At 39.1% G+C, this 288,358-nt stretch overlaps 1 protein-coding gene and 1 pseudogene across 1 annotated transcript; both read right to left on the bottom strand.

Moving 5' to 3' along the window:
- Positions 1-14,883: 14,883 nt before the first annotated feature.
- On the bottom strand, positions 14,884-15,335 carry LOC110201600 (small ribosomal subunit protein uS8 pseudogene; annotated as a pseudogene).
- A 65,143-nt stretch (positions 15,336-80,478) lies between these two features.
- Positions 80,479-288,010, bottom strand: SH2D4B (SH2 domain containing 4B). Its single transcript, XM_020977363.2, has 8 exons — positions 287,828-288,010; positions 208,069-208,228; positions 207,265-207,412; positions 192,312-192,459; positions 159,819-160,035; positions 156,340-156,464; positions 87,120-87,340; positions 80,479-80,828 (listed from the first exon to the last, which is right to left on the bottom strand). Exons 2-8 carry the CDS (start codon positions 208,167-208,169, stop codon positions 80,736-80,738), a joined length of 1,053 nt encoding a protein of 350 aa, XP_020833022.1. The 5' UTR covers positions 208,170-208,228; positions 287,828-288,010; the 3' UTR covers positions 80,479-80,735.
- Between the last annotated feature and the right edge of the window lie 348 nt (positions 288,011-288,358).

The raw sequence follows: 288,358 nt of genomic DNA, 5'->3' as shown, positions 1-288,358 counted from the left end.
TAATTTTTCATAACTAGAAAATTATTGCCAGGAAAGGTCCCTGTTCTATCACTAACTAACTGTTTAGCCTTGGACACATTGCTTCATTCTCAAGCCCTAAGTTTCTTCACCTGTAAAATTAGAGTGATGGAAAAGACGACAAAGTCCATTGTATCTCTAAGATTATGAATCTCTCAAAGGTGAATATTTGGGTTATGATCTTCATCCCCAAGGGGTAGATGCCGTATTCTGCTGAGAGGAAAGGAATGGTTTAGTTGAAATTCAAGTTGTTTCTGTCTACAGAAAAATAGGGCCTTTCACTGCTCAGTGCTGCCAAATTCCCAAGGGCAAAACATAGGCCTTTACACATAGAAACACTCTCACCAAAGTGAAAGGGTAGGGGCATAAGTACCCAATATTCATAGTACCAAAAGCAATTCTGTCTTAGAAGACAGACCTTTGGATGATTAAATTAATACCCTTTGCCAGGATGAGTCTTAGCTCTCCAAAACGGCCCGGAGAGTGACTTTGTGCTGTCAAACACTCTATAACTCTTAAATGTTTAACAACTCGAGACCCTGGTTCTGGGTGTTCTATTTCCATTGAATCCCTGGATCCTATTTTCTGCCTTAGAAAATAGCCCCCAAACCAATTTCTTCTCTGAAGAGAAAGACATAAATGCCTTTCCTACACCAGAAGCAAGCACTGGAGTTGGACTTCTGATGAGACCTTTTAAAAGATGGATTATCCCTTTCATCCTGAGAGGGCATTATCAAAGGCCTTGAAAGAGGGATCTTGCTGAAGGTGTCTTGCAATGAAAGAAGGGTCTACACAGGTCAGAGTTGGGGCAATAGTTGCAATTGACTCTATCTTCTCCAGGGGAACAAGGACTGTAGTTTTTCTTAGAAAATAGAGATTTTTTTTTTCATCTGTTTCTTCATGGTCTTGAAACTCCGAAGAAATACCTTATCTCCCAGGCCACAAGTTTGATGAGACTGGAAATAGTATTCAATCAACATTGGATACTAAATGATTGTTGGCATTAAGGTACCTTCTGTAAAAAGGCCCAAGGGACAAAGACAAATTCTGAACAATGACATTAATTCCAGAATTTAGCACAGTGCTTGGCACATAGTAAACGTTTAATAAAAGTTTATTGAATTGAATGGAGTTGAATTAATTCACTTCAGCATACTTTTAGAAATCATCAATTAGGACAAATGAGAGATTTAAGATTTTTTTTATCTTTCCTGAAAACAATATTTTAATAAAAGTCATTAATTGTGATGAGACATGACAAGATTATTAATTGTGCTATAATAACTGACTTCTACCCTAACAACAAGTCAACCTGGAATTGGGGAGGGGAAAGGAAGAGAGAGACATGAAAAATTACATAGAGGAATAAACAGGGAAACGTAACCTTTTGGCTATTCAAATTCCACTGGCTTTTTCTAAGAGATATTTTGATGCACAATCCTAAGGAGTTTGGTCCTGATTTACTATTTCCATAGGACTTGTTGAGAGTCCTACTAGTAAGGGGCAGAATTAAATATTTATTTTGCACCTCTGGTGGTTCAGTGAATAGGGCCTGGGCCTGGAGTCAGGAGAGACCTGAGTTCAAATCCAGCGTCTGATACTTCCTAACTGTGTGACCCTCGGCAAATCACTTAACCTCTGTTTGCCTTAGTGCACTGAAGAAGGAAATGGCAAACCACTCCAGCATCTTTGCCAAGAAAACCCCATATGAGGTCACAAAAGACACAATTAAATGACTGAACAACAACATGTGACAGACATTAGGCTAAGCACTTTCCAGATATTACCTCATTTGAGACTAACAGCAACCCTGTGAGGTAGGTGTTATTATGGTTCCCATTTTGAAGTTGAGGAACCTGAGGCAGGGAGGATAAGTGACTCACCAAGGGTCCTAAAGCTAGTCAGACTCAACTCAGATCTGAACTGACTTCACACATACTGTGGATAGATCCCCTTATTTTTGCAAGTCCAGATGAGAGATGGCTATATAATTATACAGCTTTAGCTTTTTGAGTGTTTGAACAAATGTTCTTAGGGCTCAGAAATACAAGAATAGCAAAGAACAAAGTGTAAGTGTTTAAAACACACACACAAAAAAACGGATAACGAAATTGTGTATATCCACTTGCTATTCTAATATATGCATTTCTTCTTAAAAATCATCTCGGGCATAGGATATGCAAATACTTATGTGCACAGTAACTTTGGGGGTGGGGGAGCTCCTTTAAGTATTTGAGCATTTTCTGATTAACAGGTTCAGCCAAGGAAAGAAGCTGCAGGCTTTGTTCGACATTCCATATGTTGGGGTGTCTTGTGTTTGTGAGATAGAACCAAGAAGCCACGATGGGCATCCTGAAGGCACATTTTACAGAAGCTAAGGTATTAATTTTTCTGTTGTGATCCCATAAGGAGAGGTAGGATGGCATTACTGAAACAGAGATGGGCCTCAAAACCAGGAGGATTTGGGTTCAATTTCTTCTTCTGACACATATTTGATGTGTGACCCCTGTATCAGTCACTTAGCCTCTCAGTAATCGTATACAAGTCTTTTAAGACTATAAGTTTCCAAAGAAGGTGTTGACCTGCATTGGAAAAAGGAGTTTCCTCACCCAATATTTATGAAATTACAGGTCCAGTCCCTATCCCTAATCCTATATTAGCAGAATATTCTTGCCAATCAATCATAATAACAACAAATTCAACAGACATTTATTTATTAAGCAGAAACTATGTACTAGGTACTATGCTAGGCACTGGGGATTTTCAATTCAGTTAAACTATTTGTGCCAGAAATATAACGTGCCTACTTAATAGCAGGCACTATGTTAAGCACTGAGGTGAAACAAAAAGAGTCAAATGATAGCCCCTGCCTTCGAGGAGCTTACAATCATTCCTCTCCAGGCTACGCTTTGGATTTTATCTGTCATTCACCAGAAACTTATTAGATCTAGAAGTTCACTACAGCCCTAGGTGCAAAATGTAGGGACTAGACACAGTTATGCCTCATTCCTTTCTGGGCTGATCTCTGGACTTTCTGTACCTCTGCCATCCCACCCACTCCCCTCTTAGCTTCCTTTTATGTATTGTCTTCTACCATTAGAAAGTAAGCTTCTTGAGGGCATGGAATGTCTGTGTTTCTGCTATTATGTGTTTTTATAGCACTTAGCCCAGTGCCAAAGATTGCTACATAGACCTTGCTCTACTGAGCTTGCCCAGGCAGTGATCTCCACCCTTATTTATATATATTGTTAATATAGTCTGTATTAATATTCTTTATGTTAAATATTGTTATATAATGTTTTACATTACTTACGTACATACACTTTTTTATTATTATTGTTTGGTTTCAGTTGTGCCTGACTTCTCGTGACCCCATTTGGGGTTTTCTTGGCAAAGATACTGGAGTGGTTTGCCATTTCCTTCTCCAACTCATTTCACAGATGAGGAAACTGAGGTAAATAGGGTTAAATGACTTGTCTATGGTCATGCTGCTAGTACACGTCTGAGGCCGAATTTGAATTCAGGTCTTCCCAACTCCAGGCCTGGTACTCTATCTATTGCACCAACTAACTACTCAATATATACATAGTACTACACTAATAATTAAGTACATTATGAAACTTACCCAAAAAAGCAGAAATTTAGAAAAGGATGAGATAAATATGAAATAATATTTGACCTTACAGTCAATAGAAGGCCACTAGAGTTTATTGAATAGGGAAGTGACATGGTCAGACTTACCCTTTAGTAAAATCTCTTGGGCAGCTCTGGGGAGTTTAGGTTGGAGAAAGGAGAAACCAAACTCAGGCAGGTCATTTAGAAAACTTCTATGATATTCTAGGTGAGATGAGATGAAGGCCTGGACAAGGGGTAGTTGAAGTAGGCATAGAGAGAAGGAAAAGAAAAGTGTCTAAAAAATGATTCCAAGGTCTCAAGCCTTGGAGAGTTGTAAGACTGTGGTACCATTAAAAATGAGTGGGGAAGGGTCAGTTTAGAGGAACAGATGATTCGTTCCATCTTAGAGCTATTGAGTTTGAAGTGCTGAATTGCAAACATTCAGATGGAAATACCCAGCAGGTAGGTGGATCTCTGGGTAGAGGTTCAAGTAAAGATAAAGATTTGATAGTCATCTACATAGAGGTGATAATTGATAAGGACATCTGAGAATGTCTTCATCAGCTTGACAGCAGGGAAGCAGATGGAACCAACAGCTGAGTCTAGGAAAGGTGACAATTGCTCATTGACCTCAGAATATATCTGTTATCTCAGCTTTGCCAATGAGTTAGGAGGCAAGGGGTGTCCAAAAAAAATCTTAAGTTTGGAAAAGAAAAGGAAAGGCAGTCTGAGAGGATCCATGCAGGGAGAAGGAGAGATGCTTGAGGGCTTCTGAATCAATAACCCCAGGGTTACTGTAGTAGCTCTTGTAGTCCTAAATTATATAACCAAGAACCCCAGAAAAGAGGTCCCTGATTCAGAGTTGGAAAAGAGTTTAGAGATTACCTAATACAATCTCCCATTTATCAGAGGAGACAAACGAGACCTACAGAGGTTTAAGAAGCATGCCAAGGTCCCACAGGTGAAGTATCAGAACCAGGGTTTGAACTGGTTCCAATAACAGGTAGAGAAGAAAACATTTCAGTATAAAGAGAAGAAATAGCCATTCTATCTGACTAGTGAATTAGTTCCAGGAAAATCAACAAGGACAGAAAAGCTAGATCAGATGTGAAAGAGAAAGTGTTTCCAGGGAGGGCCCAGAGATGCTGAGAGCTTCAGAAGGGCATGGGACATACCTGCCAGAGGCCAGTGCAGAAGGTCAACACCCTGAAACCCTGGAGATGAAATCTTGGTAAGCTAACTTTCTTTGTACAAGGATTCGGGGAGTATCTGTGAGACCGGAGGGGAGGCAAGTGACTAAAGTCTTAAAACCCTAAGGAGAAATTGGTGGGGATTCGAGGAGGGAGGAACTGTGTCACATCCCTCTGTATCCTTCACAATGCTCAACACAGAGCTAGAACCAAGCAATATACCTTTTCAATGAGTGAAACTTTTTAACTAGAACACCTTTATATTTGGGACTGGAACCCAAATGACAGCTAGGCATAGAGTAGGGGGCAGAACCAAATCAAGAATTTGGGGGCAAATGTAGTTGGAAAGAGGAAACTTCAGGGCACAAAGCCCTAGGGTGTAGAGAGAACCTACGATGCTGCTTGGGGGTAGGGCAGTGAGAGTAGGGGAGACAGAGACGCCAGATTTCTTTCTGTGAACAGGAAGATGGCGTGAGTATCTCCTATGAAAGGAATGACATAGGTCCCTAGGTCTGTCATTACATGTAGGGGATAGAAGGACAATTCACTCCAGTTGAGCACACGTTGTGCCTAAATGAGAGAAGAGGGTTCCATCTTCTAGAAAGTTTAGCCCATTTCTTGAAGCACTGCCTATTCCCTGTAACTTCCTAGCCTCTCTATTAGGACATGATAAGGATAGAGAGGGAGATGGGTGTCCCACTGTGGAGTCAATGGGGAATATGTTACCTGGAAAGAGGTGTCACAGGGATAGGACCCTAAGGGGATCATCGTGGAGCTAGGCAAGGCAACCTGGAAACTATGAGGCCTGAAGAAACTGCTTTGGATCGAGGACCATCCTAGGAGATGTTTCCATATCTGGTGCAATGAACTCGTCACAGCTTGAGGGTTTAGAGAAACAATTACATTACTAAAAACATACTCAGAAATGACCCTAGGCACGAACAACACACAAAAAGATAAAAGCAGCCCATAAAAAGTATCTTGGGGGTTTAAAGGTCTAAAACACTCCCTGCTTAAACCTGAGAGTGATCTTTGCTCACAGGACCTAGAAACCATAACGTTTCAGATCAATGCACCAGGGAGCAAACTACACTGTCATAGCCTCCCCGCTCTCAACAATCCTGGTTGGTGAAGTAGCAGTTAACTCAAGCTTCTCCAGTTCTGCTAGCACCCTGAACCACAATAAAGAGCCAAAAGACTGCTGTGTACACCATTCCCCTCACCCCCTCAAATCAGCACCCTGGAGCAAAGCCCCATTTCCCTGCCCTAGATTCAACTTTAGTGAGCACATAAACACATGCTGAGAGAGAAGCATTCCCAGTACTGGGATCATAGAATCATTTATTTGGAGTTAGAAGGAACCTTAGGAAATAATGAGTCCAATCTCCTCATTTTATAAATCAGGAATATGGTTTCAGGGTTCTCTAAATGACTTTCTGAAGGCCCTACCGCTAACCAATCAATGAATCAATAAATATTTCTCAATTACCTACCATGCGACCAGCACGGTGCTAAGCATTGGGAATATAAAGACAAAAATAGATTAGCTCCTATCCTTACAGAGCTTTTATTATGTTGGAGCAGACAATATATACAAGTAAATACAGAATAAATACAAAGTAAATTCAAAAGAGGTTTTGGAAGGAAAGCGTTAGCAGCTGGGAGACCAGAGAAAGAAGCAGTGTGAGGACTCGAACTCACATCTTCTAAGTGTAAATTCAGTGCTTGGAATGGTACAGACATGTATGAGGGCAGGTAGGTCATGACCATGAGAACTACTTAGGGTCCATTTTTCATTGTTTATTCATTTATTCATTCATTCATTGGATAAACACTTATTAAGTATAATTCCATAAAGAATACACCTTATAAGCTTGAGGGAAAGGGATAAAGTTTAGGTAGAATATGGTCTCTGCCTCCATGGTACCTACAGTCTCATAAGAGGACAATATAGAGTCATAGGAGACAACATCTAATATTACATTTTAAGTACTTTAGACAGTATAAGAGATAGCAGGTTGATAGAGCACTGGATCTGGAGTCAGTAAGACCTGAATTCAAATCCAGCCTGACTCTTCCTAGATGTGTGACCCTGAGCAACTCACAACCTCTGATAACTTGACAAAATAGACCTACTGGATCCCCTGGAGAAGGAAATAGCAATATCTTTGCCAAGAAAACTCCAAATGGATTCACAAAGGGTTGGTCACAACTAACTGAACTTTAGACAGTTGTGATATCAACTGTTATGTGGGATCAGAGCGGGAAAGGTCATTCCCAACTTGGGAAATCAGGAAAGTCTTCATAAAGGTCATAGTATTTCAGATGAATTTTAGAGGAGAAGGAGGGATTCAACTAGCAGAGAAAGGGATGGATGAGTTCCAGAAATGAGGAAGAGCCCAAAGAAAAGCATGGAGGTGGGATGAGGGTGTGTTCAGAGGTAGTGACTGGCTAGAGCACAGAGGGCACAGAAGGTGAGCATGAGAAGATGATCAATGACTTCACCAGAGAAAAGAGTCAACCAAGGAAACCAGCTCTCCCAGGGCAGGAGCTCTGAGCCACACTCCAACTTTTTAGTATTCAGGTTCACTCAACTTCTGGCAAAACACTTTGGGGAAAGGAATAAAAGCTTTGAATGGCTTATTCAAAGGCTTCTTGAGCATCAAATGGCTCCTATGAAATAACATTTTGATCAGTGAAGTGCGACTGAATCTGAGGCAGCAGGATGTGTCAGCAATCTGAGCTGGGGATGATTGAGTGGTGAGAAGACGATACCAAGGCAAACAGGCCCATCAGCTCCGTGTGAGATGGTTTTGCAACATAAACAGATCCCGGGGCCAAAGGGTCTCTACTTCCAGAGATTCTGCCAAGATCCTTGTTGAGAAATACAGCTGCTTAGGAAATATAGTCAAAATGGTAGGCCTGAAGGACAATTGGCCCAATGGGAGCTTCTCTGGATTTCCTCATGGCAGGCTTTTGTGTCGTGGCCCACCAACAGTTCAAGTACAGCCTTCCCAGACCAAGGAAACAAAAGGAACTTGGCACAAAGAGCACTGAGCAGAAAGGTTTCTCTTCTTTCTAGGATGATCTAAAAAGGATATAACATTTAAACTTGGCTTGAAGGGCAGGCAAAGATGGAGGAAGAGAGCATTCCAGGAAGAAGGAACTGCAGGAAAAGCTAGAAAGGTAAGCAGATCATGAAAGGTATTGAATGCCAAACTAGAGTGCAGGTTTTATTTGGAAAATAAAGGTTTAGAGAAGTAGCCCAGTCACAGTTATCCCTTAAGAGGATTTTGAATGAAATTGAAGGAGAGAAAGGGGGGGCGGGGCAAGGAGAGGCAAGGAGACCAGTTAAGAGGTTTTAAGAATAAAGCTGGCATGAAAATATTAAGAGTGTAAATTAAGTTAGAGTATTAGGAATAGAAAGGATGGGACAGATAGAAAAGGTTATTATCATTACCATAAAAATAGATCTGACCATGTCACCTATCTCTCTCTTGTTCATTGTATTCCAGTGGGTCCTTCAGGACCCTAGGATTACATATAAACTCCTATTTAGAGCTTTTAAAAGCTCCTTATAACCCACATCCAGCCTAAGTATCCAAGTTTATTGGACATCATTGTCTTTCACACACTCTATTTTCTGGTCAACTCCACCTGGTTACCAATGCCTATACACCATGTCCCATATCCCATTGCAGGCCTAGAATATACTTTCTCCTTATCGAGGCCCTATCAAATATCTAAGTTCAGCTCCAGTGCCACCTCTCCCAAGAAACCCATGCTCATTCTCTCCTTTTCCCAGTTACTGGTGCCCTCTCCCTGTAAATCACCTCATATTTATTTTGTATTTAATTTTCTATGCACATATTTTAACTCCTACCTTCAAAAGCTTATCAGCTCCTTGAGGTCAGGGACTATTTCTTTTATTTTGCTTTTTGTCTTTGTCAAGCACAGTGCCTGGCACATAATGGGTATCTAATAAATGTTTGTTGAATGGTATTGAAGACTTTATTAAATCTTAATGGAACACTGGAAAATATACATTTGTAATTATGATATACATGAGAACCTATGTTCAAATCCCATCTCTGAAACTTGCTATGGGCTTAGTCTCAGGCAAGGTGCTTAATCTCCTTGGGTTTTTAACTGAGTGCTTACCTTCTCATTTTCTTCATCTATAGCATGAAGGGGTTGGACTAAATGCCTTCAAAGGTGCCTTCTAGATCTGCAATGCTATGATTAGTGTACAAGAGGAAATAAAGCATAATGAATTAGGGCACTGGTCCTAAAGTCAAAAAAGAACCAGATTGAAGTCCTGCCTAAGACATATATAATGGTCAAAATAGTTAACTTTCCAGAGTCTTAGACAACTCCATATAGCTGTAAGTTATAGTTTATGTATTCATACAAGGACATGTTCATTACAAGTGTAAATAGAATCACAAATAGATACCCCCTTCCCCTTCAATAAATAAAATAAGAATAAAGGTGCTCACCCATTGTTTTCATTTTTTATAAGCTTCATTTCATCCTATGATGGTCAAGAATCAATCAACATGAATTTGTTGAGTGCTTACCATATGCCAGGCACTGTGCTGCTGCTGTTATTTGTGCTTCCTTCTCTAAGAGGACCTTAGCATCAGAGAAACGATGCCAAGACGTGCAAGTAAATTGGATTTAAGTGAGGGAGGGCTGTGCAAAGTCACCAGCCTCACTTTCACCTCCAGAGCCTTCTGGGGCCCAGTGTCCAGATACAGATCAGGAGGAATGGAGATGGCCCAGGATGCACCGGGAAACCTTGGCCTTTTCAAGCTAAGGTCTTTAACAGGACTCAGTCTGACTGAGGCAAAGTCTTATTGAGTGATTAACGCTTAATAAGAAATGAGGCAAAGAATGGCCTCTTTAAAAAAAATAGATCTGGCAGAGGAAGACTCTTCAGGTTTCTGGTCAAAACAGAAACAAGTGCTATTTGCATTCACTCTGAGCCAATCAGGGCCCAAACAATGACCACATAGGACTTCGCCTGGGACCTATTATTGGCCAATCAAGGACAGCAAGAGTGATTTGGAGAGCCAGAGAGATTTGGGTTAAGGTTGGTCTTTAAGAGAAAAGCGGAAAAAAAGTTTCAGAGATTAAATATTTATATTCGCTTTGAGAAGAGCACTCGTGGATAAGGGTGCTAAGCACAGGAAGGAAGACATCTTTGTTTGAATTAAACAAGCAAAGAATATCTACTTGAATGATCCTGCTTGAATTTGACTCACCTTCCACCCCTTCATAGATTCACAGGTGATTGCAAACACCTGGAGTGTGGACCTGAACTAAATTTAACCATTTGAGAACTCTATCTCCCAGTGAAGATCCAACCAGAATAGAAAAGAGAACCTTTCCTCACTATGCTGTGGTGTCTCTTATCATCTTTGAATCCTAGAAGGAATTTAAATTTCAAATAAAATAAGATATGGTCAAAGGAAAGATCAGTCTATTTGGGAGAGAAGCAGAGAGCAGAAAGAGCAAACAGGGAGCTGGGGCCACAAAGAAATTATGCGTGCTGTCAATGCTGGTGTAGGTTATCCTAGGCATGAAGTTTTAAAAATTGAAACTCAAAGAAAGGGTCATTGGGGAGGCCAGAAAATGCAGGGAAAGGAAGGAAAGAGAGAATATGCTAGAAGCCAAAAATTTAAGGCTCCTATTTTCTTCTTTTTTTTCACTTCTTTGCCCTACTTGACTGAAAAAAAGGGAAGAAAACTAATGAAGATAAAAGTGAATCTTTACTGGCCCCTTTATTAACTCAATTCCTTCAATTAATACAGGCTAACTAGGTACATCATTTTCAAATACAGCTTTGGACAAATCAGTTACTCATTACACAATTGTGTCATCATAAAATCATAATTTATAACTCCATTTTTTGCAAACATGAGAGGCAGCCTGGTGTAGTGGATAGAGAGCTAGCCATGGAGTCAGGAAGACCTCGATTCAAGTCCTGCCTTTAATACCTACTGGTTCTGTGATCTTGGACAAATCGCTTAGCTTCCCAGTGTACCCAAGCAACCCTCAAGGATTCTAAGTTGCAGATAAGTTCTACATTTCTACACTGGGAGATATATACACAGATGAAATCATATGTCCAGACACAAAAGATAAAAAAACATAGCAGCACAGAAATAAGATAACAGTAGAGTAGAAAGACACTGGTCTAGGAGACCTGGGTCATAGCACAAGCTCTAATAACAGAGATGAGAAGGAAGGAAGGAAGGAAGGGAGGGAGGGAAGGGAAGGGTTTTGTCTTCAGTCTCTCTTCCTTGCCCATAATCAATCAGTCAATAAGCATTTATTAAGCACCTACTAAGTCTCAGGTGCTGTGCAAAACTCTGGGGATACAAAGAAAGGTAAAAGACAATCTCTGCTCTCCAGGAGCTCAAAATCTAATGGGGAAGAGAACAGCAAAAACCATGGACACACAACTATAGATGGGATAAATTGTCTACAGCTTCACAGCTGCCAAAATACTCTTCATAATGCACAAATCTAAGCACGGCATTCACCTGCTGCTAGTTGAAATCTTCACTCGAACTTTTGAGTAGGTTTCACTGTCTACCAAATAAGAGGCAAATTTCTTAGCTCGTCGTTCAAGGACCTCCATAAACTGGCTCTAACCTCCTTTTCAGCCTTATTTCACTCTATGTGCTTTATCCCAGTCCAATTAGACTCCTCACTGTCCAATCTCATTCCACAACTTTCAACCTCTGTGCATTGTCAATAATCTATTGACTCTATCCCTAGAATAGAGTTCCCATGTGTTTCTATATGTTGAAATCTATCAAGGCCCAGCAAAAATTCTCTGTGCTTCCAACCAGAAATGATTTCTCCCAACTCAAAGATTTCTTACCTTTCTTATGTACTTAATCATTAGATATCTTGAATTAATATTACTTGTATTATATTACCAGGTTGTAAGTTCTTCAAGGAGATAGGAATTCATTTTTTATTTGGCATGGTAGTGGGGGAAAGGCATAGAGAGGTTGAACTGAAGTACTTTCCATGGCATTGGACCTGTGTGCTTTGGTCCATAGGGAGGGACACATGATCCAGCCCTTTGCTTAAAGAGTATGCATGAACAGAGAACCTTAGTTGGTCCATTGGTCCCTGTATGTGGAGAATGTGCTAAAGAGGATTATAGGTTACAGGGAATATGAGATCCATCAGGTGGCTTTGGTTGTTAATGCCCTTTAGGAAGGGACCAGAGTGCGTGTTTCTTGCCACACTGCCCAGATTGTGGACTTCTAACTCCACTCCCCACCACCACCTTCACCACTACTTCCTAACTTTGCTTTCATAGCAAAATTTAGCATAGTGCCTTGTATATTGCTGTGATCTGGAACTATCAGTTAATTGGTGTTGGTAACTAGGGAGTTCCCTACACCATGAATACAGATCAGCAACTCTATCTCATAGTCTTAAAAGCTCACCTGGGGCACCAGGAAGTTAACTGCCCTCCCTCATTGAAATCCAATTCACTTGTATGTTATGGCATCACCTCCCTGATGTCATGGTCATCTTCGAGAACAAAGGACAAACAACCATGACTGATGGGGTTCGTGATGCATCCCAAGAATGTTGGGGCTCACAGGCAGCCCAAAATATTGTGGTGCTTTAGAATGATGAAGAATAGATGTGTGGGTCCCAGCATCCTGAAAAAATTCACTCGCACAATCTCCAAGTTAAAAAGAAAGCCATTTATTAGGGGTAATACACGCAGTGGGCCTGCTCCCATAGGAGGTAGAGCAATTAGCCAGGTTAGGTGCCTGGTATAAATACAATTTGACAGGATAGGGGGTGAGGGAGCAGGAGAATGGGAGGAAGAGCAAGCAGAGTTCTGGAATGCCTGGAATATCAGGTAGTCTGGAGATGTCTTTGTCATATAGATAAACAAGGAGAAGAGGAAAGGGGAAACAGGGTGCTACTCTGCAGTCACATAATTGGGGGGGTGCTTTGTGAAAGCACATAGAAAAGTTCATGGTGGGGCCATCAATGCATAATACATGGCTGGTCATATATGGCATTTTTACCTCATATCTCACATCCTGCCTGCCCCATCTGCCTCAAACACTCTATCTCCCTCATCAGTGATCACACAGCTAGAATGTATTAGAGGCAAGATTTAAACCCAGTTCTTTTTTTTTTCAGCCAAAAACAAGGTTTATTAAAGGTCAGCCATATTAGCTAGACTCTTAAGATGTCTGAGCATCTGTGAGCTATTGTCTAGATTGTAAAAATCTGAGTAGTGGCTAGATTATAAGAATCTGAGCCTGAACCCAGTTCTTAGTGATTCAAAGAGTGGCCCTCTATTCATCACTCCACATGATCTTTCACCTTGCATATATATTTGATGCCTAATAGAGTTTTGTATTACTTTGTATCTGGTAAAAGATGGAAGGAAAGAAAGAAGGAAATAATGAACAAAGAAACAAGAGAATGAAGAAAAGTCTTGTTAAACATCCACACTATGCTGAGCACTTTACAAATATTAGCCCATTGGATCTTCACAATAATGCTGAGAGGTAGCTGCTGTTTATCAATATTCCTGTTTTACAGTTGAGGACACTGAAGCAAACAGGTCAAATCACTTGGTCACACAGCTAGGGAGTGTCTGAGGTCAAATTTGAATTCAGGTCTTCCTGACTCCAAGCCCAGAACTCTAGCCACTGTGTTGTGCTACCTCTCTCCTGTAGTCTGGTGGCTCTTCTTCCAAGTGAAATCTGAAGATCACATATGTCTAGTCTCTTTCTACTGAGGATCTTTTGTATGGCTGGATGCTGACTTAATGGGCATACCTTAACTTCCCTATTTTTGAGATCTTTCAATTGTCCCTAAGCTTTATGGAATAGTACCCATTTACTTTCCAATTATTACAAATATGCCCAAGACCATGGTCCCTCTGCCAGTCAATTAGCATTTATTAAGAGCTTACTATGATCTAGGCATTGTGCTAAGCACCGGGAAATGAATATGTGCATGTGGGTTTATATTTGGAGGGGGAAAGGCAGACCTATGATTTCATTGGTATAAGAAACTTCTCAAGAGGAAACTCCCTCTTCTAATGTGGATGGGGCACAGGTCCTTCAGTTCACTGACTCCAGTTTCCAGGGTTCCACAGACATAAAGTGCATGGGGCAGGACTTGGGCCCAGGTACTCCTCACTCCCAGGACTGGCATTCTATCTGTTTTGCCAGGCTTTCTGAATTCTGAATGGGTCATAAATAATCACCAGCCTAGGGTTTAGGCACATAGGTTATAGATCATTTGCTCACTTCTGAAATCTCTAAATGTGGAGATTCTCCTCTTGCTGACAGAAAACAAGCGAGCGCCTTAGAGGGAAAGACAGGCTCTGGATGCGAGGACAGTCGACAAACCTCTCGGGGAAGCTGGAGGGGGCAAAATCAGTGGCTCCCTCAATCAGATGCTCCCTTCAAAGTCTTCAAGAGCCAGTTTCTTTGAGAAATTGAATCATTTTTCTCCTGAGCCACTAACCATGAGGAGGAAAACTGTCAGCGCAATTCCCCCAGAGCGAAATTGCTGCGAGATTAGATGTTTAACCCCTAGAATCCTCAACCTGATTCATTAAAGAAAGGTCTGGGCAAAAATAAGCAAGACTGGAAGAAAGGGGCTGGAGAAGAATTTTATTGTGTTTGTCTTTTCTCACCTTAAAAGCTTGAGTGGCCTTCCCAATCAAGAATATCTTACAAAATGTACCTCTAAAGTCACAGAATCACTGAAATGGCCCAGTTAGACAAGCCTCAATCATTCAATCAATCAGTACAACATTTTGAGTATCTGCTATGAGCCAAGCCCTGGGCTGAGCACTGCAGATACAGAGATAAATATAAAGAGATCTCTGCCCTTAACAATCTTACATTCTGGTGCAGAAGACATGTAAATAGAGAAGCATACATAGAATTGATTTAAATTTATTACAAGATAATTTAGGAAGGGAGGGCACTAGGAACAAGAGGGGTCAGGAAAGGCCTCATGCAGGAGATGGTGTTCAACTGGCTTTTTTTTTGTCCATTGGAGCATTTTTATTTGTATGTATGTTTTACACCCTTAGAAAAAGAATTCCAGGATTTTTCCTCCTGTGTGTTTTCGTCTTGCTTCCTCATGGTCCATGATGCCAGCTGAGGTTGTAAGCACAATGAACCCAAACTGATGGGATGGTAGCAGATTATTTTGCCACTTTTCTAGATCTTTCAATTGAACATCAAATCTGGGGCTGATTAAACACTTGTTTAATCTGCCCATGAGGTTCACAACAATTTTTCCTGCTCTGTGATCATCAATGATCTCGAATTCGCCAATGTAACCATGCTTCATCATCACAGTTAAGAACCGGACAATTACTTTAGAGCATGGCCTAATTAGAACCTAGTTTTCTTGCTTTTCTGCATTGTTGATGCTTTTGAGAGCATCTGCCAGAACGTTCATGTGCACCATGGTGGCAATGCTGCAAGATGGCGGAAAGAGTGACTTTTTTTTTTAATGGGATTTTTTTTATTTATTTGGTGAAGCAATTGGGGTTAAGTGACTTGCCCAGGGTCACACAGCTAGCAAGTGTCAAGTGTCTGAGGCCAGATTTGAACTCAGGTCCATCGCACCACCTAGCCACCCCTCAACTGACTCTTAAAGCAAACTAAGGATGTCTTGAGGCAGAGGTAAGAGACTACATTCTATTTTCGAGGCCATGTATTCCAACTGGGATTAATTTATTTCCATTCCTCCACATTCTCTTTATTCTCCCCCTCCTTCCCCTTCTTATCTTCTTTTTCTCCAGGTACCCATAGTTCTCTTACTACCCAATCTTTCCTGTCAAGAAGAGGGAAATATCTGGTAAATCCATCTAGTTTGAACTATTAGGGACTCATATGTCACTCCCCTTAGAAGTATTTTCAAAGAGAACTTTAGGGAGATGCAACTGAAAGAGAAAATGCCCTGATAAGAGCATTTCAGGTAGCCATGGAAAAGAGATTTTTTTTTCTATGTCATTTGGAGGGAAGAGGGAACAAGGGTTTTTAGAGACTTTTAGTACTAGTATTGCTAAATGGGGCCTTAAGAGTCACAGGAACACAGATTTGGATCTGTTAGGACTCTTAAAAGTCATCTGGGCCAAATACCTCAGTATACAGAGGAGGAAACTGAGACCCACACAGTTCAGTGATTTTTCCAAGGTCACCCAAGTAAGTGCCAGAACCAAGATTTGAACTCAGGTCTTCAGAATCCAGATCCAACATTCTGCCCACAGCACAATCTACCTCTTCATTTTACAGGTGGGGAAACTGAGCTCCAGAGAAGTGGAGTGAGTTTTCCAAGTTCAAAAAACAAGTTAATGGCCAGATCAAGAATCAAACCCAAATCTTTTGATCTCCACAAGCATCCTTTCCACTACACTGGGATGCCTCTCAAATCTTACTACCCCGGTGACCAACCTCATGGAAGGCTGCAGAGTTCCTAGCTGAGTTTAAGTGGCCACCAGGCACATAATAGAAATATGTTTTGAGATTGGGGTCAGGGTTATTTCCCCTGACATACAAGGGAGCAACAGCCCAGAGAAGCTAAGTGATTTCCACAGAGGTAGCACCAAGAAGCTCCTCTGCTCAGCCTGGCTGGGTTTATTTCTTTGAAACATTCTTGATCTGTCAGCTTTATTTAATAATGTGGTAAGAGAATGTCAAGACTACAGAACTCCCATTGTTCTCCCTTGCTCTTCAGCCTCTGGGAAAAATATCGAGCTGTTCAGCTTTGCTAGTTTGAGAGACCATCTCTAGAAATAAAGAAGGTAGATGTTGGCTATGGAAATAAAATTCCATCCAGATTCCTGCACTAGATCCAACCTGCGGCCCAGCTAGCCCAGGATTCTTTTGCCAACAGCAGCCTCAGGAGCTAAATGATGAAGGAATGGAGGACAGGGAGGCAAAATAAGGGAGGAAGCCACATGCCTCCCAGGAAGATGCCAATTGGAAACTTGTGTATGTTTCTGAGCTTCTCTTATTAGCCATTGATAAATATATCCAAAACCTTTTTAAATTCATCTCAATTCCCTACAAGCACCACCATGTGAGATGAATTCCAAAGCCCACTGGGGCCATGAATATATTTTTTGTATTTCCCCTAGACTTATCTTGCTCTTTCTAGTATTCCATTGACAAATAAATCTTCTTGTTCACCCAATTCATTTTTTTTTTTAGGCTAGGCAATGGGGTTAAGTGACTGCCCAGGGTCACACAGCTAGTAAGTGTTGTGTGTCTCAGGCCGAATTTGAACTCAGGACCTCCTGAATCCAGGGCTGGTGCGCTATCCACTGTGCCACCTAGCTGCCCCTAATTCATATTTTTATAGATCTCAGACATGTCCCCTCTCAGGTGTCACCTTCTAACCCAGAAGGGGTTAATCCTTTTAGACTGTGCTCCTAAAGAAGCTTCCCCTTTAAAACTCTATATTCTACTCCAACAAAACTGAATGATTTACCATCCTCTGTACATTAGGAATAGCAAAATAGGCTAATAGAAAAAGCACTAGATTTAGGATGAAAAGACCAGAGTTCAAATTCTGTTTCTGCTATTTACTACTTGCATAATCTCAGGCAATTTTCTTTCATTCTCCAAGATTCAGTTTCCTCATCTGTAAAATGAGGATTTTTTTAATTGTATGTGCATAAATTCCTTCTAGCTCAAAATCCTATAAATCTATGCCCATTGCTTTCAATTAATCAACAAGGAATTATTAAGGCTTACCATGTACCAGGCACTATGCCAGGCACTAGGGACATATGTAAAGAACTTTCTTTTAAGGCCCTTACATTCCATAAGTACATATATAAATATATAGAGATTAAACATGTGTTTTCTCACATCCAGGCCTTTGTTTTTGTTCCCACAATCTCTATACCTAGGAAGCCCTTCTTACTCACAATTACTACTACTACTACTACTACTACTACTACTACTACTACTACTGATAATAATAATAATAATAAAAGTTTACCTTGATTTTTGCCATTCTTTAAGACCCAACTCAACTGTCACCTTCTCCAGGAAGCCTCTGCCTGTTCTAAATGATTTTCCCTTCCTCTGATCTCACATTGCGTCCTGTACTTCTCTTATGTTATTGTAGCCTATTCTGCCCTAGAGTTATTACATTTTTCAAATAATATTGACACTTTCATGTTTATATCCCAAATATTAGACTTTAAGTTCTATGAAGGCAGGGACCTTGTCTTAATTACCTTTTTACTCCTCCCAGCCCTTGGTGCTATGCTTTAAATGTGATTAATGGTATAATTAATTGTTATTGAATGAGTGAATAAATAGTTATTTGAGTAGTCAGGATTATTTTTTAAAAATTATTGTTTTTTCAGACTAGATCTTCCCATTTAAACCAAGCTGGATGTGCATGGACCTGTTCTCACTGTTGTTCATCACAGAAGCTTTGACCTGACCTGTACTAGTTTATCTTTCTTTTGGCAGCCTGGCGGCCCCCTGCTGATGCAGAGCTCATGATGTTGGCGCAGGACTCGGTACACACAGCCTGATCAGCTTTTGCTTTACTATAGCCCAGAACTCTGAAAATCAAGTGAACCAGCAGCCTTGGTCTCCCCAGTATCAGAGATTATAGGAGTGCACCATCGTACCAAGTCCAGGATTCTAATAAGATCTTACCAGTTCCTTGAAGGTTATCTAGTCTAGCCTCCCATCCGAGGCAGATTATTGGTAATCTAGCCTCATCTAACACTTCTAGGGACAAGAAGCTCACCAGGATTCATTGTTAGATGGCTCTAATCATTTGGCACTAGCTCTACTCCCTGGAGCAGAATATATCCAGTTTTCTACTTTACAGCCCTTCAAAAAATTGAAGATTTGAATTTCCTCACTATTTCCCTCTCTCTAGACCAAGGGTTCTTTACTTAGGATCCTTGAACATTTAAAAAATACATATTTTGATAACTATTTCAAATTGACTGGTTTCCTTTGTAATCTGGTGTTATATTTTATGGATTTAAAAACATTATTCTGAGAAGGGGGGCATAATACCACACTTCCAAAGGGTCCAGGATACATCAAAGTAGTTAAAAACTCCTTCTCAATGCTAAATATACCCGGTGTCTTCAACTGCTCTTCACATAAAATAGTTTCCCTAGTTTCATTATATTCTAATTTCTAGTTTTCTCTAATTTCATTATATCCTAGAGGTAGCATGGTATAATGCAAAGGTTCTTAAAATGTGGTCCAGGAACCCTGAGACCCTTTCAGGTGGTCTGTGAGGTTAAAACTGTTTTCATAATAATACTAATATGTTTATTTTCTAATAACAGAACATAATAATAGATATGATCCACATAAGCAAAAGCTCTTTGGGGGTAGGGAGGAATCCTCAATAATTTTTGAGATGTAAAAAAGGTGCTGGGATCCAACAGTTTGAGAATCAGTGATGATTGCGTGCTGTCCTCAGAATAAGGAAAATCTGCATTCAAATCCTACCTTTGGCACTTACTATCAGTGTGGATCCAGGCAGATCAGTTGAGCCCTCTAAGCTTCCAGGTACAACAAGAATACCCACATTACTGACCTTATAGGGTTGTTGTGACATTCAAAGGGGATCATCTATGTAATGCACTTTACAAACTTTAAACATTATATAAATGTCAGTTATTATTATAAGCATTATATTATGTTGTATTATGTTATGTTATATTACATTACATTATATTATTTATATCATATTACATTATATTATATTATATTATATTATATATATTCATATTATATTATATTATATTATATTATATTATATTATATTATATTATATTATATTATATTATATTATATTATATATATTATTATATTATATATACTATATTATATTATACTATATTATATATTATACTATATTATATTATATTATATTATATTATATTATATTATATTATATTATATTATATTATATTATATTATATTATATTATATTATATTATATTATTATATTATATTTATATTATATTATATTATATTATATTATATTATATTATATTATATTATGTTAATTATGTTGTATGCAACCATAACCACCCAAAATATTTGAGACACTAATGCACCATAGTTTTATGTAAGGATAAGATATTGTTCTCTTGTTTTCTCTTCAGTAGCCTTGATGATAGTATTATAAATATCAATAGCAGCATTTTCTGCCCTACAAACTGAGAGAAGATTTCATTAGCTTTCCTCTTCGTGTATACTGTTTATAGCTTCTGCTGTGGAGTTGTACCAGTCACCCTCCCACATACCTTTCTCTTGACTCTCACCTACACACCAGGTGAGCCCAATGAAGCCAGGCATTGCTTTTATTACAAACCTTAATTTCAAGGCCTAGTACACATGATGGGGCCCTAGGCAGTAAAGAGTGTTGATACTGGAGTGCAGCTATATTCTCTGACAGCGCAGAGGATGGAGGGGGCTGCTTTAGTCCAGTAACCAACAGCCCCTAGCCAGATGCCATGGCTATCTGTTTACCTGTCTCATTCAGTTCTAAATTATTTGATCAGTTTTGTTTGTATGTTTTTTGTTTGTTTGTTTGTTGGGGGGGTGTATGTTTATTAGGGAAGATTAAAGTCTACAGATAGAAATTGCTCCAGAAGAAAGTAAAGTTCATGAAAGGGAAGCTCTAATCCCTGGGCAAATCAGTTTTGTATTTAGGCAAAATAAGTGTCTGCCTACATGGAAGAATCTGGTTCCCTGCCCCAAAACATGTCTCTGAAACTTACCCTTCCATCATTTTCAGGGATTTTGAAGATTTTTCTAGTTTCATTTTAAGCCCGCTTTTAAAATGGAAATACTGCTATGAGAGAATGACAACTATCTGAAATAACTCTGACTATAAGTCTGCTGGCCTCTTCTTAGCTGTCTAAGTGACACGGGGCTTTGTTATACATAAAGATTTTAGAGCAGAGATTCTTAACCTGGGGCCCATAATTTTTTTAAATATTTCAGTATACCTGGCTTCCTTTGTAATCCCACATATTTAATTTTATGCATTTTAAGGCATTATTCTAAGAAGGAGTATACAGGCTTTCCCAGGCCCCCGAAAGCTACCATGACACAAAAGATGTTAAGAACTTCTGCTTTAGGGAGAATTGATTAACACTAGTTGAGAGCAGCATCGCAGGGACAGCCCAGGAGAGGCATCAGAGACAGGGGCTTGAGGTAGGAAGCTGTAGATTCAAGGTAACTTCAAAGGCCACTAACAGGAAACGTATGAAATTATCTGAAGAACATTTTTCTGGCTTCGCACTGCTTCTGACTGTACGTTTACTCCTACCATTGTTGCAACCTAAAAAAACAAACAAATAAAGGGCTTTTAAGTTTGGATTGACTAAATAAAGATCAATGTCATTTTGATGGTTTAGGGGATAGAGTATATTTCCATTCAATTCAATATATGTGTGTGTGTACGTGTTTGTGTGTGTGTGTGTGTGTGTGTGTGTATGTATGTATGTATTTAAAGAACACTGAAAAGTCAGAAGATTTGAATTCTAGTCCTGGCTTTACCGCTAACTATGACCTTGGAAAACTTACCTTCCATCCCTGAGCCTTGAATTTTCTGTCTATAAAGTGAAGGGGTAGCAATAGATGGTCTCTAAAGTCTCTTTCAGTTGTAACACTGTGATTTTATGAGTCAAAGATAATTTTGTCTTGGTGGTGTTGTTCAGTTTTTTCAGTCCGGTCCAACTCTTGGTGACCCCTTTTGGGGTTTTCCTGGCAAACACATTGGAGTAGTTTACCATTTCCTTCTCTAGCTCGTTTAAGAAGGGAGGAACTGAAGAAAACAGGGTTAAGTGACTTGCCCAAGGTCACACGTCTGGTAAGTGTCTGAGGCCAGATTTGAACTCAAGAAGATGAGTCTTCCTGACTCCAGACCCAGCACTCTATCCACTGTGGTCTTACTAATTCCTGTAATGGCCTTTAGACAGGACTGTTGGAAAGGAAAGCAGACAAGGACAATGTAGAGAATGGAAAAGTCAGTGACAAATAGTGTGCAGTGATATGGGGTCGGGATATAACATTTAAATCCCCTTTTGAATAATAAGGTCACAAATCTTTGTACTTTGTGTAATTTGTGACATAAATTATTTTCATAAGAGAAGAGGAAGAGGTAAGAAAAGGATATTTACTCCCTCCAGATGACAATAGAAGTTTTCATGAACCAAACTGAAACACTGCAGCTTTAAAAGACAGCATGAGTGTGTGAACCTACATAACTGATTGACTTACCCTTCAGAAGGTACTTAATAGCTAGCACTTACCATTAGGCAGTCAGCAGCAGATTATGTAATACATACAGGTGTAAATCCTCTCCCTGTGGGTCAAATTAGGAATTGCAATAGTTCCATCTCTAATGGAAATAGGGAGGCAGCTGTGGTGCAGAGGCCTGAGATGGGAGTCTCACTATCATAGTTAGAGCTGGCCAAAAAAAAGTCCAACTTCCAGATTTACAGATAAGGAAACTGAGGCACAGAAGAGACAAGTCACTTGCCAAGTACCACATAGCTAATATCTGAGGTAAGTTTTAACTCAGGCATTCTTAGGTTTTTTGTTTTGGGGTTTTGTTTTTATTTTTTTTTTTTTACTCCAGGTTTTATCCAAGCTAAAAAGGCCTGGATTTGAATCTTGGATCTACCTTCTATGACCTTAGGCATGTGTGCATGCCCTCAGACAAGGCATTTCCTAAGGGTTAGGGAATGAATGACAGTCAAAGAAATCTCCCCTCACCTCAAGGAGCTTATAGTCTATTGGAGGAATCCAGTGTGTACAATTTGTCTCAAATTTCCCCATTTGTCAAATGCAGAATTGGACTGAACAATTCTAAAATCCATTCCAGCTTCAGTGCTGTAGAACAAAGGACAGTTCAGGGGATATGGCTGCTCTCTCTCTCTGGTCACCCTCATTTGGGGATGTAGATTCTTTGAAGACAAAGAACATTCTTATTTTAGTATAATTCTCAGTACCTAGCATCAACACCTTGCATATGATAGGCCTGCAAAAATGTTTTTTTGGTGAAATAAATGAATGAACCTACAAATCTCTAGCTTCACCTAATCCATAGTTCCACAATCGATTTTCTTCAATAGATCCAAGCTCCTATTAACATGGGTCGTCCTTCCTATGGTGCAGTTTACACCCCAAACACAGCTGCTTATTGGGTCCATTGTTTTGTGGGTCATTATGGCCAGCAATCCATCACTTCTCATCTGGAGGTAATGATCCCAATTCATTACCACCAATCATGATAGGATACTCCTCAGGCAGCAGACCAAGACCATACTAGAAACCTTTCCAGCTTGTACTCTGCTCCAGTTTTGGTCCCCCCCAAAAAAAAACCTTTCACTTACAGTTCTTCCATTAGATTGTAAATTCCTCAAGGGAAGGGATTTTTTTTTTACTTTTCTTTATATCTCTAGAAATTAGTTCAGTTCCTGACACACAAGAATAGGAACTATACCTCTGATTTCATTGGTGTCAGTAACTCTACATGAAGAAACTGCCTTTACCGACAGCCTTGAAGAGCTGCCCAATGTACTGAGTGTAGTTAAGTAACTTATCTAAGGTAAAACAAGTATGTGTCAAAGGTAGAAGATGAACCCAAGCCTGGCTTGATCTGAGGCCAGTTCTGCCCCATACCGTCTGTCTACGTGGCATACAGCAAGTTCTTAATAAATATTGTTGATTCACTGACAAATTTATACCAATTTATATGCATCTTGTCCAGCACCAACCACTGAGATAAATTTCATGTTACATCATTTCATCTCCATGTAATCATTTGTTACATTTCCCAACCTTCAGTACCTAGCCCAGTGTTCCCAACCTTAGAAAGTACTCATATACTTGTTGACTGACAATCTACTGCGTAAAAAGCAGACTACATTTGTTTGGGGGTGCACTCAAACCTTAAGCCCTAGGGGAACCCTGAATTCAAAACTGAATTAAAAAGCAACCGTGATTTTTTTCCCCTTCTGTAGCAAGTACAAGCAACATCTCCCCCACCAGACAAGGGGCCTGCCTGTCATTATAATAGGGAAAGTAGGGACCTGCCAGAAGTAGACAAGGAAGAAAGAGAAGGCTTGTACTGTGCACACAAGATACCCTAGAGATACTCCCTGGCTCCCTGCAGTCCTCGTGCTGGAGCGAGTGGTGGTAGTTGTTTGATCCATCAGTAACACCAGATATTAAAGGAAGTCAGGTAATGGGGATAGTGATGATAACTCACATTTAAAAAGCACTTTAAGATTTACAAAGCATTTTTCTCACAACAACTCTATGAGATACGGAGAATTAGTATGGCAATTTACTATGTGCCCTGTCATACAGGAAATCCTTATGTGTAGGCATTATTTTTTTCACTGTGTTTACATACATAGCACGTGGCGCACAGTAGTTAATTAATATAGTCTTGTATGAGTGAACCCCTTAGTTGCTGGGTTTCTCTCCCTCCTTCCCAATTTCTCAAATCTAGACTTCTCTACTTATATATCTCCCTTAACAGATTGCAAGCTTCTTGAAGGCAGGAACTTATTTTGTTTTGTCTGTATTTCCACAATGGCAAACCCTCCCACACTTGCTGGTTGACTATCTGTTTGAACAGAGTAGGTGCTTAATAAACGATTGTTGGATTGAATTAGACTGGATCCTCATTTTAAAGATTGTTGTTGTCATTCAGTCGTTTTCAGTTATGTCCAACTCTTTGTTTTATCCACTGTATCACACCAGCTATCTTTGGTTAGGTACCATGGGAAGGCTGCTGGTATAGCTCTCAGATCAAACAGGCACATATTGGGTTTTAGAGAAAGAAAGAGTTTTATTTATGAAAGCTACTGATGTACTGGAGAAAGACTGGTTGAAACTGAAAGCCTCAGAGCAACTATAGAATCTGAGGCCTTTGGGCTTAGATCTTCTACCAGCTTTGCTACCTATTTATTATATGATCTTTCATCCTTCAAGTCTCAGCTTCCTTATTTTGAAGACAAGGGGACTGGGCTAGGTCTAGGGTTTGAATCTTTTTGGTGTCCTGGAAACCTCTGTTAGTCTGGCAAAATCTATAGAGCCCTTCTCTTTCTTAAAATAATGTTTTCTTAAAGAATTGAAGAAAATGCTAAATTTCAGTTAGAGGTTAGTGAAAATAAAGATGAATTTTGTTTTTCCCATGTAAGTTCACAGACCCTTTGTAATCTCTCCACAGTCACAGGGAAGAGGCACTTGGGGGCCTCAATTACAAACTTCTGGACTGAGTGGTCTTTTCCATCTGTAAAGCATATTCCTATGTTTTGTGTGTGTGTGTGTGTGTGTGTGTGTGTAGGAGGGCAGTGTTCAGAGTTCTCTATATCTATCCAGAGGCGTGATTCCTCCTATCTGTAAATGATATACAATCTGCACCATAGAGCTTATTAGAGATTTAGAGCTCAGAGAGGCCTTGGAAGCCATTGAATCCAACTCCCACTTTTTAAAGATGAGGAAACAGAAACACGCAGAAGTTAATAATTTGCCTAGGGCTGCAGCTAATAGAGGCCTGAAACAGGATTTGAACAGAAGCCTTTCTGACCTAGGGGTCAGCTAGGTGACACAGTGGATAGAGCACCAGGCCTAGAGTCAGAAGACCTGAGTTCAAATCCGGCCTCAGATACTTACTAGCTGTGTGACCTTAGGAAAGTCAGTTAACCTTGTTTACCTCAGTTTCCTCCTCTGTAAAATGAGCTGAAGAAGGAAATGGCAAAGCACTCCAGAATCTTTGCCAAGAAAACATTAAATGGGGTCACAAAGAATCAGACCTGACTGAAATGACTCAACTTTCTGATTCCAAATCCAGTGGCCTATTCACTATGTAGCACAGAGAAGTAGAATAAGGAAAAGAACCAGAGCTGTAAGTAATGATGACAGCTATGACCAGATTTGACCAGGAATTGCTCACCTAAATTCTACCAGTGGAATGGACTACCAATTTCTTAATCCTAGAGAACAATACCTAATACATAATACGTAACAAACTGCCTCGGGGGAAAAAAAAACTTTCTTCTCCCCACCTCCTACCCCACCCCAGGACTCCCAATCCCAGGACTTGGGAATATTTGTCTTGCTAAAGCAGACTTTGCCCTTACTACCTCTCCACATTTTTTTCCTGCCCAACTCCTAAACCCCATCTCCCTCTCAAGCCATCTTGCTCCTACTGTCTCTTGGTAGTCCTATAATCCAGTCCTGGAAAATGCTTTTGCCTCCCTTTTTCTAAATGCCATTTTGGGAGAGAATGCCCCCCTCTGTATTTCACTCCCCCCAGGGCTTGTGGGGCAAATGTCAGGCTCCCTCACATATTGGAAATCAGAAAGAGATTTTTTTTTTTTGGCCAGGGAAAGGTTACATTTTCAGCAGCATTACCCTCATTCATCTTCTGGCAAGTGCAAAGGGAGGATTATGAGCAGGATTCCATAAAGTCATGCAAAATTAATTAGCTATGATTTCGCTGCTGAGCTGCCAGGTAAATTTCACAGTCTTACCATGCTGCGTTCTGTGCGTAAACATGGCAATAACGTGTTATTTGCACTCTTAATATTCTATCATCCTCTACGGACCAGGAAGTAGAAGAATTAGGAAAAGGCCTAGATGTCAGGGCTTGGTTTGGAATTTGAATGTATTCAGATGTGGTAATTGTATGACAAATGGCTGAAGAAATCCCATCAATTTTCCAGAATTCTGATTATTCCCAGGCTCATTTCCACTGTCCTGCCTTTCCAAAGAAGTGGACCAGCTAGTCACCACTGGGTCTAGGTCACTTTTCAAGGTCAAAACTGTCCTATAGCCTCCATAAGCCATGGATTGAATCAGTTGACATAAGCCTTTCTAAAATAGTGTAACATTTTGAGGTTGAAGAAGGTTAAACACATACACAGACTCCTGCACACACCTGTGCTCAGAGCTGCTGAGTTTCCCTGATAATAAGCTCACCTGATAACATTGTGGATGGACAGCAGTCTCTAGAGCCCCACTCAGAACACAACCTCTTCCAATTAATGACCTGCATTATTCTACAGCAAAAGATTTTGCTGTTGAGCATTTATCAAAATATCAATGCTATGTCATTTATCTCTAATATTCTAAATGGGAGGAAAACCAGCAAATTTTCAGAATTAGCCTACATGATTAATAAGATGCACTATTTCACAACCATTCTAGCACTGTTGTGTCTATAAATTAACTTTGACAGCCTTAGAAAATATCCTTAGCTTGCATTGGAAAAGTTCCCAGTAACCCTGAGGCACCCTTCCAGACACCTAACCACATCCTCTCACCCCCAGAATGGGGATAGTTTTCCTGCTTCACCACACATAGAAGATGGATCACACCTACCCGTTTTGTTCTGCTTGACTATGCATATATATTACAAGGAATTTTTTTTATAAAGGGAGGGGCAAGTAGAAGGGACAAAAAAAGGTTTAATAATTGAAAAAAATACTTACAAATACAAAAAGATTTGTGCTACCCACCAAACCCCTTCAAATACACCTTCAATAAAATCCTCTTAATACACATGACTTATGGAAGGTTTTCCTCCGCTACTAAGCAAGAACACCCCATCCAGACCAGACAACAGGGCCTCGGTTTCCTTACTTCTTATGTGGCAATCTGGTTTTCTTATTATTTCTTGTTCACAACACTCCATGTCACATCTTAATGCTTTTGCACTAACCATCCCCTATGCCTGGAACACATTCTCCTATCACCTCTGCTTCTTGAAATTAGTAATTTCCTTCAAGACTTGAAAGGTACCATCTAGAAGGCAACTTGCATTTACCTTGTATCTGTTTTGTGTTTACCTATGTATGTGCATGTTGTCTCCCTTCCCCCCACCCCCATAGAATATAAGCTCCTTGAGGACAGGAATTGTTTCACTTTTATCTTTGAAGCTACAGCCTTTCAGAGTAGGAGTTCTTGATCTGAGGGCTATGAATTTTTTTCCTTGATAACTGGGTTTAAATATCATTATTTTCCTTTGTAATTTTACATATTTTATGCATTTAAAGATATTATTCTGAGTAGAGGCTTCATTAGACATTGCCAAAGGGATCCAGAACATAGAGAAAGATGAATAAACCCTGTCCTAAAGCAGTGTTTGCACACAGTAGGTTTGGAGCTCCTAGGTGCACAGTGGAGAGAGTGCCAAGCCTGAAGTCAAGAAGACTCATCTTCTTGAGTTCAAATCTGGCCTAAGACACTTACTAGTTGGGTGACTCTGCACAAGTCACATAACTGTTTGTCTCAGTTTCCTCATATATAAAAGGAGCTGGAGAAGGAAATGGCAAACCACTCCATTATCTTTGCCAAGTACATTCTGAATGGTGTCACAAAGGGTAGGGCATGACTAAAACAACTGAACAACAATAACAGATATTCAATAAATATTTGCTCCATTATTTATTGATTGATTGTTAGACCTATCAATAGAGCTATCGATAGGTTGATTGATAGAAGTGAGAGGGAAGGAGAGAGAGAAGAACCAGCATAATCCCATCTGTGTCTACAGCTACTCCAGGTTGTCTATACTGCTGGAGTATCAATGAATTACTCAAATATATGGAGTTTGAATTAAGATGAAAAGAAGGCATAAAGATAAAGTAGGAAAGCATTACAATAATCCAGTTGAGAGGTGATGTCTATGTGGGCAGAAAGAAGAAAGATGTGAGAGATAATATCAGATAGAAATGACAAGATTTGGCAGCTGCTGAGATAGGTGAGGTGAGGAGTTGAGAATAATGGCAATCTAGACCTCTGGAGAACTCCATAGGAATTCACATTATCCAGGCCTCATGGGTAAGGAGGGCTGCCTCTTCTACATGCTTTTCCAGAGACACTATTAATGTCTCCAGGAATAATCCCTCATCATTCTCAGGATCCCTTCCAAAGAAAGAAAGGAGAAAAGCTTTGAGGCAGCTAGGTAGCACAATTTACAGAGTGCTGGACCTTTAGTCAAAGAAACCTGAGTTCAAATCTGACCTCAGGCACTCTATAGCCATGTGATCCTAAGCAAGCCACTTAACCTTTGTCTGCCTCAGTTTCCTCATCTGTAAAATGAGGACAATAATAGTACCTACCTCCCAGGCTTGAGAGAATCAAATGGGATAATACCGATGAAGTGCTTTGCAAACTTTAAAGCACTGTATAATTGCTAGCTATTCTTGTTATCACTATTATTATTATGGAAAGGTCAAGAGCCCAAGTCCTCGGGTTAAGATCCCCTATGTAGGTTGGTACAAATTGTTGCTCCTTGCAATTTTCTGAACTTGATTTCTCCAATCAATCAATAAATCATGAAATATTTATTAAGTACTTACTTAGAAAGCCAAGTACTCTACTAGAGTAGATATAAAGACACAAGTGAAGCAGTCCCTGCCATCAAGGAACTTCCATTCTAAATGGGAGAGATTCCATGAACATATATAGCTTTGTGCAAAATGTGTACAAATCAAATATAAGATCACCTAGAAGAAGAAGGTACTAACAGCTGGGGTACTTAGGAAAGGCCTCATGCAGTTGGTGGAGCTTGAGTTCAGTCTTGAAGGATATCAAGGATTTCAGCAGACAGAGGTCTAGTAGGAGAGCATTCCAGGAAAGGAGAAGAGCCAGCACAAAGCATGGAGATGACAGATGGCTCATCTTTTGTGAGAAATGCAAATAGGCCAGTATGGCTAGATCATAGAAAACTTGGAAGGGAGCAATGGGGAAGTATATTGGAAAGGCAGGAGGGTCCATGTGGTAAAGAACGTTACATGACACACCGAAGCATTTATATTGGATCACAGAGGTAATAAGGAGTGACTAGAAAATACAGAACAAAGGGGTGAACTCATCAGACTTGCATTTTAAGAAAGTCACTTCAGCAGCAACGAGGAAGATGGATCAGAGTGGGGAGAGGCTTGAGACAGGTAAGCCTATGGGAGGCTATTGTAATAGTCCAGGCAGGAGGGGGCAAGGGGCTGAATTACAATGGTGGCTGAGTGAGTGTAGAGAAATGATCATATCTGAAAAATGTCATGGGGTCAGAACCAATGAGATTTGGCGAATGAAAAATAGAAACAATAATATTTGCAATACTTATTCCTTAGGGTTGCTGTGAGGAAAAAACCATGGAAACTGAAAATGCTGCATAAATGTAACTTATTGTTATTATGAATCTTGAATAAGAGACTTTCAAAGATGACACTTTGATATCCAAAGAAGGTGGAAAGCTAGTTAGGCAAGAGACTGGCTATGAAGAGGTGGAGAGGGGGGAAGCGTAATTACTTGCTATGTGGAAACTTTTTTTAAATAGATGATACTCCAAGCAAAATTATGGGTTTTTTTAAGTCATTGAAGTTAGAACTCAAAGAAAATATATTGTCCAGTTCAATCCTTTTATTTTACAGATACCACAGAAGCATATTGTTTCTTTTGGACTATTTTGAGTCTTTCATGTGATTCTTGTGTTGTTTATGGACTCCTGTGAATCCTTTAGCATCCACTTTCATTTTCAGTGGGATGAACTCCCTGTCCTATACACAATAAATGCATTTTTTATCTTAAGTGTTTGTAAATGAGCTGAGAAACTTGTTACCCACATCTATGAAGACCTAAATATTCTGAGATACTCCAGAGGAATCTCTGGATTGGGGCGATATAAAGCCAAAGAAGAGGGATTTCTTAAATACTCTAACCCAAAAATCGAACAGTAAAGTAAAATACTGCCTTTAAAGATTCTCCCCAAATAAGTTACCTCCCGTGGATTTGTTAAGATCATGCAAGTGTTCTTGATATAATCAACCACAAATATAAAAACTTTGTTCAATTAGCTACTGACATCAACATCAATTAATACATCAAATGGGAAAGTATTTATTTGTTCAATGGTAACTACCGCAGAGGCTGGCCTTGAAACAACCAACAGAAGGTGGGTTCCTTCTTGACAAACAGATTCTATAGACACTCCCCTTTTGCCGGTGACATCATACTTCTATCTTTCCTTCATACATACACACACCTAAGTCCAGTAAGACTTGTCATTCTTGCCTCCATCATAAGTTTCTTAGCCATCCCCTTCTCTCCACACACATAACCTCTATGTAATTCAGGTCCTTATCACTTCTCTCCAGAACTATAGCTATAGCCTCTTAATTGATCTTCTGGTGTCCCCTCATCTCCAATCCATCCTTCATACAACTGCTAAGTTGGTATTCCTATAGGATCATATCACTTCCTGCACATGAAGTCACCATGGTTCTCTGTTCTCTAAGAGAAAATACAAAACTCTCCTACCTGGAATTTGAAGCCTTCCACAATCTGGCTCCCACCTGCCATTCCAATCTTTCACAGACTCACCATTCTAGTCAAAGTGGTTTGCTACTTATTCTCCATACACGATATTCCATTTGCCACCTCTGCGCCTTTGCACAGGTGGTCCTTCACTTCTGTAATGTTCTCTCTCCTCATTTCTGCTTCTTAAGATACCAGTAAAGCACAACTCAGATGCTAAATGCTAGATGAGCATGAGGTCTTCCAAGATTTCAACAGTTGTTAGAGTTCTTTTTCCATCTTGGAATAACTTTGTATATTCAGGTTGTCCCTCTCGCCCTCCCTCCCGCCCATTAGAATGTATGCTCTTTGTGGGAAGAAACTATTGTTTCTCACTTTGTATCACGCTGAAGCTGGCAAAATATACTTTGAGGGAATAGGTGGTAATAGAATCTATTACCTGTAGGATGAAATAGGAACTTCTCTGTTTGTCATTTAATACTCCTCACAACTTAGTCTCATCCTTCTTATGTTTGTTTGAGGACCCAGAGTCACTCAGAACAGTGTATCAAATGAGATGAAATGTGCAGCATTGCAGACTTTAAAGTCCCACATAAATGTTAACAATGATGATGATAAGGAGGAAGGCAATGATACCCATTTTATAAATGATGAACCTGAGGCCCAGGATAACTAAGTAATTTGTCCATAATTATACAGCTAATCAAAAGTAAGGATTCAAATCCAGTAATGTACTCAAAATCCATTATTCTTCCCAGATATATCATGCTTGCATCTCCCTTACTTTGCCTGTTCTCTTACATTTTTTTTGGCTAGGCAATGGGGTTAAGTGACTTGCCCAGGGTCACACAGCTAGTAAGTGTCAACTGTCTGAATCTGGATTTGAACTCAGGTCCTCCTGACTCCAAGGCCGGTACTCTATCCACTGCACCACCTAGTTGCCCCTCTATTACATTTTTAAGTACCTTATATACAGTAGGTATTCAATAAATAAATAAGATTTTAGCTGACCAGAGTTTAAATGCACCATTACATCTCAGACTGAAAAACCTTTTAGGGACAAAAAAAAAACCCAAAAACTATTGGTCTCTAATGGTGGCATTTCAGGCTCCGATGACAAGCAGTGGAAAGATATTTTGGGATAGTTACAGGAGCAGGGAGACTGGCCCCACCATGACTCCAGTCATATAATAAAAGAAGCCACATGCAGTATTCTGTTATTTCAAAACCCTGTTACACCTCTGTCCTCTCAAAAAGGTTTTGACTTTTAGAGGTCATGAGTAAGATGGCTCATGCTGTTTCACACACACTGCCCACAGAGTCAGTTGGTAACAAGCTAACTTTGCCTCCAAACATACTTTTTTAGAGAGCTAAACCTAATCTGTGTGTACGTATATGTGTGTAGACTCACGTGCACACACACTTACATACACACACACACACACACACACACACACATACACACACACACGGCCCAGTTCTATACAGTGCCTGTCTCCACTTCCTAGGAAATCCCCTTACATCCTGACTATGAAGCACAACCTTACAAAAAGATCAAATAGAGCCAGCAGAGAAACACTTCCACTAAAAATAAATGAGGAGAGGAGAAAAGAAGAAAGGAGAGGGGAGGGGAGAGAAGAGGGGACGGGGGAAGGGAGGGGAGGGGAGGAGAAAGGAAACCCTGACTTCATTGTGACTTTTTTTCCATTTTCATACAACACTATCCAAAAATCACCTAGCAGCCAGGGGTCAATGGTCTTCTAAGATGTGCTTTCTAGGTCCCAGGTATGGTATGGTAATTACTTTTACAAACTCTTACATTTTGCTTGAATAGCTAAAATTAAAATTACAGCTGCTCTCAGTCCCTGGCCTTTTCAAAATTTGAATCCAGTTTTGTGTTGACTTTTTTTTTCCTTCCACGACTTGGGAATGCTGGCTGTCTTAGATTCCAAGTGGTCTATATTTTCTGGGAAGTAAAAACCAGAAAAGCCTTGGACTTTTTCCCTCAAGATGAAGTATAGCAGTTCAAACATAGTTAATGGTTTGGCACCCTCCTTCATTAATCAATCAATAAGCATTTCTTTAAAAACTACTATGTTCTAGCCACTATGCTAGGCACTAGGAATACAAAAACAAAAATTAAATATATTCAATCAGCTAAAATACTATGCACGTATATAGATATACACCTACATGCAGACATACACACACACACACACACACACACATATCTTTATGGATATATACATGTATATTATATATACATGTATATGTATTGTATATACACACGTATATTATATATACATGTATGTGTATTGTATACACACACACATGACTAATGTAGGCTCAATTCAATCAAATGCCAGTCTCCATTTCCTAGGAAATTCCCTTTGGAAGTATATATGAAACATAGATAGGTAGAGAGATAGATAATTGGTTTCCTTTGTAATCTTATATGCATTAAAAACTATATATATATTGTGTATATATATATATGTGTGTGTATGTGTGTGTATGTGTGTGTGTGCGTGTATTTGTATGCATATACACATTTAAAATATGTATATGTAATATATAACATATGTGTATACCTTAGTTCTTAAACATCAACTATGGATGGAAATGCCTTTTGCTCTGAAGGAGAAATCGAAACAGAGCCTTCCTGGAGCAGAAGGACCAGAGAAAGCTCCTGTCCTTTCTTCCCACTCCCACCATCTTCCATAATTGAGTTGCAAGCGTTTACTGAGAGCCCTATTCTCCAATGGGGTCACGGGGAAAATTCTTTTTCTTACTGTTCTGGTCCTCACCACAGATTTCCCTTCTGAATCGTGGTTCAAGAATTATGTCACTTTGAGGAAGGTTGCAGAGGCCTCCTACAGGGAGCACCCCTACAGGACAGGTGACACCCTTAGTCCTGAGGTAAAGGAAAGAGGCCAGATACGGGTGGATACCTCTTATATTCTTGGCAAACAACATATTTCCCAGACTAGTCTGAAGTCTTTACAGCTTTTTTTCCCCCTTTGGTTAAGAATTTCAAGGCCATCCAGATACTTCTTCTAGTTATTCTTTCTAGAATTTCAGGTAATTTGTTTTGTTTTAAAGCAGACCAAACCCAACTGAAGGAAGAGGTGCTTTTCCTCTACCTCATTCAAGGCAAGGTCAAGAGTTTAAGGCATCACTCACATTCTAGGAGCCACTTTGCTCATTTTTTTTTTATCTCACTTCTTGGAGAATGAATTCGACCCCCATTTCCTCAGGAAACATACACCTCTAAGATCCTTCCCTCTTTTATGGCCTAGGGAGGGCTGACTATATTCTATGGAAATAAAAAATTATAGATTTGTTCCCTCAGTTTGCACACAGTCAACAAGAAACAGCTAAAGGTATAGTAAATGGCTCCATAAAACCATGCTTTGTGGTGGAGAAATCCAAAGAGCCTCTCAGTTTATCTTCTTCCAGGAGTCAAGCTTTGGGATTGATTGTTCAAACAAAGCTTTTCAGAAATGTCAGAAACAATCACTTAGGAAATGGAATGACTCAGAAGATAAGCCATGCTCTATTAGGAAACCTTTCACCCACAGGACAAGTTCAAATCCAGCCAGCGGGTAACCTAGTCATTATCATGAATGAGTTTTTAGAAGAAATTCACTTGACACAATGATTTTCATCCCAATCTTGTTTCCCCTGGGGAAGAAGCAGCCTACACATCAAAAGTGTAGATCTAGTAGAAAATTTACTCTTCAAATAGATTTTTACAGGGACAAAATTTCTTCCTTTGATAGAACTCATCTCCAATAGATTGGTCAATTAATCAGTAAAGAAATATAGAGCACATCCTGTGTGTTCATCCTGGAGTGCTCTCCCTCCTTCCTCTACCTTTTAGAATCTCTATCATACTTCAAATTCACTTCAGGTGCCACATCTTACATGAGGCCTTCCCTATCCCCAACCCTCCCACAGCTGCCAATAGCCCTCACTACCAAATCACTTCCTCTTTATCCTCTGTATATTTTGTATTTACTTATATGTGTTCAATACTTATAAACAGGTATTATTAACCTTTTCTGTGTCAGGGACCACTTTGGGGATCTAATGAAACCTGTAGACCCCTTCTCAGAATAATGTCCTTAAATGCACAAAATCAAATTCATAAGATTACCAAGGAAACTACTTATCTCAATAATAGATAGTACTTATATAATGCTTTAAGGTTTGCGAAGCACTTTGTGAATGCTTTCTCACTTTATCCATCTAAGAACCCAGGGAGGTAGGTGGTGTTAATATCCCCATTTTACAAATGGGGAAACTGAAGCAGACAGAGGTCAAGTGACTTGCCCAAGGTCACACAGCTAGGAAATGTTTGAGGCTGGATTTGAACCCAAGTCTTCCTGACTCCAGGTCTACTGCTCTATCAATCACACCACCTAGTTGCCCATTGAAATGTAAGGGGGTGGGATGTATGGGTGATGTTTTGCTTTCCCATGTAGGTTATGCATGCCCATATGAGTCTATCTAAATGTACTTACAAGTAGACAAGAATCATTATCTCTAAAATCTCCTCCCTGTCCCCCTACTTTTCTCCAGGTAAAAACGTGATTACTGCTGGAAGGCAAAGTAGCAATTTGGTGCCAGTAGCTGGCCATTGCTCTTCACAGAGAGAGGAGGTATTGGGCTAGAGTGATCTCTATCTGCTTCCTTCAAGTTATTGGTCATGGAGAAATGGGTGTTAGGTTCAAGCTAAGCTCCTGATCACTATTCCTTAATAAGGAACAAGCTATATATTCAAGGCTTGACCAAATACCAGTTCCACAATGACCACACATAGCAAATAGCAAATAAATCCATTTATTCAAGTCAAAAACAAAATAGAAATCAAAAAAATAGTGTACATATGAGAATACATACTAAACAACACAGATTGAATTAAATTTCCCATTAGGAGTAAGATTACTTAGATAACAGAAAGTACCTAGTCTTACCTTCTAGTGAAGCAAGCTGGGAATAAAGAAATCAAAGTTCTACATGTCACCTTCTTCCAAGAGTCTTTCTCCCTCTTCAACAACCTGTAGATTGGAATGATGCATCTTTTCTCTTGAAGTCGGAAGCCAGAAGAGCCTGGCTCTCTCTTCTTTCCTGCTCTCACCAACTCCTCCTTCATACAGAGGTAGAGCATTAATCTCCACCAGTGAGAAGAGAGATCCATACAATTGGCTCTTTGAGCTAAGAGTTACAGAAATAAGGGGTGGCCATCTCTAATTATGCTGATCTATATCTTGCCACTGGACCAGTTGGCTGCAGAGGAGAAAGTGAGGCTGGCGACTTTGCATAGCCCTTCCTCATTTAAATCCAATTCACTTGCAAGTCATGGTATCACCTTCCTGATGTCATGGTCCTCTTTGAGAACCAGTGATAAACAATAACAACAGAAATAAAGGCAGATTGTTTCTTCTTTCCAAGCTCACAGACACCCTTCCCTCCAAAAAAAAAAAAAATCCATCAATTATCCCTTGGGGATGTGTAGGTCACATACTAAAAACCTTTGCTTACTACAACATAAGCTCCTTGGGGGCAAGAACTGTTTTGTTCTTGTATTTGTATCTACTATGCCTAACTGTGCTTGGAATATAGCAAATGCTTCCTCTAATGAAAATGATCTTGCATGTACAGTCTTTAAAAAGTCAAACAAATCAAGAAATTGTATAACAGGAAGAGAAAAGGCCTGGTCATATGGCAACAATGATGACAAGTGGACAGCCAGAGTGCTCCTCTGGTACCCTCACAGTGTCAGGTACAAATTAGGACAGCTTCTAAAACATTCCATCAAATGAAGAATAATAGGTAAGCAAAGACAACAGTCACACAAGGTAGGCAGGCATGAATGGATCATGATCTTCATTTTTGGAGGGTACTCTAGAATTAATTAGATCATGGATATTTGAGTATTCAAAATTTGCAATGAAAATAGTTCAACAAATACTTTGTCTGCAATAAACACATAGAAAACATATATTTTTAGTTATCTTATATGTGTAGATGAAGGAGCATGGTGCAATGGAAGGAGAGCTGAATTTGGAGTCAGACGACCTGGCTCTACACCAACTCACTATATGACCTTAGATAAGTCACTTAGCTCTCTAGGTCTCAGTTTCCTCAACTATAAAATTAAGGGGGTTGACTAGTTCGCACTGAAAAATCACCTCCATCTCTAAATTTATGGTCCTAAGATCCTATGATTTACAAAATCAAACTTCATTTAAAAGCATTTCTAAATTCATGGTATATTTTTATGAATGTGCAATTTTCTTATTAATGGATTATAATATGATAGAAAATAGCAAAATTACTATCATAAGGGCAGGACCTGTGATGTTATTTGATGTGAAAAGAGTTCCCCAGGGGCAGCTAGGTGGCACAGTGGATAGAGCACCAGCCCTGAAGTCAGGAGTACCTGAGTTCAAATCCAGCCTCAGACCAAACACTTGATACTTACTAGCTGTGTGACCCTGGGCAAGTCATTTAACCTCAATTGCCTAAAAAACAAAAACAAAAACAAAAGAGTTCCCAATACTTGAGAAGACATCTAAATAATTACACAGGATTTCTGGTAGTAGAACCAAGGGTATTCAGGGGAACCATGACCAGTTTTTAATGTGACTAATAGAATCATACAAAATATTGCCATTGGTTTAGAATAGAGAGTTTCGCAAACTTCATGATGAGACAGTCAAGAAAAGTTATACTGTTTGTTATTGGTGGTGTTGTTTTTGCCTGTTTTTTTTTTTTGAGTGGGGGCACACACTTTGATATTAGGAAGTGAATTTAGCTAAGTCATTTTAATGATGTAAACTATAGCTCTCCATAGTATTTGAAAGAAAAAATAAAGTCTAACCAAACAAATAAATGTATTTAGCTAAAAATCCCTATTATGGGTTACATTTTTCTATCAATATTTCTGGAGTAGTTATTTCCAAATTGAAGCCAATAAGTCTCTCTACTTTTCAGTGGTATTGGATTGTTGCAATGGTCTATGAAGTCATGAGTACAAAACAGCACTAGTCATGTTGTTAAATAAATAATAATAAAACATGCCGTTTATAGATTAATTAAACAATATCTTTCACATGTGGGTAACAAATATTGCTATTTTTCAAATGTGTAGGTGGTCTTCTGATTAATAAAATAAAATTATACTTTGACCATTTATATCCATTATATACTGGGAATCATCACTGTGTCTTTTTAATATCCCCTCATATATTTCAGATATCAATTTTTGTCTATAAGAATTACCATAAATATTTTCTCATCTGTCATTTTATTTTAGTTAATTTCATATAATTAAAATTATACATTATATATATATCATGTAGTTAAACATATACCTTGTCTGTAATAATCCCTTCTATTTCTTTTTCACAATTTAGATAAATATTTTATTCTACTGTCTTCCATATATATGCATATGTGTGTATATTTATATATATATATGATATATGTATATGTATATATATATATAAGAGAGACAGAGAGAGAGAGAAAGAGAAAGAGAAAGAGAGAGAGAGAGAGAGAGAGAGAGAGAGAGAGAGAGAGAGAGAGAGAGAGAGAGAGAGAGAGAGAGAGAGAGAAAGCCTCTCATTCAGCTGCCATTTACCAAACTACAGAACTGATCGGTCTAAATCTTATTCCTTCCAGATCGACAACTTTTTCCCCCCATTACATATGGTAAATATTGTATTTTTTCTCCAACTTTAACTTTCTATACTTTGTCAAACTCTAAGCTGTTGTATATATTTGGTTGGGTATCTGCTATATCTGTTCTAGTCTCTCTTCCTGTATTTTTTTCTTTTAATATCAGCTAGTTTTTACAATATTTGCTTTGTAGTCTGTTTTAAAATGTACAAGACCACCTTCATCAGCTTTTCACTTTTGTGCATCCTTGGATATTTTTATGTACTCTTTTTATCTAAATTACATTATGATTTTGTCTAGTTTTATAAAGAAACCCCTTGGCATTTTGGTTGATATTACCTTAGACATATAAATCAGTTTGTGGAGTGTTGTCATTTTTACTATATTAATCTGGTCCATCCATAAGTATTTATTTAATATCCTTCCTATTATTTAGATCCTCCTTTATTTTGGTCATTATGCTTTTATACTTGTCCTTGTGCAAGTCCTGTGTAATCTTAGGTAGGTTAATTCCCAAATATTTGCTAGTTTTTGTTATTATTGTAGAAGGGATTTATGATCTTTGAATTGAGTTTTCTTGATCTTTATCACTAGTAAATAAGAATACTGATGGTTTTTTCGATTAATCTTACATGTTATGAATTTGCTGAATTCATTTATTGCTTCTTTTTTTATTGAGGCAGTTGGATTTTCTAGATTCATTATCATGTCAGTTGCAAATAACTCCATTTTGATCTTTTTATTTCCCATGTTAATCTTGCAGCAATAGGGTGTAGTGGAAGGAGAGGTTACCTCAGACTGAATCAGAACTGGGTTCATCTTGTTTCTGACACAACCTGGATCTATGATCCTTAACAATTCATTAAACTTTTTGGTGTCCTAGGCAACTCTCTAAGACTACAAGTTTCAATATTAGTGGAGAAACATTTGAAAGAAGGTGGGAGAGTTTCCTCACTGGGATTTCCCTATACCAATGAAATTACAGGTCTGGTTTAAGAAAAAAATCCTTCTAGCATCTTTTTCCTATATTATTTCAAATGTTATAGTAACCCTCCTTCTGGCACCACTCATGGAGGTACAGAGTAAAAGTCCCGAGAGATCTGGGGATCTGTCCTTTTTGCTGGACTAGATTTACTCAGCATTCACCCAAGTTCTAGGCCCCCAAACTAGCCCTGACCTTGATATTTAAGTGGCTGGTGGGAGAAAGGAGAAAAACTCCCGGGAGGTTCATACAAGCTGCTGTAAGGTCCTTTGCATGTGGATCAGGTACAGATTTCTGACTGGGGACAATCTGAATATGAATGATGAATTGCTAATCAAGCAAAAGCCAGAAGAATACATAGGAAAACCTTCTTCCCTTCCCTTTCCCTTTCTTCAATGGGAAGCCACATATCTTCATGACTTATCCACTCAGTTTTATTCTGTGCTTCCATCTATCCCTGCCAGGCTGGTAGACAGGGATAACTATGACTTTAGGACTCTGATCTTATCCTGAACGTTTATTTTCATCTTCAAACCTTTAAACTGTGATCAACACTTCTTGGTCAACAAAATCCCCAGTAGTTTGATATGTTTTGTTTTATTGTGCAGATATATGGCTAAGAGGGGGAAAAAAGGGAATTTCAGGGGGAAAAGTGTGTTTTTGACATTTAGACTGAGCTGGAGGCTTGAGTCGAGAAGTAGGTAGGGTGGAGGGCAGGGTATTAGACTTTCATAAGTGCTGTAAAAGAGCTTCAGGCCAAATATGCTCAGGATACTACTAAATTCCTTCATGTATCTGAGTGTGGAAACAGCATTGGAGAAGGAAATATAGCCTAGCCACTTAGACTGAGAACTCTGACTACAGGCTTCTAAGCAAGTTTGGAAAAGAAGCAAAATAACACTATAATAATCCCTCCAAGGATAGAAGTGGTGAACAAGGATGCTCTAATACATCAAATAAAAGGGGTGACTGAGAATTCTTGTTTTACATTCTACAAATAGATAATTTAAGGACAAACTACATGGTATGGCCTATAAATGCAGTACATCAGAGAAAAGAGATATTAATGTGGGCTGCAACACTCAGGGACAACTGTGGAGAGGAGGTGGGGGAACAGCAGGATAAAGAGGGAGTTTGTGGAGGACAGTGAGACCTGCTGCCTGAAGGAGAGAATGCACGTGGGAGTCCTCCTTTTCTTTCAGCTGTGAATAAATCTGGGACTAGAGTTTTGGTCAGACGCATCCTGGCAGCCATCCCTAAAGCAAATTAAAAGAGCCAAATATATCTCTTTATGCACGAGGTTTAGACATCACCGAGACTCACTCATCCCATTCCATGTATCTGCTCTAGTTAGCTCAGGTGTTTACTGCGCTTCTCAGGAAGAAATATAATTCCTTCCTTGGAAATTATATTGGTAGAGTTTAGCTTCTGTGAATTCACACACAATGACTATGTCTTAAAGTACAGGTATGAGGCAACAATGCACCACGATGATCTGTAGAATTAGCTTCCAACAGCAAAATTAATCCAGGGACATTCAAGCAATAACTCAGTTGCCTTTTAATAGGCTGAGCAATGCAACAGAGCTGTGAACATGAATGGAGCCATCTATTTCAATGGATGCCAAAAGATTTTTTTGATAGTTCTGGGATGCATAAATCTTCCAAATGGAGAAAATTTTCAGAAGGGATTTTTCTAAAGATAATATGAAAGTTCATTTTACCATAGGTTTTATCAATTATAAAAGCCGAAAATATTCATGAAGTCAAAGACCTTAGGGAGAACACAGTGTTGAAGTGTTGAGTGAAAAGGGATGGAAACTCTAAAATGTATGATAATATGGTCATGAAGGTTTCAATAAGTTTTCCCTGTGTGCCTCAGTTTCCTCATCTGTAAAAGGCACTGCAGAAGGCAATGGCAAACCACTCCATTATATTTGCCAAGAAAACCTCAAATGTGTCATGGAGAGTCAAACACAACTGAAAAATCACTGAACAACAACCACAACTATACACACACACATACATATAAACATGTATAGACAAACACGTAGGAGAATGGAAGAGAAGGAACTAGGTATTTATTAAGTGTCTACTAAGTGCTGAACACTGTGCTAAGCATTTTACAAATATTAACTCATTTAATCCTCACAACAACCCTGGGATGTAGGTGTTATTGTTATCCCCATTTTATAGTTGTGAGAACCAAGGCAGATAGTGGTTAAGTGACATCCCTAGGATCACACAGATAGTAAGTATGTAAGGCTGGATTTAAACTCAGGTCTTCCTGATTCTAGTCCTAGGTCTCTGTCCACTGCATATACATACATACATACATACATACATACATACATACATACATACATACATACATAAATGTAAATAGTAACTATTTCTCTTTTGGCCAGCAACCCTGAGGGTCTCCCAGTTTGAGGTTTTTTGTTGGTTTTTTGAGTAAAGAGGCCATCCCTTGACTCACTTCTTGAAGAGTCCTCTTCATTGAATGGGCATTACTTCACTCAAAGTGAGAACCTGAGAAGACCTTAGCTTAAAAGGGCCAGTCATCCTGATGAATATCTGGCCACTGGACCCACATGGCTCTGGAGGAGAAACTGAGGCTGGTGACCTTAAGCATCCCTCCCTCATTCAAAACAAAGTCAATTGCAAGTCATGCCATCATCTCCCTGATGTCATGGTCCTTTTCAAGAATGGAGGACAAATGACAACAACAACACATACATATACACACATGTGCATTTTATATATGTATACATATACATATATAATATAGATAAATATTTAATCCCACATTCAGTACCTCTACCCTAAATCCATTGTTATCTCTCTGTAGATGTGTAGGGAGTTGATTCCTGCCCTTCAACCTTTCCCCATCATCAGCTTGATGAACTTACAGGGTGGGTACCTTTGTTTAGTACTTTATGAGTTTAGTAGGAAGAAAGTTTTTAAGAAAACTATGGGGAAACCAGAATATCTGCCCTCAAGGAGCTTATAGTCTCATGATGGAGACAACATATGAAAAGCAATGTGCAAACAAGATACACACAAGAAAATTTGGAGGTAATCTCAGAAGGAAGATACTTCCACTAAGAGGTCCCAGAAGACTTCTTACAAAGGTGAAAATTTAGCTTGCTTGAAGAAAACATGCATGTATGTATATGAAAGGAACATATTTAGTGGCCTTTCGATATAGAAATCATACATAAGCAAATATTACAAAATCTCCTGGCACTTTACTCAAATGTCATAAAGACAAAAAATTTATTATTTTATAGATAATGTCTTTAAGAATCAATAACATAAAACCACCTGACTTTACACAAGAGACAAATCAGGAGTTGGTGAATTGTCTTACAAAAGGATTCATAGTTTCCTGTAGTAAGACGTCTTGAGACATTTTAAATAATGATATACACACAGCTCTTCAAGGTCGGGGTTTTATTCTCTCTAAGTGTGAGTCATATCACCATCACCATAGTCACATCCCAACAGAAAATCAAAACAGCAGGGCTTAAGGTCAGAGAGACATAAGAGCTAGTTAGAACTATATTTTGATTATAAGACATATACATTGCCATGAGTGTAGGTCTTCTTTCACATTGGAATTGAAAAGTATAGTAAGAAGCCAAGCTCACAGCATTCCAGAGCCAAAGGTGAGCTATGTCACAAAAGCCCTTGTTCAAAAGTATGGTATGTCACAACTGATGTTGAATAGCTTGTAAGAATAGCTAACATTTAAGTAATGCGTAATATCACATATATGTGTATATGTATACACATATGATATATATATATATACATATATACGTAAGTTTGTTTAGATATATTATCCTACTTGATCTTCATAACAACCCTGTGAGACTGGTGCTTTTATTAAACTTATTGTGCAAATAAGGAAACTAGGGCTGGAAGAAGTCCAAAGATTTGATCAGGGTCACACAACTAGCTAATGTCTAAGGGGACTTGAACCCAGATCTTCCTGACTCTAAGTCCAGTGATCTATTGATTACATTGTGCTGCCTTTTAGTATTCAATCTAATTCCTGGAATTTTGTGTTCTTACCTATAGACCTTGTAATTGTGTGGGGGGGAGGGAGGGAGGGAGGGAGGGAGTCCTTGACCTGTAGAAGGGGAAAATTCTGAGCAGTATACCTTTTGAAGAAAAGAGAGAATGGTCCATTTCACCTCCACAGCTGGAGGGATGGTAAAAAAACTAGAGCCACAGTATAGGAGAGCAAAAGGCCTACACTTTGCTCTATGCTATTACCATGAATCTTAGAAGCTAGAGGGCATAATGGATAGAACACTGGGCCTGGAGTCAGGAAGACTCATTTTCCTCTGTTCAAATTTGGCCCCAGACACTTAACTAACTGTATGACCCTGGGCAATTCACTTAACCCTAGTTTTCTCAGTTTCTTCATCTATAAAATAAGCTGGAGAAGGAAATGGAAAACCTCTCCAATATATTTGCCAAGAAAACCCCAAATAAGGTCACAAAGAGTTGAACATGAATGAAAAATGACTGAACAACAATACCATGAATTATTGAGACTGTGTAGATGGATAAGAAGGGAGCTACCTGTTTAAAAGTCACAAAGTGAAATTCCTTTCTAGAAGAAGTGAAAACTAGAGGTGGCACTATGAATCTGGAAAGGACCCTGAGGACATGTGGAATCCACTGGTGAGGAAGGATAATTGTATTGAATGTTTGTAAGCTATTCTGAATCCTTAATGGGTTTTCTACATTTGTTTATGGGCTCCAGTGAGAATTTTACAGCTTGTGCATTTTCTGTGGGGTAAAATAAAGGATGTCCTGTACCAGATAATGGAATTTATTTCCTTGAGTCATTATACAGGATCATGAGAATCTATTACCCATATCTGTAACGATCTAGAAACAAGCTATATTCTTCCATTTCACTAAGTAAATTCCAAGTAAGGGCACTATGAGCCAGAGATACTGAATTTGGGGGATAGCCCCCAAGCTTAAACCCAGTCTATGAGAATCCAGAGTTTGGGGACCTTGAGCTACAGGTTATGCATAGCTGTCTCTAGTTCTGAATAGTCTGATGGATCCATCTGTGATTGCATCAATAAGGTTGTTCCTTCTAATCCTCTGTTTTCCATTATGCCAAATGATAGAGGTTAATTCAAGAAGCATGGAGTATTTAAAGGAAGGCAGGAAAGAATACCGGCTGACTTGGAAGTTAGAAGACATGGGTTTGAGTATTTATTCTGCCACTTAAGCAGCCCTGTAACCCTGGAAAAGTCACTTCCCTCTCTGAGCCTCAGTTTCCTTATCTGTAAAACAAGGGAGTTAGACTAGATGGTCGCTTCTAACTCTAACAGTCTGAGAGTCTCTCGGATTATCCCAGAAATTTCCTCTAATACAGAAAGCCAGTCCCTGGATGTACTGAGAAAACCATCTGAGTTCACTACTTCTTACTATATATTCGGAACCTAAGTCTCAGAATCAAATTAGCCAAGCTATAACAAGGAATTCTTGAAATAGAGGCAAATTCATGAGGTGAGGGGGATTCCAGAAGTAAGGATGAAGGTTAGATGGAAGTAGCAGTGTCAAACTTTAGAGTACAGTTGGGCTGGTAAGTGTTACATGCCCCCAGAGCATTCAATCTCCTGTAGAAGACAGGGTACAAGGTAGGCCCCAGGAAAATGGAGCCATGAGAATGCAATCCTGGGAGGAGCATCTAGGTGGCACAGTGGATAGAGCACTGGCCCTGAAGTCAGGAGGACTTGAGTTCAAATCTGACATCAGACCAAACACTTGACACTAGCTGTGTGACCCTGGGCAAGTCACTTAACCCCAATTGCCTAAAAATATGAATGAATGAATGAATGAATGAATGAATAAATAAATACACACACACACACACACACACACATATATATATATATATATGTATATATGTATGTATGTATGTATGTATGTATGTATGTATGTATAAAAAGTTTTAAAAAAAAAGAATGCAATCCTGGGAGTGATTGTGCCAAAGCTACATAGCATAGTAGAATAACTGAGTTGTATGGCATAGAGACAGTGGTCCCCATAGAAAGGAAGAAACTCCTCTTCCTTGCCTCCCTCCACTTCCCCACTCCTCCACCCCCTGCAATATTCCAAGCACTCTGAAGTAAAGCTCTAATCACCTCAACGTGGTCCTGAAGAGTAGTTATCCCTTTGAGCAGGGTCCTGTTTCCTCTGGGAGCAATCACAATAATGCACAATTATGTAGTGCTATAGGCTTTAAAAGTCCCTTCTTTAACAGTAACCCTGAGGATGATATGGAACTGATATCCCCATTTTTCCAGAAGAGACCAAAAGGTTAAATGACAGGTTCACAGAGCTAAGAAAGCTCTGAGACTGGATTTAAACACAGGTCTCAAGACTCCAAGTTCAGTCTTCTCTCCATTGCCTCTCAAGTAGCCACTTTTAGTGATATAGAATTCAAGATGATCTAGAAAATAATAACAAGTAATAATAATAGCTAACATTTATATAGCACTTTATACAGTTATTCACATGGGTTATCTCATTTGAGCCTCACAACAATCCTGTGAAGTAAACATTTTCATTATTTCTATTTTACAGATGAGGAAACTGAGACTGAGAGAGGTTAAATGACTTGTCCAGGGTCACATAGCTAGTAAGTGTCAGAGGGAGGATTTGAACTCAGTTCTTTCTGGATTTGAAGTCCATAACACTATCTACTAGTGCCCAAAGCACTAAAAATAATAAGAATAAATATAGAAGTAAACCTAGACTTCTTTAACCTTCCTTTAAGCTTCAATTGCCCCTCTCTGGGTCTCCTTAGAGTTACATTGCAGTAAACAAGAGAGGGGAACACAAGAAGTTAGTCAAATAATACTCAAAGAATGTTAATTTGTTCTCTTTCCTCCTTTGATTCCCTTCACAAACCCTGATAAAATTGGCTTTGTCAAAGGGAAGAACTAGAGATGGTTACAAAAGCCTTGGGGACATTCGTCATTGGGAAGTGCCCAGTTTAGTCTGTCTCGTGAATGCTCAATAAATACTTGTAGACAGAAGGATGAGTGATAGTACAAAGCCCCCAAACAGCAGAACTCCTACCTCCTGCTCAGTACTTGTCTGAAAACCAGGAATAAATATCACAGGCTTTGCAGAAGCCTAAATATAATCTAAAACTGAAATACACTATTTGATGTGGAGGAGCTCTCTTCTAATCTCAAACTTGCAAGACAGGAGGAAGTAACCCGTCATGCTTAGAAACCCCTGATGGATGCCCTATTGTTTCCGATCCCTGAGACAGACACATTCATGCCAGTCTCTGAAGGAAAGGCTATTTACAGTCTCCCCAGTGCAAGTTGAGACAGTGAGAATATTGGGAAGATTAGACTAGAAGCCAGGAGATTCAGGTTCTACAGCAAAGTGCCACTAACTAGTATCATCAAGGGCATTTCTCTAAATCCCTCTGGGTCTTATTTCTACAGATATAAAATAGATCCCTGCCTAGCCTACCTCATGGTTGTCCAGAAACAAGCTAGCTTTAAGTATAGAAGAAAAAGGAAGTTTCCTGCCTGGGAGTGATTTCAGGGTGTCCAAAGAAGTCTTCCTAGTCGAGGAAAAATCCTCCCACTTATGCTTAATTCTGAAATTCCTTTAATGAGATAAAGTGTTTCCTTCCACAAGTAAGAGATTGGGCTTAATATGGCAGGTAAGGGGAAATGATGCATTACAGTCATGCTGAAGCAGAAATAATAACGAGCAGATTTTTTTTTTTTATGGAATCAGGCTTTGATAGGAGGGAGGGAAAAAGGATGAGGACTATTTTGGGGATATGGAGAGGGGAGCCCTGATGGGAGAAAAGGGTTCCAAAAGGGAAGGCTGGTGCCTCCTGAAGATGGCTAGGCTTGATTGGAAAGAGCCAATGGGATATGAACATGTAGACAATGAAAACTGGAAAGCACCACCTAGATTGCAGCAGGATTTAAGTTGCTTGCTGAGGAAAGGGGAAAATAGAGGAAACTTCTTTCCTCCTGTCTCAAAAAGAAGGCAAGAGGCAATCAAATCAGGACATTCCAGAACAACTGTCAGTTCTGTTTAACTCAACACGTACTGTTTGGTAAGAGTGTAACATTGGCTGGACTTGGCTTCAGAAGAGGCCTAGGTTCAAATTCAACACTTACTAGCTTTTTATGACTAAGGGCAAATCTATTAACCTATCTAAGCCTCAGTTTCCTAATTAGTATACAAATATATGTATATGTGTATGTATAATGTATGTATATATGTTCTCCCTACAAAAATGTGCCAATGAACATATGCCTTCCAATTTTATTAACAGGAAAGGAGTCCTTGATAGTCTATGTATGAGTAAATGATTCTATTATTAGAGTTGCCATTGAGTCAGCCAGCAATAGCCTTTCTCAGACATAGGGCCATATTTATAGACTATCTTTTTGGGAAGGTACTCTATGTGCTTTAAGCCCCCACACCCATGAAAATTAGGGAACTACTAAAATCAGCTTGGAAACCCAAGATATGCAATAATTACCACACTAACAGAAATCCAGCAAATAGCAGCACTTAAGATTAAAGGACACATAAGACATTTGAAATAATTTCTGCACTTTTTCTCCAAATGACTACAAACTCATTCCCAATTCTGACAAAGTTACTTGCACAAACAGCATTCCACAAATCCAAACTGGATTGTGGTCTTTTCTCCTTAACCTATCTCCTTCTGTCTAACCATAATGAGAATAACTGTGCTGCTCAGTAATGATATCCTTGAGATTGAAGATGATGTAGGCCACATATAAAGCCCTATAGGGAAAGCAGTCCCCAGAAAGACACATGCTCTGTCTGTGATGTGAAAACTTCTGACAAACCTTCTGATACGGCTAGACCAAGATGGGCTAGATTTTCCCACTGAACACCTGTACCTCTAGCCAGAGAATCTCTCTTTTTGCGACTTTCTCCTATTTCCCCTCTTAGTTTCACAGGTCTAAGGACATACTCTAATGGCTGCTAACCATTGAAGACTCACCTTACTGGCTCTCCCTCCTTCTATAGGCCAGAATTCTTCACCAGAATACATACAATCATAGCCACTAAATATCGTGAGAAAAATGGAATCCCAAGAAGTGTCCCCCATTGAACAATAGCACCCTAGATTAAGGCATTACGGGTAAGATAAATATATCTCTGTTACATGCACCACCCACTAATAAGGCCATAGATTTTTTTAAACCAAAATCACTGTTACCAGCAACAGAGTTTAAGGGAAACACTGACATATATAGATTGCTGCCATTTTGAGATAATAAAATAGAATGTAAAAAAAGTTACAATTCATTCCAAATGGTTTATCATCTATAAACAGTAGGGTATATTCCTGACTTCAAGAACAGAACTACAGATGCTCTCATTTAGATAGAGTAGTCAAATTGACTGACATCATAATAGCACTCTCTATTTCCACAAGCCCCTGCATCCCTGGCTCTTCAAGTGCTTTGAAGCACTAATTAATTCTCATCAAGCCCTAGGAGCTCGATAATTTTATCACCAAGGATCCTCAGACTCAGAAAGGTTCAGTGACCTGCCTTGGGCCACACAGCAAGTCATCATCAGAAACTGAATTAGTAACTACAACCCACAGATGTTGCCTTTGGGCTTACCTTCCTTCACTTTGATCTCCAGGACATGAGGAAAGGACCAACTTATTCCAGACCCCACAGACGATGAAAGACATTTTTTGCTCATATGCTAATATCTTACAAACTGAAACTTGTTACTACAGACATTCATACTGGACAAGTGACCAAATATTCAGAAGACATGTATCAGTCAGTCAATTCATTGGCAAGTATCTAGTTAGGATTTTTATATGTTTAGCACAACATGGATTCAGTAAATTCCAAGACCTACTTAGTAAAATCCAAGATCTGGGTTTTTTTTGTTGTTTTTGTTTTTGTTTTTTGGTGGGGTGCGTGGGGAGGCACAGAGGTTTTGAGACCAGATCTCTTTGTCTCTCAGACTGGAATTTCAGCTGCCGTTCATAAACCTATGCTTAATGCTGATTAGTATGGAAGCATTAACCTGCTCCATTTTTCTAGCTAGGCTGATTTACCCCCTTCTTGGGGAGCCTGACAACTCTCTGTTCTCAAAGGCTCATCATATTAGTGCAGACACCTTTAACCCTACTACGACTCAGAATTCCTGAACTCATTTGATCCACCAGCCTCAATCTCCCCCAATAACAGTAATTACAAGCATGTACCACTGACTTCCTTGTGACAGCCTGAGTTGACTTGTTGACTCATCTCTCCCCTTTCCAGTCAAAACTCCAAAAAGCTATCAAAGTGATTTTCCCTCAGTGCAGATCTGACCACCTCAGGAAACTTCAATGACTCCCTAGCACGTCTAGGATCAAATAACAAATGCACTGTTTCATTTGATGCAGTTCCTTGCCTTCAGCTTCTCAAGCAGCAGAACTGCGCCCTTGGTCTTCTTCTACCCCTCGACTTCATCTTCAGCCACTAAGGAAGTTCTGAGATTTCTTCAATTCAATGACCACTTGACATGACTAGATCTGCCATTGCAGAGAAGATGGCAGAATGTTTTTGCATTGTGTTCACCCTGTGATGCTAACAGTGCCAAGTCTTGGTGGGAGCAAACATTCAACCTCCTCTGAACACATTTCCAAAAGCACCCAAGCCATAGCAGCAGATCCCACCACCCCAAACACAAGGAATTCCAGCACTAGCTCTATCAGTTTCCCAAGTTCCAGCACTGATCTGATGATCTGCTAATTCATTGACATCATAAGGTTGCCAGTTTCTCTTTATGGTTGTATGAACAAAATTCATGCTATTTGGATGAATTTGAGTCTTAAATACAGCAGGTAAGGTTTCATTTTAGCCAGATGTTTTCCCTTTTGGGAAAATAAGGGAAAGTATTCAAGTCATGGCAGGCACAGGAGAATATGAGCTATATTCCTCTTCACCCTCTCCCATGGCTCCCACAGGAAAAGGAAGTATTTTTCCCCCAAAGCCACCTGAAGAATAGGTCATTCCACTTTTAATATTTATTCTTTAGAAATTTACATTATTGACATAATGTATTATGGCCCAGTGGATATTATGGCTCTGTTTCTTTTTTTTTTTTTAAAGCTCTTCATAACCTGGCCCCAACCAATTTTTCCAGCTTCATGACACATTCTCCACACTCTCAGATCCAGACACACTGGCCTTCCCTCTGTCCTTACATATTACCTTCCAACTCCCATTTCTGTGCCTTTGTGCTAGCCATTCCCCATGCCTGGAATGCCATTCTTACCGCTTACTTACAGGGTGTTACTTTTACTTCAAGATACAGCTGAAGCCTCATTTTGATGTGAGACCATTCCTGCTCACCCAACTATTAGAGCCCTACCCACCACCAACTGCTTTGTACTTATGTTTATTCTCTTTATATTTTCCTATACATCTATATCCATGGGGGAGGGGGGTATATGAAAACAGAGACAGAGACAGAGACAGAGAGAGATGTGGATGGATATGTAGATTCTCCCAATAGAATACAAGCCCTTCAAGAGTACAGCTGTTGTTTCATTCTTTCTATTCATGTCCACCTTGCCTCACATAGCACATAGTAGGCATTTAATACTTATTGACTGATTAATTAAGTTCTATTTATCCCTAGCGTTTCTCATTGTGACCCACTAGCTTTGGTTGGGAAAGGATTACAAGCACGGATGTTGTCAGAAACTAGCATCAGTCCATAGATTTGGGGGGAGTGGGCTAACAGGAGAAGCCAAGCATCTGAATCAACAACAAAATAAAGCAAAACAGCAGACAAAAAAGCAGTATGTTGAGCATCAGGACGTGGGAGTCAGTGAATCAAGTTCTCTTGCCAAAGGAGGCTATAATTATAGAGAGATGTGTAGTTGGAGAGAATTGTTACAGACAGAAGAGCTAGGATGAGGGTGAAAACATCAAGGGCAGAGTCAGGCAAACCTAGATCAATACTGGAGCAGAGAGTTCACTTAACAAAAGTTGTTCTCCCTTCAGCAGGCTGTTTGGTAGACTTCTGTTTGTGTGTATGCTAACCACACCCCTGAGAGGGAGAAAGGACTTTAGAGGTCATCCAGCTCAGGCCCTTTGCTTTATAAATGAGTGAACTGGACCCCAAAGTGACTTGCTCAAGGTCCCACACATCATCATCATCATCATCCTCATTCTCATCCTTATCATCATCATCATCACAATTATCATACTTAATATTTATATAACATCTACTATGTGTCAAGCAAACATTATGCCATGTTTTACAAATATCTCATTTGATCCTTACAACAACCCTGAGAGTAGGAGCTATTATTATCCTCATTTTACAGATGAGGAAACAAAAGTTGTGACTTGTCTAGCGTCACACAGCTTATGAATGTCTGAGGCTGCAGTCTGGTTCTCTTTCCACTGTACTACCTAACTGCCTAACATAACAAATGGTATACCTGAAATTCAAAGCCAGGTCTTCTCACTCTAAATCTAGTACTCACTCTCATGTATCATGGCTGTTACCTTCCATTTCTCATAAAGACAATGTTCCCTGTACTTATAGAAACAAGACAAACCATCATTCTCTTATACATGTCCTTTACCTTCCATGCCTTGGTTCATGTTCTTTTCATCAAGACTACCCTTTCCTCTTTGCTGCCTGTCAAAATTCTACCCATCCTTCAAAGCCCAATTCAAATGCTACCTTCTCTATGGTATTTTCATATGCTTTGGTCCTCACAAGGTAGAAATGATCTCTTCCTCTTCTAAATTCCCGTTTTGATTTCCCTCTCTCATAGCACTTGCTACATTTGCCTTTATATTACTTATTATAGTTATATATATATATATATATATATATATATATATATATATATATATGTGTGTGTGTGTGTGTGTATGTATACATATATATACATATATGTGTGTGTGTATATATATATATATATGTAGCTATTTGTTTCATTTATCACAGAGGTATTTAGGTGTAACAGTGGATAGAGTTGGCTTGAGGGTCAAGTAGACCCAGAACAAAAAATGCCTCTAAGACACACTGGCTGTGTGACCCTGGGCAACTCTCTTAACCTCTAAGTGTTCAAAAAACCTCCCTAAGACTAAAAGTTACTAAGTATTACCAATCTGTTCTTCGTGGATGGAAGGAGTTTCCTCCCCAAGAATTTACGATTCTTGTTCAAAAAAATCACAGACCTTTTTATCAAATCCATTCTCTCCTTTTTAATAAAAATAGCCATTTTACATAGTACTTTAAGGCCTGTAGTCTTATATAAATATCACATTTTATACTTAACAACTCTATAAGGTAGGTATATTTTATGCCCATTTAATAGAAGGGGAAATTGAAGCAAAGAACAATTAACTGACTTGCTCACAGTGATACAGCTAGTATCTGAGGTTAAATTTGAACTCAGATCTTCCTGATTCTGGGCAGTTAAGTGGTATAGTGGCTGGAGCGCTGTGCCTGTGGTTAGGAAGACTCATCTTCCTGAGTTCAAAACCAGCCTCAAACACTCACTCGCTGTGTGACCCTGGGCAAGTCACTTAACACTGTTTGCCTCAATTCCTCATTTGTAAAATGAGCTGAAGAGGGAAATGGCAAAACACTCCAGTATCTTTGCCAAGAAAATCCCAAATGAGATCATTAAGAGTCAAACACAACTAAAATAACTGAACAACTTCCTGACACTAAGACTAGCACTCTATCCCCTTCCTTACCTAGCTACTTAGCTTCTTTACTATAAACTTATTGAGGACAAGGATTTCCATCTTACTGAACATCATAATCCCCACAGATGTGACCTCGGTTATAGTAATACTTAAAGAGATCTGTCAGCTCATCAATTTTAAAGTTCCTTCCAATAATATATCTGTGCCTGTCCATCTTGTATAACTCTCATCCATGTCCTCCTCTAAATTTGCCATATGGGATTCATCATTCAGTAGAAGCCTTCCTTGATTATCTGTGACATCACAAGGGCACCAGTGGAATTCTCTGGCTGTCTACATATTATCCTTGCCCTTATCACATGATCAGCCCATTTTCTCTTTCTATCATATAATTCCTTAATGACTTTTGCTCTTGTTCCAAATCCCTCATTGAATATATGTTGTAGTATACTCATACCCACCATATATTTTTTCTATTGCCCTTTGTGCAATACTCATTTCTAATTCTTCCAAGCTACTACATTCTGTGTTCCACTGATACACAATACTGGTGGAATACTGGTATGGAAAAGCTGGGGTTCTGCTTCTCTGCGAAGTACCGCCAAGACCTTCAGAGAAGGGAAAAATCTTTGTGGGATGAAACCTAACTTCTTCTCTTTTACTAGTGGGGCATCATATATTAAATTCTTTAAAAGACTTCATTTCACTGAAAATAACTGAACTACCATCATTCTTTCAAGGAGAGGAAAATGTCCACACATTCCAGCTTAGAGACCAGAACAATCTTAACAAATAAAGAAAAAGGTAAAGCCACATTACTACAATCCAAGTTTAAAGCAAGCTATTCTAGCAAATTTTCTTTGATTTAATTTGACACTGACATGAAAGGAAACAGCACACGTGATTTTTTACAGCTTTCTAAATGGTTCTGCAGTGATCAATTACTAGTAAATGACAAAGGCTAACAGAGAGTGAATTGTGGGCATCATTGTAGGGCTTCAGATTATTCACCAACCCAACCTCACCTGGAGACAAGATTATTATTAAGGGTGGTGAACTTTGCATCAATTGTAGAAGCCCAGGTTTGGAAAGTGTTTGGATTTACCTAGAAGATGATTGAGCAGAAACTATTGGCCAGGAGTGAAATAACAGACTAAAGGCAGAGTTAGCCAGTATATATTATGGAATCTCACAGTTGGCACCTCAGAAGCCATGTAGTTTAAGGAGTCTTAACCTGGGGTCCACAGGCCCAACCACTCCCCCTAAGAGATCCATTGATAGATTTGGGGAGGTCTGTGATTTTTTTTAACATCCACATTTTGATATAATTGGTTTCCTTTGAATCTTGTTCACTTTATGCATGTAAAACATTATTCTCAGAATTATTCTATATGTTATATATATATATGTATGTATATATATGTATGTATATATACATTTATATATATGTATGTATATATGTGTATGTATATATACATATGTGTATGTGTATGCATGCATATGTGCACATGGATACATATATATACACTCATATGTGCATACATATATACACATCTGCATATATGTATATGCATACATATGTATATATATACATACATATATTTTTGTGTGTATATATACACACACACACATATACATATATGTGTGTGTGTGTATATATATATGTATATATAAAATTTGAGAATAAGAGTTCTAACAACTTAGGGAATCATGAGAAATTTCTGTTATCTGATGTCACTTGAATTGAGCTTTGGAGAAATCAAAAGATTTAAACAGGTACATGTGACAAAACTATGTATTTCCCTTCATCCCCCTAAGGATGGCCCCAGACCTGCAGTCCTCTCTTAATGACCCTTACTGCAAGACAGATGCTGTCTTGAAGGCTTTTTGTCCCTTGCTGCTATTATTCTAAAATTCCAAATCCCGGCTCTCATTTTAGCAGGCCAAGTCTTTTCAGGTGACAGAACAGCTTTCTATAAAGTAATTATCCCAGCTGGGAGACACACAGATTTTTGCTGGCCATTAGAGTGTCCTTTGACAAATTACAGTGGGAGGGTTCCCTGACATCCAAACACTAGGTGCCTGACCTAAGAGGAAAGCATTTCTAAACCATTCATTTTGAACCACCTTCTGAGAATAGATGAATGGATGATATAGCAAGGTACACACTCCCATAGCTCTAGAGCCTCAAAGACTCTTGAAACAAAGTCATAGGAAGTTGTAGCTGAAAGTTATCTGGACTTCAGTCCTAACTACACTCTAACCCTCTTCACCTTTCCTATAAGAGCCAGGAGGTGCAGAAAAACATACTCTGATTTGCCCTGTTGAACAAAAGGAAAGTCACAAAGAACATTGGAGTTATCTTTCCCTATCTAGAAGTCAGTTGTCCTTTTCATACATGCACTGGCAAAATTATGGAATTTATTCTCCAATCTAGAAAGTTAGTGATAGTGAAAAGGGCACTTCTTTAAAGTACTAACAGAAAAAAAAATCTACAAAAATCCGGGCCCAATGGAGATTCTTTTTCCACAAAGCTCGGTATTCAACTGATTTCTCATTTCTTTGAACTGTGAGGAATAAATCATTCAGCTTCTTTTATTTTTAAAATTCTGGTTTCATTCAGTGACCATTCTTATTTCATAGAGGCAATATGACGTAGTGAAAATGGTAGAGACAGCAGAGACCTGGGTCTGAATCTCACCTCTGACATTCACAATGATGTGTGACTATGGGCAAGTCACTGAGCCTCAGTTTTCTCATCTATAAAGTGGGCATGATAATACCTATAGTACTTCACAGGGATGCCTATGAGGATTAAATGAGATAATGTGTAAAGGACACTGTGGATTTGGGAGCAGCTATAAAAATGCTTACTTATAAGCAACTTGAGGTCAGGGACTATTTCATTTTTATGCTTTTAACCAGCACCTGATATGGTACCTTGGTAAAATTGAGCCAAAGTAAATTTGCAGTATTACTATTCTAAGTAATTCTTGAGTGGATAATGTAAATTATTCATGTGAATGTGGAGGTTGTAGTGAAAATGTATCTACAGCTAACATTTAATACTTTCTTTCCTATGTATGATGATAATTGCCTGAGAGGCCTACATGTCCATCTCCAGGTGGTATAATTGGTTGACTGTGCAGTCAGGCAGGAAAAAAGGAGCAGAAGAAAGTAAGGTATGACTGAGCCCTAAAAGTAGGTTGTTACTAGGCTATCTTAAACATTAATTAATCCACTTTCCAAATAGAATACTTTTTTTCCCACCTGGCATTTAAAGGCCCATCTCTATATATTCAACTCTGATATATAGGGGGAACGGGCCAATGAGCATAATCTTTATGAGCATGTGCACCATGCTTTTCTGATGCAATGTCTCCATGGACTTCTGGGTATGCATAGATATTATTCCTTACTTTTTAATTGGCTACTTTCTTAGAATTCATTAGAATTCAGAACAGAAAACTTCCATGAGGGCAATATAGCCCTTTTCCTTGCCTGGCTAGTTTGAGTGAGGAAGACATACTGTAAACCTCTGGGTTGAGTGAGATCTTAGGCTCTCCCTACCTCATTAACATGGTGCCATGAATATAGACCTCTATTATTTGCCTCTTTGTGTTTGCTCTTTCTTGATCTTAGTTGAATGAATATCAAATTAGGCCACAAACTTATAAGCTTTGAAAGCAATCCATCAGGAAAGCAAGCCATCAAAGGTCTGGGAACCAGATATCCAAATCAAGAAATAGGGTAGAAAAATGGACAAACAAACAAAAAAAAGAATATGACCACAAAAAGTTACTTATAAAACAAACTCAGAAGAAGACAATGAACCTGAAGCAGCTACAAGCAAAGCCTCAAAGGAAAAGAAGTATAGATTGACACAAACCCAATAACAATGCTGGGAAAAACTAGAAAGTTATTTTCAAAATCAAATAAGAGCTATAGAGAAAAAAACTGGCAAAGCACTGAAAGGAAAGGAAGAAAATTATGAAAAGACAATAAACAACTTGGTGAGAGAAACACAAAGAAAATTAAAGAAAATAACAACTTAAAAAGCAGAATTGGCCAAATGGAAAAAGAGGTACCAGAGCTCACCAAAAAAAAAAATAATTCCTTAAAAATTAAAATTTGGAAAGTAGAAGCTAATGGCTCCATGAAACATCTAGAAACAATAAAACAAAGTTAAAAAATGGGAAAATAGAAGGAAATGTGAAATATCTCACTGAAAAAACAACTGACCTGGAAAATAGATTGCAGAGAGATCATTTAAGAATTATTGAAAGCCATGAGCAAATAAAGAGCCTAGACATCATATTTCAAGAAATTATCAAGGAAAACTGCCCTGAGATCCCAGAACCAGAAGGTAGAATTGAAATTGAAACAATCTACTAATCACTGCTTGAAAGAGATCTCAAAATAAAAACTCCCAGGAATATTATACCTAAATTCCAGAGTTCATATGTCGAAGAAATATACTTCAAGTATCCAGAAAGAAACCATTCAAATACCATGGAGTCACAATCAGGATCATAAAAGATTTAGCTGCTACAACATTAAGGGAGTGGAGGCCTTGTGATATAATATTCCAGAAAGCAAAACAGCTGGAATTATACCAAGTATAAGCTACCCAGCAAAGCTGAATATAATCCTTCTAGGGGAAAAAGAATATTTAATGAAACAGAAAACTTTCAAGCATTCTGGATGTGAAGACCAGAGCTGAATAGAAATTTTTACTTTCAAATGTAATACTAAAAAGAAGGATAAAAGGGTAAACATGAAAGAGAAATCATACGGGGTTCAATAAGGGATACATGTAATTTCTAAGACCTTTATCATTATTAGAGTAGTTAGAAGCACTCTACATGGAAAGAAGGTGCAGAAGTGAGTCAATTATGCTGAAATGATGTAAAAAAAAATGGATAGCTGTGGGATCCCAATTAGTAAAAAGCTCTAAAATACAGTAATAAGTGAAAAGACATAAAAACTTAAACTCTGTGAAAGGTGGAAGCCCAAACATGGTGACCTGTTTAAAAATTGTGACTTAGATATTAAATCATACCTTAGACACTGAATCAAAACTTAAGATGCTGTGACCTATGAAAGCCATAAAATATTGTGATTCATATGTGACCAGTACATGATTGGTACACAAACTTATGTTTGGGCATAACTCTGGCTTAGTTCCCAAGCTCTTTATTAAGCAGAAAATCAAAAATATCCACCAATCAGTTGTAATGTACTCTCTAGCTCCTCCTGTCTTTGTTTTCTATAATTACAGTGGAGATCTTGGGATTCTTCAGTGGGAAGCCAAAAAACTATCTGGCTGCTATCCCAGACTGAATATTGCCCCTGTGTGTAAGTATTAATAATGATTGATTAAACTACTACCTATAATCAATATGGAGATACTTGGCCTCTTTCTTTGGTATTAAAAAGAATACCCCATGATTTTGGGGAAATGACAGGGTTCCCCAGCCAGTGAATTCTGGACCTTACAATAGCAAAAAAAGAAACTTACACTAGGAGAAGGGGAGAAGAGAGCAGAGGAAAGGGGAAAGTTATCTCACTTAAAAGAAGCATACAAAAAGAGCTTTTAAAGCGTAGGAGAAATTTTGGGGAACAGGTAACACTTGAACTTCACTCACATCTAAATTGGTTCAGAGAGGAAAATGCACAAACATATGTGCATACATATGTACATACGTGTGTGCGTATGTATGTGTGTGTACAGACATATTCAAATGGTAATAGAAATCTATCTTACCCAAAAGGGAAGTATGAGGGGAAGGAAATAAGAGAAAGAGGAGAGTCATGAAAGGGTTGGCAGATAAAAGAAGGTAATTATCATAAGCAAAACAAACTTTAGAGGAGGAGCAGGCTAAAAAGAGAGAGAGAAGAAGAAACTGAAAAAAATAAGATGTAAGGAAATGGAAATTAGTAATCATAATTTTGAATGTGAATGGGATGAACTCACCTGTAAAATAAAAGCAGACAGCACAATGGATTAGAAACTAGAATCCAACAGTCTGTTGTTTATGAGAAGCACAATTGAAACAGAGAGACACAAAGTTAAAATAGGGGATGGAGCAGAATCTATTATGCTTCAGCTTAAGTAGAGAAAGGTAGGGATAGCAATCATAATCTCAGACAAAACAAAAGCAAAAAGAAATTCAATTAAAAGGGGTAAGAAAGGAAACTACACTTTGATAAAAGGCACTATAGGCAATGAAATAATATCAATACTAAACATATATGCCCCCAAATGGGTTAGCATCCAAATTCTTAAGGGAAAAATTAAATGAATTACAGGAGGAAATAGTAAAACTATTCTAATGGAGAACCTCAAATTCCCCTTCTCAAAGCTAAATAAATCTAACCATAAACCAAATAAAAAAGAAGTCAAGTAGCTGAATAAAATCTTAGAAAAGTTAGATATGATAAACCTCTGGAAAAAACTGAATTGGAATAGAAATTAATATACTTTTTTTCCTCAGCTGTACATGTTACCTTCACAAAAATTGACCATGTATTACAGCATAAAATCCTAATGACCGAATACAGAAAATCAGAAATATTAAATGCACCCTTTAGACTGTAACGTAATAAAAAATTATGTTCAATAAAGAGTCATGGAAGCATAGATTAAAATTAATTGCAAATTAAATAATCTAATCCTAAAAATGAGTGAGTCAAAGAACAAATCATAACAAGAATAAATAATCTCATTAAAGAGAATGAAGAGACGACATTTTAATATTTATGAGATGTAACAAAAGCAGTACTTAAGAGAAATTTTATATCACTAAACATGTTAATCAATAAAAAAGAGAAAGAGCAGAGCAATGAATTTGGCTTGAAAAAAAGCTTAAAAAAGAAAAAAAGATAGATCCCTAATTAAACACCAAAATGGAAATAATGCAAATCAAAGAAGTGATTACTAAAGTTAAAAGTAAATTAAAATTGAACTAATAAATAAAAGTAGCTAGTGTTATGGGAAAAAGAAATTAAAATAGATAAACCATTGGTTAAATTTATTTAAAATAAAGAAAAGAGAAAAGCAAATTACTAGAAATTGAACAAACCATCAATGAACTCCCTAAGAAAAATTTGAAAAAGAATTCCACCAAACATTGAAGGAACAATTAATCCCAATATTATATAAGCTATTTGAAAAAAATAGGTAAAGAAAGAGTCCTCCCAAATTCCTTTTATGACACAAATATGGTCTTAATACCTAAACCATGAAAAGCGAAAACAGAGAAAGGAAACCATAGACCAATTTCCTCAGTGAGAATTGATGCAAAAATTTTCAATAAAATGCTGGCAATGAGATTACAATATATGGTAATATACTGTTGTTTTGTTATCAATATGGTCAATTATGCTGATAGTGTTCCTAATATTGAACCAGTCCCACATTCCTGGTATAAATCCCATCTGGTTATAGTGTATGATTCTGTGATAAATTGCTGTAATCTCCTTGCTAGTATTTTATTTTAAAATTTTGCATGGATATTCATTAAAGAAATCAATCTGTGATATTATTTGGTTTTGCTCTCCCTGATTTAAGTATCAAAACCATATTTGACCATATCAAAAACAAAAATCATATGATCATATCAATAGATGTAGAAAAAGACTTTGACACACTACAACACCCATTACAATTAAAAACACTAGAAAGCATAGGAATAAATGAAGTCTTTCATAAAATGATAGGCAGTTATCTATCTAAAACCAAGTGCAAGCTTTAACTATAATAGAGATAAACTTGAAGCCTTCCCAATGGGGTGAAGCAAGGATGTCCATTGTTACCACTATTATTCAATATTGTACTGAAAATGTAAGCTATAACCAAAAGACAAGAAAAAGAAATGGAAGGGATAGAAGTAGACAATGAGGGAAGAAAACTATCACTCTGTGCAGATATGATAGTATACTTAGAGAACCGTAGAGAATCAACTTAAAAATTAATTGAAACAATTAACTTTAGCAAAATTGCAGCATACAAAATAAACCCACATTAAGTCATCAGCCTTTCTACATACTACCAAACTCAGCAGGAAGAAATAGAAAGAGATATTCCTTTTAAAATAACTTCAAATAGTATAAAATATTTGTGAGTCAGACAAATCAAGGGATTATCTGAACATAATCACAAAATACTTTTCATACAAATAAGGTTAATCCAAGCAATTGGAAAAATATTAATTGCTCATGGATAGGCCAAGGCAATATAATAAAAATGATAATTTTAGTTAATTACTTGTTCAGTGCAATAACAATCAAGCTACCAAAGAATTGTTTTATAGAGATAGAAAAGATAATAACAAAATTCATCTGGAAGGACAAAAGATCAAAAATATCAAGGGAATCAATGTAAACAAAATGTTAAGAATGGTGGCCTTGCAGTACCAGATTTTCAAACTATGTTTGAAATAGTCATGAAAACAATCTGGTACTGGCTAAGAAATAGAGTGGTTGATCAGTGAAATAGATTAGGTATGCAATGCACAGTAATAAAAGACCATGGTAATATATCATTTGCTAAACCCAAAGATCCAAGCTTTGGGGGTAAGAACTCAACATTCGATGAGAATTTCTGGGGAAACTGGAAATTAGTTTGGCAGAAACAAGATATACACCAACATCTCACACTGTTTGCCAAGATAAGGTCAAAATGGGTACATCATTTAGACATAAAGTTAATATCATAAGTAATTTAGGGGAGCATGGGCAAAGGTACTTGTCAGATCTATGGATAAGAGAAGAGTCTATGACCAAATAAGAAATAGAGAGAATCATAGGAAGTAAAATGGATAATTCTGATTACACAAAAATAAGACTTTTGCAGATACATAACTTATACAGCCAAAATTGTAAAGAAAACAGAAAACTTGAGGGGGTGTATTTGCAGCAAGTTTTTCAGATAAAGGCCTCATTTCTCAAAAATAGAGCTAAACTTACAAAAATAAGAGCCATTCCCTTGTTCATAAATAGTCAAAGGACATGAATAGGCAGCTTACAAAAGAAGAAATCAAAGCTAGTAACAGTCATATAAAAATGATCTAAATCACTTCTCATTAAAGAAATGCAAATTAAAACAAACCTGAGGTGTCACCTCACATCTATCAGATTGGCTAACATGACAGAAGGAAAATGACAAATGCTGAAAGGGGATATGGAAAATTCAGGATACTAATGCACTGCTGGTGAAATTGAAAACTAATCCAAACATTCTGGAGGACATTTTGCAACTATGCCCAAAGGGCTATAAAACTGTGCTGATACTTTGACCCAGCAATAACATTATTAGGTCAGTATCACAAAAGGGTCAAAGAACAAAAACTAAAAGGACTTATTTTTACAAAAATATTTATAGCAGATTTTTATGGTGGCAAAGAATTGGAAATTGAAGAGATGCCCATCATTTGAAGAATGGTTGAACAAGTTGCATATATATTTATGATTGTATATGATTGGGATGGAATAATATTGTGGTATAAGAAATGTCAAGCAAGATTGTTTCAGAAAAAAACCTGGGAAAATGTATGCAAGCTCCTACAAAGTGAAGTGAGAAGGACTAAGAGAACACTCTACACAGTAATAACAATATTGTAAGAATGATCAACTATGGAAGACTTAGCTAGTCTGATCAAGACAATGATCCAAGACAATTCCACTCATGATTTTAAAAATTCTGTCCACCTCCAGAGAGAAAACTGATGAACACTGAATGCAAACTTGTACATACTTTTTTTTACATTCTTTATTTTTCTCAAATTATTGGTCTTTTTCGGTCTGTGTTTTCTTTTGCAACATGACTCATATGGAAATTAATTTTGCATGACTTCACATGTATAGGTGATATCAAATTATTTGCCTTCCCAAGGAGGGAGAAGAAGTGGGAGGGAGGGAAAGAATTTCGAACTCAATATTTTTTAAATTTAATGTTAAAATGTTTTTTATGAATAATTGTAAAATATTTCATGGAATAAATAAAAAAAATTATCTTTAAATAGAGTCTAGTGGCTATCCTAGCTGCCTGGGCCTCTTTCCCTTTCAGAGATATCTAGACATAAATGTCTAGAAACTTGAAAATAAAGAATTTTTTTAAGTCCAAAAAATATTCTTCGATCACCCCACCCCATAGTGATCTTTTCATCTACAGAATTACTATAATATTTAGTATTTGTCCACCCACTTGTAACTTATCACATGCTACTTTGTGGTCATCTTGGATTATTATTTTACATGTATGTATGTATACCTTGTTTCTCCAAATATATTTTAAGCTCCTAGTGGGGAGGAACTATGTGTTAAACTTTTCTCTATGTTAAATTCTATGTGTTAAACTATTCTTCTATCACAATACTAAATATGTGTGTGTGTGTATAGTGCATTATATATATATATATATGTATGTATGTATGTATATGCATATATGTATATATATGTATGTATACATAGGTCACTATATATTATTTGTTTATTAATAATATTAACATTTATATAACATGTGCTATGTGCCAGGCACTGTGCTAATGATTTTACAATTATTATCCTATTTTGTTCTCACATCAACCCAAGAAGATAAGTGCTATTATTATCCCCATTTTACAGATGGAGAAAGTGAGGGAGGTAGAGGTTAAGACTTGCCCAGGGTCACATAACTAGGAAATGTCTGGGCTGGGTTTGAACTCAGTAATTCCAGATTTGAAGACCAGGACTCTATCCATTGTGCCAACCTAGCTACTACTAAAAAATAAATGACAGAATTAATTTGGATTATCACACATGTGTCCTTATCACCTCTCCTTAAAGGAAAGGAATATCTTTCTCTCTCTCTCTCTCTCTTTTTTTTTTTTTTTTGGTATTTGTATCCCTAGTGCTTAGCACAGTGCCTGGAACATACTAGGTACTTAACAAATGTTTATTATCTGACTAACCATGATGAAATCATTTAACTTCTTGACACCGTTGGCAACTCACTAAGATTACAAGTTACAAATCAGTTGTCAATACATGGCAGAGGTTGCCATACTGGGAATTCTCTACACCATTGATTCAAACCTACTCCCCCAAGAAAAAACCTTCAAAATGATAACCCATTTGATATAATTAATCCAGTACTCTATTGAGTACTCTGTGGGGTGAAAATGGCGTAGCGGTTACAGTGAGGCGGAGTCTATTTCTAGTAATAAAGCCTGGGAACAACCCCAGAGCTGTGTGTGCAAATATCAAAACTTGCAGCTGTGGCACTGAGGCAAAATAACTGAATTGTTATCCAATCCATTATCCAAACATGTATCCTATGTTTTCATTTAGAATATATGGTCCTCATATGTATAGCCTTACCACCAGTAGGCTGTCCATTCACTGATATAAACTTTGGCTGTGGCAATCCATGAAGTAAAGTGTTGATTATGGGATCAATCACACTGTGAGTGTATTTATATGGTTCATGGAATCAGGGCCTGCTTTACTTGTAGATGGAATAACCAATGTTATCTGTGGCACATATTCAATTACCTCAAAAAACGCAGTTACAAGTAAGTGGTACAAATGTATCTAGGATTGGGTCATGGCACCCTGATTTTCCAATATTATGCTCATTTTTAGGGTCAATTGGAGATGTTTGCATTTTTGTTGGTTAAAGTGCCATATTTCATTGGAAGGAGTCAAGACAAGCAAATCACATTATCTAAAAGAGAGCATGGCCTAAGTGAATGCCACAAGGGCCAGGTAGATTTGAACTGTACAAAGGAGAGGAAAGGAAAAGTCTACAGCATGGATATTGCCTTTCCTCAGTGGGGAATCATAGTAGGAGACCTTATATCTCTAAGCAAGATCATTTGTTCCAATTATGGCTATGGAAGCAGAGATTCCTAAGTAGTGAAGGGCCTTGTTCATGGCTACCCAGCCAGTTTTTAGCAGAGGCAGGACTAGAATCAGGGGCCTTCTGATTGCAATGCTGATAATAATAGAGGCAGTCTGGGTCTTTAGGCTCTCTTTTCTATAATAATGCTCAGACACTGACCACAAAATTTTCCCTGAAGGGGTTGGGGGCAGCCTCAGTATTGAAAAAGACTCAGATGATTGATGTATAGTTAATAATAATAATAGCTAATACTTATATAGAACTTACTGTATGTGAGGCATTGTGCTAAGAACTTTGCAGTTATCTAATTTGATCTTCACAACAACCTTGGGAGGGAGGTGCTATTATTTATTCCTTTTTTTCAGATGAGAAAACTAAGGCAAATGGAATGACTTGAACAGGGTCACATAGCTAATAATTGTCTGAGGCTGGATTTGAACTCAAATTTTCCTAACTTCTGGTCCAGTGCTCTATCCATTGTACCTCCTAGCTGCCTATAATTAACCCCTACCTCTCATGGTGAGTCTGTCTTTATGTTCATAGCCATATTCCTGTGAATTGAAGGCTAACCTCCTGAGGTGTGGGAGCTGATAATGTGAGATACATATAAAGATATATTTCTGTATCTCCACACGGAGATGTTCAAGCCAAACAAAACCCTCCTGACTGGCAGTTTTGTATAGGGCCAACCCTTGCACTTTTCGTACTGTATTGTGTTCTATGGGCAACCAGAAATGATACTGAAGGTTCTCTGCCTACAGGATGATCAATTTTGCTAATCCCTTGCAGCTCCATTCAGCTATACCAAGGAAATAACTTGTTTCTTTTTTTTTTTAATTTGGACAAAAAAAAGAATGCTCATATCCCTTAGCAATACCTTGAAGCATAGTCCTTAATTGAGAATTTTGCTTTATGCACCATAGGGTTGTAAATGTATATTTTACTCTTCAAGCTCTTCTGTAGGGTTTATATACATCTGTATCCCCTAGAATATGGAGATGGACTTTTTAAAAATTAGATAGCATGAATAAAGTAATGATTCCAGTTTTTTTAGAGTTAATCTTATTTTGAAAATATCTTGTATTGTATAAATAATGTGTGCATATGTAAGCACACATACACGTATATATGTGTAGATATACATACACGTACGTGTGTACACATATATATGTATGTGTGTGTATACATACATACATACATACATACATAATCTTTGTATACATTTATTGGCATATATTTTGTATTACCCCAATAGAATGTAAATTTCTTGAGGGCAGGAACTATTTCCTTTTTATCTTTTTAATCACCACTATCTAGCGTAGTATCCAATGTGTTTGTTGAATTTAAATGAACGGAATTATATTAGCTATATCTAACATGGAGAGTCAAAAGTCAGGTGACTTTCACAGAATCATAGAGTTAGGAGGGAAACTAAAAGGTCCTTTGGTCCAATGCATACCTGAGAAGAAATCTCCCTTTACAATTTCTCCCTGACAAGCAGCCATCTAACCTCTGTCTGAAGCCATTTCATGTCTAAATTATCCTCTTATTCAAAGGAGAGATTTTCTGCTCCAAACACAGAATGGGGGTGGGGGTGAAATTGAATAAGGGAAATCACAGAATCACAGAATGTTAGAGCTGAAAGGAATCTTAGAGATCTACTCCAACACTTTTATTTTTATAAGAGTCGTGAATTAATTAATGTAACAGGGTGACTCTCACGTGGTTTATACCCAGGGAAGAAAGATACATCTTCAACCTTTTGTCAACATGCTAACATACATTTGATCTTCCCTTTCCAGAGAGTCAAAAACTTATTTGACCTACTGACCCTTTTTCAAACAAAAATTACTCAGCACTCCCATGGAAATCTAGTTTATTTAACCCTTTAATGATTTTTTTGGAATTTGCACCATTTCAAAATATATGATTTTTAATGATGATTCTTAAATTTAATAATTTGTTATAAATTTGTGGGGTTTTACCTGCATTGAAATTTTGATGATGCAGTATTGCATCATGTAACTATATAGTACCATATTATAAATAAGTCATTACATGCACATATTTCTGCCGATACACACCGGACTTGCATGCTTGCTTGCCAACACTCGCTTGTTAAGACCTGTAAGTGGACTTGACCACTGATTGGTTATAACTTGAATTCTGTGTGTTTATTTCAAAAATAATGGAATCACTATGACTTTAACTCCTCTACACAACCAGTGAAGTATGTAGGAATGGTTTTTCAAAATTTTCTTATCTTCTTTTCTTTCATTATGCTTCTACCACCCCCTTATTTGTATTCAATCCCCCAGTTGCACCTGTGGCTAGTATCAATCCTCCAGATAGTTCCAGCACCCCCAAGGGTATTATTACCCACTTTGGGAACCTATGCAAGTAAACTGATGTAGATGAAGAGAGAGTTGTTGACATTGGGGAAAAGACAACCAAAAACAAGAGATCTATTCTATTCCTCTTATTCTGGCCTTAGGGTGGCATTGGTCCTAAGAAACATTAAGAAATACAATATTCCAGAGAAGGGGATTCTAAAACATAGACAGGCTCTTTTGCCAAACTGATGCACAGTGGGATTGCAGACAAAAAGTGGCACTCCTGTGACTCTGGGCTTGAATCCCACTGCTCTATTCACTTGTGTAGCTGCCATTAGGAGAATTACCAAAATCTCCCATAATATTCAACCAATTTCAGTGTAATCCACTGCTCAAGCATAGACAGAAACAGGACCACTAAACCATATATAAGGATCCCTGGTGGCCATGTATTGGCTTAGAAAGCCACACATTAACGCTATCTATGCTCTATTGTATTTTTATTTATTTTGTTAAACATTTTCCAATTACATTTTAATTTGGTGTTATAGTATGTTTCAGTATGCATCTCTGGTGTAGGCTGTCATTCATGAGTTAATACTCTATCTGACTAGGAAGTCTTTTGCCTTACTGTTTTAATGGAGGTCTGGTACATATGTTGACCTCATCAGATTGCTCAGTTGATTCAACTATTCCATACAGAAGTCACTAGGCAGTGACTTCAAGGACACTCCACGATCACAAATAAGGGAATGCCTTGAAGTAACAATAGACTTCAACTGTATTTTGTAACTGATTAGTTTGGCTAACCACATGACTAAAAGGAACCTTTTTTGATTGGCTAATTAGACAGATCTGCCAGAATATTCCAAAAGGCTCTAGTAAGCTCTTTGCTGTTGTTTAGTACTTTCACTCATGTACAACCCTTTGTGACCCCATCTGGAGTTTTCTTGGCAAAGATACTGAAGTGGTTTACCACTTCCTTCTCCAGCTCATTTTATAGATGAAGAAACTGAGGCAAACAGAGTCAAGTGACTTGCCCAGGATCACACAGCTAGTATGTGTCTGAGGTCGGCTTTGAACTCTGGTCTTCTTGACTCCACCCCTGGCACTCTATCCCCTACACCACTTAGCTGCCCATTAGTTAGTTCTGTTCACCTCTTTTTGTTTTATTCTTATCTAGGGGAGCTCTATACTTCTTTTGCTCATGGTGTTCGGTGAGAGACTCTTCAAAAGGAGGGGCAGTTTAAGACATTCTCTCCCTCTGATGCCACGTGGCCCCTGAGAAATGGACTTTGGTCCTTGGTCTTTCCATTCTTTCCATTCTAGGTGAAAGGAATAGAATTTCTGACACTGGGAAAAATCCAACTAAGCCAAGAGTAAGAATTCAGGTTCAGTGTTGCAACCAGTCCAACATCAATGCCCTAAGGAATCTTCAGGATTGACTTTTTGGACCCATTCCAGCAAAAGATGAAACTAGGTCATTTGACAATGATGCCCACTTTGGACACGGACTTGCTGGGACCAATGTTATGTGGAAAAGTTTTGAGCCTACAACTTAAAAACTCCCATTGTGTAGGATAGAAGTGTCAAACACAGACCTTGGGCCAACACTCCTACATATTGATTACAATGTAAGTACCATAAACAAACAAACAAACAAATAAATAAATAATTGAATAAATAAGTAAATGATAAATAAGTAGATAAATGAAAATACAACAAAACATAGATAACGTTAATATATGGTTTTCTAAGTCAGTATGCACCCCACAGGGATTCTTAAGTATGGTTTAGTGGCCTTTGTTTTCTATTTGCGTCTGACACCATTGGTGTAGGGGTTGCATATCCCTGGACTTATGGGGGATGGGGGGAGAGGTAGAATGTTTTTATGTTTGTTCTTGTTAAATCTGTAAAGTCAGTATTCCTTTGTTAAAGCTACTATATCTTAAGTGGTTAAATGGAACTGGGAATAATGTGTATACATTTGTTCTTGCTATATCTTTAAAATGGTTATTCTTTTATAAAGTTATCCTATGTGAACTGGTTAAATAGAACTGTGGTGCTAGTCACAGGCCCCTAAAATGGGGGAACATAGTTTAGGCTCAAACTGATTAGAATAGAGAAAGAGATACCCCATTTTCTCAGGCTACCCTGGAATCCTGAGGGCTAATGTAACCCACCCTGGCCCTGAGAGAGTAAAGAACATACATACCACATTGGGGAGATCATAGAATAATGAATTCTTGACTGATTGTTCTCCAGTTCCCGCGTTATGGATAAAATGCTGAAAAGGGAAGACTTGAACTCCAACCTCAGATAGTTTGGGGTTTGTTTTGATTTTTAACCTTGAAGAGAAAAATTGGGAGTGAGGGAGACGCTATGATTTGTGATAAAATTGATCATTGGGGCAGCTAGGTGGCATAGTGGATAGAGCACCAGCCTTGGGGCAGGAGAACCTGAGTTCAAATCTGACCTCAGACACTTACTAGCTGTGTGACCCTGGGCAAGTCACTGAACCCCAATTGCCTTTAAAAAAAAAAAAGAAAGAAAGAAATTAAAGGATACTAAGATTTACACAATTTTAGGGGCAGCTAGGTGGTGCAGTAGATAGAACACCAGCCCTGGAGTCAGGAGCACCTAAGTTAAAAGCTGGCCTCAGACACTTAATATACTTACTAGCTGTGTGACCTTGGACAAGTCACTTAACCCCATTGCCTAGCCAAAAAAAAAAAAAAAGATCAAATTGATCATTGTGTCTAAGTTTACTGTATTATTTTCTAAACTAACTAAATAGCTTGCTGAAGTATATATTGTCTTTCCTGAGGTTAAGTGAATATTTAGAAAATACTGATCCTGGAAAGGAATATAGAGGGCCAATATAGGTGGAAGCAGAGTCACAGGACTGACATACCATAACTGATTCATATACCTCTATAACAGCCCCTAGCACAGTAGTGGGAACTGAATCAATAGTCAATGGGCTTCACAGCACAATGTCTTAACTCATGACAAGGTCCAAACTCAAGCCAGTTCCATGTCCAGCTCCATGTGAACAGTGTTTTAGGAAGACAAGAAATGAAAGTTACAGTAATAGTTTCCTCTGGTGGTGGTGATTGGCTTCTCTGAGAATTCTACCCATTCTTATCCTCACTCTTGGCAGCTAGCTTGTACAGTGCATAGAGTACTGGTCCTGGAGTCAGGAAGATTGCTCTGAGTTCAAATCTGACCTCAGGCACTTACAAGCTGTGTGAGCTTAGGCAAGTCTATTAACCCCATGAAGCTCAGTTTCTTCATCTGTAAAATGAACTGGAGAAGGAAATGGCAAACCACTGCAGGATCTCTGACACAACAACCTTAAATGGGGTCATGAAGAATCAAACACAACTGAACACAACCGCAAACATCCTCAATCTAATGTTCATAATTCTATTTCTTTTCTCCCAATCTCAATGGGTTCTTCTTAAGCTCCCTGATAGCTTCCTTTTACTCTTCATTCCTCTCCATATCTTCTATCCCTCCCCAACAAATACATTCATCCCCCTGACCCAACAACACAAATGTAGAGATTCTTAAAGTGATTTAACAATTATATTTTTTCTCAAAAAACTTAACAGAAAATATAAAGGACTTTTTGGTAGGCAGACTGGAATATGTAATGCTAATAATATTTTTAAAGTTTTTTTTTCCATAGTAGGTACCTAATATGATGCTCAGAACTGGGCTCCTCAAGGTTCCATGGGGTGGAATGACTGTCAGGCATGGAATTATCTAATGGAGCTTTGCAATCTGCAGCTCCCTTGAGTACTTCAGGACTTCCTCTTCCCATAAAAAGGATTGGAAGTCCCTCTGGTCACTTAAGTCTGCAGAGAGGATTTGCAACCCGGAAGGAGAACAAAAGGGACTTTAAACTCAGAGTGAGAGAAGGAAAAGATATGAAGAGACAATAGAGATAAACCTGGAGAGCTTTGCCTTTGGCTGGGTGGTAAATCAACAGAGGGCTGGTGAGCATAACAGGGGCCTGGTGAGCAGTGCTGTACGCTTGGCTGATTCATGCCCCATGTGGAAGAGGTTAGGGAGCCTGCTTCCAGAAAACATGATGATGTTTAACAGAAGGGAAGCATTTGCTCCCAGTTTGGAGCATGAGCAGATATTCTGTAATTGGTTCTCTGCTGCTAACCACATGGTGAAGAGAAGACATTTTAATTGGCCATGAAGCAAGCGCTAAGGTACATTCAAAAGATGCTAAGCAGTCGAAGAAAACCTCTACCTCTGGATTTTTCTTGGCTGTCTGTGGTTGAGGGCAGAGGAAGAGAATGATATAAGAGTAGTGAGAGACCTCAGACCTTTGTCCTTTGCTACCCCCAACCCAGGATGGCACCATGTAATCCATGAATGCCTTGCCCTGCAGTTGTTTCTTCTCTGTTGTGTCTATTCCTCCCTGTTTTAGGGGGAGTATCAGAGACACCTACGACCTTATGAACTTCAAAAGGTTAAAATGGTAAGCCACAAAGACCTCTAGGAACTGGAGTCCATACTAACTCTTGTGGCCAGCCAATTCATCCAGTAAGTCAATAAACATTTCATAAGCATTAACTGTGTGCTAGGTACTATGATAAGCACTGGGAATACAAATAACAAGACAATCATTCCTTCCCTCAAGGAGCCTAGATTATAACAAAGTAGCAAGAACCCAAGAAACCACCTTCAGAACCTAACCCAGGAGTACCTGATACAAGGGCTCACGTGGCTTTGCCACATTTGGAAGTGAATTTTGTGGAAAAATTCTGAATAGAAACTGATTTAAGTTTGAACCCACTTTTTCTGCACACTGAGGTATTACAGGGGAAAGTATATCGACAAGTGTTGGGGGAAATGTTTGATAACTTGTATTCCTGTTACAGTTTCTCAGTAAAGATCTTGCTCCAAAATCTAATTTATGTAAATTTATTAAACATAACTGAGGTACTGATAGTCAACAATGAAGCAAATACATCAGAATGAGAGCTAAAAACCTTTATGATTAGAAAGAACCATCTTCAACTCCTCAGGGAAATACCTAGAACTTTGGAGGAAAGGGAGATACAGGTGGCCTCACTCTAAAAAATTGAGTCTAGGTTCTTTCTATGTATGATTTCATGAACTCTTAGAATACCTCTGCCTCCTGCATATACACACACACACACACACACGCATATATACACACATCCCTTACCTGATACAGATGCCTGAAATTTCTTTACAAGGAAACAAAGCTTTGTCTTGTACAATAAGAAATCAAGATTAAAATTTAATATCTCCAAAAGAAAGGGATAGTGATTTAGATGCAGGATAAGTTGCAAATGACTGATCTAAAAGCCTTTCCTGAGAGAAAATAAAGCTAGGAAGGGAAGAAAGTAAGCATGAAAGTTCTGGACACCTTGGTGTCAGCCTCTGCAGAGAAGAAGGAGCACTGAAAGAAAGGCTGTGACCACCAAGGACACCCATCACCTCCTTGAGAATTTCACTCAGGCCAGCCCAAATCTCATTTACCAGTAGTGTTCTCATTTGCTTGAAGTTGCCTGCCCTGCTACCGAACCTCCTGCCTTATTTAATCTAGGCTTGCTGTGCTATGCCTTTGTTTCCTCCGAAATTTATCTTCAGTTAAGCTGTACTATATTTCACAGCTTTCTCTCTGGTTATATATTGTAAAGTTTTCTTTGCTGGGTCTCTGAGCTGCTTGCTTGTTTTTCATTATTTCTGTAGAATGCTGAGAGGAAAAAAAAAAGCAATTCCTTTATTTGAGAATCCTCACATTTATTAGCATAATAAAACTCTCAAGATGAAATTGCAGTTTTCCAGACAGTAATTTCATTTGCAGGACAACTTACTAGAAATTTATTTTAAAACTAGGTAAAACCTAAAATATATGAGACATGCACAGAATACAGACCTGAAATAAAAGAAATGAGAAATGCATTAGGAATGGAAAATGAGGCTGTTGTCTCTCACATATTAATTAGGGACAACAGTGCCAATGACCCACAAATCCCAATCTCAGCTGTCATGGTCTCTAACCAAAACCACTGCGGATTCCTAGGCAACCTTTCCTTCAATATGTTCAAAATTGCCATACCCTTCTTGCTCTTTCAAATGAATACCAGTTGTGAAATAAGGAGAACCAGTTATCGAGAGAATTTGAATGTCAAATTGGTCTTCCTGACCATCTGAAAATTTAAAAATGTAGTACTAAACAGACTAGACAAGCTATTGGATATCTACAAGAATCAATTTGCCCTCACAATCACTAAGGCGGCAGGGTTCCCCATCCCAGCTAGGGGGAATGTGGTTACATGAGTTCAGATGCCCTGCTAGCTGTTCCTGATTTGGCCAAAAGCTAAAGAAATCCATTGTTTTTTGCATGACTGAATGCCTCCAACTTTTTTTTTTAATTTTCAAGAATTTATTTTTCCATTTTCTACCTCCCCTCATTCACTGGGGGAGAAAAAAGAAAAAAAAGTTATTTAAAAAAAAAAACCTTTTATTTTACAAGCACAGTAGAGCAAAACAAATTGCTGCATTGGTCACATCTCAAAATGTTTCTTATTCTGTTGATTAGTCTGTCACCGTTCTGTCATAAGGAATTCATTTGTTTGTTAATCCCATAGGTCAGAATTCCACTAACTTCTCAATTTCAGTGCATTTCCATTTGTACACTCACGTAGAATGTAGTTTCTTTACATTTAGAGCATTTGAAAACCTTTAGCGACCCCAGTCCCGTTGGTATCTGACACTCTTTTCATTGGTGTCACTAAAATTCCAACACTCTTCAAGCTCTAACAAATACAGAATAATACCTTCATTGCCTTATATATCTATCAAAGGCTTTTAATTTTTTTCAAATAATTTTCACATATAGTATATTGTTATCTCATTCCCTTGTTTCCTCCTAAAACTAGGATATTAATAGAATCTAGCCTTTCAGGGAGATTGTATTTGTGAACAAAGAATATTTTGGGTTTGTCAAATACTACAGCATAAGCATTAGGTCCCTCCTCCATCCTAAGGTGAAGAGCCTTGAATATCTAATCTGTCCTGAGGCCTCATAGTATATATCCCTTGCTTTTCTTCTAGCCTTATTGGGAATAGGTGTTTTCTACCTAAAACTTGTAGAAAGTTGGAGAAATTGGCAGAATTAGCCATTGTTCCACACTGAAGCTCTCCACAGGATGGCCACTGCTTTCAGAACAGATCCACAGCAGGCCTTCTATTCTCATTCATTTCTTCAGACCTTGCCTGCCTCCTCTTCCGTACTCTACACTTACTGTTCAGGAAGAACACTTACAGTCTACTCTTTCTATGAAGCATTCTGGTTTAAAAGCAATGTGCCTCAGAACAAGGAATGATGAGATTCACAGGAGGACATCATAATTAAGCTGAAAGGCAACATGTAGCAGTGGACAGATAACCACTGCCTCTGAAGCTGGAGAGTCTGGGATCAGGTCCCAGGATCTGATCATTCTGGACCAAGTCCTTTCACTTTGAGGTATACAGGCAACTTATTCATTTATTCATTCATTCATTCATTCATTCATTCATTCATTCATTCATTTATTTATTTATTTAGTATTTAGTATTTTATTTTTTCCCAGTTACATGTAAAAATAATTTTAACATTAATTTTAAAACTTGGAGTTTCAAATTTTCTCCTTTCCTCCCTTCCCAACCCCTCCCCCCACATTGAGAAGGCAAATAATCTAATACATGTGTAGTCATGCAAAACATATCCATAATAGTCATGTTATGAAAGAAAACCTAGACACCCCCAAAAAAACCTCAAGAAAAATAAAGATAGTTTAAAAAAGTATACTTCCATCTGTATTCAGATATAATCACTTCTTTTTCTGGAGATGGATAGCATTTTAGACCATAAATCCCTCAGAGTTGTCTTGGATCATTGTATTGCTAAAAATGCCTACGTCATTCTCAGCTGATTGTCTTACATTATTGCTGTTGCTTTGTATATAGTACATTTCACTTTGCATCAGCTTGTATAAGTCTTTCCAGGATTTTCTGAGAGTATCCTACTCATCATTTCTTATAGCACAATAGTATTTCATCATAATCACATGACAGAATTGTTCAGCCATTCCTCAACTTATGGGCATCCACTCAATTCCCAATTCTTTGCCACTAGAAAAGAGCTGTTATAAATATTTTTGTACATATAGGTCCTTTCCTTTTCTGTTTTATTTTCTTTTTTGGTATACAGATGTAGCAGTGGTATTGCTAGGTCAGAGTATGAACGGTTTTGTAGCCCTTTGGGCATAGTTTCAAATTGCTCTACAGAATGGTTGAATCAGTTTACAAGACCACAAACAGTGCATTAAGGTCTCATTTTCCTACAATCCCTCCAACATTTCAAATTTTCCTTTTCTGTCCTATTAGCCAATTCAATAGGTATGAGATAGTACCTGAGAAATGTTTTAATTTTCATTTCTCCAATCAATAGTGAGTTAGAGCATTTTTCATATGGCTATAGATAGCTTTGATTACTTCATCTGAAAACTGTCCAAAGCTTTTGATCATTTATGAATTTGGGAATGGCTCTTATTTTTATAATTTTCACTCAGTTTTCTATATGTTTTAGAAATGAGGACTTTATCAGAGAAACTTCTTTCAATTTTTTTTCATACAAATGATTACTAACTGTATTTCCCTCCATCCTAATTCTCCCGTTTATTCTATTCTCTCTCTTTTCTCCCTGTCCTTCCTCAAAAGTGTTTTGCTTCCATCTATACCCTCCCCCAATCTACCCTCCCTTCTCTGAGCAGCCCCTCCTTCTCTTATCCCCTTCCCCTCCTAGTTTCCTGTAGGTTAAGATCAATTTCTATACCTAATTGTGAGTGTATATTATTTCCTCTTTGAGCCAATTCTGCAGAAAGTAAGGTTTGCTCACTCCCCCTTCCCTTCTCTCTTTCCCTCCACTATAAAAGCTTTCTTGCCTCTTTCATGTGAGATAATTTGCCCCATTCTACCACTTTATTTCCCTTTCTCTCAGTGCATTCCTCTTTCTCACCTCTTAATTTTTTTTTAGATATTCCATCATATTCAATTCATGTCTCTGTCTTCTGTCTATACTCCTTCGAACTGTCCTAATAATGAGAAACTTCTTGTGAGTTATAAGTATCATCTTCCCATAAAGAAACGCAAACAGTTTACCTTTATTAAGTCCCTTATGATTTCCCTTTCCTCTTTACCTTTTTATGCTTCTCTTGAGTCTTGTATTTGGAAGTCAAATTTTCTATTCAGCTCTGGTCTTTTCATTAAGAATGCTTGAAAGTCTTTTCATTAAATGTCCATTTTTTTTCCACTGAAGGGTTATACTCACTTTAGCTGGGTAAGTGATTCTTGGTTGTAATCCTAGCTCCTTTGCCCTCTGGAATATCATATTCTAAGCCCTCCAGTCTCTTAATGCAGAAGCTGCTAAATATTGTGTTGTTCTGACTGTGGCTTCACAATACTTAAATTGTTTCTTTCTGACTGCTTGCAATATTCTTTCCTTGACCTGGGAGCTCTGAGGTTTGGCTATAGTATTCCTGGTAGTTTTCATTTTGGGATCTCTTTCAGGAGGTGTTTGGTGGATTCTTTCCATTTCTATTTTACCCTTTGGTTCTATAATATCAAGGCAGTTTTCCTTGAGAATTTCTTGAAAGATGATATCTAGGCTCTTCTTTTTTGCATGGCTTTGAGGTAGTCCAATAATTTTTAAATGATTTCTCCTGGGTCTATTTTCCAGCTCAGTTGTTTTTCCAATGAGATATCACATTGTCTTCTATTTTTTTCCATTCTTTTGGTTTTGTTTCATTGCTTCTTGATTTCTCATAAAGTCATTCACTTCCATGTGCTCAATTCTAATTTTTAATGAATTATTTTCTTCAGCAAGATTTTGTACCTCTTTTTCCATTTGGGCAATTCTACTTTTAAGGCATTCTTTTCCTTATTGGATTTTTACCACTTGGACTATAAGGTGATGTATTCTTTAGTATTTTTTGTGTCTTCTTTACCAAGATGTTTACTCTTTTTCATGATTTTCTTGCGTCACTCTCTCTTACCAATTTTTCCTCAACCTCTCTTACTTGATTTTTAAAATCCTTTTTGAGCTCTTCCATGTTGTGAGACCAATTCATATTTTTTTGTTGGAGGCTTTTGATATAGGAGCTTTGACTTTGCTGTCTTCTGCATGTGTGTTTTGGTCCTTCTTATCACCATAGTAACTTTCCATGGTGGGAATTTTTTTTTCTCTTGTTTGCTTATTTCTCCAGACTATTTCTTTTAACTCTTTGTTAAAGCAGGGCTCTTCTTCCAGGTGGAGGGTATACTGTCCCAAGCTTCAGGGATTTTGTGCAGCTGTTTTCAGAGATACTTCTAAGTAAGTGTAAGTTTTCAGTTCTTCCAAGGTGGTATGATCCAGGGAGAGGTGTGTTTACTGTTCTGCTGGCCTGTGCTCTGGTTGGTCAGTGACCACAAGCACTGTTTTCTTCGTGGAAAGGCGAGGAGGATTCCCTCTTCACTATGGCCACAAGCTCTGGTGTTCTAGTGCTCCTCCTTGCCCTGGGACTGCCACCTAGGACTGGGACCTAGATCCAAGCATGAGCAAAGGAACAAAGTTCTGCCTTAATGCTAGCAAAGAGACCCCTGTAATCTCCTTCTGACCAGTTGTTCAACTCCCTTACCAGAAGCAGCTGCTGCCACTGCTGATTCAGCGGCTCCCAAGGTCTGCTCCTAGTTTGACGGGGCTCGGGCTCTGCTGGCACAGCTTGTGCTGGATTGTGCTCCACTCTCACCCAGTGGTCACAGACCTTTCCTGCTGACCTTCTAAGTTGCCTTCGGCTGGAAAATTATTTCACCCCTTCCTTTTCTGGGTTCTGCTGCCCCAGGAATTGTTTCGTGGAATTATTTAAAGGTTTTCAGAGGGGTTTGAGGGAGAGCTCAGGTGAGTCCCTGTCTTTTCTCCACTATCCTGACTCTGCCCCCTGCCTCCAACTTTTAAATGGAAGTTTATAAACAAGTAGCTCATTCATATATGTCATAATGCCTTCTTGTGCATACATATCAAAATATGGTCATATAATGAGAACGAGAGTCAACAGGTGGGCAGCCCATGTGTTAACAGTGGTACCCTGGGGATATTCAGAGAATCACAATAAAATCTGTAACTTATTGAGTCAGAGATTCTTCAGGGCATTAATATAAACACATGGATAAGAATTACACAGGACAAGAAGGTGTGGAGGGATTTCAGTGTGCATCAGTGGATCCGGTGCAACAGATCCATTCATCAAAGTATGAGAGGAAGGCATGTGATTTTCTCTGCTCTCCCCCGTGCACTAATGATTAATTCCCTTTGGCTATACAAACAATTGGATAGAGACCAGGAAAGTCATGGAAGTATATGTGATGATGTTAATAAAGAAACAAAGACCATGCTCTGGAAAATGGAGAGATTATAGCTCTCTTAACATATTGTGTCCAGTGAACTATCAGAGATCTTCAAGTATACATTTAAGCCCTTGAACAAAAAAAATCTGTATGGAGAGATCCAACTATTGTCTCAATGAGCAAGTATATATGTATATGTGTATATATGTGTGTATATTTGTGTATATATGTGTGCATGTATGTATGTGTACATATGTATGCATATGTGTGTGCATATATACATTATAGATACACATATGTATATATTGTGTATATTATATATATATATAGATATATATCTATATATATCTATATATATATCGATATAGATATATATCGATATATATATATATCTCACAAGCCAGGAACTGTGCCAGCCACTAAGGACAAAAGGACAAAGACAAAAGTGAAATACTCCCTGACATCAAGGAGCTTACATTCAAATAGTTCAATACAGAATCCAAGAATTTGCCCCATTGTATGAGCTCAAATGACATTCATTTGCCTTCATAAAAAGAGATACAAATAAGATAGGACAGATAGTGGCAAATGACTTAGTGAATAGAGTGGATCTAGGATTATGGGGGCATGGATTTAGAGCTGGAAGAAACCTTATGAGTTATGTAGTCCAAGCCCTCACTTTACAGATGAAGAAACCAAGGGTCAGAGAAGTTTGAAAAATTATCCATAGTCACACAATCATTATTAGAGGCAGGATTTGAACCCAGATCTTTCTGAATTCATGCCCAGCACTCCTTCAATACCTACCATTTGGTGATGAAACCACCACCCTCATAAATATACTGTGTGCCTCAGTTTCCTCAACTTTAAAATTGGTATAATAATCACATTTACTTCCCAAGGTTGTTGTAAGGATCAAATGAGATATTTACAAGGTGCTTATTATAGGCTCTAACACATTGTAGGAAATTATGTATGTATGTATATATGTATGTGTATAGATACATATACAACATTCATATACACATAGACATAAATGTATATATCTATATACTTGTGCATATCTCTATATACACATGTATACATGCATATGTATATATATACATATACACATGTGTATATCTATATATATATACATATACACATGTGTATATATGCATATATATGGATATACATGGAGACATATTTTGTATTCAACAAATTCAGTTCAAATTTAAAATAATAATAAAAATCGAGCATCTACTACATGATCCTGATGACTTTCCTTAATGCCAAGTAGGAGGTAAATCATTTGGAGATCTTGCTGGCTCCCATTTGGCTTTGAAAATTTTCAGAACAAGCTTATTAAATTTACCCATTCCTTCAGATGCCCACCCTCCACCATTGTTGGTACAAAGTAGGGGGTGTTGGGAAGGTCTTGGGTACAGGGATTAGAGAAATCTAATGCAGGCCTGTTCCATGGAAGAAAGTCAATCAAATAGCATGTGGTAGTCTGGTGGGTTGTCTCTCTGTCCACAGGGTTTCTGTAGTAACTCTCCACCTGATACTGTGATGATTTCCTCCTGAAAGAAAGGAAAAAGGGATGTTCACACATATAAATAGGAGGGAATGTCTGATTAACCTATGGTGACTGGAATGTACTGTTCTCTGAGAGATGGAGGCCAGGAGTTCATGAATTCAAAGAATCTAAGAATTGGAAAAGACTTCTGAGGAAAACAGGACTAAGTTCCCACCTAGAATAGGAATGACGCCTACAACATAGATTAATGAATGAACAAAAAAATCATTTATTAAGTGCTTACTATGTGTCAGGCATTGGGGTAAGGTCACCATTCAATTTTTTCTTGTATCTATCCAAGGAGACAATTATTTTAATGTCTCTAATTCTATTATGGAGCTCTCAGACCACAGATGGTAAGGGGGTCAAACAACTGCTCAGAAGGAGATTACAGGGGTCTGTTTGCTCAGTTGCTTTGCCCATAGTTGAATCTGGGCCCCAGTCCTACATGTCAGTCCCAGGGCAAGGATGGGCACTGGAACATCAGAGCATGTGACCAAAATAGAATAGGGACTCTCCTCACAGTTCCAGGGAAGAAAAGAGGGCTTGTGATTGCTCACAGACCAGAGAACAGGTTAGAATAATAGTAAACACAACTCTCCCTGGATCATACCACCTTGGAAGAACTGAAAACTTACAAGTGCCTAGAAGTATCTCTGACAACAGCTGCACAAAAACCCCTGAAACTTGGGACAGTGCACCCTCCACCCTGGAAATAGAACCCCACTTTAGCAAAGAGTTAAAAGTAAAGAAATAGGCTGGAAAAATGAGCAAACAATGGAAAAATTCTGACCATAGAAAGTTATTGTTGTGACAAGGAAGACAAAAACACACACTCAGAAGAAGACAGTGAAGTCAAAGCTCCCATATCCAAAGCCTCCAAGAAAAATATAACTGGCGTCACACCGTGGAAGAGCTTAAAAAGGATTTTTAAAATCAAGTAAGAGAGGTAGAGGAAATATTGGTAAGAGAAATTACAGTGATGCAAGAAAATCAGGAAAACAAGTCAGTAGCTTGGTAAAGGAGAAACAAAAAATATTGAAGAAAATAACACCTTAAAAACAGAATAGGCCAAATGACAAAAGAGGTACAAAAATTCAATAAGGAGAAGAATATCTTGAAAAACAGAATTGGCCAAATGAAAAAAGATTTACAAAAATTCATTGAAGAGAAAAACTCCTAAAAAATAGAACTGCCCAAATGGAAAAAGAGGTACAAAATCTTGCTGAAGAAAATAACTCATTAAAAATTAGAATTGAGCACATGGAAGTGAATGACTTTATGAGAAATCAAGAAGCAATGAAACAAAACCAAAAGAATGAAAAAAATAGAAGACAATGTGATATCTCATTGGAAAAACAACTGAGCTGGAAAATAGACCCAGGAGAAATCATTTTAAAAATACTGGACTACCTCAAAGCCATAATAAAAAAAAAAAGAGCCTAGATATCATCTTTCAAGAAATTCTCAAGGAAAACTGCCTTGATATTATAGAACCAGAGGGTAAAATAGAAATTGAAACAATCCACCAAACACCTCCTGAAAGAGATCCCAAAATGAAAACTACCAGGAATACTATAGCCAAACTTCAGAGCTCCCAGGTCAAGGAGAGAATACTGCAAGCAATCAGAAACAGTTCAAGTATTGTGAAGCCACAGTCAGAATAACACAAGATTTAGCAGCTTCAGCATTAAGGGATTGGAGGGCTTAGAACATGATATTCCAGAGGGCAAAGGAGCTAGGATTACAACCAAGGATTACCTACCCAGCAAAACTGAGTATGACCCTTCAGTGGAAAAAATGGACATTCAATGAAAAGACTTTTAAGCATTCTTGATGAAAAGACAGAGCTGAATAGAAAATCTGACTTCCAAATACAAGACTCAAGAGAAGCATAGAAAGGTAAAGAAGAAAGGGAAATCAAAAGAGATTTAATAAAGTTTAACTGTTTACATTTTTAAATGGTAAGATGATACTTATAACTCACAAGATCTTTCTTATTATTAGGACAGTTAGGAGTATATATAGACAGAGAACAGAAGTGTGAGTTGAATATGATGGAATGATATCTTAAAAGATAAAATTAAGAGGTGAGAAAGAGGAATGCACTGGGAGAAAAATATGAACAGTCAGTTTTCACAAAAAGTAATCAAAGCTATCTGTAGTTATATGAAAAAATGCACTAAATCACTATTGATTGGAGAAATGCAAAGGAAAACAACTCTCAGTTACTACTTCATACTCTGTTAGATTGGCCAATAGGACAGGAAAAGAAGGTGACAAATGTTGGCATGGATATGGAGAAAATGAGACATTAACACACATTTGGTGGATTTGTGAACTGATTCAACCATTATGTAGAGTAATTTAGAACTATGCTCAAATAATTATAGTGGCTCTTTTTTGTGGTAGAAAAGAATTGGAAATTGAAGAGATGCACATCACTTGGGGAATGGTTGAACAATTTGTGATGTATGATTGTGATGGAATGCTCTTATGTTATAACAAATGATGAACTAGATGCTCTCAGAAAAATCTGGAAAGATTTACATGAATTGATGCAAAGAGAAACAAGTAGAACCGGGAGAACATTGTACAAAGTAACAATAATATTGTAAGATGATCAACTGCAAATGACTTAGCTATTCTTAGCAACACAATGATCTAAAACAATTCTGAAAGACTTATGATGAAAAATATTATCCAGCCCCAGAGAAAGATATGATGGAGTCTGAACACAGATAGAAATTTTTTTTATGTTCTTTATTTTTCTTGGGTTTTTATTTTGGTCTAAGTTTTTTTCTTACAACATGACTAATATGGAAACATGTTTTACATGACTACATATGTATAACCTATATGGACTTGCATGCCTTCTCAATGGGGGGGGAGAATTTAGAACTTTATTTTAAAAACAAATGTTAAAATAGTTTTTTTTACAAGTAAATAGGGAAAAAACAAATATTAATTTTTTTTAAAAAAGAAATTTACTAGCTGTGTGACCCTGGGTAAGTCATTTAACTTCTGTTTAATTCAGTTGCCTTGATTGTAAAATGGAGATAATAATAGCACTTACCTCACAGGATTGTTGTAAGGATCAAAGCAGATAATATTTTTAAAGTACTTAGCATAGTGCCTGGCACATAATAAGCACTTTATAAATGTTTATTTCCTTCCCTTGAACTCATTACTTGTCCTATTCATTTATTACTTAGTACATTTTGTCTTATGGCATCTTTGTAGTGTTGTTTTTATTTATATTTTATCTGGCATAGGTACAATGTAGGTATAGATCCACATATATATGTGTCTATAATATACATTACATGTATGCCACCTATATAGATTATAGATAGCATATTATATATATATATATACTAAATGAATAGTGAAAGTGTGTTTATATACATATAACACATATGTATATATTACATATAGCATGTGTGTATATATATGTAGTAAGTGTATAGTGAGAGGCAGTGTATATATATACATATATATGTGTGTGTGTGAGTGTGAGTGCATATACAGATACATATATGTATGTGTGTGTATATATATATATGTGTATGTATATGTGTGTGTGTGTGTGTATTCAGTCATTTTTCATTCGTGTGCAACTCTTCATGACCCCATTTTGGGGTTTTCTTGGCAAAGATACTGGCTTGGTTTGACATTGCCTTATCCAGCTCATTTTACTAATGAAGAAACTGAGGCAAAGAAGTTTAAGTGATTTGCGCAGGATCACATAGCTAGTAAATGAGTTCAGATTTGACATCACATTTGAACTCAGGAAAATGAGTTTTCCTGACTCCAGGCCCAGTACTCTGTCCACTGCAACACCTAGTTGCCACTTTAAACAGAATTTAAATGACTTACCCAGGATCACAGTTAGTAAGTGTCTGAAGCTAGATTTGAACTCACAATCCTCCTGACTACAGGCCCATGGTTCTATCTACTATACTACCAGAAGATAAGAAATTTGTTTTTGTTTAGCTGTTTACCATCATCTACAATTCTTCTTGACCTCTTTTGGGGTTTTCTTGGCAAAGATATTAATTTGCCATTTTCTTCTCCAGCTCCAGATGAGGAAACTGAGGTAAACATGGTTAAATGATTTGCCCAAGATCACACAGTTCCTATCCAAGGTTGGATTTGAAGTTAGGTTTTCCTGACTCCAGGACCTGTCACTCTATATACTTATATATTTTATGTATATATTACATGTATTACATGCATATATACATATATACTAGTGTATTAGTAAGAGGTATTGTATTTATGTATATATGCATGATGTATACATATATACATATACAAATATGTACATGTATAATAAATATATAAGAGAGTACATATACACTTCTATATTATATATACTTATACGTACACATATTGCATGTATTCTATAAATACATATGTGCACACATGTACATATATGAACGCACTATATACACATGTATTGCATGTGTGTGTGCATGTGTGTTTATATATATGCATATACACACAAATATATCAGCATGCACTAAATGTATAGTAAGAGATATAATGGATAGAAAGCTGGCTTCAGAGTCAGGTAAGCCTGTGTTTAGATCCTCTGTATGCTGGATCCTGGTTGTATGACTCTGTGCACATCACCTGATCTCTACATGTTCATAGACGACTCTCGGTGATTCCCAGAGAAGTTACTAGTTTGCCTTGATGGAGGGAGTTGCCTTACTTGGATTCCCTATATCCATAAACCCACATAAATCCACAACAACATTAACAACAACAACAAATGTATTTTTATATATTGAATGAGTAAATTAGTCACATGTTCTTTACCACCAAACCCAGAACAACAGAAGTCTACCTGAGCATACTTGGGGAAAGAACAGTCTTAAGCAACCTCTAAGGAGCCTTATTTTTATGTCAGGCTGGTAATTGGAACTGTGGGGGAATTATGGGTTAGGCCACTAGGGCTTGAATCCAGGCCAGAATTCAGGGGCACTTCGTCAAATGCTCCAGCATTAGCTCCACTGTCCTGGCCCCAATCCCATTTAGTTGATTAGGTCCTGTCTCCCTCCGGCTTCCCTGCAGTTTCAGTTCCCTCAGGGAGCTAACCTGAAGGAGTTTCATATGGAAAAAAGTACTGCAATGGGGCAGTAAGAAAATTCTGCTCTTCATTTCCATAGCCTTGGTTTTGCTTAGACAGCTGATTTTTAAAGGCTCCAGGGTTTCTGACAAAGTGCACTTTGGAGCCACACTTGGCATGAAGTCAAGTGTCCAGAGTTGACCTTCTGGGAGACAGGACATCTTTAGAATATTTAAATTGCAATGTGAAGCAATTCAGACAGGTATATGAGCATGTTAAACCCAAGTTCACTAAGCAGATAATAAGCCAGTTAACATAGAAAAGAAAGTTTGTTAAGATTACCACACACTGTTAACTGGGAGTACATGTGGGGGGTGTATGTGTACTTTCACAGGAATATCACTTTAGGTTTGGAACCAGAAAAGCCCTGAAAATGAGAAACTATTTAATTTTAAGAGGCCATTTATATGAAACCTAAGCTGAGCTTCAATTTGATTATGGAAAAAGCCTTTACGATACCTTATTTTGAACCTATATTACACCATAGTAGCTGGGGAAGAAGGTTGGGACAGTGCTAAAAATGTAAGATACTTGGAGGCACAGTCTATGTGCCCTCCCATGTGACAGAAACTTCTTGCACAGTGCTAGGCACATAAGCAAGCCCTGGAAGATGTTTGGAAGATGAGGATAATAATGATTGAGAAATAGAAAGACTCCCACTAGCTCTCCATGTCATCCTTTCATTAAGTGGTGCTCCTGTGGTGAAATAGATATACCTAGATAACCCTCCCACATAAAAGGCATTACGGACAGCTTTCAGGTATTGTGGCTACTATCCTAAGGGTGGGGAATTTTTCCTATAAAGATCAAAACCATAGGCAACCTGTTACATCACTTTTTTCTCTTTGTTTGTGGTTCCTTAAGAGAAAACCAAAGGGAATGTGGATGAATCACAGAGGGATGATCTTTGGAGGAGAAATATTCCCCAAGGGAGGGTAAAAAGGAAAGTTACCAAGAGAAGCGGCAATTAGAACTGGGTTTGGCGTCTTTCTATTTGGGGTTGTCTTGAAGGTCCTTATATCATCACATCTTTCAATCACACTCATTACACAACACCTCTGGCTTGGTCCTAGTCACTGTGATGACACTTCTTAAATGAACAGCTCTGACCTCAACCATCACCCAAGTCTTCATGACGGTGCCTCACAGAATGGATACCTTGTGAAAATCAATAAGGTCTGTGAGAGTCGCATGGCGATTAGGATCCACTCCCAGGAAGCTATAAAAATCCCCTGATGCATCCACAAGAAAGTGCTTGAACCCATGCTGCTGGCGGTAGGAGAGGGTGTAGCCCCAGATTTTTTCACTGACGCGAACGAGAAATGCCCCCTCAGTCATGTTTGACAGAAGGTCTTCTGCATCCTCTCGGCTAACGATTCCTACGAGAAACGACATTGCAGTCAGCAACTACAATCAATAACAAGTAATGAGCCTCTACTGTATACACGGCCCAAGAGAGCTATAATGAGAACCTAAGTTTAACCTTGCTAGCTTGGACAAATAAGGTGGGATAAGTATTGTCTGAATTATAGGATATTTTCTAAAGAGGCAATTTTGTTACTCTTAATTACACACAATAACTTGACGTGGACTAATAAAGTTTTACTTTTCTCTAAAGAGACTTTTAGAGGAATTGTTTTAATGAACACATTTAATGATTTGTAATTATTGGGTACCTGAATATTCTGTTTTCTTGAGTAATGAAATCACCCCCAAGTAATTTTCTTTACCCTGTTAAAATCATAGTTTTGGCACTTCATGGAACTTAAAATGCCAGCTAGCCATTTTACGTATGGGGAAACTGAGGCTTAGAGAGATTAGTTTAAGTGATTTGCCCAAAGTTATCCAGGTAGCAAGTGTCAAAGGTGAAATTTAAACCCATAGTCCTCTAACTATGCAGACAGGGCTTTCCCCACTGTACCCTGTTAATGTGCTTAATAAATATTTTCTTCATAAATAAGTAAAACTGAACTTCAATATTCTCAAAGTACGTATATATACATATATGTATATATATATGTATGCATGTATATAAAGTAGTGCAGTTACTATTTTAAAAAAAAAAGTCTCACTATACCCTAGAAGTCCTGGCTCTGCCCTTTACTTCCTTATGTAAAAGGACCATGTGAAAACTCAGCAAAACCTTTGGGGAGTAACGTCAATGCCTGTGTTTGGGTATTAACTCTCCATGGTTCATTAACCACCTTGGTAACTAAAGTTAAAATGTTTATACATATTTTCTCTGTCACCAACAACATGATGTTAAGGCTGCTATGGAAGGGACTGCACATTAAATGGGAGGGTGCACCAAATGACCTACAATCATAAAATCCCAGATCTGGAAAGGACCTAAGAGGTAATTTAGTTCAAACTCCCCTGAAGTATGACTCCCATCTAAAGTCCCTTCCAGCTCTAAAGTCCTGATTCCAAGATATCTCATATATTCTCCCAGGCATTCCCTTATCCCTAGTGTGTCCTTAAGGTATGCCCCAGGGCAAGTAATGAAATCTGAGTAGCTGGAAAGAAATCCTGTCATTCATTGTTTCCACTGGATATTCTAATGTCATGATGACTGTCCCCCAGACAAGGGTCCTACTAGGGACAAAGGAAGGTTCTTGTTGTTGGAGCAGAATGATTTCTAGGTCAGGGTCACTAAATTGTTATTGATAAGGATATTCCCGGCAGAAAGGTGGAAGAAATTGGAAGTTAAATACATTTTCCTCCATCCCTCTGTAATATTTAGATAGAAATGAAAAGTGTGGGATTTTAATATCAAAGCTTCCTGTAGACAAGATTACAGCGATCTTATTCCTCAGACAGAAAAAAAATTACCAATTATCATATTAGAATTCTCAACTCTCTGATGTAACTATAGTGACAATCTGACAGAAATCCTTCCAAATTTTCACTTGGCTGCTGTAATTCATTTTCAAAAACATCCTCATATATTCCCTTCATTATTTCTCAGCTGCCCTATCTTATTCTTCTCCTTTCCTTCTTCTATTTTTTTTCTCTGCATTAAATGCTTCATCTGTTTCTTCCTATCTCTCCTTTCCTGATTGTTAACTATTCATGTGACATATCAGTGGGGCACGTTCCTGCAAGCTGATTAATAGTAAAGATGGATGTGGCCATTACAGGCATCCTCTCATGGATTGTGGTATAAACAAACACTGAAGGTCTAGTTGAAACTCAACTAATTCTATTACAAATAAAAGGATCTTCTAGTTCTTAAGTGTAGCATCTGCTGCTACTAGCTAGCACTTTAATTTTGGGCAAATCACTATGTCTATGTGCCTTACTTCATCTGTAAATGGAAATAATAATCCCTTGCACTATCTTCCTCATATGGAAGTATAAAATGAAGTAATAGATACGATAGACGGATGATAGATATAGATGGTGATGATGATGATACACGGATGGATAGATAGACAGACAGATAGATAGATAAATAGACAGATAGATAGATGGATAGATAGAAATGGGGATATTTTGACAAATTGAACTGAATTGAATTCAGAGAAGAAAAATTATGTTCTTTTGGAAATCTGGAAAGGCTTCATAGAACAGGAAGTATTTGAACTGGTCTTGATAGTTAGATAAGATTTTGACTGACAGAAATGTTTTCTCCCTCTATCTAAGATCAAAAACAGACAGAGGAAGTATATGCCAAAATGCCCCAAGGAAAGATCAATGAGGCCAAGTCAGCCTGAGAGAAGAGAGGCAGAAAAGGATTCAAATCACATAGTAACAAATAACTGGCAGGGCCCATTGGCTTGAATGAAACCACATAATTAGATTCTCACGCAGTTTAGTAAGTTCCCAAATCAAAACTATTTGTCCTGGCAACCATGCAGCCCCCTAACTAGCCCAGTGGTTGAGTAGAGACATTTGAACATAGCCATAGCCAGATTTCCCAATAAATGCTTATCCATCTCTTCCTGTGACTGCTGCTCACCCTTTCTATTAATAAGATACTAAGTCATGTTTCTTACAAGGCCCCAGAATGGCCAGATCTCACATCTAGGCAATCTCACTCATAGTTATAGAACAGATGAGTAGTAAAAGCAATCAATAAAAGGCCAAAGAGGCCCAGCCTTTAGCATCATGACCAGACCAACTAGCAAGAGTGGGCTTCCACCAGCCTCCAGGACAAGCCAGCTAGTATCCCACTTGCAGACCCACTGGTTAGATAAGAAGGATATATAGCACAATGTGATGGAAAAGAGGATTGAATGGAGAGTTAAGAAGACTGGAACTTTTGTCCCATCTTTTCTAACTATGATAGAAGGTAAGTCATTTTATAGGTCTAGGCCAAGGATTCTTGATGTTTTTATATCATGGAACCCTTTGGAAGTCTGATGAATTCTGTGGACCCCTTCTCTGAACAATTTTTAATACATAAAATAAAATACATGGGATTATAAAGAAAACCAACTTTATTGAAACATATTTATCAAAACAAAAACAAACAAAAAAAAAGGTTACAGACTCCGGGTTAAGAATTTCTGTTCTAGACCTTGGTTTCCTCACCCAGTAAATGAGGGGGAATGTCCTTTTCAACTCTAAAAATTTGTGATTCTATAAAATGATATATAGTCCTTAGAGACAAGCTCTTTTCATTTCATTTCTCTCTACCTAATGATTCCCCCTAATAAATCACCAGCCAGCTAATTTCTTCACCTATGCTAACCCAAAGCAATTAACAACTTCTAAGAAACTCTTTTCTTCCTGTGTTTGTTTGTTTGTTTTATTCTTTCTATGTCTAAATCTTCAGTGGTTGGTAATTAAAGCAATGAAAACTTTTTTTTCCCCACCCTTTCAAAACACTGTGTAATTCTCATGACTGCTAAAAGAAAGAAAGAGAGAGAGAGAGAGAGAGAGAGAGAGAGAGAGAGAGAGAGAGAGAGAGAGAGTGATTGCTCACTCCTGGGACTGCTGAGGAGAAATAAATAACATCTGTGGAAAAACTGCATGAACATTTGAAAATTGTTTGAACTCAAGTCAGGAAACTTTGCTCTCACCTCAAGGCTCTGCTAAGAGGTTTAGAATCCTGGGCCCTTTGATTGCTGGTGGTTCAGGTATTAATTGGAATTACTATCTGCAAACAGAATTTCAAAGCCTGTTCTCTCACCCCCTAGACAATTCCTACTTATCTCTTAAAAGTATTTCCAAGAAGAGCTCATGGAGGAGGAAACTGGGGGTTTCAGGACTATAATCCTTTCAAACAGGCTCAGCTTTGGAAGGCAGTGAGAGCACTTCACAATAACTGCCATATCACCAGGGTGTCAGGGAAACTCTGCATGGACTCATTTCAGTCTCCCCAGACCAAGGCATACTCAAAGTCAGGACTACCAAGATAGTCACTGTATACAAGACTATGCAGGAGACATACCTGTTTGAAAAGGTATCTGTGACCGAGGAGAAAAGAGTCAGAGCCCAGAAAAATAACAGCCAGCATGGGATAATGGAAATAGCACAGTTGTGGGGTTTTTTTTCAGTTAGAAGACCTGTGTTCAAGTCCTGACAGTTACTACCTGAGCTAGTCACTGAATCTCTCTGACTGAGCCTCAGTTTCCTTACTTGTAAAACAGAGGTAACAGGACTTTTTCTATCTCACAGAGTTGTGAGAAAAGAGCTTTGGGGATCCTCAAGTGCTCTATAGTGTGAACTTAGATATCAAACAGGTATCCAATGACAATCAGGCTAATAATACATGGACATTTCTCCCCATATTTTGTCTAGACAATGCTTTTGTGAAGAAGAAAAAAAGAGCAAGTTTTAGTAGCCTGCAAATGCCATATAAGTCACCAATATGGTGCTGAAAACAAACCCAAAAAAAACTAATATAATTTTAGCCTGCATCCTGTAGGATGTTCAAAATGAAGAATGTGATGATTTGGTTTTATTCTGTCCTGATTTGATATTGATTGTACTTGAATTTGGGCATTTCATTTTAAGAAGGCCATTAACAAGCTGGAGAAATTCCAGTGAAGAAATAGTAGGACAGTGAGAAGGCTAGAGAACATGCCCTATAAGAGTTGGGGGAGAAAGGAAGGATATTTAACCAGGAGAAGACTTGGTAGGAGGTGCTAGGGCAGCTCTCTTTAAGCATTTGAAGGGTTGTCTATAATAAGTCATAACATAGACATATAAAGCCTGGCAGGAAATGGTAGAATAAGGAACAGTGGATATAAGGTGCAGAGAAGAAGATTTTGGTTCAATGCATGAAAAAATTCCAAATAAATGTGATTATTCTGACATATAACCTATACCTCAAAGGCCATTCACATGAGACTTCTTATTTGTGAAGACTGATTATTAAATGCTCTGTCTCTTCATGAAGGGTGGAGTTCACTAGAACCTGGGAGAAGAAAAAACCTGATCTTCTGGTTTCCATTTTCAAGAAAGAAAATGCAGTCCTATAAGCTGACATGATTAAAGCAGTTCCTCTACATGTTGGCTTCTTCCTAGAGTCTTTTTATTTTTCCTTCAGGGATCTGAAGAGTCTGTAACTATTTTTTTTTCCTTCTCAAAGATGGAAGTCAAAATACTAGGATCTTTTTTCTCTTAAGCTTTTTTTTTTGCCAACTCCACCCCTTATGTGGGCATACAACATTGAATAATCAGTTTCCACCAAAGAGGAGAGTCCCATGCAAATGGACTTTGAGGTATAGGTTACCAGTGTAATGGTCTACTTCCAGATAGTGACTTCTGCTTCAGTAAGGATCTTCAGGTCGGGACTGAATTAACACTTTTCTGGGATACTACAGAAGAGATTACTATTTAAGTACCAGATTCCTACAGAATTCCATCCAGCTCTGTAATTCTTTGATAGAACAGGCTATTATTAACATGATTGATTTTTCACTGGCTGTCATTTCACTATCATATATATATATATATATATATATATATATATATATATATATGCATATATATATATGCATATATATGTATATACATATATATATGTATATACATATATATATATCTTGAGATTCTTGATCATTTGCTATTATTTTTTCTAGCTCTATTAAACCTTCTTTTGGAAGATTGATTGACACAGCACTAAGTAAATTAAAAACAAATCTAATGTGAAAATTAGAAGAGAAACAGGTAATTGGGAGAAAAAAGTATGTTACTCTGATAAAAGTCGCATTTCTAAGATATGACATGAACTGGTTCAAATTTATAAGACTAAGAACCATTTCCCCAGTTGATAAATGGTCAAAAGATATGAACAGGAAGTTTTTAGAAGAAGAATTCAAACTATTAATAGTGATATGAAAAAAATTCTCCAAATTACCGATAATTAGATAAATTTAAGTTAAAGTAACTTTGAGATTCCACCCACAACCATCAGTTGTTGTTTTTTTTAGTCTTCATTTGAAAAGAAAATTTAATTAAGAAAAAAGTTAAGGGGTGGTGAGAACTGAGTCTTGGGAAGGGGAATATGTTCTGTCACAGTATTGTTTACATTTATTCTCCCTAGGAATGGGAAGGTAGTTCCTGGCTTTTTGGTCTTCAGATCATTGTCTCAGATCAGATTGAGATGAGTAGAGATGATAAAAGAGAAAAATGACAAATGTCAGAGGGGTCATGGAAAAATGGGTACTTTAAGTTCAATAGTATCAAACTGAAATAGATATGCATTCCTAGGGGCTGCATATTGACTTAGCATTGACAAAATGGCATTATCTATGTTATAATGTATTTTTATTTGTTTTGTAAAACATTTCCCAATTACATTTTTATCTAATTCTAGTCACACTCAGGAATTCTGCAGAACACCCAAGCAAGTCTGACAACCTCTGCTCTAGTATACTGTTTGTGGATCTGTCTCAATTATAATTGCCTGATCTGCAATAAAAAACAACAACAACAACAACACTTGGGCAGAGTTCTGAACCAATGTCACTTTATTAAAGAGTCAATGGTCCCTTCTAATGAAGTACCTCAGATCTGCCTCACAATCTAATATGCCACTGGTCCCCAGGACTTTGTTTCATGGTTTGATATCCAAATATGTAAAAGAGGCATGGGTAAAATACAGAATTTAATTGGTTGATAGACCTTGCTCTTCAGGGCCAAAAATGATTTAGCAGTGAGGGCAGAGGGCACAAATTGGTAAATTACAGGGCATCTCCACTGAATTAAGTGGTGATAGGATGGTTACTTGCTCATATTAGACAAGAGAGAGTGGTCTGGGGGTACAAACATAAGTTGGAGAACTTTCTAAAGAATCAAGCCATCTCATTCATTCTTGGTTTGGACAACAAATTTGAGTTAAACAGGATGAAGATATCTTTGTCAGCATTCCTGTGGTTGCACAAGTGTGCTTCATAATTGGTAAACAAGTACTGAACATCACATTATAATGAGGCCCATTATAAAGGCTTATTATAAGGCCCAATCTTATCTAATTATTCTTACATGATATAGGAAAAATATCAAACTGATTAATAATGATTGGAATAGAAAAGTGTCCCAAAGAATCAATTCTCCCAGAGCTGTCCAATTGCTCTAGTTATTCTCAAAAAGTGATTTGGAACAATGCCCAGAAGGTTACCCAAATGTCTATACCTTTTGACTCACCTATACTAACACTAGAACTATACCCCAAAGAAATCAAAGAGGGAAAAGATCTATGTATGCAAAATAGTTATACCAGCTTTTTTCTTAGATAAAAATTAGAAAATAAAGAGGTGCCCATTGGGAAATGAATAAGCAAATTATGGTATATGAATCTAATGGAATAGTATTATGCCATAGCAAATGATGAAATGGACAATTTTCAGTAGCAACTGGAAAGACCTTTATGAATTTTCTGAACTTGGCAGAGCCAAGTGAGGAGAATGAAAAGAATAACTTATACAACAATAATAACATTATAGAGAAAAAACAATTTTGGGGGACTCCACTTCTGGGAGCCAAGATGGCAGAGTAAGAAGTAAATCACTCTCACAGTCCCTTATTAACCTCTGAAAGCCAAGAAAACATCACCCCAGAAAATATCCTGGAACAGCTGAACCAGCAGAATGATGGGATGCAGCAGTCCGGTAGCCCAGGAAGTTTGAGGGATTAACAGGAAAGGCCCCTCTTGTTCTGGAGGAAGAGGAGCAATACAGAATGGGAGGCATCCCAGCAAGCTAGCAGAAAGCCCCACCTCAGCATACCAGGGGGAGATCCTGAACCCCAGGTGGTGGAGCAAGCAAGCACCAACACCAGGACCCCTGAGTGCCTCAGTACAGGGCTGGGGTACCAATGGAAAACAGTTCAGAAAACCACCACATGCCATAGCCTTCTATGGCAGCCAAGTCTCCTGGTGCTTCAGCAAAACTCTGGGAAGCACAGCTCCAAAAGGAAAGCCCCAGGCAGAGAAACATCCCACACCAGTGAAACATCCATCTAAAAGGAGCCAAAGAAAGTGAAAGGAAAGGTCCAGGTGAGCAGGCAACCTCCAGGCGCCAGACTACCCAATCCTACCACTAGAGTTCCAGTGTTACTGATTCCAGCCAAACACCATGGAAGCTGCCAGAACCCTACAGCCTCCAACTGCCAGCACCGGAGGCCCCAGCACACAAAGCCAGTGACCAGGCCCTGGGCTCCCAACACAAGAAGCTTGGGTCAATGCCTCCTGCTCACCAGCAGGAGAGCTCAATCTTTTTAAAGGCTAGGAAATAAGCAAACACCATGAGCAAAAAGAAATGTACTATGGATTCTTACTATGGAAACAGTGAAGATCAAGGCAGAAATTCTAAAGAGGACAGCATTGTAAACAAACCCACGTCTGGAACCTCAAAAGGGAATATGAACTGGTCTGAAGCCCAAAAAGCCTTCTTTGAAGAATTCAAGAAGTATTTTAAAAGTCAAATAAGAGATGTAGAAAAAAAATTGGGAAAAGAATTGAGAGATATGCAAGAGAGAGTCAACAGCTTGGAAAAGGAAAGACAAAAATTAACTAAAGAAAACAACTCCTTAAAAAGCAGAATTGGCCAAACAGAAAAGTAGACACAAAAAATCACTGAGGAGAAGAATTCCTTAAAAAATAATATGGGCCAAATGGGGAAGGAGGTACAAAATCTAATAGAAGAAAAGAATTTGTTAAATATTAGAATTGGGCAAGTGGAAGCTAATGACTCTATGAGAGAGCAAGAATCAGTCAAACAGAAACAAAAGAATGAAAAAATAGCTGAAAATGTAAAATACCTCATTGGTAAAAACAACTGACCTGGAAAATAGATCCAGGAGAGAGAATTTAAAAATTATTGGTCTACCTGAAAATTACAATTAAAAAAAGAGCCTGGACAATATCTTTCAGGAAATCATCAAGGAAAACTGCCCTGGGGTCCTAGAACCAGAGGTTAAAATAGCCATAGAAAGAATCCATTGATCACTTCCTGAAAGAGACCCCAAAATGAAAACACTAAGGAATATAGTAGGCAAATTCCAAAATTACTGGGTCAAAGAGAAAATACTGCAAGCAGCCACAAAGAAAAAAATCTAAATATCATGGAACCACAATCAGGATTACGCAGGACCTTGCAGCTTCTACATTAAAAGAGTGTAGGGCATGGAATATTATATCCCATAAGGCAAAGGAGCTTATATTACAACCAAGGATCAACTACCCAGTGAAAATGGGCATAATCTTTTAGGGGAGGAGATTGACATTCAACGAAATAGGGGACTTTCAAACCTTCCTGATAAAATGACCAGAGCTCAACAAAAAATTTGATCTTCAAATAAAAGACTCAAGAGAGACATAAAAGGGTAAATGGGACAGAAAAAAAATGTTATTAATAAGGGCAAACTGTTTACATCCCTGCAAGGAAAGACTACACTTGTAACTCTTGAAAATGGTATTGCTATTACACCATTTTAAAGGGATATAAATGGAGGGGGCGGGTATAAGTTGACTTTGATGTAATGATTAAAAAAAAAATCTAACCAAGTGGGTTAAATGAATCTAAGTAAGTGGACTAACCTGATCTAATTAAGGAAATTCACTGGGAGAAAAGGAAAGGAGGAGGCAGACAAGGATAAATTATGTTACAGTAGAGGCAAAGAAGGGAGGAAGATGAGCATTGTCTGAACCTTACTCTCATCATATTTGGCTCAAGGAGGGAATAACATAATCAGTTAGGTATAGAAATATAACTTGCCCTATAGCCAGTAGGAGGGGAAAGGGGAAAGAAAAGGGAGGGAAGACAGAGGGGAGGGAAGAAATAGTAAGGGTAAAGGGGAAAAAAAGGGAGGGGGCAAACAGAAGGGAGGTGGGACTGAGAGAGGTGGTGGTGAAAAGCAAAACACTAGCAAGGAGGGAAAGGAAAGGAGAAAGAAAAGTATGAAGAGGAGGGAAATAGGATGGTGAGAAAGACAAAGATAGTAATCAAAACTGTGAATGTGAATGGGATGAACTCTCCCATAAAATGGAAGCTGACAGCAGAATGGATTAAAAACCATAATCTTAAATATTTTGTTTACAGGAGACACATTTGAAACAGAGGGACACACAAAGTGTAATGATAAAAGGCTGGAGTAGAATATATTGTGCTTCAGCTGAGCTGAAATAAAAAAAAGCAGGGGTAGCAATCTTGATCTCAGACAAAGCAAAAACAGATCTTATCAAAAGAGATAAGGAAGGAAACTACATTCTGCTAAAAGGCACCATAGACAATGAAGTAATATCATTAATAAATATGTAATAAGTAATAAACATATATGCAGGGGGGAAGGGGAGAGGTATAGCATCCAAATTCTTAGAGAAGTTCAGGGAGTTACAGGAAGAAATAAACAGCAAAACTATACTAGTAAGGAAACTCCCCTTCCCCCTCTCTGAACTAGATAAATTTAACCACAGAATAAATAAGAAAGAACTTAAGGAGGTGAATGGAATATTAGAAAAGTCAGATATGGTAGACCTCCGGAGAAAACTGAATGGGGATAGAAAGGAATATACATTTTTTCTCAGCAGTACATAGCACATACACAAAAATTGACCATGTACTAGAGCATAAAAACCTCACAATCCAATGCAGAAAGGCAGAAATATCAAATGCATCCTTTTCAGATCATGATGTAATAAAAATTATATGTAAAAAAGGGCCACAGAAAGATAAACTAAAAAAAAATTGGAAACTAAATAATCTAACCCTAAAAATGAATGGGTCAAACAAATCATAGAAACAATCAATAACTTAATTCAAGAGAATGACAATAATAAGACAACATAGCAAAACTTATGGGATGCAGTGAAAGCAGTTCTTAGGGGAAATTTTATATTTCTAAATGCTTTCATGAATAAAATCCAGAAAGAAGAGATCAATGAATTGGGTATGCAACTAAAAAAAACTAGAAAAAGAACAAATTAGAAATCTTCAGTTAAACAGCAAATTAGAAATACTGAAAACCAAAGGAGAGATTAATAAAATTGAAATTAAGAAAATTATTGAACTAATAAACTAAGAGCTGGTTTTATGAAAAAAAAATATAAAATAGATTAACCTTTGGTCAATCTAATTTAAAAAAAAAAAAGAAAGAAGAAAACCAAATTACCAGTATCAAAAATGAAAAGGGTCAATCCACCACCAAGGAAGAGGAAATTAATAAAAAGAATTAGGAACTATTTTCCCATGTCGGGCATGTACTAAGATGTATGTTTCTTCCTACATCTTAAGTTCATCACCTGTCAAGAAGTGAGTGACTTTTTCATTTTCATTTTTTTTGGACTTACTGTCATTTTGTTGTTCAGAGTTCTAAAGTCATTAGTTGACAATCTTAGTAAAATGGATGAATATTTACAAAAATATAAATTGCCCAGATTAACACAAGAGGAAGTAAAATATTTAAATAACCCCATCTCGGAAAAAGAAATTGAACAGGCCATTGATGAACTCTCTAGGAAAAAATCTCCAAGGCCAGATGGATTTACAAGCGACTTCTGTCAAACATTTAAAGAACAATCAATTCCAATGCTATATAGACTATTTGGGAAAATAGGTGAAGAATGAGTCTTACCAAATTCTTTTTATGATATAAATATGGTGCTGATGCCTAAACTGGGAAGAGGCAAAACAGAGAAAGAAAATTATAGACCAATTTCCCTAATGAATATAGATGCAAAAAATGTAAATAAAATATTAGCAAATAGATTACAGCAACCTATCACAAGAATAATAAACTATAACCAGGTAGGATTTATGCCAGGAATGCAGGGCTGGTTCAATATTAGGAAAACTATTAGCATAATTGTTCATATCAACAACAAAACTAACAGAAACCACACAACCATCTCAATAGATGCAGAAAAAGCTTTTGACAGAATACAACACCTATTCCTATTGAAAACACTGGACAGCATAGGCATAAATGGAGTCTTTCTTAAAATAATAAGTAGCATCTACCTACAACCTTCAGCAAGCATCATATGTAATGGGAACAAGCTAGAAGCATTTCCAATAAGATCAGGGGTGAAACAAGGATGTCCATTACCTCTGTTGTTCAATATTGTACTGCAAAAGTTAGCTTTAGCAATAAGAGAAGAAAAAGAAATTGAAAGTATTAGAATAGGCAAAGAAGAAACAAAGCTATCACTCTTTGCAGAACATATGATGATACACTTAGAGAATGAAGTAAAAAACTACTTGAAATAATAAACTACTTCAGCAAAGTTGCAGGCTATGAAATAAACCTACATAAATCATCAGAGATTAGAGCCCAACAGCAAGAGACAGAAAGAGAAATTCCTTTTAAAGTTACTGTAGACATTATTAAATATTTAGGAGCTTGCCTCCTGCAACAAACCCAGGAACTATATGAACACAATTACAAAACACTTTTCACACAAATAAAGTCAGATCTAAATAATTAGAAAAACTTCAGTTGTTCATGTGTAGGCTGAGCTAATATAACAAAAAAAAATTACAAGTCTATCTAAGCTAATTTACTTATTCAGTGCCATACCAATCAAATTATTTTATATAATTTTATATAATAACAAGATTCATTTGGAATAACAAAAGGTCCAGAATATCAAGGGAACTAGTAAAAAGAAATGCAGGGAAAGGCATCCTAGCCACACCAGATCTTCAATTGTATTATAAATCAGCAATCATCAAAACTATTTGGTACAGACTAAGAAACAGAGTGGTAGATCAGTGGAATAGGTTAGGTATGCAAGACACAGTAGTCAATGACTATAGTAATCTCCTATTTGATAAACCCAAAGACCCCAGCTTCTGGGATGAGAACTCATTATTTGACAAAAACTCCTGGGAAAACTAGAAAAAAGAATATGGCAGAAAATAGGCATAGACCAAAATCTCACACCATATGCCAAGATAAAGTCAAAATGGGTTCATGATTTAGATATAAAGGCTGATTACTATAAGCAAACTGGGAGAGCAAGGAGTAGTTTACCTGTAAGATTTATGGAGAACAGAAGAATTCATGATCAAACAGGAGATAGAGAACATTATGAAATGCAAAATGATAATTTTGATTACATTAAAATGAGAAGTTTTTCCACAGACAAAGCCAATGCAACCAAGATTAAGAAGGAAGTAGAAAACTGGGAAAGAATTTTCACAACCAGTGTCTCTGTTGAGGGCCTCATTTCTAAAATAGATAGAGAATTAAGTCAAATTCATAAGAATACAAGTCATTCCCCAATTGATAAATGGTCAAAGGATATACACAGGCAGTTCTCAGATGAAGAAATTAAAGCCATCTGTAGTCATATGAAAAAATGCTCTAAATCACTATTGATTAGAGAAATGCAAATCAAAACTCTGTGGCATCACATCACATCTATCAGACTGATCAACATGACAAAACAGGAAAATGATAAATGTTGTAGATGTGGGCAAATTGGAACACTAATGCATTGTTGGTGGAGTTGTAAAATGATCCAACCATTTTGGAGAGAAATTTGGAACTATGCTCAGAGCGCTATAAAAATGTACATATTCTTTGACTCAGCAATAGCACTTCTAGGGCTGTATCCCAAAGAGATCATAAAATTGAGAAAAGGACCCATGTGTACAAAAATATTTATAGCAGCTCTTTCTGTGGTGGCAAAGAATTGGAAATTGAGGGGATGCCCATCAGTTGGGGAATGGATGAACAAATTGTGGTATATGAATGTAATGGAATACTATTGTACTATAAGAAATGATGAGCAGGTGGACTTCAGAAAAACCTGGAAAGACTTGTATGTACTGATTCTGAGTGAAGTAAGCAGAACTAGGAGAATGTTGTACACAGTAACAGCAACATTGTGTGATGACTAGCTTTGATAAACTTAGCCCTTCTCAGCAATGCAAAGGTATAAGACATCTCCAGAAGTCTCATGATGGAAAATGCTATCTACATCCAAAGAAAGAACTATGGAGTTTGAATGCAGATTGAAGCATACTCTATTTTTTCTTCTGTTTTGTTTTGTTTCCTCTTTCTTGTGGTTCCTTCTATTGGTTCTAATTCTTCCTTACAACATGACTAATGTGAAAATATGTTTAATAGGAATGTATATGTAGAGCCTATATCAGATTTCAGCCATTTGGGGGAAGGAGGGAGGGGGAGAAAAATTTAAAAATCAAAAGCTTATGGAAGTGATTGTTGATAAATCAAAATAAATTAATTTTAAAAAAAAGAAAAAATGCTGAATGACTTTAGAACTCTAAACAACAAAATGACAGTAAGTCCAAAAAAGAGAAAATGAAAAAAGTCACTCACTTCTTGTTAGGTGATGAACTTAAAATATAGGAAGAAACATACATCTTAGTACATGCCCAACATGGGAATCATTTTTTGCAGAACCAAGTAGCTATTTATTGAGGGATTTATTTTTGTGGGTTTGGTATTTATATATTTTTTTGTTTTTCTTAATATAGGTAGGGTATTGGAGGAAAGGATTAACTTTTTTAAAGCCTAGCACTTGAAAAATAAAATAATAAACAAGGAAGAGGAGAAAGAGAAAAGAAAGAAGGATAGAAGGAAGGGAGGAGAAAGAAGAAGAGAGGAAGGAAGAAAAAAAGGAAGGAAGGAAGGAAGGAAGGAAGGAAGGAAGGAAGGAAGGAAGGAAGGAAGGAAGGAAGGAAGGAAGGAAGGAAGGAAGGAAACTACAAAGCACTAGATTAGATGCTTTCTAACATTTGTAGTCAAGTCTTTGGCTGAAGTTTCCAAATCAAAATTTGATCCATTACTTTTCTGTGTGACCCCAGTCCCAAAGTGCATTGGAATTGAATTCTATCCTCATTGGTGTTGATTAACGCCTCTTGCCTGTCTCACCCTTGCCAATTCCTCCCTGCCCCTGAGGCAAGTGAGAAGTATTAATCTCTACCAATGAGGAGAGAGTCTCATACCAATGGGATTCTAGGTGGGAAATCCCATGCTACCGTAGTCCCAGAAGAGAATGGAGTCTTTTGCCCCTAGAATATCCCATTTGGATATAGCATTTGCTCAACTGAGCACTCCAGATCGACATCAACTATAAGCATTTATTAAGCCCCTGCTATGTACCAGGGACTATGCTAAGCACTGTGGATACAAAGATAAGCAAAATAAAACAAAATTCCTGCTCTCAGGGAGCTCACAATCTAATCGGGAAGACAACATGCAAATAACTAAGTATATAAAAGATATAGACCTGATAAATTGGATGTAATCCAGAGAGAAATTACATTAGCATTAAAGGGGATGTGGAAAGGTTCATTGTAGGTGCTGGGACTTCAAGGAAGCCAGGAGATGGTAATAAGGAGGGAGAGCATTCACATATGGGAGATAGACAATGCAAATGCACTGGGAGATGAAGAGACAAGTGTAATCAAACTCTTTGGTACATTTGTATAATCCAAGGCTCACTCTAATCCTGAAGTGCTCTTTTTTTTCTGGTAGGCCTATGGGTATTAGGACCACATTTCACCTGATCACTAACTGTATACACCTAGTCTAAGAGGAAGATAGGCATTTGGTTACCACTTACAAAAATGGCACTATGACACAGTGTTATTCCCATTTTACAAAGGAGGAAACTGAAGCAGACATTTAAGTTATTTGTTCATGGTCACACAGCTAATAAGTATCTGGGACTCGATTTGAACTCAGGTCTTACTGACTCCAGATCCAGCATTCTATCCACTGATATCCTTTGAAGGATAAATAGACAAATAAGTGGCTAATTATTAGGCCAAGAATGGGGAGGAATGGATTGATGAGAGATAACAATTAGGAAGCAAACAGTCAGAGGCAGAAACTCAATTCAATTCAATTTACATTTATTAAGCATCTACTACAATAAGACACTGCAAAAATTAAAAAGAGCCCCTCTCCTCAAGGAAGTTACATTATATTTAATGTGAGGATGAGTAGATATCTGAACAGGAGCAAAAGATTCTTGGAGCAAGGATTTCATGAAAAATAAAAATGGAAAAAACAGGAATTTCCAGATTGTAGAGGGCTTTAATGCTAAGCTAAAGTTAAATTTTATCTTGTATACAATGAAAAACATTACTGAAGATTCTTAAGCTTCTTCCAGTGTTTCCAAAATCATCCTTGCCAAAAGAAAAATGCATCAACTGATATTTAACCCCATGATGATGAGGCTTTTTAGATTTAGTTAGGCTGGTCCTTGGACAAGAAACATACCTGACCTATGATTCTGATTCATGCTCAAAGCCTTCCCATATTGGTAGGACATGCAAAAGACCCTCACTACAAAACTCTTCTGGAGAACAAATTCACTTCCTTGTCACATCATTTGAAGGTCAATTTAAGTGAAGCTTCAACTAGTATAGCAGGCATAAATTAGTCTCACAGACAAAGAATCCTTCTCCTTTGCTCCTCTACCTCTTTCTGTGGATTTGTTAACCTGGGATCCATGACCTTGGTAGACTTTTTTTTAATATTTTGATAATTCATTTCAGCATAAATTGTTTCTTTTGTAATCCTATTATTTTATGTATTTAAAAATATTATCCTGATAAGCAATACATAGGCTTAATCAGACTACTAAAGGGTTCCATAATATAAATATAAGTAATATATAAAAAGGTTAAGAACCCATGCCTTCAGTCCATTTCTACAATTTTTTCCCTGTATCTTTAGAAACACAGACAATACTCCAGTTCCTCATAAGTTCCATAAAATCTAGAGGTTAGTGCCCTAATCAGAGAAAATCCTAGATAAATATTTGCTGATGCCTCAGACCATCTATGTACAGCCTCTCACTGTTAAATTCCTTTAAGATGTATGTATATATGTATGTATATGTATATTTATATGTATGTGTGTGTGTACACACACACACTCACACAGTTTATTGTGGCCTTCTTGGTGGGGGAAAGGGGGAAAAAAAGAACAAAGTAAAAAGTGCAGAACAGAGAACACATGAAAACTCACAAGGAGCAAAGATGGACAGCTCTCAACACAACATGTAGTATTTATCATACAAGCTTTCTTGAAATGAAAATGTATTGCTATATATTTTGAATACTCTCTTATGTTCTGATGTGCACATGACATGATGTGTTCCCTTTTATTACTTTGTATTTGTTTCAGTATTGAAGTAAATGATGCTTCTTTTTCTTTTCTCTATTTTATATTTTAGTTTTAGTGTTTGAGTCTGAAATAATAAATAAATAAATAAATAAATAAATAAATAAATGAATGAATGAATGAATAGGTAGATAGATAGATAGATAGATAAATTAAATCCTTTAAGACCCAGCTCAAGGGCTATCTCTTCCATAAAGTTTTCCCTGATACTAGAACCCCAACTAGCCATTTAATACCTCATACAATTAGCACAAATTTTGTTATTTATGATGTGAAAATAACACAATAAATAATTAAGGAAAATTCATTTGAGCAGGAGACAACCACAGTTACTATGGTGACTTCTAGCTGCTGAAGGAGCTTGTATTATTTTTGCACACTCCAAATTTTGGTACCCTGCAGCAAAGCTTTTCACACACACACCAACATAGTTAAAGGCCCACCTGATCTTTCACACACACACACACACACACACACACACACACACACACACACACACACACACACACACCTCCAAAGCTAGAGGTTGGTGATCATATATTTAGAGCTAGAAGGCATCTTAAATACTATCTAATCTGATTCCCTTTAAGAAGGAAGTAAATTGATGGTTCATCCTCCTGCCCTAATCTCTTCCCTCTCTGACCTCTCTTCCCACCATAATACATTTTAACTCGTAATATTATTATTGTGTCCATGGCTACCATACTATAAGCTTCTTGTGAATGAGGGTTCTGCCACACTTTATTTTTGTAGCAACAATAGTAGAATAAAAAAAAGTAATCATTTCATGAATGTTGATCAAAATACATTTTTTAAATGACCAGGAGAAATCAAGTCAACTCTAGCATTTGTAACCTGGAGAACGTCATGTTTCCTGATGTATGGATGCAGAATTTTTTATTCTACCTGATGCTACTGCTCCTGTGTCTTTTCTTAGCCAAAGATGTGTCACTGGCTAGAAAAAGGAGGTCTCAGATGACTTAATAAGTAGCATTGTAGTATTTGAAGGGTTGTTGTTATTCACTTTGGGGACCTTGACTACATTATTGTTAAATCATTTGTATACAGTTCAGTGAAATAGAGCTGGCATTTAATAATGTGATGCTAGGTCTGTTGGTCTGTTAAATACTGTTAAATCCTGGAATTACATTTCTGTGCTCTATTCTTGACCTGTATTGTTTCTGCTTCTACCCAGAAACAGAGAAATGAACACCATCAGTTAATCACATTATAAACAACCGTTTATTGAGCACCTATCACAGATAAGGCAGGCCATCTTGGCAACCTAGATGTCTAAAAGCAATTATTTCTGCAACATACCCAACAAGAAGCCATCTCGCCATTGCTTGAACATGTCCAAAAGACAGAAAACACAGTATCTCCCCAGTTCAATCATTCCATATTGCATAGCAATATGGGTTTCCTTCTAAGGAAAAATCTCCTTGTTGGGTAATACTGTAGAATGGCAACTTTGTTGAATTAGTAGCCAAGAGACCCAGGTTCTAGTCCCAGCTGCATACTTTGTGTGTAACCTTGAACAAGTTCTTTAACCTGTCTAGATTGATGTCTTTCTTGATAAAATGAGGGGATTAGACTAGATATCCTCTCCTTGGGGTTCTTCAGCTAGTATCCTTGAACTTGTCTGTATATATAGATAAACATACATGTAAATATGCATATGTATTAGTAACTATATTTCACCAGAATTGGTTTCTTTTGTACTCCTTTGTATTTTATTTTATGTATTAAAAACATTGTTCTGAGGAATCCATGGGCAAGGCTAGCCTACCAAAGGAGGCCATACCAAAAAAAAAAAGTTAATATCCTCTACACTAAAATCTTTTCCAACTCTAATTTTTCATGTCTGAGTTCTATTTCACATACTAAACATTTTATCTCAGCCATATCATTGAACTCTCAGAGCTTTAGTTTCCTTATATCTTAAATGGGAATAATGATGCCTACCTCAAAGGAAGCATTGTGAGAATCAAATCAGATTAGATATTGAAAGCACTTTGAAAAATGAAAACTGCTTTCTCAATATAAAAATTATTTTTGCTAGTTTATGTGCAGTTTTGTGCTTGCTGGAGATAGAAGCAAGTGTAAGATATAGTACCTATCCTTTAGGAAATGTTTCTCTAGTTGGGAAGACAAAAAAAAAAAAGATCATTATCTTTCCTTTACACCATCAAGTTAGAAAAGATAATTTGAAAAATAACAGTATTGGAGGGAAATTAAGCAGATAAGCATACTAATACACTATTGGTAGAGCTATGAATTGGTCTAGTGATGGAATAATTTGAATATATGCAAGAAAAGTCACAGAACTTCATAACCTTTGACCCAATTATCTATCTATTGGGCATATGCTCCAATGATGCCAATGAGTTAAACATATACCCCATACATATCAAAATATTAGTGGCATATCTTGTGTAGCAAAAAACTGGAAACAAAATGGGGTCCCAGCCATTCAGGAAGGGTTGAATGAATTGTGATACATTGATATTATGAAATGTTATTTTGCTTTAAAAATAACAATTATGAGGAATTCAGAGCAGTATGGGAAGATTTATATGAACTGAGGCAGGCTAAAGAAAACAGCCAAGACAATGATATACAGAATGATGACAATAATGTAAATGAAGTAACTCTAAAAGAAAGCTAAACTTAGATTAACCGTGAAGACTAAACTTCCCTCTCCACCTCAGAAGAGAAGTGGGGGACTGTGGGATCGTAATGTTTCATATGCTCTTGTTAACACAGGGTGTGTTTATTTGTTTTCCAATAAGTTATAGTACCATAGATCTAGAGCTGCCAAGGATCTCAGAAGTCATTTAGTCCAACTCCTTCATTTTACAAATGAGGAAACTGAGGCATAGAAAATTTAAGTTCCTTGCCCAAGGTCATACAGGTGACAAGTGTCAGAGGTAAGATATGAATCTAGAATATTTAACTCTAAAACCTCTGCTCACTTACTATACTATGCTGCTTTTACTTAATTGTTCTTCTTTGTTATAAGGGAGGAATTAGTAGAGTAAGAAGAGTACGTCAGAATATTCAGGAGCATAAAAATCAAAATATATCAATAAAATACTTTCTCAAACCTACATCCTGAGTTAAATGGAAGGTATAGACTATAGGGACTTGGCCTCCATAGTCTAGATCCCACTGTTTCCAAAATGATTGTATCAGTTCAGAGATCATAGGTAAGGACTCTTTACAAACAATAACTACAGTTTATTCAGAAGCTTATAGAGACCTCCATTTTTTTCCTCCTCTACCCCAATAGGTCTCCTTGTTTCAAAAGGAAATCCATGGAATTCCTGTGCTCTGGGAACTTTATATCTCTAATGAAGTTACAATTTACCTCCCATCAATAGCCTGCGTTTAGGACAAACTAGAGAGTACTTGGCAATGGACATATTCTCCCCATGATGAAGCATAAATTCATCCTGATTTCTCTAAGGAATTTTCAATGGCTTCATATTGTTCAAGGAAACACATCATTAGAACATGAGCTCCTTGAGGGAAGGGACTGTGTTTTTGCCTTTCTTTTAATCTCCAATATGCACCACAGTTCCTGGCACATAGTATAAGTGTCTAATAAATGCTTATTGACTAACTGACAGACATAGCTTGGCACTCAAAACCCTCCAAAATCTGGCTTCAATCTTCCTTTCCTTTTTTTTATTATCCTCTCAAATGGACTATTGACTCCATTCAGAAATCAGGTGGCAAAGTACCATACACATCCATTTGTTTTTCATGTTCAGGACAGCTTTTCTGGTATGGGCAGAGGGATACACAAATAATGTTGGGGGAAAGGAAAGATTCGGAGCCACTAGCATGCAAATAGCTGGGTTTCAGAGCTCATTTTAGTTCTGTTTCTGCTCTCGCATAGGAAAAACCAATTAAGACTCCACAGCAGTAAATCAAAGATGTCTAGAAAGGCAGACCAAACTGCCAAAGTAATTCACCATCTGCTACCATTACAGGCCCAACTCATTCAGTTACCGTCATCCATCCTGCCAGAGCCACTCAGACTGCTAGGGAGCAGAGGGAAAGTATGCCCCTTCTTAATGTTCAGTGCTGTCACAGTGACAAGGGAACCTGGGCTTGCGCATACATCATTTTCTTTATCTGTGAGGTTGGTAAAGAAGAGGGAGGTGGAGAACGGGAGGGTATCATTAAAATCTAAGCTCATTGCCAGTCAGGATTGTTTCATTCTTTCTACTTATGTCCCCAAAGCCTAACGGAGTGCCTGGCACACAGGAGGAGTTTAATAAATGCTTGTATATTGATTGATTGATTCTCTGTTACCAAGCTTTGGTGAATCCAGAGGAGCTAGGATACTTCCTTAGTGTATTATGCCTTAAAGGTATCAGAAGGGGGTTAGGTGGGCCAATTAGGGCCGTCCCTGGTTCATAACTCCAGACAGGTCCCTGAAGGGTAACTGTTAACTATACTTCTGACTTTATCTCCTCTCCCAGTCCATAGGAACATAGATTTAAAACTGAAAGGGGCCTCATCAGTCATCTGCTCAACACCATCATTTTACATATGAAGAAACTGAGGCTCACAGAGGTTAAGTGCCTTGTCTAAGATTATATAGCTAGCAAATGGCAGAAAAAGATTCTCAGGCTCCAAATCTAGCATTGGCAATCAGGCAGGATACAGCAGACAAGGAAGCCTCCACTGCTTTCAAATTGTTCTCAACATCTAAAAATAGTGTTATGTGAGATTGTGTGAAATGTGATCCCACATCTCCGGGATATGCCAATGTGATACAGAGAGACAGCACTTGCAAGAGATAAATACTGAGAGATTTATTACTGGCATTCAGTTACTGGCTGAGCACACTGAAGAATTCTAAAAGCTTCTTTCTGATCAACATGGAATGTCTGTAGGGGGAGGGAGATTATAGGGAAGCACTAAGTTTGAGTAGTGGCCCTCTCCAAACCCTGTAGACTGACCAAAGCTGCTCCGTGCACTTGATTTCCACTTATGAGTGTTTGAAACTGTATTAATCAAGCTCTGAGTAGTACCGTTCTGCCTGACATTCTCCCTTAAAATATTGTATTTGGCCAAGGCCTTTCCCATCTCTATTTCATCTTATCCCTTATTATATGAGTACTGGGGGAGAGAGGAAGGCTGGAGATATATAAATTAATCAATCATTCTGAGTGTATATACCCAGAGAACAGGCCTCCTTGGGCTGTTTCTGTTCCTATGCTATAGTCACCTTAGATTAGGTGGAAGTAATATCACAATATTAATAACCCTTTGGTATTCTGTCTATAAAGGGCAAGTAGGAGTTATTATGATGTGAAGTTCATTGTTTACTCCAGATGGTTATCTTAATGTTGAGATTGGGAACAACTTTAATTTGTAAGGGCCTACTTCTCACCTTTCTAAATTATTTACTGTTCAAAAAGTCTATGAGTCAGTGAACTGAGTCTGCATCTTGATAAAATTATCTCATCATTACATTCAATGATGAGATTATCTATCTCTGCTAAAATTTTACGAAGTTAAAAAAATGGTGATCAAGGGAATCCTTGATTTTCTGGACTGGGGTGCCTTCTATGCAGCTGGACATGGGCCCTCATGTTTTGCTGAGTGATATGCCCTCCATCACAAAGCATACTTTGAATAGCATTTTATCTTTTTCACACACTTGAACACTTGGAGGCTATTGACAAGCCAACCCAATGACAGAGGCACCAACCTAGATTATGCTAAAATTGATAAAGCCAAGTCTCAGAAGAAATTCTGTCCAGAGCTTGTATCCCAGACATGTCAGCAGAGATATTAATACTCCGACAGTAGCAGGAAAAAAAAATATAAAACAAGAAGCAGCCAAAACTATTCTCACATCTTTTTTAAACTTCCTCCTTTTATCTCCTTAACACCTTTAGTAAAAGGTGATTCAATTGATGATTTCTGTCCCTTTTGGAAATAAAAAGAATGGCTGTAGTGTCACATGGCAGCCAAAAAAGCTAAGACAATCTTGAGCCACATAAAGAGAGAAATAGCTTCTAGGAATAAGAATAGGATGAGTCCTCTGGCCTCTGCCCTGGTCAGATCACATCCGCAGGATTCTGTTCCATTCCAGGAGGCACAACACAAGAAGGACGTTGATAAGCTGGAGAATGTCCAGAGGAGGGCAGCCAGCATGGTGAAAAGCCTGGAGTTCACGTCACATGACCATCTTAAAGGAACTGTCAATGGTCATCATAGAAAAGAGAAGGCTCAGAGGAGCCGTGATAGCTGTCTTTAAGCATCTGAATGGCTATCATGGGAAAGAGCTATGAGGCTTGCTTTTGTTGGCCCCAGAGAGAAGAACCAGGAGGAATGGTTGGCAAGCGTAAAGAGTGAACTTTGGGCTAAAGATCAGGAAAAACTTCCTTCTAATTAGAATCAACCAAAAGTGGAATGGACTACCTTGATTAGTGGTAGATTATGTCTCCTTGGAGGTTTTCAAGCACATACTGAATGACTACTTATCAGGCATGCTATAGAAGATATTCCTTTCAAGTGTGGATTGAAATAACGACCACTGAAGTCTTACCCATCTCTAAAATTTTGTGATTCTGCAATCTTATTCAGCTTGGAAAGGTGCCATATGAAATGGTTGTGGAAGCTGGCAGGGGAGAGAGAGCCAAGAGTTCAAGGATTTGTATTCATAAGTGTTCTCCTGTTTATCATCCAGTTTCAGTGACTGTATTCTACTAATAACTAAAATGTACATACTTCTAGCCCTAGAGATCTCCACGTAGGCATGTGCCCCCAAGGGGATGAAAGGCAAAAAGAAAGGTCCCATGTACACCAAAACACGCATAATAGCACTTTTTATAACAGCAAAGAACTAGAAACAAAGTAGAAGCCCACTGATTTGTAAACGACTAAATAAATAGTGGTACATCGATATAAAGGAATATAGACTGAGCTGTAAGAAATGATGAATATGAAGAACTGAGACCATGAGAAGACTTAGATGAATTAACACAAACTAAAGTAAGCAGAACCAAGGAAATAATGTACACAATGACTGCAATATACATGGAAATCTCAAAGATGATAAAAATGAAACTGTGTAAAGGTCAAGTTTGGCACCAGAAAAAAAAAAAGATTAGAAAATGTACCTCCCTCACTTCTCTACAGAGGTGAGGGATTGTGGGTGTGAAACATTACTTATACTTTCGGATTCAAGCTTTTGCTTGAGTCACCTCACGTCTCTGGGTCACAAATTCCTCATCTATAGAAGTAAAAGACTTGCACCAAATAATTTAAGGGTCTCTTCAAGCTCTAAACCCTATATTTCTATGATCTGTTCACGAAGCAATGAGGATCTATTGAAGTTTTCTGAGCAGGAGAGTGATATGGACAAAGCTGTGCATTAGATTAATCTGATGACATGCATATGATGATTTTAAATGGCGCTCAGGAAAAATATTGAATATTTACTATTTAAAAAGCTCAAATGTCCCTTATTTAAATTCTGCTTTATTCCTGGATGACAATAGGACTGTGAAGAAAGGGTGAAAGCAATCTAGCCAGAAAGCACATACAAGATTGCTTTCATTCTAATTTCTGAAAATTAAATATGGTGGCTAAATACATTCACAGTCAAGTGCTCAGAGAATTAGGGGTGTACTACTCATTACTGTTAATGCACCTTAAATATGATTTCTCCATGCATTCTGCTAGAAATCTATCCCTTAATTGTCTCCTTACACTTTATCCCATACTTCTTCTCTCAAATACCATAAACCTTTTTATACTCTCTGTCAAAATATTTACACTGTAGTTACTAACAAGAGGCAATACCTCTAAAAGAAAGATGCTTTCTCTATTTCTTCAAACACAGCACAGGTATAATAGACCTATAAATTTGTTTGTTAATGTCTCCTCGAAGCATAAAATCATTCTTTTTCCCCCTTCATTCAGTTTACCGAGAGCATTAACCCAGAAGTGAAGCCAGTACTTACTCCAGCTCTTTTATTTCCCTATTATTGCTCCTTGCCTGAAAGAGAAATGTGAGCAGCCCAGACAGATCTTTTGGGCTTTTTATGCATCTCAATTTATCCCACGTACATATTTCTTAAAGCTTTCATCACAAATGTGTCTCTCTGCCTGCGATTTCTCCTTTACATCTTGGCAATTTCTCATTAATTTTTGCGCCTTCTTCCTTCTCAAAATGCTTTCTCTACACGATCTTATTAACAGGAGGTGGAATTATTAAGCTCCTCATTTAAAGTGATTTCTTTAAGCCGTCTAAAATGACTGAAATCTACCAGTCCTGGCTCCTTCATTTTTCACTGTCAAAGCTTGAAATTTTACTCCCAACTAACTTGGCTGGAAATACAGGTTTTCACATGGATCAACACTTCTTTGTTTCAGATATGTTCATACAAAGGGTGATGTCAGCATAGGTAAAACAGTCTGTGACCAGAGTGACATGTGATATTTTAATCAATAGTGTATTTTGTCTATGGCATTAAAACAGTACTAATACCTAAAAAAGTCTAAAAATAGCCATACAAGAGTCCACCACAGTGATTCAATAAAATTCTAGTGCTTGAGGATAGATACTTCACTTCATTTTTCTCAACTGTTGTTGAATCTTATATTGAATCAAAGAATGTTAAAGATGGAAAGAACTTTAAAGGTCACACAGTCCAATCCCTTAATTCAATAGAATGGGGAGTTGCAGTCTAGAGACAACAGGAAGGCATTTATCCATTCAAAGTTAAAAAACTGATTAGGGAAAGAACTAGAACTAATAGACTAAAAGCTGCCTGAGGGCAGGATACATGCCATTTCTGTCTTTGTATTCCCAACACCTAGCACTCTGCCTGACATATAATGAGGCATTTTAAAATGCATGCTGATTGACTGATTGAATTCAAAGTCCCAGTCCAGTTCTTTCCCTAACATACAGCAGGTACTTACATACACATACACACACCTCATCGACTACAAGGTCATGTTAGTATAGTGGGGACAAATGCTTACAGACTTGGAGTCAGGAGTAATTTGAGTTGAATTCTACTTCTGACATTTTCCAGTTGTGTAAACATAGGTAATTTAATCAATCAATCAGTTAACACTTATTGTGTCTACTATATGCCAGACACTTTGTTATAAATTGGTGTTTCTAAGAAAAAAATATAGAGTTGTTTGTATTTATATACATGTTGACATGTTTATGTACATACATATATACACGTTTATATACACGTGTGTGAGAGAGAGAGACAACCTGTATTATCAGGGAGCCTTAGTTTCTACACTTGTAAAATGGAGGTAATAATTCCTGTGGTACTTACCTCACTGTATTTCATGAATTAATCCACACTAAACACCTTGTAAAGGTTAAAATGTCATCTCAATATCAGTTATTAAAAGAAAAACAAAAAATAATTTGGCTCTGACTCAGGTAACATCAGAGTCAGAACTGATAAGCATTTATTAAGTGCCTACTATGTACTAAGCACTGTGGATACAAGGAATAAGAGTCCCTGCCTTCAAAGAGCTCGTAATCTAGTTAGGGAAGACAACACATAGAAAGAATCTGAAAAGTAATACACTTTTTTAACCTCTTCCTGTCCATTCATTCATTCACTCATTCACCAAATAGTGATTGAATACCTATTGGAGTACTGGATGCTCTGATATATGTGAGTAGAACTGGAGGATGCAACTGAGAGTTAATTTAATTCAAAGAAGCATGTAAGACAGAGCATTTCAACAGGGATTATAATGTTATCAACATTTAAATGTACATTTATGAGAATTTTCCATTTTTGTAGGGAAACGTCTCTGAGGAATGCTAAGAATATTACAGAAATGAAATTAATCTCAGCAACACCACAGTTGAGTGAATAATTGCTCCATCCATCTATTTATACCTCTCTCTCAGGAATGCAGAACACTAGCTAGACTGAGAGGACTTCTCTTTCTCCTTGTCTCAGGCCATAACATCTTGTTTAGAGACAGTAGAAGGTCAAGTTATTTCCAGACAAAGCCCACAAAAGAAGATTTTTAGTCAAAATCTCTTCGTCTTTCTTTTTTGATGCTTATCTACACATCAGCACTTTAAAAAAAATTATTTTGATCCATTATTAACATTATAATGTTAATCCAAATTAATCCAGCAAGCATTCACTATGCACTGATACAAGGCACTAGGCTATGAAATGGCAACTACACAGAAAAAATAAGCAGAAAAGTCCCAAATAATCACAGATTTAGAGCTTGAAAAAGCCGATGTGGTCATCTGGTCCGCTAAGATGATGTTTCTTCACTTAAGGACTTTACATTCTGTTTTCAGATACCAATGATCCTTATGTACTCTAAAAAGATGGGTCAACCATTCAATCAACAGGGATTATCGAGTGCCTACTTACTATGTGCAAGGCCCTTTCTTCTAGGAACTATAACTGATACATAAGACATTCAATACACAATCCCTGCCCTCAATACACTTCTAATTTAATTGGAAAGAGAACAAATGAATGAAAAAGCATTTACCAAGTGCTTGCTATGTACCAAACACTATGAGAAGACATTTTAAAAAAATCAAACTCAAAGAGTTCACATTCTAAGCGGAAGAGACAATTGCCTAAGGTCAGATGGAAAGATCCAGAAATCCTAAGGGTGTTTCAGCAGGGATCAATTTCAAAGTCCAAGTAAAATAACATAATTGAAACAATTAGAGAACTCCTGAATCCCAGCTATATAACAGGACCGGTACAGATTTAGAAAAAGGAGATCTCACTGTAGCCTGGAGCAGACATAGAGAATTGGTAGGTTTTCAGTGTACAAGAGAGTAAAGTAGGAAACAACAATAAGAAATATGAAAGGTTTGGTAAAGGTAGGAGAGGGAAACTGCAGGAGCAAAGGCAGGACACGTAGTGGAGTCAGAGGATAATGTGGAGATCAGACTGATTGATTGGAGAGTGAATTAGAGGGAATGGGAAAGATAAAGCTGCCTAGATTAGTTCTGTTTTCCTAGGTTGTGAGTAGGTTAGAGGTTAGAGTAGCAACCCAGCAGCTATTTATAGAATTTAGTACAAGTAATATCCAGGATGCCTGGAACATTACCAAGATCCTTTTTCTTATAAGACATGGAACCAAAATTATGATAGCTAGATCAAGGCAGAAGCAGCATCACCCACACAGAATTCCTCCAATTCCAATAATTAGAGGAAGAAGTTCACCTACTTTTCCCATATTTCAATATTGTGATTCTTTTCAAAATTTATGCTTTATATTTTTTCCCTTTATTTCTGTAACTCCACCACATATCCCATAACTCTCTTCCCCACTTTAGGAAACATTTCAAAATGTTGTATTTCTTTGCTGATTATATTGCATATTTCCTTTCTTACTTTGTTATATTTTTATTTTACTACTCCAACTATGATGGCTTCAGAGCCTATTGAGAAAAAACATGCAAAGACTATAAATGAGGTTTAAAGGAAAGAAAGGGAGTAAAAGATGAGCAGGCTAATTCCATATAGATAGACAATATAAGGGGTGCAAAGGAGGGAGGAAATTGCCTCTTTAGAATAGCTATATCTTATAGCACTAGGCACTCATCACAAATATTTAAACCCCTCCTATACAGTTCTAATAGACAGTTTGCACAGCAGATGGTTTGACAATAACATGAGATCCATTAAGCAAACTCATATGCTTCACTGTCTCCACCAATATCATTATATCATAACTATGACGATGATGTTGGTGGAGAAAGCTGATACTTATATGGTGCTTTGAGGCAGGCAAAGTGCTTTATACACATTATTTCCTTTAAGCCAACACAATAATCCTTTGATGTAAATATTGTAGGTATTACTATCCCCATTTGGGGGGGGGGGACTGGATTTTGTTTGGTGAGACAATCAAGGGTAAGTGACTTGCTCAGAGTCACACAGCTAGCAAGTGTTATGTGTCTGAGGCTGGATTTGAACTCAGATCCTCCTGACTCCAAGGCCAGAGCTCTATCCACTGCACTGCCTAGCTGCCCCCACTATCCCCATTTTGCAGATGAAGTCCAATAACTCACCAATAAGCACAAAGCTTCCTAGTGTTAGAGTAGTGTAGTGTAGATTCAAACCCAGAACCTATTTGAGTCCAAGTCAAGCACTCTCTCCACTAGGCCATGCTATCTCTAATGAACATTATGAGCAGTAAAATATCATTCTATTATTAATTCACCATGCAACCACGACAAGTAAGTTTGCCACCCTAGAACTCTGGCTTCTCACTTTAAAATAAGGACATGGAAAAAATTATCCTTACAATCCTTTCTAGTTCTAAAGTTGTATCACTCCAGCATTCTATCTAATACACAATAGAGACATGATACTATATAATATACCATAGAGAGAGTATTACGGCGAGTTTTAGGAAGGACACTGACAAACATTGGACAAGTGTGTCCAAAGCAATGTGGTAAGGATAGTGAGGAGACTAGAAACCATGCCATGCAAGAAGGGCTTGAAGGAACTCAAGTTAAAAAAGACCTGGAAAAGAGAAAGATTTGAGAACGTAATAGCCTTTTTCATGTATTTAAAGAATTATCATAATAAAGAGAAAATAAAATTGTTCTGTTTGGCCCCAAAGGGCAAAATTGAGAATAATAGCTAGAAGTTTCTAAGAATTAACTTTTGTCTTGGTGTACAGGAAACATTCTTAACAATTATAACTCTCCAAGAGTGGGGCAGCTGGGTAGCACAGTGGACAGAGAACCAAGCCCGGAGTAAGGAAGACTCATCTTCCTGAGTTCAAATCTAGCCTCAGACACTTACTAGCTGTGTGACCTTAGGCAAGTGACTTAACCTTGTTTGCCTCAGTTTCCTCATCTGGAAAATAAGCTGGAGAAAGAAATGGCAGACCACTCTAGTATCTTTGCCAAGAAAACCCCAAGTAGGGCCACAGAGTCACACATGACTGAAATGACTGAACAAGAGTGAAATGAGTTATATGGAGAAGGATTGAGTTTTCCATCCCTAGAGGTCTCCAAGCAATGACTGGATGACCATTTGTCAGGTATATTATGGTGAGGACTCCTTTGAAGGTAAAGATTGGACTGCTTGACCACTGAGATCCCTTTCAATTCTGAGATTCTATAATCTATATATAGTTTAATATCTATTTTTCTATGTGTATAACTTCTTTTCTGCATCATTTCATATTTTTGTTAGGGGGAGTTCTCTAGGATCATAGGATGAGAGATTTATAGGTAAAAGGGACCTTAGTGGTCATCTGGTCCAATTTTTTTTATTTTACACATGATGAAATGGAAGCCCATTGATGCTAAGTTGCCGAAAAACACACAGGTAGTACAGAGCCAGGAATCAAATGCAGACCCTCTTACTCCAAGGCCAATATTATTTTCACTCAATGATGTTGTCTCCAAGTCTATATCTCACAGAGGCAATCCAATTACAAATGTGAAATTTAGGAATGTGATGTACTTGTGTCTAAGCATTACGTCTTATCTCTACCTACCCTGTATTATAAGGTTCTAAAGGGCAAGAAATATATTTTATTTTAGCATTGTACCTCACTAAAAGTTGACATAGCGCCATCTGTACACAAATACAGTGAGAGATACCATCGTCTTAGAATGTGACTTTCATCAATGTCATAAGAAGCTATTTGGATAGGTGGGAAGAAATTCACTCCAGCTTTGTGACTGCTCTGCCCCACCCCCAATCTTTCACTCAGCTGGTTCATCTGTGGGGATTAAAATGGTCCAATCTACAATGAAAGAGACTAAGACAGAGCTCCGAACCAGCAGCACTTTATCAGAGGTTCCATGGTCCTCTCTAATGAAGTGGACCTCAGATCTTCCTCATGATCCAAGATGCCCCTGGTCCCCAGGATCTTGTTTTTATAGAGTTTGATGTCCAAATTTGCAAAAGAGGCATGGTAAACTACAGAATCTCATTGGTTGATAGATCTTGTTCTTGAGGGCCAAAAATGACATGTCAGCAGGGGGGTGGGGTCACAGATTGGGTGAAGCATGGAACATCTCCACTGATTAAAAGGTCATAAAATGGTCATCTGCTAATGTTGAACAAGAGAGAATGGTCTGGAGGTACAAAAATAAATTGGGGGACTTTCCAAAGCATCAAGGCATCCCTCCCATGCTGGGTTTGGACACGAAATTTGAGTAAAACATGATGGAGATATCTTTGTCAGCATTCTTGTGGTCACACAAGTGAGCCTCATAACTTGGTAGACAAGTAGTGAACATTACATTAAAGTTTGAGGCCTAACTCATCCAATTACCTAAAATATCAAACTGATTAATACTAATTGGAATAGAATAGGGTTCCAAATGAATTATTTCTCACATACCCATAAAATAGGGGGAAACTTCCTTTCTCCACTGTTTGCAACAGGGATGAAATCAAGACAAAACAGATTTAAAGAAACATAACTAAAAAGCACTTTGAGCAACTTGGATATTTGGTGTTAGAGAGGTGCAGAGCGTAAATACCCAGAGTCCATTTGTGAGGAAAAGTGACATATGAAAGCAGAGACAATAGAAAAATGAAACCATATAGCTCCCTTAAATTTTTGCCATGATTCTTTCCTTTCTGCTCTCTACAAGAATAACTGTTCCCTAAAGAAAAAAACTGCCCACCTCTGTGAAGTTCATGTTGGTTTAAAAAATGACACCAGCTCTAGAGCCCCTGTCAACATCCACATTTATGCAGTAGATGGAGTCCCAGTGTCAGCAGATAGGGCACCTGAAGTGCAGGACAGCTATTATCTCCCACAATCCATCCTACTGAAACTTTAGGACAATGCTTTGAATCAAGATGAGAATTTCAAGTGATCACTCAGGGGGTCTGATGCATGTATGTATCTATGTTGTAAAGTGATCCATCCACATAGGCAGCCAAGTTATTTGTGTACAAGTCTTTCTCTCTCTGAGCTGTATGGAAATCTCTGTGAGAGTGTAAACTATGCATGTTGTGTGTATTTCTTGTTTTCAGTCGGTCAATAAGCATTTACTAAACATTTACTATGTTTCAGGCTTAATTCTAAGGGCCAAAACACTGCCTTCAGTCTCACAAAGCTCAAATTCTAATGGGAGAAACATGTAAACAACCACGTACATACTAGATATATACAGTGTCAATGGAAAATAACCTCAGAAGGATGAGACTGGAAGAAGAGAGTAGGAAAGACCTCAGATGGGGTCTTACACATAATGATTGCTTAAATAAATGCTTGCTGAACTGAATAATCTAATCCAAAGCAATGGTAAGGCACACAGAAGTTAATGGCACAGGTCAGGAAATCTCACTTCCTCCATGAAGCCCTCCTGAACTAGATAGCAACTATTATACACTGGGTATCAACCTGAGATCAACCCCCTCACTAACTCTACTTGGGTTTATGTCCTTTCATATCTGTATGTGATTGTGTGAAGTCATTCATTCAAACACTCATTATGTAACTAATATGAACAAAGCTCTCTTGTTAGATACTGAATGAAACATGGAAGGAAGGAAGGAAGGAAGGAAGGAAGGAAGGAAGGAAGGAAGGAAGGAAGGAAGGAAGGAAGGAAGGAAGGAAGGAAGGAAGGAAGGAAGGAAGGAAGGAAGGAAGGAAGGAAGGAAGGAAGGAAGGAAGGAAGGAATGAAGGAAGGAAGGAAGGAAGGAAGGAAATGAGCATTATTAAGCACCTATTATGTTCTGGGCACTGTGCTAAGAGCTTTATAAATGTTATGGCTTTCGATCCTCACAACAGCCCTGGAAAATAGCACTATCATGATCTCCAATTTATAGTTAAGGAAACTGAGAAAGATAGAGGTTAAGTGACTTGCCCAGGGTCACAAAGCCAAGTGTATTTAAAGCCAAGTTTGAGCTCAGTTCTTTCTGACCCCAGGCCAAGCCCTCTATCCACTTTACCACCTAGCTTCCAGACTAATAGGGAGATATAAGATGTACACATAGAACTATAACATAAACTAACATCTATGTCTGTGAGAGAGGAACAAGGAAAGATTACATAAAGTCTGAGGGAGAGAGGTATTAGTACCTTGGAGAATCAGGGAAAGCCTCATGGAGGAGGAAGCATTTAAGTTTATTTTAAAATACTGTAAAAATATTCCTTACCATTAGTTTAATTAATGAAACAATTATCATTAAAAACAATCATTGAGTTCATTGTGTCCAGACTACTGTGACAAGTGAAGGAGCTACAAAGACTTTATAAGACTCAGTCCCTGCCCTCAAGGAATGTATGATCTAGTAGATGAATAAGAAACACAAAAACAATTTTCTTCTCCAGGAGATACAAAAATAGCAATAATACATGTTACAAGGGAAGTTCTTTTTGGTGGAAAAGAACTGTGATTTCATCTGTGCAAAGAAGTCAGGACAGGGATACTCCCTACACCTTTGATGTCGTCCATCCTTTGTTTTTGAAAGGGACCAATGCCATTTACAAGTGATGTTTTTGACTTGTGTGTGAATTGGATTTAAGCGAGGCAGAGTTGCACGAAGTTATCAGCCTTGCTATCTCTTCCATAGCCATCAAGGTCCAGTGGCAAGACAAAAGTCAGGATGACTAGTGATAGCAAGCATTCAGTGGCTGACCTTGGCATCTTCAATGTCTGACCAACCTCTAAGCACTCCACTGTGTCTGCTTTAGCCAACTTAGTGGCTGTTAGAACAAATTATTCTTGTCCACCCATTCCAATGGGAAAAGACTTCACGTGCTTGGGGGTAGACATCCCTCTACCTCACCGATGGGTTTGAGGCCTCAATCGGTTTAGCCCATCTGCTGAGAGGGTTTTTCCAGGGTGTGGCTGCTGCACATGTTACAGCTTATTGGAACCACAAGTGAGAATTCGGTGGCAGGTGGACACCAAAGGTAGGTGAAGGACTCAGAAAGCCCTCAAGCCAGAGGTGTTAGTCTTCCCTGAATACCCCACATACCTCAGAGAGGTGAGCAAATCCTTTGTAGCTGCCTTGGGATTAGTGAAAGTACTTACAAACTTTTTTGTTTTCAAATGAACAACAATATCAAGGGAAAAATATGAAAATCAACTCTATGACCTCCACAATATATGTATATTTGTTTGAATTTTTCCACATACTGCTATACTAATATATCATATATATTAGAAAAATATATACATAATGGAAAATTTAAAAGAATGAGCTAAACATGATATAAATGGCCATTTAAAATATTTTAAAATTTAGTTTACTTAATAGAACAAAAAACTATTCAGTGTGATTGAACATGCATCATTGTTTTTGAGAATCTTGGTTGAACACTTTGTGGTATGTGGATTTGAAGGTCTCATTCTGAGTTCTGTTTATTTTGTTATTTGTTTTTAATGGCTATTAGGACTGAAAAAGAAAACTCATGTCAATAGGTACATCCAAAGGGAGGAAGTATATCATACTCTGCTCTTACTTAACCATGATCTTCACTTTTCAGTCTACCAATTATGCAGACATTTTTGTTGAAATTTGACTAGTACATTTCCATTTTCCATGATGTCAATTAGTCCTTCTGCACACAAATCAGAAGGTGTTGCATTTTTTACGGTTTAAACACAGAGGCTCATCATCAAAACTATTTGGTACTGGCTAAGAAATAGAGTGGTAGATAGTGGAATAGGTTAAGTATGTAAGACACAATAGTCAATGACTATAGTAATCTACTGTTTGATAAACCCAAAGACCTCAGCTTCTGGGATAAGAACTCACTGTTTGACAAAAACAGCTGCAAAAACTGGCAAAGAGTATGGCAGAAACTAGGCATAGACCAAAATTTTACACCATATACCAAAATGAAGTCAAAATTGGTACATGATTTAGATATAAAAGCTAATACTATAAGCAAACTGGGAGAGCAAAGAATAGTTTACCTGTCAGATTTATGGAGAACAGAAGGATTTATGACCAAACAAGAGAGAGAGAACATTATGAAATGCAAAATAGATAATTTTGATTACATTAAATTGAAAAGTTTCTGCACAAACAAAGCCAATATAACCAAGATTAGGGGAAAACAAGCAGAAAACTGGGAAAGAATTTTTACAACCAGTGTCTCTGATAAAGGCCTCATTTCTAAAATACATAGAGAACTAAGTCAAATTTATAATAATACAGGTCATTTCCCAATTGATAAATGGTCAAAGGATATGAATGGGCAGTTTTCAGATCAAGAAATTAAAGCTATCTATAGTCATATGAAAAAATGCTCTAAACCACTATTGAATAGAGAAATGCAAATCAAAACTCTGAGGTACCACATCACACCTATCAGATTGGCTAACATGTTGAAACATGAAAATGATAAATGTTGGAGAAGATATGGGAAAATTGGAATATTAATGTATTGTTGGTAGAGTTATGAACTGATCCAATCATTGTGGAGAGCAATTTGGAACTATGCCCAAAAGGCTGTAAAAATGTGCATACTCTTTGATCCAGCAATAGCACGTGTAGGGCTATCTCCCAAAGAGAACATAAAAATGGGAAAAGGACCCACACGCACAAAAATATTTATAGCAGCTCTTTCTGTGGTGGCTAAGAATTGGAAATTGAGGGGATGACCATCAATTGGGGAATGGCTGAACAAGCTGTGGTATGTAAATGTAATGGAATACTATTGTGCTATAAGAAATGACGTGCAAGTGGACTTCAGAAAAACCTGTATGTACTGATGCTGAGTGAAGTGAGCAGAACTAGGAGAACATTGTATACAATAACAGCCATGTTGTGTGATGACTGAGTTTTATAGATTAGCTCTTCTCAGCAATGCAAGGATCTAAGACACCTCCAAAAGTCTCTTGATGGAAAAATGCTATCCACATCCAGAGAAAGAACTATGGAGTCAGGATGCAGATCGAAACATAATGTTTGCTCTTTTTTTCTTCTGTTTTGTTTCGTTTCTTCTTTCTTTTGGTTCCTCCTTTTGCTTCTAATTCTTCTTTACAACATGACTAATGGGAAAATATGTTTAATAGGAATGTATATGTAGAGCCTATGTCAGATTTCAGCCATTTTGGGGAGGAAGGTAGGGAGGAATGGGGAGAAAATTTAAAACTCAAAAGCTTATGGAAGTGATTGTTGAAAACTAAAAATAGATTAATAAAAAATAAACACAGAGGTTCAAAACCCATTAAAACTCTTCACTTTCAAGTTGGTTAGACAATTCTATTTCCAAGTTCTTTAAATGCATAGAGATGAGTTTTGTTTTTGTTTTTTGTTTTTATAGATGACATCTTGTTCAGCAACAAAGTCTCATGAAGAAGGAACCATTTCCAAGCATCCATCTTCAAAATGTTCTCTCCAATAAACTGGTTTCTTTCGAAAAGTAGTTATTTCCTCATTCATTGCTGAAATGACACTTTTACCTTGAAGCAATAGATTAAGTGGTTTTTTTTTTAATATCTGCTAGGTAGAACACTCCTGACAGCTACTTTCCATCACACACACACACAGACACACACACACAAAAGGCAAATTTGGAGCACTCTTCTCTTTGTAAAAGAAAAATGTTCAACTTATCTTTAATTTTGACGACTCCTTTCAGCTCTTTGTCATGAGATAACCAGGGAAACTTGATATGCCACAAGAAATCTTCGTGATCGCTTCTCATCTCTTTACAAAACAGGTAGAGATGCTACTATTTAAAGGTCTTATTTTTATAAGATTAGCCAAATCAATAATATCTGGGGGTTTGTTATATACTTCTGGGTCCAACTTCTGTGATGCAATAACCTGTCCATGAGTGATGCTGTGAATCAATTTCACATGTGGGGCTCTCTCTGTGACCCAGTCCAGAGAGCCATTTTTGATTCCAGTCACAATAGTTGCTCCATCAGTGGCCAGACTTACACAATTTTACCATAAAATGGGGTTTTTGTTAAAGTAGCAACTTGCCATTGCTACTTTATATAGCAGAATATATATTTATGGTGAAAATATATATTCCCTGATACACTTGTCTTTTAGTGTCTCACACCAAAAAATTCTTCACATATCTTGTTATTGAAACAGAATCTAGGAAATACCATAAACTGAGAAATGTTATAAAAATGTGTATTTTCATCCAACTTCTCTATCTGTATTTTCAGCAGACCTGTCATACTGCATAATTTGTTGTAATACTTGTCTCTTTAAATCTTGGACAGTGCTTTCTATGTGCCTTCCAAAGATATTTCCTGGAAAAGAAATGCATTTTGCTTTGTTGCCATGTTGTTTTCTGTGCTTCAGGTTTTTTCAAGCACAGCAGGAGGAAGAAGAGTTTCCCAAATGGATTGTAGTTTTGGTCTTTTGCTATTAAGTAAGAAATCTTAAAAAAAGCTTCTATACATTTGTCATCAAATGTAGCGAAACTTTATAAAGTAGCAGATTGAATAGTGTGTAACACTAAACTTTATTTAAAAAATTAAAGAAGTTTATCTTCACATGTTGGATATTTCATTTTTAAATTTCTTGCTAAGCATCATGGTTTCCATAATTAGCTTATGTCTCAGACTCAATATAAACTTAAGACAAGGTTCAGCATTAATGATGCTGGTTGTAAATCCACGTTTCAAATAATCATGAGAGGTTCTCTTTTTTTTTGGGGGGGGGCAACTTCTTACCAGATAAGATTAGATTTGTTTTTGTTTTTGTTTTTACTTCATAATGTGGCCAACAAAGGACTCATCCTACAGGTACTTAAAGTAGGGCAGGTGTCAGCTCTGCTATTTTCTTGTTCACTCATACTCATATTTTAGAAGTATCTTTAGGCCATGATTTCTTTAAAGGAGTCTTTTAGAGGTATTTGTACATTTTGTGAGGATTAGTTTAATTAAAACTAGACAAAATCATTCATAAATCTGTGCAAACGTAAGTTGCAATAGGTTATAATAGACTGAAAGCAAACAAATGAGTGAAGGCATCACTGTCAACTCCTCTGGGCTATAGAACTTTAAAAGATAGATAAGAGGTCAGCAATTGAATATGGGGAGGGAGGACATTCCCAGAATATGGGCCTGTGAAGAAAGAGTCTTGTTAGCAAATGACACTGGCATTTGAATATATATGCATATCTATGTACGTATATGTTTATATGTGTGTGTATGTGTTATGTACATGTTATTGTTGGTGTTGAATTGTTTCAGTCATATACAAATCAAACCCACTTGGGGTTTTCTTGGCAAAGGTACTGGAGTGATTTGCCATTTCTTTCTCCAGCTCAGTTTTCAGATAAGGAAACTGAGCAAACCGTGTTAAGTGAGTTGCCCAGGGTCACATAGTATCTGAGGCTAGATTTGAACTCAAGTCTTCCTGACTCCAGGCCTAGCACTCTACCCACTATGTCACCTACCTGCCCATTATTTGAATATGTGTATATAAATAGACACATATATTTATATCAGCATGCATATCTAAGTATGTATATGTATTATGTACATGCACATATCTATGTATGTGTACTGCATGTATACAGGTGTCTCAAAAGTCTCAGTGTAGCTTTAGTGTTTAATTGCTCAAGCAAGCATTTGTGACATGCTTACTATGTATACTGAAGGTGTTGAGTGTGATTCTAGGGATACAAACATAAAATAAAACCAGCCTCTCCCCTCCAGAAGCTTCATTTTGACTAACACATACATATAGAGGTTTGTATAAAATGAATAAAAAAGAGGCTATACAATAACATTGCAGAGAAAAGCACCAGTAGGTAGACACAAGGAAAATCCTCCTGCAGCAGGTAGCATTTGAACTAAGTCTTAAAGGGAATGCAAGAAATTTCACGGAGTAAAAGTAAGGAGGGAGCACGTTTCAGGAATAGGGAATACCCAATGCCAAGGCACAGAGGTGGGAGAAGACTAGCAAGAAGGTCAGTTTCATCAGATTGTAAAGTGCACAGAGGGAAACGATGTGTCATAAAGGAGAAGAGTAGTATGGGAGTCAGATTGTAAAAAGCTTTAAATCTGAAATAAAGAAATTTATATCTGATCCTAGGCATAATTGAGAATCACTGGAGTTTATCGAGTCCAGGGGTGACATGGTCAGTGGGTCTGGGCTTTAGATTAGAGCAGTGTCATCAAAACCCATGGAGGAGTAAGGATCTAGAAGGATCCAGTGGTCAACCATGTCAACCACAGCAGAGAGGTCAATGATGGCAGCATTTATATCACCTGAAAGTTTGCAAAACACTTTATAAATATTATCTTATCTTATGTGGACTAAAAAAAAGGCCACTGGATTTCACATGACCTTGAAGAGAAAAAATTCAGACCCAGAATACCTTCTATAACATCCCCAACAAATGTCTGTCCAGCCTTTGCTTGCAAACCTGCAATGAAAGGAAACCCACTAACTTCCAAGGAAGTCCATTCCACTTTGGCATACCTCCAACTACTAAGGCATTTTTCCTTACGATAAGCTTTAGCAAGTTTGCCTTTCTGCAAATTCCACCCTAACACGTGATTTCTACCTCTACTCTCTAGGCTAAACAGAACAAGCCAAATCCATCTTCTACAAGACAATCTTCTAAATACTTAAAATCACAGGACTACAGATTTCAACTAGAAGGAACCTCAGAGACCATCTAGTTAAAACCTCCTCATTTTACAGATGAGGAAACTGAAACCCACAGAGATGATGTGCATAAGGTCACAAAAGCCTGAAGGTAACTATTATGTCCCCTCCTCTAAATCTCTTCTCTAAGCCAAACATCTCCAATTCCTTCAATGATTCCTGAAATGGAGTATTTCTCCAATTTTGTTACCATCTTAATTGCTTTCTATCCAGCATGACCTATACTGTGTCTTTTCTAAAACATGGTTCTCAGTACCCAACACAATACTTTACCAGGGCTGAATGTAGAAGAGCAAATTCTTCCTTAACTCTAAATAGTATGTCTCTCAATATAGATTAAGATTACATTAGCATTTGTGAATGATATATCACATTATTTCCTCATAATGAGATTGAAGTCTACTAAAAACCCCAGATCTTTTTCATAGGAACTTTCATCTAGCCACATCAATGCCACTCTCTTTGTGAAACTGAATTTTTGCACCCAAATATAGAATTCAAAGTTCATCCCTATTCAACCTCATCTGATTCAATTAATTGTACCCATTGTTCTAGCATGCTGATACCTTTTGGAATCCATGCCTTATCATCCAACTTAGCTATCCCTTAAAATTTCATATCACTTGCAAATTTGTCAAGCAAGTTATCTATGTCGTGACCCACACTTTAAGAAGTGCTGAAGGGGTCATGAGTGGAAAAAGTTTAAGAAGCCCTGATTCTATGCCTTCATCCAAGCCATGCGCTCGCACATGTGTGTGTGTGTGTGTGTGTGTGTGTAAATTACCTGCACAGGACCAAGAACATATGCCTGGAGCATTCTGTTAGAAACCTTCCTCTAAGTTGACAATACCATTAATAACTATCATTTGAGTACCCCATTCAACTAGTTCAAAACCCCCCAGATACAATAGTATCTCTTCCATGTCTTTCTCTTACCCTCACAAATAACACAAGAAACTTTGTCAAATACTTTGCTGAAATCTAAGCATGCTATTATCTATTATACTCCTATTGCCTACCAAGTTAGTTACCCTGTTTAAAAAAATAAGGAAATTAAATTAGTTTGCCATGAGCTGTTTTTGATGAACCCAGGATGAGTATTAGTGATCACCACATGCCACTCTAAGTAGCTACAAATTATCGCTTTAATATGTTTTAGAATTTAGCCAAGAGTAAAGGCCAAGCTCACTTTTTGTGATCTTTAGTTTACCTCACTCTGTCTTAAAGGTACCTCCTTTCTTTACTTAGCCATATTCTCCTTCCAGTGCCTTTTAAAGAGCTCCTGTTTTAAAAGGGATGGAGCACTTTTCTAGGAGGGGGGTGGAGTCATAGTCATAGGAAGCTCAATGAGGGGGTTCATAACCAAACAGGACCTGAAACAAGAATGTTCCAAGAAGCTGTGTCACAGTAAGAAATACTGTGTAGACATGAAAGATGGACTGGTGGTTTTGAAAATAAGCACAGTGCTAGAAAGAGTGTTGGACTTTGGGTTAGGAAAGACTTAAGTTTGAATTCTGCCTCTGACATTTACAAGCTGCATGGTACAGTAAGTCATTTAGCATGTCCTTTTGTCTTCTGTAAAACAGGGATTATGCCATGTAGCACTACCCTCACAGAGTTGTTCTGAGAGTCAAATAAGTTAATGTCGGTATAAAAGAGTTCTGCAAACCTCAAAAAATGTTCAACGAAAGCCTCAAATGGATCTACGCTCTAATCTACGTGGAGGTTCCCTTCGGTGTTGCAAATAAGATTACATTCAGTCCTGTCCCATCCTTATGGCTATTGTCAATGTCCTCCCATAATTATCCATTCTTTCTTTCTCTTGACATAGCAAAGACACCCTCTGAGCCCTTTGGCCATCCAATGCTTATCCCTGGCCCCTAACACATGACTACCCCATCTTATTCCTCAAGTGTACATTTCTTTAATAACATCCTTTACTCTAGTTCTTCTTTGTACCGATTATAATCCCAGAATTTGAATAGCATCTTAATAAAAGGTACAAGATGGCAGAGATGGCATTGAATGGCTGACTATGCCATAGTACCTGCTTTATTTTATGGCTTTTTCTTTAAGCATGATGACAATACAATGCCTCTCTTACCACTAGCTCAAAAGTACACACGCTACTTGGTTAAACATCCCACGTTGGGAGCATCTCCACAGAAGCCATGATGGAAGCAGTGTTTACATTTGGAGCAAAAGTGGCACAATCAGTCATTCAAGTGTAGCATCTGCCACCACACCAGAGCCCCAGAGATAGAGCTTCCTGGGCAACAATCACATTTCAGATCCAGTTATCAACTTTGGCCAAATGATTATCTCAATGAATATTTTACCCCTACACCTCCAGAATTAAAAAGACCACTGCATGTGATGCCAAGCAACAGGGACGGGCTAGTGACCCTAAAAGAAAAAGAACCAAAACAATTGTTTCTACTGTCAAGTAAATCAGCCATGATCTGCATTGAGATTGTTCTGTGTTCTCATCTTTGGGCAGAATTGAAGTTCAAGGAAAGAAATTGGTTTCTGCTGAGCTAGGTTCAGAAAGAGAAGATTCATAATCATTTCAGATGCATGTCCAAGTTCAAAAAATGGATTTTTCTTTTCTTTATGACAGGAGCACATATATTGGATCTCCTCAGGGGTAAATCTTTTTTTTTTCCTTTTAATAAGAAATCACTCTTACAAACCCCAGCCACAGGTAATGACCGGGGAGCAGACCAGGGAGCAAGATAAATGACTTTATCACAAAGACTTTATCACAAATCTAGACCTCATTAAGAAGTCTAGTGGTCCCCACAGAGAGGCACTGCCCCTGCCCTCCACAAGTCCCATCTCTCCCCATTGTCCCATCCATTTCACCAAGTTCGAATACACAAACAGGGTGAAATATGCTAGTACTTCCTCTTGTGGGGGACTCGGGCATTGTGCAGAGATCCATGTGAAATCAAGTTAGACATAAAAGCCCAAATCAAGATCCTGATAGCAATGATATATGCGAGTAATATAGAACACTGTGCACAGGCCAGTAACATTGGACAGGAGTCTGAACCAAAAAGGAATCAATTCCTTCGTTCAATTAAACATTTATGGAATGCCTCCTATGATTATAGTAAGAGATTGGAGGGAATATAAAAGTGAGGAAGACATGGTCCTTCTCCCCAAGGAGTTCGTGATCTATCTGAGGAAAATAAGACAAATCATAAGCACCAGGTGGTTAGTCGGTATACAAATAATTATAATACTAGTCAGAAGATGAGAACTTTTATAACTAAAGTGCAGAACAAATGGAGGAAACTCTTCTCATTTTGTCTCATGTCCCCAGTGCTTATCACAGTGCTTTATATGTACCAAACACTTAATACATGCTTTTCAGAGTAGATCATATTAGACATAACCAAGATGCTACTACAGTTTAGAGAAAGGAATCATCACATCCAATTGAGAGGAAGAAAGATTTTTTTTTTATGAAGGATGAAGCATGTAAGCTGGGCCCTGAAGGATGGGTAGGATTCCAAAAATCAGAGATAAGGAAGATAATGTTGTAAGCAAAGGGAAAGAGATAGATAGTTTAACAGGACCATAGAAGTAGAAGGAATCAGAAAAGTCATTTAGTGCATACCGTTCGTTCTATTGACAGAGACCAGAAGAAATGAAGTGACTTGTCAAGGTCATAGGGATAATTAATGACAGAGCAAAGATTTGAACTCATGTCTTCTGACTCTAAATCCATCAGTCTCTGTAGTTACTATTGTTGTTGTTCAGCCATTTTTTAGTTGTGTCCAACACTTCCTGATTCCATATGGGGTTTTCTTGGCTGGATACTGCAGTGGTTTGGCATTTGCTTCTCCAGTTCATTTTACAGATGAGGAAACTAAGGCAAACAGGGTTAAGTGACTTGCCTAGAGTCACACACCTAGTAAGCGTCACGTCTTTTTGACGCCAGGCCCAGCACTGTATTCACTGCACCACCCCGCTGCCCCATAGTGGTATCTACCTTATTCATTAATATCAGTAAGTGGTTTGGTTTGGTTTTGTTTTTGTTTTTATCAAGTGATACTTACAAGAGTCATCTCCAAACCCTGAGCTCAGCTCTGTTCTTGCCCTTGGAACAGGTTTGTTCCAAGCACGTTCAGGCTTATATCACAGGCAACCAGTGATGTTAGGTGGCCAGCTGAGTGTCTGGAAACTCTTCAATAATGTCATCGTTCACAAATATGTTAGCTGATCAATCAGCATTTAGTAAGTGTCTCCAATGTGCCAGGCACAGTGCCAGGCAATGAGGGCACAAACACAAAAAATGAAAGAATGCTCTGATCTCAAGATTATATTCTATTATCATTTATCATTCTATTAAACACTTTGTGGTTCAGTTGTTTTTCAGTCATGTGTGACTCTTCATGGCCCCATTTGGGGTTTTCTTGGCAAAGATACTACAGTGGTTTGCCATTTCCTTCTCCAGCTCATTTTACATATGAGAAAACTGAGGCAAACAGGGTTAAGTGACTTGTTTAGGGTCATACAGTTGGTAAGTGTTTGAGGCCCAGATTTGAACTTAGGAAGATCAGTCTTACTGACTAGGTCCGGCAATCTATGTACCATGTCACCAAACCATAAGCAGCAATTTTGGTACCCCAGACAACATGTCCTGGTTTAAGCAGATTGAATCATTCTTTGAAATCAACTTATTAAAACAAATTCAGTTGAGAGGTGGAGAGAGACTCTGTGGTACAAAGAGGATCTCAGTTCAGCCTTGTATGTCTAACTTGGTGTCACATTGAGAGAAAAATCCTGGTATACTGCAAGGTCATTGCTAAGGAGAGGTTGAAACTGGTGAGGAGGACCAGGGTTTGACTCAGCCAATACTGAGTGGACCTGGGTTGTGGTCAACTACAGGAGAAAACATATCATCTGCTTTCTATTTTGAGTAATAGTTGTTGTTAGCTAGTTAGCTAGTCAGATGTTTCTATACTGCTGAAAAAAGAACTGAAGTGTTATTAGCACCTACTAAATTTTAGAGCCTTGAGGTAAAGCTCCAGTTGCCCTGCCCTATTTATATGGCTTACCACCTATTACTTGCACAGGCTAGTACTGAGCCCTTGAGAAAATGCAAAGATAAACCTCGCCCCTGTCCTCATGAAGCAAATAGTTTAGTAGGCACACAATAAGACAGAGAATCATATAAAATGATATAAAATGATTAATGCATAAAAGAAATGGAAATCCCAAGCCTCAAAGATAGTTGCTTTCTTAAGCTTCCCACCCCCACTCAAGTGAACATTTCTACCCAAATGCCAAGCTGAGGTGGGAGGGGGAGAATAAATTGGATTTCTCACCCTGGATAATGGAAAATTAATAAACGTGAATCGTGCATGCGAAATAGCTTTCTTCCATCAGCAAACATAAAGAAAGAATTCCAGTAAGTCCAAAGTGTGCTCTGTGGGGCCACAGCAGCACGCTTGCTGGTTCCTATGTACTCTCTAAACAACATTTGTTCTCTTAAATTAAAATGTGAATTGCCGAAGACAATTACTCTGCGGTAGTTTCTCTCTCTCCTACAGCACTTAGCTAGAATTAAGAGCTCTGTTAATTCCCAAGTTAAACTTTATCTGGTCACTAGAAACATATTTTTAATTTAATGAGGTTCAAAAGCAGTTTAGGTAGGTGTTAGTATTGCTGAAAAAGGACTAGATTCTACACCAGCCTTTAGCAAAAAATGCAAAGTGGGCAGACTTCGTATTCAGTGCCCCTGTCTTTGTTGTCATTGCCCTTCCCTCCTCCAAACCTCAGTTTGCTTGCTGCCTTGGCCTCTCCTATCTGTCTGACCTACCAGTTCACATTAAGGTGCTTGAAAGCTCTCTCCCCTCCTGCATCTAAAATGGGTGAAGTTGGTCTCTGCCCTTTAATCCACGATTTCCAGACCTCTTTAAGGAGGGCTAGGTGGCGTCATAGAGCACAGAGCACGGGACCTGGAGCCAAGAAGACTCAGCTTCACCAGTTCAACTCTGGCCTCAAAACTTAATAGCTGTGTGACCCCCAGCAAGTCGCTTAACCCTGTTTACCTAGGTTTCCTCATGTGTAAAATGAACTGGAAAAGGAAATGGAAAACCACTCCGGTATCTTTGCCAAGAAAACTCCAAATGGGGTCATGAAGAGTCAGACACAACTGAAATAACTGAACAAGAACTCCAGACCTTGGTTACCTCACAGATGCAACCTGGATGGGGATGCTGTTCACTGAAAAAAAAAAAACTCTCAATGGAAGCCCAGAGTACTTTGCTTACATCAAGTGAGACTCATCTGGAGAAGAAAGAAGCCACATGAAAAGGAAAGAGAGGTAGCCCAGGCTTAGAGGGAAGGCATGTGACTCCCAAGGTTCAGGGATTAGATAATGAAAGGAGTGAATGTGTAGGAAATGAATGGCACAGAGAAAACTGGAACTGAGCAGCATGAAAACTAGGGGTGCTAGTGAACAGGAGAAATAAACAGCAAGACCAAGGAGATGGGACAGCAGAAGAGGACATGGCAACACCCGGCTGTGGTGTGAGGATTCCAGAGCTGCAATAAAACATGTGTCAGCTAGTCTCGAGGCATCAGGGATCTAGATACTGGCCCCTTAGCCCTAATTCTAGAGGGAAAAACCTCAAGAAATGGTTTCAAGACTCTGCCTAGCCACTGGGACCATGTGTATGAATTAACTAATCAAAGCAGAGGATTAAAGGAAATTTTATTTTTCTTCCATTGAACGTATGAGAAATAGCATCTATTTCGTGTATGGTTACACAAAATGTTTACTGCTTGATCCAGTACCTTATTACTTACTTTTTAATTCTGTCTTAATTAAATGGTTTTTTGTTTGTTTGGTTTTGGATTCATGTGTCTTTTGCATGATCTAGTATAGAAGTTACATTGGTGTGAACTTCAGCCACAATGTGAATAGCTGAAGATCCAAAATAACACACCAAAATTGGGAAATAGAGAGGAACCCCAGATGTCTAGGGTTACCTGTACAAAAGGACACTGCAGGACAAGAGAATTACTTTAGCACGAATAAAGGACATGTCAGTCAAGTTTCATGTTTCAGTGTGAAAGATGGTTTGGCATACAGTTCTTCCTAAGGCCCCCAATAATACCACGTCAGCAGCTGCCTATTTCTAATATTAACCCTGATTACATGGAAGCGCAAAGTATAAAACGCTGTCACGCTTCAAAATTGTACTTCATCCCCCTCCTGTCCACACACCCACTCCCTTCACTCCAGTAAATCTGGGGCCCCCTTAGAATAGCCATCAACAACCTGGACAAATAATAATGCGACGGTTCCATCGATAAGTGCCCCTCTCCTTTTCCATTCCCCTCTCCCAGTTTCTCTGCCATTCTTTCTTGTTTTCTCTCTTACTCTATTCCCTCCTATTTTCATCAAATCCCATCAGTTTATAAGATACAAATCAAAATCAAGCCTAGTGAGACCATCAGAGTTCTACAGGCCTAAATCCCCTCAGGATGTCAGTATACTCATCTATGCAATGAGGAGATTGGCCTACATGGTTTCTAAGGTCCCTTCCAGCTCTAAATCCTATGATCTTGTAACCCTGAGTGAAATAAGGAAAATTGGGTCAGGGCCTCTGTTTTACTAAACTTACCCTAGGGGGCTTGAAACCTGTCAACTGAGCAGCCCTGGTAATGCAAATGTCTTGTTTCTGAGGGAATCTTTGTTCCTTTGGCTGTTTATTTTCTCCCAAAGGGCTGAGGTCCTGGGATTACATGATGGTCTAGCCCTTCAGGAATGATGAGAGAATGGGCATGTGGGGAATTCTATCGTTCTGAAGCCAAGTGAAGTGACACATTCATATGTCTCCTAGGAACACTACAGGCAATATGTTTTTGGTCTTGTACATTGATTGGCTCAAAGTTTTCTTAATTTTTTTCTTTTTATTGTTATCATCAACAAACACCTCATCACATAAAGAACTCAAAGAATATTGTGTATGAAAATGTAAATTATTGAATATAATTTTTAAGTATACTAGAAGCACATGGTAGTAACAAAATTGTCCCATTTTGTTCAGTGTGTTCTTTTGGACACAGACCATTCCTATCTCATTGCCTTCTCCTAAACAACCAGGTTGGGCAGCAAGGTGGCACAGTGGATAGAGTGACTGTCTGGAGCCTGGAAGACTCAACTTTCTGATTTCAAATCTGTGAAAGCTATGTTGATCTGGAGCAAGGAGACTGCTGCAGGCCTGGGCTGTTGCCCAGTGGGATTTAACCTGAGGGTACTATGGGTTATATGGTATGTCCTAAGTGGTATGAAGTGAGCATATGAGAGAGACCAAGGGAGGCATCTTGCTCCCAAATTCCTTCCTCACTAGCCTGAAATTCTATCATTAGACTTTCCTCTAAATAGGCTTTAATTTGAAGGCAGACAACCTCCTACATTATTATACCATCTTCTCTTCTTCCCTCCTCCCTACCTTGTACAAAAGCCAGAGGTGCCCGGTAGAGTAGTACAGTTCTGGGTATACATTCAAAACAAAAGAATGCTTTTTGAAGGAATGAACAATGTGGAGGCCAATAAATAAACCTTGGAGTATGGTAGAAGTGGTACTGGAATTTGAGTCAGCAGAGTCCTGGGTTCAAATTCTATTTCTGACAGTAGCTATGTGACTTTGGGCAAGTCACTTCATATCTCTGAGTATATTTTCCTTTATCTGTAAAATTGGGAGAATGATTAGTATTTATCTCACAGGATGGTTTTAAGGATCAAATTAGATGTTTGTACTGAAAGTGCTTTGTAAACCTTAAAGTAACATGTAAATGTCAGCTGTTTTTATTTCTAAACATGGACAGAATAGAAATCTCCTTTGGTAGAGTCCTTTAAGAGAAGAGTCATCATCCATCCTATAAGGAAGGGTAGGATTATAGTATTTATAGCTTGAAGAGACCTTAAATATCATATCCAAACTCCTCATTTTATAGATATAAAAATTGACTCAGAAAGGTTAATTAGGAAGTAACATAGCAGGGGCTTTAACCCAGGTCTTCAGAGTCCAAATCCAATTATCTTTTCATGCACTGTCTCAATGTAGGTGCAACCTCATTAAAAACATAAAAATGTACAGGATCACCTATAGACAAACACATGATTTTATTTAAGAAAGAGATACAGCTTCATATGATTTCTTTAAAGCATTGTATAAAGTATCCCAAGGAACAGTACTATGTTCTATTTAAGTTTCATTAGTTCTCTTTACATGCAGGACATAGTCCAAGAACTATAACCCTGTTTCCTCCTCCAACCTACACAACTGCTGATTTCCTTGCTTTTAATTCTCACTTCAGTATCTCCCAAGGATCACATATTTAGTAGGGGAACAAGGACCAGAATTCAGGTATTGTGATTAAAAACTGTTTATGAGCAAGCCTTGAAAGCCTGTAGCCCTTGAGCATATATTGTTTCTTTTGGAGACACTGAGAGGTGGGAGGTGTTGAAAGACCATGAGCCATCCTAAATCTATGAGCCCGTTGTGTGGCATCAGAACAAATTTCCAGCAAATGCTAGCCACCCTGTGTATGTCCAGTGAATCACTCATCAGAACAGGTCAGCAGGGGCCACAATCCCATTAGCCCAAAGCATCCATCACATCCGACTGCTCCATGTGATGGCATGGCCCTTTCTTGACTCTCTGCTTCTTTTTCTAAATGGTCCTGGCATATCTGATGGAAATGGGAAAGGAGAGCCTTGGGAATTGGCTTACCAGGAACTTTTTGGAGTTCAATTTTAAAGCTGCCATTGTTGATGGACTTTTTTTAAACTGAGCTGTAATGAAATGATAACCGCAAAGGGCATCTCTTTCCCTGGAGCACTGGACCTGAAATCAGAAGACCTGGGTTCCAATCCAAGCTTTGTAAACACTTGTGGTTTCCTTAGATGAATCATTTCATCTCTCTATGTCCAAGTTTGCTTTTTCACAAGATGAGGGTACCAGATTAGATGATCTTTGTAAATTATTTCTCATTGTTTTGTAGCAATGAGCTTTTTTTTTAATAGAAATCAGGCAAGAGCTTTGAGAAAGTTTTTTGACCTTTCTTGATAGCCACATGCCTTAGGGAAGGGGCATGGGTTTCTTATTATCCATTCTGTCCTTGGATATGGTGATTCTAAAACTAGTGCTAATTGGTAGACTTAATAGAATATGGAAAGGAATGTTATCCCCTGAAAATTTACCCTATGATTGTTTTGTATAAAGCATAATAATTTATACAGACCCCACCATTTGGGAAATTCATAACCCAAGTGAAGAGTTTCCCACTTTTTTTAGTATGAAGACTACTTTATAACATAAATTTTTTTTCAGACCCCCTCCAACATAATAGTGGTTGCATTATTAGAATCTACTGAGTCACAAAATACATGAGTTTTGCCTGACTATGCATATTTGTTACAAGGATACTTCTTTTCTTTTTCAATGGAGGACAAGGGAGGTAGAAAGGAAGAGGTTTTTGTTAATCATAAAAATTGGTGAAAGAAAAAACATAATGACAAAGAGCCAGTATTAATTATGTAATACTTTTCTATTAGCTTATAATTCCTTAATCTTAGGAGCATCTGAAAAATAATAATAATAATACATCTATGTGCAAGCCACATTATTCCGTCTACAGAGGGTATAACTGTTCATTCGCTATGTCCTCTGTGATGTCATTATCTATTTCCCCTAACTGTTGGTTTCCCCCAATGCTCTGTCTAGGGCCCTCTTCTCTCTCCACATTCTTTCTTGGTGAATTCATTAGCTACCGTTATTTAATCATGCTGATGATTCACAGACCTTTATTTCTAGCCTTACCAGTCTCACCAACAGAAACAACCTAATGGCCATTTTGAATTAGACGTCCCACAGGCATTTTAAACTCAACATGTGCTATTCAGAACTCATTATATCTCCGCCTGCAACTCTCCTCTCTTTATTTCCTCTTCCATTTCTATCGAGGGCACCCCCATACTTCCAGTCTCCCTGATTCACAATGTTGGTGTCACCTTAATGCTTCATGTTCACTCACTTCATGTTTCTAATCAGTTGCCAATTCTTATTGCTTCTATCACACCTCCGGCAGACATCCGCTTCTCTCCACTTCCCATTACCACCCTCTTTAGGTCCTTATTACTTTCTCCTGGATTTCTAATTCCAATTCATCCTTCACAAAGTTGCAACTAATTTTCCTAGAGCCCAAATCTGACCGTTTCACTCTCCTAAATTCTGTTAGCTCTCTGTTACCTCCATAATCAAAATGATATTCCTCTCTTTGTCATTTAAAACCCTGACCGCCTGGTCCTAATCTACCTTTCTACCTTTATTACATATTACTTCTTTCTGCCCACACTGCTATCAAACTATCCTAATCTTGTTCCTCATACATGGCACTATCATCGGTCTCTGGGCCTTTCCAGGATCTCTCTATGCCTGAAATGCTTCTCCTCTCCCTCAAAATCCCTGTCTGGTTTTCTTCAAGGCACAGCTCAAGTGCCATTTTTGACATGAGGCCTTTCCTGATCCCTGAGCTGTCGCTGCCATCCCCAATGATTCCCGAATCACTTATCTATTCACATACTATTTCCACTGGTTAGATTGTAAATTTCTTGAGGGAAGGGACCATTTTTAACTATTGTCTTCATAACCCCAGTGCCTAACAGTCCCTGGAACAAATTATGCGCTTAATTGTTGATTATTTATAGATACCCTTATGGATTCCCAGAACTCTAGCAATAATAACTCTGTGGCCCCCAGCTTAAGAATCATTGGTCTAAGACAAATTACATAGATTTAGATGTATATTAAGGAAATGCAGACAAGACAAGCCTTATTGACTCAAGTAGGAGCTCTGTTGAATATGTATGTGAATTAAAGGAGCAGTTGACTAGTAAAGGGCTGTGCAGATTCTACTCTATCAGGATGAATTGTAAGTGAAATGAATAGTTAATAGTGTCTAGTGAACAGCATTCCCATCCAGGTGCATCTTTGAGGTAGCCAAGGTCTAGATAAAGAACTGGTTTTGCTTTTGGAAGAGATAGGAAGCTTGGGGGTAAAATGACCATCTCTTTTTAGTGTTGGTGATTGCTATGTAGGAGGTCATTGGGTCTACTCCAATATCTCCCTTAGATTTTAGGAAAGCAGATTTAAAATATTCTGAGGGAAAAAAAGATATCCTATGACCAGAATCCAAAAACAAGGTCAAGAATGAAATGGATAGCATCATTACCAAGAATAGAATGGAATGGAAAAGCATTTATTAAGTACTTACTGTGTGCCAAGCACTGTGCTAAGTGGTAAGGATATAAATAGAAAATCAAGATGGTCCTTACTCTCAATGAGGTCACATTCTAATTGGATAAGAAAACAGATATAGTCACCAATATAATATAAAGAAACTAATGTGACTATACAAGGAGGTCTGAAGGGTTCAGATGTCTAAAAGATGGAAAAAAGTGCATATAACAAAGAATGAATTCAAAAGGATGGCACAAATCTGTGAGAACAGTGGTGGCAAGGCAAACCTTGAAGTGCCATATAAATGTTAGTAATTATTATTATGTCACATTAATAGAAGTTTAATACCCAATAGAGCTAGAGGTAGATATTACTTATAATTCTCAGAAAATACAAAAAGGGTATATAGGTTTATAATTATCTATCACCTATTTATATCCCACAGAATGGTATGAAAAATGTTACCAAGATTTTTGCCAATTACTTTGTCCATGTCCTCACTTTAAGAAAGCTATCCATCACTATTTATACTAGACCACTTCCTCTAATAGACTATAACTTTTGTTGTTCTTGTTTGTCCTTCATTCTCAAAGAGAACCATGACATCAGGGAGGTGATGACATTACATACAAGTGACTTGGACTTAAGTGAGGGAGAGCTGTGCAAAGTCGCCAGGCTCACTTTTTCCTCCAGAGCCATCTGGGTCCAGTGGCCAGACACAGATCAGAACAACTAGAGATGGGCCTGGATACAATGGGAGACTTTGCTGTTGTTGTTGTTTTTAAGCTAAGGTATTTAACAGGTCTCAGTTTGACTGAGGCAACACCCATTCAGTGATTAAGACTAGGTAAGAAAAGGAGGCAAAGAATGACCTCTTTTATCTAGTCAAAAAAAAAAGTTTTTCTGGCCAAAACAGAAACAATTGCTATTTACATTCACTCTGAGCCATCAGAACCCAAAAAATGACCAACATAGAGTTAGGTTAGGACCTATTGTTGGCCAAGCAGTAGAAGTCAGAGTGATTTAGGTTTAAGGCATGGTCCTTTAAAAAAGAAATCTAGCCTGTAAGCCCCAAAATGTCTTGTAAGGCCTCAGAAATCAAAATTTATATTCCTTTGGGCAGAGCACCCACAGGTAAGGGTATGATATCCTATGTGGACAGAGGGAGATGGGGGGGGAAGGAAGGAAGGAAGGAAGGAAGGAAGGAAGGAAGGAAGGAAGGAAGGAAGGAAGGAAGGAAGGAAGGAAGGAAGGAAGGAAGGAAGGAAGGAAGGAAGGAAGGAAGGAAGGAAGGAAGGAAGGAAGGAAGGAAGGAAGGAAGGAAGGAAGGAAGGAAGGAAGGAAGGAAGGAAGGAAGGAAGGAACTATGTTGCCCAAATGGAACTTGCCAGTTGGGTCCCCAGTGGGGTAGCTACTACCACTCACAATTTATTGTTTGTCCTTCTTTTGCAAAGAGGACCATTATATTGGGGAGGTGACGTTATGACTTGCAAATGAATTGGATTTAAGTGAGGCAGGGCTATGCAAAGTCATTTGCCTCACTCTCTTCTCCTGAGCTATCTGTGCAGGTGGCTATGTGTGTATTTGTTTAATTTCAGGGAAATGATCTATATTTGGACGAATAGGATGCCTTGAACGATAAATGAAAATACAAGGATCATAGACCTAGCTCTATAAGGACCATGACACTTCCTGAAAAATCACCAGTGCCATAATACATGTCTTCTTTATGGGATGAATAATAACATTTCCTTACACTGAGTGATTTATGCCTGTGGACTTTCCTTATTATTCCTTTACAAATGGAAAAATATTCCTAATAATAGCTAGAATTTACATAATGTTCAGATATTTGCAAAGTGGCTTACGTGTCATTTTATTCGATTCTCACAACAACCTTATGAAAGAGGTGCTATTATTATTCTCATTTTACAGATGAGAAAATTGAGGCTGAGAGATGTTAAGTGACTTGACCAGGGTCACACAGCTTAAGTCCCTGAGGCAAGATTTGAACTTTTCAGTTCACCTTCTGCAGGAACTCTTCCCTTAACCCCTCTTAATTCCTGTGTTTTCCCCCTTTAATTATTTCTTATTTATCCTATATATAACTTGCTTTGTGTATATTTGTTGTATGTTGTCTCCCCCATTCTCTTGTACGATCCTTGAGGGCAGGCAATGTCTTTTCCTCTCTTTTTGTATCCTCAATGCTTAGTATAGTGCATGGAACATGGTAGGTACTTAATAAATGTTTACTGAATGATAGTCTCCCCGATTCCAGGTCTAGAACTCTATAAATAGAAGCGTATACTTGCAAAGGTTCAGATTTTCTTCTTCTTTTTTCCACTGTCGTGTTCTTGTAGTCCCCAAACTTTTTTACACTGATTTTGGTCCCCTGTGGCCTTCTCAGAATCATTTTGTTATTATTGTTATTATTATTTTTTGCTAGGCAAGGGGATTAAGTGACTTGCCCCGGGCCACACAGCTAGTGTCTGAGTCCAGATTTGAACTCGGGTCCTCCTGACTCCAGGGCTGGTGCTCTATCCACCATGCCACCTAGCAGCCCCATCTCAAAATCAGTTTGAGTGTGGGTCCCTTCTTTGATCAGAACACATCATTCCTTTGGTCAAAAGCCTTCAGTGACTTCTTAAAATAAAATGCAATTCTTCATCTAGTAGATTGAGGACCTCTACAATCTGACTCCAACTTAGTGTTCCATCCTTATTTCATGTCATCCCCTTTCACATTCTCTACATTAAAGCCAAACTGTGCATTAGCTTTTCCCTGAACTCTACATTCCATACCCTACCTTCATCCATTTGCATAAATCACCCCCCCCATGACTGGAATGCACTCTCTCTTTATCTCCATTTCTAAAAATCTATCTTCTTTAAAGGCTCAGCTAAGGTGTTACCTTCTCCACGAAGTCTTCCCTGATTTTTACCCCCCTCCCCAAAGTGGTTAATATTCTCTTCCTCCTCAAATTACCTTGCATTTACTTTTCTGCACACATGACATATTCTTCCAATAAAATATAAGATCATGAGTACATGCTATTTCGTACATAAATACATAAATGTTTGTTAACTTGCATTTGTTTTTTTTCTTCCATCCTACGTGGAATCCTTAATCTTCTCTAATAAGGTAGAGAACCTTTCACCTTCTCCTCAGGAAAATTAGCTAGCACATGAAGCACACAGGATTGGTGAGTTTCTCAGAAAAGACACACATAGTACACTCTCTGTAGGTCACTAGAGTCCTTCACTTCCCATATATCTCAGGTCTCAAGTGAAAATATAATCATGTGATCCCTTTGGATCCCTTTGGGACCTCTCCTGAACACTTTCTGTATACCCTGTCTCGTTAAACCTTTGCACCTCCTTGAGAACATCGTTTTTAAGCTAAATTACTTACTCTCTATTAACTTCTCTCAATTGACCCTATTTATAGAAATTATTAATAATTAACTCAGCTAAATGTCAGTCTAGCTTCCTTCATTGTTGTTAAGTCATTTCAGTCATATCTGACTCTTCATGACCCTTTCTGGGATTTTTTTTTGGGGAGAGATACTGGAGTGGCTTGCTATTTCCTTCTCCAGCTCATTTTACAGATAAGGAAACTGAGGCAAACAGGGTTATGTAACTTGCCCAGGGTCACACAGCTACTAAGGGACTGAGACCAGTTTTGAATTAAAGAAGATGTGTCTTCCTGATTCCAGGCCTGGTACTCTATCCACTGCCAATCATCAAACCAGAGATCTTTAAATGACACATTGTAAAATCTCTCACTTATCTCTTTATACCTCCCTTCTGCAGTCAGTTGGCCACTAGGCAGAAATCTATTGATATATTTGAACCATTTATTTGGAACTTTGTATATGTTAGCCTATATTATTAGCTACAGTTTTATTTATATTTGCAGCCTTATCTATAAGCTCCCCCGAGGGCAGGGATCACATATTATAAATCCTTTATTCAACCCAGATGGTGTCCTGAGCATAGAAGCCACTCCATCCATGGTGATGATGATGGGTTCATTGATTTTAAAGGTGAAAAGTTAAAGATCATCTGATCCAGTACCCCCATTTGACAAATGACGGTGATAATGATTATGATGATAAAGAAGAAGATGAAGGTGATATTGATGTGATAAAGCAGAGAGTCCCTAGGAATAGAACCATTAGACTTTAAAAGTCTAAAACATATCACCACCTTTAAAGATCCCTGACAACTCAATAGCTTTTTCCCTGAGGCTAGATCAATACAGCTCAAGTCTGGGTGTCTTACACAGGCAAGAGAGAGATCGGTTTAAAAAAAAAAACCAGTTGAAGTATCTAGGATTAAGAGTCCTGGGTTACAAATAGTGGCAGAGAAGTTAAATAAGACAAGAAAACAAACTATTTAAAGCTCCAAGTTCATCTCACTCCTCTCTTCTTTTTTTTTTTTTAACCTATCCCACATAAAGGGATTCAATCCATTCAGTTTGACCTTAAAATTTTCAGTTATACTGCACACTGCCACCAATATCTCATGAGATCGCAAAGCATTTTTTAGATAAAACAACACTGATTGTTCTGGTATCCCAAGAGTAGCAAGCATATGTGTGTTGGGTGGTTGGAGGAGTAGGGAGGCTGTCTTCTCACTAAGGCTATGCACACAACTGGTTGTAATGTCTGTTGTTTTGTTTTAACTTCCCTGACCAGCTATTAGACTGTTCTATATATGTCCAGTTCCTTGATTGCCAAATAATAATGGCTCATACTTATAGTATAAGACTTCAAAGTTTGCAAAGTGGTTTACATACATTAGCTTATTTGATTCTCGCAACAATCTTGTGAAGTAGGTGCTGTTATCATTCCCATTTTATAGGTGAAGAAATGAAAAGTTTGCCCATGGATTTGAATGCAGAACTTCTTGACTCCATGCCCTCTAGGTCCTGTTTCTGGCCTAGCTTTCATGGCCATCATCTGAGAAGGTGATTCCTGTGGAGAAGGAGCCAATCATCCCCACCAACTGACAATCAACTGCCACTCACAGGGCAGGCAAGCCAGCCTAATTGAAACAGCATGTTCCAGGCACATCCAGGTCAAGCCACCACCACCTTGACCACCATCTCCATTCAGACCCTGAGGAGGACAGGGTCCCCCTTTCATTCTCATTCAGTTCTGTTCTTTCAAGAGAGACAAGAGTGCTAAAACTCTACAAGATTTATAGATAAGTTATGAGCAGATCCAGGTAGGTGGTACAGAGCAGGTAGGATTGGACTTGGGGTCAGGGAGATTTGAATCTGGATTCTTCCTTGGTAGCTATGGGACTCTGGTCAAATCACTAAACCTCTCTCAGATTCAATTTTCTTATCTGTAAGATGGGGAAAATAATAGTACCTACTTCACAGTTGTTGCAAAGATCAAATGAGATAAGGTATATAAAGCTCTCTGCAAATCCAGAAGCACTAGATATAAATGCTAGTTACGATTATTATCATCATTATTATTAAAATCATGAAAGGCTTTTTTTATAGATAAAGAACCACTCAGGGGAGGAACCAGCTTATCACTATGGACACCCTACTTGGAATACTCTTCTTTTCCCTCCATTCCTTCCAGCCAACCCCACCTGGATTAACATTCAATCAAATCCAGTCAGCGTCTATGTACCTGCCTTCAAGGAGCTTGAAATCTATTCAACAGACCCAGGAGCTATGGTTTCCTCAGTGTGAGAAATTCTAGTGCCTGTTGACCACTCAGTAGATAAATCTTAGGGAAATGCTTCAAGCTCAGATAAGAAAATGACTTGTTTTAAGGCGCACAAACAGGAAATGTCAGATAGTGTCAGAGGCAGGACTATGAACAGAGGTGTTTCTGCCTCCAGGCCTAGCTCTCTGTCCATCACCCAGTTGTCTCTAACAATCCAGCATGGGAGATGAAACAAGGGCACTCCTTCCCTGATGATAACTACTACTACTACTACTACTACTACTACTACTACTACTACTACTACTACTACTACTACTACTACTACTACTGCAACTATTCTGATGTCAATGAAGACTACCACAATAACAACAATAATAATGATAACTAACATTTATAGATAGATAGATAGATAGATAGATAGATAGATAGATACACATAGATATATATGTAACATTTATATATTCTATGTTCTAGGCACTGTGCTAAGCATTTTACAATTGTTATCTCATTTGATCCTTATAACAACTTTAGGAGGTAAGTACTCTTATTATCCCCACTTTACGGATAAAAAAAAAACTGAGACAAATAGAGGTTAAGAAGTTATAATGCTCAAGTGCTCCTGTCTCCAGGCCCAATATTCTACTCCAGGCCTAGTACCTCACATCACTCTACTCTCTTCTCTGAACCTTTAAAACACATATCGTCCCTGGTGCCACATATGCTTGCATTGGTCTCCATATGTTTCATTTTCTCAGACAGGCTATAAGCCCCTTGAGGGCAGGGACTATGCCATGTATTTCTTTGTATTCCTGATGGCCTAATGCTTGGTGAAGTTGAATTAAATCAAATGTGCCACAATCTATAAAGGAATTAGGACTGATAGTTAGCTGGGTCCTGGGCAGAGAGGCCTATGTCAGCAGAGGGCAGCAGAGGGCCTCACCCAGTACCCAGTGGTTCTTGGCCTTTCATTGTTTGCCATTAGGGAAATTATCTCTCCCTCGTTCCAATAAACCAATAAGCATGTATTAAGTGCCTATTATGTGTCAGACGCAGTGCTGATCACTGGGTACAAAGACACAAAATTACACAAAGCCTGCTCTCAAGGATTTTACATTCATCTGATCTCAGAGCACTTTGTACTCCTCCCTTGTACTTATAACACTCTCATGTTTGTATTTTCCTGGGCACATGCCTTGTTATTTCCTTCTCTGCCTGCTAACTGCCCACATATATACACACATACATATATACAAGCATACATACACACACACACACTCACTTGGGAGCTTGGGGAGATAATGCATGCAACATCGAGATCTGGAAAACAATGCCAATTCAACAAGGTGAATGAGAACACACAGAGGAGAAAGTATGAGGCCAAAAAAGGAAGTCTGAATGGAAGTAGGAAGGCCTGCCCATAAGTTAATGGGAGAGCTGATCAGAGTAAATTTAGGGTACAAAAGGGGCTCTGCAGGAGTGAGTGATTTGTGATATGCTTGCCTGGGCCTAGTAGCCCTATTCCCTTGATTTCTTAAAAGGGTGCTTCCCTGCTAGTCTCTGGTTACTGGTCAAAACCTAATAGAAGTGAGCTGAGATGAAATAATAGAACTGAACTCATCACTCTGCACAGAGATGCCTTCACCAACAGGGCTAAGGTTCATAGCACCAAATGCAGTCCAGGTTCTCTGCATATCCAAGGGCCTAGCCAAAACAAGCCCCAGTGAGCCTTTGTCTCTCTTGACATTGACTTTAACCACCAACAACCAGTCACTTTCTCTTACTTGTTCTAAGAAATAATCAGTCACAACTTGCACATTTCTACCTTTCTTTGAAAGACTAAACAGCCCCAACTTGCCCTTTGGGGACATTCAAGACAAAGTGAAACTTAAGAAAATCTTCGCTTTGCAGAGAGAGAAATGTCCTTGGTTACCACGTGAAGTTTTCTAAAAGCCTCAGTTGCCAGAATCTTTAACATAATCATTAAGCATCACGCCCTTTTCCTTCCCCCCTTCACACCCACTTTGTTTTACTTTCTCTATGAAGGCCAGAAACTTAGACCAACAGGGAGAACAGACAAAAAGGAATAACTGGGCATTTGGAAGTAGTATATTAAAAGAAAAATTACTTCAGTCCCTGCTCTGATTTTACCTTATTATTATAGTTATTATTGCTTTTGCCAACAACATTGCTATTAACATATTAACACTAACATGTTCTTATTGAACATATTTAGGGCCAGCAAGAACTGGCCATAACATTTGGTGAGGGGGAAGGGGGAATATAGAACCAAAAGAATGAGTAGACACCAGAGGGAAAAGTGATTGAAAATAAATAGATAAAGAATCCTGGTGAAGACTCAGAGGGATAGATAAAGTTATATATGTATGTGTGTGTGTGTGTGTGTGTGTGTGTGTGTGTGTATGCATATATATAATATATATATATATGCATACATATATATATAAAGTACTTTGTAAACTTTAAAGCACTATATCAAGGTAGCTATTATTTTCACGCCTTGAAATTGAGTCATTTAAATATAGTTTAGTTTGCTTATATGCATATTCAAACATGAGTTTCTAGTAACACATTTAATTTTAAAACAATAATAATAACTCACACTTGTGTAGCAACTGTAATGTCTACAAAGAACTTTTCTCACAACAACCTTGAAAGGTAGGTGGCAAATTATCCTCATTTTACAGATGGGGAAACTAAGGTTCAGAGAGGTCAAATGATTCGTTCACATTCCCACAGCTGGTGACTGGCAAAGGCAGGATAACAGGTTCGTCTCCCTTATAACAGTTGCTTTGATGAGTTACGGCTAGGTTTTGATTTTGTTTTGCCCATTTTTTACAAACATTAGGAATGACCAGCAAGGAGAGTTTGGGAGAATCAACAGTAAAACCAATTTACCAACGCACTGCATCTCATTTCAATCAAAGCCACAGGAGATATCCTTTTGTGTTTCTTGGCAAACATTTAACAAAATATGAAAAACCTGTACTGTGATTAGGCCCTGTGCCCAGGGAAAAGAGAGTGTGAAATCTCTTCACCTTCATATAAGATACAGCCATTTCTGCTATCATATTTCCTTCCTTAAATCAATCAGAATTTGGAAACAAATCAGCTCCAAAGAAGGCTCCTGCCTTCATAGCAATGGAAAGGCTTCTGGATTCAAGGCATTTCTCCCCAAATCTTCTGAATTCAAGCCAACGGCTCAGCTTACTTCTTTTCTGTAGTTTTCAGACAGCAGAGACTGAACCTATCTGGGCGACTGATAGATTCATGGAAACAGGTGGGAGTTGAAGGAGGAGAGATAATATCAAATTCGAGGAGATCCACTTGTATAGTGTCCTGTCTTTTGTTGGGACTCCCCAAAGACTGATAGATTTAGTCTGAGAATCCCTGAGTTCAGCATGGGGTAGAGGAAATAGCTCTGTTCATGAAGCATTTTTGCTTTTCTTCATAACCCTGGTGCTTAGCACAGTGTTTTGACTAACAGTAAATGCTTAATTAATGCCTCCCTGATGCCATGGAGATTCAGAGTCTAATCTTAACTCTACTATCGTCTCATTTCCCCCTTTTGCTAGCCTTTTCATATTTTCCCTACAGTTCCTATTGGTGAATCCTTAGAAAACCTATAGAGGAGCTGCATGCTTTTCCTACAGCAACAGGATAACAAAGCAGTGAGAAACCTATGTCCTTTCCTCTGTCCCAGAAGACATGAAGCAAAAGACCCTGGAGTTAGAGAAGGAAAAATGGCCTTTAAAATAAATCTCAGAGAAGTCAGTTCATCAGCCACTAGGACTCAAAGGTGGAAGGCAGTGGGCCACTCAGGAATCCAGCCTAGAATGAAGAGTGAGCCTCAACTCCACCAGATCACAGATCCCATATCAGCATGTGTTCCAGCACAGAACCTGGCCTGTGATTATGAATATTTTCATTGACATAGAACCTTTTGATTTTCAATGCAATACCTTTCACTTTGGGGAAGTGTGAAGAGTAGCCACTTAACAGATAGCTTTCTCAATTTAAATTACATGAATCTAATTAGAATAGATGGTCCTAATTGCCAGGCATAGTACAGATATTAACTCTTTTTTAATAGTATTTTATTTTTTCCAATTATACGTAAAGATAGTTTTCAACACTTACTTCTATAAGATTTTGAGCTTCAAATTTTTTTCTCCCTCCTTCCCTTACTCCCTCCCCAAGATGGCAAGCCATCTGATATAGGCTATACATGTACAATCATATTAAACATATTTGCACATTAGTCATGTTGTGAAAGTAGAATCAGAACAAAAGGTAAAAACCATAAGAAAGAAAAAAGAGAGAGAAAATGTTTCTATCTGCATTCAGATTCCATAGTTCTTTCTCTGGATCTGGACAGCATTTTTCATCATGAGTCCTTCGGAATTGTCTTAGATCACTGTATTACTAAGAAAAGCTAAGTCTATCAAAGTTGGCCATCGCACTGTTGCTATTACTGTGTACGGTGTTCTCCTGGTTCTGCTCACTTCACTCAGCATCAATTCATGTAAGCCTTTCTAGGTTTTTCCGAAATCTACCTGCTCATCATTTCTCATAGCACAATAGTGTTCCATTACGTTCATATACTACAACTTGTTCAGCCAGTACCCAATTGATGGGCATCCTCTCAATTTCCAGTTCTTTGCCACCACAAAGAAGCTGGTATAAATAATTTTGTACATGTGGGTCCTTTTCACTTTTTTATCTCTTTGGGATACAAACCTAACAGTGGTATGACTGGATCAAAGGACATGCACAATTTCACAGCCCTTTGGGCCATTCCAAATTGGTCTCCAAAATGGTTGCCCCAGTTCACAACTCTACCAACAATGCATTAGTGTTCTAATTTTCCCACATTTCCTCCAACATTTACCAGATATTAACTCTTGCCTATTCGCTTGTCATTCACTGTCAGGATAAGACACTCGGGTCCCTAAAAGAATCTAGACTCGCGGTTCCCCTTTTCTGTAATCACTTTGGTTTGTCAATGTCTTTCTTCAAATGTGATGTCCAGAATTGAACTCAATACTTCAGACAGGATTTAAGTAAAATACAGTGACTGTGATTTCTCTTTTATCTGTGCATTTTTTTTCTTAAGGCTATGGACTAGACCTGAAATTCCACTGGTATAGGGAACTCCCAGGTGAGAAAACTGCCAAGCGAAGTCTGCACCTTCTCTGCAATTTATGTACTGTCTTAGAGAGTTACACAAAGTCCTAAAAAGTTAAGTGCCTTGCCTGGGGTAACAAAACCAACACACATGAGAGGGAGACTGAATCCCACGTCTTCCTGATTCAAAGAACAGCTTTCTGACCATTAAATTACATAATTTCTTGATACATTTTTTAATAATCTAATATTGCATTTTTTTTTTGCATCTTCAACACACAATAAGCTCATATTAAACACGTAGTCAACACCAACAGGGTATTTTTTTTTTCGTAAATAAGGTCTTCTCCATCCTGTACTTATGCAAGTGATTTAAAAATAGCAAGATTCCCTTACAAACAATACTAAAATAACATCTCAAATCAATTTCTGGAGTGTCAGATCCAACAAAATGTCTGAATAAGCCATTTTTCCAGCCCAAGATAACACAGAAGGTAAGAAGGAGAGATTTGCAGCATGAGGAATGAGGCTGGCCCAGAGTCCACGTGGATGAAACACCAGTGGAATGAATAGGTAATGGTGACAGAGATAGCAGCAGCTTCAGAATCTCTTAAGCCAGAGACAGTAAGGGGACCTGGTAAATGGTCAGAAAGGGCAACAGGGTATCCCTGTGCTATCACTGGACACAGGAACAGATCATATTTGGTAACTCTTTGCCTACACTCACTTCCGGGTCATAGTTCAAAGGCAGAAAAGAGCACTTTGGTTAAGAGGGGCAGTATTACTTTGGGCCCCAAGGGATCAGGTACCCTGATGAACAGCATCATTTTCTGGTTCCAAGGGAGGAAGGGCCTGGACGAGCAGTATTGATTGTAATTCTAAGGGATTGGGGGCCCTTCCTGAATAAGGAACAGAGTACAGACCATAAGAGCAGTGACCATACCTCTTCTCAGATCACATCACCTATGAAGCACTGAAAACTTCCAAACCCCCAGAACTACCTCTAAAAATAGAAGTGCAAAAAGTCTAAAGCGTGAGACAGATCCCCTCCATCCCTCATGCCAAGAACAGAGCCAAACATTAACTTAAAGTATTAAGTGAAGAAATGAGCAAACAAACAAACAAACAAAAAAGAACCTGCCTATAAAAAGCTACCATGGTAATAAGGAAGAATAAGATATAAACTGAGAAGAAGTTAATGAAGTCAAAATAGCTATAAGCAAAGCTTCAAAGAGAAGATGTGAATTGGACACAAGCCCAACAAGAAGTCCTGGAAGAGCTACAAATGATCTTCAAAATTAAATGAGAGTGGTAAAGAAAAAATTAGGTAAAGAAATTAAAGGAAGATAATTATGAAAAGATATTTAACAGCTTTGTAAAAGAGGCACAAAAAATGCTGAAGAAAATAACACCTTAAAAATGGGATTGGACAAATGGAAAAAGTGGTACAAAAAAATCACTGCTAAAAATAATTCCTTAAAAATTAGAATTGGGCAGGTGAGAGCTAATGATTCCATATAACGAAAGCAGTAGTTAGAGGAAATTTATAAATACCAATATTGAAATCCTGAAAATCAAAGGAGAGATTAATAAAAGTGAAAGTTAAAAAAAAAACACTGAACATTGAACAAACTTTTTTTCATTAAATAAAACTAGGATCTGCTTTTATGAAAAAAATGAAATAGATAAACCACTGGTTAATTTGATTTAAAAAAAAAGAAGAGAAAATCAAATTTCTAATATTAAAAATGAAAAGTATGAATACAGCACCAATGATTATGAATTAAAGCAATTATTAGGAGTTATTTGCCCTATTACATGCCATAAATCTAGCAATTTAAGTGAAATGGATTGATATTTATTAAAAAAAATATAGCTTCCCAGATTAATAGAAAAGCAAATATAATACTCAAATAACCCTATTTTAGAAAAATAAATTGAATATGCCATCCTGGTCCCCAGGACCAGAAGGACTCACAAGTGAATTTTCCCAAACATTTGAGGAACAATTATTCCCAATATTATATAAGCTATTTTAAAAAAAAAATAGATAAGGAGCAGCTAGGTGGCACAGTGGATAGAGCACCAGCCCTGGATTCAGGAGGACCTGAGTTCAAAGCAGGCCTCAGACACGTAACACTTACTAGCTGTGTGACTCTGGGCAAGTCACTTAACCCCACTGCCTAGCCAAAAAAAAAAAAAAAGAAGAAGAAAGGAAAGAAAGAAAGAAAGAAAGAAAGAAAGAAAGAAAGAAAGAAAGAAAGAAAGAAAGAAAGAAAGAAAGAAAGAAAGAAAGAAAGAAAGAAAGAAAGAAAGAAAGAAAGAGAAAAGAAAAAAATAGATAAAAAAGTCCTACCAAATTCCTTTTATGACATAAACATGATTTTGATACCTAAACCAGAGTGAGCAAAAACAGAGAAAGAAAACTATTGACCAATTTTCTTTAATGAATATTGATGCAAAATTTTTAAATAAAATATTAGCAAATAGATTACAGCAATATATCACAAAACCATAAACTGTGACCAGGTGAGATTTATACCATGAATAGAAGGCTGTTTCAGTATCAGGAAAACTATCAGCATGACTGTCCATATTAATAACAGAACCAACAAAGAACAGATAAGCATTTCAATAACTGCAGAAAAGTCTTTAGCAAATGACAGCCCCATTTCTATTCAGAAACACTAGAAAATATAAGGATCAATGGGGCCTTTCTTTAAATGATAAGTAGCATCTATCTAAAACTAAGAGCAAGCGCTATCTGCAACAGGGATAAACTTAAAACCTTCCCACTAAAATCAGGGGTGAAGCACGGTGTCCATTATCACCGCTATTATTCAATTTGTTGTTCAGTTATTTTCAGTCATGTCCAACTTTTTGTGACCCCTTTTGGGTTTTTTTTAGCAAAGATACTGGAGAGGTATGCCACTTCGTTCTCCACTCATTTTATGCTTGAGGAACTAAGGCAAAAAAGTTAAGTGACTTGTCTAGGGTCATACAGCTGGTAAGTGTCTGAGGCTAGACTGGAACTCAGTAAAATGAGTGTTCCTCACTTCAGGCCTGGCACTCTATCCACTGTGCAACCTAGTTGCCCCTATTATTCAATATTGTACTAGAAATGTTAGCTATAGCAACAAGACAAGAAAAACAAGAAATAAAAAGAGTTGATGAGAAAACAAAAATTTCATTCTTTGTAGATATTATAGTATACTTATAGAACTTTAAAGAATCAATTAAAAAACTGGTTGAAACAGTTATCAACCAGGGGCAGCTAGGTGGCGCAGCAGATAGAGCACCGGCCCTGAAGTCAGAAGGACCTGAGTTCAACTCCGGCCTCAGACACATAGCACTTACTAGCTGTGTGACCCTGGGCAAGTCACTTAACCCCATTGCCTAGCTAAAAACAAAAAAGAAAAAAAGAAAGAAACAATTATCAACCACAGCATAGTTGCAGAATACAAAATAAACTCACATAGATCATCGGCATTTCTATAGACTACCAAAAAAAAAAATAAGCAGGAAAAGATAGAAAGAGAAATTCCATTTAAAATAACTGTAGACAATATAAAATACTTGGGAGTCTATCTACCATGACAAACCTAGGGATTACATGAACATAGTTACAAAACACTTTTCACATAAAGAAGATCTAAACAATTGGAGAAATATTAACTGCTCTAGGACAAGCCAATATAATAAAAATGGCATTTCTATCTCAGTTACTTTACTTATTTAATGTCACACCAATCACGTTACCAAAATTATATTATAAAGCTAGGGGGAAAAAATCACAAAATTCATCTGAAACAACAGAAGGTCTAGAATACCAAGGGAATCACTGAAAAATAAATAAGGAAGGCATTTTCGTAGCTCCAGATTTCAAACTATATTACAAAGTGGTGATCATGAAAACAATCTGTTTGTTGTTGTTGTTGTTGTTGCTCATTTCTTTCAGTTGTGTCCTATTCTTCATGACCCCCTTTGGGGTTTTCTTCAAAGATATTGCAGTGATATCTCAAAGACATCAAAAAAAGGGAATAGGACCTATTTGTACAAAAAATATTTACAGCAGCTCTTTTTGTGGTGGCTAAGAATTGGGAATCAAGAGGATGCCCATCAACTGGAGAATGGCTAAACAAGCTGTGGTATAGGATTATAATGGATTATTGTGCTGTAAGAAATGACAGGCAGGGTAATTTCAGAAAAACCTGGAAAGACCTACCTGAACTGATACAAAATGAAATGAGCAGAACCAGAAGAACATCGTACATAGTAACAACAATACTGTATGATGAAGAAATATTACTGACTTAGCTATTCTCATCAATACAGTGATCCAAGATAAACGTAAAGGACTCATGACGAAAAATGCTCCAGAGAAAGAACTTATATTCTCTTAATATAAACTGAAACAAATTTTCTTCCTTTTTTTCAGTTGAGTTTTCTTACATAAAATAACTAACATGGAAATGGTTTACATGATTGCACATGTATAATATATATATATATATATATATATATATATATATATATAAAGATTACTTATCTCAGGAAGAGGGGAGGGATGAGGAGGAACGAAATTTGCAAGTCAACATGTTTAAAAAATTATTATTGTGGGCAAGTTGGTGGCACAGTAGATCGAGCGCTGGCCCTAGAGTCAGGAGGACCTGAGATCAAATCCAGCCTCAGACACATAACACTTACTAGCTGTTTGACTCTGGGCAAGTCACTTAACCTTAATTGCCTCACTCAAAAGAAATAAAATAAAATGATTATTAATTTTTTTACATATTATTGTGAAATATGCAATGAAATAAAAAAAATTTAAATTAAAATAACTTAAATGCATAACTATTTTTTTCACCATGTTGGTTTCAGTCTATCCATTCAAAAACCATCACCCTAGCTTTGCAGACTGCACATGCTGAGTGTGACTGCAACTACCTTACACTTTGCGACACTGCTGTCATCAAATAAAAATTTGAGGCTGGCATTTTCAATACTTAAGGGATTTATTTCTCAAAACTTGCTCCCAAGGCAAAGTATCACCCAGACACCTTAATAAGTTGATCCAAACAACTAGGTTTGTGTTTTATCAGAGCTTTGGATCACAACCATGAATTTGCCTTTTTTAAAAATAACAAAAATTAAATTCTTAATCTAACTAGCTAAATTTGACAATATTATTGAATCTACTCATTTGAAAAAAGACCCTATATTTAAATAGATACATATGGGAGGATAGTAGTCATGGCAATAGAGGAACTAAGAAATCATGGAATTCAAAGCCAATAAGGATTGACATTAAGCAGACTTAGCTCAGTATTGAGCTTATTGGGGAGGAGGAACAGTGACTTAGAAATACATAAATGACAGCAAACAAAGATCAAGAAGAGTTATAGTAAATTTCAAGCAGGAGAAGTAGTCGCTGAGATAATGAGAGAATATGAATATAGCCATGGTGAGTGATGAGTATGGCATCTCTTCCTTTTAGCCTGGTGTGATGGAGAATCTGATGGAAGCTTCCAGGCTTAAAGAGAGTACCCACAGAAAACTAGGCTTCAGTGAGCATCAGAAGTCAAAGGAATAGAGAAAAAGATACTGAGGATGAAAAACAGGTAGCAACAGAGGAAAGTTTCAGAAAGAAGGGAAATGGAGGGCAGAGGATGACAGGATAAAAAGAAGACTAAGGCTGAGCTGGATAGGTAGGGGGGAAGAAAGGGTTCCTTCTTCCCTCCCACTCTTGTCACCTCAAGTACTAGGATTCTTACTCTCTTGCACTTTCCTGGGGCTTTCATCCCTCCAAATACCTATCCAGATGCAGGCCAGGGTATTGCCTACACCATTGGATATGGAGATAACAGAAAATGCTGTCATCTTAGACAAAATCATGACTGTTCCACTTAGTTACACTTCTTTCAGTACAACAGTTGTGACTTCTGAAGCTTTGGCCAACCTTCACATATCGAAAAGAAAGCCAGGCATTTCAGGTACTCTTCTATCCCTTCATTATTTGAGAATTTGCCATCAATCTACTTTTGCTCATATCTAGGAATAGAGAGAAATATATTAAAATGTTCCTTCGAGAAATTAAAAATATTCCTACCATGAAACCAAGGGGCAATGGATTTGGTGTTCCTCTCAAAGCCAGCCTGGCGGGGCAATTGTTCTTCCTTAAACCAGCGAATGATGACATCTCTAGAGACTGGACGAAGGGGCCGTTCCCAGGCCCTGAAAAAAAAAAAGAGAGAGATAGACACCAATATGCAGCATAGGTCATTCACTGAGAATAAACAAACCTCACTGAACTCCAATATGGAGTCATAGAACAAAGTAAAAGCAGACATTTTTCCAAACACCAAAAAAAAATCCCCAAAATACTTTCATTGTGATTGGAATATATTAAGGATTAACATTACAAATGATTCACCTCTCTCCTTGCTATTATTGCTATTTACCCTAATTCTCCAATTTTACACTGACTGCAATGGAGGAAGGCAAGGTAGAATTAAAAACATATTGAGTCAATTAATGTAATGTAATGTAATTAACGTACTGTTAAAAAAAAATTTACATGATGAATGAAGAGAAGCATGAGAAAACATATGTGAACCAATGGAAAGTGAATAAGCAGAACCGGGAAGCCATATAAACAATGATGATAACGATATAGATGAAAAACTACAACAACCAGAGATGAGAAGATGCACCTCTCTGTCTTCACTGGAAAAGTGGGAGACTATGGGAATGGAATAGTGCAAATATTGACATGTTGGGGTTTTTATTCTTTTCTCTTTTATTTTATTTTGTTACAAGGGGTGGTTTTCTAAGTGAGGGAGGGAAGGAGTATATATGGAAATGAAGATGATAGAAAAAACAAAACATACCCAAAAAATTGATAAGTGAATGAGTAAATGAACAAAGAAATAAACAAACATCAAGCTTAATTCTTAGAAGGGCAAATCACAGTAAAGATTCAAGGAATGAATAAGATATTCTTATGAACTATTGCTGAACAAGGTAAACAAAACTTGTAGAATACTGAACATTATGTCATTGAAAATAATGGTAAAAGGTAATTGAACTCAGGTTAGATGCAATGTGGGAGGGATAAGTCTTGGTGTAGAATGAAGCATATGTTGTCATTAGATGTAGTTGCTATGCCAGCTTTACTGAAATAATTTTTTGTTTGTTGCAAGAAAGGATTCTTCAGGCAGCTAGGTGGCGCAGTGTATAGAGCACCAGCTCTGGAGTTAGGAAGACCTGAGTTCAAATCTGGCCTCAGACACTTGACACTAGCCGTGTGATCTTGGGCAAGTCACTTAACCCCATTGTCTACCCAAAAAAAAGAAAAAAAGAGAAAAGAAAGGATTCTCTTGGCGGGCAGGTAAAGTATATTATGAAATAACTATGATGTAAAAAACAAAAGGTATCAATAAAACTTTATTAAAAAAAGAATAAAGGATTGATTTATAAAAAAAAAAAACCTTTATTGCACACCATCCCACCCTGTCTCATCTCCCTGCTTTTCCCTACCAAGAAAAACATAGCCATTACCAATTACGCTTCACATAACAAAATTAGAGTTGGAAATGGGAGGCAGGAAAGGAAATCAAGAGATTCTCCCCCATCCAACAATGGCTGTGGTGTACTTAGGACAGCATATTGCCTTGAGAAAGGATCTCCCAAAGAAAAAAAAAAAAGAGATAAGGAAAACTTAATGTACTTGAGTGAAGACATATTTGAGTAATATTGAAAATGTTGAGGGGGAAGGGCTAAGGACCAACCAGCATCTAGTACCACGTCATAATATCACATTCTTCTCCAAGTCTCTATTCAGCCCCAGGGAGGAGGAGGAAATCACCAGTGCTCTACTAAATATGGCGCTCTGCAGCCAGCGACCCAATTTAGTGAGAGTTGAAACTTTGCTATCCAGCCTTACAGCTACTTGTCTTCAGGATTTACTGCCTTCATTAGTGTTTCTATTCCTCTGTCTCCATGAAGGCCAAATGATTTAAGTATCTCACAAAAATAAAAATAATGAGAAAGACTGCTCTGACAGGTGGCCCGTCAGCAGCCTGGCAAGGTCCAAGAGCCGGCTATCCCTTCAGATGGCTCGCTCTGATTCTTCATCAAGCTAGGAATTTCAGTTCACATTAGCAGTGAGTTTCAGCAGCTCAGTCCAGCCGGTCAAAGAGATTACTCGTCAAAGCCAAATACTTCTGAACAGAGAGAGACACAAGTTCCTCTGAGTTTACTCCCCAGTTACACATCACAGCCACAGTGACTGACACGGGCAAGACGGAGCAACAGGGAATGATAAAGGGACTGTCCAGTCTTCATTGCCAGGACTCTCAATTCTAATTCCATGTAATGGCTGAACTGTCTTGGTCATTGCATTTATATAATTGTCCTAATATCCCAGAGGAGTTTTTGATAACTATACAAAGCTACCCTACAGCTAGGCCTGCATATGTTCTATTAGGACATTTCATGTGTATTTGGAGGACATGTGAAAGATCAGTTTTTATTAAGAACTCAAAAGATACCAGAACCTTTCTGGGAAAAATTCTGACTTGCAACGGATACACGAGAGATTGACACATTTCAAAAAATAGTTTCCACAAGCAATGTGGCACTTATTTCTAGACTATTGGACCATATCTTACATTATTATAAGGCTTACTTTTAACTGTAGCCAGTTTGTCTCTCATATTATTTATTCCCCAGTCCAAAATGTTAATGGAAGGCTGTCTTTGAAAGAGTCTTCAGTTTTTAGCAGACATAGACTGTGAATGGCACATACCAAAACAATACTTTCTTTAAAAGAAGGATACATTTGATCTGTACCTCTGACAAATCTTTTCATCTCCAATATTTCAATTAAAAAGCAAAGATTTTGGAAATCCATAGAAAGTAAAATATGTGAGTGACATTTTAAGAAGTAACAATGAAGGGCAGCTAGGTGGCGCAGTGGATAGAGTACTGGCCCTGGAGTCAAGAGGACCTGAGTTTAAATGCAGCCTCAGATACATAACACTCACTAGCTATGTGACTCTGGGCAAGTCACTTAACCCCAATTGCCTCCCAAAATATATATATACATATACATATTATATATACATATACATATTATATATACATATATATATATATACATATACATATTATATATACATATATATATATATACATATATATATATATACATATACATATTATATATATATGTTTAGGGGCAGCTAGGTGGTGCAGTAGACAGAGGACCGGCTCTGGATTCAGGGGGACCTGAGTTCAAATCCAACCTCAGACACATAACACTTACTAGCTGTGTGACCCTGGGCAAGTCACTTAACCCCATTGACTAATCAAATAAAAAAAAAAGAAGTAACAATGGATTCAATCAGCAACAAATTCACTTCAATTGTCCCTCCATATGGCCATGTTTGCCCCACTAGAATTAAGCACCTTAAGGACAGGAGCTATTTTGTTTTGGCCTTTGTATGCCTGTCACTTAGCACAGTACCTGGCACAAGTAAGGTCTTAAGGAATGCTGGTTTAATTAATTGATCAACTGATACCAACCTAACGGGGACAAGGAGGGACTTTGGCGGAGTGGGGCCAGGATGGTGGTTACTGAGCTTTGCCTCCTGCTCATTGTACAAACCAATTTCTTGGAACATGTTGCTGAGACCAGCAACCATCCCTTTCTGAATTGCTCGGAGTGAGTGTCGACGGTACTCATCCCGAGCTCTCTGAGCTTTCCATCTCCGTTCTTCATCTGCAGCTTTGGAACGGCATACTGAAAAAGAGAAAAGAGGGTAGGGAAAAGAGATGCTCAAAAATTGTGAGTCAATAAACATATATTTATTGAGTGCCTATGCTCAAGAGTTAAGGATGCTGTGGTACTAAAGGGGGATATATATATATAATCATTCCCTTTGCAGAAGATTTCCTTCACAAGCTCATGGTTCTGTAGCATTGTAAAGGAAGTAGATGGTTTCAATTTTTAAGGGATATTTGAGGAAATCTAGAAGTAGCCTCAAAGCTAGTCAATGTTGATTGATTGTTAGGAGAATGGGTTGGGAACTCTGTTTACAATCATGTGAACAGTGAGTCAGTGGCTGTGCTGAAATTGTGTCCTGGGTATACATTCACATGAAATTAGAGAGACTCAGTGTTGTTGAATGTGTGAACAGATCTATGGCATGGAAGATCCAAAACATGGAACATCTATAACACCCATTAAGTCAAGTGCCTCAGATTTGCAAAACAGTCACAGAAAAAAAAAAAGCACACATAAACAGTGAAGCAACCCGGCTGCATGCAGGGAGTCAAGGAGTGGGAAACGTCAACAACCTCTTTCAAAATTCTCCAAACAGACCCTGTGATATGCATAAACCACAGGTGACATCATGGAAATGGAAAGGAGTTATACCAGCAAAAAGGAATTTCCTCCTTTATGTCCAATAAGAATTTAGAATGAATGACCCAAAACACAGACTTAATGCTTAAGAGCTTTTATAGATAGCTGGCTAGGAATATCTGGTCGGGTTCTGCATAACAAAAAGAGCTAAAATAGCCCCTTGGGACTTCAAGCTAAAAACCAAAAGACCTTTACCCTCATGCTAAAGAAGATACAAAATATCCAACCTCTAGTAGGCAGTAATGGGTTATAGCAGTAGCTCTATAGGGATACCCAACATAGTTTGGACAAACCCAGCAGAAAAGCAACAAAAAAACAGTGTGATGAAATCACCATTAGACATCAGAGGTTCTATAGTTTCAGAGGTGTAAATTGCCTTGGCATTGCATGCTCCCTATATATGTATGTGCCCTCTGGGCACATATGTCCCTATATATGTCTCCTCCCCCCACTGGTGATAGGGCAACTTGTTGCAAAGTGTTACCTCATGGATATGTGAAGAATTTTTCTTGTCCCAATTAATGCCTGCTCCAAATACCATGTAATAGGTACTAACCCAATGAAAACAATGTTGAAAATCTATAAAACCAAATTTCACCCAGCACAGTAAGATATATCTTTATGGTGTCAGTAGAGTGAATTTCTGGTTGGCAGAAAACTGGGTTGCTTAGGGCATTGGGTGACATAACAATTATATCAGCCCTAAGACTATATACTAATGTTTTGGTTCTAAATGTTCTCCATTGAATTGAACACATCTGCTTCCCCTACTCCCACCAGAAAGGAAATCTCCTAAGAAGGGGCTTACCTATACCTCCTTCTCCTCCTCCCAACTCTTAAAATATCCCAAGTACATTCTTTACTCTCTCATCCTTTATTCCAGTTTTAACTGAAGAGGAGGCCCTCCTCCTTGTCAAAGCCAAGATCTCTATTTGATTTCTTGACCCCATCCCCTCCCCTCTCTTTCATTAGATTACTCACACAATAGTTCCCCCAAAAATTCTCACTCTACTTCCTATCTGCAGGTACTTTCTTCCTATAAACATGCCAAGGTCTCCTTCAAAAATTTTTTTAAAAAAAACCTTTATCTGACCTTGTTTTATCCCTCAAGCTATTGCCCTATATTTTTTCCTTCCATAGCCAAATTTCTTAAAAATGCTAGTGACATATTTACTTCTGCTTTCTATCCTCTAGTTCATTAGGAAACTTCTTGCCATCTGGTTTCTAACCTCATCATTCAAGGGCTTTAGTCAAAGTGACAAATCATCTCTAATTATCAAATACAATGGCCTTTTCTCAGTACTCATCCTTCTTGACCTCTCTGCAGTATTTTACAGTGCTGACCACCATCACTTGTGGGATATTCTCCACTCTCAGAGTTTTCATGATACTGAATCTCCTGGTTCTCTCTTATTTTCCTGACTATTCTTTGTACTTTCTGGTATTCATCATCCATGCCCTGTCCCTCTAACTGTGGAAATATTCCAAATGTCTGTCCTGAGCCCTCTTTTATGCACACATATTCTTTCTCATTAATCTCATCATCTCCCATAGTTCAATTATCTCTAGGCAGGTGATTCTCAGATATATCTGTTCCTAGCATTTCCTCTAGCTTCACTTGTGCATTATAAATTGTCTATCAGATATTTCTCTGGATGTCCTATAGATTCTTCAAACAAAACAGATTCGAAGAGAACCAATTACCTTTCCCCCAAAACCCACTCTTCTAAACTTCTCAACTGTGTCAAGTGCACAACTGTCCTTGCAACTTCAGTTAATCTCAATTCTCCATCTTCTCTCTCATCTCCATAATAAATGAGCTGTGAAGCTTGGTTGATTCCCCCCTCCACTACATCTTTCCAATCTGTCACCTTCTCTCACCACCACCAACCTTTCCACCATATTGTACAATGGCACTGCATTTGGTCACCCTGCCTCAAGCCTCTACCCTCCCCCGTTCATCTTCTATACCAATGATAAAACAGTTTTCCCAATGCACAGGTCCAACCACATCCCCCACTATACTCAATAAACTCCAATGGCTTCCTATTACCTCTAGCAAAACATACAAACTGTTAGGCATTGAAAGTCCTTCACGATCTGGTCCCGGCTATCCTTGGAAAGTTCATGATATATTACTTCTTCTGTATCACTCAACTTTCTAGCCAACTGGTCTACTTACTGTTCTTCATACCCAAAAACCCATCTCTCATCTCTGTACCTTTACACAGTCTATATACCATTCCTGGAATGAAGTCCTTCCTTAATCTTACTTTGTGTGATTCCCTCCTTCCTTCAGAGCTCATTTAAAATGGTAATTCCCACATAAAGCTTTACTTATCCTTAAACTACTAATGTGTCCCTCAATTTGAAATTGCCTCATAATTACTTTGCACTTAATCTGAATTCACGTAGCTAGATGTTGTTTCCCCCAATAGGGAGTAAACTCCTGGGGGCCGAAACTATTTTTTTTTAAATTTTTGTGTCTTCAGTCCCGAAGAAAGTATTTAGTATTTAGTATGCCTTGTCGATTCAAAGATCAATGTGATAAAGTTCCTGACTCAAATTATGTGAAAGAGTTGCACTAGACAAATCAGTTTGCCCCTTTATGTCATCAACATTTTCTCTTCTTAGAAATATGAAGCAGGGGACTAGAAGGGTCCTCAGAGAACCAGTCCTTTGAAGATGAGAACCCTAATGCCTAAAAGGATTGGTTCAGTGAATCATTCAGGGTCTGGTTGTTATAAAAAGAAGTCAAATAAACTTATCTACCTAGTTTCACTCTGTACAATAAGGGAGAAAACAATACAGTGCAGAAATCTGGGCCGGATTACTACCAGGTTTATTGCTTGCTTTTTTTCTGAATTCTTATGCTTTCCCATCTCAAGTAGCAGAAAGCCCTGCTCTTCAGTCAGCTTCCTAGACATGCCCTCAGTTTAAAATAAAGGACATTTAAAAATCCAGGGATCAGCTGCTAGAGCATTAGCATGGCAAAGATTAAGAGAGGCAATAATCAGAACTAGCTCAGTGTACATAAGGTGCTACGAAGTGACCCTCAGGCACAGACAGTCAGCAAGTATTTATTCAGGACCAGCTGCATAGCTATTGATTAGCAGGGTTAATCATCAGGGCTGACCTGGTTAATTTCACTGAGACAACAATTGTTCATGCCCCACTCTCTGTAGCCCATGGACATTTCTTACGATGAGATTTTTTTTATCACTCCAATGTCAAGTTCAGGCCAGGGCTGAGGAGGGTGCCCTTTATGAATCCAAAGGCAGTGAATCCTTCAGGACAGGGGAAGCCTGTTTTAAAAAAAAAGACTGCATTGTCAGCGGATCACAGAAGGTGGATCTTTATGGAGAGCCTACTTCAGGCATTAGCCCTAGAATTTTTAGGCTCTGGCCTGGACTTGCCCAACAGATGGTAAGCTAGTTGCTGGAAACTGCCCTGAAGCTGTTAAATAGGCTCTACGAATGCCTAGGATGGAAGAAACTCCAGAGATTGCAGGTTGGGCTGAATCATGAGTGCCCCAGAGTCCTCACTGCTCTGGTCATGAAAACACAGCCCTTGGACTAAATCTGGCATACGGCAGACACTCTAGGGAGGTATCATGGTGTAATGGAAAAAGCCTGGTTTTTACATTAGGAGACAAGTTCTAGCCTCCACTCTGCTACTTAATGCGTGACCTTTTAGCAAATTGTTTAATTTCTCTCTGAGCCTCTGTTTTGCAGCTCTAAAATGAGGATGATAATAATACCTGGTTGTCTATTCAGACATTTGTTAAACACCTACTGTGTTCAGATCATGTCAGTGAGAGAGAAAGAATTTACACAAAACACAGTATTTGCTTTCATGAAGCACATACCCTGCTAGGGAGACGTGAAACAAGATCAAATAACGATCATTCACAGTTATACATGATAAATGCATCAGGACAGTGGCCTCTAAAATTGGGGATAGGGGTTGGAGGGACATGGTCTCACCTCAGGGGCCATGGTTGATCCCAAAGGGGGTGTGATCAACCAGGTAGGAAGATAAGGAACATCCCACAAGGGATGTAACAGCTGAGAAATGGCCAATTATTGGGTTTATCTCCAACACAGACCTCTACCTTTATCTACCTTTATCCCTCAACACTCATTCTCTTCTCTCAGCTACGCAAGCTCCCAGGTTAGCCCTGTAAAGTCTGCTGCAGACCCCTTGAAGCAGCTATAACCTAAACTAACCATTACCCAGAGAAGCTGCACAAATGCTATTGGAACCCCATAAATATCATGACATTGGAGGACACTAGGTGGCAGAGTGGACAAAGCACTAGGCCTAGAGTCATGAAGAACTGAGTTCAAATCTGACCTCACACACTTACCATCTGTGCAAGCTTGAGCAAATCACTTATCTTCCACTTTCTCAGCTATAAAATGGGGATAATAACAGCCTCAGTTTTCTCATATGTAAAATGGGAATATTAATAGTACCTACCGCCTAGGGTTCTTGCGAGATCAAATAAGACAACGTTTACAATGCACTTAGCACAGTCCCGGCAAAAAGTAGGTGCTTAATAAATGCTTGTTTCTTTCCTTCCTTATCTTTCTACCCAAACCCACCCATTTTACAAACTTCCCCTTTACTATTAAGAGTACCAACAGCCTTGTATTCACGTTTTTTTTTTTTCAATCTGTATCATCTTCAGCTTCTTCCTTTCTCTCTCTCACCCCATCAACATACGGAATCAGTTGCCACATCTTTTTAATTCTACCTCCACATTTCTTACACCTGCCCCCTTCTCCGTTTTACCCAGCTCAGGCCCTCATCGCCTCTTGCTGGCTATTAGAATAATCTTCTAAGTGGTCTCCCTGCTTCAAGTCTCTTCCCATTCTAATATATACTCTACACAGCTCCCAATGGGATTTTCCAAAAATGCAGATCTGAGCATGTCACTCCTACTCAGTAAACTCCAGTGACTCCATAGTGACTCTAGGATTAAGTCTTATCAGTACTTAGCATGGTGCCTGGCATGGATTATTGTTGTTCAGTCGTTTCAGTCATGTCTGACTCTTCGTCACCCCATTTAGGATTTTCTTGGCAAAGACACTGGAATGGTTTGCCATTTCCTTCTCCAGCTCATTTTACAGTTGAGGAATTGAGGCAAACAGGGTTAAGTGACTTGCCCAGGGTCACACAACTGGTAAAGTCCGATGCTGGATTTGATGAGTCTTCCTGACTCTAGACCTGGCACGCTATCCACTGTACCACTCAGCTGCCTTGGCATATATTAGGTGTGTAACAAATGCTAGTTGACTTTATTTATCTATGATACCGGAAGGTTAAGTGTCTTGCCAGTATTCATCAGAAGCGCAGATATCTGCCCTTTATCCACCATACTACACTGCTTCTCTACTTTGTATGTAGTAGGTACTTAACAAATGTTTGTTGAATTAAATTAGAAAAATACCAACTATTATGCCATGGTAATGCCAGGCCACTTAGAAGTAGAGATGGGAAGGAACCATGGAATGGAATTCTTGTGCCTAAAGACTCTATACTTCATATAATCAATCAACAAATATTTATTAAATACCTAGTGTATGCCAGGCATAGTGCTGGGGATACAAAGACAAAAAAAAAGATAATAATCAATACATAGATAGACAAAGATAAATAAATAATCAAATAAATGAATGGAGGGAGGAAGGGAAAGAGGAAGGAAGGAAGGGAAGAAAGAAAGGAGGGAGGGAATGGCACAGGGAGGGTGAAAGGGCCCCTGCCTTTACAGAACTAATATGCTATTAGAAGAAGTAAGATGTACACATAATTCGTGTATATATACAATAAACATAAGGCTTGGGGGTGGGAGATCATAGAAGCTGAGGAGAACAGGAGAGGCTTCATGTAGAAGGTGTTACCTGAACCAAGCTGGAAAGGAAGTTAGGAATTCTGAGAGGCAAAGGTGAAGAGGGAGTACATTCCAGGCACAGAGGACATCCTGTGTAAATGCATAGGCCTCTGTTGTCTCAGTGTGTGGAGATTGGGGGCCATCAATGTGTTTTCTGAGTCAATTTCTTTTTAAGCTCCTCAAATGTCACAATGATTGTCATTCTTCAGCACTGCCCTCAATGTCAGTGGCATAGTAGGGAAAAAGCTTGAAGTAAAACTAATTTACATTGACATTTACTGGACATTTTCAAGGTAACTTTCAGGCCCACTGAGGCTTTCTTGCATTTGGGGAATGAGGAGAGAGATAAGAGACGAGAGAGGGATGGGAAAAGCTTCAAATCACCAACAGGCTTTGTTGTACTCTCTAGCACAGAGACATCAACAAAGGAATTGCCCATAAAACTTCAAGCCATGTCTTCCTCCTTCCCCTTCATTTTCAATGATAAATTCCTTCCATCTGTTGTCTGTTCCTGCCTTTAAGCCTCCTCTCCAGAGGTAACCAACTATGACAGAGTTAAGACATGTTCTGGATGCCGTCACAAGGAAGACTCGTATCCATGGCAGCTTTCATTTCTGCAGCACATCAGAGAGGCCTTCCAAGCCTTGCTAACTACCTGACAATGGCCACCAAGGCCTATGAGGCTCCGGGGAGCAGAAGCAGTGGATATCTTCTCAAGTAGACACTATCACACACACCACCACCACCCCCAACTCTTTAGGGTGAGGTTCTCTACAAGATCACATGTCAATGTGAAAGAGAAATTAACTTCTTGACCCAATATCACTTTGTAGGAGTACCTAGCCCACACTTGCCTCAGAGCCAGTTCCCCAAGACAGAATTTATCATAGGAACTGGGAAAAATGTGCGGCCACAGTGAGGGTGGATGTGGGAAGAAAGATTGTCCCTGGTCAGCATCATTGTTCCTTTTCACAGACCTAACTAAAAACTTTTGACGTGTGTGTATAACTGGGTCTTCTTGCCAGTTGACCAGAAGTTGGAGCTAGAGTTGTTTAGCCTGGAGAAGAGTAGATTTAGATGGGACACAGTCACTGTCTTCAAGCATTAGGAAGGTTGTTATGAGGGATTAGACTTGTTCTAATCCCCACAGAGGTCAGATCTGGGATCCATGTGTAGGAAGTTGCAAAGAAACAAATTTAGAATTGATGTCACGAAAAAATCTTTTCAATCAGAGCTATTCAAAATGGTATGGGCTACTTCAGGGGGTAGGGTGCAACTATGGCTCTGACTCTGCGTGTCTTTCTACTGTACCACACAGAGTAAGGGTCCAGAGTGTGCCCCCAAAATCGAATCCAAGACTAGGAAGGGTTAGTGCTAATTTTGTTGTTTTTTGTTGCTGAGAAGGTCCATATACCAGCCTGTGTATGGGTTGGGAGTGGGGGACGTCCTTCCTACCCCACCCCAGGGTTAAAGTTATCCTTTAAAAAAGGCCTCAGGATCACCAGACCTGGAGAGTGAAGCAACAAAGCAGAAAAGGGACCAGACAGGTGCCGTGGCTGGGGCTGAGTCAGGAAACTTGTCCCTTGAAGCCAATATATTAACTTCTTATTAGTTCCAGCTCTGCCATGGAGGTATCTCAAATTCCCTAAGCTAGAAGCCATCTCTCAGACAGCATTTTGCCTGGGCTGCTCACTTGAGCTTAGCACTCTCTGTCCACCCTGCTAAAGACCTTAGCTTTAAAAGGCCATCTGGGGCCATCTCCAGTCATCTTGATGTGTATCTGGCCACTGGACCCAGATGGCTCCAGAGGAGAGAGTGAGGCTGGTGACTTTGCACAACCTCCCTCACTTAAATCCAATTCACTTGCAAGTCATGGCATCGCCTCCATGATGTCACAGTCCTCTTTGAGAACGAAGGACAAACAACAACAACAATGTCTATATCCACCTCTTTTGCCTCATTCAATGGTAGTCACCAAGAGCAAGGACCATGTCTTAGATTAGCTTTGCATGCATAGAATACTAACACAGTGCCTTGGCTATAATAGTATTACTTAATAAGTATTCATTAGGATGAATAAAGGCTTATTTTTATCATGTATTCCTATTAATGGCCCATTTTAATGATCACTTCAATTTGTCTGTGGGCTCCTCAAGAATTCAGGACATCTAATATCACCTAGCTATCTTAAGACCTAGGTATGTACCCACCCTTGCAGTAGGTGCTTGGTGAACAGTATTTTGCCAAGACAATAATTAGGCATTGGCCCAGTAATTTGGGTGCTGCCTCCCTTTCTCATTATCATAGACATTGACTAAACTCAATTCAATACACTGCGCAGTGTGATAGAGGTACCAGAGATGTGATATAGTCCTAGTACTCAAACATTCAAAGTCTGGTTTAGGGTACTGAGAGTCTAATTTGGGGAGACAGACCTAACTCATAAAAAAATGGAATCAAACTACAAGGCAGTGCAGGAGGCTATGTGATAAATATGAGGAGCAGGATGGGAGAGCAGAAGGAGCCCTGAATTGGGGGTCAGAGGGGCTGGTTTTCAATCCCACATCTGTTTCTTACAAGCTATGTGACCTTAGGGAAGTCACTTGCCTTGGCCTCATCTGTACAGTGAGGGGAATAAGAATAAATAGCCTCTGAGATCCCTTGTGACTCTAAATGTTATGAAACTTTCTTAGTACTGTAAGAGTTTAGAGGATGGAATAATTGTCAAGGCTACTTAACCTTGTGGAAGAGATATGAATGGCAAGATCTAGAGAACAGAGATTAAGGGGATCCTTTTGCATTTTGTAGCTAGAAAGAAGAATCCTCTACCAATAGCCTGACTTCATGGGAAGTCTGATCTCCTTGGTGAGAGCATCCACCTGTCAGTGTATCCTTGCTGACTGACTCTCCTCCCCTCCCCTGATTTGGCCTCAGAGGCCTTGCAGGTGCCATACTGTCCTTTATTTCTGTCCTACAATCTCCCTGCACCCACCCCTGTCTAAATCTCATCTGCACAATTCGAGGATTGGCCTCAATGAACTCTAATTTCCCTTGCAATTCTAGATGTTATGACACTCTCCATATAAGCTTCTTACACTTCATTCCTCCCCAAACTCTATCCTTGGCCTAGTTGCCCTTCCTCCCACGTGATACTCCCTCTCCCTTTGCACTATAGGCCCCCATGGATGCTCTGTCTCCTCACATCTACCTCTTACCTTTCCTGTCTTTCCTCAAGACAGCTCAAATCCCAACTTTTTCAGGAGCCTTTTTCAGTCCCTTCCCCATCTTTGAGGGCCTTTTCTCTGGGACTACCTTCTATCTACTTTGTGTATATCTTGTATATATGTATAGTTATTTACATGTTGTCTCTCCCATTAGAATGTAAGATCCTTGAGGGCAGGGACTCTGTTTTTTTTTTTTTCACTTTTCTCTGTTCCCCCAGCACTTAAAACAGTGTCTAACACATAATAAGCTTTAACAAAGGGTTCATTTTTTTCCTTAATAGTATTTTTCTCCAATTACATGTAAAGATAGTTTCCAACATTCATTTTGTAAAATTTTGAGCTCCAAATTTTTCTCCCTCCCTCCCCTCTTCCCCCCTCCCCAATACAAAAGCAATGCAATACAGGCTATATATGTACAATCATTTCAGAAAGGTTTATTGACCAACTGACTCACTGACTGGCTGCTGGTTCCGTTTCTGTTCATGAGAAATTAGCCTAGATGTGTCCTTTGAGGCAGAGTATGACCACTAACTGTCTCATCATGAGGATTTTACTCATATTCTTACTAAAAGTATGTTGATAACTCAGGTGTTATTGAATAGAAATGATAAATTTTTAAAATATATATATATATACGCATATATACACATATATATACATATATATATATACATACATATATATATCTTACATTTCTCTTGCAAAGCCATCAAGAAAACCTGCTTTCTCATTTCTATGTGATTTATGTTCAACCCTCTCCAGTTTGTTCCACAATGGACTGGAGTTTGATGATTTGAGGAGTGAATTAATCAGGCATTCTAGGTCAGGCCATTACTTTGGACAAGTCTCTTCCTTTCTCTGGGCCTTGGTTTCCTTGTCCACAATATGAAGATCTAAGGCCCTGGCAAAAGGCATAAGAGTCAGCTGTAGCTGGCAGAAAGCAGAGCTCTACAAATGAGAGATGGTGATGACAAGGAGGTATAGAAAAAAGAGTACTGAGTTTGGTTTAAGTCCCAGCTCTACTTCTTAGATGTATGTCCTTGAGCAAGTCCCTAGTCTGTTTCTCTATCTGTCAAATCAGGATAATAACACGTATGCCACTTCCCTTCCAGCATGTTATAAGGCTCAAATAGACAACATGTGTAAAGGTCTTTGGAAGCCTCAAAGCTCTGTATGACTATAAGCTATTATTAACCTCAAGACACTACATCACTGTTAAGTAGTCAGCAGGTATTGAGTTACTGTAGCTGAGTTGTGACTCCTGTATTTCATTTTTATGAATGCTGAAGGATGTGTGGGGTCTGCAAATGATGCACAACATAAAAGGGTATTCCCTAGAGAGTGTCAGAGTGAAGAAAGAGAGAGTATAGTTCATCCTTTTCTGAATTAAGCTGCCTGTTGGAAAATTCATAAACCATCTATATATGAGAAAACTTTCTTCATGCTCCCTCAGGCCTGTCAATAAATAGCTAGAGTTTTCTTGTCTTGAGCTACATTGGAGATTTTGCATTCTCGACATTTGAATCCATGGTTTTTGAATATTGCCTGCCCAGCCTAGATGGTTGAATTTTCAGTCTTCCATGGGTTACCTGATGTTGAGAAGACAGCGGAAGCTGCAAGTCAGGGAATATCTCAGTGTCTAGAGAATTAAAACTGAAGCTCACCAGAACAATGGAGAAGGGAATGGTTTATGAGAGTCACAGAAACAAATTATCAGTGAAGGATAGTTCAGAACAAAAAGCATAAAGGCCTTCATAATGTAAAACCAGAAGATAAAAAAGTGGGCTAGCCATATAGCTAGAGCAAGGGATGACCAATGGATGGCCCACTTGCTCCACTGGCAGCCACTCAAGGTCAACAGGAGAGAGCTCCTAACACAGTAATCAGACTCTATGGAGAAGATTTACGAAAGGATGTGCACAAGAGTTATACAGGATGGGCAGGCAAAATTGATTGCAATATCCATCACCAGAGAGAATTCTCATATTGAAGAGATCACAGATCTATGGAAGTATCAAATCAGAGTAATAGGAGACTGCAGAGGGCAGGAATATCCATTGGAATGATATAGCCTGCCAGAGGACCGTGTCAAGCCAAGAGCTTTGAAGCATTCTCCTTTTCACTGGACTCAAATGACTTCAATTATCATCTCTACACATGACTCCCAAGTCTATACATCTGATCTCAGTCTTCCTCTTGAACCTTAGTTCCCCATTACCTACCACTTCTTGTATATCTCCATTCAAATGGCCCATAGACATTTCAAACTCAACATGTCCAAAATATAACTCATTATATTATAAAACTCATCCATCCTCCAAACTTCTCCATTTCTGTTTATGGAACCACCATCCTTCCAATTGCCCAGGTTTCACCACTTCAAAATTATCCTTGACTTTCTCCCTCTACCCTTATCAAATTGATTATTGAGTCTAATCAATCCTACCTCCTCCACACTGCTTGCATCCATTCCTTTCTCTCCATTCACACAGACTCTCTCCTCTAATTCAGATATCACCACCTTTCACTGAACTTTTACCATAGCCTCCTGGTCAGTTTCCTGGATCTAGTCATTCCCCCTCTCCAATCTATCCTACATACAGCTGATAAATTGAAATTCCTGAAACTTAGATCTTACCATGTCACCTCCTTCCTCAAAAATCTTCAATGGCTCCCAGTTACTTCTAGGATGAAATTCAAAACCCTGGCATTGAAAACAATTTGGTTCCCACCTATTTTTTTGTCTCATGTCACTCCCCTTTGTATGCTCTGTTCCATTCAAACTGCCCTGCTCGTTACACGGTATATCATCTCCCACCTCCATGACTTCTCACAAGTGTTCTTCTGTGTCTAAATATGCTCTCTCCTCACTTCTGCTATACAGAATCCCTAGTTTCTTGCTATGGCTCAGGTCCAATCACCAGCATGACATCTTTCCTGTTCCCTTGGTTATCAGCTCTCTCTCCCAAATAAAATTATTTTGTCCTTCTTGATATACACCTTCCATTTGCTTACTTATGTACATGCTCTATGCCCTCTCCCTCCCCAGCACAATGGAAGTGTCTTGAAGATCAGAGCTTATTTTTGTGTTTGGATTGCCAGCACTTAGGATGGTGCCTTATTCCTAGCAGTCTATTAATAAATGTTTGTTGTTTTCTCAAATTGACATTAGACACAGGAAGTCAGAGATTCAGCATGGTATAGTGGAAAGGGAGCAGGTAGTTGGTACAGTGAGTGAGGAAAACTCATCTGTGAGTTCAAATCTGGCCTCAGACATTTCCCAGCTATGTCACTTAACACCCTCAGCAAGTCACTTAACACCCTACTTGCCTCAGTTTCTCATCTGTAAAATGAACTGGAAAAGAAAATGGCAAACCACTCCAGTAAATGGCTGAAATGATGGAAAAATTACTGAACTGGACTGAAAAGTGGAACAGACACTGAACTAGGGATTAGGAAACCTGCTTTCTTGGCTAGGCTCTGCCACTAGCTACTTATATGACCTTGGTCAAGTCCCCAGAGTTCTCTGGGCCTGAGTTTCTCATCTTAGAAAATAATTGGGCTAAGGCAAAAGATGAATATTTAAACTCCTTTGTAGTTCAAAAATTCCTACCAGAATGTAAAAAACCCAAGTGCAGCTACACAAAACAAAGCTGAAAGTGATCTTATTTACAAGTAGTAGATGAGATTTACTCTGGTTAGTTAGAATAGTGTGAGGGAATTAATAAAAATGGATGAACTCAAATATCAATGGGACAGAGGTCCAGCACAAAATGTCACACGTTTAAGGGGATTAAAAAAGGCTATAGAAATAGATGACCAGGGTTCTACACATAATAGCTGCTCAGTGGGCATTATTACTGATTTGACTAGCTAAGTTTTCTGAATACATCTTGATCCTTGGAAGTTGTATTTATAATTGAGTGGTTTGTCTTTTCCTTCTCCCACTCATTTTGCAGATGAGGAAACAGAGGCGAAGAAGATTAAGTGATTTGCCTAGGGTCACAAGGCTAGTAAGTGTCTCAGGCCAGATTTGAACTCAGGAAGATGAGTTTTTCTGACTTCAGGGCTGACACTCTATCCACTGTGCCACCTAGCTGCCCTACTAGGTACTGTGCAGATATTTTTTTTAAATGAAAGTAAAAAAAATGATCCCACCTTTCCAAGAACTGACCATCTAGTTGATGAGATTATATGTGTATGAATGTGTGTGTGTGTACACACATTTAAGAAATAGTTAAGTAACAATAGAAGTAGCTGATGATTAAGTCAAAGTGTGAGTGGTAAAGATTAATGTTATATGAATTCAGAGGAAGGAGAAATAACTTCATGCTGTATTAGATGAGGAAAAAGAGATATGAGCTGGGCCTTAAGGGAGGGGTATGATTTGGTTGGGTAGACCAGGCAGGAGAGGCCTTTCAGTATGAACAAAGAAAACTTGTAAGCTTGACATATTCAAATAGCTAGAAGACCTAGCTAGAGCAAAGGGTTTATTCCAGGAAATAATGAGTTATCTCATTAGAAAGGTGGGAGACTTTGGGTAGTTAGCTTCCTCTCTGTAAACCAAAAGCCTTACCCACCTCCATCTTCCTTCAGGGGGAACTAGGATCTTTCGAGCCAACGCCATCAACTTGTGCTGTATTTTCTTCTAATATTTCTAGTACCTTCTTGAGGCACCTTGGTGCTTCAAGACAATATGCATGGTCAGATGCTCATTACTATGGGCCATGAAGGGTGAAGAAATACCAAAAGAAAAGGAACAAAAGTGTTCCTCTCCTCTTAGAGCTTCCTGATCAGCCCTTTTGCTCACCAGGAAGAATTGAGCATGAAAATGAGTAACAGTGAAGCTGACAAAAGGTCAACTGGCCCTGAGGCATGTTGGCTAGGGTGGTCTCACTTTGTAAAATGATGACAATTCCCCTAAGCAGCAGCGGTGGTAGCAAAAGTAGTATGAGAAGCAGATAAGAGCATCAGTGCAGTAGAGAAATAGTAAATAGCAGCTTTGAAGAACAGCATCAGTAGATGACAGTTACAGCAACACATAGTTTCAGGACCACACCAAGGAACAGCAGCAATTCAACAGCAAAGATGAGACAGTCCATTGTTGAAAAAAGCACACAACACTGACATTCCTCCCCTCCTCATAGTGCAATTTTTCCAGGGTTTTATTCTCTTCTCCATTGTCACATGAGTGTGTGCTCATTTGTGCATAGAGGCTGAGGATGATCTTATTATGTGATTTTTGCACGTTTATTTTGCTATCCTCCTTGAATTTAACACATTTTTTTTAAATTTATTCCTGCTCTGTTTATAGGTCAGGCCCTCACTGGGGCTTAAACCATCTTCAACATTGAAACCAAGTGGCCTGTGATGCCAGAGTTGAATGGAATACCCATAAATTATCTTACAAGCCTTTTGACAACCCCTCTGTTATTTGATTAAAGGCACTAGTGAAGGATTGGCAACTCCTGCTTCTTTTCTCCCTGTCCTTCTTTCCTCTTGTCCTCTCAGAGGCCTTTCATGACATCCTGCCAAACATGTTACTGCAAGTTTCCATGGGTCCCTAGGAATTTGATATCATTGAAGTTGAAGTCAAAAGTTCCCTAACTAAATCGACTCAAGTATTTTCAACCCTTTTTTACCCTCATTCAATAAGAACCTGAATCATTGGTACTATAAGGAACAAAACCTGAGATACTACTAAACCTCCTGTGGAATAATCACTAGACATGTAATAAGCAATCAGAGATTAGAGAAAGACACAGAGCACTTATCTGCATGGTTGTCCTAACTCTCAAGCATTTTCTCATGTTCTTGGAAATTGCCTATTAACTGAGCCGAGGGATCCCTAAGGGATACATGGGAGGACTCAACTATGATGTCAAGGAAGAAACTCAAATCAGGTCCTCTCTTTTGAAAAGATTAGAAATTCAGTTTGAGTATGGTCTTTTTGTACTTTTAAAGTGGACAGTATTTTATGGGTAATGATTGCTGAAATGGTTAACTATGTGCTTTTTCATGGTCAAAAAATTATAAGAAAATTTGGTTGAAGGGACAAGTATCTCAAGGCAGTATCTTGGACTGACAGTTTGAAATAAAGTAAAAATTTTTGCCAAGAGGTAATATCTTTAAAATCTTCTGCCTTTTCTCCTTCAACACTAGGTCTTTTACTGGGGCTCTTGTTAAGCTCTTCATGTCTTTACCAACACAACTACATTTACTGTTGAAGTCCAAATAACTTTCCTCTTCCTCAGAACTGCCCATCCAGCTTCAGTGCTGAGCAAAAAGCAGAATTTGAAACAAATACAAGTAGTAAGCTATCATTATATCAATTCCATTCAAGATAATTCAGCCACCTACTACGTATTTGGCATTATGTTAGGTGTGCAGGAGGATACAGGCTAGGTAACAATATCCTTGCCCTAAAAGAAGCTCTTTCTTCTATCATGTGGCTACAAGAATATTTCCTGCATAAGCTATTTTCCCATCTCAGATAAAGAGCAAGTCCCTCACACCGCAAGCTCCTCCTTTATACTATGAGTTCCTTAAGAGCAGAGACTAGGTTTTTTTGCCTTTCTGTATTCCCTCAGCACTTATCATGGTATCTAGTATATAATAGACCCTTTAAAAAAGCTTACCAACTGGTTGACAACTTCTCAAGCAGTAAATATTTAGAGAACTATTGTAGTGTCCAAGGGTCTGTGAGAGAAACTAGACAATAAAAATGGAAATTTCTCTCTATTTGGGTTTCTTGACAATGACATTTTGGAGAGTATTTTTTTTTCATTGAAAACCTATCTGTCATGACGACCACCATTCTCATCATCAGCATCAGCACTGAAATCATCATTCATCATCATAATGATCAAATAGTAGTCAATAATTGCCCCCAATGTGATTGATGTTGTGCTACATACTTGTCAGAAAAATTAAATAGATACAGGCCACACCCTTTTAATAGTTTATGATGCCTAACAGACAATAGAAATATTACACATATCAGCAGACAAATGGCATACGTGGTTTAGAAAAGGGACTGGTCAATAACAGACCGGGAACTAAACAAATCTAGAAAAGGTAAGCATTGGTAGGACCATAGGCTCATAGATTTTGAGTAGGAAGGGGAAGTTGAGGGTATTGAGTCCAATCCCCTCATTTTACAGATAAGGAAACTGAGACTCCAGAGAAGTTAAGTAACATATGCTGAGTCATGCAGCTCAAAAGTGTGAAGATGTCCTGAGAATTCATCTCCAGTTTTCATCTTTAGAATATTACAAACTTAGATCCACTTGAGAAGTTAACATTTACCATTTAATTTCACCTCCCAATAGCGCCATTGGAAGTTATGAGAACAATTTTCCCCAATGTAGGAATTGATATGATTATAATGCTCAGCTTAATTTTTCAGTAATTGTCTCTGGCACCAAGAGAGGAATCCTTAGCTGTTACATGCAAGCATGAAATATTGGAATTTCTACCCCAATAAATCTCCAACTTTTTCCTGGCATCCTAACAGCATCTTCAGAAAAAAATATAGTACTTTTGATCCTCTAAGATATAACTATTTATTAGCTGAATGAAAAAATAATTTCTCGGACAAAAACTTTTGTGAATGGCCATGGAAAGTCATGTGACCCATTGACCCAGCTCTGAAATTGCTGAAAAGTAGGGAAACATCGGTCAGAACACCAGTCCTGGTTCTGCCAGTAACTAGCTCTGTGACCTTATACAAGTCATTCCCCTTCTCTGGGCCTCAGTTTCTCACCTATAAAATGATGGGGTTAGACTATATGACCTCTGGTTTCTTCAGCTCAAAAACTCTAGGATCCTAAAATGCAAGAAGTTTGAATATTCACTTGAGAAGTGAGGAAGGATTTCCTTGACCTAGAGGCATGAAGTAAAGATGATTCCTCTGGACAATATGATAATTATGCCCTTATCCTGATGTATTTTTATTCCTGATAGGGTTGGATCTTTTTCAAGTCAGCCATTCAACTGATCACCTCCACTGTGCCTCTCTTAAAAAATCTTTCCAAATATAACCTTGATGGAAAAATGCTTAACCCAACAAGAATGAATTCTAAAGAAAAAGTAGGATGATGTTGGGCAGCAAGGTGACACAGTGGAAAGAGTACTGGGCCTGGAGTGAGGAAGACTCATCTTCCTGAGTTCAAATATGGCTTCAGACACTTACTAGCTGCATGATCCTTAACTCTGTTTGCCTCAGTTTCCTCATCTGGAAAATGAGCTGGAGAAGGCAGTGGCAAACCACTTCATTTTCTTTGCCAAGAAAACCCTAACATGACCAAAATGATTGAACAATAAGAACAACAAAATGATGTTACTCTGTTTCCTGTAGTGTGAGGATTTTGATTCATGCATAATCCCTCTATGCTGAGACCTTCTCTTGCCAAATAATCCACAAACCTGCTTTGGTTCCAGAATACAATATTCTCTTCCAAAATAAACATCAAAATAAGTCCCCAATTTATATTTAGCCATCCACTGCCTGATTATTTTATTGTTGCTGATCACTTAAGATATTTTACCCAGTGGATTTCCTATAAAAAGCAGCAAAAATAATTTGCCATTGCAGAGACATCCAGCTTCAGTTCTTGGGTCTTTTTATTGGTCATATTTGGCCTGGAAAGTGTAAAAGAACTACAGAAAGCAGACATTAAAAGTAGCAGTAGATTGTCTTCTCTCTAGAGCCACAAACCGATTGGAGACAACATGGTGCTGAGAGATGAATCTTTGTTCTATTCTAAATTTCATCCCTTTGCTTAATTAGCTAATGACATCGATACTGCCACCATGTTCACCTCCTACCACCCTGCTATTCACTGTGAGGCTCATTTTTCACCCTGACCCCTTGTACAGCTTGCCACAGAGTCAGGCTTGGCTTCACGGAAGCAAGACATGATGGAATCTGGCCAGTCTACTCCTGGAAAGATTAATTTCAGCAACAGGAGAGGAAGGACCTAGCTTATCACTATTGCTTCCCTGTTACTTTGCAGAATAAGGTTGGAGTCACTGAAACCCATTTGAAATACCCAGAAAGACAGTTACCACTGTATCCACACTTTAAGCTGTTCTACTGGGAATCTCCAGGAATAGAAAACACAATGGACAAGAATAGACTCTATTTTCAATTTTGCCTTAGATGCCCGGAATATGCTCTCAAGTCTTCTCTGACTTTCTCCATCTGGGGAGAATAATAAATGTTTCACAGAAATATTGTGAGACAAATTAAATAGTATGAAAACAATGAGTCTTTCAGAGGAAAGGTGCTGTTTAAATAGAAAGCATTTTTAGACTAGTATTTCTCTACCTTCACCTACTAATTGACCTAGAATCTGTTAAGAGCCTGCTTATTCAATAATCTGTGGAAAATAATAATTATCAACTGGCATCTCATGAGCTTCTGGCTGCTTGAAATGAAGAGAGTGCTAACTCATCCCCTTGGCAGATAGGTGGTGCAGTAGCTAGGGTAGGGGGCCTGGAATCAGGAAGATCTAAATTTAAAGCTGACTTCACACTTACTACCTGTCTGACTTTGGGCAAGTCATTTAACCTCTCTATCTGCCTCAGTTTCATCAACTGTAAAATCAGGATAATAATATCACCTACCTCCTAGGACTGGTGTGAAGATTGAATGATATTATATTTGTAAAGCACTTAGCACAATTCCTGGCTCATAATAAGCACTTAATAAATGCTTATTCACTCTTTCCCTCCCCTTTCCTCACTTAGATTTAACAAGAGAAATTTGATTAGACCAAGAAGGTGACTTTCTTTTGTTATTAGGGCTGGACTTCCTTGATTCAAAATAGATTTATTTCCTCTCCTCCTTTAAAAGGGAAAGCATCACCAAACTGATTCTCAGAATTGCTATGTAGCTAAGAATGTAGATTTTACTTCTAACCCTCAGGAGGCGGCAGAAGAGCAGGCTAAAGAGATTCTAATAAGAAAAATTATATATGTCTTGATTTGATTAGAAGTAATAGGTAAGATCAAAGGATATACAAGGTCTTCCCCTGAATCCATTTTGGATCACCTCTTTTTTGCCCTTAAATGCTCTCTCATGTTTCCCCTTTGACCCTTCTTTATCAGCCACATCCATAAGGACCTATCATAAGTATCAACTGGCCATCTAATTCCATCCTGTTTCCATAAATGTTTGGGTCTCTGTCTTTAGAGTCACTGTTAAGAATTATATTCTTTATTTATAGAAGTGTTTTTTGTGAATTTGAATGTTTGTAGTAAGCTAGAAATTTCACCCCGAAATCCATATGAATGCAAGTCCTCATAAATATTTCTCTCTTTTTCTAGGGCAAAATCATCACCATTTATTCAGTAGGGTGCAACCAGCTGAGCATTCTCTTGTACTACTTATAGAGCCTGAGAAAAAATGGCTGAGAAGGGAAGGAATCCATCACAGTTCTAAATCCCCTCCTGAAGCAGTATGAGCAACTTCTTCAGACTGGGGCATTCAATCTTGATGACCTTCCTCAGCCCTAAGCTTTCATAGTCAAGTAAAAAAGCCAACATGCTCGTCCAGAAGAGGGTGAAGTGGAAAGCTGGAGAGTAGGAGCCAAGTCATTCTCCTGAGCCAAGCCAAACTAGCAACAGAGTATGGAATTCCAGCTGGTCTGGGTTGATGTCAACACAAGCCTGGGGCTCAAGCATGAGAGGAAAGAGAGTTCAGTTCTCATCTTGGCTTTGCTACTGACTAATTATGTGACCTAGGGCAAGTTTTCTTACCTCTGAGTCTCATTTGTTTCCTTACTAGAAATGGTGGCTGGCACCATCTTTGTATATATTGTATGTATACATATAAATATGGCCATGGTGAGTCTCTCTGCTAGACTGTAATCTCTATGAGATCTGGGACTCATTTGCTTTTTTTTTGCCTTTGTATGCCAGAACAATATCTGGCATATAGTAAACATTCAATAAATGCTGGTTAATTGCTCTTTGGCCCAAGGACTGTTGTATGGAAAATACATGCCAGGTTAAATTACTGTCCCCTTCATATTAAGGCAATATGGTAAAATGGATAGAATGCTAGGCTTAGACCTGAGTTCAAATCTTGCCTCTGACACTTATTAGCCCTTAACCTCTCTCTGTCTCTTATGCCTGAGTTCCCAACTGACACATCCTTTGCAATGCCATGTGCCTCCCTTCATTGGTTTCTCAAGTCTCCTAAACGTAGAAAAAGAAACATAAGTATTTTCCCTCTTTTCCCAATTGCTCTGTTGGAACCTGCCATTCTGAGCAACTAGAGGGTTCAATGGATGGAGCACCTGGCCTAGAGTCAGGAAGACCTGAATTCAAATACAGCTTCAGACATTTACTAGCTTATGACCCTGGGGAAGCCACACAAACCTTGTTTGCCTCAGTTTTCACATCTGTAAAGTGAGCTAGAAAGGGAAATGGCAAACAACTCTAGTATCTTGGCCAAGAAAATCCCAAAATGGGTCCACAAAGAGTTGGACATGACTGATAGAACTGAACAAAACCGTTATTTTGTTCTGCTATCACCTATTCAGTGGTAACTGAACTTATGAAGGAATATCTAACTAGTGGTTAAAGGAGGTAGGATTTTTTTTGGCACTTCAAATAAATAAATCCAAGCAATGTTCATGCATACGTATTATCCAAGTGGCATTGTTGTTATTCCTGCAAATTTGAGTGTGATAAGAGTCAGGTTTCCATCTCATGGAACTTTTGCAAATAATAGCAATGAACTTTAACAAAGATAAAATGGAAGACACTGATATTTAGCCATGCTGATGTGCTGAACATGAAGCTCACTAAAAGTCTATGGTCTTTTTCAGATTACTTGTTTGTAGGATATCACTATGGAGTAGCCAGGTGGCACAGTAGATAGAGTGATAAGCCTGGAGTCAGGAAAACCTGAGTTCAAATCCAGCCTTAGATACTTAACTAGCTGTGTGACCCTAGGCAAGTCACTTTACCCTATTTGCCTCAGCTTCCACCTCTGCAAAATGAACTGGAGAAGGAAATGGCAAACCACTCCAGCATCTTTGCCAAGAAAACCCCAAATGGGGTCATGAAGAGTTGAATGGGCCAAAAAAAAAATATTAACAACAAAAGGATACCACTCTCATTGTATGTATACCCAATTGTTTGGTGGGGTTTTTGTTTGCTTTTTTGTTTTTTCATCCAAGTGTCAGTATTAGCTATATTACATTATTGGCTCCTTAAACAACCCTGTGAGATATATGGAGCATGCATTATTATCCCCATTTTATAGATGAGAAAACTAAGAGCCAGAGAAGTAAAATGATTTGCCCTAGATCACACAGCTTGTAAGTAGCACAGCTGGGATTCAAATCTGGGTCTTCCAACTACAAGTCTAGAGGTTTTTTTCCTACTATTTGGTTAAATTTCTAGGAAGTTAATTAAAGAGCCTAAATACCTCCTCCATAACAGTTTTAGGAGTCTTCATATGACTTTTGAATGGTTGCCAGTTCCCTCTGAAATTCTGATCAGCCAGGGACTGCTTACAGGCTCTAACTGCTGCCACAGAGCAACCACAAATTTACTCATTTACACAGCAAAATTTCTTTGAGAAGCAAAGGAATGAGGGGAGCAAACAGTGTCGCTTTATAAGCATAAAAGGCTACATTTAAAACAATGATGCATCTCATTTGCATAGGCTGATGATCTTTTTTTTCTCCAGAATTTCCCCTTACCTTTGTTCAATGCCCCAACACATTCCGTTACCAAAAAAATTAATTTAATGTAAAATCAAGCATTTGATCTGATTCACTTTTCATGAACCTCTATAGCTCACTTGTTGCAGGTTCTAAGCCAACACTGTTCCTTTCAGAAGCACCTGATGACACATTTGTATTAGCCATCACCTGCCTGGAAGGCTCTTCCTTCTCAATGCTGCCTCTCAAAATCCGAATCTTCCTTTAGGGCCTAGCTTAGGTTCCATCTCATCAGTGGTTTTCCCTGAACTTCCTCCCCCTCCAGGTTGTTAGTGTTCTTTTATTCTTAATTACCTTACACTCATTCATCTATCATAGGGTCATCTCTACTTCTGCAGAATTGGAACTCCCTGAGGGTGAAAATTGTTTCAGTTTTGTCTTTTTTATCTTCAGCATCTAGTCTAATGTCTTACACATGGTATGTACTGAATAAATGTTTGTTGGATGTAAATGGAAAAAAATTAAATCTAAACACTATAATTATAATGAACAACCTTAACCCCAAAGGAGACATATAAGAATGTACCTCCCTCCCTTATTTGGAGACATGTGAGACTATAGCTATAAAATACTGCATATAATGATAAATCTAATGTGTTGGCTATTTTTTCTGAATTACTTTTTCCCCTCCTTTTTTGTTCTTTGATGTGAGATAGCTCTGGGTGGGGAAAGGGAAAGGATGTTTTAGGTAATGAAATCAGTATTAAAGCAAACTATGTTAATAATTTTTAAAGTAAAGGATGAGTTTTGAATGAATGTTAAAAATCCATACTTGGAAACACTCTTCTTTGAGAAAGGAATTGGTAAAACTTCATTAGGAAAAAAAAATTCATCCATCAAATCACAGTAGATCAGATTTTAAATTTATGCAGTCTGAACCTTCTCTGGGTGAATGGATCATGCCTCTAGCTCCAACTACCCCTACCCTGCCAAAGCATTCACAGCTGGTGAACTGGTACATTAAATTCACTCTCAGCAACTCCTGGAGACTTAGGACCAATTCTGCTGTTCAGAATGAATAGTTAACTTCATATTCAAATGATCCCACATGGGATAAATTCCTCTTTGTTTTTTTTTAACTTAGAGAATTTAATTTGGGGTTTTATCAAGAAATTCTGCTACCTAGGCACCATATCGGATTAATGCACCATTGTATCCTTCAAATTAAATTAATTTGGTGCAGAACAGCTCAGTTGAGTGTGAATGGCAGGTTCCAGAGTTTGGCTAATCTGTCTTTAAGAAACCCTAAATGAAAAGAATAAAAACATAAGACTGGAATCATTGCATATTTTCTCTCTTTTAGAGTGGTTTTCCATTTTCTATTATCACAGTACATTAATTAGCAAAACTGTAGCCTATAAGCTGGATAATTTCAGTTCTTTATACCTCCAAATGCACTGACTAGACCATCACATTTCTTATTATTTTTTTCCTTTATTGCACTTCAATATTAAAAAAGAGAAAACAATACTCAAGTAAAATTAAAGAGGTTTGGGGAAAGAAGTTGACCTCTCTGGGTTTTATTTTCCTCATCTGAAGGAAGGAGGGATTGGGTTAGAGGTTACCTAAAGTTCCTTCTAGCTCAAATAGTCTATGAATCTATGAAAACATCCTGAAAGATCCACATGTAGTTACTTTTCAATTCCAATGCAGATCCCTTCATCATTCTAAGGGCTGTGTTATGTATATCCCCTTTTGACTATTTGCCATTTTCCTTTTTATAAAACATGTAAAACATACTGCCTTTGATTTGATCTGATGAGCATTTATTAAGTACTACTGTGTACAAGGCACTGTGGCAGGCATTGGGGAAACAAAAATGAACAAGAGCCCTTGACCTCAAAAAGCTTACCTCCTACTGAGGATTCACAAATGAATACAAGATAATTTGAGGGAGGAAAGAGGAAGAATAATTGGGAGGAAAAGGAAAGACTTCCTGTAGGAGGTGGTAAATAAAATGAGTCTTGAAGATCTAAGGATTCCAAAAGGTGGAGTTAAGAAAGGAAGATCTCTCCTACAAAGGCACAGAGGCAGGAGATACAGTAGAATGCCAAATTCAGGGAACAGAAAGTAAATCAGTTTAGCTAGAATGCTGAATACATGAAAGAAACTCTGGAAAGGTTGGCTTTTAAGTGTCAAACACATGATGGCCTTGGTAGATAGTGGATTGGTAGAGTCCCTGGTCTAACTGGTTATGCTTGAAGAAAATTATTTCACTTACTCAGTAGGGAATACATTGGAGAGAAAGAGATTGGAAACTGGGAAACCAATGAAGAGAGCATTACAACAGTCTAAAGTGATGACAGCCTGAACTAGGGCAATGACCTTGTTAATGGAGAAAAGGAGATGAATTGGATAGATGTGATAGAGGTCCAATTGACAAGACTTGGTAATTGATTAGATGGGAGAGGATTAGGGAGAAGGAATAATTGAAGATGATTCCAAGGTGTGAACCTGTGCAACTAGAAGGATGGTAGTACCTTCTACAAGAACAGGGAAGTTTGGAGGATGAGTGAGATTTAGAACATGTTGAGTTTGAAGTATCTGTGGAACAATCCAGATGCAAATGTCCAATAGGCAGTTAGTGATGAAAAACTGGGAGTCAGGAAGAATATTACGGCTGGATATATCAATTTGGGAGTCATTGGCATAGAGATGACAATGAAATCTCTACAGTTGATGAAATCAGCAATGGTGAGACTGTAAAGAGACAGAAGAGGACCCAGGAGAGAGATTTGAGAAATGTCCATAGCTAGGCTGGGAAAGAAAAGGTATTTTAGATAAGTAGGGAGAAAACCAGGAGAAAGCAGTCATGAAAGCTAAGGGAAGCAAGAGGCTGAAGAGATGGTCGATGGTGTCAAAAGTGGAAGAGAAGTCAAGATGGATAAAGAATGAAAAAAATGCTCCTCGATTTATGAGTCTGGATATGATTGGCAACCTCAGAGACAATGGTTTCTGTAAGAAAGCCAGATTTAAATTAATTTAGAAGGGAGAGAGTGGAAACGGTTAAGTTTAGATGACTTTTTCTGGAGTTAGACAATGAAAAAAAGAGATACAGGATGTTACCTCGAGGGTGATTGAAGCAGACACCTCCTCAACACTCCTTCCATCTTCTTCCTCCCCTTCCCCAAGAAGTACTAGTGGTGATTTTCAATATTCTTTCTTTCCCAATATTCACAGGCACTACTGGAAGAAGGTAATGAGAATTTTATAAAATCTCTGGCAGAAAACATTCTCAGAAAGGTGGTTGTGGCACAAAGTGCACCAATACTTAGATTCTACCACTACACCCATAACTTCTACAGTGCTGAAGTTCATGGAAAAACAAAGCTACCACCAAGTAGTTGTATAGCCCATCAAAAGCAATAACTTATTGAGTAAGATATGTGCTCATTAACCTGAAAACTCAACCAATAATAATATCTCACTTCTATATCATGTCTTAAGGTTTAAAAAGAAGCACCTTCCCTGCACACAACTTTGTGGGAGGAAAAGCAAGTATTATCAATTGGACCAACCCTGTGATTTCATTGATAACAGTCAGTCAATAAATATTTGTCAAGGGCACTTATTATGTGCAAGGCACCGTGCTAAGAACTAGGGATACAGAGGCAGCTAGGTGGCATGTGGATAGAGCACTGGCCCTGGAGGCAAGAGGACCTGAGTTCAAATCCAGCTTCAGATACATAACACTTACTAACTGTGTGACCCACTTAACCCCATTGCCTAGCCAAGAAAGAAAGAAAGAAAGAAAGAAAGAAAGAAAGAACTAGGGATATAAAGAAAAGCAAGCGACCACAGAGCTCCTGGTCTCAAGAATGACATGTAAACAAATGATATACAAAATAAATTGGAGATAATCAACTGAAGGAAGGCATTAGCATCAAGAGGAGTTGGAAAAGACTTCTTATGTAAGATAAAATTTTAGGTGGAACTTGAATGAAGCCAGAAGGCAAAGATGAAAAGGGAAAAAATGCAGGCATGGGTTTGCTTGGTAGGGAAAAGGTCTACTTCTTCATGTGAGATGGGGTAAAGAGAGAAATAATTGCAAAAGACATCTGAGTGACATGAGATAAGGAGGAAGAAAAAGAGGAGGTTCTGTGCATACAGCCATATTTTTTTTCAGTGAAATATGAAGCAAAGTTCTCAGCTGAGAGAGGAAGGGTAAGGAGAGCCATTGAAGGTTTAAGAAGAGATGAAAAGGTTTGGGAAAGTTTATCTTGGTGGGTGGGATAGCAAGTCAATTAGGAAGGTGCAAAAGGATTGCCTTGTTGCAACATCAGCCAGTTAGGATTATTTAACAAAAATTTGTAGAGGATCTAGTAAGATGTTTTGTAATTTTTCTCTTGCTCTATAACTTATCATCTTAGAGAGCTGTCTAGGATAATGAGAGATTAAGTAATTTGCCCTGGATCATACAGCCAATAAGGGTCAGAAGTATGACTTGAACCTAGGTCTTCCTACCTCAAAAGCCATACCTCTAACCACTATGTCATGCTGCCTCTTTACAGCAAGTACTATTCATCTCCATTATATAGATAAGGAAACTGAAGCCCAAAGTGGTTGCTATTTTCTCAGGGTCACACAAACAGTAAGTATGAGAGCCAGAATTCAAATCCAGAGCTCCTAATGTCTAGTCCATTGTTCTTTCCATGCTCTGTGCTCTCTGTTGCCCCTCAGTCACATTGATGGTGTGAGGAATACTTTGTAGTATAGTCTGGACAATGACTGGAAAGGACTGATAATAATTCATACTTTTATTGTCAAAATCATGTCCATAGCCTTTAAGAGACAGAGTGAGATGGACCACATATGTCTAGCTCCTTTACTGCTGCTTCTCCAGTAAAGCCTTCCTTCCCCAAAGGTCCATGATGGATAAAGGCCATCTTTGGGTTCTTAAAGCCCCAGTGGACCATGCACTCTCACATATCCTATCTAACTAGAAAGGTTTCAAGTGTGGGCCACCAATATATTGTGTGGCCATCATCCAATGATTAGCACAGCTAATTCTGATGGAATTTGTTAAATTCCATCAACAAATAGATGGCCACTAACTAAAAACCAAAGATCTCCAACTACAGTAGTTTCTAAAACCATCTACTGATTTGTAGAGGGGTTGCATGTGCAACACTAGAGGGTCTACTCATCCTAATGAAATCATGGCTCTTCAGAACTGAAACAAAATGCTCCTATAAGAAAGTTCCATTTTTCACATTTAATTCACAATCTCATTATGTTTGGGGCATGGGGCTTTCAGCTTAATTGCATATTATTATGAACAGTTTACTATATATACCATGCATGATCATGAATTTTCAAAGAATTAAATTATAGTTAGTCCTACCTTACCAATGGGCTGTGTTCCTAATCTATAAATGGTGTTTGTTTCTAGTTCAGAAAAGTTCATAAAAGCCTACTTAATCCATTATGTCAAGTCAATACATCAATATACATCTATTGTTGTTGTTCAGTCATTTAAGTTATGTCTGACTCTTTGTGGCCCCGTGAGGGGTTTTCTGGCACTAAACTGAAGTAGTTTGCCACCTCCTTCTCCAGATTATTTTTTGGAAGAGGAAACTGAGGTAAACAGGATTAAGTGACTTGCCCAGGATCACACAGCTAATTAACATCTGAAACCAGATTTAAACTCAGGTCTTCCTGATCACAGACCCACCAATCTATCCACCATACCACCTAGCTGCCCCTAATGCATTTATTAGGCACTTAATATGTGCCAGACACCATACTAAGAACTAAAGATATAAAAAAGGGGGAAAGTAGTATCTGGCCTTAAGGAGCTGACAGCCTAATGGGGGAGATAACATGCAAACAACTAAACACAAAGAAGACATATATAGGATAAATTGGAGATAAACTGGGAGGGAAGTCACTAACATTAAGGTTGACTTGGAAAAGGACTCTGACAGAAAATTGAAGCCAGAAGGCAGAGGTGAGGAGGGAGCAAATTTCAGGCACGGGCACAGCCAGTGAAAATATACAGAGTCAGGAGATAGAGTTTCAGGTTCAAGGAAGAGCAAGACTATCAGTGTCATTGGATGGCAGAGTACATGGAAGAGAATAAAGTCTTCCACTAAATAAAATTGGAAAGGTAGGTAGGGACCCAGTTATGAAGGGCTTTGAATACCAAGAAATGATGTATTTCATCCTGGAAGTAATAGGCAACCAGTTTAATGAATAAGAGAGTGAAATGATCAGACCTACACTTTAGGAAGCGCAGATTTGACCGCTTAGTGGAGACAGACTGTCATGACAAGACACATAAGGCAGGAAGACCAACCAGAAGTCTACTGCAATAGTCCAAGAGTAATGAAGGCCTAAGCCAGAGTAATACCAGTGTCAGAGGAGACAAGGAAGGGTAAACAAAAGTTGTTATGAAGGTAGATACTACAAGACTTGGTAATTGAGAGTATTTAATGGCACTAACCCAAGTGTATATTTCACAGGACTAACATGAGTTCTGGGTCCTTTGAACTGACAACCATAGGATCAAAGTTTGAGAATTGTAGGGGACTTTGAGGCCATCTAATTTAACCCTCTAATTTTCAGGACACTGAAGCCCAAAGATGTCAAAAAGATCATCCAAGCAGTAAGTTTCAAAGTCAGGATTTGAACCTAGGTTCCTCTTACTGCAAACTCACCATTCTTTCCGCTGCACCATTCAGACAAGCTTTCCCTGCCCCTCACTATTCTCCACATTCCAATATTAATTACATTCTGGGTCCTTCATTTCCAAGTTCAACCACCCATCCCTTTAGTGTGGTTGATTTTAGCTAGACATTAGGAGAACAACAATCTGATTAGACTAATTTACTCCTCAATTTATTTACCTTTTTAAAAGATGGTGCTGGCAAACTGAAATGAAGCCCAGTCCTCCTTCCACTAGACAGCCAGCCCTGCCTGAGAATCTGTCTCTAGGATCAGACCCCTTAAATATTTCTAATTTTTAGAGTTTCTTCTCTTCCTCCACTTCTGAGTCCACCATTTCTCCGATGGCTCTCATGGCAGCAGGTACTCTAGCAATAAATAGGGGTCAGAGGAGAATAGCCATTTGCAAGTCATAGATTACACTAAATTAGAGCTAGCCCTAAAATGATATTGAGTAGAATTGGATCTTTGCTTGATGATTCAGGACTTTGCATAGCAGGACTTTGTCATGCCTGAGGATCATCAATATGTATGTCAATTACTATTACTTACAACTAGCAAAACAAAAAAATCTGTTTAAGTTTTCAATTGTTTTAGATTCTAGATCAATGGGAGTTAACACTGCTAATTTTATTGGCTGTGTTGCTATGGATATTGTAATAATATTTGATGCTAATTAGTATTTTATATTAATAACAGAATAGGAATATTTAGAAATTCTTAGGACAAGAGAATTATTTTACTATTATTCTGGTTTATTTTTTATTATTTAATTATTATTCTGTTACTACAGAAAGATAGGGAATAACCTCCATCCCTTGGAATGACTTTAGTCCTAAAGAAAAACAAAGAAGTGGACCAAATGACCTTTGGAGACCCTTTCCTACAAAATGATTTCTTGATTTCAAATACTTTTAATAGAGAAATTTTTGCCAATCTTATTCTCAGCAGGTTCCTTAGGGGTACAGATAGAAACAATTTTTGAAAGATAAGGCATTATCTCCCTAATATCTATTACTTCTGTTGCAACCTCTGCCTGCAAGAGCGATCTGAGTGTAGCTCCAGGCTCACTAGGCTTCTATCAGCCTCAATGTCCTCATCTGAAAATGGGCATAATAATAGCACCTATTTGACAGTGCTGTTGTGAAGATCATCTATGTAAAGGGCTTTGTAAACCTTAAGATACTATATAAATGTTAGCTAATAGGTATGTTTTCTTTTTCCCACCAAGTCCTAGAGTCATACTGAGAAATGACATTGCCCTGAAACTTATTATGAAGACCTAGGGAAAAGCTATGCCTTATTTCCCTCATCTTTAAAAAGGCTAACACTTGACCTATTACTTCACAAGGTTCTTGTGAGAAAAGTGCTTTATAAGCATGAAAGCGCTGTAGAAACGTGTGCCCTTCTTAACAATGAGAATGACCAAAACTGTTCTTTCAGAAGCTAACACTAAAGATTTTCCTTAGTGCCCTGTTTTCTCTCCAGTACTAAGAGCCCATTGAGAAGGAGAAAAGAATTGTTGCACTCAGGAGATGAGCAAAAACCATGATATTTCCTTTTTCCCCCAGTCTTTTGACTTTTCAGGAATAATTTGTTCTCCTAAAAGAGAATACAGCCTCTGAATCTGGTATCCAATTCTGATGGAAAAAAAACTGGGGGAAAAAAATCTTTCTTTATATTTGTTCCAGAGAATTCTGGTTGTTTCATGATTGCTGCCTTGCCAACACACTGTCACCATGACATACATAGCAGATATATGTGTGTGTGTGTGTGTATGTGTATGTATGTGTATATATGTATGTGTATATGTATGTGTATACGTATATGTATATGTATATGTATATGTATATGTATATGTATATGTATATGTATATGTATATGTATATGTATATGTATATGTATATGTATATGTATATGTATGTGTATATGTATATGTATGTGTATGTGTATGTGTATGTGTATGTGTATATGATTCAAGATGATTATACCAGGCCATTTTCTCTAGAGAGAAATACTAGAAGAGGAAGAAGAGACATAGAAACAGAAATAGTCAAAATCTTTGCACAAATCTAAAAGTATACATCCTGGCACCAAAGGAATTCTACCAACCCCTATAGTTAATGTTCTCTGACCTACTCATGATCGATCAAGTCAAATCAACAAGCATTTATTAACAACCTACTGCCTGCCAGTCACTGTGCCAAGTGCAAAGAAAGCCAAAAACAATCCTACCTTCGAGGAGTTCAAAGTCTAATGGGGATAGAGAAGAAAGGAAAAGGGAAGAGACAGCACGCAGACAACTATGCATAAGCTTGATATATATACAGGATAAGTTGGACATTATCTCAGAGGGAAAGTACTTTCAGTAAAAAAAAAAATCAGGAAAGATTTCTTGCAGAAAGTAAGATTTTAGCTGAGATTTGAAGGAAACCAGGAAAGTCAGGATGCAGAAACAAAAGCAGAGGGGTAAACTCCAAGCATGGGAGCCCAAGAGTGAATATGCATGGCGTTGGGAAGTGAGGTGTCTTATGTGAAAAACAAAAGGCAGGCCAGAGTCACTGGATCATAGAGCACAGGGATCAAAGTAAGGTGCAAGCTGACTAGAAAGGTAGGAAGAGGTCAGGTTATGAAGGGCTTCAAAAACCAAACAGAGGATTGGTGTATTCAGTGGTTCCTTGGTTGTCTGATTAAGCTAGTCTGGCACCTTTATAAAAGGCTCAAGCTCTGTTGTCTATTTTAGAATAAAACCACACAGCCTCTTGTAGTGTCAGTCTACTCTAAAGTCATTCTGTAGTCTGCATACAGTTGATGCCCTGGGCTATTGTCATATGGGTGCCTCCATTTTCCAGGGCCCAAGAGCACTGCCAAGGTAAAGAAAAGGGCATGCCTCTTTTGCAGAGGTTTCATCAGTAGTTTATATCTTGTTTGCAAACCCTGGAGCCATATTCGATGAGGCATTGACTATGTTTCTGTTCATTGAGATTCAGAATCAGACTAACACAGTAAAGGAATCTTATAAATGGCGACACGGATGAAGTCATTCTTTTGAACTAAGGAGTCATCAGCCCCAAATCCCTTTGCTGCTTTCATAGCCAAACTTCAAACACTAAGTGTACTCACACTGCTCTTCCCATTCACGTTCCTCCTTTTCACTGGCGTGGCTCTGCTGCTGGGCTTGCTTCAAGGTCCAGTATAACTCTTTGGCTCTTCGTTCTTCCTGAAGGCGAATCTGCATTTCTCCCCTTTTCCTCTCCTCTTCTTCTTTTCTCTAAAATGGGACATATTGAGAAGGATGTCAGATACCTTACTAGGGAGCGGAAAAAGGGGGTCTGTGGGAAAGGGAGGAGGGTAAAGCTTCCATAATGTGGGCTTTGAGGGCCAAGGCGTTTTGTCAAAACACCTGCATAACTGTCCAGAAAAACCCACTTCCAGCCATGCCTGTGCTCCCACTGGCCACAAATCAGCAATGTTCACAGAAACAAATTCAGCCTGACGAGCTACTCGGCCAGGAAGCCTTGTGGAAAGAATATGATTTGTATCCATGAACATCTCCCCAGTACTAAGTTGTTCCAGTACAAAATGCTAACAGAAGCAAAACAACAGATTTATTTCCTTTTCAGTGGCCTTAACAAGATTTGATTTAGTTGCTAAATTTTTTTAGAATATAGACTATCTTCCAATTCAAAGATACGTTTTCTAAACAACTGAAAAGGATCCAAGCAATCTAGGCAAGTCAAGCGCTACTCTTTAGAGGTAACACATCCACCATATCCCTTTCAGTGGGTTACGACAATCTAATTTTATACAGTCTTTTCCCCAGGGGTAGCTTCACTGCTTCAGACTGTATCTGGTATTCTTGTCCCCAACAGCCTATGTAAAATTACATTACTTAATAGTAGGCAAAATTATGGGGCTTTTGTTCACTAACTTTCTTTAATCACCCAGAGTAAGACAACATCACAGAAACCAGAAGGCCTGGAGAAAACCTATGGGGGGATGCTCTCATGCTTTGGAAACACCTCCAAACACAAGTCTTTCCAATCCAATAGGAAACACACCAAGGTCTTTGTTGATTGATGGCATATCTATCATGGAAGCAAACTCTTACACAAGCTGAAGGCTGTAGTCTGGATCCCAATGTCTGTTCTTCAGACACATGCAACTTCTGGATAAAGATTAAAAACCCTTCAAGTAGCATTTGAAAATAATGTCTGATCAATAGGAAAGTTACATTAGTATTTCAGTTAAAGCAGTATTGTATCTACATCAATCCCTCATTAGGCTACTCCCAGTAATGTTCTGATAATGAATCCATGATGAGTTATTAGAGGTAGATAAATGGTACAAGTCACTATTGATATAGAGATACTCTCGCTTATTTTTTTTTATATATCTATGTAGTGAAATAAATTTTGCATTTAAGAGAGAAATATGTAGGAAAGAATATACAGTTTCTGAAGCAAGCATAGTTTAGTATAAATTAATGAGTTTCTGAAGCAAACATGGCATTCACGCTAGAAAGACCCAAGGACTTGAAATGAGAAGAGCTGAATTCTGATCCCAATTCTGCTACTCATGACCTGTGCGACCTTGAACAAGTCATTTATCTCTCAGGGTCCCAGTTTCCTCAATGTGGTATAGCACAAAGATCACTAGACATGGAATCAGAGGATTTGGATTCAAATCCCGGCCTTGTTTACCTACATGACCTTGGTCAAGTCACCTAAGCTTACAACCCTCATCAGTAAAGAGAAAGGGTTGGACTTAACAGCCTTTGAGGTCCCTCCCAATTTTAAATCTATGACTAGATGATCTATAGGGTACCTTCCAGTTCTAACAGTTCTTAATTCTGATTATCAATCTCTTTCCACTTAGAAACAGCTATTTAGATATATTAGGAAACAATTATGCAAGGCCCAGCTCAAGTCTCAACTCGTCCACAAAACCTCCTCTGACTGCCCTGACCCACACTGATCGCTCAATTAAATTCAACAAGCATTTATTATGGCTACTATACGCAGAGCACTGTGGTAGGAACATACAAAGAGAAGAAAGAAGTCCTTCCCACAACCAAAGAGCCTACATTCCACCAAGGGGAAAAAGTGACTTTAAAAGTCATGGATGGGGGTGTCAGGGGACATTATTTCATGAGTTTCACAATAAAGATGTAAGGCAGGTACTACAATGTCCATTTTACAGATGAGAAAACCAGTTTAGAGAGCTAAAGTAATTTACCTACAGTCACAGAGTGTAAGTAATAGGGAAGGGATCTGAACCCAGGTCTTTCTGACTTTGAATTCAGAGCACTATCTACTATACCATGCTTCCTCACTCCCTCCCCTTCAACATATTTCTCATTTATACAATTCTTTAGGCATTTACTTATGTACTGCTTTGTGATATCTATTGCACTATGGTCTCATATTTAAGGTATGTGTGCTTGCCTAGCCAAAAAGATAAGAATTAGAACCAATAGGAGGGACCACAAGAAAGAAGAAACAAAAACAAAACAGAAGAGAAAAAAGAGCAAATAGTATGCCTCAATCTGTATTCAAACTCCATAGTTCTTTCTCTGGATGTGGATAGCATTTTCCATCATGAGACCTTTGGAGATGTCTTCAATCCTTGCCTTGCTGAGAAGAGTTAAATCTATCAAAGTTAGTCATTGTACAACATGGCTGTTACCACATACGATGTTCTCCTGGTTTTGCTCACTTCATTTGGCATTAAGTCCATACATGTCTTTCCAGGCTTTTCTGAACTCTGTTTGCTCATCATTTCTTATAGCATAATAGTATTCCATTGCATTCATGTACGACAACTTGTTCAGCCATTCCCCAATTGATAGGCATCCCCTCAATTTCAAATTGTTTGCCACCACAGAAAGAGATGCTATTAATATTTTTTGTATATGTGGGTCCTTTTCCATTTGTGTGATCTCTTTGGGATACAGCCCTAGAAGTGCAATTGCTGGGTAAAAGGATATGTACATTTTTATCATCTTTTGGGCATAGTTTCAAATTGCTCTTCAAAATGGTTCGATCAGTTCACAACTCCACCAACAATGCATTAATGTTCCAATTTTCCCATATCTTCTCCAACATTTATCATTTTCCTATTTTGTCATATTGGCCAATCTGATAGGTGTGATGTGATACCTCAGAGCTGTTTTGATTTGCATTTCTCTAATCAATAGTGATTTAGAGCATTTTTTTTCATATGACTATAGATAGATTTAATTTTTTTCATCTGAAAACTGCCTGTTCATACCTTTTGACCATTTATCAGTTGGAGAATGACTTATATTCTTATAAATGTGACTCAGTTCTCTATATATGTTAGAAATGAGACCCTTATCAGAGACACTGGTTATAAAACATGCCCCACTTTTCTAACAGACCTCCTTGAGAGCTCTCTTATCTTCACGTACCTAATGGATCCTTTTAGGAATCCATTATTTCCTTGACAGCTCTCCACTTGTTAACAATTGATTGGCCTATTTTGTTGGCATGTCTAAGAAGCATTTTAATGAGGAAGGACTAGTTACCAAACGGGTCCAAGATGGTTTTCTGAAAGGCTCTTTAAAGTACATAAGGTGCAAACATTATTCTCAGCGAGTGTTGACTGATGATGATAAAAGTCTTCCTAATGTTTTTGTTCGAGGTTGAGAAAAGATCAAGCCAAGCGTTGACACTACCCCAGTGACCCATCACTAAAGAGAAGGCCCTCACTCAAACTTTGGCCAAATACCAAGTACAGTGGGTGGATTTAGAATGACTTCAGCTGTTGTGCCTGTATGCAGTAAAACATCGTGTATTCTGTTTCAGGGATCTATAGCAATCCAATAGATAATCATTCATTAAATGCTTATCATGTGCCCTGAATTGCATTACCAGGAGTGAGGAACCTGTCGCCTCGAGGCTACATGTGGCCCTCTAGGTCCTCAAGTGTGGCCTTTTGACTGAATCCAAACTTCACAGAACAAATCCTCTTAATAAAAGAATTTTTATTAAGTTCTGTAATATATTTATTAAGTTCTATAAAACTTGGACTCAGTCAAAAGGCCACACCCAAGGACCTAGAAGGTCACATGTGGCCTTGAGGCCACAAGTTCCCCACCCCTAGACTAAGCCCTAGGAATGGAATAGGGACTGGATATCTGATTCCATTGGTATAAGGAACTCCCTCTACTAATGCAGATTAGCACCTTCTCTGCAAGTTACTTAGTCTGTTGTCTACAGAGGCACACTGAGCAAACTCTCTACTGCCCAAGCCATTAAAATGTAATGTTTAACAAAATAAACAGAAATTCCATTTTTGTTATTGTCATTTTTCAGTCTTGTCCAACTCTCTGTGACCCCATTTGAGATTTTCTTGGCAGAGATACTGAAGTGGTTGGCCATTTCCTTCTCCAGCTCATTTTACAGATGAGGAAACTGAGGCAAACAGGGTTAAGTGACTTGCCCAAGGTCACACAGCTAGTAAATGTCTGAGGCCAGATTTAAATTCAGGAACATGAGTCTTCATGACTCCAGACCCAGAACTCTATCTACTGAGCCATCTAGCTGATACCCTTCTTCCCCCCAAAAAAGAAAATTCAGTGCAACACAGATAATGTTAATATGTGGTTTTCTAAGTCAATATACAGCCCACCAGGATCTATTTCTATTTCAGTTTCACACTCCAACTAGAACACTGAGAAATTAGGTACGTGACTTACCCCCAGCCTTAGAGGCAGTACTTGAATCCAGGTTTTCTTGGCTTTGAGACTGACTCCCTCCATTCCCTATACTATGTTGCCTCTGGTGATAGAAAGACAAAAACTAAATGGTTCCTGAGCTTCCGGGAGCTTATATCCTACCAGAGAAAACAAACTATGCATTCAGAATGCAAAATACATAAAAAGTAAATGCAAAATAGTTTCAGGGGTCCTAGTGCCTGGGGGCTCGCCCCGTTTTCTTTTCAGAGCTTTTTACTCTGACTCAGAACTCAATATGGTTTTACTCCTACTCTCTGGAAAGCTGTGGACTTTGTCCAGTCTGTAGTCTCTCACACTGTTTCCACCTTTAGACCTAGGACTTTGCCTTGGTTTGCCAAAAAAGGAAGTAGAGTCAGAATGTCCAACAAAATCAATTTTGTTGCAGCTGCCCCACTCCTCTTTTAGCCCATGATTCTGATCCGTGTTTCAAATACCATGATTCCACTGATACCCACCCTTAACCCTAGTCTACATCTGATAATGACTTCCTGCTGTGCTCTTAAGTTCTTCAAAAGGTGATCTGATGAGCCATCAGGGAAGGGAAGTTTTCCCAATCTTATTTTCTTGAACCTAATATGTCTAGAAGAGAAAGATCTAGCAATCCTTGCTAGTTATTCAGTTGTGGAATTGTTATCTCCTCCATACTGCTCTAAGTATAAGGGGAGCATGTATGGAGCACATACCCAAGGTCAAATTCTTTAAGGGAATTTCAATCTCTCACTTTGCATTCTCTCCTGTATCCCCTAGAGGCTCATGTATGACTTGGATGGCAACCTGAAATAAACCTGGAAAGTTAGGTTGGACCCAGACTGCAGAGGGTTTTGAATGACATACTGAAGAGTGTGTATTTTACCCTAGAGCTAATAGGAAGCCACTGAAGATTCTTGAGCAAGAAAGTGACATGTAGAAAGAGGAAAAAGACTCATAATTTAGAGATTCCTTTAACAAACATGGGAAGATATCAAAATGTTCTATTTCTCCCAACATTTAGCACATATGTGTAACTTTCCTAGGCCCCAAATGAAACACCTAACACATTATCTTCTGGCCTTTCCACTGCCTTTGCACTTCAAAATAGCATTTTCTCTACCTTTTGGTTTCTTAATGCATGTTGGTGTAGAAGAGCGGATTCTGTAATAAGGGCCTGAAGATCTTCTGAGGGGCAGAATTAATGCTTGGGGGGAAGGGAAAGATCACGAGCATGATGCAAGATGAGCTTATCACTATGTTGTGATGGAGAACCAGAAGAAAGACTAAAAGATCTTTGTCCCTGGGCATAGTCAAAGATGAAGATCACTTCTTAAAGTGAATTGTCATCTTCTAGGCAGATTGGTTGTTTTCAGGGCAGCTAGGTGATGCAGTGGACAGATTGCCAGGCCTGAAGTCAGGAAGACATCTTCCTGTGTTCAAATCCAGACTCAGATACTTACTAGCTATGTGACCCTAGGCAAGTCACTTAACCCTGTTTGCCTCAGTTTCTTCATCTGTAAAAAAGGAGCTGAAGAAGGAAGTGGCAAACCCTTCCAGCATCTCGCCAAGAAAACCCCAAATGGGGTCACATACAGATACAAGAGTCAGATACAACTGAAAACAACTGAAGGACAGATTAGGGAAAAAGGTTGTTTGTTTTGAAAATTCTCTTACTGGGAGAAGAGGTAATTCTATGCAATGCCTGAATTATTCAGAGGACTTCCTCAAGGCTATTTCTCCCACCCTAAGATGGTGAATCTGCTAGAGTACATTTAAAAGACAAAAGTTGAAGAAAAAAGTTTAAAAGCTAAAGGATGTTTACTCTGCCCTGGGTTGAGTTGTCCTTATCAGTGAGTCAGCGAGAACTCGCCTATCTAAAGGTCCCAGATCACTCTTCATATCTCATTTAATCATCCACCAAGAAACTCAGGCCTTACCTGGACTTCTTGCCACCTACCCCTGCACTCATCTCACACATATTCCCCTCCCTCCAATACTATAATTACCCTTCCACTTTCCAGACCTTGCTCTGGGAATGGTAACCCAATCTGCTTATCCAATCCTATACTGCCATTGCTATTGAGAAGTCCATGACAATCTACTTTATTACTCTGCTAGCAAGCCCTGTGACTCCCCAGAGCAAAATCATCTTTCCTGGTTCTCACTTACATATATATGCTATCTTTCTATCATCACCATCACCATCACCATCATCACCAACATCATCATCGCCTTTATATTGTGCTTTAACATTTGCAATGTGTTTTACATATATTATCTCATTTGATCCTCACAACAACCCTGTGAGGTAGTTGCTATTATTATCCCCATTTTCCAGATGAGGGAACTGAGGCTAAGAGAGGTTAAGTGATTTACCCAGAGTCACACAGTTAATAAATGCCTGTGTCAACTCCTACCTCACTTTTGTATTTGTCTCTCCAGCATCTACACAATGCCTGGCACACAACAGACACTTAAGAAATGTTTCTTTATTCATTCATTTTATTTTGAGAAATCCATGAGAATCTGAAATAAACTCATTATAAAAATAGAAATTCAACTGGCCAAGCACTTGGAATAGAATATGTCCTGGTAATGTGACCAGCATAGAAAGGAGGTATATGTAGTATTATTGTCAAAATAATAGATTCCTACTTCCAATTTATACACTTAGCCAACCAATATTATTACAACTGTAACTGTTTTACCCAAGCAGGAGGGAGGTCATCAAGGAGCAATTATCATTATTCCTATCAACATCATTATCAATTATAGTATTAGTGATGGCATTCACTAAATATGTCAATTTTTTCATTTCTCCCAATAATTATTTTAAAAATATGAATATCTAAGCCAACATGAAATATTCAATTTAATTAACCTATTCCATTTCCAGGAAAATCCTGAGAAGATGAAGAATGGATATTTTTTCCATGTGAGTCCAGAAGACCTTGCTGGGCCCAGGCCAGCTCTCTTAGCAGCTCACCTAATCTAGTCTGTCTCATCCTGATAACTCAGCAGTAATTTCACACCATACATGACCCACATAGGTCATGCACCTGCCTACTGCCAATGGAAAATATCACTGAGCAGGAGGTGATTCCCTGACAGATGTCCAACAGGGACCAGGGCTCCTGACATCTCCCATAGACTGATGAGAGAAGGCCAAAGTAGGAAGAGACAACAGAGAGGTCACTTCACATGTTTAGTTGGACAAACAAACTTGGAGTCACCAGACCTGTGGATACTTGCCTCAGTATCAAAGAGTTAACAATTGTAGCTATATCTTAAACATACCAGACTAAAAAATGATCACCCATTACTTAGCACTTGAAGAGGGAAAAAAAAAGCCTAATTCTGAATACTGCCAGGTCTCTTACTTGTGATTAAACCAGACTATTAAAGCAAACTATAATGACATCCATGAGAGCTGAGGAACAGGGAAAACAGGCAAATTCAACTTTAATGCATCACAGGGGTGCACATAGCTCCTCACAGCAATAAGGACAATAGTGATGATGATTATAGTTATAATCGTCAGATAGTTGGTACAGTGCCAAACTTGGAATCAGGAAGATCTGAGTTCAAATTCTGCTTCAGACGTTTACTAGCTATGTAACCCTGGGCAAGTCACTTGTCCTTCTATGCCTCAGTTTGCTCATCTGTATAATGGGGAATAATAAAAGCACCTTCCTCCCAGGTAGGTCCTCATTTGTGCTGAGGATCAAATGAAATCACATATGTAAAACGCTTTGCAAACCTCAAACTACTATAAAATGATAGTTATTATTATTATATTTTGGTATCTGTAAAATATGATAGAATCTAATCCAAGAAACTTTCATTTTTCTCTTTGTAACCCCAGAATCTCACACAGTGCCTCACACATATCACACTTAACAAATCTGATTAATTCATTAAAATGAAGCAGATAAACTAAATGATTTCTAAGGTCCCTTCCAGTTCCAGGAGTCTATGTTTCCCAGTGAGTAAATATCTCCCAGATTTCAAGTTATAGTACATTATGAAAAAAGATAGTAAAATGGTCCTACTCTGGCCCTTAGCCATAGGAGTGACTTCCTCAATTACTATCTGCTCATGGAAATGGCCCTATAAATCAATCAATGGATAAATATTTTAAGTGCCTCCTACGCTTAGCATTATACATAAGTATCAGTTTTAGTGCTTTTCCTGGGACCTTTTTCAGAAAAGATGAAGCTGTTTCCATCTTAGCCACCCTAGGAAGTGCTGTATTCCAATACCACACTTTTCAAAAATACACCAGCAGGGTTGCTTTAGCTCCCTTCTCTTTCACCCTCTGAGATTCTCTTGTCTCCTTGATAAGTTCCTTCCAGGACCTCCATTTGGAGGAAAGGCCTAGACCAGTCATCTTTCATTCTTTAGATTTTGTTACCACATCATCAGCATGGGTACCTCCTTCCCCCCTTTTCAGATCCTTTTTTGTGTGCTAGGGCTAGGTGGCACAGTGGATAGAGTGCCAGGCTGAAGGCAAAAAGACTCATCTTCCTAAGTTCAAATCTGGCCTCAGATATTCACTAGCTATGTGACCTTGGGTAAGTCATTTAACCCTGTTTGCCTCAGTTTCCTCATCTGTAAAATGAACTAGAGAAGGGAATGGCAAACCACTCCAGCATCCCTGCCAAGAAAACCCCAAATGGGGTCATGAAGAGTCAGACACAACTGAAAAATGACCAAACAGCTACATTACTACATGAGAATGTAATTTCCTTGAAGCCAAAGACAGTCTTTTTACTTGCATTTATATCTGCAGTACATTGCCCAGTACCAGCACATGATAATTGCTTAATAAATGTTTTTTAATTTGACTTGACTTGGTGTCCATTTCCTGGCCGTTGTCATCAGAGTACATCAGAGCCTCTGGCTAAGCCTAGGTTCTACCTTTTTGAAAAATCTCCTAAAATATACAATCCATCCATGCACTTGCATGTCACCTTCCAGAGACTTTCATCCCATACAGAAAGTTGAGATTCCAGTGGACACCTTCAACCGTGGTGTGACAGTGCTGACTATGTACACTGGAGAGATAAAGAAAAGGGAGAAAAAAGGCCCTGTTCTAATGGTCAAAGTCTAATGGGAGAGACAACATGCACATAGATAGTTCAATAGATAGGTAAATAGCAATGTGTGGATATATATAACACATATAAGCAAATACATATATGTATTACATGCATGTGTATAGTGTGAACACACATGCATGCATGTGTATACATGTACATACACATGTATGTGTGTATATACACATAAATGTGTGTGCACGTATACACACACAGAGGGTAAATCAGGAATGGTCTCAGAGGGAAGGCACTGAGATCAAGGAAGACCCAGAAAATCTTCTTGCAACAGGCCTTTAGCTATGACTTGAAAGAAGCCAGGGAAGCCAAAGAGGAGGAAATTAGGAAGGAGCAAAAGAGAGATAAGTGTATAAGAAGAACCTATTACTCTGAGAAATGAAGGCTGAAAATGGAAATAATTTCAGCAGATAGAGCACTAGCCTTTGAGTCAGAAGCCTGAGTTTGAATCCTGCCTCAGGCATTGACCAGTGTGTAACCCAGAACAGGTCACTTATCCTCTCTCAGTGTCAGTTCCTTCATCTGTAAAATTAGGAATAATAGCACCAACTTCAAAAGAGTGTTGTGAGGATGAAATCATATAGTGCATACAAAACACTTAACACATATAAAGGCTTCGCAAACCTTTAAGCACTAGAGCTGCTAAGCAGCAGCTAAATAATAATAATTTCCTCGCATGTATTTATACCTCAGGATTTACAAAGCACTTTCCTCACAAGAGCACTTTGGGGTAGATAATAAAGTACCTCCATATTACAGAAGAGATATAACTTGCTTCTGGGTAGTAAAATTCATAGCTGGGACTAAAACCCAAGGCTTCTGTATTCATTAATTCTAGTAATAATATTAGCTAGCATTTATATGGAGTTTTAAGGTTTGTAAAACACTTTACAAATATTATCTAATTTGATCCTCACAACCACCTGTTATTATTATCCTCATTTTATAGATGAGGAAACTGAGGCAGACAGAGGTTAAATGACTTGTCCTGGGTGACACAGCTAGCAAGTATCTAAGGCAGGATTTGAACTCGGTTCTTCTTCCTGATTAAATGTCCAGCATTCTATCTACTGTACCACCTAACTGCTAACTTCTGTACCCTTTTCCATTACAGCATGCCATCCATCTCCCAGATCCATTGACTCATAGAATGATTGAATCTCCCATTTAGAAGGAACTTCAGAAATTATCTAGGTCAGTCTCTTCTCCAAAACACAAGATCTCCCTACATTACTAACGTTATCAACCTTCCCCCCTCCACTTCTTCAATATTTGGTTTTTTTGTTGTTTGCCCTTCTTTTTTGGAGAGGACCAATAACATTACGGGGTGATAGTTCTCCTCCTGTGGGAATTGGATTAAGTGAGGCAGAGCTGCACAAATTCATCAGCCTCACTCTCTTCCAGAGTCATCAAAGTCCAGGGATGCAGTGGATGACCTGGCACCTAAATGTCTGACAAAAGTTCTAAGCACTCCACAGCACCTGCTTCAGTGGCCTTCGTAGCCATTGAAACAAATTGGTTTCAACTGCCCATTCCACCAGGGAAGTCTTTTTTTTTTTCTTAAGGCAATTGGGGTTAAGTGACTTGCCCAGGGTCACACAGCTAGTAAGTGTCAAGTGTTTGGTCTGAGGCCAGATTTGAACTCAGGTGCTCCTGACTTCAGGGCCGGTGCTCTATCCACTACACCACCTAGCTGCCCCTAACCCACCAGGGAAGTCTTCACATGCTTGGGGTAGACACTTCCCTGACTCATCAATTTGCTGGAGGCCCATTGGTTACCCTCAACCTGGTTTACCCCATCTGCTGAGACAGTGTACCAAGGTGTGTGCATGCTACAGCTTCTTGGTGCCACAGGTGAGAGTCGAGTGCCAGGTAGACACCAAAAGTAGATGAATAGCCCTGAAAAGGACTTGGCAAGCCCTCACACCAGAGGTGCTAATCCTCCTTGAACACCCCATGCACCCCATTAAATACACTCTTGAATACTTACAGTGATAGAGAACTCACTGAGTTTGAGAGAAAATCTTCTCTAATCAGGGACAGCACTCCTTATTAGAAATGCCTTTCTTATGCTGAGTGGAAATCTAATTACGATGGACCCATCACAGATTTGAAGGAAATATTCCTAACATTTTAGGTTGTCAGCATTCATTCATTCATTTATTCATTCAATTGAGGACCTACAATGTACCTTGGACCTTATGACCTTGGAGGACGCAAGGAAAATATAGTCCCTGACTACAAGGAGAGCAATTAGCTACTCTTTCTAAAACCTTCTATTCAGAGGCAGAATCATAGCCAGAATGAGCCATTGGTCAGATCTAGCATGGTAAATCCAGTATACGTAGACAACCTTTCAGGAGATGTGAGCCACTGCATTAGCATCCTCCCTTTATTGTTATTGTTGAAGAATGGCACCTTCTAATAAAGTTCTGTATTGCATCTTGTGTTTTGGCTCCACTCTCAGCCCCTGTTCAACTGGACTGGCCCACCATTGCCTGTAGCAAGGTACATATTTTCCAGCTCCCATCCCCTCTTAGAACATTACTTCAATATTAAAAGACTCAGATTTCTTTTATAGAGGTGCTCACTCCCTTCACTCGCACAGATCACAATTCTACAGTTTAGTAGAGTCTTCTAATGTTGCTGTGGTCAAAAAATTCATCACTCTGAGACCATTCTGGCAACGAGCCTTTCAGGACTCAGTAATGCTGGGCCTCGGACAATAGGTATTCAGTGCATCACTATACTCTTGGAACATGTAGCGAGCAATTAATGCCAGTTACTTAAAACATGCTTATTTGTCCACAATAGAGGATGCATAAAAACATTTGGTTCTTAAATGCCAAATCCATAGCTATCACACTTAGATTCTGGCATTATATATTAAATATCACTTGGCTAAGTGAGTTGGGGGGTAGTAAAATTAGGGGGAAACTGGGATCATCACTCACTCTGATAATGGCAAACATCATTTATCTAGTCTAGCCAACTTTAAACCTCTAAACCCATCAAGAGTTAGAAAAGCAATTGATTACCCCCAGGTAGGCAGCTTTGAGGCAATTTGGTTGGAAATTAAACATATCACCTGAATGGACAGTGAGCTTTCATTTTGCAAATCTGAATGTTTCAAGATAATGAAACTTTAATGGAGTTCAGGCTTTTTCCATCCCCTTTTCTGAGACCATTTTAAATATGCTGTGGTCATCACTGCAAAAGGATGATTAATGACTTGTTAAATATTTTAAACTTGTTAAAGTGGGCTTGTTAACTGATCTTCATTTCATTCTGTACCCTGATTGAATCATTCATGAAAGTCACACTTCTTAAGGGCTTTCTGTGATTGCAGTTAAACATGAAGAGATTTTTTAACCAAATGGCATCCTGGTATTCAGAGTGCCTGCCTGTCATTTCCCATCCTTTGAAATCAGTAGCACAATAGAGAAAGTCAAAGGAAGAACCCAAGCTGTCACAGAGTCAAGTCATAATTGAATCCTCTATCTGTGATGCTTAAATAATGATCACAGGATCACTGATGTAGAGCTAAAAGGGAATTTAGAGGTCATCACATCCAACCCCCTCATTTTACAGATGAGGAAACTGAGGCACAGAGGAATTAAGTGATTTGCCCAGGGTCACACAACTAGTAAATGTCTGAGGTGAGATTTAAACCCAGGTATTTCTGACTCCAAGTCTAGTGCTCTAGAGAGCACTTTATGCTGCCTCTTAGATCAAAGAGAAGGGGAAATCCAGAGAATATTTCCAAAGACATGGAAAGAAACATGGCATTGTAAAAGGGATTCTTGGAATCATAGGAACAGTAGTAGAAACCCAGCTCTGCCACTTTATTATGAGCTCACCTGCTGACCTTGGGACAAGTTACTTCTCCTCTCTGCTACTTGGTGACCTTATCTGTAAGATGAGGGAGTCTGACTACATGATCTCGAACATCCCTTCTAGTTCTCTATCTATTACTATTACTGTGCCTGCAGTGGTCAGTGGTAACGTAGAGAGAGTACTGTCCTGGGAATCAGGAGACTTTCGTTCTATCGCCAGCTCTGCCTCTAACTAGTCTTGTGATCTCTGGCAAGTTACTTATCAAAAACTTCTTAGAGATCGAAGAATGAGTATTTGAGCAGGAGTGCCCCCCATTCCCCCATGACATTCTAATAGTCATTCAACCTCTATTTGGGGATCTTCAATTTGGGGAGCCCACTACCTCTGGAAACAAAAAGAAGCTGCCCTTTCCATGGTAGAGTTTAGGCTGAGAAACACTGCTCTAAAGAACAGAGGTAAAGGAACATCTCAAGCATGAAGCTACCACCCTCTCTACCTTGGAAGAAAATCAGGGGTGCTCTTTCTTTCACAGTCCCTTTCACCTAAGTGGTTCTGTCTCACTCACTAAGCTTTGTCTTACGCACAAATCTCACTAGTGTCAGTTTCCTCACCTACAACTTGAAAAGTTTAGGCTAGCTGTCTTCTAATACATAACATGTTAGGAACAAAATCATAGGTCCTAAAAAAATGATTTTATATTCCAGGGAATGGAAGATGTCCATTGCAGGTCAAAGCTGGTTGCATTAGAATAAAGTTACAGTGGGGAAAAAAACAGAGACACTAATGTACTGTTGGTAGAGATGTGAACAGATTTAACCATTCTGAAAAACAATTTAGAACCTTGCCCAAAGGGCTATAAAACTGTGCATACTCTTTAATCCATCAATATCACTACTAGATCTGTATCTCAAAGAGATCAAAGAAAAAGGGAAAAGGAGTTATATGTACAAAAATATTTATAGCAGCTCTTTTTGTGGTGGCAAAGAATTGGAAATTGAAGGGATGCCCATCAATTGGGGAATGACTAAACAAGTTACGGTAAATGATTGTAAACCACTTGTCAAGTATGTTAATAGTGTAGACTGCTTTTGTGTATGATTTGAAATCATTGGCCTCTGAGGTCAATTCTATGATTCTCTGATATAGATATAAATCACAAGCATATGATGTTGGGAATAGTCACTTGGCCTCTCTTGACCTCAGTTTCCTCACCTGTAAACTGAAAGGGTGGACCAGAGCCAGGTTTTCCTTAGTTCTGAAATTCAGTTGTTTTATAAAACAACCAGGGACCCCCAATTTTCAGAAGAATCATAAATAAGTCACAGTCCACTCATATCTCAGAGTAAAGGGTCTGGAGAGTAAAGACAAATGCGCTAAATGAATATTGGCCAACCTTGAATTCCTCATGGATCCTCTCCTCCAGAACTTTGGCTGCCTTTCGGTCTTCCATCTCTACTTTCCATTTCTCTGCCAAAATACGAGCCTTCTCATTTGCCATAGCATCCCGGAATTTCTTTGTGATTTCTGCCTCCTTTTGTCTCCTTCCAAGAGAATACCAATAAACATGAGCTCTTATTTTGAAACAAGCAAACAAAAAGAAGAAAACAACTTTTTAAAAATACCCATATACAACTGCCACTTAAATTTCTGATATGAGGGAACAAAAATATCGGATTTTTTAGCAACTCTTAGATAAAATTGCTGGGGGACTGAACAGCTCACTTCAAGATAGTCTTCAAAGTATGGTAAGGACAGGAAAGTCCAATACCTACAGTATAATGAGCCCACTCCAAAATTTTAGTCCTTGCTAATTATGCTTCAAGAAGGCCCTCAGATAACCCTTCCTAGAAAGAGTGTCTTCATCTGCTCTTCTGTTCAGAAAATTAACTGCATAAGTGTCACCCCAGGATCTGCCAAGAAACCAATCTATTTAGGCCCTGAATCTTGCAAAGCCTATTATCTTGCCACCATTCTGGCTTCCCTCCATCAAATGCAGTCCTAAAATGACAGGATTTAGAACTAGAAGGGAGCTTGGAGCTCATTTTGTCCAACTCCTTATTTTACAGGGAAAAAAGGTAAAGTGATTTGCCCGAGGTCAAATAGCTAAAAAGTGTCAGGACTGAAATTTAGACTGCAGGTCCTCTGTCTTGCAGTCAGTGAGTGGCCTTTCCATGACACCATGTTTGTGTCCCCTCACCAGAGTTCCTCGGCCTCCTTCTGGGCCTGTCGTCTTGCCCTTTCTGCTATCAGCTCCTCCGAAATCTGTTCATATGGCTTGTCGCCTGGGGCTTCTCCCATAATCCAGACCCAAACTTCACCATCTATCCCATGAAGCCATTGAATGTGTTTACTGTTCGCTGTGATACACACCCCAAAACAGGGAGAGGGGAAGGAAAATAACACAAGGTCAGTTGGCTAGAAAATAGCTGAAGCAAATACATATATTAACACCAAATGGGGTTTTAATTCAATTTAATAAGTACATATTAAGCACCTGTGCTAGACACTAGGGGAAATGCAAAGTTAAGTGATAACCACTCATATTTATACTGACAAAACAATTTTCTCACAACAACTCTATAAGGTAGGTAGAAGAGTATTCTTTTCCCCATTTTCCAAATAAAGACACTGTGACTCCGAGAGATATGGTGAATTGCCCATGGCAAACAATCTACACTATTAATGTACCCGACAAATAGTTTTCTAGCTTTTGCTTGAAGATGACCAATGAGGAGAAATCTACTACCTCCTAGAGCAGCCTGTTACACTTTTAAATAGCTCTTATTGTTAGGAAGTTTGTTTTTGTTTTTTTTCCCCCTGACATCAACTAGTAAATTTCCAAAAATAAAAAAGCAAGATTTGGGGTAGGGGAGGGACCAGAAGGAGGGAGAGAATTTAGAACTCAAAAAAAAAAAAGTTTTAATGAATGTTAAAAATAAATTAATTTTTTATATATATATATATATATATATATATATATGTGTGTGTGTGTGTGTGTGTATGTGTGTGTGTGTGTGTGTGTGTGTATATGGACATATGTGTGTATGTGTATGTGCGTGTGTGTGTGTGTGTGTGTGTGTGTGTGTGTGTGTATATATATATTTTTTAAAAGCAAGATCTGAACCCAGGTCTCCTGTCTCCCCACAGAATATTGTTACCACTATACCATACTTCCTCTCAGTCCCTGCCCTCTGAGAATTTATTGTCTGAAAGAGGCTGGGGGCAGAGAATGACAATATATAAGGAGACATGGGTAGATGAATCTTGCAGAAAGAAGTGTTAAAAAATGTAACTTTCCAGTACAAAAACAACAACAAATGGGCTTGGAGGCAAAGATGTCTGGTTTTCTGTTGTGTTCATTATTATAGACTGAAAAAGAATATAGGGAGGGGGTAGAAAGAATAAGCCTACTACGAGCCAGGCAATGTGCTAACTGCTTTTTACAAATATTACATTTGATCTATAACACCTAGCTCACTTGGATTTTGTGAGGACCAACTGAGATCAGGTAAAAAGGAAATCAGAAAAACAGCAAAGAAAAATTCAAATTCTGGTTAAGCAATAGCCTCACAGTATACCCAATGAGGAAAAAACAGGAGGAGAGTGCCTCTGTTTGAAATGGGCAAGCCTGGATCTGATAGTATCTTGCCTTGCTCAGCTCGTCTTTAGAAGGGAATACCTTTTAAACAAGTAAACTATAAAGCCAAAACACCACAAGTACCAAATCACATGGGCCAAGGTATGAGCCTTGTTCTGGAAAGATAGAGATGCTAGCCTGGCCAGAGGCAGAGGAAATAGATCACCTTCCAGGCTTCAGATTGTTTGGTTTAATAGCAGATATTACCAGATATATAGAGATCATATTAAAAGATTTAATCAAGGAAATGCACAATCAAAAAAGAAATTAGGCTGGTCACATGGCAAGAGAGCTAACCAATGAACAACTTGTGTGTTCCATTGTGTGTTCCCAATGTCAAAAGAAGCCCACCCCCCTCCCCCCCAGCACACTGAGTAGACTCCCTTTAGCAAACATACAGGAAGACTGACAAGAATCAGTAAGTCTGTCAATAAGCATTTATTAAGTTCTCTGTATGTGCCTAGCACTGTGCTTCCAAGACTAGAAAGGTAGAAAGGGACCATATTGTGAAGAGTTGTAAAAGCTAGACAGAAGCATTTTGATCCTAAAAGCACCATGGAGACACTTGAGTAAAAGGGGAGTCTTGATACGACAAGCATGGACGGGTTGCCATCTACAAGGGTCAATCAAGAGACCACATGCTATGTTCCAGGTACCATGCTAGCCGCTGGGAATACAAAGACAAAAATCAAGCAGTCTCTTCCCTCAAGGGCCTTCTATCAACATGTACATATATGTATGTATATATTATACATAAGTAAATACAAGGGAATTTGAGGGAAAGGCACTTAACTAGCAGTTTGAGAGATTAGTGAAGGCCTCATGTAGTAGATGGTGTTGGAATTACATCTTGAAAGAAGCTAGATAATTATATATCTTTTTAAAAACTTCTCAATTCAACATGTACTATAATAAAATGAGCATTTCCAAATACAAAGTATAAGAGAAAAAGATTACGTGTAAAGCTGCACATCTCTATTTCATACAGCTTTTCTTATTAAGTATGTAATAAATTCAACTTGTAACTTTCAAAGCTGTCCTACTTCTCTTTGTTTCCTTCAGGCCTTCCTTCTTTGTCTTTTGTGAATTCTCTTTTTAATGTTTCAAGGATATTTTTTTTGTTAGGCAGCTTTATCACAAATGTCTCCTCCCTCTTCTCACCTCCCTCCACCCCACTGGAGAAAAAAGGAAAAGAACAACCCTCATAACAAATAAATATAATCAGGCAAAACTAAATTCCCACATTGGTCTTTTTGTGTAGCTTTAGCCTATTCCCCCCTCTATAAGAAGGTGAGTAGAATGTTTCACCACCCCTCTTTTGGAATCACAGTTGATTGAATAGATCAGAGACCTTTTATTTCAGAGTCACTGCTGTTATTTCTATTGTTTTACTTTGTTATTGTTGAGTAGTTTTTCAGCTGCGTCTGACTCTTCATGACCCCATTTGGGGTTTTCTTGGCAGAGATACTGGAGTGGCTTGCCATTTTTTTCTCCATCTCATTTTACATATGAGGAAACTGAGGCAAACAGGGTGAAGTGACTTGCCAGTCAGTATGTGAGGCCAGATTTGAACTCAGGAAGATGAATCTGCCTGACTCCAGGGTCGGCACTCCATCCACTGTGCCACCTAGCTGTCCCGCTGTTTTACTTTACAATGTGGTTATATTACATCAATTGTTCTCTTACTTCTGTTAGCTACATTCAACTTCAGTTCAGAGAACCTTTCCCAAGTTTCTCTGAAATTATCTCTTTCACCACATCTTATGGTATAACAATATTTTATTACATTCATATACCACAATTTGTTCAGCCTTTGTTCAATTGATAGGCATCCCCTTAGTTTCCAGTTGTCACTACAAAAAGAACTGCTATACACACACACACACACACACACACACACACACACACAAGTTTTTTCCTCTTTCTTTGATCTCTTTTGAGTATAGGCCTAGTGGAGACATTGCTGAGTCAATGTGTATGCACATTTTGAGGGTGTAGTTCCAAATTACTCTCCAGAATGGCTGGACCAATTCACAATTCTGCCAACAGTTGGGCATAAATATGCCTGCTTTCCCACAGCCCCTGTAATAGTTGCCATTTTTTATTTTTCTTTTTTGGTCATCCTTGACAATCTGATGGGTGTGAAGTAGAACCTAGGAGGTGTTTTAATTGACATTTCTCTAAATATTAGCTTTGGGCATATTTTTATGTTTGTTGGTAGCTGTAGGAGGTGGAGATGAGAAGGAAGTGCTTTACAGGCATGTAAGGAAGCCTGGGCAAAGCCACAGATGTTGAAGATGGAGTGTTATCGGTGAGGAACAGCAAAAAGGTCAGTTTGACTGAACTCAACATATAGAGCGTGAGGGGGAGTAACATAATAAAACTGGAAAGGGAGGCTGAAGACAAAGTGGGAAGGTCTTTAAGGGCTAAATAGAAGAGTCTGCATTTAATCCTAGAGGCAATAGGGAGCCACTGGAGCTTAATGAGGTGGAGAATGGCATGGCCAAACCCGTGCTTGATCAGTTTCTCTTTGGAAGCTATGTGGAGAATGGATTGGAGAAGGAACAATAGAAGGACCCATTAGGAGGTTATTTCAGTAGTTCTACAAGAAGTGATTGGTGCTAGATGTGGGTGCTGGTTGTATAAGTGAAGAGAAGGGGACAAATATGAGAAGTGTTATGGAGGTGGAGTCAACAAGACTTGGCAACTTAATGGATACATGGGGTAAGGGAAAGTGATGATCCAGTTATGACACTGGCATGGTAAATCTCAGTGACCGCAATGATGTCTTTTGACAGAAATAAGGAAGTTAAGAAAAGAAGTGGGGAGGGGATCATATTTTGGACATGTTGAAATTGAGATGTCTATAGGAGGATTCAAAATGCCCAACAGGCAGTTGTGGTCTATGACTAGAACTCCAGAGAGAGGCCAAGGTTGGAGATAGATAGATAGATATATGGAGATATCTATCTATCTATCTATCTATCTATCTATATAGATATATATAGATATAGATATAGATATAGATATAGATATAGATAATATAGATATAGATATAGATATAGATATAGATATAGATATAGATATAGATATAGATATAGATATATATAGATAACATATACATATACATATAGATATAGATATATATACATATAGATATAGATATAGATACATATATATCTATATATATATGGAACTCATTTCTATAGAAATAGTAATCTTTGGGTGAAATAGTCATATCAGTGACAGCACAGATCTATTTGAATATTGCCAGAAAATTGTCACTAACTATAGGTGTCTCCCAAGGGTCTGCCCTGGGCCTTCTCTTCTCAGTCTAGTAATCACATCAGGTCACATGGATTAAGTTATCATTTCAGTGCAGATGATTCTTAGATTCTCTATTTATCCAGCCCTGATCTCTCTCCTGCCCTGCACCTGTGCATCTCAAACTGGATGTCTTATAGATATCTTAAACTCAATACATCCAAAACAGAACTCATATTTTCCCCAAAACTCTTCCCCTCTTCCTAACTTCCCTATTACTTTCATCACCATTCGCCCAGTCTCCCAGACTTACAACCTAGGCATTGCCCTTGACCCCTCACTCACATTCAACTCACATATCCAACCTGTTGTCTTATCACTCAACTTACACATCCAATCCAAGTCTTAGCATTTCTACCTTCACAGCATGTCTCATATACGTCCCCTTATTTCTATTCTTACAGCTGCCACCCTGATGCAGGCCCTTGTCACCTCATACCTGAACTATTGCAATACCTTGCTGACTTGGTATCCTTGCCTCAATTCTTTCTTACTTCAGTCTATCCTCCACTCAGCTGCCAAAGTGATTTTTTTCCTAAAGCCTAGGTCTGAACCTTATCACTCCTTTACTCAATAAATTCCAGTGACGCTATATTATTTCTAGGATCAGATCTAAAATCATATGTTTGGCTTCTAAAGCCCTTCATTTCCTAGCCTCATTCTACCTTTCCAATCTTCTTATTTACTTCCTTCTAGAGTCCAACACATTGACCATCTTGCTGTTCCTCAAACACAATATTCCATCTCCCAAATCTGTGCCTTTTCATTGGCTATCCTTCATGCCTAGAATACTGCCCCATGTCATCTCTACCTCCTGATTCCATGGCTTCCTTCAAGACTCAGTCCAAGCCTTTATACCACTCCTCCTATAATTACTAGTGCCTTTCCTCCAAGATTACCTTGTACTTGCATTTATGTTCATAATCATTTGTATGTTGTCTCCCCCAATAGAATGTGAGCTCCTTGAGGATAGGTATTCTTTTTTAAAACCTTCTTTGTATTCCCAGGGCTTAGCAGAGTGTCTGACACATTGTAAGTATTTAATAGACCCTGGTTGGCTTATTGTTGGCTTTTCCTGATGGGTACTCATTAGTAATTTTTATAAATTTCACTAATTTGTTCTGTATCTTTGCTCACAAAATGATTTCCAAATGCGTATTTACCTGTCCAAGTCCTACTGATCTTTCAAGATCTAAACCAAGGCCTACTTCCTCCTATCCATTTCACTAAAGTTGACCTCCTGCTCCTCCAATATTTCATAACACTCTCTGAGCTGGATATAATGGTTCATTCTTATAATTCTTGTTACCAGGGAGGCTGAGGCTGGTTGATTTCTTAAGCTCAGTCATTCTGAGCCACAGTAGACTAAGCTGATTTGATGTTTGTATTAAGCTTGACATTAAAATGGTGAGCCCTTGAGAATGGATGATGGGGAAAAGTAAGGGGAGGGTTACATTTCCTAAGGAGGAACAAACCATCCCCAGTAAGGAAGTAGAGAAACTAGAAGCTCCCATGATGATCAAAGTGGGACTGAGTCCGTGAGGAGCCCCTGATATCCAGCCTGGTCAAGATAGGGAGACCTAATCTTTAAAAAAATAGAATAAATAAGATAAAATAAAAACTCAGAAACACACTCTTAATTGCTCACTTGACTTTAAACATATGTTACCTGATATTCTGTATGTAAAAGCCCTGCTGTGAATTTCTCTATTTTTTGTGAGGATATATACTCTTGATATCTACCCAATTCTTCAATGCTGTAGCACATTCCTTTATTTTATGGTATAATGGGGAAGAATGCAGGATTTGGAGTCAAAGAATTTAATGTCTGAATCCTGGCCCTTCCTTTAATTACCTATAAGATTTTGGGCAAATCACAAGCTGCCAGAGACTCAATTTCCTTTAAACTAAGGGTATGGAGGGGGGCAGAGCCAAAATGGCAGAGTGAAAGCAGTGATTTGCTTGAGCTCTCCCCCAAATCCCTCCAAATACCTGTAAAAATGGCTCTAAACAAATTCTAAAGCAGCAGAACCCACAAAAAAACAGATTGAAACAAATTTACATCCCAAGACAACCTGGATGGTTGATTGGAAAGATATATCACAACAGGCTGGAAGAAGAGCGCAGTTTGGTGTGGGCACACAGGCCTCAGCTAACCTGGAGTAGGCCTCAGAGGACTGAATCGCAGGCAGCTGTGGCAGTTTCCAGACTTCTCATCCCACGACCGCCAAAGACAACTTAGAAAGTCAGTGGGAAAAGTCTGTTTCTGTGGTGAGAGAGAAGCTATGTCTCAGCCCCATTCCCCAAGCTCAGCCCGAGATGGAGGCTGCCTCCTGAGCTTCCAGCCCACAGACTGAGAGGGGGAATCTTGTGGCTGATCTGGGGAGGATTGCAGGGATCTCTTTGCCAGTGCTGAAGCAGGAATCTTTACTTTGCCCGTACTTGGATCTGGGTCACAGTTCTGAGGGGCGGTCCTGGGGAGAGGAGGTCAGCTGGTATGATAGAGCTTGTAGTGTCAGTGGAGAGGAAACACCTTGCCCCTTATCATACCACCTTGGAAGAACCGAAAATTTACAGGTCCCTACAAGTAGCTCTGAAAACAGCTGTACAAACCCCCAAAGCTTGGGACAGTACATTCTCCATATTGGAAGCAGACCTCTACCTTAATAAAGAGTTTATAACTCAAATAATTGGCTGGGATCATGAGCAAAACTCGCAAGAAGTGTCAGACCATAGAATCTTTTTTTGGTAACAAAGAAGATCAAAATATACAACCAGAAGAAGACAACAAAGTCAAAGCTCCTACATCCAAAGCCTGCAAGAAAAATATGAATCAGTCCCAGACCTTGGAAGAACTCAAAAGGGACCTTGAGAAGCAAGTAAGAGAAGCAGAGGAAAAACTGGGAAGAGAAATGAGAGTGATGCAAGAAAACCATGAAAAACAAGTCAACACCTTGCTAAAGGAGACCCAACAAAATACTGAAGAAAATAACACCTTAAAAAATAGCTTAACCCAAATGGCAAAAGAGGTCCAAAAAGCCAATGAGGAGAAGAATGCCCTAAAAAGGAAAAATTGGCCAAATGGAAAAGGAAGTCCAAAAGCTTACTGAAGAAAATACTTCCTTAACAATTAGAATGGAGCAATTGGAAGCTAGTGACAATTTGAGAAATAAAGGCACTGTAACACTAATCTAAAAGAAAAAAAATAGAAGAGAATGTGAAATATCTCATTGGGAAAACAACTGACCTGGAAAATAGATCCAGGAGAGAGAACTTAAAAATTATTGTACTATCTGAAAGCCATGACCAAAAAAGAGCCTAGACATCATCTTTCAAGAAATTATCAAGGAAAATTATCAAGAACCAGAGGGCAAAATAGAAATTGAAAGAATCCACAAATCTCCTGAAAGAGATCCCCAAAGGAAAACTCCTAGGAATATTGTATCCAAATTCCTGAGTTCCCAGGTCAAGGAGAAACTATTACAAGCAGCCAGAAAGAAAAAATGGTCATTCAGTGAAATAGAGGACTTTCAAGCATTCTTGATGAAAAGACCAGAGCTAAATAAAAAATGTGACTTTCAAATACAAGACTCAAGTGGAACATGAAGAGGTAAACAGGAAAGAGAAATCGTAAGAGACTTATTAAGATTGAATTGTTTACATTCCTGCATGGAAAGATGATATTTATAACTCATGAGACCTTTGTCAGTATTAGGGTAGTTGGAGGGAAAAAAATTATATGTATGTATGTAGATAGATAGATAGATAGAGGGCACAGGGTGAGTTGAAGATGAAGGGGTCATATCTGAAGAATAAAATTAAGGGGTGAGAGAGGATTATACTGAGAGAAGGAGAAAGGGAGAGGTAGAACGGGATAAATTATCTCACAAAAATAAAAAGAAAAGGCTCTTACAGTGGAGGGGAAACAGGGGAAGGAGAGAGGGAATGAGTCAATCTTATTCTCATAGGATTTGGCTTCAGGAGAGAATAACATACACACTCAATTGGGTATGGAAATTTGTCTTGCCCTACAGGAAAATAGGGGGAAAGGGGGACAAGAGAGAAGGGGAAAGATAGAGAGGAGGGCAGATTGAGAAAAGGGGTGATCAGAAGCAAACACTTCTGAGGAGGGACAGGGTCAAAAGAAAGAATAGAATAAATGGGGGGTGGGATAGGATTAAGGGAAATAGAGTCAGTTTTTCACGTCATGGCTACTTCAGAAGTGTTTTGAATAACTGCACATGTATAACCTATATTGATTTGCTTGCCTTTTCAATGAGGGTGGGTGGAAAGGGAGGAAGGGAGAAAATTTGGAACCCAAAGTTTTAAAAACACATGTTTAAAAAATGTTTTTACATGCAACTGGGAAATAAGAAATACAGGAAATGGGGTACAGAAATCTATCCTGCCCTACAGGAAAATAAAAGAGGAAGGGGATAAGAGAAGCGGGGGAGAGATGGAAGGGAGGGCAGACTAGGGGGGGATATTCAGAATGCATGCCATCTTGGAGTGGAGGGAGGGGCGAGATGGGCTGAAAATCTGGGACTCAAAATCTTGTGGAAGTGAATGTTGAAAACTAAAAATAAATTGTAAAAATGGAAGAACTAATAAGCAGAAAAAAAATAAGGGTATTTAGATGACCTCTGAGGCCCCTCTTAGCTCTAACCCTATGATAGTATGATCTTAAGGGACTTAGAGGTCACCTAGCCCATCAGCACAACTTCTCTTCATTTTATAGTTGAGAAAGCTAAATTTCAGAAATGAGAATGCCGGGCAAGTTGGCGTGTGCCATCCATGGCACAACTAGGTTTGGATGCCATGGCCACTGACTCCAAATCCAATGACTGTTTCAAAGAATAGCCATAAGCATGGCCTGTAATCATGTACCAGAAAAAAATAATTGACCCAAATGGGAATGGGCTCTATTCCTTTGGCCTTACTCATGCTATGCTCTAACCAACAGTTTGGGGAGAGAGAGGGTGTGATAATCAGTGGCTCAATATGAAAAAAGTAAGATTTGCCCTAGTGCTGTGTGGACAAGTGTTTGATACAGCAGGATTTTGCATCTTATTTGATTTTAAGTAGAATATAAATGCTAAAATAAGCAGATCTACAAACAGAATCAACGTTATACACCCAAAGGCCACCTATTGGCCTATCTGAGTAACAACAAAAGAGTCCTCCTGACCCATGTCTTATTAAGTATGAGTTAAACTAGATGACACTGAAGTCTTCCTCAGATCTTATAATCTCTGAGTCCTTGATTCTGTGACTCAGAATCTCCCCTAATAGTACTCTGGCAGGTACCAAAGATAACTTTGACCAACTTAACGATTTTACAAAAAGGGAGAGAAAGCATTATGTCCATAAAGGTTTCCTGTGGGAATGTTTGTGGACATGCACTAAGCTGTGTCTATTATATCAGAGAAATAAAAAGGTGGAAGAAATGGATGTGAAAATAAGAACCAAGAAATTAAACTCGGGGGGGGGGAACGTCTAATCCATCTCTCATTGGTAAAAATAATCTGAAGCTTTGTTAGCTCCTAGGTGAGAGAAACCTGGAAAGCAGTAATGCTAGATGACAGGGTGATAGCAGAGAGAACGTTAGATGCATCTGTAGCACATGCCTTAGCCAAAGCACTCAGGCTATTCTGAGCTGTGGCCCAACCTACATGGGTTTGAGTTACAAAAGAGTCAGGAGATAGCCACTCAGTGGGGTAAGGAGGGCTGAAACACTGTACCACCTTTGACGCATCTCTGAGGCAAGAGAACAGAGCTACACTGGAGGGAGTCCAAAAAAGGAACGATTAGGGAAATAAAAGGATTCATTCAGGAGGCAGAAGCAAAGACATTGGATATACAGAGCTCAACAAAACAAGGGGAGGATGGGGGTGTGGGGGTGGGGTGGGGAGTTGGGAGGAGGCACAACAGAGTGACTGGAAAAATGCAATTCAGCTCTAGTAGTAATAATATCTCACATTTATGGAACATTTTAAGGCTTACAAAGTTCTGTGAAGATCTGTTACTATTCCCACTTTACTGATGGGAGAGCTGAGACTCAGGAAGGTTGAGTCACCAGCCTGAAAATTTTCTCTCCAATGTTACCAGTGATCTCTTAATTGTGAACTCCAATGACCTTTCCCCAGAGACCTTTGGCCTCTCTGTAGCTATGGACTCTGTTGACTACTCTCTAGTCCTGTAAACTCTTTCTTCCTTTAGCTTCCAAGACACACTTACTCCCTACTGGTTTTCCTCCTGACACTCCTAAGATTCTTCTTTGCTTAGTAGTGGTAGCAGCAGCAGCAGCAGCATAATATAACAACCAGTTGGAGCAGTGGATAGAGTGCTGGGCCTGGGGTCAGGAAGACCAGAATTCAAATCCAGCCTCAGATACTTAACAGTTTTATGACCCTAGGCAAGTCACTTAATCGCTATCTGCCTCAGTTTCCACAGATGTAAAATTAGGACAATCATAGTATCTACACCAGGGTTATCATGAGGACCAAAACGACACAATATTTGTAGAGCACTTAGCACGGTGCCTGGAATATAATTGGTGCTTAATAAATGCTTTTTTTCCCCCTTCCCCTGAATCATCATAAATTTTCCACCCACTAAGAGTGGGTTTATCTCCAGGGCTAGGGTCTCCTCTTCTGCTTATATTCTCTCTTTCTCTTTCTCTCTCTCTCTCTCTCTCTCTCTCTCTCTCTCTCTCTCTCTCTCTCTCTCTCTCTCTTTCTCTCTCCCTGTCTCTGTCTCCGTCTCTCTCTTTGCTTCTGTCTGTCTATCTTTGTGTATGTCTCTACCTCTATTTTTCTGTGTCTTTTTTTCTATCTCTTTGTCTCTGTCTCTGTCTCTCTGTGTCTCTGTCTCTCTTTTTCTCTCTCTCTCTTTCTCTCATCTCATCGTCTCATCATCTCCCATAGATTAGATTCAACCATCACCCCTATATCGATGACTTCCAAATCTCTTCCTGACCTCATGCCCCAGCACTATCTCCAGCATCGGCTAGACCAGATGCCACTGGGGACAAGACCCCTCAATTGCCTCCGGGTTACCTGTGGTCCTGTGCCAGAGGCATCTCCAGTAGTGACCTACCACAGGAATAGGACCACCTTCATTTCCCCTCCCCTTTAGGCCCTTCTCCAGCACCGATAAGGAAGAATGCACCACCTCCTGTTCTCCCACTCCTGACTGCTGTGAGGAAGGACTCTTAAAGTGTTACAAGAAACAACATCATCACCTGCCACGAGACTGGACCTTGAGGGAGACATCAGTCTAATCGATGACCTCCTCTCTAAGCACTGTTACTCCTGTGGATTCATTCCTCAGTGGTGAGCACTCTTCCAATCTCAGTGATTCTAAATCTCCATCCGCCTGTTTCCTTGCTTCCATCCTCCTCCACCCGATCCCCCTCCCAAAGCCCCCACTCCAAATCTGAGCAACTCTTCCACTGTGCCCTCAGTAATTCCTGCTCCATAATTAAATTTTCTTTCATCTAAGGCTCTTCCTTCTCATTTCTGCCATAGTACTATCACTCTCTGAGACCTGGCTCATTACTGATGATACCCCTTTCCTTGCTACCCTTTTAAGGACTGGCTATATTATCTTTTGTATCCGTAACTCTGCGGTCTTGATAGAGGAGGGAGAATGCTCCTTACTCTTCACTGCCACTTCAGGACTCTAGCTCAACTGCCATCATTTAGCTAGAACTTCTCCTTTAAGGTTCATACTATCCAAATTTATCACTCGATCCAGATTCTGGTGGCACTTACCTACTAATGCCTCCAGGGCATTCTTCATCCCTCCTCAATGAAGTCAGTCCCTGGCTCACAATCCTTCTCACCTCTCTAATCCTGCCCTCATGCTAGGGGGCTTCCTGTACACTGATTCTCTCCATAATACCTTAACTTCCTAGTCACTCAATTTACCCAGTTCCCATGACCTACTCCTCGAGTCCACCTCGGCCACACACAGAGAATTTGACACTGTTAATTTTGTCTTTAACCATGTGTTCCACTTCAATGTTCACAAACTATAGTATCCCCTTATCTGACCATGATCTATCATTCAACCTTTCTTTATGCCTCACCACTCTGAAGCCTGTTCTTTGATCTTTACTGTGACCTTCATTCCTTCCACATTTCAATATTTTTCCAGGTCATCACTCTCCTCCCTGCCTCAAGCCTCCCCCCACTCTAATCCATCCTTCTGCAATGAAGCTGCCAGAGTGATTTTTCTAAAGTACAGGTCTGACCATGTCTTCTCATTATTCAATAAACTCCAGTGGTTCCCTATTATATCTACTATGAAATGTAAAGTTTGGCCTTTCAAGGTCTTCATAATATCACCCTTTCAGACCTTTACTTTTCTGTCCTCTACCCACTCTATGATCCAGCTATGTTGGTTGACCTATTTGCTATTTCTCAAACAGAACATTCTGTCTCCCATCCCTGTGCCTTTTCACTGGCTGTCCTCTATGTCTTTCTCTCCCATCTCACCCATGTCTCTTAGTTTCCCTAGATTCTTTCACTACTCAGCTCAAGCATTACCTTTTTGCCAAAGGCATTTCAGAGTGTCCCCCCACCCTGCCCCGATTATTACTGCCGACCTCTCTCAGATTACCTTCCATTTTTCAGTATGACTTGTACATACCTAGTTATTTAAATGTTAACTCCCCTTTTAGAATAAGGGTGTCTTGAGAGTAGGGACGGCTTTTTATCTTTCTTTGTATCCTCAGGACTTAGCAGTGCCTGGCACATAATAAGCACTCGTAAAAGTTTACTGACTTGACCAAGTAGCCCATTGCCTGCTGAACATCCACACTTGGATGTTTCATTGGCATCCAGTGGGATACAGTGGAAAGATTATTGGCTCTGGAATCAGAGGACCTCGGTTCAATTTCTGGATGTGACATTTATTCCTTCCATGACCCAAGTCAATATATTTAATATCTCTGAGCCTCATTTTTCTCACTTTTTAAAGTGGACTAAACAATCTGCAAGGTCTTGTTCAGTTCTAAATATAACCTATGATATGAAACTCAATGTGACCAGCCCAAAACTGCTCTTTTTTCTGTGGAGAACACTGCCATCCTTATATCCACCTGGATTCTCACTTAGAATCATCCCTGACTTTCTCCTTTTCCCTTATGCTCATGTCCAATCAATCATCAAGACTTCCCAATTCTACCTCGAAATCTCTTGTAACTGTCTCCCTGTCCCATTTACCCATACTCTACTTCAGGCCTTCATCACTCGTCACCTAAATTATTTGAGCAGTCACCTAATTAATCTCAATACTTTCAGACTGTTTGCTCTCCACTCCAAGATCTATACAACTGACAAATGTTGCTAACACAAGACTCATCATGTTACTTCCTGCTCAGAACTCTGCAGTGTTTTCCTATTACCTCTAGGCAGTGGTGTGCTGGAAAATGTTTAACAACCAGCTTTCTGGGAAATACACACACGTATATACATGTATGTTTATATGTATACATATATGTATGTGTGAGACACACTTTTAAGTCTTATCTGCATTTTTAACATTTTCTCCTCTTTCTTAAGTCTAGACAATCAACAAAACAATAAACCAAGCCCTGGTTTATAGCATTTACCAATTTCCACTAAACATTTAACAATCCACTCTCTAGAACCAGTTTGAGCTGGCTCCAGCATCCACCTGTCTCTAAAATAAAATGCAAAAGAATCAAAACCCCTCTATAATCTGTCTCCAGTCACTTTATAGACCTGGATACTATATCCTTTCACCCATCTTCTGTTTCAACCAAACTGACTTAACCACCAATGCCAGGACTTGACATTCCATTTCCTGTCACCACGACTTTGCACAGCTGTCCCCCATGGCAGAAGTGAACGCCCTCCTTACCTACACTTTTAGAACCATAGATTTAGAGCTGCAAGTCACCTCAAAGGTCATGTATGTCCCACCCCATCATTCTAAAGATAAGGAAACTGGGACTCTGAGAAATTAAATGACATTCCTAAGATCACATTGGCTGAGTTTTAATACTAAGACTTCTGAGTCCAAAGCCAGCGCTCTTTACACTTCCATCTGTCCTATCAGTCCTAGATATGTGTACTAAAGTTAAAAATCCCATGGGCTACTCATCTCCATGTTTCTAAATATTTATACAAACACTTGATTAAGTACCTCATCAGTGTCTAACACTGATCTCAGATCATAGAAGATTCAAGGGCTGCAGGATATGCCCTTCAATGTCAAAGAGTTTCCAGTTCCATTGGAGAGACAAGAGCACAATATGGATGATTAGCAAGAACCCCAATTCCTACTGCAACAGGCTTAGAAAAGAGAGCTCAGTGAGACACAGGAGGGTGAGACATGATGAAATGGTTGGCAGGTGGGGAGGTAGCAAACACTAGAATGAATGCTATTAAAATTAGGAAGGTTTAAATTAAGCTTAATTGCCAAAATTAGCTGGCTTAGATAAGTATTCTTAAGAGAAACAGTTGAAAACCTGGGATCAAACCCAGAAAGTGTGGGAATAATCATCCTTATATAGACCAGAGGTGCCAGAAAATGAGCTCTCTATTCTCAGCCTTTTTTTTTTCTAACTCACAGATACATGTTTTTAACAATCCTGAGATGCTGGGCAGAAGCCATCAATCTATTAAACCATATGCTGCTGAAATGTTCTTTCTAACTAGCCATCCTCCCCTTCTCCTCGACCTAACCCAAGAAGCCCATATATTTGGCGAGGGCAGGTCATTTTAAGGTCATGCACAACAGGCCAAGGGACTGTTTTATTTCATTTTTGCCTTTGCATCTTTAAAACCTAGCACCAAAGCCCACTACGTAGTAGGCATTTGGTAAATGCTTGTTGATTGGTTCGTCGAAGAAGACTGAAACAGGCTTTCTATCTCTTAAAAAGTGGGATTTGAATTAAAATTTTATAAGCAAATGTCACAGAGTGTGGGTGGGACAAGGGGATTCATCGAATCAAGTTTATGTTTGTTTGGAAAAAGAAGATATTGAAGGCGGTATGTGATATCATTTGCCTGAAGATGTCTGAGAAGTAATGGGGAAGTAAAGCAAAATATTGGCTGAAGAAGGTAAAATTCTGCATCCCTTGATGCTATTATTTGAACAGGAGAGTTACAATATGTAATATGTGACAAGATAAAAACGGTCATCTTTGCAAAATGGAAGAGATGGTTATGCACTTAGAGGTTAACCCTTCAGGGACACTCCATTTCAACAGTTTGGGTTCCCCTTCTACTGACACAAACCATAACCCCTCTACAACTCACCTGGCACTTTTGGAGAATAGTTGTGGCTCACAACTTTGTCGGTTTCTAGCCTACCCAAACCTTTTTAAACTTAGCTAGGCTGGTGCAGCTAGGTGGGACAGTGAATAGAGTACCAAGTCTGAAGTCAAAAAGGCTCATCTTCCTGAGCTCAAATCTGGCCTCAGATACTTACTAGCTGTGTGACTCTGGGCAAGTCACTTAAACCTATTTGCCTCAGTTTCCTCTTCTGTAAAATAAGCTGGAGAAGGAAATGGCAAACTACTCCAGTATCTTTGCCAAGAAAACCCCAAATGGGATAACAGAGCTGAACAACAACAAGAAGGCTGGTGCCACCCTCAAATACACCACTCATTCCCAGATTGGAAGTTTTTCTAGCCCAGTATGACCTCCTACAGCTTATACTCTTGTAGGGTAGCCCTTCAAGACGCCAGAATCACCCTCTCCCCATACATTACTGAGGCATCAGATAAAGACAGATGGTCTTCTACAAAGGGTCCTATATAATATGCTCACGTTCCTAAACCAAAACTCTGCTCTTCAGGAAAAGAACATCTGTTTACTCAAATCCACAACTAAATGGAAACTTGATAGGAAAATGTATGCAAAGAAATAGGAAGATCTGGGCTTTGCTGATGTCTTAGGACCTTTTGCTAATGGTCATGAGATGCAGAAAGCCTAAGACTGTTTCCCTGAGTAAATGTGACAGAACCAATTAGCTGCGTTTTCATATATGCTCCTTTGGACACTGCTTTCTAGTCAATGAGTTCCAGGACAACTGGGCAGTAGTCCTTGCTTTCTTTTATAACTACAAAAAGTTTAAAGTCAAATTGAGTGACAGATTCCTCTAGGCAAAGCTGGAGGTAAATTTATTCTTCAGGCTGTTATAGAATCACCAATGTCACCAGTTCAGTTGATTAGGGAATTTAAGAATATTGGCTTCTTTCCAAGATACCATCCCTTTCAAATGAAGACGGGGCAGTTAGGTGGCACAGCACCAGGCTGGGAGTCAAGAAGAATCATCTTCCTGATTTCAAATCTGGCCTCAGAGACTCAGTTGCTGTATCCTGGTAAGTCCTGGGTAAGTCACTTCATCCTGTTTGCCTCAGTTTCCTCTTCTAGAAGGAAATGGCAAATGTCCCCAATATCTTTGCCAAGAAAATCCAAAGTAGGGTCACAAAGAGTTGGATACAATGAAATGACATAAGAACAAGCAAACAAAAAGAAGACAAGAGGAGCCTCGGAGCCAGAATTGCAGATTAGAGACGAATTCAGCCGCTTTTGAAATAGTCCTGGATTTAAAGAATTTTTCATATGACTACAGATAGCTTTAATTTCTTCCCCTGAAAACTGCCTAGTCATATCCTTTGACCATTTATCAATTGAGGAATTACTTGTATTCTCACAAATTCTACTCAGGGAGTCCTGGATTTAGAGTCTGAAAACCTGCATCTGCATCCCTGCTATGCTATTTACACTGTGACCTTGGGCAAGTCACTTCCATTCTGGCCTCAGTTTCCTCAACTACAAAATAAGAAGGTTGGACTAGATGACCTTTAATGTCTCTTCCAGCTCTAGATCTCTGACACTGTGTAAACTATTACCCTTGCAGCTCTAAATCCTTGACCCAACAATTATCTGATCTAGCACCAGTGATGACTGACTCCCCTAGCAATCTGACCAGGTTAGGCCAGTTCTCCAGTTTCTTTCCAGCATCCTACCATTCTCAGACAAAAAACAAACCAGCAAGTCCCTGCACTAAGGGTCCTTGATCCCCCAGGAACACACAGACATGATATACTCTCCTGGGTAAGATCTAAACACGTAGATCTCACATGCCCACATAATCAAAAAGAGAGCAGGACCCATAGTACTACAAGTCAAGAATTTCCATACTCCTCCAGTCCTGACTAAGCTTCCTATTTGATACCAATGGGTTTCATGCTGTAATAACTTGTCTGAGGGAGTAGGTGAAAATGGCTAGAAGCAGATCGCCAGCAGAAGAATCTAAGAAGTTAGGCTCCTCTTCAGAGAATATCACTTGATCAAGAATACATCCCAGGTCCTCATACTTGCTTTGTCCCAGCAGGTTGACAATGTGGCCTCCACTGATCTTTCTTGTAGGGTAGGTGTGACTCACTGTGAAACAGTTACATGGTGGAGCAAGAACATGACTCCCTGTCCTCAGTTAAGAGATGCTCGTCCTGGAGAATGGTGCAAGGTCTAAGTCCCATACGGGCATGTTAGCTTCCATTTTGGCCACAGACGGCACTGTCCCTGAGCAGCCATTCCAAAATCTCACTGCTGTTATTCACCAGGGGAGAAAGAACAGATGTCTCAATGTAAACTTATGCCTTCCAGTAGAAGAATACATCAAAGGGTCTTCTCTTCTAACAAAGCATCAGTAATGTCATCTTCACATGCAAAGCACAGCATATAAAAAGATCATTGCCCCATTTCATAATGAGGAAATTGAGGTTGAGAGAGTGAAACTGACCTCCCTTGAGTGTCATAGCTAGTGAGGGGCAGAGCCAGGTCTTAGGCTTCCCAAGTCCGAGCATAGCACTCTTCCCATTACTGTCTCCCCAAAGAGAAACAGAAGTAAGGTGGTACCACCATGGACTTGGGAAGTGAAAATACTTATGTTGAGTGGTGCAAGCTGATCCTAGCCAGAGAAGATTCTAGGCAAGTGGCAGAAACAAAAAAATTCTAGGAAATATGCCATGTGCCCTTGAAATGACCTTTTCCTTGCTGGGAATGTTTTTGTCTCCTACCTCTGCCTAAGGAAATTCTTCCTTAAAGATTTCACTCCAATGGCTCATCTAAAGGATAAGACTTAGAAGAGTGATTTGACTTATTCCACTTATTCAAGAAGGCCAAACTAAGGGTTCTAGCATGAGTAGACATTGCAATAAGACAGATTTGGGTTCAACATAAGGGAAAAATTCCTAAAAACCAAAGCTATTTATAAACAGGATGGGCCTCCTCAGGAGGTAATGAGTTCCCCACCATTGAAGGCATGCAAACAGAGGCAGGATAAGAACTCATCAGAGATGTTAGAAAGGTGAGATTCTTTTTTTTTTTTACTTTTAGGCAATTGGGGTTAAGTGACTTGCCCAGGGTCACACAGCTAGTAAGTGTGTTTGGTTTGAGGCCGGATTTGAACTCAGATCCTCCCAACTTCAGGGCCGGTACTCTATCCACTGTGCCCTCTAGCTGCCCCAAAGGTGAGATTCTTATTCATTTTGTGGTTGAGTTAGATGGCCTCTGAGGTTGCATTCAACTGAGATTCTGTGACTATGATTTCCCCCCCCAAAAAAAATACATCATATCCAGGGAATATCTCACTCAGAGAAAACCAATTCACCATCTGTTTGCCTTTGGAAGAAGGAGGGAGTATGTGTGTTTGTGTGTGTGTGTGTGTGGTGTGTGTGTGTGTGTGCGTGAAAGAGAGAGAGAGAGAGAGAGAGAGAGAGAGAGAGAGAGAGAGAGAGAGAGAGAGAGAAGAAAGGAAGCACTGCATATAAAAGTCGCATCATATCCAGTTCTTGATGATTTAAAAAGTTCACCTCTACTCCATAGCACAGGCAGGGATTAAAGGTGTGAAGCCTTTGGTCCAGTTTTGGGTTCCATAACCTCTTCACTGTGGGCTCAAATAGGAAGAGTCCAGCCAAATTACTCCATGGATGGCAAGTTCCTGCCAGACATTAGTGGGGAAGCAAGGGTGGCTGACTCCATCAAGTACAGTCAGCCTGGGGTGAGAGCACCATTGATACTGACCTTCCCTGAACCTGGATGGAGGAGGAAGGGTGTGGTCTGAACAAAATCTTATAGATTTTTGCCTAGATTCCAGCTGCTCACATCCCCTCTCAGGGCATTAGTTTTATCATAATTGAATTTAGGCACTCTAGCTGCCTCTCCTGACAAGAAGTGACTAATGGAAGCTTTGCAATCTCCTCCCAAAGGAACCTGGGAAAAGGACAGACTTCCAGAGGGTCTGATGTATTGACCTCTTTGGGTCCCTTCCACTGCAGAACTCTGTGCTGTAACAACATCACACAGCCTCTGCTCCACAGCAGTGAGAACTAGACAGACTGAGCACCTTCTTGCCATAGTTATCTATCTGACTGCCTAATTCCCTCTCTTCCTCTATCCTTAGTTTCTCATATCTGGAGAGAAAATAAAAGAACAACCTCCTTCCCCTTCATAATAATGGCTGATATTTATATAGGACTTTAGTCAGAGTGCATTGCATGCATTATCTCATTAGAGACACATAACAATCCTCTTTCAATCATTTCAGTCATGTCTGATTCTTCCTGACCCCATTTGGGGTTTTCATGGCAAATTTACTGAAGGGGTTTGCCATTTCCTTCTCCAGTTCATTTTATAGATGAGGGAACTGAGGCAAACAGGGTGAAGTGACTTGCCCAGGGTCACACAGCTAGTTACTGTCTGAGGCCGGATTTGAACTCATGAAGAGGAGTCTTTCTGACTTCAGGCCACACACACTATCCATTACTCCACCCAGCTGCCCTAACAACCCCATGGAGGAGGTAAAACAGGTATTACTATTATTCCCATTTTACAGATAAGAAAACTGAAATACAGAGGAGATAGACCACTTGCCTATGGACACACAGCTCCTAAGTGTCAGAGATGGAATTTGAACCCAGGTTTCCCTGGTTCTAAATCCAGACTTCCATTCACTAGACATTACAGTATGATCTGGTGCTACCAGTCTGATGAGGCATGTACAATGGGTGTTATTACCCCTACTTTAAAGATGAGGAAACTGAATCAAAGAGAAATTAAGTGGTTCTACACCTGGTAAGTATCAGAGACAGGAGCTGAACTCAGATCTCCCTAACTCCAAATCCAAAATCCTACTATGCCATGTAACATGACAAACAAGGGGTCAACCCAAGACTTATCTTTAAGAAACCTGGTGTTGGGGCAAATAGAGCACCCAGCCCTGGAGTCTGGAGGACCTGGGTTCAAATTTGATTTCAGACACATGACACTAGCTGTGTGACCCTAGGCAAGTCACTTAACCCAATTACCTCACCAAAAAAAAAAAAAAAGAAACCTGGCTTTGGTTCCATGTCACTAATAGTTATGTGCAAGGCACTAACATCTCTGTGCTTCAGTTTCCTTATCTGTAAAATGGGGATAACAATCTTTCCACTACTTCTCCCCACTCCCACATCCCTCCTCCAGGCTATTATTAGAAAAACATGAGGAAAAAATGCATCTCAAAGCACCACAGAAATATGTTATTAAGAAGCGCCAGTGAGTGCACATAGCATACATCCTTCTTATTAGTATCTTAGCACCTCAAAGCAATTAGCAGAGAAGCCAACAGGGGTCACATCTTGCAGTTCTGCAAAGACTCCCACGCCCATCATCGTTTACTTGTGAACTCAGCAGGTTCAGAGCTGCCAGATCACAGCCTGTCAGTTAAATGGCTCCTTAGAGAGATCCGGCTTTTTTCCAGAGTCCCCAAAGATGGAGCGCATCTTGTAAGCACGCAGCTTGCCTATTTATCTCGCCACTTGTATCAAACCCCTCATTCCCCCGGGGGGTACTCTTTAGAAGCTACTCTCACACTAACTGCATTTCTCTTTCAAATCTGCTTCTCTCTCTGTACTGAAGACCCCTGATATTTAAAATTTCTTAATCTTTTTTTTGGTTTGTTTTTTTTAAAGAGTATATTCCGATAAAGCATCCTCCGTTCAGTTCTGAGGGGTCAGGCCTCCCCCTCCTACTTTCAGAGACCATTTAGGAGTGGCTTTACCTCTTAACTCCAATTTGTTACCCACTGGTAGGCATGCTGGAGGCAGGTCTTTGGACCCAAGGAGGAGGGTCAGTGCGCTTAAATGGAAGGCCCCCAACGATTCCGCTAAAGGTGCTATGGAAGCAAATTGTAGGAAACTGAAATGGGTGAGCTTTTCTGGACTATTCCTAGTCATCTTCAGGCATGCCCTTTGTGTTTTCACCATGAGTAGAATGGGGGGAGGAGGAGGAGAGAAAGGGAAGGGATTGCCAAGGGAAGAGCTGATATGTGTAGCACAATCTCCTAGGGGTGTTGTGAGGATTAAATGAGATGGGTTATATAAAGCACTTCGCAGAGAGTAAGGTATTACAAAAATGTCAGCCGTGATTATTATTATTGTTGTTGTTGTTGTTGTTGTTGTTACGTGAAGCCAGAGTTAGCTAGGAGGGTATTGGGCTCTGCTCCCCAGTTAACGTTTCAAAGTTAGCTCTGGCCAAGGAATGCCATACTGACCAGGCATTGGTGCACTCACCAGATTCAGGGCTGGATGAGCTATGGGGCTGAACTAGGAACAGAGGATCAGAGATTCACAGCTGGAAGAGTCCTCAGAGGCCAACTGGCCCAACCCACTTTTTTATATTTTATATTTATAGATAATAGAACTTCTTCGATCAGGAGAAGTTAAGTCACGTGCCCAAGGTCACACAGATGGTAAACAACAGAACCTGGATTCAAACTCAGGATGCCAATCCAGGACAGCACTATTTACTCGCACCCAAATGATTTCTCTTGTTATTCTCTTCAAAGGGGCAGGGAGAAGGGATACATTGGGAGATGTAGGTGATATAAAAATAAAAGATGTCAACCAAAATGTATTTGTTGTTGTTGCAAAAAACTAAGTATATTTCCCTTCATCCTATCCTACCCCCCATTTATTCTGTTCTCTCTTTTGACCCTGTCCCTCCTCAGAAGTGTTTGCTTTTTTTTTCCCATTAGGAGGGGTTTATTTTTTATTATTTATTTTAATTTTTTTAATTTTATTAATTTATTTTGATTTATCAACAACCACTTCCATATTCTTTTGAGCTGAAAATTTTTCTCCCCCTTCCTTGCCCCCCACCTCCCCAGCACAATTATAGGCTTTACATTTATATCAGAAGTGTTTGCTTTTGATTATCCCCTCCCCAATCTGCCCTCCCCTCTATCAACCCCCTGCTCTCTTCTCCCCTTCCCCCCTTATTTTCCTGTAGGGTAAGATAGATTTCCATACCCCATTGTGTATGTTATTCCCTCTTTAAGCTAAATCCTATGAGAATAAGATTCACTCATTCCCTCTCATCTTCCCCCATTTCCCCTCCATTGTAAAAGCCTTTTCTTGTCTCTTTCATGTGAGATAATTTATCCCATTCTACTTCTCCCTTTCTCCTTCTCCCAGTATAATCCTCTCACCCCTTAATTTTATTTTCTAAGTATCACCCCTTCATCTTCAACTCACCCTGTGCCCTCTATCTATCTATATATACACATATAATTTTTTCCCTCCCACTACCCTAATACTGAAAAAGGACTCATGAGTTATAAATACTATCTTTCCACATAGGAATGCAAACCTTTCAACCTTAACAAGTCTCTTATGATTTCTCTTTCCTGTTTACCTCTTCCATGTTTCACTTGAGTCTTGTATTTGAAAGTCAGATTTTATGTTCACCCCTGGTCTTTTCCTCAGGAATGCTTGAAAATCCCCCATTTCATTGAATGACCATTTTTCCCCTGAAGGATTATGCTCAGTTTTGCTGGATAGGTGATCCTTGGTTGTAGTCCTACCTCCTTTGCCCTCCGGAATATTATAATCCATGCCCTCCAGACCCTCAGTGTAGAAGCTGCTAAATCTTGTGTTACCCTGATTGTGTTTCCACAATGCATGAATTGTTACTTTGTGGCTGCTTGCAATGTTTTCTCCTTGACCTGGGAACTCTGGAATTTGGCTACAATATTCCTAGGAGTTTTCCTTTGGGGATCTCTTTCAGGAGGTGATTAGTGGATTCTTTCCATTTCTATTTTGCCCTCTGGTTCTAAAATATCAGGGCAGTTTTCCTTGATAATTTCTTGAAAGATGATGTCTAGGCTCTTTTTTTGATCATGGCTTCCAGATAGTCCAATAATTTTTAAGTTCTCTTTCCTGGATCTGTTTCCCATGTCAGTTGTTTTTCCAATGAGATATTTTTTTCATTCTTTTAGATTAGTATTACAGTGCCTTTATTTCTCAAATTGTCACTAGCTTCCAATTGCTCCATTCTAATTGTTAAGGAAGTATATATTTTCTTCAGTAAGCTTTTAAGCTTCCTTTTCCTTTTGGCCAATTTTGCTTTTTAAGGCATTCTTCTCCTCATTGGCTTTTTGAACCTCTTTTGCCATTTGGGTTAGGCTGTTTTTTAAGGTGTTATTTTCTTCAGTATTTGGGGGTCTCCTTTAGCATCACTCTCAGTTTTTGCTCTACTTCTCTTACTTGCTTCTCAAAATCCTTTTTGAGCTCTTCCATGGCCTGGGACAAATTCATCTTTTTCTTGGAGGCTCTGGATTTAAAAGCTTTTGCTTTGTTGTCTTCTTCTAGTTGTGTGTTTTGATCTTTCTTGTCACCAAAGTAAGATAATATAGTCTGACTCTTTTTGCACTACTTGCTCATAATCCCAGCCAATTACTTGAGTTATAAATTCTTTGTTAAGGTAGGGGTCTGTTTCCAGTGTGGAGAATGTACTGTCCCAAGCTTCAGGGTTTTGCGCAGCTGTTTTCAGAGATACTTCAAGGGACCTGAAAATTTTCAGTTCTTCCAAGGTGCTATGATCAAGGGCAAGGTGTTTACTCCTTTCCTGTCCTGTGCTCTGCTCTATGAGTGACCACAAGCACTCTTTTCTGTCTTGCAACTGTGAGGAGGATTTACTCTCCACATCCAGTACAAGCTCCCCCATGCCTCCACTACTCCTTGCTCCAGGACTGCCACCCAGAACTGTGACCCAGATCCAAGCATGGGCAAAGCAAGAGAATCCTGCACCAGCATAGGAGATCCCTGCAATCCCCTCTGTTCAGACACGCGATTTCCCCTCAGTCTGTGGATCAGAAGTTCAGGAGGCAGCCGCCACCACAGGGCTGAGCTTGAGGAATGGGGCTGAGACCCCTCGCTTCTCTCTCACCACAGAAACAGACTTTTCCCACTGACCTTCTAAGTTGTCTTTGGCGTTCGTGAGATGAGGAGTCTGGAAACCACCACAGCTGCCCACAATTCAGTCTTCTAGGGCCTGTTCCAGGTTTGCTGAGGCCTGCACATCCACACTGAACTACATTCCTCCCCCAGCCCAGCCTGATATCTTTTTTTGATCAACCATCCAGGTTGTCTTGGATTGGAAATTCGTTTCCCTTTGTCTTTTTGTGGGTTCTGCTGCTTTAGAATTTGTTTAGAGCCATTTTTATAGGTATTTGGAGGAGTTTGGGGGACAGCTCAAGCAAGTCACTGCTTTTATTCCACCATCTTGGCTCTGCCCCCCAAACAAAATGTATTTTTAAGAAAAGAAAGTAGATTGCAGAAATTTGGATTACTTGATTGAAGAAGACATGGTGTAAGTTTACCTTTTAATATTTGTATCAGTACTTCCAAATATCAGTGATGTCACTGATCTGAGCACTCCCTACCTACTCCATACTTTGGTAAGTTGTTTTAATGAGCCACTGTGGTCCAAACTTTTTAATAACTAGTAGTCGACCCTCTGATTATGAGCCTCCTTGGACGCTGGTTCTTGGAAAATAGACATACCATCCATTGCTGACCAATACTTAAAAGTCTTTCACCTTGGTAGTATAAGATAGTACTGAGCCCCACCATGACGAGCCACTGGAATAAGACTTAAGTGTGGAGATTTTTAATAATAATGTCTAGCTTCAATGAGAACCACTGAACTTCACTCTGGCTCATTGCTTCTCCCAGAGCTAATGACAAAGAGCTTAAATTGACAAATAGTCCTTCTGCTTTTACCACTTGTTCCTTTAATGTTCACCGGAATCTCTCCTTTGTCATTAGCCATTGGCTTCCACTACACCAATCTTGGCCTTGCCTTTGTCATTCAAAATCAAAGCTTTGACGCTATTGTCTCTCTTTGACAAATGCAGCACCATATTCATTGCCTCCATAAGAAAACACCACTGCTGTGATGATCAGCATCATGCGCTGGGAATCTGGTAGTAGCTATTTCAATTAACTAACTGGTGGTTGGTAAACTCCTTGACGGTAGATGGTGCCACTGTGTGCAGAGTGCCAGGCCTGGAGTTAGGGAGACCTGAGTTCAAATCCAGCTTCAGACACTGACTAGCTGTGTGACCCTGTACAAGTGATTTAATTTCTGTTTGCCTCAGTCTCCTCAACTGTAAGATAGAGATAACAGCAGCATCTACCTTCCAGGGTTGTTGTAAGGGTTAAATGAGATAATGCACAGTGCCTGGCATGTAGTAGGCACTTAATAATGCTTATTCCCTTCACCTTCTGTCTCCTTATTGGCAAGGACTATATCACTGTTGTATTTGTATTCCTAGCACCTAGCACAGTGCCTGGAATACAGTTATTTAATAAAGGCTTGTTCACTGCTCGATTGACTGATTGCAAAAGATGTAAAAATTTGCTTTTCACAAAGATCTGGCCAGATAGCTGGAAAGTCAGTGCCAAGCCTGATCCGTGCTTCACCATCCAGTGGACATGCATTCAGCAAGGCCTATCTGAGCCCCTCTGCCTTCAAACTCTCCATCAGCCCCCTCACATTCCCTAACTGGAAATGTAGAAAGCTCTGCCTGTTTCTCAGTCACCAACAACCACAATCCAACATCATGCAGTGTATTGCCACACTTCAAACTGGCTGAAGAGACACTTAAGAATTCCTTAGGGTCATTCTTAAATGTGAACCACAGAGTAAACAAATTCCACTAAGCTTTGCCCCAAAATGCTAGTGAAAAGGTTGTGCCTAATCTGCCCTTGAATGGCTGTCAGACACACAAGACCACAGGTTTGAAACTTCCACAATAGACTCTGCAGACTCCCATTGCACTAATGTGGCCTTTGGAACACCACAGATTGAAAAGAGAAAAAAAAAGATGAAGCCACAGATCACATTTGCTGGACACTGCAAGGAAGCATGGGAATACCATCATCCTGCATAAGCAACCACACACGTTTATAAAAACAAATGAACAAAAAACATTCTATCTGGGCAGGCAATAAAAATTACCAGGCTGAAGTAATCATATTCATCAGTAACCATATTCAAACAATCAAAAAGATTTTACATTAGGTTTCAAAGAATGAAACACACACACACACACACACACACACACACACACACACACACACACAAACACATTTTTCCCTCTCTGCCTCTGAGAAAACAGGATAGGTGAACAGAACCAAATTGCTTTTAATAGGAACTAGAGTTTCTATCCAGTCATTTGCATTGTGAAGATTAATTAAGAGTGGTTGGTTAAAAATAACTGGGGCAGTCATGACCAGTGAATTGCCAACATCAGCATTCTTCCTGTGAGCTCATTCATCATTGTTTTCACAATTATGACATTCCAGACAATTTCCATTTGCTATCCATGTCCAGTTTGATGGCAGCCCAATGGGAATTATGGTGCCATATCAAGTATTCTCTTGCTTGAGTGAGAGCCAACACTGCAGGCTACTTGAAGGAAGAAGCAAAGCCCAGTGGGCACAGGGATGTCAACTGATATCAACTAAAAAGATGGAGGAGAGGTGAAATGCTTAATGCAGCTTCCCAATGCTTAATGCTGACTCCAGTCAATTAGTCAGTTGACAAGTATTGTTGAGCTCAATACTCTGATAGGTGCTGACTCCTCAAGGAAATTTATCCCTTGAGAATAGGGAAAGAGCACCCACTGGATATAAAGTCCTATTTTAGACACTCTTGGGGCTTTTCAAAAGAAATAATAAGCACATTTTCATAGGATCATAGGTGTTACACTGAAATGAATGAATGAAAAAAGAACCTATTCAGATCGTACAATGTGCTAGGCACTATACTAAGTTTTGACATTACGAAACAAGAAAGTAAGGCAATCCCACCCTCAAGGAACTTTCATTCTAATAAGGGAAGGCAGCATAGAGTTGGAAAATGAGTTTAGGGGAAGGGAAACTCAAGACTCAACATAGCATAGAGATGGATATAAAGTGGCCTAAGCCTGAGACCAGGGTTAGGTAAGGTGAAAGTTCACCATGCAAAACCTAGAGCCATAGGGATTGGAGTCTGAGTTCTTGGCAGAAGAGGAAGAGCCCTGGGCTGCAGGTAGCATGATATGAAGATGAACAGAAGGACCTCAGAGGTCATCTCTTATACCTGAACAAGAATTTTTTCTAGGACATGTCCAACAAATGGTCCTTAAGTTTCTGCTTGAAGTTCTCCAATGAGGGAGAACCCACTCCTCCCCCAAGGGAGCCCATTGCACATTTGGATAGCTCTAGCTTCTTTTTCTTAAATGAAGACCACTTGCCTTTTTGCAACACAATTCTACTGCTTTTGCTCTCTGGGGACAAGAATATGTTTATTTGCTCTTCTATGAGATATCCAGACCTCCAAGTAATGAGGATCATAGAATGGATGGCTGGATGGATAGAAAATATGTTTCTTATGTATTTACTATGTATCTAGAGCTGGAAGGGACCTCAGAGGTCATATAGTACAATGCCTGCATCTTATGGACCAGGGATCACAGAAGATGACAGAAATTAAGTGACTTACCAAAGTCACACAGGTAGTTCCAGAGGTAGAATTTAAACCTGTCTTCCCATTCCAGAGACAGCACTCATTATAGCTTGCCTGTTCTGCTCTCCCAAAGTCTTCTTCTTCTTCAAGCTATACAATTTTAGCCCTTCAAACCATTCCCTATATGGCCTAAACTTGAAGCCCATTGCCACCGTGATAGCTTTCTTCCAGACATTCTCTAGCTAATCTGTGTATTCTCTAAAATGTGGTGTTTACAATCAATCAACAAGCAATTATTAAGCCATCAACATGTTTCCAGCACTGTGTGGCCAGAAGTGAATACATTAATCTAAGTTATATCCTTGGGGTCACATACTGGGGTCTTTGTCTCACCTGTTAGTCTTAAGTGACTAATTGTATCTACCTTAACTTGGTGAGACTTGCCCAATTAGCAGAAAAAAAATGCATCTTCAGTAAAGACTTCATTTTGGCATTTGGTCCTCTGATTTCACTGGCAAGGAAACACCCTCTACCACTGTACATTGGTAACTCTGCACCTCAGAGTGTTAGAAAATTGTCTGGGTCTGGATCATTAAGAAGGTAAATGACTTGTTCAGGGTCAGTTTGTGTGGAAAGTGAGATATGAACCTACCTTTTCCTGACTCCAAGATCAACTCTCTATCCACTTACAACACATTGTTTTCTATATGAAATTATAAGAAAGACTTTATAATTCTGGCAATAGTTTAATGGCTTTCTAAGTCAATCGAGGCCAGCCAAAGATCGCTTCCATTGCTCCAAATGGTCACCACAGTAGAACTGACTTTCTTGAAAAGATAGCTCTCAAAACCAGAGCAATTAATTTACAGATATTCATTATGGACCAACACCTTCTTCCATAATACTTAGCACAAGGGCTTCTCATATACAGATGGACTTACTATTACATCAGTCACATACTTCATCAGACAAAACTCACTATAGAAGGCCATCAAGGAACATATTTCAGTGACCTTTACTTATCCCTCCTTCATCCTTCTTATTTGCCATTATAAAGTATGGCCCCATTACAGTATAATTGCATATTTTCAGCCATTGAAAAAAGAGTCTAAAAGTAGACTCAACTAAAAGCAACTATTGAGTTCCTACAGATGATCACTAGTGTGCTACACAAAGTGGGAAATATAAACAAGGAAGGGAAAAAGAAAATTTTAAGTTTATTATGAAAAAAAGAGCCTCCTAATCATTAAAGTTGTCCCAAAATGGAGAGACTTGTTTCATGAAGTATTGAGTACCCCACCACTGGAGGTCTTTAATCAAAGCCTAGATGACCAGTTGTCAGAATTGTCAGAGAGGAAATTTCTCCTTGAGGACATGATTGAACTGGTTGACTTCTGCATTCTGATCCCAACTCTGATATTTTGTTATTGAAAGGACACAGACTCTGCCCTCAAGGTGCTTGCATTCTAATACAGGTTAGAAATGAAAAAAATAAGAATGACAGTATACTAAATTTTAAAACTCTTTGACAACAAAACAAAATAATAGTAGATTCTGATTATAAATTGTTAAGAGCACATAGACTGGTTATATTTCCTTGAATTGCTTCAAAGAATGTTCAAATTTGGAAGAAATTAAAAATAATACTCTTAGAATTTCTCCCCTTCAAAAATTCCTTCATGTTTTCATTTTAAATTGTGATGTTGCTCTTCCCATAAGTGGCCCTCAGATTATCTCTTGATATCAGCTGTACTCACTTGATAAAAAAAAAAAACTGCAAAATCATGCAAGTCAAAGACAACACCTGTGAAATTTTCCAAGTTATTAAGAATTTGTAAATCCAAGATGCCACTATTTGAAAGACATCCCATTAAAGAAGCAAAGTATTCCTTTCTGTTATTCCAACTGTGGAATGAATGATCATGGAGAGTCTGAACAATAGACCTGGATATATGTTTGTAGGTTGTGTGCTGAGGGCCTATTGGGCATACTCAACAACGTGAATTTTTGAGGGATCAAAGGTTTGAATGTGGATTCTCTAATCATTTGCATCTCCAGCATAGCATAGATCCCAAAATACCCAGGCATGCCTTCAGACCTCATGGCCTTATCAACCCATATATGAGTCATATCCCAAAACCCCAATAGTATTGAGATCTTTATAGAGAAAAAAATAAACAGAGTATTCCTAAACCACAAGAGCAGGCTGCCCAAAAGAAATTGAAGAAATAAAACCTTATGGGGGATATAAATAAAAATGAAAATAGAAATACAATTAAAATTTCATTAAAGTTCTATTATGTTCTTAAACCTGAAATCTAATCTGATGTTTCAGGGAAAGAATTAGGTAGACAGCGATCTGTACAGCTCTGTTTCTGATGTTCTTCTAGGTCTGCCACATCCTCCTCTCTCATCTCTGCCCAGACAAATCTACCCATCTCTAAAGAGCAAAGTTAAGTCTCCATCTCGAGCTTCAAATCTTGGCATCTGAGTGAACCCTAAGCTCAAGCTGAGTCAACAGTATGCTCCAGAAACCAAAAAAAGCTAACATGACCATGAGCACATCGAGTAGCTCCGAACTGGGAAGGTGATAAAGGATCACAGATTTAGAACAAGAGAACTTCAGCCCTCTTATTTTATAGATAAGGAAACTGAAGCCCAGAAGAGAGTAATGTGTCCAGGGTCACATGGCCATCAACTGTCTGAGGAAGGATTTGAACTCAGATTATTCCTGACTCAAAGCCTTGTGCTATATCCATAGTTTCTTCACATTCTTTCCTGGTCTGGTCAGACAACATCTTAAGTATCATACTCAGTTGTTGATGCCACATTTTAAGAAGGGCATAAAGAGCAAACACCATGCTGAAGGATCTCAAGTTCATTCCATGAGGATCAGGTTCAAAGACATGGGGATATTTAGCCTGGAGAAAAGGCTTCAGAGGAAAAGACAACTGCTCCCACGTCTTTAAAGGGTTGGAAATGGAAGAGATTAGACTTGATGGGCTTGGCCCCAGAAGACAAACTAGGGGAAATGGGTAGAGGTTATAAAGGCACAGATGAAGGCTCAAAGTAAGGAAAACCTTCCTAACAAATAGAACTGTGCCAAAGTGGGATAGGCTGTCTGGGGAGGAAGAGGTTTCTGCCTCACTGTAAGTCTTTAAACAAAAACTGGATGACTGCTTGTCTGGTACAATTTAGAGAGGATTCTTGTTTAGGAACTAGTCCTTTCCAAGTATGAGATTCTATGATTCCTTTTCTTTCTTTTTCCTAATTATTTTTAAGAAAGGAAATAAGCATGTGTATATAGCACCTACTGTGTGCCCTGACACTGTGCTAAACATTTTACAAATATTATCTCATTTAATCTTCACAAGAAGCCTAAGAGGTAGGTGCTATTATCCCCATTTTACAGTTAAAGAAACAGAGGCAAACAGTGGTTAAATAACTTGCTGAGGGTCATACATCTAGTAAGTGTCTGAAGCAGGATTTTAACTCAGATCTTCCTGTCTCCAGGCATAGCATTCTGTCCACTAGGCCATCTAGGTGTCTTGAAGGCAAGGGGCTACCTCTTATACTTCCTAGTTTTTCTCCAAACCCGTGGCACAGTCACCTGTATCCTTTAGGTACGTAGAGAAGAAGTGCATGTTTCTGGTTTGTATTATCACCAAAACAAATTAGGCTTACTGTGGGTTACACAGTTCCTGAGGTCCATCACAATTCCAAATTCTGGGATCCATACATACACTGAGTCTTTCCAATAAAATTCTAGGAAAAGACCTCAGCCATGAGTGTAATATCCCATCCCACATTTTGGAAAGCCCTATGAGATCAGAGTCTAACCCAGGTAGATCATTAGCTTCTGGGTGATCTCTGTGCTATAAACAATGACCAAAATCAATGCAAGAATATTGAATTCACCTTGGCAAATCCCATCCTGCCTTTGGCTGCAGCCCTGCTCTCTTTCCACATCAAATTTTCATGAGCTCACAGACAATGTTTCCACTTTGTATTGTTTGCCAGCAGGCTGAGAGCCAGAGTACTCATCTGGCAGGAAGCTTGCCTCACCAATGCAAATCACCAAGTATTTGAGTGCCTGCTGTATGCAGGGCACTGAGCTAATGCTGGGATCTCAAAGAAGGGAAACGATGTGGCCTCTGCCCTCAAATGGCCTTACTAGAAAAGAAAAGTATAGGACAAGGTAGAAAGTGATGGCAGCAAAGGATTCTAGGAAAATTCAAGGTCACTTTCAGCTAGTGGAATTGGGGAAAGCGTCACAGAGGAAGCGATCCTTGAGCTGGGCCTTGAAGGAAGAGAAATATGTCAATAGGCAAAGACTAGGAGGAAGTATGTGTTGCAAGCATAGAGGGATATCCTCAGAGAGAGCTCACGGACTATTTCAATGTTCAGGAAATACCACGATAGAATGGGTCAAAGAACAGCTAGTAATCCATTTTAGCTGGAATATAGAGTAGGTAGATAAAGACCAATAATGTTAAAAAAGGATAAAAAGGTCAGCTGATGTTAGATTGACTGTTGGGAAGGCTTTAAAGCCAGGGTAAAGTTTTTGTATTTTATCCTCACTAGACAGTAGGGAGAAGGTATCCTCCACCTTCTGCCCCCTCCCTCTTCCCCTGACCCTGCCCAGAATCTGGAAGTCACATGATAGGAACTGTGCATTTAGAAGATTATTTCAGTAGCTGTGTGATAAATGTGGACTAGAGGAGAAACAGGCAAGGAGGTCAGGTAGAGAACAACAGGCCAGGCAAGAAGTGATAAGCTTCTGAATTAGGATGTTTGGCGGTGGCAGTGGGAAGATCGATACCAGAAATAATGTGGAGATAGAATAGAGTCTTGGCAACTAAAGACGGGGAGGAGAAGGAGAATGTAGTTATAGGAGGGGAGGAAAGGGTACAAGGTTACTTTGGGGTGTCCAGCCTGCCTCATTAGAAAGACTGTGACATGAGGAAGGGGCAGATTTAGAGGACCATAGAGATGCTTTTCTTCAAAAGTCTCATTTTACAGATGAGAAATTGAGGACCAAAGATTTTATGTAACTTGCCCAGGTTTGCACAGGTAGGAAATGGAAGAGGTAGAATTCAAATCTAGGTCCTCTCAATCAAAAATCCAGCATTCCTTCTGATACCCTATGCTATCAGAGAATATACGCAAGCAGTCTATACTATGATCTCAAAGGACCGCTTTACTAAAGGGCCTAATGAATTATTGACCCAAGCCACTCCTATTAGAACCTCCTGGGTGCTCTCTTCTCCAGGGCCATGTGGAGGATGAGCTAATGATGCATTTAGAAATTTCATGAAATTTCTCCCTACAAAAGTTTTAAATTAGCATATAAGAAAGGATCAAAAGTTCTTGAGGGCTCTATTTGTGACAAGTGAATGCACATTTACATAGGCAAATTCCAAAGTGTTCTTGGAAGTTGGAAAGGTTTTGTGGAGCCTGGTAAAAGACTGTATAACTGTTGTCTGAGAAGGAAACTAGTTAAGCAGCTGGGCTCAGATCCCACCTCTGTCATTTACTACCTATGACACTTGGGCTCAACCTCTCCAGGCCTCCTTTAAAGTGAAGGGAGGAGAAGCAGCTAGGTGGTGCAGTGAATAAAGCTCTGGCCTTGGAGTCAGGAGGACCCGAGTTCAAATCCAGCTACAGACTCTTAACACTAGCTGTGTGACCCTGGGCAAGTCACTTAACCCCAATCGCCTCACCAAAAAGCAAAAAAATAAAAAAATAAAGAAATAAAGTGAGGGGAGGAGGAAAGAGACTGAACTGGAGGGCCTCTGAGCTCCCTCCCAGTTCTACAGCTATGATCCTGTATGATCTTATTTGGGGTCCAAAAGGTCCCATCTACAATAAATAAAACTGAGGCAGAGCTCCAAGCCAATAGCACTATATTAAAGGGACCTGCCCCCCACCAATGAAGCATATATCAGATCTTCACGATTTGAGATTCCCCCTTTCCCTAGGGCCGTACTTTTATAGGGCTTAATACAGAGACACTCACAACAGGCAAAGTAAAATAGAGAGTCTTATTGATTGATAGGCCTTGCTCCTAACCCTCCAGGAAGGTCAGAAATGATGGACCAGGGTCATTTCTGCTGATCAAGTAATCATAAAATGGTCTGCTTTTCATGTTGGGCAAGAGAGGGTAGTCCAGAGGTACAAAAATAAGTTGGAGGGCTTTCCATATCAAGAACTCCTGCTCACACTGAGCTTGGTCACAGTGATTGAGCAAAAGAGGGTTAAGGTCCCCTAGTCAGCATTCACATAGCTAGGCCAGTAAACTTTATAACAGGTTAGTGAACGGTGAACTTATAGTTTGGAATTTAACATTTTGGGGCTCATTTTTGGGGCTCAAGAAAATCTATTTTATCTACTTATCCTTAGATATAATATATGTAAAATATGTATATATGTAATTCCTATACTAATATTAGTTAACTAAGCAGACTAAAAACTGATTAAATGTATATAACTAGACGGGTATATCACTAACAATTGTTAACAATAACTACCCCTATGGAATCACATTGAACTGATTAATACTGATTGGAATAAAACAGGGATACAATCAATCATTCCTCTCAGTTGAAAAAATAAAATCAGACCTGAGGCCTACGTAGTCTGTTGCTACTTCCACAGCAATGGTAGAATAATGGAGGCAAAGGCTACTAAACATAAAATAATTCAGACACCATCTCCAACACTAACTTCTCTCTTGGTTTTCTTAGTAACTTACCATTATCCAAAGACCAACAAGTTGACACGTTGCTAGTGAAACTGAACTGCATTGGAACTGCCATCCTTGCTATAACTGAAGGCAAGAGATAGAAAAAGTAACTATATTCAATGTCAGCTTGTTGGTTCTCCTTGGAAAAGCGAATAACAGAGGTGGCAGCAAAGGTTTCATCAGGTGCCTGAAGGTAACAGGAAATACTGTTTCACGAGTTGCTTGGTTATCTCACCCTACAGTGGTCACCGTGCCCACCATGAAGGTAATTGCAGTTTATGCACCAATATCTGTGGCAGAGACTGAAGAAATAGAAAACACTATTAAGACCTTGACAAAACACCGTGAAGTAAGTCAATATATACCTTGATGTTGAAACTTGAGATTTTTCTCTACAAAGGTAGATAAAAGGGAGGACGACAAATACTGTTTTGGAAAATCGAGTACAGAATCAAGGAATGGAAGTAGCCAAAGGCTTGGAGGCTTCCAAAACTTGACACCTGCCCAGCAGAAATACTTTGTTCTCGCTCTCCTTTTTCCTCTTTTTTTATTGATGCTCATTGAACACTCCCTTCAAACAAACAAAAAAAAAAGTTAAGCAACACCATCTAAGCAACCACATAGTAACACCATTCTGCTCCTCTAGTCCTCCTCCTCTACTGAGAAGAATGTGACTTTCACTCTTCATCCTCCAGAGCCAAGATTGTTCATTGCAATTAATCTGTGCTCAGCTGCCTTTAGGTATTATTGTCATTTACGCTACCAAAGTCATCGTGAATACAGCTCTCTTGGCTTGGCTGGCTTTACTTTACATCAGATTATGGAAGTCTCCTTACATTCCTTTGAATGCATCTTAGTCAACATTTCTTACAATGCAATAACGTTGTATCAAATTCACATTCCACTATTCAGCCATTCTCAAATTGATGGACACTCACTATATTGATTTTGTATCTAATTTTTTTTTTTGCTACTACAAGGATTTCTTCAGTGAATATTTTGGAATCTGTGGGTGTTATATTCTTTTAATTCCTTTAGCTCAATTAAAGGAATATGAGTCTCTTTGTAGAGAAAAGTCTTTAAGTTTCAACATCCAGGTATATATTGACTTACTTATCAGTATTTTGTCAAGTTCTTAACAGAGTTTTTTTCTATTTCTTCAGTCTCTGAAAGATATTGGTGCGTAAAGTGTTATTATCTTTATGGTGGTCACTGTGAGCACTACAGAGTGGGATAACCAAGCATCCCATGAAATAGTATTTCTTGTTACCTTCAGGCACTTGATGAAACTTTTGCTTCCATCTCTATTATTCATCTTTCCAAGGAGAACCATACCTGGTAACAGTCCTGGAAGACTTTATTCAAAAGGCAGCTAGGTGGTACAGTGGATAGAGAGGTGGGCCTGGAATCAAGATAACCTGACCTCAAATCCAGATTTAGACATTTATTAGCTGTGTGACCCTAGGATAGATCTGCACAACTGGGCAGTAGGTTCAGTCCGAAGATAGGTTAGACTAGGGACAGACCGACAATGTTTGGTTGCCAAGAGTCACGTGACAAACAGGGGCATGCCTAGTGGCAATCCTACATTTTTCACAGGCCACTTGAAATCATTTGGCCACAGCAAGTGGCCGTTTGTTGCACTAGGCAAATCACTTAACCTCTGTTTGCCTCAGTTTCTTTAAGTATAAAATGGAGATAACAGCACCCACATCACAGGTTGTAAGGATCAAATGAGATATTGGTAAAGTACTTAACAGTATCTGGCACATACTAGGGACTATGAAAGTTCTTATTCCCTTCTCTCTTCACTTTCAGAAGGCATGGCAAGCACAAAACAATATTATAAGAAGTAAAATTGACTGTAATCCTAACAGGCAGAACATTGCTAGTGACAGTTGTTTGTGCCCAGCCAGAGAGATCATTGATTGGCTAGAGCAAAGATCAAAGTAAATACAAAATTAGGAAAATAAAAGGGCAATGATGGTGTGACACTGTAGAACTTCAGAGAAGCTTCAAATTGAGTTGTCATCCAAAGCTTGGCCTCAAAAAAATGGCAATAGATTAAAGCAAACACATTGATGGAAATTAGAGTAAGGACTCTGATAGAATGAGTACTGGCTTAGGAGTCAGGTAATCTAGGTATACTGAGGTCTCATATCCAAGTTAAATGAGGGACTGATTCAAATATTTAAGAATAAGAGCCATTCTCCAACAGATAAATCATCAAAGGATACGAACAGGCAGTTTTTGTTTGTTTGTTTTATTTTTAGGCAATGGGGGTTAAATGACTTGCTCAGGGTCACACAGCTAATAAGTGTCAAGTGTTTGGTCTGAGGTCACATTTGAACTCAGGTCCTCCTGACTTCAGGGTTAGCGCTCTATCCATTGAGCCACCTAGCTGCCCCTTGCAGGCAGTTTTCAAAAGAAGAAATCCAAGCTGTCAACCACTATATGGGGAAAAAAATACTTAAAATCATCAATAATTAGAGAAATGAAAATTAAACTAACTCTGAGGTTCTGCCTCAAACCTATCAAACTGGCAGATGTGAAAAAGAAAAATGACAATAGCCATTTTTGTGCAGTCATAATATGCAAGAAAACATGCACATTAATGCACTATTGCTGGAACTGTGAACCGATTCAGCCACTCTGGAAAACAATTTGGAAATATGCCTCCAAAAAGTTACTAAGTTGTGCATACCCAGCAATACTATTAATAGGCCTATTCCCCAAGAAGACCAAAGAAAGAAAGAAAAATATTTATAGCAGCTTTTTGCAGTGACAAACAACTGGAAACTAGCAAGGTGTTCACATATTAGGGATTGACAAAACAAATCATGGAGTTTGAACATAATGGAATATTATTGTCCTATAAGAAACGATAAAAGAGGTGTCTTCAGAGAAACAAACACAGGAAGAGCTGTCTAACCCGATGAAGAGTGAAGTGAATAAAACCAGGGAAATAATTTGTACAATAACAACATTAAAAAAGAAAACAACTTTGAAAGACTTGAGAACTTTGATCAATGCAACATCAGACTGCGATTACAGGGAACTGATAATGAGGCATGCTACCCACCTATCAAGAGAGTGGTGATGGACTCAAGATACGAATCTAGATGTATATTTGCAGACATAGCTAATTTAAGAATGTGGTTTGCGTATTTGTTATAAGAGCTTTTCCTTTTTTCCAATGGAGGAGTATGGAAGGGAAAAGGAAGGAAAGAAGGAACAAAGGAAGGAAGGAAGGAAAAAGAAAAGAAAGGAGGGGAAAAAAAGAAAGAACGATTCATTGAGGTGTCTTTTTTTTTTAATTCAAGAACAATAACAGAAAGAAGTACTGAAAGAACCACAGAAAATCAGGAAAGCTTTTACAGCTATTGGTTAAAGTTATAATATACTTAAAAACAAAAGTGAGTTGTTTCTAATAAAGTTCAACATTTTCTTGCACAATTTCTGTTCTGTACTACTACGTATGTGGAAATTCTCATTTAATTTAGTGTTTATTGAGCTCAGAATAAAAATAAAATAAGAAAAATAAAACATAATAAATTTCATCTCTGTTCCTAATTAGCTATTTGACCTTGGGCAAGTCATGGGTCTACTCTGGGTCTCAGTTCTACAAAATGGTGTGATGGACTAGATGACAAAGTTCCCTTCTAGTTCCAAATCCATGACCTTTTTCTAAGAGAAATTTAAGTAATGAGTAACAAGGAAGCCTCAGGAGGTAAGCTGTTTTGGTTTTTTTAAGCTTTCACCTAAGAATAGAATATAGCCTTGAAGGCCCTCTTTCAAAAAAAAAAAGAAATTTTTAAGTAGCCTCTGTTCAACAGATTAAAAGATTATTCAAGAACTTGTGACAGAGACCTATATGAGCCTATGACATATGGAAATAGCTTTATTCAATGAGCATCTGGGTACTACATCAAGAGAAGTGTAAACAAGGATGTTCACCTATTGTGTTGTCTGGTGTCTTGGAAAAATGGTCAAACAAAAAAAATTGTTATTAATGGAACAGGTCTTCAATGCTCCTGATCACAGTTAAGTATGCTAATTACATCAAGCTCCAATATATTACAAAGCTCCCTCAACAAAATTTCCAGTAATGCAGAAGATATCAGTCTTTTTTTTCCCCATGGGGAAAAGAAAGCAGATTTTTTTTTAAAGCCCTGATTGCCCAGGCTATGGCATGAAGCTCAGTGAATAGGCCATCAGGTTAGTCCACCAATGCATCTAAATCTTGGATAAATCCTGCTGTGGGCAATGAGCTGGGCTCACAATTGAGGAGGCGGAAATCAGGCTGGATTACATCTGGGAAAGTGTCCAGGACTTCCAATGATTCCAGACTGTTGCCTACCACAAAAGCCCATCTTTTTAACATCAGCATCCTTTATGATGCCACTTAGCTATAAATCATGGAGCACATGACCTCTAAAGAATTGGAACTGCATGTAACCCAAGGCAATGACAAGCTGAAATGGCTCCAGTCCATTACCAGTAGTGACTCACTCATGAGAAGTCACATAAGAACTTCATCAATGCCACATGAGATGAGAAAAGAAGACAGACTAGTCATGTGATGAGAAGAGCCAACAGATAGTTATCTAAATTGTCCCCTGCACATTAGGTGAACTACTTGGGAAATATTAAAAGAATTGGAGCAAGGCCTCTGGCCCATTCAATGTCTCCTCTTTGGAGAACTTACAGAAAGACAAGGAGAAGAATCACATAGTATGGCAGAGGAGGATAGTTTGCTCAGTGAAAAAAGTATTGCACAGTGGTTAGAAGATTGGACCTGGGGTCAGAAAGCCCTAGGTTGAAATGCTACCTCTTATTTTTAAAGGTTTAATGATCCTGGACAAATCACTTTAACTGAGCCTCAGTTTCCTCATTTATACAAAGGAATAATAATAGCACCTATCTCACTGAGTTGTTGTGAGGATCAAGCAAGACAACATATGTTAAAAATGTTTTGCAAATTGTAAAGGGCTATACAAACATGAGCTATTATTATCATTATAAGCATACATCTAACTGTTTAAGTCAGCCTTCAGGAATACAGAATGTTAGAACATAAAGGATCCCTAAGAATAATTTAGTAGATTCCCCTCACTTGACTAATTTAATAATAATAACTCACATTTATAAAGCACTTACTCTAAAATAACCTCATGATGTGGGAAGGGAGAATACCATATTATTATCCCCATTTAACAGATGATATACAAAGGGCAAATATTGCATTATTATCCCCACTTAAAATAGAATGGGAAGAGAAAATAATGCATTATTATCCCCATTCTATAAATGAGGGGCAAAGGATCAATACTATACTATTGTTCCCATTTTATAGATGAGATGGGAAGAGAAAACACTGCATTATAATTCCCATTTTACAAATGAGGAAAATGAGACAAAGAAGTGGGGTGATTTTTCTAATGATCAGCACGGGAGATGGGGGAGAAGAAACAAGTTTTCCTGTTTTTTAGGCCAGTATTTCTTTCTGTTACATGTCCCCTTCTTTATCAGTCACTCCTAGACACCCAGCAACAAACCAGCCAAGATTTAGAAGGAACAATATATAATATTGGTTCAAATATGTCCGAGTACACCCTCAAAAAATATATCTTTGTATGTGGAAAAGAATTAAGGTGTACGCCGAAGAAAACTGCCTTGCTTATGTGCTTCGAACAAAGCAGAGTTGGTAGGGAGGTGGGAGATGTGGCCTATATTCACACATCCGCATCCAATTGGGGGAGGGGAGACCACAGGGACAAATCCTACTTTCTTTCATTACACTTTTCATTTCACTCCCAGGGCCTCTGAGGGATGAAGGTAGAGGGGAAGGGTAGCAGGGAAGCAGAGACAGAGGGCAAGAAAGATATTTTTTTTCCAGGATGGATATTAGTACTTGCATGCAAAGCTGAGTAAATCACTTCCCCAGATCCCTCAGAGAGGGTACCACAAGACCTTTCTCCTGGTACAGAGCTGACTTCAGCAGCAGCAGCCTCTTGTACTGCTGAACTCAGGCATACTGGCCTGAACCACTCATCTACACACCACTATGATTTGCTTCTCATCCTTGCTCAAAATACCCTGGACCACTGAACAGGCTAGCACATCGTGGAAAAGCCTTCATGGAGCAGCTAATGTGCACCCTTCTATAAACAGAGAATGTTTTCGACTTCCCAGAGGAGGGCCACTGTCCAGCCTTGCCCTGGTGATATATCTAACTTGGAACAACAAGCCTGCTGAAAGAAGGTCTGAGCTCTGAGGCAAAACATTCCAGCTGGCCTGGGAATCAGGCCACCTGGAAGGGACAGACCTCAGAGGCCATTCCTAACCGAGAATCCTTTCTCTCATCATTCCCAACGAGTGGGTATCCAGACTTTGCCTGAAGGCCTCCAGTGAGGGGGAATCCACTGCTTTCTAAGGCAGCACATTCCATGCTGGGAAAGCTCTAATTATTAAGTTGTATTGTTGTTGTGTTTTTTTTTTCTGACACCAAGTCAAAAATGTGTCTGTGGGAAACTTCTCCCCTTTCTAGCCATGAACCTATTGTTCACATACAAATACTGTCCTCACTATAGAGAATGGTCAGTCACTCAATGCCAAAAAAGGATTAAAAGAAAGGACAATCCATCTACTTCATTACTTCCTGCTACCCACCTGGCCTTGGATGCCTCAGTCAGAGCCAGACCTAGAGTGGAGGGAGAACAGTTAAACATTTCTTATGGGAAAAGCATCGATTCCATGCTTTTGGTCATTAAACTAGACCACAATCTATTATACTGCTGGGCCTGGAACATTTGGAAAATGGTGGGACCCCAGATAGTAAAAGCCAACATTTATATAGCACTTTCCGGTTTACAAAAAACATTACCTATGTTGTATTCATGGTCCTTACAACAACCCGGTGATGCAGTTTCTGTAGGTATTATTATCCCCATTTCACAGATGAAGAAACCAAGGCTCAGGGAAATTAAGTGGTTTGCTTGTGGTTGAAGTTGAGTATCTAAGGGAGATGTGAATTTAGGCCTCTAAAGACCCCAGGTCCAGTCTTCTTAACACCATGCTAGGCTTCCGTTTCAGATAAGAACATTCGTATGTTCCATCAGCCCCTAGAGATACTTTGCCAAAATAAGATGCATCGTGGTCTTAATATTTTTTCTTAACATAAAAGGTCCTGTTGCTTTGTGTTTTGTTTTTGATTTGTCATTAAGGAAATGCAACTGGAATGATATAAAGTAAGTACATCTATAAGGTTGGAAAGTGTAAGAATGTGCCCCTTTAACCATAAGTTTTTATGAAGGCAAGCCTATTGGGGGATAGAGGAGCAGCCCAAAGTAGGAGGGTTCAAATACTAAACTTGGTCTACTGAAAGCCATGCCAACTTGAAACCTTTTAGCAACAGAGTTTAAAACAAAACTGTAATATTTTTGTGGTACCATTTGGGGGGAGAAGAGGTAGAAAGTGTGTTCTTATTCAAAAACACAAAAATCTCTACACTACAGTTTGTCAAAGTGTCTAAAGTTCCTCCGCACAAGAGACATTCCTTTGAGATCAGGTATTGAAGGCCCTGCTAAAATGTCAGCATTTTACCTAAGAGGGGTAATGAGAGATAGCTAGACATAGTGGATAGAAAGATGGCCTGTGGATCAGGAAGACCTGGATTTGAATCCTGCCTCTAATTTATATAGCCATATGACCTCAAGCAAGTCAATTAATCACTCAGGGCTCCAGGCAACTCTTTAAACCTGTAAGTTAGAGCCCAGTTGCTATATCTGCATTGTTAGAGGAAGTTTCCATGCTGGAAATTCCTTTCACTGATAAAATCCCCAGTCTGAAACAAACAAACTAACCAAAAAAAAAAAAAGGCAGTGGCAGGGCGGGGCCGAGATTGAGGAGGAAAGGAGAAATAGCCTGAATCATTAAAAACCCTCTAACACTTAACACAGATACATTTACTAAACTCACTGCCCTCAAAGAGGGGGGGAAGGTAATATGGATTTGTATAGAACCTACTATGTGCCAGGCACTGTGTTAAGCAATTTTGGCAAATTTTATTGCATTTGATCCTCACAACAATACTGCAAGGTAGGTACTATTATTATCCCCATTTTACAGTTAGGAAAACTAAGGCAGAGCTTAAGTAACCTGCCCAAAGTCACATAACTAGTAAATATCTGAGAACAGATTTGAGCTCAGGTCTTCCTGACTCTAGGCCCATCACTCTATCCACTACACCACCAGCTCCGTCTAAAGGGAAGTACTCTGAGAGATTGGAACACCAGATAGATAAGTTTTGATGGAGGGAAAAGGAAAGGTCAGGCATATCCAAGAAGGATAAATCAGAGGACACTGATTGGCTGGGTGAGATGTCCTAGAGCAGAGGTGGGGAACCTGTGGCCTCGAGACCACATTTTTAACATTTTACATTTACACTGAACAGGGCCCGTCCTTAAGAATGAGAAGTTAGTGAAGGTAGCCATCTTCCTAGAGATGTGGTGAAGAGGGTTCTCAAAGTATGAAAGAGACTGTAGTAAAGAGTAGAGAACTAGAAAAAATGGTTTATTTAACAATCTTCCCTGGGGCTACCTGTGGCCGTGGTTTCTGAAGTCAAAGCCCACATGTCCTCACAGTGCCCAGCTAACAGATTCTAGTGTAGCTGCCCAGTCAAATTCAGAAAATACAGCACAACTCTGTGGTAGGCAGTACTAGGAATGTCCCAGAGAAATCACCCCAGACTTGGAGGCCCCATCTCACTACACTGTAATCTCTGATCTTGACCTATCTATTGGCGCCTTGTGTATCATACAAAGTATCCAGGTCTCCCTTCCTTCTTTAAAAAAAATAATTTCACCTTGCAGTTCTTGGTCCTAGATCTCTCTCTCCTCCATTTTATAGACAAACTCCTAGAAAAATCCATCTGAGTCCATTGCCTCCACTTCCTTGACTCACGTTCATCTTTCAGCCCCTCACAATCTGGCTTCAGATTACATCAATCTTCTGAAACTGCCCTCTCCAAAGTTATCGTCAATCTCTTCATTGTTAAATCCAGTGCACTTTTCTAGCCTTCTTGACATAGTACTTGACACTGTGGACCTGCTCCTTGTCCTAGTTATTCTTTCCTTCCTTGGTGGTTGGAACTCTCTGCTCTTTCCTGGCTTTCCGCCTACATGTAACAGTCATTCCTCCTCAGGCTCCTTTGGTGGATAACAGCATTCCCCACTAACTATGGATGTCTCCCAATACTATCCTGGTCTATATTCAATACTTTCTATAAATAGTTTCTCTTAGTGACCTCATCACCTCACATTGGCTCATTTATCAAACTATGTGGAAGAATCCCATCTATAGAACCAACCAAAACATCTCTCCTGAGTCCTATTCAATTCCATGTCAAAAACTGCCTGTTGAACTTCTCCAAGATGCTCCCATAAGTGTCTCAAACTCAACATATCTACGTCTGAAGTCATTGTCTTTCCTCCTAAATATACCCATCTTCCAAACTTTGCTATTTCTGTTACATCCCCAGTCACCCAAGTTCATAGCCTTGACATCATCTTCAATCTTTGCCTCTCCCTCTCCATATCAAATTAATTGCCAAGTCTTGTTCATTCTTCCTCTGTGACATGTCCCACGTCTCTCCTATCATCACTACCCCCTAATTCAAGCCTTCATCACCCCTAACCCAGACTATTGAAGCAGTCAATTAATTTGATTCTTGGATTCTATTCTCTCTCTTCTCTAATCCATTTTCTACAAAGATGCCAACAAAATAGTCCAACTCTAGCCACATCACTTCCTGATGAAGAATCCCCTCCTGTCCCCTGTGCCTTTCTTTGCACAAACTATTCCCCGTGTCTGGAATGCACTCCCTCTTTATCACTAGCTCTTAGAAACACCAGTTATTCAAGGTTGTTTTTTGTCTTTTGTTTTGTAAGAGGACCAATGACATCGCAGGTGATGTCTTGACTTGTGGATGAACTGGACTTAAGTGAGGCAAAGCTGCACAAAGTCATCAGCCTCACTCTCTCTTCCAGAGTCATCTAAGTCTGGTGGCAAGACAAAAGTCAAGACAACTAGCAATGACCCACGATGCGATAGACAACCTTGGTGTCTTTGATGTTTGACCAAGCTGTACAGCTGCCTGCTTCAGCTGATTGTTGGTTTGTTTGTGTGTTTTGTATTGGTTAGGCAATGGGGTTAAGTGACTTGCCCAGGGTCACACAGCTAGTAAGTGTTATGTGTCTGAGGCCGGTTTTGAACTCAGCTCCTCCTGAATCCAGGGCCGGTGCTCTATCCACTGCACCACCTAGCTGCCCCTCAGCTGACTGTTGGAACAAATTGTTCTCATTCACCCATTTCACCAGGAGAAACCTTCATATGCTTGGGGTAGACACCCCCCTAACTCACCAACAGGTTTAAAGCCTGTTGGTTACCCTCAACCTGGGTTAGCCCATCTGCCAAGATGGTTTACCAGGCTGTAGCCACTGCATATGCTACAGCTTTTTGCAGCCACAGGTGAGAGTTAAGCTCCAGAAGGGCAGCTAAGTGGTACAGTAGATAGAGCACCAGCCCTGAAATCAGGAGGACCTGAGTTCAAATCCTACCTCAGACACTTACATTAGATGTGTAACCCTGGGCAAGTCACTTAACCCCACTTGCCTTCCCTCCCCCTCCAAAAAAAAAAAAAAAAGAGTTAAGTGCCAGGTAGACACCAAAGGTGGCTCTCCCAGACGTTAGTGATACCTTTCTCATCAATTGTGTATCTTATCTGTTTTCATGCTGCACCCTCCTCCCCCCTCCCCATGTAAAACTCCTGGAGTGAAGGAACCTCTTCTGTTTTGTTGTACCATCAGGGCCTAGCATTCGGAGCAGGAGCTTAACAGCTGCTCCTTCAATTGAATTGGAGAGCATAGTAGCTAGAAAAGCTATGCTCCAAAAGAGTTTAATGATAAATTAAGATTAGAATCTGATGCTTTCTATGCACCAAATACTCTAAGAATTACTGACAGCAAAATAATAATTGAAGTTGGATTCTACAAAGCGTTTATCTCAGGAGCCCAAACCCAGAACTTTTACAGATATGAATCTTTTCTTTTTACAGGAGAGGAAAGAAAATATTATTCTAAACATTTCTGAGTCAGAAAAACTGAAACAGAGCCAGCCAGCAGGAAAACTGAGGCTATAACTTAGATATCATAGCTTTAGTATATGACTATGCCCTTCGAATGAGTCTGGAATGGCCTCAAAAGCTGGGATTCTTCACCTTTTTCATCACGGACCCCTTTGGTGGTTTGGTGAAACCTAGAAACCCCTTCTTGGAATAATATTTAGTACTTTCATTCACAATTAAAAGAAATGCTAAATTTCGACTAGAGGTTAGTGAAAATAAAGATGTTATTTTTCCCACTCAAGTTATCAGATCTTTTGAAATCTATTAATGGACTCCTTAGGGTTTCATAGATCTTATAGTTAAACACCCTTGCTCTAAAGAAAGCCATTGTTAGAACCTAAACATTAAGGTCAAAGAGCAGAACAGAGTAAGAGAGAATACCATGTCACCACTGCAGCCCAAGATGAGCTGTTATATTTTCTATTTCCAAACCCCACAAGACAATTTCGGAAATGAACTAGTATGGTTTTCCTTCTGTGTGCAAAAAAGAGAGAAAAACATGTCTCTCCCACCCTCCAGAGGGCTGAGTGGTAATGAGTGCTTCTATCTATAGGCTTTGAGAATGCCTTGCTCTGTAAGAACAGGATAACATATCCAGAATAGGAATGTGGTTAAACTTAATTTTTAATTAAACTCACATACGACTCCCATGCTCAGTGTCCAGAGTCCTGACTTTGCGTGGCTGCCTCCCCTACTTTCCTCAGCTGTGGATCATCTAGATCCGAGGTAAATGCCATCTTCACAAAGCATTTTTAAAACTGAGTACCACAGCCAACTCTGGTCAAAACTCTGAAGCAGGTGGTCCTGGTTCACTATTCTTCCTAAAATCCTCTATCCCATGGCACACATACCTTCACAGTTGCTTTCTCTAGCTCTTCTTCCCCTAACAAAACCCTATTCTTCAGTCTGCTGTTAAAAGTCTAGGGATGCTTAATATCCAAAGAACTGTGCTACAGAGCTTGTGCCGGGACACAGCTGCCTCTGATCTCACAAGCCTATTAAGAAATGAGAGGCAGCTGGGCATAGTGGAAAGAGGGAAGGCCATGGAATCAGGAAAGCATGGGGTCGTATCTTCTGTCTTGTATACACTGGCTCTGTGCTACACCCATGGGTTATTCACTTCACCATTCAATGCTCCCAAGCTAGTCTCTAAAAGTTCTAAGAGCACATAGATTATGGGGCAGCTAGGTGGCGCAGTGGATAGAGCACTGTCCCTGAAGTCAGGAGGACCTGAGTTCAAATCCGGCCTCAGACCAAACACTTGACCCACACTAGCTGTGTGACCTCGGGCAAGTCACTAAAAAAAAAAAAAGTTCTAAGAGGAGGAAGTAGAAGACTCCCAAAAGAGAAGGGTCAGAAGGAGGACAGCAGAGTCATTTCCACAGTGCTTCTAGATCATCCCTGATGGAGGCTCCTCTTGACAAGAAACCACCTCCCCACACCCCTAAATCTCAGTGGCTAATCACGTTAAGCAAAGCCCCCAGTGCCTTCTCTCAGCAATGGGCCAGAACACATATCCAGTGCCATGGGAGGGGCCCAGTTCAGTAAATCAGGGATTTCCCCCACCCCACTACAATTATAGGGAAAATGTTGATCAACATGAGTGACAGCGGGAGTTCCCACCTCAGGAGTTGCCTAAACCAATGAAATCATAGATCCAAACCCCATCCTATCTCAAAGAAAAGAAAATGTAAGAACCACCAAGATTTACATTTTATGCTAGTATCAGAAGTATGGTTAGGGGAAAGCCTTCAAAGTTACAGAAGAAGTCTTGGAAGGTAAAATATAGTTTAAGCAATCAACAAGCACCTTAATAAAGCACCTAATATAGGCTTAATTAAATACCTATACCATGCTAATTATTGAAGATGGAAATACAAGGAATGAAAAATCCAATTTTTTAAGGAGTTTACAGATTATTGGAAGCAAGAAGGGAGAAGGGAGCAAGCATTGGTGTTTGGGGTACACGGGAGGACTAGCACCTCTAGTGTGAAGGCTTGCTAAGCCTTTTTGAGGGCTACTCATCCACCTTTGGTGTCCACCTTTCACCCAACTCTCACCTGTGGCACCAAGAAGTAGTATGTGCAATGGCCACACCCCAGTAAATCATCTCAGCAGACAGGTTAGACCAGGTTGAGGGTAACCAAAAGGCTTCAAACCCATTGGTGAGTTAGGGGGATGTCTACCCATGCATGTGCAGACTTCTCCTGGTGGAATGCGTGGATGAGAACAATTTGTTTCAGCAGCCATGATGGCAGCTGAAAAAGATATTGTGGAGAACTTAGAGCTTGGTCAAGCATCAAAGACCCCAAGGTTATCCACTACATCCCGGGTCATTGCCAGTTGTCCTGACTATTTTCTTGACATGGGACTTCAATGATTCTGGAAGAAAGAGTGAGGCTGATGCCGTGTTGCTACTCTGCCTCACTTAAATCCAATTCATGAACAAGTCAAGATATCACCCCATGGTGTCATTGGTCCTCTGTGGAAACAAAGGACAAACTACAGTGCCAGGCACTGTGCTAGGAGTTTACAGAAATTGTCTTATCAAATCATCACAATAACCCTGTGCAATTCCAACTGAGGAAACTGAGACAAACAGCAGTAAAGTGGCCTGCCTTGGGTCACAAAGCTAGTAAGTATAAGAGTCTAGATTTGAACTCAGGTCTTCCTAACTCCAGGCCCAGTGCAGATAAAGAGGAATAAAGAGATCATATAGATGTAGATGCAAATACACACACACGCACACACACATACATGTGTATGTATGTGTGTGTGTGTGTGTGTGTGCGTGTGTGTGTGTGTGTGTGTGTGTGTACCTCTCAAGGCCTAGTATCAAACTCAAAGATGAGGTGTCGTATTACCCAGCACAAAAGCAAATGCTAAACAAGGAGAAACACAAGTTATTTGCCAGCTAGAGATCTTTGACCTAGATCTGACATAGAAACAACACCTTCACTCCCTCTCTCCCTATACTAATCTCCTATGGAACTAAATATCCAGCAACAGCAGAGGTCAGGGATGTCCAAGTTGAGGGAGGGGAGAAGGGAGGATGAGAGCATAGTGTCCTATCATGACTGCAATCTTCATAAAAAGGAAACATAAGCTGTATACGTGGTATCTGCATCAAGTAATCTGTCAGAGGAAATCACTTATCCTCTTAAACTCTGGAGGGGGTGGATGCGGAGGGAGAACATCCTTGCCTTCATTAGCAAATACCTGCAAGTAGATCCAGACTGTGTGACTTGAAAAGTTTGTCCTCAGTCAAATTTCTAAAGGTAGTGGAATTTTTTTTCTCCCCTTTCAGAGCCGTCTTCTCCGCCTGCTCTCTGCCCAGCAACCCAGTGTTTTGCTCCTGGGAAACCAGGTGAAATTCAATCACATTGAGTGTAAATGATTGCTAACAGATGAATGCACTTATCCCAGGAGAATCAAAGCCTTTATCTAGGAAAAGTCTGAAGGGTGGAATTTCAGGCACCAGCTGCAAGGTAGGTATGTGGGGGTGTGTGGATGTGGGGGTGACCTGTGGCCCAACAGTGTAAGTTCTAGCCTTACATAGACCCAGTTCAATTATAGTGGTGCTCTTTCCCAAATCATTCCTGTTTGGCCTGGTTTCTCTCTGCTCACTTGCCTCTGGGAACCTCAAAATCTGTTAACTAGGTCTCCAAAGACTCAGCCAACCAGTTAATAAGCATTTATTAAACTTGTTCTATGTGCCCAGCACTGTGCATAGGTAACAAGGTCCTATGCAAGTGCTCAAGGTAACAATGTAAATTGGATATGACAGCCTTTGTTACTCTCCACAGGAAATGCAAAACAACATCAAAGAACTCATAGCAACCCATCAACAATTAATACAGTTGTCTTATAGAGGACACTTCATGAAATTATAGTATTTAGAAGCAGAAGGGAATTTAGGAATCATTCAGTCCAAATCTCTCTTTTTACAGATCAGGAAACTAAGACCCAGAGAGGTTAAGTGTTGCCCAAGGTCACCCAGCAGCAGAGGGAAGATTTTAATATTGACTTACATCCCATGATCCTCCCTTCATATCATACTGGTTAATGATAATGATTACAATAATAGCTAACATTTATATAGTGCTTTTAATTTGCAAAGCAATTAGCATATGTTAACCTCATTTGAGCCGCAGAACAACCCTGTGAGGTTGGCAGATGCTATTATTATCTTCATTTTACAGATGAAGAAATGGAAAATGGACAGAGTTGAAGTGACTGTCCCAGGGTCACACAATCAGACTCTTCCAAAGGGGCCTCATGTTTGAGGCAGGATTTTACCTAGGTCATCTAGTTTAGAGCAGAGTCCTTGGATGATGGAATAGGAGTTTTCTGAAAGGCAGTGGGCCAGGAGGTAGGAAAGACGTTCTGAGAGAGAAAGCTTTAGCTACTTTATACTTTGGCCAGAATAGCTCCCCACACATGTATCACCTTCCATGAAAGGAAAGATATGATTGCTCTAAGGCCTTCCCCGTCACCACGGCCCCAGCTGTCCCTGCTGAAGCAGCTGAAATCACTCACAGATGATGAGAACCACCCTCTCTGGCCATCACAGGGTTTCCCCTCCTGATTTGGGGCTTGTTTATCCTGCAACTCCTCCCGGGGAACCTTATTCCCTAATCTCACGACTGGATTCATGACTCCAAATGAGATTACTATCTCTGTTCCCTGTTTCAAAAGGAAATTATTGTTCACTTATAATTCTGTAATTACTTTTCAGAAGCAGATGCAGTATCCTTTATGAGGAAATAGAAATGACATCCTTTCTCTGCTTTGTGTCAGCTACATTAACCTGAAAGATTCAAGCTTCTCACTCGTGTAGGGGTCCTTTTATTGTCACCTTGTTTAGCAGGCAGTAAATGTGCTAATAATCATAATTATGATAACGGTAGTATGCTAACAATGATTGCGTGCGGAATCAATCCCAAGGCACTTTTCATTCACAGACATTGGTTTTTCAGACTGTATCTGGGAGTTGTCTCCTCCCCTTCCCTCAGGAAACAAATACCTTGAACACTTTGTGAGCATTGGTTGGTTCAAAGGAGATCTGTGGAAAATTCTGCTTTCCAGATGAACCAAGAGTGACTGGCTACATCCCACCTTCCTAGCACCTAAACACTTCCGGACGGTCAAGAAAAGACAGCTTGACCTTGACCATAGACAATATTTTGCTACGTTCCTTCCAATGTCTTGCATCTCTCTAAGTTAGGTATTCTTTATCTGAGGTCTGTGAACTTTAAAAACAACAACAACATTTTGATAACTACATTTCCATATAAGTGGCTTCCTCTGTAATTCTATGTATTTTATTTTATGCATTTAAAATCATGATTCTGAGAAGGGGTCCACAGGTTTTATCAGGAACTGCCAAAGGGGTCCTTAATACAGAAAAGGTTTTTTCAGAACTCCTGGTTTAGAATGTATAAAAAGATGCCAAGTCAATAGGTACAGTTGAAAAGATGTCTATATTCTAGTCACCTAACATCTCATTCACAGGCAGAAGATTTAGGCATTCATTCTCTTTATTTTGTTCATTCAGTAACTTCATTCATTTTACAAGTGTTTATTGATGCTGACTATGTACCCTCAGCTAGGTGCTAGGCATCTTCAGAGTGATTGCCTAAATGGAATGATTTGTTAGAACTGCCCAGAAAAGGCACTCCTCCTCTAGATCATGCCCCAGAAACCTCTTCATGCTAAAGATCACATCCATCCTGGAATCCATATTTCAGAACTACCTTCTGCCCCTTTAAGCCCCACCCTCTGATTGGATGGCTCCTCCCAGAACCTCCATATAAGGAGGACATCCAAGCTAGCCACTTCTTCATTTCCCACCAGGCTGCACTCCCCGAGACTTTTTCATCATGGCCCTGACAAATGCCTTCTTCCTCCCCACTCCCTTTTCAGTTTCCATTTATGTATTATCTTTCCCATTAGAATGTAAGCTCCTGGAGAGCAGGAACTTTCCTTTTCCTTGTATTTGTATTCCTAGCACTTAGCTTAGTGCCGGGCACATAATAAATACTTAATAATTTCTTGCTGACTGGCTTAATCATGGTTATAGTCTTTGTAGGTTAGAGCTTGAAGGAACCTAGCTATGCAGAGAAAAAATAACTGCTGTCTAGGAGTCAATGGAAAAAATCATTATGAGTTAGAGTAGCTAAGGGAAGCTTACTGGAGGAGATAGACCTGACACTTGGCCCTGAAGGATCATTAAAATTTGAACCCTCACCAAAGATCTTTTAGATGAAATCTGGATGACGATTGCTTAGGAATGCTATAAATGGGATTCAGATACGTAGGTAGGTAGATAGGTAAGTATGTATTACCAGTATTTATCAAGTGCTTACTATGTGTCAGGCACTCTACTAAGTCCTGGGGATACAAATGTTGTTGTTATTTGTCCTTGATTTTCAAAGAGGACCAATGACACCATGGGATGATGTCTTGACTTGTGAGTGAATTGGATTTAAGTAAGGCAGAGTAGCAAAAAAGTCATCAGCCTCACTTCCAGAGTCATTGAAGGCCAGTGGCAAGACAAAAGTCAGGACACCTGGCAATGACTAGGGATTCAGGGAATGACCTTGGTGTCTTTGATGCTTGACCAAGCTCTAAATGCTCCATAGTACCTGCTTCAGCTGCCTTCATGGCTGTTGGAACAAATTGTTCTCATCAGCCCATTCCACAAGGGGAAGTCTTCACATGCTTGAGGTAGACATCATCCCAACTCACCAATGGGTTTGAGGCCTCCCGGTTACTGTCAACCTGATTCAGCCTGTCTGCTGAGAGGTTTACTAGGATATGGCCACTATGCATGCTACTGTTTTGTGGAGCCACAGGTGAGAGTTGAGTGCTAGGTAAAAACCAAAGGTAGACGAGTAGCCCTGTTAAGGGCAGCCTTCACAGCAGAGGCGCTAGTCCTCCTCGAACACCCCATACACCCCATACAGTTACGAGCAAAAAGAAATACAGTTCCTGTCTTCAAGGAGCTTACATTCCAATAAAACAGAGCTGGGGTAAACGAGGGAGGAAGCACCCAGAAAGGTATGTGAGGGCAAAGAAACACAGTTTCTAACTATGGGGGAAGGGAGTAAAGGATAGTCCTCATGTGTCCCTCTCCAAAATAGAGGAAAAAATTCATCAATGACAGAAGGGGGATGGCACAGCTAAGGACGTTACAGAGTAAGACAGTTATTGATGCATACCTATTGATGCATAGTCAGAGAGTTAGAACCAGAGTTGAGAGGTAAAAGAAGGATGGAAGGCCTGGAACGATCCCCAACACAGAGGCACTGCATTTTAAAAGAGAATTCTGGTGAGGACAATATTTAGGCCGAAGTAACAAGATGCTAATACTTTATCAGTCTCCGAGACAGTGTAATAGAGTACTTGGAGTCAAGTAAACCTAGGTTTGAATCCTGTCTCTGACAGGCACTAGCTCCTTGACCCTGAGCAAGATGCTTGACCTCTGAGCCCTAAGTTGCCCATCTGTAAAATGGGGCTGATCACACTTGTAGTACCTAACTCACAGGGTAGTCTCGGGGCTCCAGTGAAGATCATGTTCACAACAATAAAGGACTTTGCAAATTTTAATGTGCTATATAAATGCTCATTATTATTATCTGGGTAGGAAAAAGATTTGGGGGCAGGGCAGGTTTATCTTGAAAGCACCACACCAAAAATGACTACCTACAGGGCAGCTAGGTGGCACAGTGGATAGAGCACCAGCCCTGGAGTCAGGAGGACCTGAGTTCAAATCCAGCCTCAGACAAATAACACTCACTAACTGGCCTGGGCCAGTCAGTTAACCCCAGTTGCCTCACCAAAATAAAAAAATTTTAAAAACTAAAACAACAAAAGTGACTACCTACTCTGACTCTGCAAAAACAGCCCTGTTCATTCCCATCCTGGAGAATTAATCAAATGCCTAATTGGGTGTAGCTGTGGTGGGTGCCCTATGAAGTGAACATTAATTACAGTTTTCAGATGAGCTCCCCCCCTCCCCTCCCCAGCCCATTCTATGAGCCTGGAAGATGGTAAGGGAAATTACTCACAGATTCAGCCAAGGAGTTTGGGGAACATCCTTCTTAATGAAGCATTAGTTTCACTTAGCATTTCCATAATTTTTCCCACAAACGCAAATTAAAAATATATTTGGAAGTTCTATGAGCAAGTGCTCCACAATTATGGGGATAAGGAGAGATGAGAAACAAGGGATCACAATATGGGGGAAGTGGCTCCTTTCTTGTCTGTCAGAGGATAACAAAGTGGTGCAGAAAAGGAGGTGGCCAGAAACCTGCAAAGTGATAAAGAAGAAACATTTTCCCCATTACTATCCTAAGCTCCTGCTAAATTGCAGCATTTTCTCATTTAAATAAAATGCATCTTAATACAATTAGAATGAATAATTCTTTTTTTTCCTCCAATGTTTATGCTCCCAAGCAAGCTGCTAATTAGTTCCCTTGCTTCCCTCAGAGGAAGAATGTGTGAGAGGCCACTGTCCCTGAGGACAACCAGAGGACCAGGCAGCAAGCAGAGGCTTTTTGTCCCCTCTCTCCCTTACTTTCTCTTTTATCAGTTTTTGACAAATAGCCAAAGGCAGAAATGCTTCACTTTTGTTATCATTTTTACAATTTTCATTTGAAGAGAACTGAGAACAGTGGATCACAGAGCAATGCACAAAAGGACTGGAATCTGGGCTTTACCAATTAATTTAAATTGGCAATTTTTTTTTCTAGAGAAGAAAAAAAAACAGTCAAACCCTAAAATTAGGGAGGGGAATGGTCTGGAACATAATTGCTCGAGCACAGAGGTTCATAAAGTTATTATTTAATATTTCAATAATTATATTTCAATATAATTGGCTTCCTTTGTAATCCTCTTTATTTTACCTAATGCTTACAGACATCATTTGGAGAAGAGTTTAACAGGCTTCACCAGACTTGGGGGCGGGGTGGCGAGATTGGAGAGGAAGGGAGAAAGAGAGTGACATCTACAACAAAAAGTTAAGAACCTTTGCTTTAGCATTTGTTGGTTCAATTCAGTTATTTCAACAAACTTTTATTAAGTGCCTATTCCTGGGGTGGTGAACCTGAGGCCTTGAAGCCATTTACGGCCTTCTAGGTCCTCGGGTGTGGCCTTTTGACTGAGTCTCAGTTTTCCAGAACAAATCCTTTTTTTTTAATTATTAAGGGGTTTTGTTCTGTGAAGTTTGCATTCAGTCAAAAGGCCTCACTTGAGGACCTAGAGGGCCACATGTGGCCTTGAGGCTGCAGGTTCCCCACTCCTGTTCTTTTCTGTTCAGGGCAGTGTAATGTAGCAGATAGGTCAGCTAAATGGCATGGTGGATTGAGTGCCAGCCTGGAGTCAGGAAGACTCATCTTCATGAGTTGAAATCTGGCCTCAGACATTTACTAGCTGGGTGACCCTGGGCAAGTCACTTAACATTGTTGGTCTCAGTTTCCTCATCTATAAAATGAGCTGGAGAAGGAAATGACAAACCACTACAGTATCTCTGCCAAGAAAACCCCAAATAGAGCCACAAAGAGTCGGACACAACTGAAAATAACTGAGCAGCAATGTAATAGATAAAGAACTGGTTTCAGAGTCAGAAAGAGTTGGATTTAAGCCCCACTTCTTGACACATACTGTGTGAAGGGAGCAAGTCACTTCTCACAGTTGCCCAAACAATATTGCGATATTCTTGGTTTCAGAGAAGGTGCTGATATTAGAGGCCTCCTCACTGAAAGTCTCTAACACCAATGAAATTACAGATCTGATATTTTTTAATGTTCAAGGCTTTGGGAGAAAGTCATCCTTGTGCTAGGGATAGGAAGACAAGTGAAACTGCCCCTACCCTCAAGGGTTTACATTCTAAGATAAAACATGTGCACAAAACAGTAAATATAAATTAAATACGCAAATTTCAAGAAAGAAAGAATACTAACAATGGGGGAGACAGTGGATTCAGGAAAGGTTTCCTATGGGAGATAACATGAGAATTATGTTTCTTTTCAAGGCAGAGTCCCAGATGGACCAAACTATAGGTATTTTCTAGAAACACAAGAAAGGGACTGGGGCAATGAAAAACCAAGCCATGCTCAGAAAGCGTCCCAAAGTAGGCCCTGTCCATTCTGTCCACTGTCAGCCCCCTTCCTTTTAGATTTTTTTTGGTCTCAGGACCCCTTTACCCTCTTAAAATTTGAGACCCCACACACATAAGGGTCATAGCAATAATGATTTATCATATTCAAAATTAAATATCTTAGTATGATTATGAAAATAGTTTTGACCTCACAGACTCTCTGAAAGTATCTCAGGGACCCTCAAGAGTCCCTGGACAACACTTGGAGAACCACTGGTCAGGATAGTAGTTCCTATGAAAAGAAATCTGAAGATTTTTAATGGAAGTGATGTTCAATACCAGTCAACAGTAAGACACTAGAGTTTAAAAAAAATAGTCTCAGGATTTTTTGAGAAACATGGTGAAAAGGGTGATGAAAGTCCTCCTGGTCAGACCATGTCTACAGTATTGTGCTAGATTCTAGGTGGCTCTTTTTAGAAAGAACTTTGTCAAGCTTGAGAATATCTAGAAGAAATTAGATAACAGTTGTTTTCATCTATTTGAAGGGCTGTCATGGAGATCAAGATGGCCCAAAGGATAGAGCACTGGGCCTTGAGTCAGAAAGACATGAGTTCAAATCCAGACTCAGACACTTGCTAGCTCTGTAACCCTGGACAAGTCACTTAACCCTGTTTGCCTCATTTATTAAATGAGCTGGAGAAGGAAATGGCAAACCACTTCAGTATCTTTGCCAAGAAAACCCCAAGTAGGGTCATGAAGAATCAGATATTGCTGAAAAACTACTGAACGACAACAACAAAACATATTAAAAGAGAGGTGATACTGGTCCTTCTAGGCTAAAGAAAGCAGAACTAGGAAGAACAGACTGAAGTTATTGACCAAAAGCAGAATGGGGTGCTTGGGGAGGTGGTGGTTTTAAGTGAAGGCTAGATGATCATTTGCTGAGGGGAGCAGTAGAGAACATTCTTATCATGGCATGGCTTGGGCTGGAAAGGCCAAGATCCCTTCCAATTCTGTCATTACGTAATACATCTTGTAAGGTGCTATTCTAGGCCTTGCCTTATGCATAGGTCTAAGATTGAGAGAGTCCTAACTCTTGGGGAGTTTCCAGTCTATGGGAGACGAAAGAGGGGACTCTCCAAACTATGTCTCCAACTACATCTTTTGCCACTGTCAAGGTTAACTGTTCCTCTCACTCCCCCAGATACACAGGGTAAGTAGGAAGAGTTAGCATTTTCCTTACTCCCCAGTTCCAGACTCTCATTGGGCAGTCCCTTAATCTCTGTTTGCCTCAATTCCCTCAATTATAAAATGGGGATAACAGCACCCACCTCACAGTGTTCATTGTGAGGATTAAGTGAGATAATATTCGGAAAGCTTTTAGCATAATGGCTGGCACACAGGAGGTGCTATACAAATATTCCCGTTGCCCCTTCCATTGCTACATTCAGATCTTCCCTCTGCTACCACTTCTCCACAGCCATCTCTCTTCCTTTAAAGTTTACTCCACCCTGTTAGTATCCACATTGCCATCATTTATAGACTTTCTGACTCCCTGTGTTCCTCCCTCCTACATTCAATACATGGTTCACAATCTTCTCCACTCTAGCCCCTTCCCATTCCCAACTATCCTGGTCTCCCAGTTCATCAACCTTCTCAAGTCCCATGACCTCTATCTCCAGCCTACTTTGACCACCCATGGTAGTACTCATACCTTCAACATTCCTTTGCCTCTCCACTCCCACTCCTGCTTCCATCTCCATCTGAATTTGCCCCAGGTTCTGGAAAGCCTAATTATGACTCTGCTACTGAAATGAACTTGGTAGCTCTAGTCAGAAAACATCACAGAAGCTGCAAAGTGTGGACAGAATGAATTAGAAAACTCCACAGGTAAGGACACTGGCATTATCTTGTGAATCTCATCAAGTGCCCTGACAAAACAGCAAAACAATTTGAAATCCTCCTCTGGCCATGGCCCTTTAGCTCTAGAATTCCAGAATCTGGCTGGAGATTCCAAAATGGCACAAATTGAGAAATACGTCTTGTTTGAACCCAATTCAGGCATATAATCCTTAGGTTCCTGGTATGCTTTCCCCCCTTTTTTTCTCATTCTTTTATAAATCAGAAAATTAATTGCCCAGAAAATAGTCTCTTGCACTGAGAAAGCTGAATAAGTTTAATGTATAATTTATATATGGAAATACAGATGTCAACAGTGTGACAAGTTGTCATATAAATATTTTTGCAGTTAACATTTTAGGTATTGGTCTTACCCTTAGAGCAACTGTCACCCAGACTATCTGATTGATAATCTTGCACTCTAAGGAGGGTGGAGCTCAAAAGACTTTTTTTCTATTTTTACCTATCAATAACAAATCAGGCTATGTGACTGACCAAGTCATTTGTAGTCAGAAAAGAGAGAATAAACAGAAAGACCAAACTGTTGCCCCAACACACTTACACCTTTCACATCCTTTCCCCTGGCTTGTGAATATAATCTTAGATGATCTTAGATATCAGCATAGGGGCATGAATTTGTCAAAATCAAATCTTCCCCACCTTTCATTGAAAATTTGGAAAAGATAACAAAAGATGGAAACGATATACTTAAGAGGTTGCACAAGAAATAACAAGCACACTGATACACTGTTGGTGGAACTATGATGTGATCCAGGCATTCTGGATTTCAGTTTAGACTTATATTAGAAAAGTGACTAAACTAGCCATACCCTTTGACCCAGTGACTGTACTATTAGGCATAAACCCCCTCAACCCTAGGGAAGCCGATAACAAAAAGAAAGGTCCAATGTATACCAAAATATCCATTGCTACACTTTTTGTAGCAGCAAAGAATTGGAAACAAAGTAGATGTTTATCAATTGGGAAATGTCTGATAAGGGGGGAAAAAGAAGAAATCTATGGTATATGAATACAATGGAATATTACTGTGTAATAAAATATAATAAGGGATTGAAAGGAACATATACTTGGAAATGAAGATGACATAAAAACAAAAGATCTCAATAAAAATTTTAAAGAGAAATAATAAATATGAGAAATCCAGAGAAACTTTGGCAAATTTGAATGCACTGATAGTGAATGAAATGACCATAACCAAGGGGACAGTGTACACAATGATTATCACAAATGAAATTAAAAAGATCCCTAGGAGGAAGCTGAGCTCTGAATAAGAAAAACAATGTCAGGGCATACCTCCTCTCCTGATGAAAATTAGGAGACTACTAAGACAAAATATTGTATGCATTGTCAGACATGGTCATTGAGTCATATGCTTTTTTGCTTAATTAATTTTCTTTATCATGGTGGAGGGCTTAATCATTGAGAAAGGGTGAAATTACCATGATCTAAAAACAAAAGACATTCATGAAATGTATTTGTAAAAATAAATAAATAAACCTGCCCCACTGAAAATGGCCAAGTTTGATTTCTAGATAGGCATGATAACCCCTTCTGTATCTAACCTTTCCAGTCTACAAATCATTTTTACATCCATTACCATATCCATTATTAACAATCAATCAATAAAAACACCAACTAAGTATCTGCTATGTGCCAGGCACTACCTAATCTGTTCCTCACAACAACTCTTTGAAGAAGGCATTTTACAAATGAAGAAACTGAGGGTCAGACTAATAAGGCAACATAGTACCATGGAAAGAGCATTCAACTTGAAAGTCAGGAGAGACCTGACTTCAAATTCTGCCTCCAATCCTAATACCTACATGCCCATGGGAAAGTTATGTTACTTCACAAGTATCAGTTTCCATGACTATATGATAAAATCTATAGTACTTGATTCCCAGAATTCTCATGAGACTCAAATGAGATAATGTATGTTAAGTACTTTGTAAAACTTAAACAACTGTATTCTTGCCACCTCTTATTATTATTACTTGCCCCAGGTCCCCTGGATAATAAATGGAAGAATCAGGAGTAATAATGATAATAACAATAACAATGTACTAAGAATGATCTATTTTCTCAACTGCATAGATACTCCTTTCAAAACTGCAGATCACAGAACATCCATTCCTCTCAGCATGTGTACCTTTTGTCCATTTCTTCCCAAAAACCCTCTAGAGGGGGTACATCTAATATGCCGCTGGCCTTCTACTTGATGTCTTGATGTCATTATTGTTTGATTTATCACAGCACCAAAGTAAAGCAAGGGCTGTCCATGTCTTATCCCTTGCTCTCACTATATCTCACCTTCTTTTCTGGTCGTGCAATAGTCTTGGTGCCAATTTGAACTATTAATTAAAATGGCACCAACTTTTGGAATACTTTGTATAGCTCTTTGCTAATATATTTATGTTGTTCCATGCATATAATCAGAGCCGTAACTACAGGTTACTCCTAAGGAACATTTCAAGGACAGGCATCAAACACTACCATGATAGATCTGATTTAAAAAAAAAACTATTAAAGATGAATGGAAAGGCACTGGAAGATGAGATCAATATCTAGTAAATTGAAAATATGACTTCCAAATCACATAATTAAATGCAAAAAAATACAGAAAAGAATCTAGAAAGGAAAAGTATATTAAAAATTTGAGATTATCTTTATCAACAATTAAAAGCAAAAATCAAAAGATTAAGTCAAGGATTTTTAAACTTCTTTGTGTTGTTGACCCCTTCATAAAGCTAGTGAAGCTTATGGATTCCTACTCAGAATAATGCTTTAAATATATAAAATAAAACACTTAAGATTAAAACAGAAACAAATTATACAAAATAGTTATCAAAAAATTGAAAATCAAGTTCATGGACCCCTGGGTTAAAGCAAAAGAAGAACTCAAAGCAATACAAAGAAGAAGATAAGCAATTCAATATCAATAAAAAACTTTCACTACAAAGGCTTGAGAAGCAATCAGAAGAAACAAAAACTAGGAAATGGGATTTCGAGTCATCTCTGTCATTTCAACAAGCCCAACTCGACAAAAATGTCAGTTGAATTAAATGCAAAATAGAAAACTTGCATACCATTTGTATTGTTGTTGAGTGAATCAATCATCTCCTCCCCCCAACCCCCGCCACTACACTTAAAGTAACAAAATATTACAACCTGATATCCTTGTCAGCTGAGACTACCTCCACTGGACAAATCAGCCAGAGGTAGGAACTGAGAGGTTATAGGACAGAGTTTCACAGACTTTTGGAGGGATCTTTTATGTCAAATTTCCTTACTATCTCATCTTAGTAACTACGTCTTTCTTGGGGGCAGCTAGGTGATGCAGTGGGTAGAGCACTGAGCCTGGAGTCAAGAAGATCTGAATTCAAATCTGGCCTCAGACACTTCTTTGCTATGTGGCCCTGGACAAATCATTTAACCTCTATTTACCTCCATTTCTTCATCTGTAGAATGGGAATAATAATTGCACCTACCTCCCAAGGCTGTTGGGAGGAGCAATTGAGATATTAATTATAAAGCACTTAAGACAGTTCCTGGCACTATAAAAATGTTAGATATTGTTATTAAAGCAGTTAGGTGTGTGCAGTAGGTAGCGCACCAGACCTGGAATCAGGAAGACCTGAATTCAAATCCGGCCTGACATTTACCAGCTGGGTGAGCCCGGGCAAATCACTTAACCTTGTTTGCCTCAGTTTTCTCATCTATAAAACGAGCTGGAGAAGGAACTGGCAAACTACTTTAGTATCTTTGCCAAGAAAACCCCAAATGGAGTCAAGAAGTCAGATACAACCAAAACAATTGAGCAACAACAGCAACATTATTATTATTAAGTCTAGCTGAGTAATTGATATCAATTGATAACTACAGGGAGAAGCATACTGGGGATGGGGGATGGGCTTCAGGAACTTTGGCAAAGTCACTCCCCCCAGCATGCTAGGGTCCCCTAGAACACTAAGGGGAGGAGCAGCAACCTTGTTCTGGGGACCCAGACTACCAGTGTGAGTGCAGCTTGGAAGATTAGCTCCACAGCTTTCATTACACATTAATATAATAAACAATAGAATAGTTAACATTAAGAGAAATGACAGAAACTTTCACTTTTAAAAATTGGAAAGTCACAGACTAGATAAAATCCATAATTCCTGGTTCAGAAACTCCACATTAATTAACAGTAAATCTTCCTCTCAGGCACAAGCCTAAACTTACCATTCTTAACAAAGGATATCACATATCTTCTACAGAAAGATAATTTCTGTGACTCTTCCAAATATAGGTAAATTACATGCTTATTTGTTCTACGCAAATCATTGGTAGCTTGTATTATTCAAAAAACCTACAAACACTTGAAAGAAAACAATATACTCCTGAAGAGCAAAAAGGAGGTCCTGAAGGATGCCAGTGATCCAAAAACGACTTATGGTCAATTCAATAATTATTGAACAAGCCACCCAAAAGTGCAGTAACATTTATACTTCCTTCATTGATTATTACAAAGTCTTTTAGTTCCATGCTCTTGGCTTATCCCAATTCTACAAATATATTAAATAGATCCAAGTATAGTGAGAATGCTAGAGTTTTTGACAGCCACACAGAAAATTCTTCTCAGTTTAAAAGATGTCACCAATACAATACCACCCAGTTTTTACTTGTGTCAAAACCTTCCAGAAAGATGGTTTAAGTCTTTTATAAATTTGCATGACTTTCAACTCATAGGCAACTTACCTAAGTAGTAAAGAGTATGGCTTTCAAGTTAAAGAAGTCACACCACAACATCTTAATCGCTTGATGAACTTGAATGACATTAAGTTATTTGGCTCAACCCAACCCAATAACAAAAAAAAACCCTCATTAACTACTTTCTACATCTCATGGAATCTTTCTCCAGTGATATCAAAAGTAATTTGGACTTGACAATATGAAATTCTTAGTATACCCTAAGGAAAGATAGAGACTGAAGTCTTCATGCTTGAAGGTCAAACAGAATCAACTGGCAAAGATGATACCTTGGTCTCCTCCAAGCAAGACACCAAACATAAAGCAATTAAGGACAAAGCAATGTTTCTATGTATTGAGATTTACTGGTATCCTAAAGGGAATGACTATGCAACAGCAATCTTAACATAAACATTCTGAGCTATTAAATGGACCCTAACAGATTGGAAAAGGTATGATCAAAACCTATACAATATCAACAAAACACAGGACCTATCCTCCTAAGGAAATTGTGGAAAGATGAATATTATATTGTCAAAAAGGAAAAAGATTAATACAAATTCACAGAGCATATAATAAACAGGTCAAAAACTGACAGAAATACTTTTGGAACAAGAAGACCACTTTACAAAGCAAAAGTAATGACTGACAACAGGTATACTGAATTTATCTAACAACCAAAAGAAGTTTGTTTCTGGATGGGACCTATGAAAAGGTTAAGATCCAGGAATGGAATCAAAAGGCCTCACGTTGGCAACCTCAGTATTAATTTGACCAATGACATGCCAACAACAAAGTGTTAAATAAATGGCAGAGTTGGGCAGATTTGTTTACAGAAATAATAGTTTATGGTGGCAATTCGTGACTGGGTGATTGCTACCACAAATTACAGGTGGCTTCACAGGATCAGAGATCTGGAACTGAAACAGACCTCAGGGGCTACCTGTCGGACTCCATTTTATAGAAGAGTGTACTGAGGCACAGAGAAATTGAGTGACTGGCATCAGAGATGGAATTTGAACCATCTGACTCCAGAGTCAGTGCTCTTTCATGGGTTATGAAAGGAAATTATTAAAAAGGAAGGAAGGAGGGAAGGAAGGAAGGAAGGAAGGAAGGAAGGAAGGAAGGAAGGAAGGAAGGAAGGAAGGAAGGAAGGAAGGAGGAGGGAGGAAGGAGGGAGGGAGGGAAGGAGGAAGGAGGGAAGGAGGGAGGGAAGGAGGAAGGAAGGAGGGAGGGAAGGAGGAAGGAGGAAGGAAGGAAGGAAGAAAGGAGGAAGGAGGGAAGGAAGGAAGGAGGAAGGAAGGAAGGAAGGAAGAGGAAGGAAGGAAGGAAGGAAGGAAGGAAGGAAGGAAGGAAGGAAGGAGGAAGGAGGGAGGAGGAAGGAGGAGGGAGGAGGGAGGGAGGGAGGGAAGGAGGGAAGGAAGGAGGGAAGGAAGGAAGGAGGGAAGGAGGGAAGGAAGGAAAAACTAAGTAACACCACTACAGCACTTCAGGCTACAAAAAAAGTTAGCACTTATCAAAAACACGATCTGGTGACAGGATTATATATCAGAAGCTCGTATGTTTCATTAGCCAAGAGAAAACACATCCCTCTAGTGCAGATATAGACCTTAAAATGCCCTTGGGAATTCAATGAATAAATCCTGCTGAAAGTAAACTGTTGTGATAGAACTGTTTCCTACAGTCACCTGGATATAAGATTGATCCACGCAAATTTAAGAATAAGGTTTTTCATAAAGGTCACCATACCAAACACTCACAATCTCCAAGCTATGTGGAACAAAATGCTTAAAAATCTCAAAATAAAAAGGAGTTATAGTATAGTGGTTAGTCTTGGAGTCAGGAAGAACCAGTGCCTATGACAGATGCTAACTGGGTAATCCTGTGCAAGTCACTTAACCTCTCAGTGTTCTGGGTAATGCTCTAAGAATATAAGTTGCAAAAAAGATACTGATCTGAATTCATTAAATAAGTTCTCTGGAAGTTCCTCACACCAATGAAAGAAAAAGAAAAAGAGAGACCTAACAAAAGAAATCAAAAAGATGTCCAAACTTTCTATCCACTGTTCCATACTGCCTCCTTCTTTCCACTAACAATAATCCTAATAGCAATAGCTGCCAATGATGCATGCCTTTAAGGTTTACAAAGCATAAAGTTTTAGGGCAACTAGGTGGCACGGTGGATAGAGCGCTAGGCCTGGAGTTCAAATCTAGCCTCAGACACTTACTAGCTGTGTGACCTTGGGCAAGTCACTTAATTCTGTCTGCCTCCGTTTCTTCATCTATAAAATGAGCTAGAGAAGGAAATAGCAAACCACTCCAGTATCTCTGCCAAAAAAACCCCAGATGGGGTCATGAAGAGTTGGACACAACTTAAATGAGTGAATAGCAACAATAAAAACGGATCCTCTCTGAAGTCTCATCTGAAAGTAGAGTTGTTCCAAACATGCTTTCCCAGGATCATAGATTTAGAGGTAGAAAAGATCTCAGAAGCTGTCTAGTCCAAGTGCCTAATTTCACAAATGAGCAGAACAAGGTCACACAGAAAGTAAATAGCAGAGCTGAGCTTTGCACCGAATCTGCTGATTCCCAATCCACCACACTTTCCACCATACCATGGTGCGTCAGGACAAGTTTACATCCCAATACTTCTATTCAGTTACATTTTCAAAAAGTGATTATATCTATCTGTGTAAAGCTCTACAGAACTTAAACTACAATGATAATAATAATAATAGTCAACTATTACTTTGTCCAGGACCAGAACTATCTTAACTATAAAAAAAGATAAAGGGATCAAGATGAACAACAACATAGGGATAGGAGCTACACTTGCACTTTCATAAGGGACACCTGGATAAGGGAAATCCCTCTACAAATGCAGATCAGCACCTATGATCTTAGAGAGTTATTTAGAGAAATGAGAGGTTAAATGACTTCCCCAGGGTCACACAGCCAATATTTTTCAGAGGAAGTACTTGAACCCAGGTCTTCTTGGCTTCAAAGCCAGCTTTCTATCCACTATTCCATACTGACCCCTTTCCAAATAACAATAATCCTAATAATAATAGCCACCAATGGTATAAATAACCCTTTAAGGTTTATGAGCATCAATTATTTCATCTGAGTAGTCCCCAACTCTCCTGACTGATTGTCCACAGTACTATAGCACATCTTTCCCATGAAAAGAAGAAGGAAAACCATCATGGTTCATCTTTGGACACAACTTTAGAATAGCAGAGTGATGGCCCCAGTGGTTTAGCATAGTAATTGTTGCCAACTCCCCAGGTCTCTGGGCCTCCTACCCATTCTCCCTATTCTTAGCTCTCACAGCTAATAATTGTCCATTGATTTAAGTAGCTTCTGCAAAGTTAAACTCTCCCTCCTTGCCCAGTGACCCCTTTCCCCCATGTTTGACTCTCAAGCAGTCCTCAGTGAGTGCTCTGGCTTCCAAACAGGTCAGTGGCAGCCAGAGTGGAATAGAATCACGTAAACAAAGCCCTTTGTAGTGGAAAGAGCTCTGTATCCCAGGACTGCTACTTTCTACCTATGCAGCCTTGGCTAAGCCACATAACTTCCTCAGGCCTCAGTTCTCTGAGGTTCCTTTCTCTAACTTTCCTTCTATAACCTGTGATTTTAACCCCCTCAAAAAACAGGTTTCTTATTTCTAATCCTGGCTCCAGGATAAAAGCCAAACAGAGGATTTACTGCTGGGAGTGGAGGTACTAGGGAGCCACAGGAGTTAATTGAACAGGGAGATGATGTAATCAGACTCGCACTTTAGGAAGATCAGTTTGACAGTCAAGTAGAGGATGCACTGGAGGGGGGAGAGACTGAAGTATATATTCATCCTTTCTATAATTTGCCTCCCATTTCTTTTCCAACCTTGTGCCTCTGCTCATATCATCCTCTCTGCCAGGAATATTCTATATGCTACCTTTCTTCCACCTATTGAAATCCTCTCCGTCCTTCAAGGCCTTCTCAGGCATCACCTCCTCTATGATGCCTTTTCTGATCTCCTTCGACAGAAATTCTCTCTCCCTCTTCTGATATCTTAGAGGCCTAAGTCTGCATATCTCCAAAGCAACTGGTCAGTTTCTAATCTGTACTGTCCTTCTTTGAATACAGACTTATCTCCATAATCAATCTCTAAATTCCTTGACTTCAAGGAACAAGAAGTTCATATACCTTGGTTAGGCTCAACACTACCTTGCCTGATAAATGTTGGTTGAATTTAATTCAGCTGGCAAGCGTTTATTGACCTTGGGAGCACAATAAGGAAATGTACCATCTCTTTTTATATTCTAATCTTCATGACATCCTTGTGAAGGAGGCTGTACTGGTGTTCCATTTTGCAAATGAGGCAATCAAACCCAAGGGAATACTTTGCTCAAGGTCACATAGCTATTAAGAGGCAATAATTCAAACCCAAATTTTGAACCTATGTGTCTGAATTCTAAACCCACAGCTCTGGCCACTGTTCCACGTTGCTTTTCATTAAGCCATCAAAGAAATGTAAGATAAATGTAATCCTGTACCAAGTAATCATAGTTTGCCACCAACAGATCCCAGGCCTGCTCAGATACAACTGGACTACCAAAAACTTCCATGTGGAACTTTCATTCATGTTGTCCCTATCTCATCCCTCCCCTAAATGCAGCACGGGCATTATGCAGATAAGGGAAATGAGTTGTTGATCAGCTGTTTCAATCATAACCCCATTTGGGGTTTTCTTGGCAAAAACACTGGAGTGGTTTGCCATTTCCTTCTCCAGCTCATTTACAGATGAGGAAACTGAGGCAATCAGGGTTAAGTGACTTGCCCAGGGTCACACAGGTAGTAAGTATCTGAGGTTGGATTTGAACTCAGGTCTTCCTGACTCCAGGCCCAGCTCTCTATCCACCTCTATCCACTGCACCACCTAGCTTTCCATAAGGGGAAATGAGGCCTAAGATCATTTGCTTAGTCACAAAGCCAGGACTAAAACTAAAAGGTCTACTGTTTCGAGGCCTCTACTTTCTACCAGACCACCTTGTCCTCCCACAAACAAGAGCTAAGAGTCTAAAAAGGTGCCTCAGTCACCTTTAGAACTCAGTCCTGTTCATAGACATGAGTGTTAGGAAAGAAGGAAGGGGACACCAGAGATACCACCTGAGAAATGGTGAGTGAGTAACTGTTCCCTGTGTCTATCAGGAATAGAAAGAGGCGATTTAAGTTATAGTGGGAAGGAGCTTTGAAAGGATGGGGTAAAGAAGTAACAGGGTGGTAGGAATTCTGTCCAGTCCAGAAACAAGAGGGGTGCAAATAAGAGACCAACCCCAAAGAATGGAAATCTCATTTCCTTTCGCAGTCTCTCTCTCATGTGGCTGAGCTCTCCTGCGTTGGACACAGTCAGACGCCTATCCCCAGACCCTGAGGCTCTCTTTCAGTTTTGGTCCTTGCCTGTTAAATAAGGTGACTGAACTCCAGTTCCTTAAAGTCCTAAATCTTGGGAAACCGATTCAATCCACTCTTAGGGAACAGCAAGTTTTCCTAAGTGACTTCACCTATTGTCCAGGACATAAGTCATGGCCTCAGCCACCCTGAAGCAATAGATAGAACAGTTAGATAGGAAGTTTCTATACTAAGTATAGGGCCATCTTGGACTCTCAAAACAAAACCGTAAATTAGAAAAGGGCTCAGGAAGCCTAGGACTCTGAACACAGAAATGCCGCTTTGTTTCTTAGCCTATATCTTTTCTTCCTGTCCAAAAGAGAACAAAGCCCAGTCAAGGGAGGTGATAAGCCCGACATAACTATCTACCCCAAAGAGAGGAACATTTCAAGAGTTCCTAGTTCTCCCTAGGTAATACCATGTAGAGACAGCATCGTATGGTGGAAAGGGTGCAGGAGTTGGAAAAAGAAGAGCTGGGTTCAAATCCAGGCTCTTCCTTTGACCACCTATGAGACTTTGGACAAGTCCCTTTGCCCTTCTTGGCCTCAGTTTCCCCACTTGTAAATGTTAGACTGGATGAATTTCAGGTCCTTTCTGTGATCCCAGACTCCTTCTCTCCTCTCTGCCATCCATCCCTCTAGTTCTCCTCCTCTGTCAAGGAGGCCCAGTTACCTCGCCTGAAATTCCGCAGCACGCCCCCCTCAGCCTCTTCCCTGGCTGCCCTGGCCTCCCTCTCGTGCCAGCGCCGCAGCTGCTCCTCTCTCATCTTGTAGAAAAGGATGTGTTTCTGCTCATCATTCAACTCTGCCAGGAGCTCCGGGTCAATGTACATTTCCCTCAGGATCTGCTGCAGCATGGTGCCCACTGAGTGGGGTGGGATGGGCTCTGGTCCAGGCCAGCCAGGGGCAGCGATCCCAAGCCCCTGGGCCCAGAGGGCACTCAGATCAGCCTCTATCGAGAAGAGGGAGCCTCCGAGAGCCCTCTCCTCCAGTTGTTTCTCAGCGTCCTTTAGACTCCCATGATCCTCCTTTAAGAGGCATCTTTCCTTTCCTTTAGCACTCACAGAGCTGTTCCACTCATCTTGCCATGCTGAAGTAGCCACACATATCAGATGGAAAAGAGCTAGGGAGATGAGAGAGTATGGGCTCCTTTGGGTGAGGAGGTCGCTTCATACCACAAAATCAGCCACCAAGCTTTTCACCCCTAGTTGCTCTATCACCCAGCAGAAAGGCCCTGAAGCCCCTGGAAGGATGGATGAGGCAGTTGGACCCTCTCTCAGCCTCTGCAGGGCTCCAGCCCCAGGCTACAGGAGCAGCCAGCAGTGTTAAGTGATCTACTAACTGAAAGTAACAACGACACCAGCAATATCTATGTCACTCCACCTGCCTCTGGGAATTGATCTCTCTTCTGCCGATAAGAGATGAGACAGGTTTGCCTGTTATTTCCTAAGCTACAGGGCCAATTTTCAGAGGGAGCCTGTGGAACTGAGCTCCAGTGAAGGTGAAACCCACTCCTGTCTTCTGCATCACTGCTCAAGCTTCCTCAGGAGCATTCAGTGAGGTAACTGACATCTTGGTGGTGGAAAATGTTGTGGGTCTTTTTTTTAAATTCTAGACCTTAAAATAGCATTGAAATAATATTAGCCAGACAAGAGTCGGCTCTCAAGAATTCATGTAAACTGTCTGTCAGCCTTATTACCATTAATTCAGTTTCCACCTCTGACTCAAGAAAGATAGGAGATTTCTGTTTAAGTAAATGGTGGACACTTGCTAATAGAAATTCCCTGATATCAGTGAAACATTGTTTCTGATTGGAGGTTGGGGGGAGCAGATGGCTCTTATAAGGTGGAAAAAATGCAAAAGCTGAAAACAAATATACTGACAATCTGTTCAAAATTCTCATGATGGCATAGGGAAAAAGAAAAACAGCAATTGGGTCCCTGCTCTAGGTATAGCTCCTTATACCCAGCCACTGCCCATCTGGCAAGATGATCTGTTTATTTGCAGCTGGACAGGACAGATGGGCCAGGGGAAAATCAACTAGCTCCAATGTGTAAGTTCTTAAAACTGGTAAAGATCCATTGAGGTGGGAATGCTAACTGGCTCCCAAAGTTGTTTTCAGCTCAGTTGGTCAATAAGCATTTATTAAGCACCTGCTATGTGCCAGACACAATGCTAAGCACTGGGAATACAAAGACATTTTTTTTTTCAAAAACAGTCCCTGCCCTCTAGAAGCTTACATTCAAATGGAAGAGTCAACATCTAAATAACAAGGTACAAGAAATATACAAAGTAGGCAGGGGAAGAAATGGGGAAGGAACCAGCAGCTGAGAGAACTGAGAATAAACTTGCAGAAGGTATTGTCGTTCAATCATTTTTTCAGTCACATACAACTCTTTGTGATGCCATTTGGGGTTTTCTTGGCCAAGATACTAGAGGGGTTTGCCATTTCCTTCTCCAACTCATTTTACAGATGAGGAAACTGAGGCAAACAGGGTTAAGTGACTTGCCAAGCATCATATAGCTAATAAGTGTCTGAGGCTAGATTTGAACTCAAGAAGATGAGTCTTCCTGACTCCAGGCCCAGACCTCTGTGCACTATGGTGCCACCCAGTTTCCCAAAAGGTATATTTTGAGCTAAATCTTGAAGAAAGCCAGGAAGACAGAGAGGTAAAGGTAAGGGTGCAGAAAAGCATTCCAGAGGGGAAGCTAGGTGGCACAGTGCATAGAGCACTGGCCCTGGATCCAGGAGGACCCGAGTTCAAATCTGTCCTCAGACACATAACACTCACTAGCTGTGTGACCCTGGGCAAGTCACTTAACCCCATTGCCTTAAAAAAAGGGGGGGAAGGGAAAAAAGCATCCCAGGGATAGGGAACAAAAGGATGGTGATAGGAGATGTGGTGTCATATTCAAGGAGGTCATGTAGCTGGATAGTAGAACTTGTAGAAGAAGTCAAGTGTAAGAAGACTGGAAAGATAGAAAGAGCTACTTTATCAGGAGCTGTGAGCATCAAGCAAAGGAGTCTGTATTAGATCCTGAAGGTAAGAGGGAGCTATTGAAGCTTGCTGAGCAGGAGAATGACATGATCTGATGGACACTTTAGATAAATCAACTCTGGCCACTGAATGGAGGCTGGATTAGACCGGGGGGAGATTTGATCCAGGAAGACTAGTTGGGGGGCTATTGAAACATCCTTTGATGTAGGTCTGAACTACAGTGCTGGCTGTGTTAGTAGAGGGAAAGAGAAGTATATAAAGGATGTTGCGAAGGCAGAAATGGCAATATTTGGCAACGTACTGGATAAGGTTAGTGTGAGCATGGCATTGAGGGTGGTGGGCCTGGGTGACTAGGAAAATGAAGATATATTCCATAAAAAATAGGGAAGTTTGGAAGAGAGGAAGGTTTGGAAAAACTTACAGGGGATAATTCTATTTTGAACATGTTGAGTTTGAGGTGCCTACAGAACAGTGGCCCTAGAGTGGCTACTGCCAGGTGGTACAGTGGATAGAGCACTGAACCTGGGCTCAGAAAGATCAGTTCAGCTCTAACCTCTGACACTAGCTTTGTGACCCTGGGCAAGTCACTTCCCCCCTGCCTGCATAAAACTGGAGAAGGAAATGGCAAACTACTCCAGTATCTTTGCCAAGAAAACCCCATGGCAAGTATTAAAAATGATAAAAGACATAACATTGGAAGATGACCTTCTCAGATTAGAAGGGCCTGGCGTGATATGATCCACAGGGTCACAAAAACCTCAGACATGACTGAATAACAACAACAACTGGGATTCCAAAGGATAGGTAGTAATATGTAACTAGCTCAAAAAAGGAGACTAGAACTGTTTATGTGGATCTTAGAATCGTCTGAGGAGAGATGATAACTGAACCTAGAGGAGCTAATGAAATCACTTAGGGAGACACAGTATAAAGTAAAAAGAAAATGAACCTTGATGGGCATGACATGGATGAAGAACCAACAAAGGAAAATAAGAAAGAGTGGTCAGGAGGAGCAGCAGGAGACTAGTATTACAAAACAGAGAGGGGAGAGCATCCAGGAAAAGCGGGTGGCTGACCATTTCAGATGCTGCACAGAAGTGGAAAAGGATGAGGCTAGCAGTCTGAGGTGTCCTCTCTACCTCAAACTACTTTGTGTTTATTTCATATATATTTTGTTTTTATTATCTTGCCCACATGGTGCTCCCCTTCCAATAGAATCTAAGCTCCTTGAGGGCAGGAAGAGTTTTGTTTGTGTCTTTGTATCCCCAATATATGACAATGCTAGACACATAAATGGAAAGAAGGAAGGAAGGAAGGAAGGAAGGAAGGAAGGAAGGAAGGAAGGAAGGAAGGAAGGAAGGAAGGAAGGAAGGAAGGAAGGAAGGAAGGAAGGAAGGAAGGAGGGAAGGAGGGAAGGAGGGAGGGAAGGAGGGAAGGAGGGAAGGAAGGAGGACAGGAGGGAAGGAAGGAAGGAAGGAAGGAAGGAAGGAAGGAAGGAAGGAAGGAAGGAAGGAAGGAAGGAAGGAAGGAAGGAAGGAAGGAGGGAATGAGGACAGGAAGGAAGGAAGGAAGGAAGGAAGGAAGGAAGGAAGGAAGGAAAGGAGGAAGGAAGGGAAGGAAGGAGGAAGGAAGGAAGGAAGAAGGAAGGAAGGAAGGAAGGAAAGGAAGGAAGGAAGGAAGGAAGGAAGGAAGGAAGGAAGGAAAGAAGGAAGGAAGGAAGGAGGGAATGAGGACAGGAAGGAAGGAAGGAAGGAAGGAAGGAAGGAAGGAAGGAAGGAAGGAGGGAATGAGGACAGGAAGGAAGGAAGGAAGGAAGGAAGGAAGGAAGGAAGGAAGGAGGGAAGGAGGGAAGGAAGGAGGACAGGAAGGAAGGAAGGAAGGAAGGAAGGAAGGAAGGAGGGAAGGAAGGAGGGAAGGAAGGAGGGAAGGAAGGAGGGAAGGAAGGAGGGAAGGAAGGAGGGAAGGAAGGAAGGAAGGAAGGAAGGAAGGAAGGAAGGAAGGAAGGAAGGAAGGAAGGAAGGAGGGAATGAGGACAGGAAGGAAGACAGGAAAACAGGCACAATAGTCACATGGACCTAGCAGATCCAAAAGAGCTGATGTATAAGGAAGCCTTAACCGCAGACAACTTGCCTCCACCTATTAGACTCTGACTGAGTTCTACTTCCTAGCCACCATATTGACTCCTCTCACATCAGAGGATCATGGATTTATAGATGGAATGTATCTTAGAGACCATCTTATTCAACCCTTCCATTTTATACATAAGGAAAGTAAGCTCCAGGGAGGTTAAATAATTTTTTCACTATCACACAGGTCATAATTAGTAGGTAGAATAAGATTTGAACCCAGGTCCTCTTAGCCCAAATACAACATTCTCTCACTGCCCCACTTAGTCTTTCCATGGCTCCAGATTCATTTAGAAAGAACATACTCAGATTTGTTACCTTGGCTCAACCTAACATCACACTCCATGAGGCCTCTGACATTAGAAGCCTCTTCTCCCACTTTCCCTCCCCTATACTAAGGAAAGAAACCAAACCACTGCTCCACTCTATCCAGCAAACATCTCTAAAGTGTTTATTATGTTGATGGGTGCCCGCTAAAATGTTAATAGTACAAGAACATAGCAACAGCTCTTAAAGAGGTTATATTGTATTTAGTGGAGATAATGTCTACATGGACAACTAGTAATTTAAGGAAGAAGAGACCACAGTAATTTGAAGCAATCGAAGAAACCTTCACAAGGTAGAGGTCGTGGTACTTGAGCTGAACCCTCAAGGACGATAAGGATTCTAAAAGGCTGATATGAAGAGAGAAAGAAGTCCAAGCAGAAGGAAAAAAAAAACTTGGTGTATAATCCTAAAGGTCAGGGAACAGTGAATAATATAGTTTGCCAGGAACATAAAGTATAGAAAGAGGAGAAATGTGAAAGAAGACTGGAAAGGTAGCTTGGAACTCAACTTTAGAAAGCCATAATAGCTGCCATTTATAAAGCACTTTCAGGTTTGCAGAGTGCTTTGTATAAACTATCTTATTTGATCCTTACTACAGCCCTGTGAAGTAGGTGCTATTATTATTTCCATCAGTGCAAAACTTAAAAATTTGTATTTTATTCTAGAGGCAACCAGGAGTCACTGAAAATTTCTTTAGCAAGAGAGTGCTATGGTTAGATTTCTGCCTTTAGAAGATGAATTAGAGAGTAGAAAGATTAGAGGCCTGGAAACCAATTAGGAGGCTATTACATCAATCCTGGTGAGTAGTGATGAGAGCCTCAACTGGGAATGTTGGCTAAGTGATCAGAAAGGAAACATAAATAGGAGATGTTACGGAGAGACAATCAGTAGGACACAGGAGCAAGATGAATGTGAGCTGATAAAAGAAATTTTGGTTTGGGCCTCACCCTCTTCAATAAGGCAAATTCAGAAAATAAGACAAAAAGAGTTTGTTAGCACACCAAGGCAGCTTGTGATTGGGTGCAGCCAGCTCCCATTCAAACTGCACAATGCTTTGTATAGAAAGGAGTTAAACAATGTCCATATAAGGGCAAAAGTAGCTGACTGATACCCAAATTATGAGAAGGGATTAGTGACACCTCAGCTCCTCCCAAAGTATTTTGATTGGTACATGTAACTATGAGGAGAGAGGATTAGGGAGCATGGGCACCACCATCTACTCTAGGTTAGTTGTGCATGTACTCAAAGTTTAAACAAGGTTTTAACATGGAGTCACTCAGACTGACTGTACGGGTAGCTGACTTTGCACAGAGTAAGTTTGGATGCCTGAGAGAATACCTGTTGTTGTTATTCACTTGTTTCTGACTCTTTATGACCCCACTGGGGGATTTCTTGGCAAAGGTACTGCAGTGGTTTGCTGTTTCCTTCTCTAGCTCATTTTATAGATGAAGAAACTGAGACAAACAGAAGTAAGTGACTCACCGAGGTTCACACAGCCAGTAAGTATCTGAGGCCAGATTTAAACTCAGAAAGTCTTCCTGACTCCAGGCCCAGTACTCTGCACCACCTCGCTGCCAAAGAATGTTGGTACTCTCAACAAAAATAGAGAAATTTGGAGGAGGGAAGATGTAAGTTCAATTTCGAGCATAACTAATTTGGAAGGCCAAAAGGACCTCTAGGTGGAGATGTCCAGCAGGAAGTTAGAGATATAGGAAAGGTATCAGGGATAGGTGTCCAGATTTAGAAGTCATCTGTCTAAAGATGATAAATGAATCATGGGAGTGGATGAAATCAGCAAGGGAGGGAGAGGGCTCAGGAGACAGACTTAACTCAGCTGACTGCTGTAGTAATCTACTTAGGCAAGAGATTGCTGCCCTCTGCTGATCTAAGTAATGTAGTTCTACAGCTGGTTCAGCACTCTAAGTGAACCCTGAGTCAAATCAATTTAATTCAACAAACATTAAACATCTCTTATGTGTGAAGCTTCTAAAATATTACAGCTATGATATCAAAACTAGAAGAAGATGTTTTCTATATAGGATTGACCAGTAGTAGAGAAGGTAGTCCTCAATTCAATTCACCTCAACATTTATTAACCACTTAATATGTACAAAATATGGTGCTGGGTGCTAGAAGAAATCCAGTTTAGACACCATCCTCCCAGTCCCTCAAGCTTGCAACCTAGGAGTCATCCTGGATTCTTCACTATCTCTCACCCTCATGCTTATTTTATCTGTTACCATAGCCTGTTGATTTCACCTTTGCAGCATCTCTCAAATAAGCCCCCTTCTCTCCTTTGACTGTCACCAAGCCCTTGTCATCTCATGCCTTGACTATTGTAAAATGGCCTGCTTGTAGGTCTGCCTTTCTCAAGTCTCTCCTCACTCTGTTCTCCATTAAGCCATTAAAGTAAATTTCCTAAAAGGAAAATCTGATCATGTCATCTCCTTACTTAATAAACTCTACTGACTTCCTTATTGCCTCCAGGAACAAATAACAAATGGTCTGTTTGACATTCAAAGCCCTTCATAACTAGTCCCTTTCTACCTTTCCAGTCTTCTTACACCTTACTCCTTTGATCCAGTGATGCTGACCTCCTAATTGTTCCATGAACAAGATACTCCATTTCTCCACTCCAGGCATTTTCTCTGACTCTCCCCCAGGCCTAAAATGCTCTCCCTACTCTACTCCAACCACTGATCTCCTCTTATTCCCAGTGATTTCTTTCTTTTAATTATTTCCTATTTATCCTGTATGTGACTTGATTCATATACATTTGTTTGTATGTCGTCTCTCCCTTTAGACTGTAAGCTCCTTGAGGGCAGAGACTGTCTTTTTTTTTGCCTGTCTTCGTAGCCCCTGTGCACAGTGCCTGGCAAACAATAGGTGCTTAATAAATGTTTATCTAATTGAATTGAAATAAGGTAGTCCACATAGAGCTTACAGTTTGATAAGTGTACATGATACATACACATAAATAACTATTGTAACTGCTGTTTTTAAAGTGTCACCTATAGATGCCAAAGTTACTATCACTGTAGCTTTAAAAGCTAAGTCGATTTTTTAATTTTTGGCAGCTTGGGCTGGTAATTTTTGAAAAATTGAGAATAGAGCCCTAATGAAGATAGTTTGAGAAAAATGTGGAAAAGACAGAAAGAGAATGAGGAAAATTTTCTTTCTTAGGAGAAATATCTAGACCGTTATTTTTTAAAGAAACATGATAAAGAGAATTTTATGAGGAGTGAATCTGAAGGGATACTATTAAAAGTTATGTCTTAAAAGAAACTGTAGAAGACAGAAAGAAAGATGGACAGAAATTATTTCCTAATAGAACAGTTTTAACCTTCTCCTTACTAAGAAAATAAAGCAAATTCTTAATGAAAGACTTTGTTTGGTATGTTAAATGAACTTATTAGGGGAATTATGTTTCCAGAAGTAAAGAGGAGTCATCTACAGTTACGGTGTTGATTAGAAGTAACTCTAGCTATGATTTTTTTCACAGATAAAACATGTTATTATTGACTGTGCTGTTAATAAATGACATATCCAATAACTTGAATATTGAATTAATCCTAGGAGATTGGAGGTTTTGATGTAGAGAAAGATATGAAAAAACTACTTATTAGGGAAAATTTTGGGAAATTATTAAACTAATTCAATATTTCAGTACTATTGACATTATGTTATGGGCCTCTGAGCTGATTAATTAGAAAGAGGTTATAATTTTTTCAATTAATGAGGAAATATCCAAACATACCTCTGGATTACCCTAGAATTCCAGATAACAAGTTAAATAGCTGGCTGAGGGGTGACTAATGTTTGAGGCTGGTCATCTGCTTAACCTTCTTACAATACAACACAAAAACATTAGAAAACTTACTAGTGATAATGAGGAGGAATGTGAGTTTAGCTTTAAAAAAAAAGTAGGCATTCAAAAAGCTAAGAGAATGTAAGATGGTGTTTAAAAAAATAGGGCATATCATGAGCAGAAGCATGGAGATAACAAAGTATACAGTATGTTTAAGGGACAGACGGTTCAGTTTGGCTCAAGCATAAAGTAGGAAAGAGTTCTATGAGATAAAGTTGGAAAGGTATCTTAGTGTTAGATTGTAGGTCTTAAATGTCAGGCAGTACTTCGGAATTTGGGAGTCATCTGCATAAAGGTGATGGGTGAAGTCCTGGGGGATGAACAAGATCGCCAAGGGAGAAAGTAGAGAGAAAAGAAGAATGTTGAGAGCAGAACCATGAAGATAACACAACTTAAGTGGTCAGAAAGAAGACAAGGACAAAGCAAAAAAGAGAACTGTTATAGGGAGAGGAAAAGAACTACAAGAATGCTTTAAATTGGGAGCCAAGGAAGGGAAAAGCATCCAAAAAGAAGAGGTAGTCATTAGTATCAAATGCTTCAGAAAGTCAAGGAGGATGAGAACAGAAAAAATGGCCACCAGACATGGTGATTCAAAAGTTGGTAGTTACCTTGGAAGAAATAGTTTCGATAGAATAGTGAGTACAGGAATTATTGAATAAGTGGTGAAGAAGTAGGAGCATAATGTATGTAGAAAAATTTTGAAAGAATTTTGGCAGTGAAAAGGAGAAGAAAGAAAGGTGTTAATTGCATTTCATCAAGGGAAGGGTTTTTTTTTTAAGATTGAGTAAAATGGAAAATATTTGTAGACAGATGGAAAGGAGTCACTGAAGAAAAAGAGAAGGTGATTAATCAGTGGAATAGATTAGGTACACAGCATACAGAAATAAATTAACCTAATAGGCTAGTGTTTGATAAACCTGAAAACCTCAACTACTAGAATAAAAATTCAATATTTGACAAAAATTGCTGGAAACATTCAAAAGCAGTTGGGCAGAAATTTGGTTTAGGTCAGTATCTCTAACCACATACTGAGAGTTTGTGCACATTACAAAGGACAGACCCAGCTGCACACAGTTAACTAGCTGAGTCCCAATAAGCACTTATCATTGGGTTATTATGGGTATCACTGTTTTCTTGTAAGATGTTTTCTTTTGAAAAGCTTTCACATCTTAAGGCATTTTGGCACAGGGAAAACAGCACTAGATATGATGCTAGGAACATATGGTTTGAATCTTGGCTCTGGCACTACCTGTGCAGTTACAAGCAAGGCACCTGACTTTCACACAACAAGGGTTAGTGGCCCTTTGTTTACATAATAATGGGAATAAATTGTAGCAAGGGAAAGAACAGAGGAGCAGAAAAGAGGGAGAACAATCTGTGGGCATACACAGGTAACAGGAGATGCTGCCAACCACAGCAGGGAACTGACTATTTTTGATGTCTCCCCCTCCTTGAAAGAAGTCAGAGCTTGCCTACTCTTCTAATTTGGAAACCAATCTTCTCTCCCCCTTTATCCTAAGCTAGAGTCATGGGAGACAGATGTGGACTCTAAAGGTAGTTAGGACCATCTCACCAAACCTGGTCTGACTGCTATCACAGCCACTGGTCATAGTCTTTCTGGGCCTAGCTTCAAACTGAATTGTTAAGCACAGCACTAGCTAAAACCATAAGCACAGCAATCTAACTTCCAAGAACTCTGTAGGAAATTCCAAAGGAGTAGAAAGCATTATCTGGCTACATACTCAACTCTGGAAGAAAGTTAACTTGGTGCCAGAATGGAGGATGAAATACAGCCTCTCACTTTCAACCTTGATTCCTTCCCTCAGGCTTCTTCCTTCAGAATTCTTTGCAACAACTCTTTCTACTAGTTCCAGTTCTATAATTGGCTGATGGATACAGGCTCCATGACAACACTGGACTACCCAAGCATTACCTCATTCTATTCCCTAGCAAACCTCTCCATACCAGGGAGGCCACAGTGGAGATAAGGGGAGTCCCACTTTGGCAGACAGAGGAACCAAGGCTTGGAGAGGATATTTGACTGGCCTAGAGCCATATTTTAAGTCAGTGGCAACAACAGAACTAAGACCTGAAATCACTTGAAGCAAAGGTTTCCAGCGCAGCCTAAAATGGACCCATTGGTGTTATAGTTCCAAGGCTCCTCAAGCAAAAGCAGAAGGATTATTTTTCCATGAAAACATCGAAAGGATCACTGCTCTGGTTCAAATGTTGGACAAGAGGACAACTGAGGTACCTTTAGACTTTAAAATTTT

Source organism: Phascolarctos cinereus, unplaced genomic scaffold (genome assembly GCF_003287225.1).
Source record: "Phascolarctos cinereus isolate Bilbo 61053 unplaced genomic scaffold, phaCin_HiC Scaffold_3;HRSCAF=262, whole genome shotgun sequence".
NCBI lineage: Eukaryota > Metazoa > Chordata > Mammalia > Diprotodontia > Phascolarctidae > Phascolarctos > Phascolarctos cinereus.
The sequence above is the reverse complement of the archived record's forward strand: the minus strand, read 5'-3'. Positions and strand labels throughout refer to the sequence as shown.

Coding starts and splice junctions, on each gene's coding strand:
- SH2D4B (XM_020977363.2), bottom strand. CDS start 208,169: ATGGGAGAAGCCCCAGGCGACAAGCCATATGAACAGATTTCGGAGGAG. Junction 192,460..207,264: donor GGATCCATGAGGAATTCAAG/GTTGGCCAATAT, acceptor GTCCCATTTTAG/AGAAAAGAAGAAGAGGAGAG. Junction 160,036..192,311: donor ACGTGAATGGGAAGAGCAGT/GTGAGTACACTT, acceptor TCTCTTTTTCAG/TATGCCGTTCCAAAGCTGCA.